Here is a 288,358-nt window from a genome sequence, read left to right on the forward strand (position 1 = left end):
TTTTTAAACTGTATTTCATTTGTTTCTGCTTGGAACTTTATTATTTACTTCCTTCTACTCACTCTGTTTTTTGTTTGTGGTTCTTTTTCAATTCCTTTAAGTGTAAAGTTAGAATGCTTATTTGAGTGTTTTCTTGGTGGGTTTTTGTTTTTTTTGTTTTTTTTTTTTTTGAGAGAGAGTTCTGTAGTGCTATGAATTTCCCTCTTAGGATTGCTTTCCCTGTGTCCCACAGATTTTGGACTGTTGGGTCCTCATTTTCATTTGTTTTAAGGTATCTTTTGATTTCTCTCTTGATCTTCTTGTTGAAACATTTATAATTTAATAATGTGTTATTTAGCTTCCATGTCTTTGCATGTTTTTCAGTGTTCTCTTCTGATTAATTTGTAGTTTCATAGCATTGTGGTCAGTGCAAATGCTTGATAAGATTTCAAACTTCTTAAATTTATTGAAACTTGCTTTGCATCCTAACATATGGTTTGTCCAAGAAAACATTCTATGTGTATTTGAAAAGTATGTATATTCTGCTGCTTTGGTATAAAATTCTCTGAAGATATCAATTAAATCCATGTGCTCTAATGTATCATTTAAGGTGTCATTAAGGCTGACTCCTTGCTGATTTTGTCGGGAAGGTCTATTGAAGTCAGAGGGCTGTTAGAATCTCCAACTATGACTCCAAATATTTCTGTCAGTCTCTCCCTTCATGTCCATGAAGATTTACTTTACATATGTAGGTGCTTCAATGTTGGGTGCATAAATGATTACTAGGGTTATATTCTTTTGTTGGATTGTTCCTTTATCATTATGTTGAATCCTTCTTTGTCTCTTTATCTTTCTTTGCCTTGGTTTTAAAGTCTAATTTTTTTTGATATATGTATTGATACCCCAGCTTTTTCCCCTTTCCATTTGCATAAATGTCATCCCTTTACTTTTCATCCCTTTACTTTTAGTCTGTGTGTATCTCTTGATTTGAGGTGAGTCTCTTGGAGGCAGTATATACATGTGCCTTGTTTTCTTATCCATTCAGCTACCCTATGTCTTTTGGGTGGAACATTTAAGTCCTTTACATTTAAGATGATTGTGATAGATATATATTTAGTGCCATTTTATTGTTAGAGGCTTTTCCTCTGTTTTTTTCTATTTCTCTCTTCTTTTTCTCTTCTCCTCCTCCTTCTCCTTCTACTTCCTTCATGCAAGCCCTTTAACATCTGTTGAAGTACTGGTCTGATACTTATAAACTCCTTTGGCTTTTTCTTGCCTGGGGAGCTCCTTGTTTCTCCTTAGATTTTAAATGATAGCTTTGATGGGTAAAGCAGCCTTGGTTTAGGTCCTTGCTTTTTATCACATTAAATATTTCATGCCACTTCTTTCTGGCCTGAAATGTTTCTGTTAAGAAATGAGATGATAGTTTAATCCGTATTCCCTTGTAAGTAACTACCTGCTCTTCTCTTACAGCTTTTAGGATTTTCTCCTTGTCTTTAAGCATTGCCATGTTTCAAGCATATGATGTTTCTTGGTGTAGGCCTCTTTGTGTTTAGGACTCTGAGCTTACTTGACTTGTTTGTCTTTCTCCTCCACCAGATTTGGGAAGTTTTTGGTCATTACTTCTTCAATTAGGTTCTCGAGTCCTTGCTCACTCTCTTCTCATTCTGGTATTCCCATGATGCAGATGTTGTTACACTTCATGTTGTCCAAAATGTTTCCTAAGTTCTCATTTTTTAAAATTACTTTCCTTTTTGCTGCTCTGCTTGGGTGTTTTTTTTCTACTTTGTCTTCCAAATCACTGATTAGATCCTCTGCTTCATCTAATCTACTTTTATTCCTCCCAGTATATTATTTATTTCAGATATTGTGGTTTTTTTTTTTTCTGACTGGTCCTTTTCTATGGCTTCTGCGTCTTTTTTTATACTGTCGAGTATCCTTATAACCATTACTTTCCATCTGTAAATTGTTTGCCCTTATTTCATCTAACTCTTCTGGAGAATTCTCTGGTTCTTTCATTTGGGGTCTGTTCCTTTGTTTTCCCATTTTGGATTTTTTTTTTGTATTTGTTTCTATATATTATTAGGTGGATCTTCAAAGACTCTGCTGTAGGCCTTTGTCAGACGCTGCTTGTGACTGGCCCTGAGAAACCTGTTTGGAGCTATCAATGAGCCACAGCTTTTGGCTCCCTCTGTTGGTCCGGGTGTGTGCAGAATGAAAGAGGCTGTGCACCAAGGCTGGCTTTACCAGCACTGGGCCTGGGGGAGGGTCAGTTAGTCTCAGAGGTTAAACTAATCACTGCTATTGCCTCAGGGCACACTCAGCAGCCAGGCTTCAGCTCTGTAGGGTAGGAAAGAGTAATTGTTTCCACTCAGGGTGATGCCATTTGGAGAGGAGTGCTCTGCCTGAGAAAGAATTGCCTCAGCTATACGGGGAATGGCTCAGAACAGGGACCCTAGCAGCTATGTCTTCAATTCTCTCCCCAGAGCCACAAACCCTAGAATCTCCTGAAGTGTCTCTAATCTACTCAGCCCTTCCTCTGCCAGAGTCCAGGGTAAGTGGCTACCAATGAAATTTTGTACATTGGTCCTTTAACAGGCTCCCTGTGTCTCCAGCTATTTCTCCCTGGCAGACAGAAACCTTGCTGTTTTTTATAGCCATACATTATTTGGGTTCCTTTCCTAGCTCTGATGCCATAGGCTATGTAGCCCAGCTTGGGGTTTAGACCACATACTTCTCGGGGGGAACCCCCCAGCTGCTGAAATAGCCCTCCAAGACTGTAGCTGCTGCCCTGGGGAGCCTAGCCAGCCATCTCACACTTTCCCCATACTCCCCAAGTCTCATTGTACTGATGTGGCTTCTTCTGTCTGTCTGTGGTTATAAGGTTTCTCTCCAGCTAGTATTCAGTTATTCAGGATGATTTTTCTATAATTTGGTTGTAATTCCAATTTGGTCCTGGGAGGAGGTTAGTATATTTTCCATTTACCCCTCCACCATCTTGGGTCTTTTGAGAATCATAATAAAAGACAGTTTAGATAGCCATATTAACTTTGGACAAGCACCTGTAATAAAATTTTATTAATAAAAAGTGTTACTTCATAATGATAATAGTTTTAATTCACCAAGAATATATAACAATGAAAAATTTTTATGTACTTATTAGTCAGCTCATATTTTTTAAATATCTAAGTGACAGAAGTATAAGAAAAATATATAAGTCCACACTATAATTGAAGAGATTTTTAAAAAATACAGTAACTCACAGATCAGACAAAATAAATCTATGAAAATGTAGACATTTTTAAGAGCATAACAAATAAGTTTGAAACAATACTTATAAGGACATTTTTACCCAACAAATGGGGCCCTGTTTTTAAAAACTGAAAATTTTTTTAAAATTAGCCATATACTGAAGTCTGTCACTTTCTTGTTTTTTTGTTCTCCCCCCCTTTGGGTGTTTTTAAAACTCTGAGTCTCAATTTCCTGAACTTCAAAATATTAATACCAGTTCCATTGTAAGATTTCTGTGACATTACATTAAGCAATGAATGTCAAGTGTATTATCCTAATATTTACCTCACCCAGGTTTCAAAGAGGAGAGCCTTCATAAAAAGGTTCTAATACTTACAGGATTTGGAAACAAATTTATATTGAATTTGTCCCTAGTTTGTATGGTTTTATATGATTTCAATTTTTTTCTGCTTCTGCTCTAGACTTTTGCAGTCTAAATATTCCACATGTGTCATACGAAGAATTCTCTTCCTGGTTGAATCATTGTGATTTTCCTTTCCTAGGCTGTCTGTAGTTGTGTTCTAGTTTTTGAGCATGATGATGCAGTGACTGCTGGAAGGTGAATGCATAAATGTTTCTGGAGTAGCTCCAGAGTTCAGAAGAAGCCATTTTATTCAGAGTCACAATTTCTTCTTTGTAGCTATGCACTTTAATTCAGTTTTTACAAATTTCCATACTAGTCAAATGGTATCTTACAGAAAACTAAAAGATAAGTAGTTTGTTTAAATGATGTCACTTTCAAAAACAGTTATAGCCATTATTTAGAGTGTTCTCATGTTTGTTTGCAGAGTATATACATAACTTAGCCAGAGCACAAACTCCTAGAAAGGTCCACAGTTAAATCTCCCTTAGTATTCATTCACAGTTCTCAGCCAGCATTAAATGTGGTCAGTGCTCAGTAAATATATGTTGATTGGTAAAGAACTAATCAGACACTTACTACACTGGAGCAAGGCAGAGGAAGCGAAAAGGAGTCATGGGGTCTGGAAGACAGTACAGGAGGAGGAGGGACTGAGACAGAATTCAGGGACCGAACATTTTGGAAAATCCTGCAAGCCAAGTTCTTTATGGATTGTGTGCTGTTGCACGCAGGTCATTGATGATGTAGAGAGTATGTACAGTACAAACCAGAGCTGTAAGCAGTCTGATTTAATTTTTTTGTTAGCAGTGGCATAGACTATAAAAAATTCATGTTCATATTCTAAATATGTATGCCTGGAGTAAATAAATAATTTACTATTCAGGCTATAAATTATTTACTAAGTTATTCTAAATATATAATACTATTTGCATTTTACTGAAAGTACAACAGGTAAACTGATGGTCTTTTAGAGTTCTGAAATTAAAAAAAAAAGAAAACTTCAAGATTAAGCTACAGTAGGAAATTTTCAATAAAGGAAAAGAATAGCAAGACAGCCCCAAATATCAGAAAAACCAAACCAAACCAAACCAAAAAATAGAAAAAAACCTTCCGTGTAGGAAATACCAATTTTATCTGTTATCCCTAAATGCCCAAACATGGGTTATATAGATTTTCTTTGGAATTTCTGAGCTGGGCATTTTGATTAGAAAACTTGGTACCACAGAGACTTTAAAAAAAATTCCCTTTTAATGCTTACTGTGACTTCAAAGCAGTAAGCCAGATAATGTTCTGTTTGGGTTGGGTGTTTAATAAAACGTGGGTATGTGGCTGGTTCATTCTTTGGAATCAGTCTGCCAAAGATTTCAAATCTCTAGCAATGGCTTGGAAGAAAGCTTCTTCTTGAATAAATTTGCTTCCTTCTTAATCATAGTATCTGTTGGTTGGCCAAACAGTTCAGACTCATTCCCTTGGCAAGCAGAATTCTGAGTCAGAGTTGTTTTCAGACACACTGTTCCCAATATCATGCATGGGATCATGTCTTCTTTCTCCCATACAGGCCTGGATGTACCCTCAGCAGGGCTTGTAGAAGCTAAATCTACAGGGATGGAGGGGTAGGTCTGCTGCCCAGAGGCAGTGGACTCTACTGCCCAGCATTCTTATCTCATTGGTATTAATTTGGGAATTATTGATACCTCTTTATGTGCCCAAAGAATACATTTCATATTTTATACTAACAAGAACATAGGTTCCAGAGGCAGGATTTCCAGGTTACCTACCTATTTTATCTGGGTGATCTCGAGTAAGTCAATCTCTGCATGCTTTAGTTTCCTTATCTCTAAAATGGTGACCATAATGCTAAACACCTCAAAGATTATGATGAGGATTAAATGAACTAGAACACACAAAACACCTGAATAATGCCTTACACATAGTGTTCAATGAGTGTTAGTTCTTACTACTACTACTGTTATTATTGGTACATATTACTCTTTTCTATTAAATTTTGTGTTTATCTAATAAAAAGATAAACACAACTTTATTATCACTTTATTAAGAGATAAACAACTACCTTATTAATTTTGGTAACTAGCATGGTACTGGCCATGTCAGATGATCAGTAAACACTCACTGAATGAATGCATAGGTGGATACATATGAACAAATGGATTCTTAACAAATGAGCAGATGAAGTGAGATGCATACTTCAGCACAGTGGGTTATTAGGTTCTTAAGAAATATCACTGTAACAAATACCCAATGTGTACATACATGTAAAACTCTATGATGTAATTGTTATATAATTAACATATTTATGATTGTGTGTCATTTAATTGGGGATCCCTTTGTTAATCTTAATTTTTTTTCCAGTTTGGTTAGAAATTGAAAAGACATTGATCTGATTTCCCGGTGCCATAGTCTGATGAATACACCTAAAAATTTTGGAAAAGTCATGCCCTTAGAAAGGAAAATCTCTTGAACCTCTTGGTAACCTTTTACAGTTTCATTGTTGAGTCTCTTTATAAGCTTCCTACCAGTGGACCCATATTACAAACAACAGTCTCTGGATGGTAGAGTGGTGGTCAGTAGGGCTTGTTCCTAATAACAATTGTACTTACCTTTCTCTGGGAACACCAGAGTCACTGTGATATCCCTGTCCTTCACTGGATTACAGTCACACTGCTACCATGCAATCCTCTGAGAGCCAGGAGTCTGATGGAGATAGAGCTGTTTAGAACTTGTGATAGCCAAAGGGGAAAATAGTAGTAACATTTCTTTCTGCACCTTCCATGGGCAACCCAAGGCCCACATCAGGTTTTGGCTTGATCCAGTTGCCAGCATCTGAGCAGGTGAGGTGAGGTGTTACTTTGTCCACAGACAAGTGAAAAACATGTTTTGTCAGTTGAGGACTATTGGTGGTCAACAGGCTATAGCATTTTCAGTTTGAATGTCAGAGGGGAGGGTGAAAATCAGCAACAAAGACTGTTCTATTTAGGCTCAAAAGGGAGGGTTTTTTCCCTGCTCATTGCTACATGTCCAAGGTGGGTACAGAGAAGAATATTTAGGTAATGTTTTGATTTGGACTAAAAATCATTCTTAGTGCTTACCCTCATTCCTCCCTTGATATTTATTCTATCAGCGACCCTTGCCAAGTCAGTGTCATTTATATCAATACTGCAATGTCCAAATGAGAAACAATAATGGAATAAAAGAGAGAAAATGAGACTTAGGGATGGGATATGGAATGTGGCAGGGAACTGCTACATATGATACTTGATCATAAGGCTATGTCAATACTTTCATGTAAATATCATATCAAAATATCCTGGTCTCAATTGTTCTTACTTTTAGCAATGAAGTTTCTGATAAGAATTTATGTTTCAATACATATTCATTAAAAGATAATGCTTTATGTCACTAAATTATTTGCCGTCTAATTTAGAGTACAGAGTTCTCATAGCTTTTTGCCACCTTTCTTTCTTCTGTTTTTCTCTTAAAAGCATTCTTTGATCTTTTAGAGTTAAAATGTTAAAAATGCTTTTCTTGAAGATAGCAAATGGTTTTTATTTTCTTTTGTGTGCTTGTGTATACTTTCTAAATATTATACAAAGGACTTCCATCACTTTAGTAATCAGAAAAAACTATTAAAGTAATAATGGCATTGCAAAAGAAAAGCTCATAATACTTCCCATGAGGCCCTCCTCTGGCTTTCTTCCATGAAAACATTTTCTCTCTGCATGGGAGTCACAAGAAATTGCTCAATGCTTTGTTGTTTTATTTCCATAGACTCTGTCCTTTTTACGTGACCCCTACCTCATTTCATCACCCCTGCTTCTACTCTTGTAATAAGATAGTTCATGGAGGGGAAAATAAAGATGCTATTTGTCAGTGGTGCTATAAAATATTGCTGCCAACTTTATGGCTTTGATTGCTAATCTAGACACTGTACTGAACCTTTGTGCCCTCCTTGCATCTGCTCCATTAACATTTTGTGACTGAGCATGAACTTGAATGAAGAAAGGCATGAATCTTCTCTCTTCTTCCCCACCTCAGGTACCATCTCTGGCACAGGATGCCTAAGGGTGATGCTCCCCTCACTATAATAGACGGAAAGCATTTCCTATTCTTGGTTCTACTCTGGTCTAGCCATTAGCTCATGGCAACCAATATTTGGTCTATTACATTTGTTGTTTTTCACTATTTAAAAAAGAGCAAAGATGCCTTTTCTCTATCTACTGCTTAGACTTTCTGTTTCCACTGCTGATTCAATATCTGGGCTAAGAGTTGCTCAGGAGCTGTTGCTGCCTTCATAAACTCCTTCTCTGCTTCTTTTGCCCTTTAATCTTTCTTTTGGGAATCAGTCTTTGGCTTTACTAAGACTAGCACATCCTTCCATGGAGCTTCTGGATGTGCCTGAGGCTTTGCTGAATCTCTGTTTCTTCTGTCTCTGCCTTTTAGACATACAACATTTCTGGATTCTTTCTCATTGAAGAGTATTCACAGTGAGATTGCTAGAGATTTCACAGTCAGAATCTTAGTTAGGAAAGGGAGAGGAGCTGTATTTAAAAAGGGGAAAGCTACATCTATTGAAGACCTAAACATTCTACACTGCACTTCCTGAAAAACCTTCTGAGGGAAAAATGTCCTACTCTATTCAGATTCTTTCTTTCATTAAGCATGGCACCACCACTAAGGAGTCATCTACTGTTCTCTGTGTTGGAACAGAGAGGGTTTCCCCTCACTCAACTGCTTGGCTAACACCCCCTTACCCTTCAGTATTCAGCTCAGACACAAACTCTTTTTGGAATTAATTGTTTCTTTCTGCCTTAATTTCAAGAATGCCTTTTCCCATGCCTCATTCTTAATTAACTAGGTGGCCATCCTTCAAGCACCCACAATACCCTCTTTAGTGATCATCTTGCATTATAATTATTTATTTTTGCCACTAGACTGTGAGCACTTTCAGGAAAGGCTCTGCATGTTCTTTTTCTTTATATAGCTGATACCTAGCATGGGGCTTAGAAAACAGTAGGATCTCTGTATGGATATCAGAATGGATAAGGTTTGGTGGCACTGGTACTTTGTTGTAGTATCAAAGACAGAACCCATGATAGAGGACAAAGACTACACTGGGTCCCAAAAGATCTTCCTTGGGATCCAAATTGCCTGTATTATCTTTTTCTGGTTCAGAATGTGAGATGTCAATGAGTTCCAGTTTTCCTGAAAATAAAGATCCTGTCTAGCTTCTGGGACTTCACATTGTGGAGAGGGCTAAACTGTACCTTTCTGCTCTGCATCTGTAGTTGTTAGCCCTTATGCAACTTTCAGTTTGGTCATTTTTGAGATTCTTCATCTCTGTGCAAGAGAAGGGTGAATAAAAAAATAGTTTCTGATGTTCCACAGCAGCTTGGCAGTCACTCACAGCTTTGGAAACTCAGAGACCATCCCATCCCTACGTTGTCTGTGCAGTGGCATAGCTCCAAGTATTTTAGCTCTGAAAAATGATCTTGGTTTCTGTCTTGAGCTAACACATGCATTTGCACACACTCTGTTAACTCTGTGGGGATAGTGTCCCAGAATAGCAATGCCAGAACCGAACAGGCTCCTTGAGATCATAATCTTATTTTTCAAAAAGAAGAATGTGATAGCCAGAAAAGTGAAGTGATCTGCTCAAGGTCATACAACACTTAAGCAGAAGTAGAACTAGAAGCCACCTTTCTTGTGCCCAGTCTAGTGTTGTTCTAAACACAATGGACTGAATTTTCTAGAATGGAGAAGGGTGGGTCACTTAAAATGGAGTGGAGGAAAAAGAGTGATTTTCTTTTTACAAAAAGGGGTGAAGAGGAATTCCACAGACTAGAGTATAAACTTAGACAGGTATGGAACTTTACTGGGCTTTGTTTTCCTTATCTGGAAAATGGGAATGACAACAGCTCCCCTACCAGCTGTTTTGAATGTTAAGTGACATCGTGTAGGCACAGTGCCTGGCACAGGGCCTGGCCTCAGGGGAAACTCAGTGAGCAAGGACTGTTATTACCAACGAGCCTGTTGTCCAGCTCCGCTCCCATTCTAGCTCCACAAAGCTTCCCAGCAGGCAATCAATACAGCAGCCCGCTGGCTGCCAAGCAGTCACGCAGGACACATTTGTGAAGGGTTTGAGAGCAAACCTAGTGTGCAAGAAAACAACCAAATTCCAATAAAGCCTAATTATTTGCACTGTTTATTAATAGCTTTGCTCCTCCGCCTCTCCCTCAGCAACAAATTAGGCTCTGACTTGAGGTATGGCTCTGGGAAGGGAGGGCCTGGGGTGTGCTGCTGCGGGGGGTATATCTTGTGCATAATGCATCCTGGAATCCAAAGGGGGCCTGGATGGCTGCCCGCTCTCAGCTTCCCTTTGTATCTCCCATCATTACCCATAAAAGCCATCATTATGATTCGGGTCCCCTTTATTACACATATAAATAAAATCCGACAAAATTGTAAGTAAATCCTTTAGTGGTAAATGCTAATAGAAGACGGCAAAAATTAATTTTATGCATGAAAAATCTCATTAAGTAGCTTCATGGAAATAAAAGGAACTGGCATCAGAGACTGGCGGAGTGCTGGAGTCTCTGCAGCTTTGCCCTGGAGGAAGCCGCGCGCCCCTGCTGCTGCTGGTAGCTCCAAGGACCACAGGTGGCTCCAGAGCCACACATTCCATGAAAGCCTTTAGTCGGAGGTAGGCAAAGCCTAGCCCCTTGGCCCTTCCACTCCAGAGGTGGAAGGGATGCACACAGGAAGGCACTGGGATGAGAATCTTCCAGAAACCTTGAGCAAAGCCCTAGGGCAAGGCTGGAGGCATGATCCTGAGACCAGATTGCCTGGGCTAAGCAGACACAGCTTTTTAAGAGAGTTGATTCTAGCTCCACCTTCATAGGGCTTTCTAGGGCTGACTTAACCCCATAAGCTGCTCTCAAAGAGGGTGAAGAATGTGGAGGAAGGGCACAGGGAGAGGAGGAGGGAAAGTCTAGTACAACAGCCCTAGCTCCAGCAGAACCAGTATTCATCCACTAAGGATATGAAATGTACACTAGTAGGCTCAGATGCTCTGCCAGGGAAGCCCAGACTTCAATGACTAATTCCATATTAGTTCTTGATCAATTGATACTACGTGTTTCTTCACTGCATTTTTCTGGTTTTGATTCATATTGTGTGGGATAAATGGTCTATTTAACGTGGTTTGTTTCCCCTCCTGGAAAAGAAGCTGTTGACATCGAGACAAAAATAATTTGTTCAGTCTATCTCCTCTCCCCAGACTTCTGCTTTCAGCCATTGTATGTTCCCGCCGATGCCATTCCTCAATACATGACAAGTTTTCTTCAGATGTAAAATGACTCATTATTGGTTATTTGTGGTTTCAGGGCACAAAGACCATACACAAGTGGTTTATCATAGATCATTTTGATTGGTCAACTCTGTGTGTAAGTATAATAGATTTTAGACACACCATGAAAGTCTGCTAAGAGGATAAGGTTTTAAGAAAAGATTATGTTTTTCACTTATTTTCCAGCATGGCTACAAATAAGAAACAGACAATCAGATGAGAGCTATATTGGATATGAGAGAAACAAGCAATAGTAACACCAATAAAAACAGGAAAGAAAGAACAATCCTTCAATAATAATCCCTTATTGATGTTAAATTGTTCCAGGGAAATTGTACTGTAAATCCCTAAAAATGTGCTGAAAAGATAACAAACACACAAATTTGCCTATGTGCTTGGGCATCAGCAAGGCAGCAAAACAATTAGAATCGTGGTCAGAAGGGAACTGAATTTAGAAGTAGCAGAAAGTGACAGAACTGAGTTTGAATCCCGGCTCCATCTCTTAACACGTTTGAACCCTTGTGTAAAATAGTTCGTCTTTCTGGGCTTCAGTTCCTCAGAGTTCCTTTGAGGACTGTAGAAAGATACGCAGTGCCCGTTTCTACCACAGGCTCTCTATAAATGACAGCTCTCAGGAGTCTTTAGGGAGCTGAGAGTGGATGTGTAAGGTGAACCAGATTGTAATCTCTGGGCCTTTCCCAACCATTCGCATCTGACTAGTCCTTCTGAATATCTTCTGTTCCATATGTCATGCCTTCTCATTGATGAAAGTACCAAAGTGATTAGAATAAAGAGCAAATATATTTTTGAAATGTCAGCCCCAGAGCATTGTTTGGATATGGTTTCTAGGTCCTTTCCAAATTGTGTTTAAAGAATTTAATTTTCTTTTTAACTATACTTGCTGATCAAGGAACCTGCTTTACTGGTAGGGAATGCCTTTGGCTTTATGAAACTCGATCTTCATTATAAGCCCCAACTTCATTGCCTTGCTCTCATCTTGATTGCTGAGTTTGCCTTTTCTTTTGACTGTGACCAGAAAAAAGTAACATTTTAGCTATTACTACCTCCTTTAAAGGAAAAAAATCTAAGATCTAACTATCATGCAGTTTATTAGAGAATTATCCATCTGTGACTGAGTGAAGCCAGTTTAGCTTAGTAGTTATGTCATGAACTCTATGCAAGTTGTTTGCTGCTCTCTTAGAGAGCTGTGTTTGAATGCAGACTTAACACTTTGAAAAATGTGAATTTGCCTGTTTCTGCTTAGGTTCTTTTTCATGCTTGCTCACCTTAATTGAACTATTGTGTGACAAAAAGGAGACATGAAGTAAAAGAAACCTCACAGTTCTTCAAACTAGCTGCACATCCCACTTTGTAGGGGCCTTGAAAAATACAGAATCTTGGGACTGACCCTAAATTTCCAGGTGTAGAGCCTAGGTTGTTCTTTTCAATTACCCACGTGCAACTGTTCCATGAACTTGTATTTAGGGAACATTAATATAGTCCAATCCCCATATTTCACAATCGAGGGCATTAAGGTGAGAGGGAGTTAAAGCAACTATGAAGGTCACAGAGCTGGGTAATGACAAATGTGTTTCTGACTACTGGGGCTGTTCTGAATTCACCACATTCACTCTGCTGCTTGGAACAACTGATTTGGTGCTACTTATCTGGGATTTAAGAAGTCATTTCTTTAGTATACGACTAAAAATTAGACCCTGTAGGGCTGATACCAAATCATAGAAAAGAGTATTATAACATCAAAACAGTAAAATGCCAAGGTTACAATGGAAGATGCCTCAAAAAAACAAAACAAAAAAAAAAAAAAAACTGTAAGTCTGGAGAGAGAATGGACAAAATATAGGAAATCTCAGTTGTACTTCCTCAGCAGCTCCTTAAATGCATCCCACTTATCTGACTGACATACTGGGTCTTGATGGTCACCCTAGGGATCTTTGCTTACTGACAACCACATCTGACTCCTGCATCGAAGGCCCAAGTGCCGTGGAATGGATGCTGTCCCTGGCCAGTGTGTGTGACATGACTGGCTCAGCTGAGAGGGCTAACCGGGGATGCGATTTCACAACTCTTTGAGAAACAAAATTACCCCAAGTAGTAGAATCTGGCCAGTCTTTCCACTTCTTTTTCTATTCCTACCTTCTTTTCCTCTTCTCTTCAGACTGGTGCTGGGAGGAGCAGTTGGGAGAAATGCTATGAGTTGTCCAAACACTGTGGTGTGGTGAGAGTGAGAGCTGACGGCAGTCTTGATCCCTGGGTCAGCAGCACTAAATTCCTGTTCTTTGTTCCTCTCCTCTTTGTCTCAGGCCCCCCTTTTCCATGACGATGGCAGAAACTAATTTCCTTGTGTGTTTTCAGTATTTGAATGGTTTCAGTTCCCCTGAAGAAACTAAATATAAAGACAATTTGTATGTTATGAATGTATTAAATTCTGAGCCTCAATTTCCTCAATGGCAAATTGTGAGAATTCAGCTATTTGCATTGTATTTGATCACCAGTACAAGTCAATAATAATTAAAAATAGCTACAGATGGCTTTGCATTACTATTCATTATATTAACAATTTTGATACAGAAGTGTTTTTCTTGTGAAAGATTCCAAATCTTTTACCACATTCAAAACCAAATATGCTCAGCTTGCACTGTAGGAGCTTTTTAATCTATTGTCCATAGAATCTTGTATTAGAACATATTTTTTCAGTGCACTTATCACAATGTATTGTAATTATTTGTCTTTAGGTCATTCTTTACCAGATTTTGAGGTCCTCAAGGGCAAACACTATCACTTATTTCTGTATCCTTGTGGCCCTGATGCAGCACCTGGCATTTGGTGGGTGCTCAGAAAATGTTCTTTGAATGAATAAAGAGAAGCACTCGGGCTCAGGAAGACTGTGGGAGTCATGGTGGCCAATATCAGGCTCCCCAGTTTAAGACACACAATCCCTCTGAACTTTGAGTTTTGGTTTTCCAAATTACAAGGAAATGATAATCAGCTTCGTCCTTCTCCTGCCTGCCCTATAACTCATGCTGTTGTGGGTTAGAAGCCTTAGCAGGGGATAAGGCAAAAAGCCATTCTGTCAAACTTGGCACCTTGCTGTGAATTTGGATAACGGGTCTACTCCGTTTTAAAACAAATGAGGCAATGTGGGCTTTCTCTTCTCTTTATTGGAGTCAGATACTTATAACACTTTTTTCCAGCTTCATTTTACTCCTTACTATTATAAGACAATAGGGAAATCAACTTTGACAGGAACTTACATTAAGCTGGTGCTCTACTGCTATATGGCCATTTGCTACAGAGAGGATTGTTTGCAAGTAAACTTTTTAGAATTCAGAGGTTTTTACACAGACACTACACTGGCTTTTTGGTTTAATAGTGATGCCAGAGAAGGCACAAGTGACCAATGTATTCACCTAAGAAATATTTGTTATAGTTCCAGTAAATTAGAACAAGATTTCCCTCTAAGGTCATTTTTGGAGATAAAGTACCCGGTAAGAAAAAAAAATTCTTGGTCTCTAGAGCTTTAGCAGATATTTAATTCTCCTTTGCCAGTGTAGAATCAGCAGATGTTATAAACAAGACTCCTAGAATCTATCAAAGGTCACATCCTAGGGCCTTGGTAGGTAGCTGTGGGCTGTACTAGATGATGTGAGGGGAAAAAAGCAAACATTGCCCTCTGCACCATGCTCACTCCACCACAAATGTGTTTATACTCATCTTACTGACTTGGTAACAGAATTCAAACAGAGCCCGCCCACTTTGATTTGCTTCTTTCTCTGAATGATTTCCCAAAAGGTAACAGGAGAATTGAAATTAAAAAAAACAAATGAGGAAAAGAAGATACACCCTAAGTAGTTTTTAAACAATTCATCTGGAAAGTTTATGCACAGCTGCATACACGTCTGAAGGCCATTACCAGTTCCTGGAAGAATAATATCCCCTATTCCTGTTCACTGCATTTATCTTCTCTGCTTGGCAGGGGAAAACCATTCTGCTTTGCCTTGCAGGAGATCAGGGACCAATTTTCATCTCACCCGCTTTCATTGAGCTCATACCACTACCTAGTAGGACTTTGGGCATGTAATGTTCAGTAAATATTTGTTTGCTTTACTTGGTAGTGCTATTTTCCCCTGTACTAATCAAAACAAGACCAAGCCATGTGAGTCTGTGATATCTGCAGTAGGCTCTGTTTGGAAAGAGTTTCTAGGAGGATTCCAGGCATCCTTAGCAGAATGGCATACCATACCAGGTTGGAGCCATCTTTTCACGTTAGGTGTGATTCTTTCTAACCCCCTAATTGATATGTACTCTCTGATATTTACCATCCCCTGATGAAGACTTGTGGTCCTTTGTAAGGAGTAATGTGACCATTAGGTTCCAGTCCTCAGCACTTTGTGATCTCAGACAAATTATTTAACTTCGTTGGACATTTCTTTCTTTCTTTCTTTCTTTCTTTCTTTCTTTCTTTCTTTCTTTCTTTCTTTTTTAAGATTTTATTTATTTATTTTTAGAGAGGGAAGGGAGGGAGAGAAAGAGAGAGAGAGAGAAACATCAATGTGCGGTTGCTGGGGGGCGTGGCCTGCAACCCAGGCATGTGCCCTGACTGGGAATCGAACCTGCGACACTTTGGTTCACAGCCCGTGCTCAATCCACTGAGCTACACCATCCAGGGACATTTATTTCTTTATATAACAAGAAAGTTAGAATAGATTATCTGTAAAATTAGAAAGGTTAAGGTTTTCTCCAGGTACTGATACCACTCTGTCAGCAAGGTCTGCCTCAACCATTGTGCTTATAAAATCTGGGAGGCCACATTCTGGCTCAGAAAACAAATACCTGGGTTGAATACAATATCATTTGAGTGGAAGCATGAATTTGAAGATTGAATGTTATGCATACACCACCTGTGTTCAGATTCTTAGCTGTGTGGCTGTGGAGAACTACTGAATTGGTATTCTTATCTGTAAATGAGCATAACATTAGTACCTAACTTGTGGAGTTATAATGAGAATTAAATATTGTGATACATATAACATGCTTAGAACAGTGACTGGAACATGGTATACACCCAGTAAATGTTAGCTATTATTATTTTTGTTGCTGTTAATGTTACATTTCAACTTTACCTAAGATTTCTTTCAGTTCTGATATTTAATTATGATAAACCAACACTTGTCCTTTATGAAAAGTACTACACCAGCCTTATGGTGTGCGGTGAAATTCTTAATTGTCACCAGAGGTCAGGAGCAATCATTTTTCATAAGAGGTTGCAAATAGGTTAGTTATATTTCTATGTCAATTGGACTGCCAGGTAACAATAAATATAATTGGGTTATTTTTTCTTTTTATTTATTAATTCATAAAATATATAATTAGTTAATATTTACTATGTGCCATTGTAGACACTAGAGATGAAGTGATGGTTAAAAAAAGAAAGAACCCTGTTCTCAAAAAGCTTAATTCTAGTGGGGGAACAGGCAGTAAATAAGTAAACAAATAAAGAGAACGTTCAATCCCTGATAGTTATTAGTGCTGTGTTCACCATAAACAGTCATGTGATAGGGGAGATGTGTTGCGACCATTCAAGGCCTGACAGGTTCATGGTATTTGGGCAGATGGAGGAATATTCATGGAGTCATGGGGATGTCTGACATGCCTTTATTCATGGGTGGGTGAGCCACACACGCTGCAAGCCACGTGTCCCCCCACATGTCTCTGTGTAGTACACGTCGTGGCCCTTGCTCCCCAGCACGCCTCCCAGCAGGGAACCTCTAGCCCCTCTTAAATACTAGAACAAACAAAGGCTGCAAAAAGCCAGAAAATTATATAACATAGCATAATTCTGCACATGCAAGCCCACTTCATGTTATGGGAACAGTTTATCGGACCCAGTCTCAAGGCTATGAGAACACTGCTTATCAGGCCCCTCCAAGGCTATGGGAACACTGCTTCCCTTAGTTACCCAGACACCTGGGTGAGGAAGCCAGACTGCCTCCACTTACCCTACAGGACTCTGTACACTAGATGATCAGAAAAGGCTTCTGTGGGAATAGGTGTTTGAGCTGAATCCTGATTCCTAACTAGGAAGTATCTACATAGGTTATGAGGAAGATTGTTCTAGTCCTGGACAAAGGCCCTACTACAAGAGTGCAGTATAATCAAGAAGGAGAAAGAAGCCCAGTGTGGTTGGAATAGAGTCTGCACAGAGAAGAATGGTAAGGGCTAAGATGGGGAGCTAAGTAGTGCCTGATGTTTGGGGCATCATATGTCCTAGTAAGAAATTTATATTTTACTCCAAACGTATTGAGAAGCCATTTCAATATTATAAGCAGAAATGACACAATTTGATATACAGTATATATTTTTTTCTGTGAATGGCAGCTTTAGTTCTGACTTTATTTTGCTCTATAGAAGCAGAAGTCCTTTTTTTAAATTTAAAAATTTTTTTCAGTTACAGTTCACATTTAATATTATTTGTATTGGTGCAACATAGCAATTAGACAGTCATATACTTTACAAAGTGCTCTCCCTGATATTTCTAGTACCCAACTGTCATCATCCAGGAATGCATAGATTTGCATATGTTTCAGAGGGGAAGGTAAAAAGATTTGCTTTAAAAAGTATTTAAGATTTTACCCAACATGACATCTGTTCCATATCTACAAACTTCTTCAAGGCCCCAAGCCTACTATTTCCTCAAGTATTGCATTAGCCTCTAAGTATTCTGTTTGTTGTTCTAGAAATCCAAAATGTTAATGCAACTTTTTTGAGTATTTATCTTGGAAAAATCATTGTTCCCATGCAACTCACACACCAAGAAACTGAATCAATAGGCACCACCAAAATAAATGTCATTGCTCAGTCTCTTAGAGATGTCACTAAATTTTGTTCTTCCACATCAAATGAATTATTTAAAGTTCACAGCAAGTGGTTAAATGCCCATTAAAATCCTCACTTCTAGAGAGGGAACATGAACAAATCTGAATTCCTAAACTAAAGAACTGTCAAAATTGATAACATTCCACCTGCCTGGCTGGCCCCAAGCATGCAGGCTCCTTGCTTCCCACCTTCCTTCAGAGCATTAGAGATTAAACTAAGTCCATTTGCAATGCCTAACTTCCCCAAAGGAAACTTTGATCCCAATATATACCTTGCAGTGCTTTTGTTCCTGCTACATTTCTTTCAAGATATGTTATCTGGGACTCCTCCTGAGGATAGATCCAGAGCTCAAGTCCTTTTGATTCCCATTCAGATAAGTGATACAACTCTCCTTTCACTGACCTTTCTTATCTGGCCACACTCACATCTTGCTGCAGACGTGTTTCTCCTGCATAGTTTGGCTTTTATCATGGGCAGTGTTTAACTGTTCATTTATTCAGAATATATAAAATATAGTTTAGTGGTCAGCTAACCAATATGTGGATCACTCAGACCTTTATATTTATTTTTAACCCCTAACCTGTCTTCTCTCATGTAAGTAGAAAGGACATTTATTAGGAGAATATTGGATAGCTCTTAGAAGAGAAGAAAAGACTACTTAAGAGACTTAGAAAATGAACATAGCTGAGGTAATGTAGATAATGAGAACTACTGCTAAAATCATAGTATGGAAGAACTGGTTGGAGTGACCCTGCCGGTACTGCCCACCTTTCTGGGCCCCAGGACCAGCACTGGGCCTGCTGCTTTGATACAACTAGATAGTGGGCAATACTGCATTGCCTCCTCAGGCAGAGCTGCCACCACATCTGCTGCCTTTGCCACAGTCAGACTGAATTCTGGACTATCTCTGGTTCTCCGTGTCACTACATCCAGATTCAAAGTCCCAAAAGGCAGCATCTCATTGGAAGTGCTGAGATCCCTAAGCTGGTACTTTTGGCTTCTATAATGATAGGGAGCACTCTGCACCTTAGTTTTATTTTTTAGATTTTATTTATTTATTTATTTAGAGAGGGTGAGAGAAAGAGAGGGAGAGAAATATTAATGTGTGGTTGTCTCTCGTACACCCCTTTCTGGGGACCTGGCCTGCTACCCATGTGCACTGACTAGGAATCGAACTGACAGCTCCTTGGTTTGCATGCCAGTGCTCAATCCACTGAGTCACACCAGCTAGAGCAGCACCTTTGTTTTTAATTCTGGATGTTCCTTTGGTGGAAGTCTGTCACAAGTAACTTTTTTAGTTTATGACAACATTATGTGTCTCTATTCCTCTTTTTTCTCCAAAGTTTAATAGATATCAGATTGACATGATAAACAGCATGTAGTCGAAGTATAGAATTTGATATGTTTTGAAATATGCATACACCATAATCCCAATCAAGAGGATGTATACATTCATCACTCTCAAAAGTTTTCTTCTGTCCTTCTCTGGCTCCTCCAAGCAGCTCTAGGTTAATTTGAATATTCTGGAATTGTTTGCAAATGTAGTCATATGATGTGTATTTCTTAAATCTGACTTCTTTCACTCAGGAGATTGATTTCAGATTTATTCATTTGTGTGTATCAAGAGTTCTTTTTATTGTTCAGTAGTACTGCATTTTGTCTGTGTATGTATACTTATCACAATTTGTTTGTCTATTTACCATGTTATGGACTTTGGGGTTATTCCTATTACAAATAAAGATCCTCTGAATATTTGTGTTTAAGTTTTTATATGTTCATGTGCTTTTATTTCTCTTCAGTAAATACCCAGGAGTAGAATGTCTGGGTCATATTGTAGATGTATTTTTTACTTTCAAATAAACTGCAAAATATTTTCCAAAGCAGTTGCAACATTTTACCACCAGCCAAACATAAAAGTTCCAGTTGTTCCACATTATCCCCAACAATTGATGTGGCCAGAAATTGGTATAGTCAGCCTGTCACAGCTCTGGCAACATATTTGCAGTTCATGATCCAATAGAAAAAAGATAATATCTCTTTTCTAATACCATATATAAACTATTAGGAAGTAATTTACCAGTGTTACCATCATTGTCCTATGATGTTCTTGGCCAAGAGAAGAGATACTGTAATTGGAGGGTACATCATAGGCACAGAATGTGAGGGGGGAGTTCCCTAAAGCTTGGTAGGGTTATTACCAGAGGAATGGAGAGAGGAAATCTAGGTAAACAAAACACTAGATGTTTTAGTATTGCCTTGAGCTTAAGGAGTATGGAGACTGAGGGAAACCCTAGTAACATTCAATGTTCAATAACATTTATGAGTAATACCCGAAGTAGGCAATATAAATCTCATGTTCCACGCCCATAAGGATCAAGGCAAGAGGGGAATGGTGATTCAAGATAAAGTCCTGGAGTGTGTAGTGCTACCAATAAAGCTCCCTCCATCCCTACCCCCACCCCCAGGGACCCGGAAGTGCTGAGTGGGAGGTAACAAATGAGTCCTGGAATAATTCTTTGAGCCAAGGAGAAAAAAAATACAGTGGCTTTTTATTATATCCTGAAAATTTGAGAGTGTCTTCTGGGAGGCCATACTTTGTCACTTAGTGGATGGCTATTAGTTATGATTAAAAATTCTGTCAGTGAATCATGTACAAACATGAAAAACAGTAAATTAAGAAATATTTAATTACTCCCAAATTCAGCTAGCCATAGCCCTGGACTTAGAAAGTTTCTGTGTCATCTCTGTGTATTCCACCTTTTGTTTAAGTCTAGTGCTCTTTCAAGAATATGCTCAGCTAGTGGTAATATAGTAGCTATTTAATTTCCTCTGCACATTTATGATTCTAGTGGTTTGGAGAGCATGCAAATAGAAATGTGGATTGGTATTTGGAGGTACCAGTCTGTCTTCTGCTTCTGTAAGCCTGATCTTTCTTTGTATTTTTTCTTCAGTGTGGAGGTGACATTTTTAATGTTGATATTAATTATTATACAATTATAGCTCGTTGATGCTTTACAGAAATAAAACTTCATTGCATGATGGAGTAGAGATTGGAATGGGATATGGATGCCTCTCAAGTGTTTCAGGACTTATACCAATTAAATTGTTTCCATCTCTTATGAGGTTTGAGTAATTATCTCAGGAAACTTATATGAAATCATTGCTATTATAAGGAAGTATTTTACTGAGTTAACGTGATGATCGAGTGTTGAAACAAAGGTAAGGAGAATCAGTTGACATACAGTGTTTCAGATGTGCTGGTTTGACAATGAAATGTTTATTCTTCAGCTCTACTTTACCCACCTGATTCCTCTCTATCTTATCAAATTGCTGGGATAGACTTGTTCACTGGAAAAAGCCTTGTCTGCTAATGTAAGCATTGCTACCACCTTCTCTCAGGTATAAACACTCCTTAAAACCAGATTCACGGGCCTTGACTTTCATTGTTCACTCTTTCATCTCAAAATGCCAAGGCCAGTGTTGCAGCATTTGACTAACACAGTCTTCAAATTCATGTGCTAAGTAGTACGGCTCCCTGAAGACTAGAGGGACTGAGAAGACGAGGCCAGCTTATTTTAGGTGCTCTAACTTGCCTAATTCTCTCATATTCATCCCACAAAAACAGAGTGGCATCTTTGCTTTGAACTTCAGGCTACACTGAATAAGAAAAGAATGTTACATCAGAAACAAAAAATGATCCAAAGTGGATTTTGTGAAGGAAAAATCTATAACTGCAATTATGAGGAGGCTTCTAGGGATCTCAGTAATCCTGTTGGGAGCTCAAGGAAAAAAATGATACTTTTTGTTGTTGTTGTTCATTTACAGTTGTCCCCATTTCCCCCCCACCAGGCCCCCCCACCCTACCTATCCCTGCCTCCCACCCTTGTACCTACACACTTTGGCTTTGTCCATGTGTCTTTTATACATGTTCTTTGATGACCCTTCCCCTATTTTCCCCCATTTTCCCCTCCCACCTCCCATCTACTCACTGCCAGTTTGTTCTTTATTTCAATGTCTCTGGTTATATTTTGCTTGCTTGTTTGTTTTGTTGACTAGGTTCCACTTGTTGGTGAGATCATGTGGTATTTGTCTTTCACTGCCTGGCTTATTTCACTTAGCATAATGCTCTCCAGTTTCATCCATGCTGCCACAAAGGGTAGGAGCTCCTTCTTTCTCTCTGTCTTGTAGTATTCCATTGTGTAAATGTACCATAGCTTTTTTTGTCCACTCATTTACTGATAGGCACTTAGATTGCTTCCAACACTTGGCTATTGCCAATTGTACTGCTGTGAACATTGGGGTGCATAGGTTCTTCTGAATTGATGTTTCAGAATTCTTGGGGGATAGTCCCAACAGTGGAATTGCCAGGTCAAAAGGCATTTTCAGTTTTAGTTTTCTGAGGAAATTCCCTACTGTTTTTCCACAGTGGCTGTACCAGTCTGCAATCCTACCAACAGTGCACAAGAGTTCACTTTTCTCCACAACCTCACCAGCACTTATTGTTTGTTGATTTCTTTATGATGGCCATTCTGACCAATGTGAAGTGGTGTCTCACTGTGGTTTTAATTTGCATCTCTCTGATGGCTAGTGATGCTGAGCATCCTTTTATATGCCTCTGCACCCTCTATGTCCTCCTTGGAGAAGTATCTGTTCAGGTCCTTTGCCCCCAAAATGGTACTTTTAAATAAGTCCATCCCAGGAACATTAGTGAGCAAGGTCTTTATAGTAGATACCACAGCAGTTCATTGTTCTGAGTAAATAACTGAGAAAAATTTCATCTATATATCATAGAAAATTTCAATATAAAACATGAATATCACAATGATAGCTTTCTTTTACATGTCTCACTGAATAATTGAAAGTTGTTGTCTTGATGATATGATAACTCAGCTAATAGTTTCCAGGAACATGTGCCCAAAACTTTGGATACAACTAAGGGAGTTGACAAAAGGTAGGAAAAAAAAGTCATTCCTTATGGACTAGTAGAAAAGACAATATAAAAACAATCTGTAGATAAAAAAGGAACAGAGTTAGTGTGTAAGAACACCAAATTGGGATTAAAGACATCTGGATGGGCCTTCAAGCTATGCTAGTTTTCTGCTGGACCACCAATTTTTCATACATCAATTTATAGCATTAGATTAATATTATGGAATTGGTTTCCTCATGTAATCATATTTCTGAAGTCAGAGATGATGCAAAAAGAGGTTCTTTTACATGCTTGTTCCCATTTCATTTCTTGCGTAAATTACCAGACCATCCTACATCTAGGAGCTGATCCTCACCCAATTAGCTCCTACTTTGATGTTCCCCAAATGATGTTACTGATACAAGTGACCATCAGTGTTTATTGCCTAGGCTGACATATTTTGAATCTTTTCCATTTCTATCTTTGTTATAGCCAGAGGTAGTCAAGTGATTCAATTCTGATTAACAAAAGGTAACCAAAAGTTTAGTGGCATCACCTGGGAAGGTTTTACTTTCTTTCTTGTGTTCCCCTCTTCCAACTTACTGCAGTTCTAAATGCCCACAGGATAATGCCGAAACCGAGGTGGCTGTCTTGTTCCGTGGAACCTGCTAGTAAGCCCCCAATTCCAGAATTCCTCTTGTATGAAACAAATACCTTCCCACCTAATCTTATTCTGCTGTGAGTTGGGTTTTATGTTACTTGCATTTTTAACTATTTCTAACTGATACAGCACACTATGAAGTAATCTACACATAAAATTTCTTTATTATCTGAGCATAATTGGTCCTAGAAAGAGTCACTTAAGGTGAAATGGTAGAGAGCTGGGACATCACCATCAGTGAACAGGGATAAAATGTTTAATTGGGATTTTATCTTAGAAAATGAAACTAAAATTGGTGAATATAATTTCATACTTAACATTTAGGTAATAACTTTAACTAAAAGCAGTAATACCATAATGATGTTCTAAACAGCTTTATAGAGCTATATTTGACATGTCACAAAATTCACCCATTTTAAATGTACAGATGATTTTTAGTAAATTTATACTGTACAATTATCACCATGATCCTCCTTTAAAGCACTTCTATCATCCTAAACTTTTTCTCAAGCATTTTTTTAGTTAATCTCCATTCCTGCCCCCAACCTCAGATGATCACTAACCAGTTTTCTATATCTATAGATTTGTCTTTTCTAAAAATCTCCTGTAAGTGGAATCATATGATATGTAGTCCTTTGTGTATGGCTTCTTTCACTTAGTGTGGCATTTCTGAGGTACATTCATGTTGTTGCATGAATTAATAATTTCATCTTTGTTGGACAGTAATCCATTGTTTTGTTATACTACATTTTCTTTATCCATTCACCAGTTCACAGATATTTGGATTCTTCAAGTTTTTGATGTATTATGAAAAATAAACATTGATGAACAAATCTTGGTGTGGACATTTGTTTTTATTTCTCTTGGGTAAATATCTAGGAGTGAAAATACTGGATCACATGGTAAGTATATGTTTAACAAGTTTAAAAACTGTCTAACAGTTTTCCAAAGTGGCTGTAGCAACCTGCATTTCCACCAGCAATGGATGAGTCTCCTGCTTTCTCCACATGCTGCCCAATGCTTATGATTGTCATTTCATTTATGGCTGTTCTAGTGAGTGTATGTTTTGTCTCATTGTGGTTTTAATTTTTAATTCTCTATTGTTCAATGGCATTGAGAAGCTTTTCACGTCAGTATTGTCCATTTGTATATGTTTTTTCTCATTTTAAAATTTATTTTTCTGTATTATTGAGTTATAAGAGAGCTTTACATATTTACACAAGATACAAGGTACACAATACTTATTGGATATATGATTTAAAAATATTTTCTCCCAGTCTGTGGTTTGCCATTTCATTTTCTTAATGGTGTCATTTGCAGTGCCTATGTTTTTAAAAGTAATGTTCAATTTGTAGATATTTTCTTTTATAATTATACCTTTAATGTCATAACTAATAAATATTTAACATAAATTCATGAAGATTTTGTCCAATATTTTATTCTGAAAGATGTATAATGTTAGCCTTTTCATTTAGGTCTATGATCTGTTTGTGAGCTTATTTTCATGTGTTGTATGAGATAAAGGCTTAAATATTTCAAAAGTGAGAATAACTAGTTTTTCCAACAGTTTGTTGAACAGATGACTCTTTTCCCATTGAATTTCCTTGGTCCTTGGACAAAAATAAATTATTTGTAAATATGAGATGTTCCTGGAAACTTGGTTCTGTTTCATTGATGTAAATGGTTGTTATGGTGCCACCACTACCTGATATCAGGTAGTATGTCCTTTATTTTTCAAAATTATTTTGGATATCTGAGGTTTTTTTGAATTTCCATAGAAATTTTAAGATAGGCTTGTCGATTTCTACAAGAAAACCTGATGGACTTTTTATGGGGATTGAATTAAATTATAGATTATTTTGCGGAGAGTTGTCATCTTAAAAATATTTGGTCTTATTATTCTCTAATATGCTAGGTCTTTCAATTTATATATATATATCTTTTAAAATAGCTAAGGTGGCTCCGTGGCACAATGGATAGCGCATTGGACTTCTAAAATATCTCTCAGCAGTATTTTTTAGTTTTCATTGCACAGGTTTTGCACTTAGATTTTTTCCTAAACACTTAAATCCTTTTGATCTTATTTTGAATGTAATTTTCTTGATTACACTTTTGGATTTTTCTTTCCTAGTATATAGAAAGGTAATATACATTAGTCGTATATCTTGCCACCTTCTTAAATTTGGTTATGGGCTCTAATGGGCTTTAGGTAAATTCTTTAGAATATTCTACATATAGAGTCATGTTGTTTGCAAATTTAAAGACAATTTTACTTCTTCCTTTTGAAAATATATGACTATAATGCCTTATACGATCTGATCCCTGAAAACCTCCCCAGCACATTTCTATCTACTCTGCTTTTCAATCAGTCATACTTTCAAAGATGCTCATCTACCCTCATGTCTGTCTCAGGGTACATGCACATGATATTCCTTTTTCCTGAAACACTCTCCATCCAATATTTCATGGCTACCCCCTTCATGATTTCCTGCCTTCATGTCTCAAGTCAAGTATCTTCACTTTGAAGTGAATTTTTTCCCCAGCTATTCTGAGAAAGTTTCCTCCACTACCACCATTCTGTACTTTCTGTAAACTATTTTATTCAGAACATTTACAACCCCAAAATAGTCTTACCTTTTTTATATACTTATCTGTGTCTCCCAACCCTGAACTTGAATGTAGTCTTAAGTACTGTGGCCTTGTATATCTTTTCCACTGTTCAATCCCAGTTCTGAGAATAATGCCTGCCTTGTAGTAGATGTACTTTTTTCTTTTTCATTTTGCTGTATAATTAACAGAAGAAAGAAAGAAAAGAGAAAACTTTAAAGTATGCAAAGAAAAACTCTTCATGAGAGTGACTTTTATACTTTTAGTTATTGCTGTGAAGTGGACTGGAAATTATCACAGGGATTAACTGTTTTAAAGGGAAGAAAAGGCATTAAATACAGGCAATCTGACACATTTTGATTATGTGTTGGTGCTTTGAGACACTACAGGATATAGTATCTTAGTGTACTCATGCCTGGTCATGGGCACTGTCTGTCACATTTTGAGGGAAAGATATTTAATTGCATCTGTGAAGGCTCTTCCTGTGAGTTAGTTTGGGAATTAAGAGTGCAAGTTCTAATTTAGGAAGTTTTTGTAGAGCACAGACCAGCTCCTATGGTTTGACCTTTGTTCTTTTGATCTATGCTCATCCTCTCCTGCCTGCTCAGCCTGAAGCTCAAAGTATCACCATTGTGAGATGCCAAGCTGCAAAGCTAAAGGTGCTGACACTGAGCCATGGGGACCACTCTGGTGTTCCATAGCACCCACTGTTGGGCCCGCCAGGTTATTTACTGGTTTTCTCAGTGTCATTGTCTTGACAAGTAACTCTGGGAATTCGGTGCATTTTTCCCCTTCAGAGAGATGCCACTGGAATATTTGACTCTGGATATGTCAGGCAGGCTCTGTAATTAAATGGCTCAGCATTTCTGTTTGTCAGGATGATATAAAATAAGGGGGAAAAAAGGTTTGCTTTGTGAAACCCTGCCATAAAACCTTCAGGAAGGATTATACATCATCAGGCCTTTGGCTCCCAAAGGAAAATGCTCTGAAAGACAAAAACATCTTTAGTGTCAATTTTCAACCAGGAGAAAATTGAATAAAATGAAGTTTGACATATGGAATGGTTGTCCTAAGTTGTTTCAAATGTGAGTCATAAGAAAGGTCACTTTCAGGATGTGGCAGACCAATGAGCTGCTTCTCATAATTTAAATAGAGCCCAGAACTGACTTACCGTTGTATGCTCAGGGGTCATGCCATGGACCACATTCGGTTAAGGAAGAACTGGATCCATTTGTCATTTGTGATTGCAGAGTTGGTAGTTGTGTCTTACAGTTGCTTCTATAGAAGGAAAGGCTGAAACTATATTAAATAACTTAGGAAGACTATTTTGGCCTTCATTTGCCTAAGCCCATCACCTGAAAAGACCAAATACTTCTATCCATTTAGAATTTTAAAAAATTTTTCTGCACAACAACTTTAATACATAGAGCTGAAAACATAATGAACTATGACTCCCACAATTGCATCTTCAAGTCATATTAGAAATTCAGTCTATATACTAATATGCTATAATAAAACATAGTTACACTAGCAAACCAAAGATAGTAAGAGTATATTTCTCAGAAACTGTGGTCATGTATACATTTTTGAGTGTTAGTAAATTAATATGATTAAATACAATTGTGTAACATAGTCATAGATGGCTATTATTAACCTTAGTTCCAGATTCAATATTCGGTGTAGAATAATTACTTCAGATTCACTGTTTAAAGAAATTAGGGTCTACCAAACTTTGTACAATATCATGCATTTTCTTAGCACAACTGTAGATTAAACTGATACATGCTCTTCTTCATTGCCTCCTCTCCTTAATTCCCAGTGTCCCCAAACATACACTAATGCATAGATATGTTTCTGTTGTCTTGCAGTTCCTAGAAAGTTAAATTAAAAGAGATGACAAAGCCAGCATAGTAGCTTTCACTTCTAACTCACAACCTCAGCAAAAGCAAGAAATTGGTGAATGCATCTTCCCTTGGAGAAGTATGAAAAGTAACTAGAAAGGCATATTTTCTTCCAATATGTTGTACATAAGGAAATAAAGACTAGTTTTTCATTTTACATTTTTTATTTTCCTTATGAACACATGTCACTGTCCCCTACGATCATGTCCAAGCCTTTGTAGAAAGTAGATTATACTTTCTTTTTGAATTGATAGCATGTCAACCTGAGATTCATAGAGGATAATTGGTCTCCCTGGTGAGACCAGCCCATCATCTCAAGTAGCAACAAGGAACATGCAAAGACACAGGAGCAGATTGTTTTTTTGCCTGAGTTCTCCACACCCTGTTTTCTGGGGCTTTTCCTGTAGACTTGTTGTCAATTTTGTGAGAGCTCCTGTGGTTGTGTTTCAGCTTCTCACCAGCCCACATGCAAATTCTTAGTGAATTTAAAGAGCCAGGCCCTTCAGTATTAATGATGCTGATCAATGTTACTTGAACAAGGGAAGTGCACATTTTGTACAGCATGACATAAGGTACATCACCAATGGAGTCACTGGCAGAGAGGTGAGAACATTTCCTACATGCTCCTCTCCTAAGGAGCCTGACCCCTTTTGCTGGAGTCCATATTCTGGGAGGGAAACACATAGAGAAGTAGAAAGGGGGTCACCGCCAGCGAATGCAATCAGATCATCCCTGGTTCTCTGCATGGACAAGGATGTCACAGCCATATCACACCCTCTGTCCTATCTCTTAGGAGAAATCAAATCATTGGACAGTGGCCTTATTGTGCCCTGGTAGTAATGAGTGCTATTTGCTATAAGCATGGAAACTAAGTACTTTCCCACAGGTTCTTAGCCTTTGCACTTATTTATACAGTGCCTTATCAACATCCAGAATCCTGCCACCCAGCAATTTCACTTTTTTGAACAATGAACTTTTTATAAAAACACAATGTACCTATTTACATGCATGTACATATGTGGTCATACATGTCTTAGTGGTTGGGAGGTTTTTCCCACTTTAAAAGTCACACCAAGGCACTCACACTTCCCTCTCTGAGCCTGCTGACGGCCACTGGGCCCTGCCTGAGGGGGCAGGTGGCAGGACAAGGCACTGTACAACAGGTGCAAAGGCTGAGAGCCTGTGGGCAGTGTTAGTGTGCTATCTCATTCCCACCTTATAGTGGTCTGTGCCACTTGCAGCATTAACTCCTATTCCTTACCCTCACAATGCTCTGTCCTGGTGGATTTTTACATATCTCTTTTTCTTTTTCTTTTTCTACATAGTCTTCTCTCTTTCCTCTCATAGTCTTTGTACTCAAAGTTCTCTTAGTCTATGTTTTATGGACATCTCTATATAGCTGGTTCCTTACTTGCCTGTCCTTTCCTCAAATATCTTATTTGGACCAACTTGTCTACAGTCATCCCTTACCTCACCATCACTTATCACTGCATATCCTCTTACTCCTCTTATAGCGTCTTCCATAGAGAGGAATTGTCATGTTTATTTACTTGTCTGTCTTCTTTCCCAGAATGTAAGCTCTGTAAAGAGAGAGGATTTACCTGTCTTCTGTCACTGTGGCATTAGTGCCACAAACATGTCCTGCACATAGTATCTGTTCATCAAACACACATGGCAAAGCAATCTGAAAACCAGAATAATTACTACCACTTAATAAACTAAATTGCATTCTAGAGATGCTAACTAACTTGCCTATAACCACTGAATGATAGTTTTCTTAGCTTAGTTCTAGTTGTACAGGTTGAATCCAGAGCAAGGAACTTCTTTTCCCACAAAATTACCTTGCAATTTCTTCAAGAAATTCAACTCACTCATGTAACTTCTCTGACAAAAAAAAAATCTAATCAACAGCTGACTAGACAATTTATCTAGACAATTTCTTAGAGCTCTGTCTAAACAATTATTTTTCTATGATTTTCCATAAAAAATAAGCAAATAAATTTAAAAACAAAAACAAACAGAAAAAGCTTTCCCTTTCTAAATTTTGTTCTTGGGACTTATAAAACACAAAATAACTTTTTTGTTGTTTTTGCTTCATTTTTAATATCAGCTTTGTTGAGACATAATTCACATACCATAAAATTTACCCTTTTAAAAATGCAATTCAGTGGTTATTAGAGTATCCACAGAGTTGTGCAACCATTACCACTATCTAATTGCTGAATATTTTCATGTCCCATAAAGAAATCTCATGTCATTAGCTTTCTCCCTCCATTAGCCTTCCCTCTAGTCCCTGGCAAACACTAACCTACTTTATGATTTAATTATGGATATTTAATATAAATGGAATCATATAATATGGGCTTTTGGTGTTTGGCTTCTTTCATGTTGTATGTTTTCAAGGTTTACCCATACATGCATCCATGCATCTAGACTTCATTCCTTTTATATAACCATATAATATCCCCTATGCCACCTTCTGTTTATCCACTTATCAATGGACATTTAGGTTGTTTCCATTTTTGGACTATTGTGTATAATGATGCTATGAACATTTGTGTGAAGTTTTCATGTGGACATATGTTTACAATTTCCTAAATTACACATCTAGAAATGGAATTGCTGGGATATATGTGTGTGTGTATGTACCTATCTCTATATATATCATAAAATTTACCCTTTTAAAAGTGCAATTCAGTGGTTATTAGAGTATCCACAGAGTTGTGCAACACACACACACACACACACACACACACACTATGTTTATGTTTCTAAGAAAATACCAAACCACTTTCTAAAATTGACTGTGTACCCTTTTCTATTTCTATCAACAACATGTGAGGGTTTTAATCTTTCCACATTCTCATCAACTCATTTATTATTCATGTTCTTAATGATAGCTATCCTAGCAGGTAGGAAGGAGTATCTCATTGTGGTTCTCACTTGCATTTCCCTAGTAACTAATGACTTTGTGCATCCTTTCATATGTTTATTGGCCATTTGTATATTTTCTTTGGAGAAATATCTATTAAAACTTTGCCCACTTTTAAGTTGAATTTGCTTTTCATTTTCAGGTTGTAAGAATCATTTATAAACTTTGACCAAAAAGTTCCTTATCGGGTATGTGATTTGCAAATATTTTTTCTCATTCGGTGGGTTGTCTTTTCACTTTCTTGATGATATTATTTTTTGGAAGTATAATTGGCTTTATTAAGTAATTCATGAATGGGGCAGCATCCCATTCAGGAGGTAGAAGGCACTCTGAGGGTTTATATAAAAAAATTCTTTATGATATTCTTTGAAGCACAAAAGAGTTTTCAAATTTTTTTGATGAAGTTCAATTTAGCTATTTTTTATTACATCATTTGTGAGTTTGGTATCCTAAGAAACCATTATTTAATCCAAAATTACAAACATTTACACCTATGTTTTTTCTAAGAGTTTTATAGTTTTACTCCTCCCATTTAGGTCAATTATTCATTTTCAATTAATTTTTGTATAATATGAGTACAATTTCCTTTTTGTAATCCTTTGCATGTAGATATCTGGTTGAGCCAGAGTAATTTATTGCAAAGACTATTCTTTTTCCATTGAATTGTCTTGATATCCTTGTCTGAAATCATTTGACTACATAAATAAAGGCTTAGTCTGGTACAAAACTATTTTTTATCACCTTAGCTTCTGAAAATGTCTTGATTTTAGAGTAGTAATTTCCAAATCCCTATCCTGAAAATCTCAAACCACATTCTTTGGACAATAAACTCTTTCTTCATGCTCTCAAGTGTTGTCTTAGGCTGGATTCTCCCAGGAGCAGGTTCTAAACCAGGATCTAAATGCAAGTTGCTTACTTAGTGGATGTAGGAAAGATTGGGTGAGATGGAGAAGGGACACATGGAAAGGATGGAAGACAATAATTAATGTTTTATTAAGACATGCCCCAGAGTGGGCAACTGAAGGTCAATATTATGGGGAAACACTAAGAAATGACAAAAATATTGCTCCAAGTTTTTATGCTATAATAACTAAGAGGTGGTGACCTTGGGTGCTTATGTACTCCGTGATTATCATTGGTTGAGGCTTGCTCCTGAGCATGTTAGTTCTCTGGAATATCATAGCCTGTGTTTACAGGAGAAGAGTGGCTTTCCACAGTGCTTGAAGAAGCTTTTAAGCAGACAGATGTATATACTGGCAGTTCAAAGATGGCGAAGAACACCAAAACAGTAAGGTCAGGGAGATACAGGAAAGGTATGGGCAGTGTCTGCTATATGAACAATGGAGATGTTTTTTTTTTCTGAGAGGTTGCTTAACACTTAAGCCCTACCTAAAGACTATCAGCCTTTACCCCAAGCACCAATTATAGAGGCAACTGCAAGAAATACAAAGCAACAGAAAAGTACCAAGATACTATACTTGCAGCAATATACCCTTTTTAGCTGATATACTAGAAACAGTAAAAAATTCAAATGCCACACATGGAGCAAGAGGGTGAAACACTTTTATATTTTAGATCACAGTTTCAGTTAGGGATCTCAGGTAGCAAGTAACAAAAAATAAATTTACTTAAACAAAAGAGAACTCTATTGGTTCATATAATCAAACTACAGAAAGAGCAGGGGCAGCTGGCCTTTGGGCCTCAGATATAGTTATAATTCTATCTCTGCAATGTAGCTCTTTTAAACTTTCCATTCCTCTAAAGAAGAAGGTATATGGCTTTCTACTACTCCTGGATCACTTCCTTTTAGTTTCCCAATTAGACAGGAATGGGCACTTCCCTGGCAACTGCAATTTAAAAACATTCCTAAGAGGCAACCCTACTCTAATAACATATCCTGTGCTGACCATTCTGTTCAGAAGGATGTTGCTCTGACTTGGTCCATGTGGTCAGAGGGCAGCATTCATTACCAGAAGAAAATCCAAGCAGTTGAAGCAAAGAAACACTGATCTCAGGGGAAGATGGGAGGGAGAATCAAGGGCCACACAAAAATAAACAAATAAACAAAAAACAAATTTCTGTCCCCTGAGTCCTCTGTGCACTTCCAGAATATCCCAGGAACCTCTGCCTGCTCTAGACACTATTTCAAGGATCTATAAAGAGATTCCTGCCTCTTGCCATTTCTACTTTCCCTTAGATATATCCTATCTAGTCATAGCTCCACTGTGGTTACATCATGTTGTGGTATGATTTCAAGGGGGGTAATAAAAATATGAACCAATCTTTTTTTAATTTCTCAAATATTGATTCAGTAGAAAAGTTACAAATTTCCAGCAGTGGAACTGCCAGGTCAAAAGGCAGTTTCATTTTTAGTTTTTTGAGCAAATTCCATACTATTCTCCACAGTGGCTGCAGCAGACTTATTCGCTGAATCCAAAAGAACCTGTGCCCCCTAATGTTCATAGCAGCACAATTTACAATAGCCGAGTGCTAAAAACAACCTAAGTGCTCATCAATAAATGAGAGGATAAAAAAACTATGGTACATTTACACAAGGGAATATTACACAGCAGAAAGAAGTGCCTACCCTTTGTGACATCATGGATGGAACTGGAGAGCATTATGCTAAGTGAAATAAGCCAGACGACGAAAGACAAATAGCATATGATCTCACCTATAAGAGGAACCTAATCAAGGAAACAAACAAGCAAGCAAAATATAACCGGAGACATGGAAATAAAGAACAAACTGATAGTAACCAGAGCGGGGAGGGGATAACAGGGGAAAGAGGAAGGGTCATCAAAGAAAAAGTATAAAGGACGCATGGATGATTTCAAAGGTGCGTAGGATTGAGGGTGGGATGTAGGGGTGGGTGGGGTGGGGGAGTTTGGTGGGGGGAAAGTGAAGACAACTGAGCTTGAATGACAATAAGATAAAATAAGATAAAATAAAATAAAATAAAATAAAATAAAATAAGGTATGAAATAAATAGAATAAAAACTTAAAAAGGAAAAAAATTCTAAATCTCAATACTGCCTAGTTAATAAGAACCATTCAGCTGTTTTAAAAAGAATTGAGTAACATCAAATATCATATAATCCATCTTCAAATAAAGATTAGAATGAGAAAAAGTTGAAAAATACTTGGGAAACTCTGAAGTGGTTCCTTCATCATTTCCAGATAATTATCACCATTTATATCCCTTAGGAATCCTCCAGACAGCAGCAAGATCCACCAGCCTTTTCTGGGAAGGGAGAGTCTGGGCTACTTGCTTGTGAGGAAGCATCTCTTTAAGAAAAAAAAAAACAGAACATTTAAACTACTTCTACTAGTGATGTGACACACATAGCAAGTAGTTGCATGCTAATTTAGGCTATCACCTTTAATTAGGATTTGGGGAGGCTGAGTTCTTCAGTCTTTGGAAATGAGCACTCATGATCAAAGAGCTCCCTTGTTTAAATAATTTAAATAGATATCTATTTTAATTAAAGTAGATACTGAATATTGGATATGAAAATGGCTGCCTTTTTTTAACCTTTAGATTTAGCGGCTGCCAGTTAAATGAATAGGTCCCCATACAGAAGGAAACAGCATCTGGCATAGTTCCTCTTAAAGGCTGAGGATCAGCACACACACAGCTGGAGACCTTCTGTGATTCCAACAGCTCCCTTGGATGGAGCAGGTGGGAGGAACCCCTTCCAGAGTCTCCTGTGGGTCACTGTACAAGTCTCAACAGCTGACAGAAGACAAACCAATATGGCTCAGAGGGAGGGCGGAGGAGAGAGGGAGCCTGGATAACATAGAGCAAATTTTATTTTGTTATGTTTTCTGATTTCCATGTGCCTGCAGACTTCCTTCTATTCCTCCCCCTCCTTCTTTTTAAATGTTTACAGATCCTGATTAAACTCACCAGTCCAAGGTGATTTCATTCATCTAGCATTTCATTGAAGTGGAAAGGATAGATTAAATTTCACTGCCACTAATTTTTCAGGTAAATTCCATTAATCAATGAAAATATTCATGAAAACCCATAAAAATAAATCCAGGCAAATTCCCTTTTAGATGTTTATGAATACCCAACAGCCTGCTGTGGCCCACCTCCTCTGAGGATTCCCCATGGATTCCCATTCACTGAACCAAATTTGCATCCTGCCCCTTTTGCACGCTCTGCTCTACATCTCCTTGGCTCCACAGGTCAAACTCCTTTGCTCTGAGTAAGTTTTGGCCATCCATTACCAACTTGACTCTTGGCACCTTCTTTGAGATGGGCTGTAACAGTTGCTTTTTGGCTTTATGTACTGCACATTTGGGCATGTGTGGCTCTGCCTTTCAATCACAGGTTCCCAATATAGGCTGCCTTCTTCTCTTCCCTACTTGGCCTTTACCCCATAGAACGAGGATCTCATACAAAGGGGTCAGACACCATGCGAACAACAATTCTGTTACAAGAAAATAAAAATAAATAGAGGTTAGGGCTTCCACACAGTTAGATAAGGCACTGCAAGGAGAATATGGGTGGGACAGGCAGAGGCAGAGGATGGCAGACATGGGGAGGACGAGCAAGGTGTTTGAAAAGTGGCAGTGATTTAGGTTGGTTAATGTCATATGAATGTCAGAGGGTAGTGTGAACTTAACCATGGTAAAGGAGAAGAATAGACAAGAGGATGAAAGAAGTCTCAAAGCAGGAGACTTTAATGTTTCAATGTGAGAAACATTAAACATTTTTTTCAAAACATCCAGGAGGTGGAGATACAGTTCAGCTGGGCTTCTGTTTTTCCTAATACCAGCAAATTGAAGTGTGGCTGAATATAGAACTAATATATCCATGGCAACGTGATGATAAGCTTGAAAATATTTTCTTTTAAAACTAAGCTAAAGTACTTGGTAATTCTGGGTACAAAGTTTCTACTAAAATAAAAGTTAAATTTGTTTTAACAATTGCATTGGATTGCAAAATGAAGCTCAGCTGGCGTATTCAACGTCAACTGCATACAAACATACCACATGACCTTGCATTAGAATAAGTCTCTCAAATGACTGACTGTACTATAAACTAAGCAAGAATCAGGTTCTTTTCTAAATGTCAATATCAGACAGGTATCAAGATTACCATGTTCCCACTGGAGCTCAGGGAAACACTGACACTAGAAATAAATAGGTCATTCTCTGTTACTGCTCAGAAGCTCAGCTTCATCCTTTGCTTTGCCACAGTGAATTTCATAATAAAATTTTAACAAAAGTAAAGAGCAAGTCAGGCCTATTCATATAAAGTTCAGAATAATTGTTTTCTATAATGGTCCTACCTCTGAAAACACTAGTACACACATATACCTGTCAGAGAAGGATTCGTTCTGTGAGGGAAAAGGACCGACTCTGCAGGTTTATACCTCTTGTTCTTAGGGATATTAAGAGATAAAAGTTGACTGTGTGTTCCCTGAACACTCCCATAGCCATTTGAGCTTTTTACACCCAAGACGGCTCTCTTCCTTAATTTTTTTGCTACTACCCTTTCCCGAATTCCATGACTATTATACCTCTATTAAACATTGGAAGGAAAGAATAAGAGCTGTAGTGTTTAAATGGTATCACCTCACTGCAGAAGAGCCCTACCTCACAGAAGAGGATGATTGAGTATTTGACCAAAATAGTTTTCTCTAATCCCTGCAATAGACAAAGTTTGGAGGATGTCATAATCTGCCACCTGGTACACTTTGCAGAGTGACCCCTTATTTTTGTTCTTTGTGGACAGATCTACTTTGGCTCAGTGCTGCAGTCCAGCCCCAAATCCCTTGCATGGAGATTCTGAGCTGAATCCAACATATCAGAGGCTATTAATCCATCTTGCATTCTCTATATACCCTGACATGTCTCTTTTTTTCTTTTGGATTCTAAAGAAAACTTTGAAGTAAACAGAGCCAAGTGATGGGTAATAAGTGGCCAAGGGAACATCAAGATATTTCTTTGTGAGTGCCTCACCCCAAAGACACAGGAAAGCCAAAGTAAGGACCTCTGTGGATAGCAGACCCCAGGTCAGTATAATATGAGCAGCTGGCCTTGGGACTCTGAATTCCTCCTAAAATGCACTGTTTTGAGCATGTGGTAGTTCAGTAATAATATTCTTTGGTGATAACAGTGTGATAACACAAATCCAGGTCCCCGACTAAAGCAGAAAACTTGTCTGCTGGTACTGCTCACCTTTGGGAAGATTCTTCTGCCACATGCATGTTTACCGTTTTGAATAACTAGCCATAGTTCTTCCCAGCTCTGTTACAGTGCACACACCACCAGGATTCATTGCCTTTGACAGGAATTAGAACCAGTGGAGTCCTCTAAGACATTACTGTCACAATGATGCCACAGAGCTTTAGACATTTTGTTTATTAGCTTGTGTATGTGTAGCACTAGATGCTTGCTTTATTTCATTCCCTCTGTTTTGCAATAAACTATCATGGCAGGGATGGCCTTTTTTCCTGCATTGCTTGTAAGTATGCCCTGGAGCAAATAAGCATGAGCATGTCCAATGAATATGGTGAGATAACTGTGTCAAATGCTGCTGGAGAAAGGCTGGTACATGTCTATTGGCAAAGAAGTCTGAGGCTCTCATATTAATAAGTATGTGATGTGTGTGTATGAAGGAAAGGGAGAAGGGAAAGAGAAATTTCTGTGGGGCATATATTGTATGCTTTCATTCATTCATTCATGCAACAGGTATTTTCTGAGCCAATGTGCCAGGTGCAGAGGATAACATGAAGAAAAAATTAAAGTGATTATCCATACCCTTATAGAGCTTATAATCTAATAAGAAATAAAGATATTACTTATATGATAGGCAGTATCAGTTGGAAAGGAAATACAGTGTGCTGGGTAATATTAGGTTAAGTAATAATGAAATGAATTTGGTTAGAAGTTTTGGAAAGCAAAGTTATAATTATGTGCTCAAGCATATTTAAGGATATTGTAGATATTATATTTTCTTGATAAAAGCAGAATCTATCAAGTCAGTAGAATTAGAAGAAATGGTTTTTGTAAGAGGAAGAATAAATCTTGATCATCAAAATATTTAGAAATTAAAATAAAGTAAATCTGTACAAATGGGACCATGCTGGGTAGCTCAGTTAGTTGGATCATTGCCCCCATACACCAAGGCTGTGGATTTTATTCTAACAGGCCATATACAAGATCAGCCAATGAATGCATAATAAGTGGAACATCGGTATTTCCCTCCCTCTCTTTCTCTCTTCCTCCTTCTCTTTCTAAAATCAATACATTTTTTAAAACATTAAAAAAAGTATAAGTGGTACTGCACTTACCTTAACAAGAGAAACACTGAGGTAGAGTGTGCAGGAGTTTGGGCAGGGCTAGAGAAAGAAATCAAATGGTGATGGGCTAGATAGATGGGTGAAAGAAACATGCAGAGTTTGCATGCTTAAGGATCTATTGAGCTTGGTGAATGTCATTGTGTCCCCTGCTTATGCACCATACGGCATAGGCATTATTAGCCTGACTAGAGAAACTTGTCTGCTCCACCAGCCAGCTTTTTTGACTCTTTTCTATGAGGAATTTCTGATACTGAGAGGAGGCAGAGGTCATTTTCTAGGTGGTGTTATTGAAATAGTTAGGGTTGCTAGCTATTTCGGAAGCCTGATGTTTCAATTGCTCTTCAAACCCCTTGTCTCCCAAAAGAGGATGGAGTGGACACTGTGAAGGGCAAAGAATGGATACATACAGGGTGGCGCAAAAATAGGTTTACATTTTTCCTGTAGAAAATAATAATACAAGAATAAACTCTACTTCATATACTCGCAGACCTACTTTTACCCTATCTTGTAGATGAAGGAGCCAAAATCTTGATAAAATGATCCTGTAAGCAGAAAGAGCTACACAAAGTTAGGAAGGTCAGCATCTTGGTAAAAGGATACAAAAGATTTGGTGGACTGACTAAAACTGAGGTGTAGATGCCCTCCAACTCAGTAATATGAACTGCCACCTTAGTCAATTCAGGAGGCTATCACAAATTCCTGTAGACTGGGTGCCTTAACAACAGAATTTTCTTTCTCACAGTTGTGGAGGCTGGGAAGTCCCAGATCAAGGTGCCAGGTGATTCAGTTCCTGATGAGGGGTCTGCTTTCTGACTTGCCAGACCGCTGCCTTCCTACTGTGTGGTCACAGCTTCCACTGTGTGCTTGTATAACAGACAGAGACCAAAGATCTGGTTTATGGTTTATTTCTATTAGTTTACTAACCCCATCCTGTGGGCCCCACACTCATGACCTCATCTAAACCTAACTACCACCTAAAGGCCCCACCTCCAAATTAGGTGGTTTCAACATATGAATGTTGGGGGACACAATATTCAGTCCATGGCAACTGCAGTAAGTATTTTTGCCTAAGTGACCTGACATGGAGTCACTTCAGCAGCATAGTCACTGTATTTATATGTCTGTATCTAGAAGAAACTATTTATTGTCTCCCAATATCTCATTTTCTGTTGTTCAAAAATAATGGAATACCTACTATTTAGAAGTTAGTTGTTCAATTTCCACATATTTTATGATTTTCTAGATAGTTTTCAAATTGATTTCTAGTTAATTGTGTTATGGTCTGAATACACATGAGGTCTGTCCAGAAAGTATCCAGCCACATACTATGAAAAATGAGACATTATTGAAGAATATACAAGATACATTGCACATAGGACAATGACACCTCAGTCCCCTTTAAAGTAGGCACCTTGGACCTCACACGGTGTCTCTTTCACTGTTCAAAACACTCTGCAAAATCATTTGTTAGAATTGCCATCTGCTGCCCTGTTGTATTACCCAGAATCTCATCTACAGTCTTAAATCTTTTCCTTTCAAAGGTGATTTTAGTTTGGGGAAAAGCCAGAAGTCTTTGTTGCTTGCAGCCTGCACACATTTGACATTCTCAAGTGTTCTGCTTGTTGCAGGTCGTGGATCACTTTCAACAGTTTCTCAACTATCTTTGAAGCATTTGTTCCACACTTTTATTTGCACTCATTACATTGTCTCCAAAAGCTTTCTGAATCATCCAAAAAGTTTCCACGGGGGAATGTTCAAGCTTAACACAAAATTTGATGCAGATTCATTGCTGTAATCACTCAGTCACCTTTAATGAGATGGCCATACAGTATACATGCCCACTTAATGGTGTCTACTGTCCCCACTCACTAGAACAACTTTTAATACCCCTTTCAAACACTTTCATGATTGAGCTAGAACTTATACATCAAATACTTTAGTAGCATTCCACAATAGTTAAAGTTCTTCATAATAGAATAATTCCAGATTCCTTCCTTTCATTTTCTGTGCTGTTGCCATATATTTTACTTTTAGATACGCTATAAACACAAAACATGTTGATATTATTTTGCTTTAGGCAGTCATTTCTCTTTTATGACCAATTTAAAGATAAGACAAAATTATCTTTATTCTGAGTTGACTTTTTTTTTTTTTTACTGTCATCACGTTAAAAAATGTAACTCCATTTCCCTCTGGTTTGAGTAGTTTCTAATGATAAGTCTGTAATTTTCCTTCTGTATGTAATATGTCTTTTATTTCCAGTCACCTTCAAGATCTTCTCTTTGTCTTTGTATTCCTAGGTGTTTTTGTTCACTGGGTTGCTTATTTGTTAGTTTATGTTTCTATTTATCCTGCTTGATGTTCTCAGTTGAACTTCCTGGATCTATCATTTTAGGTATCTTATTCATTTTGGAATTTCTCAACAAGTATTTCTTTAAATATTTCCTGTACTTCTCTCCCTCTCTCTCTCTCTCTCTCTCTCTCTCTCTCTCTCTCTCTCTCTCTCCCCATATATATATATATTTTTTTTCCTCTGTGTTTTACTTTGAGTAATTTATACTGACTCATGTTTAAGTTCATTGTTTCTTTCCACAGCTATATTGAATCTACTAATAAGCCCACTGAAAGCATTCTTTGTCACTCTGCTTTTCATATCTAGCATTGCTGTTTATTTCTCATATTTTTATCTCTGCTCAGTTACTATCTGACCTGACATGTTGCTCACCATGTCTTTAGAACTTTTACCATATTGATGATATAAATACTATATTGGATACATCTACACCTGTACATACCTGAGTCTGGTTCTGTTGACTGCTTCATCTCTTTAGATTTTTATGTGTGTTTTTGTATGCCTCACAATTTTTTGTTGAAAGATGGAATTGACCATTTTGTGTACGACAGTGGAGTCTGAGGTAAAAAGGAAATATTTAGGCCTATAAATGAACACATGTCTTCTGCCAGGCTTAGTGTGATATGTGCATGCATCTGTCTGAGGTAGGAATGGTTGAGTCATTATTGTTATGAGTTTAGATGGATTTTGGAGTTGTTGTGATAATGACGGTCATATAACATAGGCTTCAACTTATCTAGGATTACTTTTTATTTAGCACGTGGACTGGTTTGCCAGAGGGATTTTCTAAAATATCTGCTCCATTCTAATTTTTTAGTGTTCCCTTTGATCTCTTCCTCAAAAAGTGTTTCTCTGCATGCCGCATTCCCTCCTCATGAAGTAAACTGCTCTTGCTTGTTACTCAGTGCTCATTAGCCTGGTGAGTGAGTTGTTGGCATTCTCTGTTATTTCAAGTCTTAGTCTTAGGCAGGCACTGTGTTCCAGAGTCTTGGACCTTCCTCAATGATGGTACTCCACTCCTAACTGTAGATTTGAGCCAAGCAGGTATTTCTTCTATACCTCTCTCAGATGTAAAGGGTTTTGTTTTGTTCCCTTCAATAGTGTAAGTCTCTTATTTCACAGAAGATATAAGGGAAAATGATTTGTGCTTCGCCCCAGTGCCCTTGCTGCTCCAGGCCTACTTCACAATTGAAACACTTTTTAGGACACTTGTTGATCTTTTGTGTGAGCTCCTGGTCCTTTGCAGAAAAGCCTATGATGAGTGCAAGTTCTCTGTGAGTTTGTGTCCTCCAGATTCTATATTCTTTTGCCAGCTCACAGTTGGCCTGCAGCAGTTCATTAAAAAATTAAGTTGAAGCTTGGATGGAGCTGGAAAGCATTATGCTAAGCAAAATAAGCCAGGCAGTGAAATACAAATACCATATAATCTCACCTTTAACAGAAACCTAAACAACAAAACAAAGAAACAAGCAAAATATAACCAAAGTCACTGAAATCAGAGGACAGACTGACAGTGACCAGAGGGGAGAGAAGAGGGAATCTCAGGGGAGAATGGGTAGGGTTTACAGAAACAAATTTAAAGGACACATGGACAAAAACTAGGGGGAGGGTAGTAATGGGAGGGAAGTGGGGAGGGTTGGGTGGGTGGGCTGGAATGGGAGTAAAAGGGAGAAAACTGTACTTGAACAAAGATTAAAATTAAAAAATATTAAGTTGAACTTTTACCTGTGAAGATGGTATCTATCTCATATATAAGCAAATGCTCATGTCCTAACTCTTCTTGGATGGCTAACCTTACATTTCAGGTAGGTTGGCTATCATCAGTTTTCTGAAGGGCTCAGAAAAGTTACGAATTTTCAGATTGTTTAGCATTTCTGCTGCTGCAGTTGTTATTGTTGTAAATACAGGAGGGGTGCTCTTTATAGTATTCTATGTCCTAAGCGCAAACTTAAAGTCCTGGAATACACAATATTTAGCTGGGCATGTGACCAGTTGGTATCAAGACCCCAAAACCTGGCCTCTCTTATGGCCAAATCTGTCCAATTACATGTAGCAAGGAAGTTATGAAATGGCAGCAAATATTCTTAAAGGGAGAGGAAACATGCTCTTTTCCTTCCCTTTCCTTATTCTGCCATCTTGCAGCATGATGTTGACTTAAGAAAAGAACCCAGTCATGGTATTATAACAAGATAGAAGGTACCTCATACAAGCATTAGGTTGCCTACATGGATATTCACCTGAGAGGGGAAAAATTAATTAAATAACCTTTAACTTGTTTAATTTACTATTTTCTTTAATTGATGAAGCTAATTCTAATATATGAGGAGGGACTAAAAAAACCCAGAATTATCTTCTTCTGGTAGTACAGATGTTGTTATGAGAGGCTTGTTCTGCTTTAGCAGATTTTCCTTGAAGGCTCTTTCATCATGTTTGCCGATTTAATGATGGGTGATTTATGAGCACACATACTCTCCCCATATTGAGTGTTCAGCAATTTTTGACCCCTGTGCCGCATTCTCCCTATTCACTTGATCTCACCTCAAGTGATATTTTTTTGTTTACCCAGATGTAAAAAGTCCTCAAAGGGAACATTTTGCTGATAAGGAAGAGGTGAAACAAAAAACAGCAGAACTAAAAGGCATCAAAACTGTTGAGTTCAAAGACTGTTTTGAGCAGTACAAAAAATCTTGATAGGTGTATTGCATCAAATGCAGAATATTTGAAGGTAACTGAAGTTTAAATGTGTAATAACAAGTACTCAGTTCTTTATAAATAAATTCCATGTTTTTTGGGTCCCCCCTCATACAAATTTTACAAACATTCAGTGATGAACAACTGGCATCAAGATGAGGCAACTTTCTGGTGCCAGTCTACTTGTTATCAGATCTGGTGCAATAGACTTCCTCTCTCTCCATCCTCTCATCTTTAACACCCAGAATGTAGCTCAGGGGCTCACTCATCACTGGTGCTCGATAAATATACGATAATGAAAAATACAGGTGTACCATCTGACTATGACTTATCCTGACTGCATATTTGCACTGCTATTTTTTTGTATTTTTTGTATTCTTTTATATAATTATGATTTATAAGCACCTCCTCGCCTGTACCATTCAACCCCACCTTCAATCTTTAGAGATACATTATTAACAGGATGAATTATTGTTCTTTCCTTTGGTTTTTTACCCTCTTGGGAATATAAAGGGAGCTGAAAAGGCAAGGGCATGTCTATAAGGGAGAGGAAGAGGAGAAGCCAGGAGGTAAAAAATATCACAACTGAAAAAACAACCCCCAATGAATAACAGGTGGCACCAGGTCATCTATGGGGATAACTTGTTGATTCTGGTCGAGTGTTGGGCTGCAAAAGTGTTCTTGAAAGAAATATTTCCTTTTATTTTCCAGAAAGCTACTATCTTTCAGTTATTTATATCCCATGCCAAAGAGGAAAACAGTACGACAGTTCTGCAATCTGTCACTGGACCTAGTGCAAATGCTGGAAGATCCTACCAAGTAGCCAAATGTGGCCTGAAAGCACCTGTGCCATTTTGGGTAAACTCAAAGTTTCTCAAGACCAGGATCTATATGCCATCTGTTTAAATTTCAAATGTCATACCATAAGGAACATAATATGTGAGATATTTCTTACACCTACAGCTGCTGTTACTGCAAAAATACCAGAAACTAGCAACTTCATGGATTTAATTGGAAATGAAGGAACTGTATTGAGAAATAACATCTCTCCATGTAAGAAGCGAAGAAAAGGCATGTTTCTCTTTTCTGTGTATTATTAGAATGTGTCTGCCTTCCTCAGCACATCAGCACTAATGATGCTGAAGTCCATAAAAGATAATTGCCTTGAGTCATTCTCTAGCCCCAGAGAAGGTAAGATTAATAAAGAACATTTGTTATAATTTTGCATCCAATTTATGTAATGGAACACATAATAAATAACCACATTTAACACAAGTATTCATCAAAGTCAATTTACACATCTATTTGTTCACTATATGTTAAACTGAACATTTATAAGAATAAGTTGGTTTCTTTCTCTGTTTCCATTTCTCTCTATGAAAGTAAAAATTATTGTTAGATATGGTAATTTTTGGCTTTTATACAGGCAGCATTGATAGTGATATATGTGACTTCTTAGCTGTTGCTACACGATGTACAGTTTTGCACAGCATGTTACTTCTGTCTGGACTAGGCGGAAAGTATTGTTTTAAAAATATAAAACCATTGTTGATAGCCTATTCTTTTCTCAGTAACTTGTCACTTCAGGTGAACATAGTTTATAAGAGAAGTTGTGGATTTCCATGGACTGCCACCTCTTAATTACTTACAGTAAAGGAGACAGAGGCAGTCCAGTGCATTAAATTGACAGTATCTCCAAGCATTTTTTAAAACCATTTTCAGTGTACCCTAGTTCCAAGCTTTAGCCAATGTCATCCCTTTTTCCATTTTTTATCTACCTGCTTCTGCAAGGATAAGATGACTCTCACCCATGTATACCCTAGAAAATGCAGCCACTACACAGTCATTTACAAACCTGCAGAGCAGAAACAAATGGATCCACAATCTTACACTGACACAGAACAATTGAGGTCAGAATTATTGGTAATGTCTGTAAGGAACTTCTACAAGAAAAAGATCAAGGCCATAAATGCTTGGTGGTTCCCACTGTTGTTGGCTGAATAATGGCCCCCTGGACAGGTCCATATCCCAATCTCCTCCCGGGAGCCTATGAATGTGTTATCTTACATGGCAAAAGGGAATTGGCAGATGTAATTAAATCAAGGTTCTTGAGATGAGGAGATTATCCTGGCTTATCCAGATGGCCCCAGTGTAATTATAAGGTTCCTTGTGTGAAGGAGGTGGGAGGGTTAGAGTTGGAAAGATGGAAGTATGAAAATAGAAGGAGAGGTGGGAGTGATGCAAGGTCATGAGCCAAGGCATATGAGCAGCTTCTAGAAGCTGGAAAAGGCAAAGAAACAGATTTTCCCCTAGAGGCGCCAGAAGGAATGGAGTGCTGCCAACAACTTGATTCTAGCCCACTGAGACTGCTTTTGGATTTCTGACTTCCTGAAGTATAAGGTAATAAATTTGTGTTGTTTTAAGCCACTAAATTTTCCATAATTTTTGTAGTAGCAACAAGAAACTAATGTATCCATGAAGCCTGAATAGCACTTATAAAATTTTTGTTACAGAATATAGAGACATCTCTTTAAGAAAAGTGAACAAAATCAAAACTTAAGAAGGATTTGAATTAGTGAGAAATTATTTGAAAATGTAATGACTACTTTGCATAACCAAGAGGTCATGCCACTTTTTCTTTAGTATAATATAATTCATACTTCCTAGTAGACAAAAATTTGCAAGAACACATGTATGACACAAAGGAGTATCCATCTGTAAAAGTAACTGTATTTATACCTGCATTCTTCTTTTAAGTATTTGAATAGAACCATGTATTTTTGTTCAGATGTATAAAAATATTCCCATGATGTAAGTTCCTCAGATGAAGACTTACGGAAGGGTATAAATGATATTTTGGATCAAAGTCCCAATTTGAAGAAGATATTTAATGAGGTTTCTGGGAGTTGATACTGTCATTGTAACAAAGACATCATATTCAGGGTTATATGTGATTGAACTCTCTTTCCTTCCAGCCCTTGTTTTCAGCCTTAGAAATTTATTCATACCACAAGGGCAATGCCTACATTTTCTTTAAGTTATCTCTTGCCTCTAGTTTGGGAACGTTATTTCCTAAGAGATAAAATGCTAGTGTTTAAAAAAAATAAATGCAATAAATTATATTCTAATTTATAACCTGAATATGCCTTATAATGCCAAATTTTGCCTGTTGTTTATCTCTTGCTCTCATGGTATGAACCACAATTTACTGCTTGTCTTTCTTTGCTAATAGTATTATGCATTTTAGTCTTATTTCCCTCCAAAGAGGTAAAGTTCCTTAAAGATATAGACCCTGTTTTCTGAGTCCTTAAGAAGCCCTCTGTAAATTTATGATTCAGTAAAAATAGACTCTGTTTTATTTAAACCAAAATTATATCAGTGCTTTTGTCTGGGATCAGTAATTAATTGTTCTTTCAGCCTAATGATATAAAGGTTAAATGCCTGAAACAAATAACTTCTGTAGGAATAAGTTTCACAAAGGCACTTTCCTTTTCTGGATTTATATTAATTTTTTTTTACTTTTATACCTCAAGGAAAGGGTATCACTGTATTAAAAAGTATCTTAAAAGTAAGTTTTATTTTCCCTTGAAAAGGAATGAATGTGTATTGTTCTTCTTTATCCTTATTTCAATATTATTATGGCACAGAAGTGACATGTTGACTTCTAACACCTTTCTAAGATAATAGCTTCTGACCTTGAGCTACAGACTCCAGTAAGTCTGTAAAAGTGTTGCACACAGATTCTGCAGATGGCCAAGGCACTTTCAGGTTTGGGAGGATGAGCAAAAGCTATAGCTGGTGACACAGGGTCCACAGCTTCCCTTGCTTCTCACCCCAGATGGATTTGTACAATCCAGTTTATAATCCATGAGCCCTGATGCCACATAATAGTTACCTCGGATTTATCAGGTTGTGAGCTCTTTGCTTAATGGGATTGTAAAGCATGTGAAATGTGATAGTCCCAGAATGTGTCCAAATGCTGAAAAGGCCACATCTATGTATCTGCATGCTACATTAAGCTGAGAGATTTAAAATGATTCCTTGATCTCTCTTCAGATCTCTTAGTGTGAGATCCATTTCATAGAAACTTTCCAATGAGCAATAAGTGGCAGTGCAGCGGGTCCCTGATGCACGTGATTGTGTGCCCTCGAGAACAAATCCACATGGGCGGTGACTACCAGTGCGCTCCCCTCTGCCAAAGGGGCATGAGTTGGGTGCCCCTTGCCTTGTTCTACTCCTGTTGGGACATGAGCATGCAGTTGTTTCTAGAAGGAAAATGGAGCAAGAGGCCGAGCCTGAGGTGCGGGCAGGCCTAAGCCCTATAACAGAGATCCTGCTGCTTCCTGGGTCAGGAGCCATCTTCTCTGCACATTGCGCATGTACAATCCCAACCTGTGTGTCTCCCAGTAGTGCTGTGAGAACCTTATAGATTCCAGGTGCAGAACAAGAGACCCTGGCTAGGCCAATAGTGGCTGTTACTGGGGCTGTTGTTGGAGAGACAACAAGAATATAAGCTACTTCGCTCACCAAAAATAAATACATATAACATAAATAGAAATTGGAGCGACTTCTTGGGAGGCAGAGAGGCAGAAGATCTGTAGCCCACTGTGCGGACATGCAGGTAATTCTGGAAGCTCTTGCTGCAGTCTATTTCCTCAGCCCTCCCAAGATGCTGTGAACTACCTACAACCTTTAATTAATCCCCTTCTGCTTCCTCTCACAGGTTCCAGGGTCTGCCATGAAGAACCTTGAACAACAAACCATTTAATTCAGCAAAAAAGGCTTTCATGGCACAAAGAAAGAGAAGACAACTATAAGAAGTAAACGTTTTTTGACAGTTGATTTTCTTCTGAGTGTGGCCATTAATCCTGCTGTCAGCGGGAATGAAGACACTTCCTGAGGAAGGTCTAAAGCAGTTTTCATAATGCTGAGCCGTGGTAGCATGCAAATGAGAGCGTGACTTCGGGCCCTCTCACCTGCTGTTTAACGTTGCTGCAAACCTGTTCTAGAACTTCAGTAAAATAAGTTTTTTAATCTAACCTACAGAAAATATACTTCTTTTTAGGAGACAAATGAGACCACAGAAAATCCAAGGTATTTTTATTTACTATTTTTTAAAAAATATTTGTGGAGGAAGAGGGTAGATTCAATGAAGAAAGTGAGACATGAAGAAAAGTCAGTTTAAGTCTCCCATCCCAACCCCTTTACAAGAACAAAACAACGCATTTCCCACAGGCATTGCTTTATTCCCTCATAACTGGCTTACACGTAGCCAAAATGCCCTTTAGTTGTCTTGTTACCCCAGCACTATTCAGATCTCTCTGCACAGCACAGTGCGGCCATCTGTCTCTATGACGGTCCTTGTCAGACCCAGTAATGCCGGCCACCTCAAGTGGTTTCTTTCTCACTGCCAACCAACCATGGCTTCCCTGCCGAGTTTTCCTTTACATCATGGCCAGAGATAATGCCAGTTGTACCAAGGCCCTGTCAGGTTCCCTTGCAACATACACTTCATCCTTCTTCCAATATCAATCTGAACTCATTACTGCTAATCCAAAAGCCACCTCCAAGTTACCAAGTAGCTGTCCTACCCTTCCCTTCATCCATGATTCTCCTCACTACTCTTCCTTTAAGTCATTGGAGTGGGATAGTGGGCTCAGAAGCACGTTAGCTCTTCTTGATTTCCTTCAAGCTTCAAATGACTTCAAATCAATACATATTGGACACAGTCTTCTTTTCATGCAAGTGTAGATTCAAGACAAATTCCCTAGTTGCCCTTTCTTATCAGATAGTTACCCCAGGCCCTTTCTTTCTAGATATGGCAAAGCCACTATGAAATTATGTGGACATTCCCAGCCCTACACTCAGTGACACTGACATTTGATCAGTACACATTCACCAGGCTGCTTTTTGTAAAAGACCACTAAGTTGTATACTTTGGGGGGTGGATGTGGATACACACATCTTAAGGCCCTTGCATGCCCTGCTACAGAGGAACATCTTTTTATGTGTCCTGTGGCCTGCCGACCCTGGCCTATACTATCATATGTAAACACGTCCCCTCTCATTGGTCAGCTCTCACTCATTCTGCCATAAGTCAGCATAGATGAATGAACAATGCTCAGTTTGGAATAAGAAAGACTTAAGATTAAATTCTGGCTGTCCTACTTATAAAATGTGTAATATTGAGCTAATCACTTAGCTTATTTGTGTTGTGGTGCTCTCAAATGTAAAAGCAGAAGTGGCATGTCACGATTAAGTTGATATTTTGATGTGACAATTAAAATTTAAATGAGATAAAAGATGTATTACCTGCCACATAGTTACTATTATATGTTCAAGTAAATTACATATTATTTTCTGTATTATTAAGCAATCAGATTTACTTTCATAGAGTTGGCACATTTCATCCAATAATAGAAGCCTGGGAGCATAGGGTTAATCCAGATTAAAAACAGACAAAATGCACATCCCATTCAGTGCATCAGTCAGCAGGAAAAGTCAGGTGAGCCAGTTCTACTTTCAGGTTGCATATTGCTGAAATCCAAATTAATAATGTTTATTTTAAATGTAGGTATGCAGGATGCCTGGAGCATAAGGAATGAATCACATAAAATCAATAAGTAGTGTAGTGGCATTTATTAGAACAAAAATTTTCAGGAACAGGCAGAATCTTCTACTTTCTTAGACACATGTAGAAATTTGTGGCCTATCTTTCAGAAAATTACTATTTATCAGACTAGTCGATTTCTGCCTGCCTTCTTTTGTTCCCTCAATGCTCTTAACCTAGCTCCTAAGTAAATCAGGTTGTTTCTTCTCTATAATCATTGGAATACAGATATTTAGTCTGTCATTCACCTCCCACTTCCAATCCTTTTCCTAAAAGTGGTGTGTGTCAAAAACCACTTTCTGCCTTAGTATTTGGGAGCCTTGTGTCACTGTAGAAAAATGCCCATTGTCTGTTGTTACTGTTGGGCGTAAATGAAGCTGATGTATTTTGGAAACTACCTGTCCAAAGCTACTATACTTTGACTAATGGATCTGAACAGTGCTGTCAATCTTATTCTCTTCTTTGTTTGAAGGTGCTCAGTGGCAAAACAGTGGTTCATTTTTCTAGGTAACCCATGTAGTATAATGCAGTAGCCTAAAAGCAACTTAGTATTGATGCAACATTCTTTGTTAGCTTTGGGCACTTCCAAGATTGGAGGTAAAATAACTAAATTTGGAATATCAATATTTAGGGTTTTTTTCATTTATTTCTTTACATATAATATGAGGTGAATAATCACTCACCAACCCAGGTATGATTCAACTGTCTGGCCCAGCAAAGTGCATCAATATGTCCTTAGAGCTACCAGCACCAGCAGTCCTCCCTTCTCTGCTCATCCTCCATTACTTGCTGGACCTTGCAAGATTTCGCCAGGCCATTCCCTGGGATTTACTCTATGACCATGGTGGCTTGTTCTAGCTGATGAGGTTGATTTGCAAAAAAACTTGTTTTCTTAAATATTGAGGTTGATATGTATTTCACATGCCTCAAATCTATCAATTATCACATCTCAGCTGCTTAGTGTATATAGGCCAAGAACAGAAGGCACACTTATTTTCCTGGGCTGAAAATATTATTTTAACCCAATATTTTAAATCAAATTTGGTTACCAATATATAACAAGTATTATTGTACATTTAAGAAAATCATGGATATTTTTGAGTACTTAAAAAATCAAAAGATGGTTCTGGCTTGGGTGGCTCAGTGGATTGAGTGCTGGCCTGCAAACCAAAGGGTTGCCAGTTTGATTCCCAGTGAAGGTACATGCCTGGGTTGCAGGTCAGGTCCCCAGTAAAGGAGGGCACACAAATAGCAACCACACACTGATGTTTCTCTCTCTCTCTCTTCCTCAGTCCATCTCTCTCTCTAAAAATAAATAAAATCTTTAAAAAAAAAATCAGAAGATGTGACAATTCCAAGCCAGCCTTCTTAGAAGGCAGAGATTGGCCAGAGCTGAGAAGTGTTGCCCCATGTGAAGGGCATATTTTGTCTAGTGCCTGAGTGCTTATAATCCTGTTGTTTCTCTGAAGAAAAGGAGGAGTTTCATTTTATCTTTACACTGGCAATGGTGTTTTCTGTGGAGTCAAGCAGTATGTCTCTGGACACGTCTCTACCAGAGGTAGGAATGGAAAAGAGAGACTGAAGGAGCTGTTGAAGAAAAATGGGCTGGAGTATTTCTTCATGGTAGTGAGAGTATCCTGGATGACTCATCCATTTGCATTAGTGCTCATTCCCTACAGACATTTCAGACTGCCGTCCCAGCTCTAAACCCTTCTGGATTGAGGAATACCGGAATTGTCTTCCCAGTCCAATGTTTTCTCCACATAGAAGATTGCTTGCGATTGCTCCCTGACTAAATCTTTCACATCTTCTTGCAGTCTCACAAAGTACCAATGTCCACCTTAATCACTCTTTCAAAACTTTAATATAAATATTTAAATAAATATCTGCACAGTTAGGAAATCAGAGACATGTTACAGTGTAGCTACCTACTCTTAAAATTATCTATCATCTCACTATGTCAGCAATGTTTGCGTGAGTTGATTTTCTTCAGTTGTACACAATACAAACAAACCCTAGTGATTTAAGTAAAAGGGAACTTGTTAGAGGGATTTGGGATGGCACCACAATCAGTGAGGACACTGAAGACAGCCAGGCCAGTGGGGTAGGAACAGGTACAGCTCAGGGAAGTTAGGTGGCAGGAGTGACAGTTTTAGCAACGTACTACTAATTACCGGTAATATCTCCAAAATGTACATGTGTTTTATATTTGCTATCCATTAACTCAAGACTCAAAGTTCAGATGTCAAGATGGCCTGGAGTGGACAACACTTGTCCCAAGGGAGGTCAGTATACCATGATTGACAGTCTCACTGAAACTACGAACAGTAGAGGACATGTAATTTTGCAAAACAAATTCTTGAAGCCTATTAACAGAAGGAAAACTAGAATAGTCAACAATGCAGCAAAATCTCATTATGATCTAGCAAATGACTATAATAACTTCAAATTCTGCAATTTTTAGATACAAAGAAAAATGAGATGACTTTATGCCTTTGTCACAGTCTTTACCTATACTTGTATTCACAGTTTATATTATTTTTCATAAAAATTCCCCCCAAAGGGGTAACCTTTAGGTCTGACATAGCTAAAAGAATTAAAACATTTCATTCAGAGTACACTTTTTTTTTAAATCAAGGAGACATTGAGATAAACATAAGATAAATCCTACATCGGATCTGCATCAGTTTTTCTATCACTCCGTCATCTTTCACCTTCTCCTCTGCCACCTTCTAGCACCTTTTTGTCACTCAAGAAAAAGGAATAGAGATCAAAGTAAGAGGTCATGACAAAGCCTAGTAGGGTCAGAGCAAGGAAGAAGCCATATTGGAGGCAAAGAATTTGGGTGGGTATTAATTAATGTGGGTATTATCTCAAAAGAAATTTTGAGATAAACTTCATTTTCTATTATTAGTTAAGACTCTAGCACACTTAAATGATGAAATTTAAACTAAGTTCACATATGCAACTTTGCTGCATTTTATTTTTGAAACAGAGAGGTGGCAAGATGGCGGGAGAAGGTAGGAAACCCGCAGGGAGTGTGGCGGAAAAGAAGGGTGGAGAGAGAAAGGTAAGGCTGCGGTCAAGGGGCAAAATAAGGAAACTTCATTGAGAAGTCCTACACCCAACTCACAGCCCACTTAGGTACCTTAATCAGGTACCTAATTCTCCTTTGCCTCTCCTCTCCCCCAGATGGAGAATTTGCTCACAGTGATAGCCAGGCCCCCCTCAATATATTTCCCTCTTCCCACACCCTCCTCTTCACTCCCCATCCCACTGCACACACAGCTGAAAATCAGCATAGGCAACTATTCAGCTCTTGCTCACAGGCCCAAGCTGCACACTGAATAAATACTTTCTGTCTGCCACAGGGTCTGTTCACTATAATCTAGCAGATAATGTCTTTAATGTCTTCTAATGTCTTTAAATTCTGCAATTTTTGGTGCAAAGAAAAATAAGATGACTCACTGTGTGCTTTTGACACATTCTCTACGGATTGCCTTTCATGGATATAAAGCCACATACTGCTGGCCTGACTCCTTACAAAAATTGTCCAAGGCCAAGATATGAATAGAAAGGCTCAGTCTTGGTATTTCAATCCCAGAAAAAAATTTTAAGTAATAAATCTCTTAGACTGTGAGCAGCATTAGAAAGTCTACTTAAACTACCATAGGGCAGATAAATAGATCTAAGTATTAAATTGTATTTGCCAGTTTTCCCCCAATATGAATGGCCCTCTTTACCATCATCACTCTCAGCTGGGTCAAACCTACTAATCTCCGGTGATGCCTCAGTGGAGAACACTCATTTCCCCTCGGGATTCGCTGGGATAACTAAGGATGCCTCATATTCTTATTTTGATCTGTGTAGCTTCAGCTAACCATAGATTGTCAGAAGCTAAAACGATTGCTTGGCAGAGAGCTGCTTGGGACCATTCATAGCTCAGCAGATTTACAATTGATATCAGAGGATATCTAAAGCTTGTGAGCTGAAGACCCGCTACAAAGATTTGTTAAATGCAGAGGAATTATTTATGCTGGAGGGAAGAATTACAATAGGAACACATAGGGATTTGGTCTGATGAATTCAAAAATAAGTTGAATTTAGTATACACTATGAAACACTATTTCTCATTATAATGCAGAAACCTTTCAAAAGCAGTAAGCTGGAAATATTTAGTGTGCAGTTTGGGTCTGTGAGCAAGAGCTGAAGATCTCTACACAGATTTTCATCTGTGTGTGCATTGGGTTGGGAGTGAGGAGGGAGTTGTGGGAAGAAGGGAATACATTGAGAAAGGCCTGGCTATCACTGTGGGCAAATTCTCCAAGCAGGGAGATAGGAGAGGAAAAGGAGAATTAGGTACAAGATCAAAACAGTGATGTGGGTTGTGGGTTGGGTGTTGGACAACCATCTCACAACTGTTGCTTGGCTGATGACAATTGTAAAGCACTGTCAATTATAGGAAACATTCCAATTTCAAGGTGTTAAATGTAAAATAAATGTATTTTTATAATCAACAAAAACTAGCACATCTCTGGTCATTATATTCATAGCCTGAGTTTCTGTTACTGGAGCTGGGCTTCTCTTTCTGGAAGGTGATCTTTCTTTTCAAAATGCCTGATTTCAAGAAAGGGCTTAGAGATAACCTTCTATGTCACTCCCATTCCTCTATCTGTGGGCTGGCTATGTTTTAGCATCTGCTATATGTTCTTTCTCTTTCAGGGTTGGGATGGTCTCTAACTTTAAATGGTTTTGCTTTCCAGTTGTAACTGAGGGATTTGGAATCAGTCTTTGGTGCACATTGCCACTCATATGCAGGCACAAAGAGCTCTCGCTCTAGGCTGTGGACATGAGCAAATCCTGCTCTGGTCTTCTGGCCAAGGTCCTCTCTGCAGGGTAAGGAGTTGATTGAGTTAAAGAGATATGCTCAAGTGCATGCTCTTCCCCAGCAATACCATGTTTCAGGTACCAGGAAGCTGGCCCATGTTGCTGATGTCTGTAACTCTTGGTGTGAGGGGTGGGGCAGGGGTGCCTGTTTACAGGGTTATAGACGGACTTTGACTGTGAGGGCTAGGCTGACAAAGTGCATGTGCATCAGGCCTCTTCCAGGGCAGGTCAGAGATGGACAGTGGGAAGAGAAGGGGGCAGCTGAGAAGCAAGGGATATAACCCACTTACCTGCTCCACCAGGTGCCAGCATGGAACTCCATGATAACTTTAAATTTGAGCCTGGCTTCCAGTTCATTTTGAAGGTGTAAGTTTCAAAACAAATATACGGGAGGTATATTTAACAGTTTATTAGCTTAACTTGTATTGAAGTATTTTTGCTGATGGTACGTGGGCCTCTAATTGTATCTTTCCAGGTCCCACTAATGTTAGGTACAGGCATGCGGATTAGAAATATTGGAGCATTTTATATATATATAAATTCACACTATACTCAATATACAAAAAATAGCATTTAATCATTTAATGTTTTTCCAATAACTGATCTGATGTGTTTCCCTAACTCTTGTTTAATTAGATGACAATAGATGGAAACTTCCAGCCTTCTGTTTAAAGGTGAGTGACTTATTTTTTTAGGTACATATTTCATCACTGTCACCACATTCCCCTTTGATAATAATAACAATAATGATAATAAATAAAAATAGTGACTAACATTTTTAAGGAATATGTTATACAAGGACTTTTATATGTATGAACTCATTTAATCCTCAAAGATCAAAGTGATATAGGTATTATTATTACTGTATCTTAAGAAGGGAATTAAAGTACAGAGGGGTAATTAATAGCTTGTTCAAATGTGCATAGCTAGAAGGTAGAGATGCCAGATATAAAAGCCAAGGCAGACTGGTTTCAGAGTTCATGTTCTGTCTTTATTACAGTGCTGTTCTGCTTCTCTCAGACAGTATCTGTAGGTGGCCTGTTTCCTGGAACATTATATCAGCATCCTTTCTGTATCCTCTTAGCATACAGAACGTCTCCACCCTTAGCCTTCAGCAAAGGAAACGGGGATGAGAAGTATTGTGTCAGCTTCATCCATCCAGCTACCTCTCTTGCAAATGTTGTGATAGCATCCCTATGCCATGCTGGATGAAAAGGACGCGGGTTTTCCTAGAGGCCTGTGTCCTTCCAATCTACTCCAGGACAATTACTTTGATGCTGCCAGGTCAGAATTTTCATATCACCCCCCTCCCCTGGATGTTTATGTCAGGACACATCCCCAGAGAGGAAACAAAGACAGAGAGGCTGGACCTCGCTTCATATCAATTCTCTTTTCTATTTTCCATATTTTCCAGGGATTCAATGGTATGATGTCCACTTTCTTCATTTTTATATCAATAAGCATTATCCCCTTTCTTCCTTCTTTCTGATGTGATAAGTACCACCCCTCCTCTTTTAAAATATATTTTTATAAATTATGGTTGAATATGCATAACTGAAAATGTACCCTTTTAATTATTTTTAAGTGTTTAATTCAGTAGTGTTAAGTATATTCACATTGTTGACCAACCAATCTTTGGAACTCTGTTACAGAACTAAAACTCTACACAGATTAAACATTAATTCCCCATTCCTCCCTCTTCCTGGCAACTGTACTACTTCCTGTTTCTATGAATCCAATTACTCTATATGCCTCAGAGAAGTCGAACCATACAACACTGTTCTAATGACTGGCTTATTTCAATTAGCATAATGTCCTCAAGGTTCATGCATGTTGTAGCATATGACAGAGTTCCTTTCCTTTTCCGTGATACATGGTATTCCATTGTGTTGATAAACCTCATTTTATCCATTCTTTGTCAATGACCACTTAGGTTGCTTCCACCTTTTGACTACTCTGAGTAATGCTGCAATAAACATGGGTGTGCCACCTTTCCTTTGAGTGCTGTCTTATTTAAATGATGATAAAGGAACATGATATGTGATGGGAGAATAAAACCCACAATCTATATAGTTAAATATTTTCAAAATTATTTCTCTTATACCTCATGTCCCATCTCCTTAGCACTTTGGTCTCACAGCTCTTCAGAGCTTTGATCTCAGAGACACAGAAATAAGTTGTCAAACATGTCCACTCGGTTTTCAAGGTTATTAGTGAATACAGGAGAAAGAGTGGTACTTGTCAATTCTTCCCACAGAGGAATAGAAATTTAACATTAAAAACACAAGTCAACAGGAGAACTAATTACATTGAATCTCGGAGTCATTGTTTTATTCTGCTTCTTAAAGCAGGAAATAATTGGGAATTCAACCCTAAGCAATCCTATCTCTTGAAAATATTGTTAGGAGAAAGCTACTGCCAAATCCAATCAAAACCTATTTTCTTTGCCATTGATATGGCAGCTATGAAGTGAATGAAAACCATTGAGACACCTACGTGCATGCATTGTGAGAGCTCCATCGTGCCCCTATTTCGATTTCCTCATCCCTGCTTAGCTTGAAGCAATCATGGCCATTGATGTGTCGAATATATGCTTTTCTTATCAAGAAGAAAAGAATGAAGGCTGCTGTATCAGTATAATAGTAAAAATAAAGTGGCCAAACTCTTTCTCTATTTTGAATAGAGCAACAAAAACAAGAAGAGCATCCTTCTGTATGTAGCATGTGTTATTTTTATTCATAACTTGTCTTTTTCCAACAAAATCTTAATACAGCTGAATACATTTTAAGAAGTTTTTGTTGTTTGGTTTTCCTTTATCAAGTTTGTTTCATATGTTTGTTTCAAAAATTTCTGTTTACAAGGTAAATATGCTTAGATTTATCCTTGTTTCATGTTGTAAATTAGTGAAGGTATTAGGTTTAAGCTGAAACTTTTTCAACTTCTAAGTCACAGTTTTATAATTTGTTATGTCCTTAGCAAAGCATATTACATTTTTGGTGAATTTAAATAGCAACTTCTAAAGAAAGAAATCATTACATGTTTTAACATAAGTTTCAAAGCATTACAGAACAGGCTAAAGTTGTGTGTGTGTGTGTGTGTATGTGTGTGTGTGTGTGTGTGTGTTTCATCACCCCCTACAATAATTTCCCACCACTCAGTTAAAAATCTAAGCCTGGAATTGTGGCTCTCATAGTCTTAACTCATCTGGCCCAAATTTACCTCTTTAATTTCATTCCTCCCATTGCTCTGGGGTCTACTCTTCTCCAGCCCCACATACTAAGCTCACCCCTTTCACATCAGCATAGGCTCGGTGATTCTGCAGTGACGTATTAACTCCAAAATCTCAAACTCTTAAAACTTAAAGGCTTTGTCTTTTCATATCCATCATTTTTACTAAGGAGGCCCAGGGTGAGAGAGGACTCCATATCTTGAACACTGTTAATTATTTTTCTGAAAGGGGAAAAAAAGAAACACTGTATATTTCAAGCCAACAAGTAAATGCATCAGCCCAGAAGTGGACCACAGCATTTCCTTTCACAATCTGTCAGCCAGAATTTACCATCCAACCCACCAGAATACAACTGTGTCATAAAGCACAACGCTACTATGTGCCTGGAAGGGAGAAGCAGCAGAAAGGTTTAGCAAAAGCATATGTGACAATTCCAGGCATTTCACACTTGCTATCCATGCTGCCAGGCCCAGTCTTCCCCCAGAAAGTTGATGGCTCACTTCCTTTTCATTCCAATTTTGCAGAAATCCTTTAGTCACCCCTGACGACTCTTTCTAAAATGGACCTACCCTGAATGTTGTTTTATTTCATCCTTAATTTATTCTTGTCTGAAATTATATCATATGTTAATTTGTTACTGGTTTTGTACACAGATACACATATTATTATCTTTAATGTGTAGGATGATATATTGTATGTCATGTTCATTGATTCATTGATACATCTCGAGTGCCTACATGAGTGTCTGGTTCTGAGCAGGCAGTCTAAATATTCACTGAGTGAATGAATACATGCAAGTATCAGGTTGGTGAATTACTGTTTAGACTACTTATAAATTCATATATATTCACATGTTGGAATGTCAATTGCACATATATATTGCAAGGATGAAAATTTAGTTTTACATAGCATTTTAATATAAAGAGAACATTTGTTTTTGCAGTTTTATAAAATCACTTGGATCTTCCTTATGAGGCTCCCTCTGCTGGTTACGTTAGGGCAGGGCAAACATGAAGCTCAGCCTTAACACAGTTTTAACATTATCCAATTCTAAAAATTCAAGAGATCATTTAAATGTTAATTTGTTTCTTTGGAATAACTTCTTTGCATTTCAGCCTCCTTTTCCCTCCATTTTCTTTTCTAAGATGGCATTTGAACACCTGGTGGAGAGAGGTATGTCCTGTGTAAGGTAGTAGAGGGGACTGGGTCCTTAAGTCTTCCCCTGTAAGTGTCCACTGGATCCTCCCTGCCCTCTTACAGTAGAACGGATGGAGGGGTGTGCTTTCTGCATGAATGTGCTTTAAAGAAGATTCAATTCTCTCAGGAGACTGGGCTTCATATGCTAACACCAGAGACCTGGCTTCCCATCTTATCCCAATGATTGCATGTGTCATTGGAAACAGCTGCATTCAACACCTCTCTTTCTCTCCCTTTAACTCACCAGTTTTCTAGTTCCCCAGCAGTTCAGGAGTTGATGGTTGATGCTACTAGCCTGATGTCCTCAGGCTCCTTATCTATCTGGATGTTTATAAACTACCTCCATCCCTTGAGGCAAATAGTGAGGGTATCAAGAACCCTTAAATCAATCCCTTTTAACTCTCTTACTCTCCACAATGTCTGCTTAGAATAGGGCTGGGTCTTTACCACCTCAAGGTCTACCTTTCCTCTTCTCTAGGGCCATTAAGTCTCAGGACCTAGTAGTGATCATTTGGAAGATACAGGCTATGGAAGGAACTCTACCGTATGTGTCCTCTACTTGTTGCTTTTGATTGGGAAGCTTCTGGTTGGGAAGCCAAATGAAAAATTAGAGGCAGAGATGTATAGGATTCAATCTATTTGCTTGATATCAAAAATATGCCAGCATTTATAAAACTTGCAAATAAACTCATTTTCTGAAGGCCTTAGTATGCTGTCAAAAATAATTGTTATGTAAGAAAAAATATATAAGAGACTCTGTTAGTGTGCCTGAAATCAGGTGAAACCTGTGAAGGGCATTACATTTTTCAGCTCCATCCTAGTTTTATGTTTATGTAAATTACAATATGATTCTCAGTCTCACAGCATTTCTTTCACTCCTGTTTTGACTCCAGCATTGTAGAGGCTGGCTTTAATTTCAGCTACAAAGGGGCTTAACCTACATTTTATTTTGCATGTGTTAGGTATGATAGGCAAGCCTTTAAACTTATAATAGAAATATATATCCACAGCACAACAGTGCATGGCATGAAGGAATGCTCACTTCTCTGTTAAATCAACAAGTTTCTCTAAATATGAGCTTTTTATTTTTATAGAAATACCTTAATAATGTCATAAAAACCTTCTTAATGTCATTCACTCTTCCATTCATTCAATCATTCGAGAAATACATGTTGAGAGCTTGCTATGGGCTACACACTGTTATAAGGTCAGAGCAACACATAGTTGAACAACATTACAAAATCTCTGCTCTTAAGAAGAGCTTTCTTCTTCATCTTTGCGACTGTCCCATTTTCAGTCTTAACTAAAGTTGCTGATGTAACTGCAGACTCACTGCAGCACAGCACTTAGGAACACAGGCCTGGGAGTCATTTAAATCCAGTTCAAGAAGGTTCCCTTACTAGCTGTGCAACTTTAAACAAGCTAATTAATCTCTGTAAGCCTTAGTTCCTTATTTATAAAAAGATGGTAATAATACATATGTCCAGACTTGTGAAAAATTATTAACTGAAAAGTATTAACACAGTGTAAATCCATAGTAAGACAAGGATTCAATACACATTGGCTTTTATCATCATCATTATCATCATCATCATCACCATCATCACCATCACTGTCACATCATCACCAAGCCTACTTCCCTGCCTACTGTCCTTCTCCCTTAAAATTGTTGGGATTCATTTATCTAGAATGGTTTTAAGGAGTCAAGTGAACAGGAAATGCAAGCTTCGGAATCATAGGAAAAGCTAAGGAAATACAAGACAATCTTTGTACATCTGTCTTAATGCCTATTTCACTTCCCAAATGCTATTTGCCATCCCTGGAGGAACAGATAAGTCTGCATCTACAACCTTGGAATTAATATTCCATTTTACTTTTCATAGGTGTGTTTTAAATAAAGCCTTCATTGTTCTTGTGAGTACCATGGTATTAAATATATGGTGGTATTAAGGATAATACACGTGGTACCTGTATTATATTGATAAAGAAGTGGTACAGACATAGGAATAGGAGCTTGCCTTTTGAATTATTTGGAACTTATTTCTAGCGGAAGTTATTACCAAAATCCTCTTTTTAGAAAATGATTTTCTTCAAGGATCAAAAACTATCTAGTTGATAAAATGCAACACATCAATGAAATAGAGTCAAGGAACAGAAAAGCAAAAAACAAAAACATTTGCCTGAATTGCAGACTCTGCAAAGGACACAGAAATGGCACAGCCAAAACTTTTCCCCACTGGCTACACTTCTGCTCCCTGGATACAATGTATTTTTTCCAAACCATCATAATCATAATTACATAATGGGGATGAATACAGAGCAACATCTTATTCTTCACTCCTGAATGATTCCTACAAACAGTCATGATTTCAATACATTTCATGAGTGATCAAACTTTTTAAGAATTTTAACTTTTCAATTCCTTTGAGAACTCACCTAAAACTGCACTATGAAATCAACCTTATATACTTGTGTTTTTACTACTATACTGTCAGTGCGTATTCATAGATGGTATTACATATTTGGTGGAGATAAACTCAGAACTGTATCATGTTACCAAAGGCAGAACTCCAAGCTGGGTCTTTGGGTAATATTCCTGATTACCACTATTTTGGCAAATCTCTGAGGATGTGTAGTGCAATGCCTACAAGCCCACCGACCTTCAGCTTTAAGTGACATTTTAGCACAGTAATTAACTTCTAAAAGCCTGTTTCCTCATGATTCAAGGGAAATGCTTTCCCTACTTCATAAGTTTGTTGTATTGGATAAGCTAATGAGTATCTTATGTTGAGCTCAGTGAACTGCCAGTGCTCAGTTTCCTCATCTGTAAAATGAGAGCTTCAGATAATTCTGAAATCTCTTCTGAATGAGCATATTATGAGCTATTTCATTTCTCTTATCATCTCCCTATTCTCATGAGTAGCTCTGTGTTGGCTCCAAGGTTTGTAAGTGGTTTTCAAGTTTCCCTTCAAGGAACTTCAAACATTTATTATTTGGTCCATTGAAGAATACCTGAGTTTTGGGCTTCTCTTCACCCTCCTTCCTAAACCAGGTATGAGGAATGAGCAATGACTGTTTAACTTAATTGAAAGACAATTTCTCACCATTATATTTCTCTTACTTTGGATTGTGGTTGAATTGGGCCTATAAGTAAGCTACCCTATGGTCAATTGGCCTGTGAATATCGCATTTATTTAGACTCAATTTTCCAATGAAATGAAGTAGCGAATGTCTTTAAAAAGATACTTGAGAGTAAAAGCAGATACTCAAAGCATCACTGGATTGCAAATAGTCTGGCTATGTATTTAAAAAATTGCACTGGTGACTCTGAAATGCCTAACCTCTACCTTGCTTATTAATTCATGAACGAGAATCTTCTTTTCCCAAAATACGATTGATTATCTTGGGAAATTTCACTATGGCTGCCATAAGGATCTTTCAATTAAAAAATGCTTTGGAAATGCATTTCTTTTCATTTTTGGCTTTCCAATGAAGCAGGAATAAAAAATAACAAGGCACTAGGTATTATGTAAATAGGTCCCTTAGCTAGAATGATTAGAGGGAAAAGCAAGCTTGGATAACATGAGAGCCAAATTATCCTTGAAATCTATGTCACTATGAAAAATGTGTGTAGCTCAAAAGTAACCAAATCATCAACAGAATTTGCGAAACTATATAAATATATGTTATAGAGGATGATAATTTAAAGTGAGTTTTGCTCTCAGTTTCCAAACATATCCCACGCATCAGAGAAAACAGCTAGAGTTGGTGCAAGGAGCCTCACAAAGACTGTCTCAAGGGGTAAACCTAAGTCTGTGAAGGGCAGCATGGGCCGCATGTGCTGCTAGACATTTCTTCTCTGCACAAGGCTCTATCAGAGCAGGTTTTCATGACTCCCCCTTTGTCTTTAGCCCACGGGGTGGGAAGTGATAACTTGTCATCAACTAATCACCTACAAAACAAATAGGGGTGCTCTTGTTCCTGTTGCCACTCCAGCAAGTGCAGATGTGGGGAGAAATGAAGAGGCTTCATGAGACCTATTGTGATTTTAATTGAGAATCACTAGCTGACCAAAACAGAGCTTAACATGTGAGGTGTTTACCAAGCATTTACCAAGAAGTTAACTGTGACATTGGAAAGTCAAGGTCAGTGAAACTATAAAAAAAGCATTCTCAACCAGGAACAATGTTGCTCCAGGGACTTTTGGCTGGGAGAGGGGTGTGGGCAGAGGGTTGCTACTGGCATCTTGTGGGTAGAGAATGAAGATGCTAACCAGATGAAAATGCACAGAAAGTGCCCTCCTACACATATTAAATAATTATCCAGCTCAAAATGTCAAAGGCACCGCTGCTGTAAAACTCTGCTATGGAACCGTGTGGTACAGACAGAGTTCAATGGATACAGTGGGATGTGGGAAGACAGAACTGTATTTATTTACTACTTTGACATTGTAAGTTTCTTCAGATTTTTAAGTGAGAAAGGTCACTCAAATCAACTAGTAGACAGTTATAGTCATGTGTCCCAGTCAGGATTTTTACTGGTAAAAGCAGAAGAATCAATTACTTGAATTAGAACTGTAAACATTACTATCGAGTTTCTGTAATTGTTGCTGGTAGCTGCTTATGTCTGCCCCTCTGCAGGCCCCTTTCCCCAGTGACCCACTCACTCATGTCTGCACTGAAGGTATTTGTTCTGGGTATTTTCTTCCTTAAACCTGTCTTTGTCATGCCCTGAAAACCTTTGTGGATCTTTTCATCTCTCTTCTTAAAATTGTGCTAGAAAAAAATGTTTACTTTCATATTTCAGTTACTCAGAATGTACAATGTATCTTTTCTCCCTTTTGTCACCTAGTATGTCTTTTAACTTCCAATACCTAGTGAAACTAGTTAAAATTCTTACAAATGCTTTCTTCTCAAAAAGGTAAAAGGTCTGTGATATAGTTTGTACAAAAAAAAGAATTTGCTTTGGTGGATGCTAAAATAAATCTATAGAGAATTTATGATGAATGAATGTAGGAAGACCTAGGTTTGTTCTTTAAAATGAAAGTAAAGGGAGTGTAAAGTGGCCTAGAAACAAGTTCCAGATAGAGAGGAATTCAGGCCTGAGATAGCTGCAGAGGATGAATAGACATGCGGTATCTTTCTCCATCTCCTCCTCCTCTTCCCTGTAACCAAGTTCAAGTGGGAGGTCTGGGAAAATAAATAGCTAAGGCTGAGAAACCAGAAGCTGAGCAACAAGAAAGTAGTTTAAAGACTCTATCTGGTACCCACCCCAGCTTGAGGCTCATAGAGACCTTTGTGAATTTTGAGGCAAAGTTATACTAAAAGTACATTACAAAGAACAGAGTTTCAGTTGAATTTGTGTTAAGTACTTATTGGAAGAATTAAAGGTTAACCTCTGTTATAAAGACAAATTTTAGTAAAAGTTTCTTTTTAAGCCATTTACATTTTTACATTAACTTAAAAAGTGATGATTTTTTCCAATCCCGCCCCCCTACGCCCCCTGCCCAGGAAAGCCTGTATAAAAAGCAGAAAGGAGGGCCTAAAATGCAGAGAAACAACAGGCAAATTAAATTTTATTGCATGGTCTAATATGTCCTAGGCATTGAGCCTCACGTTTTCCACAGTTATTTAACCAGGGTCTTTCAGCACCAAAGCCACCCTTCCTTGTTCTGCTTTGTGGTGCAGGGACAGGAGCACTGCTGGAAGCATTCCAGGACTGGGAGCGGGAACTTGATTCTTCCTGTTTCTTGCTCTTCCTGGCAGCGTGGTTTCTGCAATAGCCAATTTGTTCCAGTTCCTTTTTTTCTGGGATCCCAAAACAGCTTTTTATTGTGCCTCAAAGGACTCAGCTGGGTAATGCCTCCCATGCAGAGGGCTGAATCCCCCTGCATGTGGTGGCCCTTGCAGGCTTCCAGATTCTAAAGTAATCCAACCCTTTCCTCTCCCACCCCTGCACCTACAGGTGATAGCAGTTTCCTGCACTGAGGGTTTTCTGTGTTAGTTCTTTGTTTCCTTTTCATCTCCTCAGTTCCCTAATTCCTTTTAAAACAATTCCTTACACTGAATTCTTTGTTTAAATGACTGTCATATTTCCATTTTCCTGATTAGCTTCTGACTGACATCACTATTTACATATATTGTACCCATTTTATAAGGAAGTAGGCTGAAGCTCAGATGGGTTCAGTAACTTGCCCAATGTTTCAAGCTAACAGGAGGCAAAAGCAGAATGTGAACACAGATCTCTAAGCCCTAGTTGTTGCTAAACATTCCAAGACATAGGAGGAAAACAATGAGATGTGTGTTGCCAAATTTTAAGAATTTTAAATAACTACTTAATAAATAATTTTAGAGAATAATTTAGGAATAAAGTTATCTATTATGTGTCTATAGAATTGATTAATTAGAATTCTTATACTTTTATATACATATATTTTTAATATATACCTATATATGCCTATTTATATGTATATTCTTTTTGTTAGCTTCCTTCCAAATCTCCACTACTATGATATCAAAAGATTATTAAAAATGGCATAAATTCATAAGAAGGAAAGACAATGACAGCACACTGAAAATACTGAGAAAATCATGGAAGTTAGAAAGCAGGTGAGTAAGTGAGAAGAGATTAAGCAGAACAGGAAAAAACATAACCCAAGTCTGCTATGGAGAGGCCTTGAAGCAGACTAGTCCGTCCCTCAGAACATCAGAGAGGTTTCAAGATCGGATGTACCAGATTTCTGAAAGATGGTTCTGAAACAGCAGGATTTGTTGAAGTTCTTCGATCTCCAGAACCCTTTCTCATGACTTATAGTCCAGTGGTTCCATTTCTTACAACCAAATAGAAGGATTTTTTCTTAAAAAAGAAGTCAGAGTTTGGTAAGACATCTCATTGTGGGCCTTAAGGAGAGAGTACTTTAGATGGAAGGATGGTAGAAAATCAAGACCTATATGGTGAGAAGTGAGTGATGTCAGGGGCAACAGTGATCACTTACTGGAGCAAGATTTTGGAAGGGATAAAATTCACAGAAAAGGAACTGCTGACCTTCTGTAGAAGAGATTTCTTTTTACATGCAAAGAAAGCAAAAAATGATGAAGGTATTTGGACAGGTACATTAGAAGACATTATGTCTGAGAACTTACATATTGTGGAGACAAGAATGAGAATGAAACAAATGATTAGGGAGGAACAATATAAATCTGAATCACCTCTTTTGGGAAGCAAAATAGGGACACCCCCCATTTCTACCATATATTGCTATTATCTTAAATTTAAAAAAAATGATAGTTTGAATTCATATAATACAACTCAAAACCTGTGGTTCATGTTTCAAATTTAACCCCAAATTATGTGAGTTTTTTAATAGCTGGTTGCCAACATTTTGAAATTTAACAACTTTTATTTTAAAGATAACCTCATTTGAGGTGTTCTTGGAAGACCGAATGATCCCACAATAATGGACCTGCACTGCAGCATTCAGCCAAGTGATGGGAACTTTCTTTGGATAGAGTAGGTTTTCCAAAGTCTCCGGCACTAATTTATGTTACCTTCCTGACCTGGTAGTTAAGTGAGTTTGCCATCTCCAATAAAGTACCTGTCTCTTGAGTTTCACCAAGTCACCTATGCAAAATTGAGGTGTGGTTATTAAATGTGTTTTTCAGAAGAAGACTGTAAGACATCACAGGAGCCTCACCCTACTACTCTGACCCCTAGGTTGAGAGCATCAAATGAAGTGAACTGACATTTTAAAGATGAATCCTGATTAGATTATTTGTAAGTGCATCTGTACCTTCTAGGGCCATCCAAATCCATTCTCATAAACTTGACAAAGCAAAACCACTCTCTTAAGAGTCTCCTGTGGTATATGCTGAAGACCAACTCATTTTGAGATGACCGGCCCATCCAGATTTGTTTACAAACAGTAACTTATCAAATTACAGCTTCTGACATATGGTTTGATTTGGCACAGATTGGCTATGAAATATAAATCCAAGCAGGTTCCTTACTTCTTTTATTTGTATAATAATTATTATAAGAGTATCAGTTAATGCTCATTCTGTTTTCCAGAAATCTTATATGTGACTCAATAAAAATTTGCAATTCATTTCCATTGAACTAACTGTCCAATGAATATCAATACCTTAGGAATCATTGACTAAGTGTGCTGTATGATCACAAGATAAGAGTAAATTATGAAAAGTCTAGCTGTATCCTTAAAAATCTTTAATTGGTAAAATCACTTCATTCAAATATGAGTAAGAGCTAATTGTTAATTGAGGACTAAGATATGACTATAACAGAGGCTCTACCAGGATAACAATTCCTTTCAAAGAGATGACTTCCTGTTAATTAGAGGACATTTTTCCTAACATGTAGCTATCTTGGTCTTTGTCATGCAATGAATTTCTGGCATATGGCTCTCAATTTTGGGTCATTTTCTTTTCTAATGCAATTACTTCAGTCCTAGTAGGAAGCTCATAGGGTTTGGTTTTCTTGTGTAGTTTCTCTTCTCTCCTCTTCATAATTTCCGTGAAGTGATTTTTTTCCTCTAACTCTTTATCTTCCCTTTCTTTGGCTTTACATATTGCATCTTCTTCCTCTCGGATCTTTAGCTCTTTCTGCCACTGTTACAGAGAAAAGGTGTCATTTATGTATGATTTTGCATAGAAAAAAACAATTTAACTTCTTAAATGCAAATACTCATATTCAATTATCATCTTAGTTTTTCTCAAAGATGTTTTTCAGGAATTTATATTCTGTCATACTGGAAAATATATAACTTATCTATCAGAAAGTGTACCTTCCCACAAATAAAACCCAGAATTCCCTCTTAACATTTTAAATAATTATAAATCATTCAAAAGAAGAGATAATAAAGTTTATATTTCTGTATAGCAAGTGAATTTCCTTTCTTCATAAAATTGCTATTTACATGAGATCATGGAATTATGAAATAAAAATCAAGCCAAAGCCAAACAAACAAACAAACAAAAAAACAAATTAAAGCAAAAAGCAGAAATTGTGATATTATTACTGGTACATTTGAGGTCAAAAATGAAATTACCCAGATGATAAATGCTGATTTTTCAGCAGCCCCCTAAAAATATCTAAGAGATTCATTGTAATTGAGTATGTTAAGTCGTGGCAGTAACAGCACATCTGGAGGCAAGGGCCCAAGGAACAAGAAGTTAGAAGTAGCAATGTCCCTTCAACCATACATCATCCGGAGGAACTTTTTTCCCTTCTAGTATCTTTCATAAAGGAAAAGGTAAAAAGAGGTGGTAAACACTCTTTAGCCTGGGTAAAAAGTTCAAGGCAGAATGACTCCTAGCATGAAATGCAGAAATTCCTAACAATACTATCTACATTGCTTGTTTCATCTTTCACTCATGCATATGAGGGAGGATACTCCCCTAAAATGGAATTATCTTCTGGAAGGCAGGCCTCTTGTAGTGCAGGTTTCCCCTGCTAGGTGAGTGGTCTAGGAACCTATCTTTATCAGTGTACCAGTTGGAGTTGTGAGAGGCTGCGTTCAGCTTCAGTTAATTTTTTTAAGACCTTTTCAATGTGTTTGCCAATTTCATGATGGGCCATTTACAAGCACACCTGCCCACACCATGATGAATGTTCAGCAATTGTCCCCAAATGGCATGACCTCTACCCGCTGTGACCCACCCTCCCTATTCATCTGATCTCACCCCAAGCGACTTTTTTTGTTTTCCCAGATGAAAAAAGTCCTCAAAGGGAGATATTTTGCTGATGTGGCAGAAGTGAAACAAAAAACAGCAGAAGCACAAGAAAGCATCAAAATCAACAAGTTCAAAAACTGTTTTGAGCAGTAGAAAAAAATGGCTCCCTAAGTGTATTGCATCAAATGAAGAGTACTTGGAAGGTGACTGAAGTTTAAACATGTAAGAATAAATACGCAATTTTATCAATTAACTTATAAATTACTATATATCGGTACTGTGAATTATAACTATTATTTGTCATCTGGGGTACATAAATATAAATAAGCAAGATCAAACCTCAAAATCTGTAACATCACTTAGCCTTCAGAAAGCAATAAAATTTTAAAAAATCAACATACTCAGAGTAAATATTTTTAAAAAGCATAATAAAATCATATCTACTTTTTAAATTCCAATTAAAATTTTAAGGCATAAGAAATAAAAATATTACTTGCACTTATCTTGAGACTATTCCTATATATAGTTATTAGTCATCTACTTTCATTTCCTAGAAACCATTTTTGCATAACATATCCAGAAAATTGAAGGAAAACATCATCAACATTCAGGCACAGGCTCAAATTCATGCTTGGGTTTTTTTCCTACAAATTCTATGATATCTGTGACATAATTATTTCTCATATAATAAACTAAGTCATAAAATTGTTTCACAAGACTACCACTTCTATGTTATAGCATAAAAGTAGTAGTTGGTGAAATAAGACAGTATCTATAAACAAAGGTAACTAATCTACTTACATGAGAGATTTCAATGTACCTCATGACTTTGATCTCTACATTATGAAAAATCAACAAATCAATTCTGAAGAACTCTCAATGAAATAGAATGCTTGGGTTTCTCAAACAGCATGCATAAAAACAGGAATGTGGCATATCACTAATGTCTAGGAGGCTGCTCCTCCTCCTCTCCCCCCTTGTTAGACTTGGCAATGCTGGAATTCACCATAATATTATAATCTTTCATTTTGTTAGCCCAGAAAAAAATGTACACTTTTCTTTCACATCTTTGTCTCTGTTGACCTTAATAAATTCTACTTGGATAAACAGTTGTCTTGTCTTTACTTTTATCTTCCAGTATTATCACTGACATGACAGTAAGGAGGATGCAGATTTGCTTAAAATTGATGAAAAAATAGAAGCAGCATTTTTACTGCTTTATTCAACCCATTTACTCAGGGACTCAATCATCATGCTTTGGGATGGCAGCAGTATCTTAATGTCTGCTAAACAATTAGGTGTCTGCCTTACTCTTTGCTTATTATGACCACTCAGTAAAATTCAGTTGACTTAGTGGGACGATTAAACCTGTAGCTGTGTTTTTGTTTCTTGTCAATCCTACAGATTTAACCCTCTTAACAGATTAGAAAGACTTTCTAATCTGTTAAGGGTACAGAATAGTCACCAAAAAATCAAAATATTTTTGTTGTATTATTAACTCTAAACTATATATGTACATACTTGTTGATAATTGGCTAGCTCTTATAACCTGTCCTAGAAAATTTTGTTGAGCGAAGGGTAAAATATGGATGCTGTAATTTATGAACCATCAAGAATTCTTATAATACTCTGTTAATGTGGTATATTGGTTTAGCAAAACCATTACTGAATTAAAATACCATATTACAGCTCCTATTTTTTGTTTCCATGTCTCTCTCATTCAGCCTCCAGATCCTAATACTTGTAACTATTGCTAGAGTGGCTTAAATATTAGCTACATAATAAATTACAATTCAATGGGATCAATAAATGAAATAATCTTTTATTATTTCTCAAAAGATCACTAATTACATAGATAAAAAAAATGATCATGAGAGAACCCCAAAGATTTTGGAATACTACACAGCAAAAAGAAAGAAGAAACTCCTACCTTTTTGATATCATGGATGGAATTGGAGAGCATTATGCTAAGTGAAATAAGCCAGTGGGTAAAAGACAAATGGTCTATAATCTCACCTATAAGAGGAACCTAATGAACAAAAACAAACTAACAAGCAAAATAGAACCAGGGGCATGTAAACATGGCACAGATTGACAGTGACCAGAAGGGAGAGGGGAGGGAGATAATGGTTGAAAGAAGGAGAAGGGACTAGTCAAAAAACATGTATAATGACCCACAGACATGGACAGCAGTATGGGGATTGACTGTGGCAGCAGGTGGGAGGGCTGGGTAGAGGAGGGAAAAGGGGGAAAAATGGGACAACTGTAATAGAATAACAATATCAAATTTTAAAAATACTAAAATTGATGAAGGAATTCAGTAAAGTAGAATACGAAATAAATATCCAGAAATTAGTGTCATTTTTATGCACCAATAATAAACTATCAGAAAAGGAAAGCAATAAAACAGTCCTATTTATAATTGTATAAAAATGCTTAGGAATAAATTTAAACACGGACATCCTATACTCATAAAATTATAAGGGAATGAAGAAAGAGGCTGAAGAAGATACAAGTAAGTGGAAGCATATATCATGTTCATGGGTAGGAAGAATCAACATCATTAAAATATCCACACTACCAAAGCAATCTTAGATTCAATGCAATTCCTATCAAGATACCAATGGTGTATTCACAAAAATAGAACAAATATTCCAAGCATTAATATGGAACCACAAAAAACCCCAAAGAGCAATAGTAATCTTGAGAAAGGAGGACAAAATTGGAGGAATCATACTACCTGATATCAAACTACACTATAAGAGTAATTAAAACAGCATGGTATGGGCATAAAAACAGACATATAGATGAATGAAACAGAATAGAGAGCCCAGAACTAAATTGAAACCTTTATGGTCAATTAATATTTGAGAAAGGAAGCAAAAACATACCATGGAGTAAAAATAGCCTATTCAATAAATGGTGTTGGAAAACTGGACAGATAGTGCAAAGAAGTGAAACTAGACCACTTTCTTAACACCATATACAAGAATAAACTTATGATAAAATAAATACCTAAATGTTAGACTCAAAATCATAAAAATCTTAGAAGAAAACATAGGCAGTAAAATCTCAGACATTTCTTATAGCTATGTTTTTTTTTTCTGATGTATCTCCTTGGATAAGGGAACAGAAGAAAAATAAACAAATAGTATTACATTAAACTAAAAAGTTTTTGCACAGCAAAGGAAACCATCAACAAGATGCTAAGACAACCCAGTGAATGGAAGAATGTTCTTGTCAATGATACATCTAATAGGGGGTTAATATACAAAATTATAAAGAATTTATGAAACTCAACTCCAAAACAACAAATGATCCAATTAAAAAGTGGGCAAATCTGAATAGACACATCTCTGAAGAGGACATACACATGGCCAATAACCATATGAAAAGATTGTCAACATCACTAATCATCAGAGAAATGAAAATTAAAACCACAATCTGATATCACCTCACTCGTGTCAGAATGGCTATCATAAATAATCAACAAATGAATGTTGGCAAGGACATGGAGAAAAGGGAACCCTAGTGCACTGTTGGTGGGAATGCAGATTGGTATAGCATGTGGGAAGCTCAAAAATTTGAAAATAAAACTGCCTTTAGATCCATTGATTCCACTGAAGAAACCCAAAACACTAATTCAAAAGAATCTATGCACCCCTAAGTTCACTGCAACATCATTTACAATAGCCAAGATCTGGAAGCAGCCCAATTGCCCATCAGTAGATGTGTGGATAAAAATCTGTGATACATTTACACAATGGAATACTAGTCAGTCATAAAAAAGAAGGAAATCTTACCTTCTGTGACAACATAAAAGGACCTTGAGAGTGCTATGCTATGAGAAATAAGTGAGTCAGAGAAAGACAAGTATCATATGACTTCACTTATATGTGTAATCTAATAAAAAATAACAATAGAAACAGGCTCATGGACACAGAGTACAGACTGATGGTTGTCAAAGGGGTAGGAGTTGGGGGCTGTGTGAGAACAGTGATGGGCTTAAGCACAGGAGAAAAAAGACTAATGAACACAAACAATAGTATGGCAAATGTTAGAGTGAAAGGGGAAAGTTGGAGTGATGGAAGGAGACTTGACTTGGGGTGGTGAACACACAATACAATGTAAAGATAATGTGCTATAGAATTGTGCACTTGAAACCTATGTAATTTTATTAATTACCCAATAAATTAAATAAAATAAAAATACAAAGAATAATTAATCATGGAAATATAAATAAAATCTGACAGATAATATTAAACTACTGGATATAAAATTAACTTAAACACATCCTATATCTTACTGAATCCAGATTGTACTCAAAGGAAAAAAAATGAGTATTTTCTCCCCTATTCCAGCTCTGCTCCTGAAAAGAAATGGCCATAAAATGATTTGGCAAGAAATCATCCCCTAAAATATAGCTCAGTGGCTTAAAGTGTCTTAAGTGAATAGTCTTGTATTTCCACAGCTTTTTAAGCTCATACCAGGAACAAAATGATTAAAGTCTTTCTAATATTTCAAGGGTAAAGAATGGTCACTGAAAATTGAATCCAAAGATTTTTTTGAGTCAAAAGATTTTTGTTCCATTGTTAAAACTACACCATAGAAGAAAACAGTGTTCAGTTTCAATATCAGATTCTTGTAAAAAAAAATCAGTACTAATTCAAGAAACAGAATAAAACTAGTATTTCAAAATGACAGATGCCAAATTTTCTGTAACCCAATGAAAGCACTGATATGTATAGACAATCCGGTGAGATACAGTTAAGTTTAGCAATGCCAAATCATGGCTCTACTTTTAAGTTCCATTTGTCAATATTAAAGTCTCAGAACTACACATTCTAATTCAAAATACTTTTAAAAACAAAGCTTTTGCTAGTAATTTAAGAAAGTCAATCTTACATGACGGTCAATGATTCTTGTCAATTCTTCATCACTCTTGGTGAAAAAATCTGGATATGGAAACATGGGGAGTTCTGATACAGAAGGATGTTTCCTTCAAAAGAGCATAAAACAGATACAATATTAGGTATACATATTCCTCCTCCTAGGAATATATAGCTTTGAAAGTCATAATTCATTCTTAAGCATGTTGATTCTATACCATTAACATAAAGTACTTACCCTATATAACTACTATAGCTCTTTGTTCTGGTAAGCCATTGGGTTACTAAAACTGACATTTTGGAGGGAAGGCCATGACACATAGAATGAGAACTAGAAAATAATTAAAAGTCAATTTCTCCTAGGAGATGTAAATACCATAGCTGGTCAGTAGCAAATGATATGTAAGGATATGATAAGGGCTTAAGGAAACTTGAAGCTGAATATGCCCGATGGGGAGACGAAAGTGTGCATCACTATACGTAACCCCATGACCCTGGAAGTTCTGGTAGAAGTCTAAAATTTGATCTAAGATATATTTACAAAACAAAAAAACTGCTGTGACTTCAGTACTTCTCCAAGCTCTTTGTATCACTAAGGGTGGCACTGTGACAGACAGCTTAGCAACAGCTCAATGGAAGTGTTGGCAGTGTGAAACAGGTACTAAACTATTGGAGATTTAGTGTTAAACTGCTCACATAATAATTGTATTACTAAAGTTATTATGAAGTAATTACCATGAGTCCAGAAATAGGTAAAGCAACAAAATATATAGTGGTAAAGAATATGATTTCAAAGGAGAGAAATTTGGTTTAAAGGGAAAGCTGTTAGGAAGGAACCTAAGGAGCAACATAACTGGTGAGAATTTTCCAAATTCAAAAAAGTCTGATAAATTTGTATGACTGAAATGTATGTCTACATGCATTTTTAAGTTTCTGCCTATAGGGAACTGTATTTTTGATACCTTGTGTTTTTCTCTTATCACCAGGTCCTCTTGCTTTATGCTATACTAGATGCTTCTCAAATCTTTATCTTCATCTCCACCGTCATTTCCCTAATTTGGACCACCATCTCTCACCTGGACTTAGTCCTCCTTTTAGGAATCTCTACATCCACCATGCTTTACCCGCTGTCCCCACTTCATCTCTGCCACAGGGCTGGTTAAAGTCTTCCTACCCTTCAACTCTCAGTTCAAGTCTACATAGCTCTCAGTCCACTGTGGGCCTCTCCTCCATCACACTTATCTCAGTTGTAACTTTACATTTATCTGTGTACCTGTGTTTTATGCCTTGCTAGAATATGAGCTACATGACTGTGGAGACTTGGTTTACTTATCATTGTCTCATCAGTGCCCAACATAGTACCATTAGACACTCAATGATATTTGCATGTTTAGTGAATTATGAAATGAATAAATGAAAGCTGTGCCATCAATAAGACTCCCACAAAACACACTTATCTTAGCAGACAATGCTCAGAATGGCAATCTCAGAAGACAAGTCATAGAGGGGAGCTAATAGCAGGAGTCCAACTGAAATGTCTGACGACAAGAAAATAATATATGGAGCCCTCTCCCAACCCATAAGATTCAGAAGTATTGTGGAGCAGAGACCAATGAGCTTTCCACAATACATAAAATAGGGACTCCAGCTATTCTATGTAAATATTAAATGAAAATATGATTTTAGAATGCTAGAGAATTCTGGGACATCTGGCCAACACAGATTAACTATATTTATTTAACAAAGTTTTGCACTTCTGGTATTCAAAGGAATGTGCTAACTGCTGTGAAAAGGAATAAAACAGAATATTAAAATTATTTCAGTGTTAAAAGTATTCAGGTAACTTGCCTCAAGTTTCTTCTTGAATTATAAAAGTTTAAAGAGATGCAAAACAATATGTTAGAAAACCTTTAAAATGGAAAAATTAGATGGATACACTTGTATATCTATGATTTCTAGTTATTTCAGTTGAATAGTTTGTACTAAAAATGAATGATTCATAGATAACTATAACACAAGACAACCTGAGACATCAGAGAGACAAACATTCAATGATATAAACAGAAAAAATATAGTAAAATGGTTAAGCATGTGGGATCTGTACTCAGATCTTGCAGCACATTTTGGTTCTATCACCTAGTATTACTTAACCCCTCTGTGCCTCAGTGTTTTCATTCCTAATGTTAAAAAATAGCACCTGCCTTGTTTCATATTTATAAATATTAAAAAGGAATAATATGTAAAGTATGTTTGATTGAGCAAATACTAAATAAGTTTCACCTGCATTATTCTTATTACTATCATTATAAAAAAATTCAGAGACAATTTAAGTTTTTCTTTAAGTTCTTTTTACTTGGATACTTCTTATTTCTTTTTCTTTCCTAATTGCTCTGATTAGGACTTCCAGTACTATGAGGAATACAAGTTGCAAGAATAGGCAATTTTTGTCTTATTTATAATATTAGAGAGAAAAACTAACAACATTTCACCATTGAGTATGTTAACTGTGGACTTGTCATTTATGACTTGTGTTTTGTTGAGGTACATTCCTTCTATACCCAATTTGTGGAGAGCTTTTATGATGAAAGAATAAAAATTTAAATGTTGTAAAATGCTTATTCTGCATATATTGAGATGATTATACGATATAAAATTTTTCATTCTAATAATGTGATGTATTACATTTATTTAGTTATGTATGTAAACCATCCTTGCATCCTAGGGATAAGTACCACTTAATTATGCTGTATGATCTTGTTGAACTTGCTTTGTAGTGGTTTGTTGAGGATTTTTCATGTATATTCATCAGCGTAATTGGCCTTTACCTTTCTTGTAATATCTTTGTCTGGTTTTGGTATCAGGAGAATGCTGGCATTATAAAATGTGTTGGGAGTGTTCTCTCCTCTTTGATTTTTTGGAACAGTTTGAGAAAGACTGGCATTAATTCTCCTTTAAATGTTTGAGAGAATTAACCAGTGAAGATTGTCTTTGTTGGGAGATTTTTGATTACTGATTCAATCTCCATACTTTTTATAGGTATGTGCAATTTTTCTGTTTCTTCATGATTCCATCTTTGGAGGTGGTATGGTCCAAGGAATTTATTAATTTCTTTCACTTTATTCATTTTGTTGGCTTACACTTGTTCATAGTAGTCTCATGATGCTGTGGTATCCATTGTAATGTCTTTTTCTCCTACTTTATTTCAGTCTTCTCTCTTTTTATCTTGGAAAGCCTAGCTAAAGGTTTGTCAAATTTATCTTTTTTAAAAAAAATAGCTCTTAGCTATAGCAAACCTTTCTACTTTTTTCTGGTCTATTTTACTTATTTCTGCTCTAATCTTTGTTATTTCCTTCTTTTTGCTAATATGAGGCTCATTTTATTCTTTTCTAAAAAGATTTTATTTATTTATTTTCAGAGAGAGGAGAAGGGAAGGAGAAAGAGAGGGAGAGAAACACAATGTGTGGTTGCCTCTTGTGCACCCCTGCCTAGGGACTTGGCCTACAACTCAGGCATGTGCCCTAACTGGGAATTGAACCAGCAATGCTTTGGTTCACAGGCATGTGATCAATCCACTAAGCTACACCAGCCAGGAATTTTTTATTCTTTATAATTCCTTGAAGCATAAAGTTTAGTTAGTTGAGTTATTTCTTTTATTCTTAATGTAGGCATTTATCACTCTAAACTTCTTTTTTAGAACTACTTTTGCTGTATCCCATAAACTTTGGTATGTTGTTTTCCCATTTTCATTTATGTCAATATTTTTTTGATATTCCATTTGATTTTTTGACTCACTGGTTGTTCAGGAGAATGTTGTTTAATTTCCACATATTTGTGGCTTGTTTTGCGATCTAACATATGATCTATCCTGGGGAATGTTCTATGTGAACTTAAGAACAATGTATGTTCTGCTGCTTTGGGGTCGAATGTTATGTATATTATGTCTATTAGGTCAATTTGCTTTAAAGTATAATTCAAGTCTAGTGTTTCCTTTTTTTGTCTGGATAATCTATCTATTGTTGAAAATGGGGTATTGATGACTCTATTATTATTGTCATATTGTTTATTTCTTCCCTCAGATCTGTTAGTATTTACTTAATATGGTTGGTGTTCCAGTGTTTGGTTCATATAGTTGTTATTTCCTTTTAATGAATTAACTCCTTTGTCAGTATATAATGACCTTCATCTTTTGATAGTTTTTGAGTCAAAGTCTGTGTTGTCCAAGGTAAGTATGTATATTTTTGCTCTTTGTTTCCACTTTCATGGAACATATTTTTCCATCTCTTTAGTTTGACTCTTTGTGTGTCCTTAGAATTGAAGTGAGGTCTCATATAGGCAGCATAGAGTTGGGTCTTTTTTTTTTAATCCTCACCCAAGGAAATGCTTATTGATTTTTTAGAGAGAAGGGAAGAGAGGGAGAGAAAGAGGGAGAGAAACATGGATGTAAAAGAGAAACATTGATTGGCTGCCTCTCACAAATACCCAGACTGGGATTGAACCTATAACCCAAGCATGTGCCCTGGCTGGGAGCCAAACCCATGACCCTGGGGTCTATGGGATGACACTCCAAACAACTGATCCACACGAGCCAGGACTGGGCATTCAACCATTCTATAGCTTTAGGTTGGAGAATTTAGTCCATTTACATTTAAAGTAATTATTGATGGGTAAAGACATACTGATGCCATCTTATTAGTTGTTTTCTAGCTGGTTGTAGTCCCTTTGTTCCTTTCTTCCTTCATGAACTGATAACTGTCCATATTGGTATGTTTTGACTCACTTCTTTTAATTTTTTGTGTATTTACTCTAGATTGTTGCTTTATGGTTACTATGAGGCTTATATAAATATACTATTGATACAATAGTCTATTTTAAGCTGATAACAACTTTAGTCACACACAAAATTTAATCTTACGTTTACCATCCAATTATACTTCAGTACCATTTTCCCTAATTCTTCTTTAATATACTATTCTTAGGAACCATAGATCATTCTGGAAACTGAAAGTTTTCAAATCTTTAGAGACACCATTTAACCATAACTTTCACATTTAAAACCTCACCCAGTAAGATTTAATCTTTCATGTATCTTTAAATCGGGAGGTTAAAAAATGATTTTCTGGATACATAAATAACAGATTTTTAATCTCAATGAAGTAATTTTGATTTTCTATTTTGTAAAGGTGATTTGTTCAAATAGAAAATCATGTCTTTTCTTTGGATACTATTTTTGTTTTCTTTTACCAGAATAGTTTTTCTGAAATCACAGAGCTTCAAGATTATAGCTTCCTGTAAGAAACAAGATTTAAGTGCAGCTATTTGCTAGAAAGATAATTCAAAGTTAAAAAAACTAACACCAAATAAATCTTCTTGAATATTTTTAAGGGTAGGCTAGTAAAGAAACAGCTTGTTCTTGACTATTACTATTACCATTATTTGATCTCACATTTAAAATATTTGGTACCTATTTAATTGCCTTTGTTTTGTAGTTTCTACATTATAAAACATTCTGTGGATATGGTCTGCTTAGTGAGAGTTAAAAATTGTTCTGCTCTCATCCCTCCAACACCTACAGCATGGGCAGTGATCCTGTTTCTGCTTGGCACGAAGAGCTGCCAGTCAAGGGAAGCTCCAGGGTGCTTGGCTTTTATTCCCAGTGATCTTATCCCAGGGGCTCTGTCTCAGACATCAGCTGCTATAGTTTCAGTCTTGCTTTTCCTTGCCAGCCAGACTATTGATCTGATGGTTTCCATATACAGTACTTGCCAGAAAGTTTCAGGTGTCACTTTCACCTTGACTAGACCTTTCAGAAGCAACTAAGGAACTCAAAGGCAAGGATTTTTAAATTTTAAATTTTCAACCTACTTAATCAAAATTTCCAGTGGACATGTTCCACTGAAACAATTCTTCCTGCATTCTAGACATGAAATTTTGAAGTCCTGATCCAAGGATAGTCCTCTGCCACCCTAGCATTGCTGATTCATCTTCTATTTCAGTTTATCCACACTTCAAAAAAAATTTAGCTATTAGAGTCTGGGGTCTTTTCATAAGCCTCATTTCAGATACTAATCAGTGTGGTTATCACAACAGAATTGTGCTGTGACTGAAAGATGCCAAAAGACACAGTAAAAGAATGTTAATTTTCTTTAAAGGCAGTTTATAGAAACTAATAGAAATGGTTTCATAAAGCAGGAGAAAACATATTGTGCTCCAAGCTGAGGTATGGCTCTAGGAACACCTCTGAAACAAATTGGGAAGGAGGAGTATTGTTAGTGTGAATGTGTACAAACAACTTAAGTGAGTACATGCATCAAAGAGCCCTTTGAGACTGCATGGAAAAGAAGTGACAATTTCAGTTTTGCATGTGTTGAGCTTAAGTGTCTTTTTTATCTACTTGAAACTGGTTGTCACCAGGCCCGTCATCCTGGGAATGTTCCTTACCACTGTTGGTGCTACTGTTGTCTGAACCCACTGTGTTCCTTCTTTTAGGTTTATTCCCTCATTTGAAGAAAGACATTCTTAAGAAGCTTCCTAAGATATGGTAAATAGAAGGTAAATAATTTCAAAATATCTTAATTCTACCTTCACATTTAACAAATTGAGGCAGAAAAATATTTAGGTATCATTTGTTATTTGAGTTCTACAAATTAAGAACAGAATAATTGATTCAGTTAAACTTTCACATGACATAGTTTTACATGTTTTCCAAACACTGTTGATAAAATATATTTAATACCAAGGGATATTTGTGGTTTTAGAATGAATATTATTGTCCATCACTTTATTGAGGTTGCACCATCCTCTTGTTTTTGATGCTGCTTTTGAGGCATCTGATGCCATCTTGATTTCCAAGCATTTGTAGTAACCTGTTTATTCTCTCTACAGCTATATTATTTGGGATATTTACTCCTAATTTTCTTAAAAGATACATACTGAAATTTCAACAAAACAAATGTATATCTCTTGCTCATTAAAATCTGGTGCAGTTCATTAGGAGCTCTGCTCCATCTGGAACTCAGGCCCTTTCTATTTATAATGCTACCATCTCAACCTGTTACTGTTTCAAATTCACTGACAGAGGAATAATGACTCAGGAGGAAAGACACTAGTTCCAACTGCCTTGACACGGAAGCATCATGTCACTTCTGCTCCTAGTACATGGTAAAAAATATATGATGCATGATGCTAACCCAGGGTTTCTAAACTTTGGCCATATTGATATTTGCAGGGATATGTCCTGTGCATTGTAGGCTATTTAGCAACATCTCCATACTCTTCCCACCAGGAGGATGTAACAACCCTGTGTGTGAAAGCCAAAAATGTCTATTAACATTTTCAAGGTCTTCCAGGAGCCCAAATCACTCCTCCAAAAGTGAATGGAGAACCATTATTCTTACTAACTACAAGAAACTCTTCTGGAAAAAAGATAAAGAAAAACATGGAATGTTTTATGATTGCTAATGATCTCTGTCACCAGAAGTTTTAGATCACTTTTTTCTTAGTTTTTCCATTTTCACAAAGAAGTGTGTGGTAGACAAATTTCCAAGGTGGGTGCCAGTAATCCCTACCTCCTAGTGTTCACACTGCTGTGTAATTCTCTCTCCTTGAAAATAGGCTTCCCCAATGACTTAGTTCTAGCCAGCAGAATATAGCAAAGGTAATGGGATATCACTTCCATGATTAGGTATGACTTTTTTCTTGGTAGCAAACTCTTTTTTGCCTTCCTGGTAAGTGTGCTTTGATATATTAAGTTGCCATATTGGAGAGGCCAACAAGGTAAGTGACTAAGGATGGTGTCTACACCCCACAGTAAACAAGCTGTTGAATTCTAAGTATGATAACTTGCAAGGAATCCCATCCTGCCAATAATTTGTGAGTGATCTTAGAAGTAGAGTCTTCCCCAGTTTGTCTTGGCCAACACCTTCAGTGCAGCCTTGTGGGAGAGTCTGAGATAGAGAATCAGCTAACTCATTCCTGGATCAGTGAGCATGTGAGGTGATAAATGCATGCAGTTTTAGGTGGCACATTTTGTAGTCATTTATTACATATCAGTAGATAATTACTACAAAGTGCCTTAAAGTACTATTTTGGCCTCTTAAATGTATAAATTTATCTTTAGTTTTTTCAAATTAAAAAAATTTTTCATTGATAAATGAGTCCCCTTTATTGTTTTTGTTCTTTTATTTTCTCTCTAAAATTTACTTTATACTAAAATCTCTTATACCAAACCTCTGGAACTGGGTCTCTCATTTTCTTATTTTCTTGTTCTCATTTTTCTCCTCTTTGTCTCTATTCTACTTTTGAAGAGATCTTTTTAACTTTATCTTCAAAACCTTCTGTTAAAGTTTATTTTCTAGTATGTTTTTAATTTATAAGAACTCTTTCTTTCTTACACTATTTTTTGTATCATCTTTTTTTCATGGATGAACAATGTTCATTTATTTCTCAGAAGATAATTATTATAGATTTTAAAAACTTTTATTCTTTGCTCCTGAACTGTTTTAGTTTTCTCTAGTGACTTTTACATTTTATTTGTTTGGGTCCCTCTCTGTTATGTTGGACTCTTTTTCAAATATTTGGTGAACCTTATATGTTTATTCATATGTTAACAGATTTATTGAAGTACAATTAGCACAATAAATTACATATATTTAAAATACATACTTTGATACATTTTGACATATATGTATGTTTATATATGTATATATATATATACCCATAGAACCATCATCATATTCAAGGAAAAGATCAGAGCCACCATTCTTCCCCCCTGCCCCTTTCTCTCAGTTATTTGTGTTTAAAGTCATAATAGTGAAAAGGCAAGGGAACGCTCTCAGTGGGTTGTCAGGTCTTGTTAAACAATGACCCTCATCATGAAGTGATTGGGTAGTAACTATATTAGTTATATTTTACTACATAACAACATACCCCTAATTAGCAGCTGAAACAACAAACATTCATTATGTGACATTTTTTTGAAGGGCCAGAAATTTGGGCCTGGCTGTTAGCCCAGGGTCTCTCACAAGGCTGAAATTGAGGTATTGACAGACTGCAGACAACTCAAAAGTTAACAGGGGGAGAAGCTACCCTCACTCGTATTTACAGGATTATTGGCAAGACTCAGTCCTAGCTGGTGGTTGGTTGGTGACATCACTTTCTTGCATTAGAACCTCTTCTTGAGCAACATGGCAGTTGATTTTCCTCAGAGTAAGAGACTGAGAGAGAGTCTGAAAGACAGAAGCCGTGGTCTCTCTGTAACTTAATCTTGAAAGAGGCATGCCCTCACTTTTGCCATATTCAATTCATTAGAAGTCAACCACTAAATCCAGCCCATGCTCAAAGAGAAGAGAGTATACAAGGGCATGAATACAAGGAAGCAAGGATCATCAGAAGTCACCTTAGAGGCTGCCTTGCTCAGGAGTGAATTCATTTTCTTGGGAAACCCTCAAATATCAGTATCTATAGGCCTTGATGCCAAGAGATGTCAGACAATCTCTGACCTGGGGTATGTCACTCTAACCCCCACCCAGGGAGAGGAGGGAAGGGGGAAAGGGGAAGTAACAGAGACAGAAATTCAGGGCTCTGAATATGACTCTTCCATATGAAGACTTCTCCTTCATTCAATACAACATCCTTGCAGTCTTTGAAGACTTATAAGCAGTAAAACAGTATGATAAGTATTCTGTTTCAAAATGATTACCCTGACAGTTGTGCAGATTGAACAAGAAATACTTAAAAGTTTCAGGACCATTTCAGGAGTTATTGAAACAGAGTGTTGGCAGTGAGTATTGAAGATTGGAGGAGTTATTTTACTGGAGAAGCAATTGATTGCCATAGCAACTATACAGATTTGGGGGTGGGAAAATGTAGAAACACAAAAGACCATGTTTTTTCCCCTGTCTTTTCTGCTTCTAAATGACTCAGCTCTTGCTGGTTAGAGCATATAATATTGAATAGTACAAAACTTTAAGCTTGAGGCTAAACTGCTAAAAATGTCAAAATATTAATATCCTTGCAGTGCTTTAATCCAGAGTTTCTAAACTATAATTTCTTGGCATGTTGGCATATTATCATGATTGTGAGGTATACTATAAATACTTTGTTATTAATAATAGCTGAGAATTAAATTCTAAAAATTATTCATACTTTTAAAATAACACTATGCTAGGCTTGCACTATCCCCATACTAATACCTTCACTCTTTGTCTAGTATACTATGTTCCTGAATGGGATTTGATCAATGGAGCATGCTAAAAAATGAGACACAATCCAGAATCTGAATTTACTATGTGGCAATATTTAGTAATGTAGGAGTCATTGTAACTGGGTTGCAAAGTGGAATTAAGGATCCAACAACACTCTTCAGACAGAAGTAGGGGGAAAGTTGCTCATTTGAAAGCAGGTAGTCCTCTCTTTATAACTACTTCCAAGGCCTTTACCAACCAAAAATCCAAGCACTGATTTTTCTGCAGCACCTGGAAAGCTAACTTTTATGTCCCAGTATCAGTTCCCCTATATATACAGTTAGCTTCTGCAGGTCATAAAAATAATTTAAAAATTAAATAGAAGAAAATTGATGGGCAGAGATTACATTTCATCCTAGAGAGTTTACTTATCACAAATGAAATTCTACAGCAGGAAAGAAGATCTTGAAAAAATAAGAAGGGCTCTGTTTTTCAAACAGGCTGAGGATAATAGCAGTGTTTGGAGATGTGAGATACAGGCAAATAGATAAAAAATATTTCCTCGCATTTCAGCATAACCACCCTAGATAAAAACCTATCATAGATTGAAACCATCCTAGGCACTTCAGTTATCAGTGTGCTACCCAGCTTTAGACCAAAGTAGGGGCTTCTACTAGTGCACAAACATGTAGAGCAGGACCTGAAGACAACGTGTAGATCCTGTCTGTTGGCAAACACCAGTCATACATGGAACTCCCTTCCATGGGAGTACCATGGCAGATAGAAGAAAACTTTCAAACTAATTTCTAAATTATTGAAAGACATGAAGAATGATACATTATCTCATATATTCAGAAGAAATAAAGTTTGATAAATTGTTTACTGCAAGAATCTGAAAGAAAGGACAGAAAACTATGTGGTGCTCAATAGCGTATACACTAGGAGTTGAATAGTCACAGGGGAAAAAGTGTGAGATGACAAAGGATGGTATGAAAATGTAAAGTGCCATGGTAAAAGATCAATATATAGTAAAAGAAGTTTTAAAATAAGAAAGACATTATGAAAGATAAACAAGTGTTATGGATTACCAGTTCAGAAAGATTCCAAAGTTAAGGAAATATAACATGAAAATAAAGAGAGAAGAAACCATTATCAAAATGAAAAGGGAACTGACTGTATGGGGGAACATGCTTGCCAGTGATACATTGGATGAGGATTTGATCTGCAAAATATATAAAGAACTCATACAGCTCAACATCAAGAAGACAATCCAACTAAAAACTGGGCAAAAGATCTCCACGGAGGACATACAGGTGGCCCACAGACATGTGAAAAGATGCTCAACATCACTAGCCATCAGAGAGATGCAAATTAAAACCACAATGAGGTATCATCTCACACCTTTCAGAGTGACCATCATAAACAAACCTATAGGGGACAGTTCCATGTGGCGTGGGAAATGTATCCCAGCTCCCACTTGGAAAGGCAAGTGGGGAGCGAGGTCCAGCACATAGGACCCATGCCCACGGATAGGTTCCCTGTGGGGAATCAGGCCTGCATTGTATCTAGGCTGCTATGAGGCTTGCTGTTGCTAAAACTCCCTCACCCTGGATTGAGGCAGCAAATGCTTACTGCATATCTCTAAAGTAACTTCCTAAGATCTGTGCTAAACCTCCCAAGTATGGAGTGTAACCAGTTCAACCACTTTTCCCCTTGATTTGTAACATCTTTCTCTTTGAAGTAATTAGCAACATTCTTTCCCTTGTTATCTGTACAAGGTAATCACCTACAGAGAACCTGTGCATAGTAAATGAGGACCATCCTTAATGTAATATACCCAGAAAACCAATAAAAACCTGTCCAGTCAGGAGTTGGGGCCCTCTTTCACTCAGAGAGTGGCCACACATTCCCTTTTTCTCCACAGGACTTCTGCAGTCTGCATGAATTTGTTCACCAAAGCCATAACACATGGACCCCACGGACTGGGTCTGCATCACAAATCAACAAACAACGTGTGGTGGTGAGGTTGTAGAGAAAAGGGAACTCTAGTGCACTATTGGCGGGAATGCAGACTGGTGCAGGTGTTGTGGAAAACAGTATGGAATTTCCTTAAAAAACTAAAAATGGAACTGCCTTTTGACCCAGTGATTCTGCTGTTTGGAATATACCCTAAGAATCTCAAATCACCAATTCAAAAGAAATTATGCACCCCTGTATTCATAGCAGTGCTATTTACAATAGCCAAGATTTGGAAGCCCAAGTGCCTATCAGTATATGAGTAGATGAAAAGCTGTGGTACATTTACACAATGGAATACTACACAGCAGAAAGAAAGAAGAAACTCCTACTCATGCTTGTGAGACAGCATGGATGGAACTGAAGAATATTATGCTAAGTGAAATAAGCTATTTGGTGAAAGACAAATACCATATGATCTCACCTATAAGAAGAATCTAGTGAACAAAATAAACTAATGAACAAATAGAACCACAGGCATGGAAACACAGGACAGACTGAAAGTGACTAAAGGGGATGGTGGAGGGGGATAATGAGGGAAAGAAGGGGAGGGGACTAGTCAAGGAACATGCATGAATGGCCCACAGACATGCACCATGGTGTGGGGATTGACTGTGGGAGTGGGGGGATGAGATGGGCAGAGGAGGGCAAAGGGGGAAAAATTGGGACAACAATAATAGAATAACAATAAAAAGATTTCATTAAAAAAGAAAAAAAAGATAACTAACATGGAATAAACAAAATGTGATTCAATGTAAGAATTATCAATTAAAATAAACAGAAACATTTCTATAGAAGCAGTATTAAAAAATATGACCACAGTGCCTTAGCTGGCCTACAAACCAAAAGGTCACCGATTTGATTCCTAGTCAGGGACATGGCTGGGTTGTGGGCCGGGTCCCCAGTTGGGGATGTGTATAAGGCAACCACACATCAATGTTTCTCTCCTCTTCTCCCTCCCTTCCCTTCTCTCTATAAATAAATAAAATCTTTTTAAAATATGACCACAGAAAACTTATGGAGCTAAAAAATGACCTAAGTATGTACATTCAAATGATTTTCTGTAACAGTTAATAAAGGAAATAGAGACTCAAGTAAAAAATAAAGTATAAGGATAACAGTAAAATTCTCCAAATATTGAGACAAAAAGTGAGTAAACATAAATAAAGTAAGCCATTTATTTCTCTCCTGCAATATAAAATAATAAAAAATGATCTTGCTTCCAAGAATTTAGATTTTCACATACTGAAAAGAAATTCCTTCTTTATACTTTCCATAAAGTACTTATATTAAGGGATTAAGAATGGGGTAACTCAAACTTTGGCAGTGCTTTTAACCAGAATAGAGAACAAGAAAGAGCAATAGTATGAGAGAAAGCCATTAGACTATATGATCTCTGAGGTCAAAGATCTGTTATGTAGTTCTAGAAACTAACATCTAGTCAATGCTTCTGCAAAGACTAGCAATGAAAACTGAATCAAATTGAACAAATTTCAGTCTAAATAATTAGATTTTGTAGCAACATTGAATAAAAATAAAATGTCATTTAAGGAGAAAATACTTTAATAAATTTAAATAATATTAATATATTTTAAAATATAAATTATGGTTTGAAAATGTGAGAAAATGAAGTTAAAAGAAGTAAAAATGTATTACATTCCCCCTCTTATGAAGTAGGGAAATGATTAGAAGAAGGATATGATGCATATATTTTGTTATTGACTTACTTGTATGCCATATAGAATTTTGTGAGAAAGGTGAATGAAATCACGAGAATTGGCAGGCTGGGATGTGGACAGGTAGTTATATGAGAACTCTCGGTACTATTTCCTCTCAAATGTGCTGTGAATCTAAATTTTTTCTAAAAAATAAAGTCAGTTAAAAGAATTAAAAAGAAAAACAAGATATAGGCCTTTCTAATCTTTGGGGTAAATCAAAATGAGAGAAACAAATTCTAAATAGAAAAAAATCCTCAGTAAAAACAAGGAAGCTTGGGGGTGGGGCTGGAGGGAATGAGCATGAAATAAAAACTGAGAAAGAATTCATGGACATGGACAACAGTGTGGTGATGGGGAGGGATGGGGAGGTGGGTGGAGGTGGAAGAGGGTGTGGGGGATAAATGGTAATAGAAAAATGCAATAAAAATAAATAAAAATTTAAAAATATAGCACTAAAAGAAAAACAAGACATAAATTATAACAATAAAAGGAGATGCTATTAATACCATAGAAGACAAAGGAAAAATTAAACTAAATGTAGCTTACAAGAAACTGTTGAAACAAAACAAACAAGCAGGCAAAATATAACCAGAGACACTGAAATAAAAAACAAACCGACAGTAGCCAGAGGGGAGTGGAGAGGGGGATAATGGGGAAAAATAGGGGAAAGGTTGTCAAGGAACATGTATAAAGGACACATGGACAAAGCCAAAGGCGGTAGGACTGAAGGTGGGAGGCAGAGATGGATGGGGCAGGGGCAAGTGGTGGGTAGAAAATGAACACAACTGTACTTGAACAACAACAAAAAAATAAAAAGAAAAATAAAAAAGAAACTGTTGAAACAAAATATTAAACTAAAAAAAGGAATAAAAATGATTTGCTGGGAAAATACAGACATTAAAATATCACATTATTTTCAGACAAAATAGAATTTGAGGCAAAAATCATAAAATGGTTCAAAGAGAGTAATTTTATATTGACAAATGGCACATTTGACAACCGATGCATTCTCCACTGACTATTTTCATATTTATTTAAAATGACTGGAAGGAAATATGCCAACTTCAGCAACAATTATATAAAGGAGGTGTGATTATAGACTGTTTGCACTTCCTGATACATACTGTTAGTACTCCATAAATATTTAGAAAGGAAAATAAAGTAAATGAAAGAAAGTCATCTACAAAATAAAATAAATGTAACTGGCTTTTAACCCCTAATTGTGAAATAAAGTGATTGCTTCTTTTTTTCTTCACATGTCCATGTCATTTAATATGCCTAACTACCCCTTTTAAGATTGCTTCTCTATTTTCTGAGACACATTTTTTTCCCCATTCCTTCTGTTCCAGCTGTGGTTGTGTCTTCTCTGAATTTTCTTCTCCTCTAATGATAGGAATTTTTTTCCAAAGTTTTCTCTACTTGCAGGTGCTTTCTGCCTCGTAATCATCTGGATTTAATTACTACTGTTACCTAGGAAGTGGTTTTTACTGACACTTTACCCTGCTTCCACCCTTGTAACTACTTCGTGGATATATCTACTTCAACAGCTTAGTGACACCAAGAACTCAGTATATCTAACACTGAAGTAATTTCGTTTCATTGGCTATTGATTAAATGAATATCTATGGAACATCTGTGTGCTCATTTCTGTATCAGATATTCATAAGTGAGTGTCTATGCCACATCTACTACATGTTTAGTTCTGTATCTGAGACTACAAAGCACATTCTTGCCTTCAAAAGGCTCAGAATGTAATGGATCCTTCCAAAATTTGCCGATTTTCTGGTTCACTGTTTAGGTAAAAGCACTATCAACCTTTCAATGATCTAGGCTCAACATTTCTGGTTTGCTTTAGTTAGTTGGTTTGTTTGTTTACCCTTCTCCCTCTCTTGCTTTTCACATCCAAATACCTGCCTAAAACTATGTTTCTGGTTTTCTGCCTGGTCTTCATCTTTACTGCCTATTCTCTATTCATGTTTTATAATTCTCTCCTATGCTTTCAAAATTGCCTTCTAAATTATCTTATTACTTCCAAAGCTCTACACTTCTATCTATCTATTTATCTATCTATCTACCTATCTATCTATCATCTATCTTTATGTTTATTGCTGACACTATTACAGATGTCTCCAATTCACCGCTTTGCCTGCCACTGCCCAGCCCCTTCCCCCCTCCCTTTGGCCATCACCACATTGTTGTCTGTGTCTATGGGTTATGCATGTGTTTTTGGCTAATCCCTTCACTTCAGTTTATTTTATAACTAATTTCCAGTTCTGTCTTGCTAAAGCAGAATTCTTGGATTCAACCTCACTCTTCCAGGTTTAGCACCAATGCAGGTAAGTTGTAAAAATTTAATTAAAATATTTAACAACTGAATGACATGAGTGCCAGCCACTTAGCACAGGTGTCAGATAGGTTTTAACTAATCAGGGCAAATACAATATCAGTGCTTTCCACCATTCCTGAATCTAACCACCCCCACCCCATAGTCAGATATGCTCTTAGGGCAGAGACTCGACCGTATTCACCAAAACCATACTGTATTTGTCTTAGACACAAAGGGAAACCACATGTCCCATTCTATTACTTCTCATCAATGAAATGAGTATGAATTTTCTGACCTGAGTTAGTTAGGCACATATGCCTCCCTTTTGGTTATCCTGACCCACATAAATGACATCGGAGGACCTACAGAGAGCAAAACTACAAAATGAAAGAACCTGGGTCCCTGAGTGACCACGCAGTAGGCCATCTGAGAAGGAACACCACATTTCACTGTGATGAAACAAGAAATAAATACTTACTGTGGTAAGCCACTGATAATTCAGTATTTACCTGTTTTTGGAGCTAGAATTGCCCTACTGTATCATTTTCTCTTCTATGTCCTTAACACCCTGTAATTGTCTCTATTTGAGAAGCATTCGGACTATAATTCATATGCTTTTTATGTGTACATCTATCTCTTCCTTTAAATTCAAAACTCTTTAAGAGCAGGGATGCTGTCCTTTATTTTATCTCTACAACATAGCATGTTTGTCTAAAGTTAAATATACCCTGAAAATATGCTTCTTAGATGTTGCTTTATGAATGACTCCTGTTGTTTTATGATATGTTTCAACAGTCCTGATACTCTGATGATCTCTGGTAGCCTAAAATAAAAAGTTGAAAGTCTCAGGCTGATTTGCAAAGGTCATTATTATCTGGCCACAGAAGGCATATTTTACCTCTTCCTTACTGAGTACCTCAATCTTAAAGTCACTGTTTTCAATAAATTCCCATTATCCTCTAATTCAATGCATTTGTTTATACTGTTCCTTACATATAGAATTATTTTTAATCTATTCAAAACCTATTTCCTCCTTAAAGCCTAACTTAAGGAACTGACTATCAATTAAACATATCCTAATTTCTTCCAGCAAGTTTTTCTCTCCCTTTCAGGAACCCTTATAGCCCTTTAACTTCCTTATTGCATTTATGATTTATACTTAATAGTATAGGTATTTATGAACCACATTCATTGCACATTTGGCATTTTAAAAGCTCTATATTTCCAGGTATGAGATCTTTTTCTAAATACAATAAGAAATACAATCATTATCTCTTTATAGTTCAGCAGTTTACTTAAGGGAAATTCTGTTTACAAGCAAGTGCTAAAATACTGAGAGAAATTCCAACTACTATTTTTGTTGATTCTGGCTAAGCAGCACAACATGTTCTAGCAAAGCAAACTACCATAGATTCTTATTCAATTTAGATTGCTAATTTTTTTAAACATCTCATTTCTAAAGTAAAGCGGGCTACAAAATCTTGACTTTAGCAAATAACCTGTTACACTTGCAGTAGAATATCAATTGTCCATTTTGTCATAAAGACATTACATATATTTAAGAGAAATATAACAAAATGCCATTTGAATTAATTTTATAACAATTGCTGCAGATGATAGATAAAGCAATAACTAGATATTGGGTAAGAGAAAATGTATTTTTTAGCAGGGACAACTGACAATTTTTGGCTAGTTGGTCAAACCCTCCTAACCCCTTAGTTTTACTTCATTGCCCTCGTGAATTTTGAACAGTACAACACAGTACACTTTTATTTGAAAGACCGATCCAGATTTCTTACATTTCCTTGGGACTGATTTTGCAGCATCAGAGGTACAGGTAGTAGTTTGTTCTGTGTGCAGAGAAAACTTGAATTTATTTAAAATGAGCCAGGTTAGTGGAGATCAATTTAAGCCATGCCTATCCAGGAGGAGATGCAAATTAGGATTGTCCTACTGAGATTGAAAACAGATGCCAGCAAATCTTTGCTGAGCAGATTTTGAAAGTGTGTCTTAAAAGAAACAGTCATTAAAACCTGAGATTCCTGCAGCACTGTGAATAAGAGGAAATGGAAGAAAGGGCAGGAGATAAAAAGATATTTCAACAAAAGAATTTCCCAATGTACAGCCTAGTGTTTTTGTTTTCTATGTTAATCAATTTAGGAGGAAAGGCACCATTAGAAAAAAAAGAGCACACTACTAATGACTTTATGCCGACTGTATTTGTCATGTAGTTTTTCCTGGAAAAGTGACAAAGGGTCAGTTTTTTCCTGGAACAGTAATGGAAGAGTGACAAAGGGTCAGTATTCAGTTCCAAGCTCAAGGAACAACATAGTACCTGACTGCATGCATATACTCTTCAATGTGTGAGGTGCTTAACAGAAGGCTTTTTTTGTGAAGCACCTGGAAAACCAATACGTAATAATTAATCCATAAAACCACTGCACAAAAAAACTAGCCTTAAAGAGCTACATTACTATGACATAGTGATGGCTTCACTGATGTCATAAGATCATTGCTGGGCCTTATCAACAATTTCATCCTAGAAAGAGAGTGTGGAAGATGACTTTATAACTTCATTTGGTCTATTTTTCTGCAGCACAATTAGCTATTCCCCATGATTTGTTACCAAAGAGAAGTGAATTCCTTATTCTGAGAACCTCAAATATAAGACACTTGACTTTGAATCTCTATTGCATACTTTAAAGTATTAGCTATTAAGGTGCTCATTCAGAGCAAATTCATTGGCAGACATGTTTTCAGCTTGGGTGAAAGTAGAGATTACCCTGTGTCAGGGTCTTAGCCCTGGCTCTGCCTCCAACAGGCTGAGTTTAACACAGCCTCTCAGCCCTTCAATTTCTTCATCTTAGCCTCTCATCTGAGCCTTTGTTTTTTGTTTGTTTTTAACTCAGTAAGCCTTGGTTTTCTCATCTAAGTCATTCTTCTTAGTTGGCCTCTTTAGGTCTTTTAATACTATTTCGCTTTATAACAAACAAAGCTAGGTTTTAATTTCATAAGCCAAGATGGCTAATATCATAAAACAAACACCTTAGGCAGAGTGAGATAGTCTTCAGAATATTACTAAGGCTAAAAAAGGACATTACAAAGTTATGAAAAAAAATCAATTCACTAAGAATAAAAAACAATCCTAAATGTGTGTGGACCTAAAAACTATGCTTTAAAATACATGAAGCAAAAATAATGGAACTGAAAAGAGAAACAGACACATCTATGATTTAGATTTTAAGTGTCCATAATGCTTGGGCACTTCAACAATTCTCCCTTAGAATTAATGTGACAAGTAAACAGAAAATCAATAACAATATTGAAGCCTGAAACAACAATTGGCTTAATGTAATTAACATTATAGGACGTTCCAACTAACAACAACAGAATACAAATATGGCTCAGAATATTGTCTATATTCACCAAGATAGACAGTATTCTGAGCCATTAATTAAATCATAACATACTTAAATTAATGAAAATTATAAAAAGTTTATTCTAAGACTGTAAAAAAAAACTTAAATGAGAAAACAGTAATGGAAAGCTATCTAGAAAATTTCCAGATACTTGGAATTAAGGTACATACTTCTAAATAATCTATGAGTCAAAAAGAAAGTCACATGGAAATTAGAAAATGTTTTACATTGAAAGAAAACAAAAACAAAATTTGTTGAATGCAGTTAAAGCAGTGCTTAGAGGGAAATGTATAATATTAAATGTTTACATTCAAAAACAAACAAAAATGTTGTCTCAACTCATTGACCTCAACTTTAGTTTAACAAACTGGTAAAAGAAAAGCAAATTAAATTCTAAGATGTAGAAGAAAGTATAATATAAGCACAATAATCAATGAAATTGAAAGTGGAAAAAACAATAGAGTAAATGGAAAACAAAGGCTTGTTCTATGCAAAGATCAATGAAAACGATAAGCCTCTAGCCAGACTTACCAAGCAAACCAAAACCAAACAAAAACAGAAGATACAAACGACCAATATCAGAATGGAAACTGAAACATCACTACAGAGCCCACAAACATTAAAAGAATAAAATATTTTGAACAATTCAATGCCAATAAAGTCAAAGACTTAGACACAGTGTGGAAATTCCTTGAGGGAAAAACTATCAAAGTTCATGCAAGAAGAAAAGGAGTATAATATGACCATGCATCTCTCTCTATATATACATATATAAATTGAATTATATATAAAATTATATATGTAAATTCAATATAAAAGCCTTCCAAGAAAGAGACCAAGCCCAATTGTGAATTCTTCCAATACTACAGAAACTCTGCATAAAAGTAACACATCCTGACTTATCTCATGAGGCCAGCATTGCCCTGACACTAAAGCCAGAAACAGGTGTTTCTGGTGGTCAATATTTTTCATGAATATAGATGTAAAATTTAGAACAATATAATAGCAAATCAAATCCAGCAATATATAAAAGAAATAGTAAGTCAAGAGCAAATAGATTTTATCCCAGGAATGGCATTTTAACATTGACAAATCAATCATACTTACCATATCACTAGACTAGAAAGGAAAACCTTCATACAATTGCTTCAATAGATGAAGAAAAGTATTTAACACAATTCAATATCCATTCATGCTAAAAACTCTTTTACTGCTAGAAATAAAAGGAAACATCCTCAATTTGATAAAGGCCATATATGAAACCTGTAGCTTATATTATACAAAATGTTGAAAACTGAATGCTTTGCCCTTAAGATCAGAAACAAAGCAAGGATATTTGCTCTGGCCATTCCTACTCAACATTGAACTAAGGGGTCCTAGTCAGTGCAATCAATGAAAAAAATTAAAAATGAAAAAGTAAAACTGTCTTTCCTTGCAGTTGATATAATTATCTGCTAAAAATCCTATTACATCTACAAATAATGTAATTAGAACTAATAAATGAGTTTAGCAAGGTTATACATTAAAAGGCCAATATACAAAAATCAATTGCAATTCTATATACTATCAATGAATAATTAAAAACCCCAATACAAGGGTTTTATAATAGTGGTGAAAAAAATATGTGCAGCATGTATGCTCAGAAAATTAGAAAACAGTGATAAAAGAAACCAAGAAAAATCTAAATAAAGGGGAGATGGACATGTTCATGGATTGGAGAAGTCAATCTCGTGCCAACATCAATACTCTTCCAATCTGCCCAGAGACGAGTGCCATCACAATACACCACAGAAAAATTTGTATATAGCCGTAGATCAACTGATCATAAAATTTATACAGCAAAGCAAAAAGCTACAATGACAAAAGCAGTTTTGAAAAATAAGAGTACTACTACTTAGTGTCCAGACTTACTGTAGAGCTACAGTAAATGAGAGTGTGGTACTGACATCAAGATAGACAAAGAGATAAATGGAAATGCACCCACACATACATAGTCAATTGTATTCTGACAAAAGCGTGAATACAATTAGAATGGATAAAAAATAACTTCTTCCTAGTCAAGGCACATGCTTGGGTTGCAGGCCACAGCCCCCAGCAACCACACACTGATGTTTCTCTCTCTCTCTCTTTCTCCCTCCCTTCCCTCTCTAAAAATAAACTTAAAAATCTTTAAAAAAAACTTCTTAAGTGATTCTGAGATAACTGACACATTAAATGCATTCTAAAGTTTATACATATGTTCATTAGCCAAAGTGGCAAAGTGGTTACACACACACACACACACACACACACACACATATATATATATATACACATATTCATAATATGATGATAAAGATACTGTATCTGTTGAGAGAGAGAGAGAGACTTTATCATCAGAGGCTCTTTGAGGATGGGAATCATGTTTTTCTGCCAAAGCTTATCTTATAAAGTTTTTCCATCAATTATGTCTTTTAAAATCCTATGTGAATTTATTATAATTATTTGTCTATTTTAATTTTATTATTTTCAATATATTTTATTGATTATGCTACTACTGTTGTCCAAATTTTTCCCTTTTGCCCCCTTCCATCTGGTAACCCCCATTCTCCCCGGCAATCACCCCCTCCTTAGTTCATGACCATGGGTCATGCATATAAATTCTTTGGCTTCTCCATTTCCTATACTATTCTTAACATTCCCTTGTCTATTCTGTACTTCTTAATCCCTGAACCTTTTCCCCCATTCTCCCCTTTCTCCTCCCAACTTTTAACCCTCCAAATGATCTCATTACCTATGATTCTGTTTATTATAATTGTTTTTCTATTTTATTTTTTATCTTAAATTAATCCATCTTTCAACTTGATCTTAATTCTCTTGCAGTATTTATTTCTGGGAATTTGAACTGCAGGCTAATTTTAAGTTGACATTTTTAATCCCTGGCTTCTCCTTTATCCTTTACTTATTTTCCTCCCCTTTCTTTTTTTGCTGAGCCCTCCTGGTTTCTTAGTTTTACAACTGTCTTCTTCAGGTTGTCCCAGTGTTCTCATCTTCCAGCACCAAACAAGGCCCTAAGTGAGCTTTGAGGCACTCCCTTTTTTAGTGGTAAGGGGACATTGCGATCAATGAGCCAGCAGAAGGCTAACCTCACTTCCTAGTTTAGAGAGTATATCTGTGTCCTCCCAATTTCCAGGTAAGCAGCATGATACAAGCCACAGGCTTCAGCAGCATTAGCCCTTTTCAGGAAAGATGGGGAGCTAACTAAAACTATAGCAACGAGCCTGGCGATGGTGCCCCAGCTTATGTGGGATACTTTTATTTCCTGCTGCCCTCATAGCAACTGAACCCATGGAAGTCTTTTCCATGCTGAGCCTCCCTCACAACTTGCCACTTCTTTTATGACTTTGATATATGGATATGCTTTTCTTGTTTGTTTCATATGACTATAAATTTTAAATTTTAAAAACTATTTTTATATCCTCCTATGTGTTTGGAGTAGTTAGGAAAGATGGAAAATTCTGCAGCTTAAAGCAAGAACTTGCTGTGCTACTTGGCTCAAAGTCTAGTATAAGACTCCAAATAAATATTTGCTAAACCTACTTGTGTAAAAATGTGTCTAATGTAAAACATTACGGTTGTATTCTACTGAGTTCTTTTCTCCCCCGTACTTTCAGCTTTATGTATTACAGCAAATCAAAATGAATCTGTCATGAGGGTGATACAAATTAATTCTTTAGGATAATCTGCAGGCATTTTTGAGGAGGTAAGGCCACTTGATGCCATTTGCAGAAGCTGGTCTAGGCACATTTCTTTTCCAGGTTTGTGTATTTTACTTACATACTTCCCAATAGCAAAAATAGATATTAGAGATCATACTTTATGCTATTGCCTTGGGAATGTCAATTTTTTGCCCTTTTCACTATATAAGTAGTAATTCTGGTCCCCTGATGCTAGGTAAGGTAGAACTCTCTTCAGACTACATGAACTAACTCTTATTTGTACTAAGCTTTTATTCTTTGACCTATTAGGAGGTTGATGTCTCTTAATGTTTAAAAGGGCATAAAGCTTCAAAACACATAGGCCTAAGTTTGATCTGTAAAATATAAAATCAAAGGCTTTTAAAAAAAATCTTTGGGATAAGTTCTGCACTTTACCTTATACTATTGAATGTAAAATATTAACAGTTTATGCATACTGGTCATTAATATGAAAAATAAGTATCTGTGAGATAGGACTTCTGAGTATTTTTCATAGACCTTGCCTTGGTGAGACACCAGAAACCCTTGGTTTCTAAGTGTCATTTTCCACTGAAAGGAAACAGGGCTCCTTGAAGAAATGGTCAGCTTCAGAATTGGGGCAAGAAAGATATAAGGTGAGAGCATCTTGTTCCAGAAAGTATGGAAGCACTTAAAGAAAGATTGGAACAAATCAAGATGACACAGGAGTCTGACAAAGGCAATGACACCAAGTAAATTATGAAAATATCAGGTTAAAACTTATGAAATAATTAAGAATCAATGAAACCATAGTGATATAAATAAGTGAATAACTAAATAAATAATTACATGTATAATTAAATAAGGAAGAAAGGGAAATTCTTGGGGAAGAATGGTGGCTCATAAATGTAAAAAATGATAAAGATAGAAAATCACAATTTTGAAATGCTAGCTTTGCAAGAAAAATCAATGGATACTAGAAATAGTGGGTAAAAGTTTAATGTGAAATGGGATATTTAAACAGTATCAAAATATTTTCCCATAAATTAATTACTAATGGAATATAGAGCAACTATGGTGGAGAAATCTATAAAGCATTCCCTTCTCTAAGAGACCAAAATTAAAATCAACAATAGAACAAATTAGTGCTGTTCCTCATACAATACACTGAGAAGGACACACATGGTTCCTGTGCTGTTCTTGCTGAAGATACGTAGCCTGAATCTAATCATGAGGAACTTGGGTTGAGTTCTGTTTTACACTGTAATTTCTTGTAATCTATAAAATGTTAAGAAACACTAAAAAAAAGTTTGAGGAAACTTTCAGACAAAAAGTTTCAGACAAAAGAGACATGACAATCAAATGCAATGTGTGATCCTGGACTGGATCCTGGGCCTAAGGGGGAACATAACTATAAAAGAATTTTGAGAACAATTAGAAATTTTTTAATATGGGCTCTGAATTATAAGATGTATTGCATCAATTTTAATTTCTTGATTTTGATCATTTTTCTGTTTTTTATATAAGAGAAGGTTCTTGTTCTAAGAAAATGCACTGAAATATTTAGGGATAAGAAACATGATGTCTGAAATTTAATCTCAGATGGTTTAGTAAAAATGTGTGTGTATGACACCCACACATTGTGTGTGTGTGTGAATAGATCAGTAAGTAGATGGATGGAAAGAGAGATATTAAATGATAAAGTAAATGTAGCAAAATTCTAACAATTTATGATTCTGGGTAAAGGGCATATGGGTGCATTTTGTACTACTCTTACATATTCTCTTGTTTGAAATTGTATCAAAACAAAAAAACAAAACAAAATAATTACATTAGAAAACTAAACATTTATTCCAAGAATATTGCAAATGAATTATTACTTTTGCCCTAATTGTTTTTGGAAATACTTAAAAAAATCACCTTTCAATATATTTTGTTATTTCAGATACACATGCACACATACAAGTGTTTATATATATTATAGTTTGATGTTTATATCTTCAACTGCATAGGTCCTAAGCATGTTACTTCTGCCCACTTAGTCCTATTTTTCCCTTGACCTCATTTTAAGCCATTCTTTTTTAGTTGAGTGACAAAATTTTCCCTGTTGCTGACTTCAAACATGTGGGATTATTCCTAAGACCTCTTTTCCTTACCTTTTCTCCAATTTCAGTTTCTTAGTATGTGCTTAGTTCTACCTTCGAAGCATTCTTCTCTAAATCCATTACTCTCCCTACTGCAGACCCCCTATTGCATCTCAGCTGCCCTGCGGTGCCACCCTCCCACCTAACATCCCTGTATCTCCTCTTGCCTCTGAGTTCTTCAGTCCCACTGGCCTCCTCTCTGCCCTCACACAGGCCAGGCTGATTGGTTCTCACATGAGGGCCTTTGTGCTTGTTTTCTGAAACACTCATTCTCCAGTGAATCACATAACTGTCCCTTTTTATCATCCAGGTCTTGGTTCCAATGCCACCTCCTCTGAGAGGACTTTGCTGACCACCCTATATAAGGAAACCACATTCTGCCTAATTTTTCACCCCATTACTTGACTTTCTTCATAGGACTTATACACTGACCTTATGATAACACAGTTATTTTTATTCCCCCATTAAATGACCCTAAGAGGAAGGATAAGCCTGTCCATGGTTATCAGCAGGGTACTGTGTTCTATGCATGCTCAGTAACTGTTATCAGATGATTAAAAAATGAACATAACATAAACAAGAAATACAGTCTTATAATCCTGTTTCTACTGGACAACATCCCACTACTATTAGCATAAATCAGCAATCAGGACTATGCTGATGCCAGCTGAAAAGAAAAGAAGGTGGGGAGGGAAGAATGAGGAAAAAACTGCACAGCCGGAAAAATCATCATGGGGCCAGACTAAGTCTGGGATATGGACTTACGCTGCCACTTTGCTTGTAATGCCATTAAATTGGCCAGTGGTTGTACTGGAAGAATGCCATCAATGTAAATGAGTACCTGGGTGTCCGGCCCTGCTGGCACAGAAAATGACCTTTGCACTCCAGTTTATTCAGGTGTACCACAAAGCAGTAGTTCAAGGATATACAATTTTCCTATCTAAAAATATTATCTTTATAAGACAAGACAAATCACTCCATATTAAAAAAAATGAAGAACCCAGGCTGGGTACCTCAGCTGGTTGGAGCATTACCCCCTACACTAAAAGGTTGCAGTTCAGTTCCTGGTCAGAGCACATACCTAGGTTTTGGGTTGAATCCCTGGCTGGGGCTGATACAGAAGGCAACCGATTGATGTCTCTCACAGCAATGCCTCTCTCTCTCTCTCTCCCCGCCCCCCATCTAAAATTAATAAACATATCCTCTGGTGAGGTTTAAAAATATAATAGTAAAATAAATGAAGAACTTTACGTTTTGAACAAAAGACATAGAGGAGATAATATGTATCTCCACAGCATTTGGAAAACTTGAGAATTAAACCTTGCTATACCATGAACCTGTTATAAAATTCCATGCTTCCAGCTGCCTAAGCTGTTAAGTGTTTTAGAAGGAACTTCAAATAGTAAATCAACAGCAGGACATACTAGTGCCTGTCCTGCTAATGCTCCCAGAGAAAGCCAGTCAAAACCTAAGAATGGCTCTCCTAAGTCAATATATCCTTATCAATAGACAATTACCCTGAAGAAAAGTGAGGCTATCTAAGAAATCACACCAGGAAAAGCACTATGAAAAGCCAAACATTTCCAATGTAGATACAGAGAGAAACGCTGTCTTTACTTTCTGCCACTGCATTAGCACTCTGTCAAATGAACATGCTGACAGACAAAGACAGGGAAAGCCAGGTCAAGAAGATCAGCCTGGTTGGGAAGCTGTCTTGATAAAATATTATCATCAGTGAGACCTCAAACTGGAAGTTCCTCACAGCTGTGGTTATGTCCAGCTTTCTATTTGTCACTGGGACCTCTACCTGACAAAGTTGTCACATTCAACTTGTTAAGCCATTTCATCTGTGATTGGTGCTTAACATCTTACGACAAGGTAGGGTTGTCTAGAGCCCAGTCTCCTTACTAGCCCTGGAGTTAGGCTGCCTCATGTTTTAGTGGGGTCCAATTTCAGTTAGGGATCTGAATGTTCCAGAATATTATTTTCTTATCCTCCCTAGTGTACCATTTATTTAATGTAGACTTCCATTTTGTTTTGTTATTTAGAACACCATACCTGTAGTTTGGTGTATAAATAAACAATTTAAGAGCTGCTTTAATAATTTGACAGCCTCCAAAAATCTAACATATATACACAACTACTCATTTAAGAACTTGAATGAAATAAATGATAAAATGTGCTCAACAATGTATCCACAAGTACACTGATCACTGCATTGTTGATAAAAGTAAAACGCTTGGAAATTCATTAAATGACCAAAGGCACCAAATTGGTTAAATGAACTGTAATTCCTGTAGGCAACATGATACTCAAAACTATTAGTTGCTTAGAAAATAATAGTTCATTTATAAATTTATTCTCCCAGTATTTACTATCTCCAATGCGTCATCTCCTGCTCGTGTAATGAAATACAGTGATGACTAAGACTGAACAACCTATGCCTTTGTGATATTTTTATTCTACAGAGATTAATGAGTTGGAAAAAACTTAATGTTATATGAATAACTGAAAATAGCAATTACAAAATTGCATGTACAAAATCATCTCAATTATGGAAAATAAAAAAGCTATTTAATAAGTGAATATTGCTATTTGAATAGAGAGGCATTTATGAATTGATTGGTGATTGCCTGAGAAAACCAATACATACCCTGACAGATACCCACACTCTAGTGTAGATTCATATAAACCACATTTTAAAAAATAAATGCACAAAAACAGAATGCCAAGAAATTGATTTACGAAGAGAACTCATTTAGTAGCCTAATTTCTCCCTATCGGCAAGGGACTTGTTGCCACACAGGAATCCAGTTGTTTAAGGGGAAAAAAAAAAAAAAACGTATCGAGCAAAAGACCAGAGCAAAGGGAATTCGAATGAGAATTAGCTTCTATAATGCTCACTTTTGTCTGCTTCCACTTGATTTGCTTCCAAAATTTACACATTCTTTACATGAGTTTATTTAACTCAGAAAAATTAAATAATTTGACTGAATGATAATCTCTCCCTTATCCATTAAAGTGCATTTATTTCTATGTTTTGAAGTTCATAGGCCAACAGTGACATCTGAGTGCTGGCCAAAGTATAGTGTGTGTATGTGTACTGATAAACCATCTCCAAAAGCTCCATCTGGGAGGGAAGACACTAAAATATTAATAATGATTACCTAAGGTTGATAAGAAAAGGTATAATTAAGAACATATGTCTTTGCCCCAATTTTTATAATATATGTATATTATGTTTATAACCAGAAAAACAACCAGAGAATGTGGGCCACAGACCAATACTCCAACCAAGAAAATGGGGAAAACAAGCTTAAATCATTCACCTGGCTAAAGGCATCATAGTGCCAGTAAGACAATGAAGGCTGGATTATATGAAAAGTTTTCAAGAGACAAGAACCATAGAGAAGTGAGCCAACCACCCCTAAATACTATTTCTTCCATATGAAATTTAAATTTTAGTGCAGAGTAAAAACTAAAAATCTGTGTTGTGTCTTGATAGATGCCTACTGGTGGGGGACAGAAAAACTGGGAGAACTTTTGGTGGTCTTCTACGGCTAGAGGGACAACTGAACAACTGATGAGCTTCAGAATCCAGCAGTTTTTCTCTAGAATTGCCATATTCTACGCATTGCGGGAGGATAACAAATACACTGAGAGAAAATGTCTGAAAATCAAAACAGCATTCACAACATAGTTTTGAAATTATGTGAGTTCCAAAACTCACAAAATATTTTTGAAAAGCTTGCAAATAAACAAACAAAAAAAGAGAGAAAAATACAAAGGAAATAAAACCTAGGCATATCATACTAAAACTGCTAACAACAAAAGATAAATATCTTCAAATAAATCTGTATTAGTTTCCTTGGATTGGTGTAAAAAGTATCACAAACTAAGTGGCTTCAACAGTAGAAGTTTGTTTTATAGCTTTGGAAGCTGAAACACAAGAAGAAAGGTGTTGGGGCAGTTGTTTTCCTTCAAGGGCTGTGAGGGATAAAGGTGCTCCATGCTTCTCTCCAAGCATCTTGTGGTTTCTGGCAATCTTTAGCATTCTTTGAATTTGGCTGCATCACCCTGATACCTACCTTTATCTTCACATGGCATTCTCTCCTGTGTGCATACCTGTGTCCAAATTTTCCTTCTTAATGAGAGCATTAGTTGTATTGGTTTAGGGGTATACTCTACTCTAGTATGACCTCATCTTAACTAATTACAACTGCTATATTCTTATTTTTAAAGAAGGCCACATTCTGAGGTACTGAGGGTTATGGCTTTAAAATGTTAATTTTGGAGAGATACAATTGAACCCATAACAAATTATTGCTTTAAATAAATGTATAACTTTGAATATAAGTGTAGAAAAGAAAGGCTAATTGTTAATGATATTTTGTGAACAGGAATGTGATAATGCTAAATGAAACATTAGCAATTATTTGAGTGATATATCAAAAAAATACTATATCATGGTAATATGGGTATAAATCCAGGAATATAAATTTGGTTTTTCAGTCAAAACTCAAGCAATGTAATTTACCAGTTTAATAGAATTTAAAAATATATATGATCATTTTAATAACTGCATGAACACATTTCACAAAATCCAAGATCCTTTTGTTACAGAATCAACCAGCTAGGGATCCAAGATACTGTTAGCAAGGCCCCTTCACCAGGGTCTTTGTGTTCTAGGTTCATTTTGCCCATCACTGGTACAAACTATGGCTCTTAATGCCAGAGTTTGGTGAAAAGGAAAGGAATGATTTATTCAAAAGTTATGCAGGTTTAGAGTGATGGCGGAATGTCACCATTACATTTCAAAGTCCTGTTGTAACACCCACAAACATGCACACAGTCCTTGTTAAACCAGGCCAGTGAAGGGTACTGCATCTCAGGAAAAGAAATAGCTTGGCTAGACTCCCATTTCCTCCCCGTAATCCCTGCTCAGCTGGGCACGCCTTCCCCAGTTCCCTGCACCATCAGCTGTACCGTGGTGATCTCCAATTCTCCATACAAAACCATATGGCACCTCCTCATAGCCAGCCAGCAAGAGACCTTGCACCCCTTTTCTTCTTGCATTGCCTCACATTGTCCCTCATGGTCTTACATTGTCCATTGTCTCCATTCCTTCATGGCTGCCTGCCTTTTACTTTAAATCTCAGCCTGGAACCTCCTCCATAATTCCATTTCTGACTCTTCTCACAATTAGCTACACCTACCAGTGCTCTTGCATTCTCTGCCTTTCTTGGCTGCCATAATTAGTCTGGGCAAGCATGGAAACCCTGTCGTGGAGAGAACCATCTCCAAACTCTTGCACAGGAGCTGTAGCTGGGGGGGCTGCCTCCCACTTAATATCAAGGGTCAAAGTCTTGCCAGTTCCCTACCTAGCCTGCTATTGATATGCAAAATAAATGTTTTTGTCTATGGGTAGGAGACTGGCCTGCTGTTATCAATATGCAAAGTAACTCTCAATCCCTGCACTGCTGTTCCTCCCAGCCCTCAGGCCGAGCCCTTGTTGGGGTCCCCTCAGCCTGTACCTCGTTACACTTTCATAATAAAATCTTAGTAAGTTGGTAGTAAGAGTTATTTCCTAACATGATAAAGATATTTTTTCAAAACCTACAACTAATATTACACTTGATAGTGAGCTATTGAAACCTTTACCCATGAAACTAGAAGTGATTCAGGAAATATATTCTTATCACTTCTATTCAACTATAAATTGGAGATCCTAACCAGTGTCATGAGAAGAGACAAATACGCAAAACCCATAAGTGCTGGTATAGAGGAAAGTAAAGAAAAACAGTCTTACCCTCAGTGACTTTTGTACTTAGAAGATAAAGGTCTCCACAGATAAATATTTTAGACTTAATATCTATACTTAGCAAGGCTACTTGTATACAGTTAATGTAAAATGGTTAATGTATAAAAGCATCGTCACTTCTTTATAATAACAACAAATAAAATCTCTTTAAAAATCTCATTTACAAAACATCAACAAAACAGAAATATTTAAAAATAATGCTAACAAAAATGTTTAAGATTTCTATGTCAGACATTATTAGAAATTAAAAAGTATCTCAGTAAATTCAAGAACATACTTTGCTCATGGACTTAAATGCCCAAGACCCTAAAGATAGTATTTTTCCCCAAATTAATTTCTGCATTCAAATTTCATAAGGTGATGCTATTATTTGTGTGAAGATTAAAAGGGTCTGAAGAGCCTCAAGGTAATCCGGAAGTAGAACAAATCTTTTAATCAAGATTTATTATACAGTTACAGAGAAAGTAAGGGAATAATATCACTTAAGATATAGAAGTAGACAAGAAACAAAGCACAGTCTACAAAAAGATATACATATATTGATTCATGGCTCTTTTCCTTTTTTCATTACTGAGAGGGGTCCATTAACTATCCTTAACAAGAAAAAATTTGATACCTATTGGCATCATTTACAAAATTCCATGCCTTACAGATTGTAGTTTGTAATATGAATGACAACTTCCAGGCAAGATGAAATAATGGGCCTGCATTTATATTTTTGTCTGAATAAATTATTTATATGTGTGTGTGTATATATATATATATATATATATATATACTTCTGTCAACACACTGGAGATCAAACAATGATGGATAGTAATCCCCCAAAACAGGAAACAGATGAGGTACAATTGTCCTAACTTAACTGCCCAGGGAAAGCAGGAATAGAGAATCCAGACAACTCAGCAGTCCCCTGAATTGAGGTGATGAAGTTGGTTGTACAAACAGGCTGACTGGGCTAGCTTTCAAATTGCTGAGGAGGAGAAAAAATTTAATAGAGAAATCTGGAGATCTATGGAGGGTCCCACTCAGCTGAGTACTGACCAGAACATGTATTTGAAGGCCCCACCAGGGACTGAGAAAAGAATCCCTAGAAAGAAGTAGAGAAAATAATTCTTGATGTTCATATAGAACTAAAAATAGTTCACTTCCAGCCAAATTGGAAAATCTTGTATTTCATCAACATCAGGTAAAGTACTTAGAAAGATTTTGCCTAAGTAGTGGGACAAAATTGGCCCTAGGTTAAATGCTGCCCTGGTCTTGCCTAACAAAGCTTAAAATTGAGACTCCAAAAGATTAAATTCTTTCTGAGTAACTTAACTATGTACCAGAACAAAGCTCAACAATAAGGTAAAATTCACCATTTCTGGCATCAAATTAAAAAAAAAAATACTACGCATTTAAACAAGCAACAAAGTACACCCTCTAATGAAGAGACAAATCAGTCAAAGATGATCCAGTAAGGACACGGATTATGGAATTCTAACCGCATTCTGTATTTCCAAGATCCTGGAGAGAAGACGAAGCACGTTTTAGAGAAACTTGTGAGGTGTAAAAAGAACCAAATCAAACTTCTAGAAACAAAAGTAAAATCTTAGATATGAAGAAGGATACTTTCATGGATTAAACATTTCAAAAAAAGATCAGTAAACTTGAAGCTATATCAATAGAAACAAAATTGAAACACAGAAGAAAAAAGACTATAAATAAAATGAACACAGAGTCAGTTCACTGTGAAAAAATTTCAAGTGACTGAACATGCATATGATTGGAGTCTTTGAAGAAAAGGAGAAATAGGGAGAAAACACAAAAATGAAAAAATAATGGGCAAACTTTTTCCAAAATTGTTGAAAACTACCAATCTAGACACCCAATAAGGTAACAAACCCTAAGCAAAGAAACATAAATAAAATTTCCCCAGGCACATCATAATAAAATTACAGAAGACCAATAATAAAGAGAAAAATATTAAAAACAATTAAAGGAAAAACATAAAGTACAAAGATAAAAATGACAGAAGTTTTGCTTCTGTCATTTATAGCATTAGCAAGACAGAAAATACTGGAAGACAGAAGACAGTGGAGCAACCTTTTTAAAGTACTAAGACAAAAACAAACCAAAACAAAGCCCTCTCAACATAGAATTGTTTATCCACAGAAAATATCTTTCAAAATTTAAGGCAAAATGAACACATTTTCAAACTTACAAAAACTTAAAGAATCCAACACCAGCAGACTTGGCTATTTTGCACCAGAAAAAAAAGTGTAAAAGGAAGTTCTTCAGGCAAAAAGAAAAGGATGCCAAACAGAATTCTGGATTCACAAAGGAATAAGGAGTACCAGAAAAGGTAGCTCCATGGGTAAATGTAAAAATCTTTTTGTCATGTTATTTACATCACTAGCACATTCTCCCCTTCTGTTCATTATCCCGCCTTCATGGCTGAAAACGCAGCAAGCAATGATTGTGCTTCTACCTTTTACTGTAAATTTACCCTTTACAGTAAAAAAAATAGCGTTGTGTGATTTATAACAGAGGTAGAAGTAAAATTCATGACAAGAATAATAGAGAAGCCAGGAGGGAAAAAAACAGAAGTGTCATGTTCTTACACTATATGTGAAGAACTACAATAGCCCTTGAAAGTTTACTGCGATAAGCCAGTGATTTTCGACCGGTATGCTGCAAGAATTTTTAAAACATGCAATACCTGACTATTTAGTCAAGGGCACTGACCTCTTTTCCCTTAAATTATCAGCTAAAAAATTGACAACAGTCAACACAACAATAGCCATCCAGTGTGAATCAAAATTATACCTATTTTCTTTCGTCAGATCGACAAAAAAATATATTTTTGGTGTGTTGCAGAATTTTAGTAATTATTTTATGTGTGCCATGAGTTAAAAATCACTGTTAAGCTAAAGATATAGCCTATGACCCATATAGCAACTACACATATAACACAACAAGGAGTTACAGCTAAGAAGACAACAAAAGAGATAAAATGAATCATAAAAATGCTCAATTAATTAAAAATTAAATAAAAATTAAGCACCGCTCCCAGGAAAAAAAGAGAACAAAGAACAGACAGAATAAAAAGGAAACAAATAGAGAAATGGTATAGGTAAACCAAACTGTATCAATAATCACGTTAAATATATGTGGTCTAAACATTCCAATTCAATGGTAAAGATAGACATACTGGTTAAAAATGAAACATGCAAGCTGACTACAAAAAGCCTACTTACCCCTAACCACAAATAGGTTGAAAGTAGGACAGAGAACCACGTATTATGCTAACACTTATTACATATTGCTAATGTTATTCCAAAGAATGCTGGAGCGACTATAGAAGTGGCCATTTGGGAAAGAAGCCTGGGGCACTGATCATGAGTGACCCCAGTCCAGCCAGAGGCCAATGTGTGACAGGCATACAGAGGTAAGCCTTTCAACATTCTCTCCTTCCTTTCGTTATACCGCCTTCATGGCTGGAACTGCAGCAAGCAGTGACTGAGTTTCTATCTTTTGTTGTAACAAGTATTGTATTTGGGCTATTGCTTATAAAGAGCATTCAGCACTGATGGGGCAGGATGCTCAGAACAGAAGTTCAAGAGGCCATTGTCTCCATAGCTACATCTAGTCTGATTGCACTCAGTCATTCTGTGCAAAACAATTATCCAAATATAATAGGATGCCAACCTTTTATCAGGTTATAACCTATGTAGAAAAATCTAACAAGCTCTTTCACAACCTTACCTGAGCAAAGAGAGACACTATTGTTACGGTTTTTGTTGTAATTAAATTATTTTATCTTATTGATTGTCAGAAGGCCTAGTAAGCAGATCAAAGGACACATGAAAGCAAGTTTCTTAGTTAGAAAAAAGGTGTTTTTATTTAGAAAATACATTTCAGTACAATGTTCTTTAATTTATGGTGTGAAATAAGAATTTGAAATTATTAAAATGAATTAGCTTTTGAGATAAAGAGATTTCTCCATAAATACTAGGCACTATTCAAATTCTTTCATAGGCAACATTTCATTTAAACCTTATATGGAAGCCATGAGGCAGACAGAATTACTTCAATTTTGTATTAAGAAACTGAGATTCAGCATACATGGTTTAACTCACAGAACAAGTAAGCTGGAACTAAACTTCTTCAATACAATTAAAGTATTGTTAATGCTATATTGCAGCTACTTCCTGACACAAGTTGCTAATGAATTTAACCTAAACAACTGGCCCTTAAGTAAAAATTATTTTTAAAACTATAATCTCTTTAAATTTGAAGGAGAGTAATGAGAAAAAATGTTGGCTTATTCAGTATTGATTTTAATGTCAGAATCAGGGTCTAAATTTAACTATAAAATTGATTATTTTATTTTTCCAGACATGTTAACCTAATTGAGATGCTCTGGTACCATCCATTAAATTTAATCAAAAGCACTGGGGAAAACATTTTTCATTCTTGTAAACACTGATATCATAATTAAATGGCTCACTCTTTCAAATGTATTTGCTCCAGTGTGATATGTCCCCTACTTTTGAAAATAATATAAGGTACTTCAAATTATAATTACTTGTATCCTTAAAGGAATTATTTGACCCAGGAGTTCCATTTTAGTCCTGCCAATAAATCAATTAGAATTCTTGCTGAATATTTATTATCAGCTCAGTGCAGAAACATACAAATGAAATGTATTACCAAGCTCTCAATGGGATTACAATTTGGAGTTGAATATAACAATAGGGGAAGCACTAAGTTCAATAAAAAGGATGTGGAGATAATGAAGGAAAGCCAACTTTGAACAATGAGGAGTGATAACACACATAAAGTGATAACACACTTAAAGTAAAAAAATCAGCATACAAACCATATAAACAACATATTTTTAGGTCTAAACTAATGTGAGTTTAGGGAGACTTCTTTAACTTAGGAAAATGTACTTGTTCAAAACCTGTAGCAAATGTATGTACACACACACACACACACACTTAATAGTGACACCTGAGAAGAATCTCTTGATTTAGAGAAAAATGTAAAGATGCTCATTAACCCTATTTCCCTTCAAGATTATCTAAACAGTTTAGATGTACGAAAAGGAAATAAGCATATAAGTAATACTGTTAATTACAAACATTATGATGTATATACACAGAAATTCAAGTTAATCCACAGACAAACTATCAAGACTGTTTAGAGTTTAGAAGTTTTAAGGGATACACCAACTGGAAATGTCCCTTCGGCTGTTCAAAAGACACCTTGATCCAATGGGTGAGTTACAAACTCATCATCCAGGTGCACTACCCACGACCTTTATTTCCGAGGACCTAGTCTCAGTTAACTGCTGCATAATTCATCCAGTTACCCCAAATATTTCAATATCATCCTAGCATCCAATCAACTATCAGTCCTGTTAATCCTACTTCCTGAATCGCTCTCCAATCCAGCAACTCCTCACTGCCTCACTGCCATTTATTTCCCTAGTAACGTCATAACTATCTCTTTTTAAAGAAATATTATAGTTAAGTACATACTTTTTCAAAGTTAAAATAATATAAAGAATATGAGAATCTAACATTCTCCTTTAAGAAGCAACAGGATCTCACTTGGCCTCCTATTTTTCAGCATTGCATCTCTCCCTCTACTTCCTATCCAAAGTAGTATTTCTTTTTCTGCTTTTTATTTATTTATTTATTTATTTTAATTCTTGTTTAATTTTATTACGGGTATCCCAATGTTTCGCCCTTCACCCTTCTCCACCCAGCCCACCCCCAACTTCCACAGTCAACCCCCACACCATTGTCCAAGAACATGTATGAATGTCCCATGGACATGGACTAAGTGAATTTCTAAAATTCAAATCTGACTGTACAGTATCCTTATTCTTAAAAATCTGTCAAGACCTAACTATCATTCTCAAGATGAAGTTCAAATTCTTTAATAGGCTTTAGAAGGTCCTCTACTATGCCTCCTGATTATCTTATGAAGTCTGATCTCTCTTGCCTCAAATTCTTGCTAATATCCACACTGACCTTCTTGGAGTTCCAGAAACACACTATGCTTGGTTTCATATGTTTTTTCCTCCACCTAAAATACATCTCTTTACTCCTCTTTACTCCTTCTCTACATAATAATTCCTATTCATCCTTCAAGTCTCAGCTTATATGTTACTTCCTTAGGATGCCACATTTAAGGTCTCAAGTCTGGGTTACATGTTCTTCCTGGATAATCCCATAGTATACTCTAGTTTTCCCATCACGTCATATTGTCATATTGCATTATAATTATTCTGTATTTTCAGAGGTTATAAAACTATGAAAGAACATGAATTTATATTCATCCACCACTGAATCTCTAGCACAAACTATACCTTAATAAATATTCCTTGAATAAAGTATTTGGATGAAAAAAGTTTTATGGGATGCCATATCGGTGTGGAGTGATCAATAGTTCAACTATGCAGTATCCAACAAGAAGTTTTTCAAGAAATTTATTTCACTTCATTGAAGGACAAAAGATCTAAATAAAATGGAGACTATTATGGAGATCACAAATATTCCCAAATGACTTATAAACCCACTACAATTCAAATAAAACTTCCAACAAGTCTATTCATAGAATTGGGCAAATTGTTCCTGAAAATCTCAAGAATTGATAAGACCATGTTGTACATGAAAAACAAGAAAAGGAGATTTGTCTTGGCACACTCAAAGACTCATTCACTGTAAAGCTAAAGCATTAAAGCTATGAGTTTTGGGGGATGGAAACAAAAAAGCAAAGAACTGAGGAGAGAAACAGACTATCTACATATAGCATACAACAGACACAGCATTCCAATCTGTTGTAATAGATCAGTCTATTCAATAAAATGATACCAAGACAGCTTGTGATCCATAAGGAAAATGGTGAAAATAGATCCCTACCTTTTACTATGTATGAAAATGAATTATTCCAGAAGGGTTAAAGACCAAAATGTGGAAACCAACACTATGGAGATTTCTCAAGAAAATATAAAAGAACATTTTTAGGATATCAAGATAAAATGATATTTTTAAAAATAAGATACAAAGCTGTAGAATCTTAGAAAAAACTGTAAGTATACTAACCTTAAAAACTTTCATAATCAAGAACACATTATAAAGAAAATGAAAATAAAACATATTTTGGGAAAAATACTGGGCAACATTTGAAGTATAAAAGTAAAATTAATAAGAAAAGTGAAAACAACAGTAGGAAAAAAACATGGCATTGAGTATGTTCAGATATTTCACTAAAAAGAATTCAAAATATCCACATTTAGAGATGCACAACCAAAGGAGTAATGAATAATAGAATGCAAATCATAGTAACACCATTTCATATACTGATAAAGAAATTTAAATCTCTAAAGTGAGTTTTAGCAAAAATTTGTATTAACATGAATTCTGACACATTGCTCTGTAAATTATACACCCATTTTGGAGAACAATTTGGAATACCTAGTAAAGCTTAATATGCATACTTACATGACTCGGCAATTCCTTTTCTAGGTATGTCTCTCGGGGAAGCTCCTACTCATGTTCCCAAGGAAACTTAAGCTAGAATATTCTTTCTAACATTGGTTGAAATTGAAAAATAAAGACTTAGAATTACCTAAATGTCCATTTATAGCAGAATAGATGACCTAAGGTTTAATCATATAGGTGTATACTAAACAGCAGTTACGAGTAATGTGGACAAAAAAATTTTTACCACATTCGTGAATTTCAAAATGTGTTTTCAAAAACATAATATTGAGTAAAAAAGCATGTTGAAAATATTTATATCTATTAGAAAAAGTTTAATAAAAATTTAGAACACTGAAACAAATAAAGTGGATTGCTTATAGGTATATCTAGAATCAGTATAGATAATTGGACATGAATGATTCCCTGAAATGTTAAAATAGTGATGACTTCTGACAAGAAAAAGGGAAAATAAATGGATTAAGGTATGAGCATGTGCTTGCAACTATATCTATTGCTGTTAAAAAAGAAGCATTAGGGGAAAGAAGAATATGAGCAAATTGAAGGAAATGTGACTAGAACTCACATCTCTTAAATCTGGGCATATGGGCATATTTGTTCTAATATTTTTGTTATCTGGTTCATTTTTGAAAATTTTTATATTTTTAATTTATTTAGACTTATAAGTAAATATAATATATAAGCATATAAAGATAAGAAGGCCATTCTAATTTTGACACAAAAAGAGAAAAAATACACAGAATAAGACTTACTCAACTAACTATATAAAAATTGAAAATTAAATGTTTGTGTGGCTAAAAAACAAATCAACATACAACAAGTGCTGATGAGGATATATAAAAAGGGGAACCCTTTAGCACTGTTGGTAGGAATTCACATTGGTGCAGCCACCATGGAAAGCTGTATGGAGATTTGTCAGAAAAATTAAAAATGGAACTGCCTTGTGACATAGCAATTCCATTTCTGGGAATTTATCCAAAAAACTGAAAATACTAATTCAAAAGAACATAAGCACTTCTATGTCCATTGCAGCATTATTTACAATCACCAAGATATGGAAGCAACCCAAGTGTCCATTAGTAGATGAGTGGTTAAAACAACTATGGGACATTTACACAACGGACTACTACTCAGCTGTAAAAAAGAAGAAAATTTTACCATTTGTGATAGCACAGATGGACCCGAAGAACATTATACTAAGTGAAATAAGCGAGTCAGAGAAAGTCAAATACCATATGATTTCACTCATATGTGGAATCTAATGAAAAACTGAACTAACAAGCAAAATAGAAACAGACTCATAGATGGAGAGCAGGCTGATGGCCCTGGGAGTGATGGTTAATGGTTGGAGGGATTGGGCAAAAAAGGAAAAGGACTCATGGACATGGACAACAGTGTAGTGATTGTGAGGGGGAGGAATGAGAAAGATAAACAGTATTGGGGAAATTATTAATTATTTTAATTATTAATTAATTAACTTTAATTACTCTTTAATAAAAACAAAGAGATTTAAATATAAATGATTATTAGGGGACTATAATACCTTCATCCAGGACAAAGTGTTAAAATTTCTAATGCCTCAAAAGAATTATGATTCAATAAAAAAGATATATAGACTATCTTTTTTAAAAAAATGAACAAAAGACAGGAAGCTGTGGCCAATTAAAATTAGAAAATAAAACCAAAATGGCAAATCAAAATAGCAGAAACTATTCACTGCAATGAAATAGTTATCAGAGATGTGGAAATTATGACAATCATTATGCAGCATTTCCACTTTAGAGCCGGAAAATACTAGCAAAAAATGTTAATAATTCTGTGCATTAAAAGTTGATAAACGGGGTGTAGGAAGGGGTACTTGAGTCACTACTGGTGGGAAGTATAAGCTGGTAAGGGCTTCTGAAATGTGGTTTGGAATTACTTATCAACAGCCATTAAAATATATATGAAGTCTGTCCAGAAAAGTCCAACTGTTGTTAATACAAGAATGGTTTATACAACATCAGGGTAACCTGGCAGCCAAGGAGAGGACTGGAATGCACATGTATGAACAATGTACTAGTCAGTGGGGACAGAAGATGCTGTTGAGTGAGCATGTGTACTGTGTGGCCGTTGCATTAAAAATGACTGAGTAGAGGAATGAATCTGCATCAAATTTTGCCTTAAGCTTAAACATTCTTCCATGGAAACTATTCAGATGATTCAGAAGGCCACAGCTATAGGAACTGGTGATTGGCAGCTTCATCACAACAATGTGCCTGCTCATACGTCACATCTCATGCAGAATTTTTTGGTGAAACATAAAATCACTCAGGTGACTCAGTTCCCCTACAGCCCACATTTGGTGCCCTGCAACTTCTGGCTTTTCCCAAAACTAAAATCACCTTTTAAATGGAGGAGATTTCAGGGCATTGATGAGATTTGGGAAAATAATGAAGGGGCAGCTGATGGTAATTGAGATCCCGAGGTACCTCCTTGAAGGGCACTAAGGCATCATTGTCCTATGTGCAATGCTTCTTGTATCTTGTATCTTTTTGAATAAATATGTTTATTTTTCATAGTACATGACTGGATATTTTCTGGACAGACCTCATATAGGCAACCAAGTAGTTCACTTTTGCACATGGGTACTTGCTGTGTTATATATACATCCTGTTGGAGCTTGCTGAATCTGAGCTAGAAATAGAATCATTTCCACATTTATGAATTTAACAAACACACACATTTAGGAGTGCATAAATGTTGTCATGTTTATTTAACAGATGTTATCAGTAGTTATCACCAGGAAGTAGAATTATAATGACTCTTTTTTGTATGTTTTTAGTTGCCTATATTCCCTCATATTTTCATAGTATACATATATTACTTAGATATTTTTAAATTTTCTTGCTAAGCTTAAAATACAGGTATTTCCTGATGACAGAGAAAACATTTCTAAAGATCGAGTACAAATTTGTGCTCAGAGAGATTTTTATTCAGAGAACAATGATACAATTATTCAGAGAAAGTGAATAATATAAGCACAATCTCCTGACTTGCCCACTTGAGCTACTCAATATTTACAAATTAGTTGGAACTATGTATAGGTTAAATGTTCACAGTTGTTCCTTTGGTTCTGAAACTCATCTAGGCAAATACATATATATATATATATATATATATATATATATATATATATATATTTAATAAGAAAATATGCATAGAACCCCACATGGATTTCAAGACAATATAATTTTATTTCCTTTCTATTTTCTGCTTAATGGTTTTGGCTGGTAGCCATGTAATAAAATCTTTCTTAAATCTGTTTGGTGGTTATATTTCAAGAGCTAGTTTTATGTACATTAAATAATGATATTCAAAATCTATCTTCTGTCATAATAATTTTTCATCAGCAATAAGCTCAGGTATAAAAATATCTAAATAAAAGCTTTAAATTACTAAGTGACTTGCAAATTATTTTATCCATCCATCCATCCAACTATTCATTTATTTCCCTAGTATCTAGAGAGCATCCAGGTCCTGTGCTAGGTGTAAAGTGCAATACATACTTATATAAAACAAGCTCTTTTTTCTCAAGGAATATATTCTTTGCAAGAAAGATAAGACCTAGGATACAAGGAATTCAATACACATAGAAATACTTTATCAATATAAAATTGTAATACAATGATATACTTGGTGTTGTAGTCAAAGGGTTAGAAGAAAAAGAATGACAAAGAGTTCTTTCAATACAGAATCATATTTGTTGTTCTTATGAAAATCACATTTATATGGCTTTATCACTAAATTTCTAGCTAGTATGGGCAACTCATTTCACTACTCAATGCTTATGGTTTTTAATGTATAATATTAAATTTCAAAGGTAGTTTATTGTCTTACAAGCTGAATTGTATTCCCCATGCATTCACGTTGAAGTCCTAACCCTTAGTGCATCAGAATGTGACTATTTTTGAAGATAGGGCCTTTAAGGTGATAATTAAGGTTAAAAGAGGTCATATAGGTAGGTGAGCCCTAATCCAATCTAAAAGATGTCCTTATAAGGAAATGAAGGACACAAACAGACATCAGGAATGCCAATGAACACAGAAAAGTCCATGTGAGGTCACAGTGAGAAGGTAGCCATCCTTGAGCCAAGGAGAGACACTTCAAGAGACACCATACCTTGCAGACTACTCCTTCGTCTATGGTACTTTGTTATAGCAAACCTCATAAACTAATTAATTATATGTATGTGATCATAAAAAATAGAGTTCATAACAAAATTACCATAAAAATGGATTTGTGATTAATGTAGAAGAAATTGTTGTAAAGTCTAGGTTTTTTGTTCACACAAAGAATTGAGTTGACAGTGGATTATCTATATTATGATGAATAATCTAATAAGAAGAGTATAAGGAGTAATGAAAGAGTATCTCAACTCTAAATGCTAGCATTTTCCAGGTGTCATTCTTACTGCACTTTTGGCCATTCTGATTTTTATACCTAAATGACCCAAAGGGTATATATGCTTGATGACTTGCATTTTGTGAAAAATAATAGCTTTTTCAGTTACTTAATAACTTCTTGTATTTTGAAGATTGAACTTTTACTTTTCAGATTTGTTGCCCTTATAATGCAAGCATTACATATGCTTGATGACTTGCATTTTTATGAGAAATAATAGCTTGTTCAGTTACTTAATAACTCCTTGTACTTTGAAGATTGAACTTTTACTTTTCAGATTTCTTGGCCTTATAACACAAAGAGACAGAGGGTGATAACATACGTGGTATTGGGAATATAGAATTCATTTATTTTAAGTCAGTCAACAAACAGGACAAAAGATAAGTGAAATCAAATCTGCCTTTGGGAATAATAAACTAATTTTATTAGTTTGGCTTCATATAAAAAATTAGAAAAGGTTCTCAGAGCAAACCTGAGGCCTGTTTTAGATGTTCAAAAACAGGTATTTCTAAATGAAACACAATATTCTAAACACATTTAATGAAATACATCCAACTATTTGTCATTAATATATTTTCTACAGAAGAAAGAGAGCAATGGGTTTCAGTTTTCCGTTGGGAATAATGCTTGGTTTGGCTTGGTTAGTTGAGCTTCCATAGGAAGCCCCAAGCTATCTTGCACAGTGGGTTTTTGTTGTACTATAGGAATGCTTAGAAATATAGAATGATACTCTAGTCTAACAATATCAACTGTTATTCAGAAATCATTACTCAAAGTAACAAAGCTAGTTTTGTAAATGCTTTAGTAAAGCATTCTGAAGAGTTCAACTTTCTTTGTGACATGGTGACTTTCTGCTCAAATAATTATATTTAATTATTATGTTTTGCCTGTCAGCAAGTTGAAATGTGGAACTATAATATTAACAAGACTATTACACAAGCCTTTTTGGGCATGCCAATCATACAATCCCTTAATTGTTACACTAACTCTTGGTTTCTTAAGAAAACCAACCTCCTGCTAGTCAGAAACCTCTATTTCCCCTTGATACAGAAGTCAAGTTTTCTAAGACATCTGTATTTTCTTTGACAAACTGCCTACAAGAGTACAATAATTTTATAATGATGATAAACCACTGTCAATTTATTACATCAACATACATCAATTGAATTGATTAAACCTACATGCTCATTTTGTATAATAGAAATACAATCACTGCAATAAAACACTGACATGGGATTAATGTCTTCTTGCTCTGAAAATATAAGTCTTACCTTTGGCTTGGTATTTTATGAAGCAGCAGGAGACCATTATCCAGTGACAACATTTTATTTCATTGACATCTCAAATATATTCTTAATATCCTTTATATTTATGTTCGGTTTAGAATGAGAGGATTAGAGTAGGTGTTATTATAGTAGAAAGGCATTCATTATTACATTCTGAATAGTATTACCACGTGACATGACTCAACCATAAGAATCTCTTGGCAGGCATTGAATCTCTTATTCTTCTGTATTCACAGCAAAGCTGACTGTATTCCATGCTATAAATTTTTCCTGTATTAATCATGAACATCGACCCAGTTTTGCGGCTATATGATGCCCACTTTAATTTACATGCCATGGAAATCACTCTGATCACTAAAATGTTAATGAAATGTTTAAAAGAAAAAGTTTTTTAAGTTTAAGCCAAAATAATAACCATATAAAATTTTACTCCACTTTAAAATAGATTCCTTCCTTTCATTTTGAAATCACTGCCCTCAGCACTTTTCCACACTCTGAATTCTAAGGATTTGCCTATGCATGTAAAATACAGAATTGCAATCTTATCCTTCCAACTCAAAATAAAAGAAACACAACTTCATTTGAAAGATCTAGGCAACAGAGGCCATTTTTTTTTTGGCTTGGATAATCCAGAGAGTGACATCAGTTCTCTACCACATTTTGCATGTGTATATATAGAAGCAAATAAAGGCTAAATTATACAAAATGAGATTGAATGTTAAACATGAAATGGAAGACAGAATAAGAACCTATGAAAATTCAGCTGTGGGAATTGCCATTGAAAGTGTGCATGCACAGCAAAGGAGGTTAACACAATTCAAGATATTAATATTATCAAGCAACATTTTGAGTGTATTGAGCTCGTAAGTTGCTTTGTTTGCATTAGACCATTGCTATGATCACAACTCAGCTAGCTAGTGACGTGCTGAGCAGTATTTTGTCTGTGCATTATTATAGAAAAAAATAGAAGTGTTTTGATTAAGAGCAGATGAAGATACTGATTTTTTCCCTCTGTAATAAGGAAGAATAAGGAAGTAAGAAGTCATGGATTGGTTTCTTTGGTTGAGACTTAAACTGTCATTGAGACCATGGTCATGTAGAAATTCTGTAAAATGCTTACATCCTGTAAAATTCTTTAATTTTTTAGAAATTCTTCAAAAAGTTGTTGGCTGGCTCCAATAAAACATGGCCAGTCTATATAGTTTTGTGACTTCTCATTTTCTCTAAAATATCCAAAAAGAACTCATGAGTCAGAGCAATAATGTCTTTTTGGCCTGAGGTCCTAATTTCACTAATTTTTGTTTTATTTTTGCCTGTCTTCATTTGTCAGAATAAATTTAGATATAATTGTAATAGAGGTAGGAAAATATTGTCTTTTAGTACATACCTTAGATTTGTTTTTCTATGGTGACCCATATAAATTACAACAAATATATAGAAAATAGTGCATGCCATTCATAAGTGTATAACCTGATGAATAATCACAAACTACACTAAAGCAGTACTAGCTACAGCTTGCTTTCTGTGGCTAGTCAAATACTCTATTTGAAAATCCAATATATTTTGTAAAGAATTCACTCACTTTAATTAATATCCACATGTGTCGAACACATATTCAATTCAACATGATACTTAAAGTGAATAATTTTTTCAGCAGAGGGGAAAAATATACTCCTAATTCCTTCTCTAAAGCTGTTCAATTAATAGTATGAATATGACTTTAGTTTCAAATATTACTTTAAACATTCATCCTTGAAATGGCTATTTGTTATTTTTGTATTGCTTTTCTTTTAATTCTCAATGAGACTTCCAGTGTGTTTTATATCCTATAAAAATAAAACTTAGAAGTTAAAGTTATGTAACAGCAGTCTACCTCAGTGTTATTTAAATAAATAGCAGTGAAAGAAAAAAATACCACTGTATCTCTATAAAATAAATCATCTCTAGAGATTAAGAAAGGAATTACCATTTCCTTTTTAATACTCAACTCTTACTGAAATAGTCTAACAATATATTTTCATTATCTTTTATTTATATCCAAATGCAAGCCTCTAAGCAATTTACTTTATTAATGAAGAAGAATTTACAGATATTTCTCCTCAAATGAAGTTAGAGATAGTGAAAATACTGAACAGTTAGAGAGTTTATATTAAGCTATCAATCACACCTAGGTCAAATATTTGGGATTTTTTCATTTGTTTTTTTAAATAAAATACATGAGAAGAGATTTTTCTAGGTTTTCATGTTTTCCTAAAACCTATAATACTTGTCTCACAGTGGGAGTTGCTTCTCACACGTATTCTTTGGTGTTGATGGGAATGCTGCTTGAACTAGTCTCTGAAATATGGTACAAAATTTCAAAATGGCACAGATCTTTAAAAGAAGTTCTTAATCTATACCATAAGAAAAAGATGTGAAGAGTCAGGGTAAAGAAGGCCAACTTTTCCTGCCATCATCTAAAAAAGTATCTATTGAAATAAAATATTCTATTTCCTATTTGTATTTGTAAACTAAAACTAAATAGCAGCCAATTTCTTAACAGCATGTACTAAGAAGTGTCTTTTTTCTAGCATTGAAGATTGGTCAGTATTGCCAAGTACTGATAAATAGCTTATTTTGAGTCAAAATATCTTCTTCTTTGATTTATATTTGTTTTATACTTTAAACTAAATAATTACTATCTATTTTTTGTTTTATATAACTAATTAACATGCATTTTATATCTTAATTAATAATAAATAACTTATCAAATACTTATTTGATAAAGATGTCTGTTCTAATTTGTCACATAAGAATCCAATGAAGTGATGTTTATAGTGAATCTTAGCCTTTGTGATTTTATGCAAAATTACATAGTCATGTGTGGTTTCAATGATAGCTTTGTGTGTGTGTGACTGTGTGTGTGGTTTGAAATATTCTTTATTATGTAAACATCTGTATTTAAAATAGATGAACTTCAACAACAGCTTTAAAGTATAATGTTACTATCTGTTTCTAGAAATTTATTAGGACTTTCCAATTACATTGTGTTATATATAGATGACAAAAGGACTTTTCAGATTATTGTTTCATTGCCAAGGTGAATATGACGTAGGGAAAAGCAACAGAAGTCAGGAAATCAAATTTCCATTCCTTGAGCTATTGTCAAAGAGCCAAATATCTTTAGACAAAAATTTAAAAGTAAAAATGAAACAAATAAAAAACTTGTCTTTGGGCTGTAGGTATAACATTTAAAATTAAGACATTGACCACTCAGTGACAGACTGGGAACACTGTCCTTCCTCCCCTTCCTTGCTAGATCCTCAAAAATAATGTAACATCCCCCTACACACACAAACACACAACAAATACAAAATATCATAGCTGGGAAACAAAAGGTAGCACATTTTGAATATGGAAAGATGTTAACAGATTGAAGAAAAAAACCACAGCTCCAAATTATAGGAGCATACTTTTATCAGAACATGGAATTTGACCTTTTAAAAAGAATGACCTTTTAATGACCTTTTAATAGATGCTAAAATCCTCAACAAAATATTTGCCAACTGTATCCAGCAATACATTAAAAAATATATGCCATAATCAAGTGGGATTCATTCCAGGGATGCAAGGTTGGTATAATATTTGCAAATCAATAAACATGATATAACACATAAGCAAATCAAGGGTAAAAATCACATGATCATATCAATAGAAGCAGGAAAAGTATTTCTCAAAATCCAACACCCATTTATGAAAAAGCTCTCAGCAAAGTGGGAATAGAGGAAATACACCTCAACATAATAAGGTCATATACGGAAAAACCACAACCAACATCATACTCAAAGGACAAAAACTAAAAACATTTCCCTTAAGATCAGGAATAAGACAGGGATGTCTGCTTTCACCACTATTACTCGACATAGTACGGGAAGCCCCAGCCTCAGTAATCAGAAGAAAAGTAGAAGGAATAAAGGTCATCCAAATTGGAAGGCAGTAAAACTGTTATTTGCAGATGACATGATACTATGTATAGAAAATCCTAAATACTCCACTAAAAATAACAACAACAACAACAACAAAAACTACTAAATCTGATTAATGAATTCAGTAAAGTAGCAGGGCACAAATTAATATTCACATATCAGTGACGTTTTTGTACACCAATAATGAACTATCAAAAAGAGTCACTAAGAAAACAGTTCCATTTACAATTGCATCAAAAACAATAAAGTATGAGGGAATAAATTTAACCAAGGGGGTAAAAGACATGTACTTGAAAAATTATACTGAAGAAAGAAATTAAAGAAGATACAAGTAAGTGGAAGCATATACTATGTTCATGGATATGAAGAATTTGCTTCAGTAAAATGTTTGTACTACCCAAAGCAATCTAAAGATTCAAGGCAATTTTTATTAAAATACCAATGGCATATCTCACAGGAATAAGAGAAATATTCCAAAAATTTGTGTGGAACCACAAAAGACTCTGAGTAAATCTTGAGGAAGAAGAACAAAGATGAAGGAATCATGCTACCTGATATCAAAGTACACTACTAGACTATAGTAGTCGAAACAGCATGGTACTGTTATAAAAACTGGTATAGAGATCAATAGAACAGAAGAGAGCAAGAAATAAGTCCATTCCTTTATGTTCAATTAATATTTAACAAAAGAAGCAAGTATATACAATGGGGTAAAGACGATCTCTTCAATAAATGGTGTGGGGAAAATTGGACAGGTACATGCAACAAAATGAAACTAAACCACCTTACACCATACACAAGAATAAAATCAAAATTGATTAAAGACTTAAATGTACAAGTCACACATTTCTCATAGCAATATTTTTCCAATATATCTTTTCAGGCAGGGAAACAAAGTTAAAAATAAATAAATTTGACTACACCAAATTATAAAGCTTTTGAAAAATAGAAAACAACACACTGAGTGGGAAAACATATTCTCCAATTTCTGATAAAGTGTTACCTTTCAAAATTTATAAAGAACTTAATGCAATTCATCACTAAGGAAACAAACAATCTAATTAAAAAATGGGCAAAGGGTCTGAATAGACACTTCTCCAAGGAGGATATACAGATGTCCAATAGGGAAAGGAAAAGATTCTTTATGTCACTAATTATCAGATAAATGCAAATTAAAACTACAATGAGATATCACTTCACACCTGATAGAATATTTATTGTCATAAATCAAGACAAGTGCTGGCAAGGCTGTGGAGAAAAGGGAAGCCAAGTGTACCATTGGTGGGAATGCAGACTGGTGCAGCCACTGTGGAAGACAGAGTAGAGTTACCTCAAAAAATTAAAAATGGAACTACCTTATCACCCAACAATTCCACTTCCAGGAATATATCCAAAGAAACCAGAAACACTAATTTGAAAGGATATGTGCACCCCTATGTTCACTGCAGTGCTATTTATAATAGCCAAGATTTGGAATCAGCCCGAGTGCCCATCAATAGATGAGTGGATAAAAGAGCTGTGGTACCTGTACACAATGGAATACCACTTGGCTGTAAAAAGGAAGATATCTTACCTTTTGTGACAGCATGAATGGACATAGAGAGTATTACGCTAAGTGAAATAAGCCAGTCAAAGAAAGACAAGTACCATATGATTTTACTTATGTGGAAACTATCAATAATGAACCAAATAGAAACAGATTCATAGATATATAGAACAGACTGACAGCTGTCGGTAGGGAGAGGAGTCTGTGTTAAGAAGGTAAAAGGATTAAGTAAAACAAACAAAGCAAACAGACAGACACTAACAACATATGGTGATTGCAAGAGGGAAAGGGGGTGGGTGGAGTTGGAAGAGTGAGAAGGGGAATAGATGGTGGTAGAATGAAACTTGACTTTGGGTGATGGGCGCATGATGCTGTATGCAGGAGATGTGTTACAGAGTTGTACACCTGACAGCTGTATGGTTTTATTAACCAATGTCACCCCCAATTTTAGAAAATGTAAATTTTCTAAATGTAAAATTTTAGAAAATGTAAAAAGAAAGTAAAATGAGGAAATGACAAGAATAGCATTTCAGAAGACGCTACCCAGTAGGAAAATATATGTATATAAATAAGTAAACTTGTTTAAAAATCACTGCATTGAACTATTGTTCACTAGATTCCCTAAAATAAGAGTGTTTGACAGCAGTAAGTGTTGGTGAGAATGTAACCTTTATATCAACCATGACCAAAATAAAGTGAGCTGATCATTTTTGAAAGAGCGATGACTTTATTATCATGAAATAAAGGAAAAATATTTGTTAAATAAAAAAAAACGCATGCTCTCTTTGTTAGTAAAGAACCATTGAGTTTTAAGTATAAGAGAGACAAAGATATAATGGACTTAAAACATTTCATGGGAAGAGAATATTATCCTTTTTGCTTTATTTTTCAAGTTAGATATGGTTGTTTGAATATCATTTTATGATTTCTTAGTAAAATTGCATTGAAATCACAAAACTACAACAAAAATTTTTACTCACAAGTTACTATGGAAAGTGACAGGTTTTGTTTAAAACTTTTACAGTAATTTTGATAGTTTTATTTTGTACTTCATTATAGAAAGATTCCATATTTCATGTGATAAAAATTAGGTGAGTATATTAAAGTTATTTGTGGTGCAGATTACTTAAGCTCTTTGGCAGTTCAAATGTATAGAGACTGCAGTTTTATTTCATAAAAAGAATTGCTACTTTTTGCAGCAGGCTCTGAACAAAGAAGCTGCAAATAATTTTAATGAATTGAACTCATGAATAATGTTACTCATCTAGATTTTTGGATTAGCAAAGCATTTAAGTTTCATATATGCAAAGCCTTATGTTTTTATTTCAGTGTTTCATTTATAGAAATTGATTTAGGATGCCATCGTGTGGCATAATGACTATGTTCAAAAGGCAAATGCATACTAGAGTAGAATATATATCTATTAGAGTAATGCTGCCGTTTTCTTAATAAAATTTAATTCTGCTTAAGAATTTGTAAGAGGATAGATAGTGCAGATGAGAAGACAAATTCTGTTCTTTCACAGCTCGGATACCTCCTTGTCTGAAAGGCGCATAAGGAGAGATAGATACAATAAAACAAACATTTTGGAAACAACAGAGCTAGGCTGACTCATAATCTTACCCATTACCAAATTTAAGCGATTGAATGAAGCCATAAAACACTCCCAAGTTCAAGGAAAGATGTTTCATTTTATCTTTTTGGCTCTAAAAAATCTGATATTATTTCACTTAGCTACCCCAGAAAAGAGAGAAAACAAAGAGGAAAAAATAGAATAGAACTAACTTTTGATATTGAATGGAAGATTACCTTGTCCTAAATCTACGAGTGCTGTGTCTTCAGTGCAGAGAGAAAGAGAAAGGAGATTTGGATTCCTGAGATGTGGCTGTTAGCTTTCTGATTGATTAATGGTAAAGACATTTAACTTACTGGGCCTTAGTTTCTTCATCTGTCAAATAAAGGGTTTGAATCAGATATATCTATGATCTCTAAATCAATGTTTCCTACAGTTTTACCTTCCCTCACACTTTAAAAAACCTTATATATTAACATCAATAAAAGCAAATTGAGACCCTATATGAGAAATAAAGGTGTTGAGGATTGAAGCACAACTCAGTGTACAAAGGCAGTAAAAGCAAGGCATGAAATTTTACAAATTTCACAGACAGGAAAGATGGACAGCTAAGACTAAAAGATGCTCAGCAGCCCTATGAAGACATGAAACTTGGACTGAGCATAGCACAACAGGATTTGCAAGAAGGAGTACTCCAAGGGAATGAGGGAGAATGAGCAAATGGAAGAAGGCCAACAATGGAAACAAGCAATTGAAGAAACAGGGACCCTCTACACTACTTGCTGTAGACTGAACATTTGTGTTTTTCCAAAATTTGTATGTGGAAACCTAATCTCCAATGTGATGATGTGGATGAAGATCAGACCTTTGGGAGGGGGTTAGGTCATAATGGCAGAGTACTTGAGAATGGGATTTGTGCTCTTATAAAAGGGATTCCACAGAACTCCCTTCCCCCATGTGTGGGCACAGCCAGAAGATGATTGGCTATGACCCAGGAAGCAGCCCTCACTAGACACCATATTTGCCAGCATCTTGATCTTGGACTTTTCGGCCTCCTGAATTATGAGAAATAAATGTTAAGCCACCTAGTCTATAGCATTCCTCTACAGCACCCCAAACTGACTAAGACACTAATCTATAGCATCCCAAACTTACGAAGACACTTATGTTTGATGTAACATAGGAGTATTTTAGGAATCAGGAAATTTCACATAGCAACTCTTATTTTCATCTCCTCCTATAAGTGGAAAATCTGACAACACTGGCCCATAGATCCCTGTCTGGCAAAAGCTGATGAGGTTGGCCTTTTTCATCATACAGGCTTTCTGCAATCTCCCTGATTCTCCAGAACTCTCTAATGTTTCCCCATGCTGACCTATTCTATACAGTCATGTTATTTGTCTAGGGTTGCAGACATTAGTTTGTCTGAGTACGCACCTCCTAGATAGACAGTCACATAAAGTCAGGTTGGGCCCTGGCTAGTGTGGCTCAGTTGGAGTGTCATCCTATAATCGAAAGGTTGCGGGCTTCAATTCCCAGTCTGGGGAAGTATGGGAGGCAACCAACCGATGTTTTTCTCTCACACTGACACTTCTCTCTCTCCCTTCTTCCTACTCTCTACAAGCAATGAGAAGATGTGTTTGGGTGAGGAAAAAATAAAAGCCAAGCTGGAGGGAATGAGAACTGGAAACAAGTCAGAAAATATGTGGAGAGACTGGGCACTTTCAGTGTCTAAAAACAGTTGAATACATCTACTTTATAAAACCTAAGTTAAAGACTCTTTAAATAAGCATGGGAAATTATGTAGAGTGTATATAAAATAAAGTATCCTCAAAGCTGAGACCTTTCATACTCCCTAATCTTATACTTATAAAATGAATTTCATATTAAAGCAAGAAGAAAACAATAATGTCTGCTTTACTCAATAAACTATATCCCCTAGCCACATCATTTGATTCAACATCAGAATAAAGAAGTCAGTGATGGAATTGATTTAAAAAAAACAACAACAAAAACGGCTGATCATCTCCCTGCACAGAGTTTGTGCATGTCTAGATCACATGACTGACTAAGTCCAATGTGGCTCAGAATCTTCCTCAGCTTTTTCATAAGGGAACTTCAATATTAAAAAATAATCATTTTTCCAATTCCAGTTCTGGGAATAACAAAGTAGTTTAATTTGAATTACCCTCCCTGAGGTGACAATCATAAACTCTGTATAAAATATAAAAACCAACTATTGAACAGCACTGGAGAGCAACCCAAAGCAGGCAAACTGAAGGGAGTTGAACTCTTGAAAGAAAGAGCATGCACCTGGATGATAGAAACATTTCTATGACTTCTCTGGAAGGCACACTTCAGTCTTCCCAGATTCAGAATGGCTAGTAAGCAAAAATCTTCAGGCGTATCATATCACTTTATGTGTCAGAGGGTGGAGTTTGAGGCTTCCAGAATGGCTGGAAATTAATAGATGAAATCACATGGCACCATAAAGCACAAAGCCTGAAAGTGTAGATGAACCCCTCTTTAATCCTTGGATATCCTATAAACTGCACACAAGACTCTAAAAAGTAGAAGGAAAAGCAGCAGCTGGAAGGTTAATGAGCTGAGCAGAAATGTCATCTGTTGACCACAGCTGGGAAGACAGGTTAGGGTTGGCATGCTGCTAGGTCTGAGTAGCTTGTCCAAACTTTCTATTGCCATTAAATTCCAAAAGACACACCTTAAGAGTAAAGAATATGTTATAGAATTAAGGCAAGACATTTTCCCTAAGGCTAAGGGGTTAAACTAAAACAGGCCCTACAAATAAAGTGAAAACCAAACCTTCGCAAGTTCAATGTACTCAGCCAGTGATGAAATTTCTGGCACTAACAAAAATGAAAACTCTTCACAGGCTGTTAGCAGAACCAGAGTTTCTACAATGTTCTCACATTTTATATGAAGTGGTATAATGGTAAGGAGATTTTGATATGTTGAAAGTGCTTACTTTTATACCTTAAACAACCACTAAATAATATAAATAAATAAAATAAAATAGAAGTACTAAATAAAAGTACTTCTTTTTATTTAGAGTACTTCTTTAGAAGTTCAAAATAAAATAGAAGTACTAAAAAAGGCTAATACATGATATAAAAGGGAAAAGTAAAACATATTCCATTAACCCAAAATAAGGCAGGAAAAGAGGAGGGAAAGATGCAAGCACAGGGAACAATTAGAAAAATTGGTAGCTCTGAATTTAACCATATCATTTTTTACATTAAATTGAAGTGGATAAAGGATTCTAATTAAAAGGCAAAGATTATAAAACTAGACTTTTAAAAAAAGACCTAATATTATGTTGTCTATAAGAGATATATTTTAAATTTATAAGCACAGATAAGGTGAAAGAAAAAGTAGAAAAAATATAAAAGTATATATTATAAAAAGGTAAGCATTAAAAAATAGTATGGATATATTAATATCAGGTTATATAGATTTTCAGACAAGGAAGATTAACCAAAAATAATGAAAATTATTTCATAATATTAAAAGGCTCAATTTCTCAGGAAACATTAAAATGATAAATGTATGTGTATTTAATAGGAGAGATTCAATAAACATAAAGCAAACTCTGACAGGATGACATAGTCATAATCTACAATTATGGCTGGAGATTATTACACCTATCTCTCACTAGTAAATAGATTTAAAATTAGTAAAGGTAAAGAAGAGCCCAATTACGCTTTTAACCACTCTGAGCTAATCCGACATTTATAGAGCACTACACACAGCACAGAATGCATATTTTCAAGTGCACCTGGAGCATTCACTAATATAGACCAAATGCTCAATGATAAAAAAGTATCACTGTATTTTTTAAAGTTGAAATTTTACAAAGTATGACCTCTGATAACAATGGAATTAAATTTGATGTGAATATAAATGATAGCTAAAAATCCTCTACATATTTTAAAATTAAAATGTATAGTTATAAATAACCAAGATTCAAAGAAGCTACAAGTACAATCAGAAAATATTTGCACTCATTAAAATGAAAATATGACATCTCATTAGAGGGAAATTTGTAGCTTCGATGACATACATTAGAGAAAGAATATAACAGTTTTAAAGTCAATGCTCTAAGTGTCTACCATAAAAAGGTAAAAAAAGGAGAGAGACAAACTATACTCAAAATAGGAGGAAGAAAAACAAAAAAACAACAAATAGATAGTCACAATAAGTACTTCATAGGGTAAAGGCAAGGCTGGAGTGCAATTTCCAACTAAAGTTGAAGATAGGAAACTCACTGCTGCATCATGGAGTAGAAAACACCAGTGGGAAGCCGAAACCTTCAGACAAATTATGTTGTGGAAGTGCAGGGCTTTTTGGATGTATAAACTGTTTTAGACACATAAATAATTCCAAATACATCCACAGTTCTAGACATATAAACAGTTCCTCCACTATGTGAAGACCTTTGACCCCTTTTCTAAATCTGTATAAACGGATTAAAACACAAGATATGAAATGGTGTGGTTCATTTGCAAATCATTTTTCACTTGTATAGGAATAAGAATTCTATTTGTGGAATAAATATATTCAATAATTCCAAACAAAATGTTTCCTTCAAAGAAACTGACATTGTTCCCATTGTTTCTAGGGCTCTTACAAGTATAAATGGATGTGAGAAGTGGTCTGAACACCTTTACCTGCACACAGTGGAACAGAAAAGAAAAATACCTGCCTTTTCTTGCCCTGTGTTACAACAAAGAGAAATGCTGAAGAAGTACTTGAGCTAAAAACAAATCATAATGTAAAGTGGTAAACACTCTGAAGACAAAATATTGATATCTCATCTATGAATTAGCTTCAGTTCATGAAAGAACTGCAAATGTCAACTGTAAATACTAATATTTTTATTAAAATTAATTATTATACATCCTTATCCTTGTGATGTTATATAATCCTTAAATTATAATGGCATTTTGAGTATAATTAAAGATAAAGCTATTTTTTCAGGAAGAGGATAAAACTTTTATTAATTTTACTCTTGATAAGTAAAGGAATAAACACTGTTGAGTGCCTGCACTACAGAGTGATAGGATAACTTTTCATGAGATGGATTTATTGTAGGCAGATGTAGCCTTAGGATGAGTGCAGCCACAGGTGACAATTTTGAGGGTTCTCAAGGTAGATGTCATTTAAGGAGAGAAAGGCATCGTAGACCCCAAATAGCTCCACGTGACTTGGCTAGGTTCCTGGAATTCCCCCCATTAAAATTTTATTCTGTGGGGTCAATAGTTTTAGGGCCTTCAAAAGACCTCCATGAACTTTTCAGTAACTGTTGGAAGAAAAAAACCCTTCAGACATTTTAAACTAACATCTTAAAAATCACTCGTTGAAACTAGAAAAATCTACAAGACGCAGTTGTGGAAAGACGCACTATTAGAAGAGGGAAAGAGTTCTACTATATTTAATATTTAATTTGCTTAGGTCTAGCTGATTTGAGAACACTGTAGGGAAGTGACGTTTTGTTTAGTTTTGCCTTTAGTAGAGCTGTGTTAAGTTATTCTACAACTAGTAGAATAATCTCAAAGCCTAAAGTATAAAAAATGTATGCAATATAAAGTAAACTGTAGAATTAAAATCGCTATTGAAATGGAAAATCTTTTTGCTTAACTGCTTGAACCGTTGTGATAACAGGAAGAGAGATGACCACACGGACCAGCACAGCATCTGCCGCTGTTGGGACGGTGAATGTAAGTGCAAAAACAAGTGTTGGCTGGGACATGATCTTTGCTAAATCTTGTTCCTGTGTGTGTGTTTGCTATAAACTCCCTATGAATTTTGTGTATGTGAATGATGCATAAACAAATTAAATACATGCAAATATCTACATTTTATAAAGAAAATATCTAAATTAAAGAGCAACTTCAAGAGTCTCATTTTTTAGATTTTTAATTTAAAGCATATCATTACTGTTGCATAAATACTGTTTTGTTCTTATGATTATTCTAATCCCATTGAATGAGTTGATCAAATGTTGCCCTCATCAGGCCAGAGAAGGTTCACCAGCTAATGACTGCACTTGGCAGGGGCTGAAACGCTGCCCAAACAATCCAGCTGTAGTTGCAGACTGAAATTCCAGTCAGTGAGCTGGAAGGATGGGTCCCAGCTAAGGAATTTTCAACATGTAGTATAAACCTAGATCATTTTCAAGACCAGTTTTCAATCTTGAAAAGGGATAAAAGGAATAGGAGAAATGTCCACTTAATTCCGACTTCATCTTCAGAAGGCAGAATTAAAAAGTAAACTGGCTCTGTTCCTCTTCTGGTTAAAACCTTCCGGTGACTTCTCTGCACTAGAATAAAACCAGATTCCTTCTCTGGATTTACAGCCCCTTGAGTTCTGGCTTAAGTGACAGTGTTACCTCCTCTTGCTCCCCCCTCACTCACTGCTCTGCAGCCACCCTGACCTTCGTAGTCACCACACTGATGAGTCCTTTCCTTCCCCTGGGCCTTGCAGTCCCTGTTCCCTCTGCATGCACTCTCTTTTCCAAAGCAGGCTCCTTCTCCTGCTGCAGGTCTCTGCCCCAGATCACTCCCTCAGTGAGATCTTTCCTGGCTGTCTAAAGTGGAATACTTCAATTACTTTCTTTTTCTCCAGATGCTTGAAATTAGGAGCTGCTGCATAATGTAGTGAAAAAATACATGGGATTTGCAATCAGAAAATTTTGGACTTGGGTTGTACGTAAATGAACTTAATTCAATATCTTCTCTGAACATCACATTCTCATATAGGAAAGGCAGGCAATAATCATACTGATTTCACAGGGTTATTTTTAGGATCAAATGAGTTAAAGTATAATCACAGCATCAAAGATGCTAGCAATAACCTCTAAGGACTGCTCTTACATCGTCATTTTCTTCATCCCAAATCTAATAATCCTTTCAAATTGGTCAGACTTAAACTGTACCAAAGATTCCAGTTACTTTCCATTTCATCACCCAGTTAATTTCACTCATGGGATTTAAAGTAATCTGTAATTACCTCATTTGCTTACTGATTGACCTGTCCTCTGTTTTAGATTATAAACTGTGTGAAGGTGGGCAGCATACTCATCTGGTTTGTTAGCTCTTCAGCACTTAGCAAGATGCCTGGCCTACAAGAGGGATTGCAGCTGTTTTGAGCAGCCGCAAGGGTAAAAATGTTTATTTTTACCATTACTTCGAGGCTTTACAAAAGTTGCTTCCACAGCTAGTCTGTCCTATCCCAAATGTCAATTTGTTTTTTTCTTTTTTGAATCAGGTGGAAACAGTGGCATAGTGGAAAATGTTGGAAATATATTGGGAATAAAGACTGCAGGCTTGTCTGACAGATTGGGCGTCGAATGTGAGGGAAATAGAGACAAGTAGGGTTTCAAGGTCTGAGTTAAATAAAGACGATTTTTTCATTTACTGAGAAAATAGTGGAATGGGCAGGTTTAGATCAGAGAGAGCAGATTTAAATTTTGGATATATTAAATTTGGGGTGCTTGTTCAACAATCTAAATGAAAAAAAAAAATGTAAGCAGCTGTATACCTGAGCACAGAATTGAAAGGAAAAACTAGGCTCCTAAGGGTCCAACATAAAAACGGGTACCATTGTGAACTTCCCTAACTTAACTGAATGCTTTATATTACTTTTCGGCCAGATGGTTCAGCTATCTGCACCCAGAGCCTACTTTATTCAGGTTTATCTACTTTGAAATTCTACAGGAAAAATGTGGTCAGGATCTTTGCTCTTCTCCACAAACCCATTTTTCTAGCTCTGCACTTCAAAAATACAGAGCAGGCCCTAAGTTTTGCTTCTGAATGCGCAACAAATGTTCTCATTGACTTTATCTTCTGCTTTAAAAGCACTGAACTGTGTGGTTGTCACATGACTGAGCATGGGAGGGGTCTGTGTGACTTTAGAGGGAGACGATTCCCTTGAGTCCTCTGTACCCAAGGAGCTGACCATTAAAACTGTGTAACAATGTTGGATAATTGATCTTTTATGTGTGTCTTTTTTCCTTCTTTTCCATTTGTTGTTTGTAAGTCATACAATGTATTCCTTGGAATATCTTGGCAGTTTCTAATCAGGCAACTTGTAAGGATGAAACAGGATGTATTTGTGCAGCTAGCTGTAAATGAAGATGGCTGTTTGTCTACCTTTAAATAAGTCACCTTAGACAGTGCCATTTTAATTATCATCTTTGTACTAGTTTTCATCTTATAATCTGGACATTTTACTACCCTTTATTAAGACTATCCTTTGAGATTTAGAGCTATAGAAGACTGATCAGAAAAACGATATGGAGAATACATTTTAAAATAGCTGCTTGAGCAGAGGCATGGTTCCTTACAAGCTTAAAATTCCCAGCTTTGAGAGGTGACATGCTGGGATATGGGAAAGCATAGCTATAGCATTGAAGGTAATACAAAAACTGCTACATAAACCAACTAGACATTAATTTTCACATAAGGAAAACTAAATATTTCGACTCAAGAAAATTAACAAAATTTGTATTGATTCCTATCAATGTGCTCATTGAAAAGAGCCTGTTCCAACCATTAAGGTGTTACTATGTTTCTGCGAAAACTATGGGAGTTTTTCAAATATGGAACTATATTGAGTGTGAGGAAATCTTAGGTTCTTACTGAAGTCTGCTGTCCTGCTCTTTATCTTTTACATAAACTTATGAAATCTTAGTTTCCTCATATACAAATGGGCATTGGAGCTAATGACTCATGATTCTTCCATAGAAATGGCTCTTGCAACTGGTAACAGCTTTGGCCGGTTGGCCTCCTCACAGCTGGAAGTGAACTCTCCAGCTCCTAGGCAAGAACGAATCCTTGCAGTGATCATGATGGTTAGGAAAGAAGAGGAAGCCAAGTAACACGATCTGCTAACCTGAGCTGCTCACACTGGCCATAGCTAGAAGAAATAATAGATCATCAGTACCCTTGATGTTCTCAAAGAAGCATGCTTAGATTCACAAAATTATAGAAAACTAAACTGTTCTCCTTTGGTCATTCCATTGAAATGTCTACCAGAATTTGAGCAGGGGGTGGGGACTGGTAAGGAAGAAAGGAAGAGTGAAAGGTGGAAAGGTCTGGGTGGTACAACAGTGCTGCCTACTTGCACACCCAAATCAGACTTGCACACAAAATTCCTTAGGCTCTCTTGTCATTAAAACATAAAACATATTTATTGTTCTGGGCTAGTTTCACCCTCAGGGACTCCCTAGTAGTAACTTGTTTTCTTCCAGCACAGGGCCAACCATGTAATATTTTGTGGTCCCAGTTACACAAAAAGACTAGAAGTTTACTTTCTATTGCACCTTACAGGTAGCAGTGGGTATTAAATTAACCTTTAAAAAAAACCAACCTTAATTATTGTTGTTGTGGCAGTGGTTATCATTATTTGGCCCTTTGATTTTTTGTGTGTGAAAGGCTGTTTTCCTTCATAGTCAGGCTACTTATTTTTAAAACTGATTTGAACTTGCATATAATGCTGTAGTATATTTTGTGATCAGTTTTACCCCTCATCATCTTAGTCCCCAGTAAAACCTAAACACAAGTAGGTTGACAAAACAGTATTAGAGGTAGTTGACCATATATTGGAAGGAAAATATGGCAATTATCACACTGTTGTGACTCTCTGAGAAAGCCAAATAGGATCATCCAGGGGCCTGAATTACCCAATTCTGCTGTCAACATCAATCAGATTAACTGCCTAGTTCTCACTCATGCAGCAACATATAGTCACAATTAAAGGTAAAAGGTAAGGAATGGCTCTCTGTCAGTGAGGCTTGCTCAGCAACAGACTATGTGAACACTGAATAATTTCCATTTCTAGTGGTGAAAACCCCATTGAGTTGTTGCTTCTGCTGCCATCTCCACTGCTCCTCTACCTCCCCCACAACTTCATCCCCCAGCTGGGTGAACACTGATGTGCTGAAAATAAACCTGGAAAGTCTTAGGTCTGGGCTAACCCAACACATACTTGACTACATGACCAGAGGCCAATATGAAGAATATGAACAGCAAGGTGCTGGCCCAGGTCCTCAGAGTGGGGCTAATTGCCCCACCTAAGCCCATGGGCTGTGTCACTTCACAGGCTCTTCTCTCCCAGCCAGACGTGCTACCACAAAGGAGGTTGTCTGAGTGTCAAGGGGAATTCATCGTTTATTGTCCTTCTTCCTACATTTGATATAGGGACAGAAGGTGAGCATTATAAGAATAAGACCTATAGGCATTTGGGAATTTTTGAGGGTGAATATGTCAGGCTTTTTTTTAATGTTTGGCCTTTACAGAGGGACTACTGAAAATCACCGTTGGCTGCAACATGTGCTGTTTGTAGCCCAGGAAGATGAGAAGCTAGTGAAATTATCATACGTGACTTTTTGGGGGGTACAATGGTTCACTTATCACAAGCTCTCCTTGCTTGATATCAGTATACTAATGGGTGGTTGATTTGTCAGCCAGCTGTGTGCTGAGACATCTGTGTGACAATATTAGTTCACTTATATAAATGGTTTAGTAAAATTACAATGCTAAAGATAGGCTTTTCCCTTTGGATAGTTTTATGTAGGAGAAAAAGGGAAAGGAGACCACTCAACATTAATCCTAGCTTGACAAAACTCAGGTTAGTGAACTACTGTGAATACCCAAGAAGTTAGTGACATATCACTTCAGATATGATGGATGCTTAGCAATTACTGATCTTATATTGCAGTGACAGAGTTGGCATTGAAAATGGAAGCTGTTAAGAGTGATAAATGGATATGACAATTTATTAAAAATATAAGGCATGATTAGTGTTGGATATAGATGCACTCTTTTAAGAAGGGGGTGGAAGATTTCAAAAACCAAAAAAGAGAATTTAAAATGTGAAAATCAAACTTTTGGGAAGAAAGACATATCATTAACACAGAGCAAATTTATAAACACAGAAATTCTAGAAATGTAGCAGCAACATAGTTTGGAGATAAAGATGACACATGGAGACATGCAGATATGTCACACAATTTTCATACATTCTTGGTACCATCTCTCACCCTACTACTGGTATCTTCCATCACACCCTCTTCCGGGTCACGGTATTCCCCACCGGGCTCCGTACTGTACAACACCTGAAGCCTGTGCGGAGGGTGTTTGGAACCCACCCTGAGACATCCGATTTCACAGCAGTCATTGGCATGAATATTTTCACATAGTCTGGCTAACTTGTTTGGGCTGAGTTTTACTTTCTTAAATAAAAATGGAGGACATGAAGAACCCTAAAAGTGTTATGGGGAGAAATTAACCCCTTCAGTGCATACCTCTGGGACTTATTTGTTGGATAAACTGATAGAAGAGACAAACTGTGCCATTGCTAATGATATCAATATATCATTAACAAATCTTTAAAAAAATTGGGAAGACTGGTAAAATTTTTAAAAGGCCTATAAACCTCTGACATAAACAGAAAGGCCATGAAGGTGTCTTCTAAGTAACAATCTACCTTCATAATTTCTTGGCATTTTCATACATGCAAGTGATTCATTAAAGGATGGAACTTTATTTCTGTTGTGCGTACATCGATATACATATATTATATACAGTATACCATATCACTGCCCTTTCTGACCACTGAATCTTGTCTATGAACTTGGAAAGCTTCTTGCACTGGTCTGGCACTATTTTCTCCCATCATTAGGCAGATAGTGAAAGTTCCTTGGAGGTATATTTTATATATAAACACTGCTCTGCAATGTTTTTGGTCACTTGCATTTATATTTTTTGTGCAATGAGCAGAAAGTGCTGATCAGAGAAACTCAAAGAGAAGGATCCTATCACTATCTGGATAGATTATGTAGGAAAGTCCCGTATCTGTCCTTAAGTCAACATCTCCATACATTTAAAAAAATTTAAACACATTATTATATTTTACAGTTATCACAACCCTTCATAATTTTTTCTCAAGTTGTTGTAAGTCCTCTTGGACTTCCTCCCACTTCTTCAGTTCTACCTCAGGTTGGGCTTGTTCTTTGTTTTGCTATTGTTCTCCTTGTCCCAGGCATTGAAGAGTGGTTTTCCTTAAAATGCTGCCTGAGGCCTGCCTGTCTCATCATTCGATGTTCGCTACCAAGGCGCTGCTGCTTACGCCCAGACTTCAGTCACCACTTCCTTCAAAGACTCAAACCAGACTTTGTCCCTGATGATAAAACTGTGAAACTCAGTGCCTACTTGAAATCTCCAGTTAAAGAGCTCAAAAACACCTTCAAATTCAACATGTCCAAAACCAAGCCCACAATCTTCCCCTGACCCCCAACCATAACTTGCTACCCCCTACATTCCTCGTCTCAGTGAATGGCAGTACTATCGGAGTAGCTGCTCAACCTGGAAAAGACAGTATTCTCTCCTCACCTCCTGTCGCTCTCTCATAGCTAATCATCACCAAATCCTATTGATTTTTCTCCCAAATATTATGCAAATGCGACTGGCTTCTTTCCATTTCTATTGCCACCAGCCTTGATATATTATAATAGCATCCTATGTACTTTACCTACATAGCAAAGCCAATAATGGCAATAGTGAAAATGATGATGATATACTACTAATAATGTAGTTATTGTACTGATTAATATGTCATATTTATATTACATTTATAATTATAATATCCTATATTTATTAATATAATAATAATAATTGTGTGCTTATCTGTACCAGGTACTAGAATAAGTACTTTTAATTAACTACCTCATTAATTTCTCATAAGCACCCAACAAGAAATGTGCTATCATTACCTCATTTTATAGACAAAGACATTTTGGTTTAGAGAAGTTAAGTGATTTGCCCATGGTCATTTAGCTATAGTACTTCACACCTGTGATCATGTCACAATCTTAGACACACATATACAAACACAAACACTCTTCTCTGTTTAGTCCCCACTCTATCACATAAAATGCATCAAATACCTTCTTGTGGCTTCTAAGATAAAACTGAAAGCCCTAACCTCCTCTCCAGCTTCACCCCCCTGTGATGTAAATACCCCATGATTCCTTTCACCATGTGAGTTTTGCACATCCTGTGCCTTCTACTTAGCATACTGGAACCCCTCCAACTTCATGTCTTCATGACCCCATGTACTTCTTCCTCAGGACACATTATATTATTTATTAGCATGCCACTATCTTTCATAACACTTATCATTATAGAAACTTAACACATATGTGTGATTTTTACATGTATTTGAGTGGTTTTAATTAACATTGATCTCATACACTTAACTGTAAGTTACATTGGGAAAGAAATGTAACTTTTTTATTTATTATTTTACCTGAGACATTTTATTTCATAGTACCTCATCTATATTAGGCAGTCAATAAATAATTATTAGATAAATGAATATATTAAAAATATAAAACTGGGTACAAAGTCCCAGGTGACTTTATGGTAGCAAACCAATATGCTACAGACACAAGCAGTAGTTCTGGACAAGAAACCATGAGTCATAATTTTGAGCATGGTTTATTTGTCTTAACCCCTAGCACAGTGCCTACACAGAGAGATGTTTAGTTAATGCTTTCTGAAGGAATAAACCACCTTCTATTAGGAGTTCTGTTTTCTGCCTGCCATTTAGAGCCATGGCAAGAGACCTCTGGGGAAGGGTGGATAGTTGGGGAGCAACATTTGCTCTGAGAGGTGGACAGAAAGCACCTGTTCTGGGTACTGGTGTTTTCAAAGAGTTCATATGTCTTATCAAGTTCTTGATCCTACCAAGGGAACATTTAGAAATGGGGGAAGATTAGTCCTTTACTTTACTTCATATTTTCTGGGGGCCTAGAAAGTGGGGAGGCTATACTGATTTGATTAATGTCACATCTAAGTTTACATTCTAGTGAAACAGTTAACACACGTTTGCCAACAACTGCAAATGCATTTCATCACAAGGTGACCACTACCTTTTTCTATGAAAGAGTCAAGTGCATATGCAGAACAAAATAAAAGGAAAACATGGAGTTTGGTTTTGTTTTTTGTTGCACAACTCTTCTCTTCCATAGGATCATCATCTTGATTCTCACTGATCTGTATTTAAAACATAGCATGTTTTAGAATCTCTTACCCAGTTCATTTTAATACCTATGTGATTTTTAAGATTCTGCATCCCATTCATGTCACTAGGAATGGAGAACTCTGAGGGCTGATGATCATACTGAAGGTTGACACAGTCTTGAAAGCATAAAGCCACTGCATTAAAAGTGTCAGCTAATGGTATGGTCCCAAGAACAGCATCTAGAATTTTAGTTTCTGCCAAGACTCCAATGGAAAGACAGTAGAAGATGGATGGGGACTGAGATATCTCTAAAGCAAGACTGCAGTGAAATGGAATCATGTGTTAGAAACAGGTGTATGAAGCATGGTTCCATCACTGGCAGTTGAATTTCATTTGCAATACCACTTCAGTCTCTAGAAGTTTTAACACTTCAGATGATTGAGAATTCTTTGAATCCTTTTTTACATCTCACTGTATGTGTGTATATATTATTATATATAATTTTGTATAATACAAGGTAGAGTAAAAGGAGGTTTACAGTTGTTTGTATGGAAAATAACACAATAATTAACAAATAATAAACCAAAATAAACTCTGTGTTTTGTGTACTCACCTACAGTAACTTTTGTCCACTCTGTATATGTGTATCATATCATGTAATCTAACATAATATATAACATTTACATTATATTTTACTATACTATATTATACTATATTGTACTAAATATATTTCATATGTATGTATTTTTGTTTCATTGGCTTTAGCCAAAAGAATACTGATTTGCTGAAAGTGCTTCTTCCTTGACATAGGTTTCCTAATATTAACTAGAGAGATGCAAGACTAAGAAAAATTGTCCCCTCATCAAAATCAAGTTCTGAAAATCAAGAGACAGAAATTGAAAACATAAAAATTAAAAGCTTTTTTAGGACTTGAAGATAAGTTTTTAACAACTGCTCAAGGCCCTGGCATCAGACAAAGTTCACACGAAGGGAAGGAGGCAGCACTGCAGAGTGGGGAGTCAGAAGGCACTTGTCTAAGTTCAAACCCCTGTGCTTACAGTTGTGAGTCCTTGAGTAGCTACATCTGTGAAATGGAGATTTTACCAGTGTATAAAATCTATAAAATGGGTTAAATAATTATATCTATATTAAGGGTAGTGCATAGCAGAGCCTTGTTAATAAAATCTACTTGTGTGGGATGGCAAACGGAATTGTCCAGCTATAATGTCAAAGGCTCATCTTGAGTGCCTGGCAATTTGCTGCTAGAATGAGGGAACTTAAAAGTCTCCCATTTGGTGGAGGTTTCTTCCAAACAAAACCTTCCAAGGAGCCCAATTGCCTCCTTCTAAGGAGCACTTCCCAAGGGCTCCAAATATTAGGCAGCTGGCATTTCTAGCACCCCCATCCAGCTGATGCCCAAATCCAGATAGTTTGGCAATAGAGCCCCACATGTGCATTTCTTCCCTACTGAGACCTTTTTCACACTTAATTACATTATACATGTACAGTAGCAGTCAGGCAGGGTCTCTTCCCTCAGAACACAGACATGTTTAATATCCAGTTTCTTCTCAGGACTCCAGCATACCTCTCAATAAAATAATGAGAAATGGGGACCATGGGCCTCTTTTTGCTGACTACTGGTCTCTCAAATAAAGCATGTTTTATTAACACTTCTCATGGCACACGGTGGCATTAACCTTTTCCCACTCTGTCACCATTCAGTAAATGTTAGCTACACCTAATTCTGTTACTTGAGAATTAGCTCACTTTTTAAAGGAAGCTACAGAGAATACACAGTAGCCTTGGGTTCATCCACCCTGCTTATGAAGTCAGTCATGTAAAATTTCCTGCCTAAATGATAACAGATGTTCTGAGTCCATTCTTGTTACAGTAGGTTCACCTGGGCTTTCTTCCAGGTGCTGGCCTTATGAATGAAGTCTTCCCACATAAAATTTTGAGCAAACTAAGCATACAAGACAAAGTTTTAAATTAATATTCTCCTAGTCTTTACATACTGTGCAAATAATTAGTTACTTGTGAGTTTTTAGTGATCCAAACCATATGCTTAGAAAATGCACTTAAGGAACCTCAGAATTTTGTAGGATTTCTGGCCAAGATGGAGGCATAGGTAGATATACTCTGCCTCCTCGCACAACTAAAAGAAAGACAATAGCAAATTTAAAAATAAAAGATAACCAGAACTTCCAGAAAATCAAACTGTATGGAATTCTGAAGACCAAGGAGTTAAAGAAGAAACATTCATTCAGACTGGTAGGAGGGGTGGAGTCAGGCAGTGGGGGCAGAGAGAATGTGTGGCAAGGCAGTGGCAGGAGGACTGGTAGGGAAAGATGGTGGCTGGCGGACCAGGGCAGTCCCACATTTGCATGCAGATAAACCAGGAGGAACAACTGGGGAGTGAGACAGACCATAAAACCCAGAGTTCCAGCATGGGGAAATAAAGTCTCAAAACCTCTGGCTGTAAAAATCTGTGGGAGCTACTGCAGCGGGAGAAACTCCCAGCCTCACAAGAGAGTTTGTTGGAGAGACCCACAGGGTCCTAGAATGTACACAAGCCCACCCATATGGGAGTTAGCACCAGAAGGGCCCAATTTGCTTGTGGGTAGCAGGGGAAGTGACTGAAAGCTGACTGAGAGCCCAGCAAGAGCCATTGTTCCCTCTCTGACCCCTCCCCCACATACAGCACCCCAATGCAGCCAAGTGGGTTGCCCCACCCTGGTGAACACCTAAGGCTCCACCCCTTACTGTGTAACAGGATCCCCAGATAAAGAAATATGGCCCAAATGAATGAAGAGATCAAACCTCCAGAAAAAATACAACTAAGTGATGAAGGGATAGCCAACATATCAGACACACAGTTCAAAACACCAGTAATCAGGATGCTCACAGAATGGTTGAGTATGGTTGCAAAATAGAGGAAAAAGTGAAGGCTATGCAAAGTGAAATAAAGAAAAATATACAAGGAACCAACAGTGAAGGGAAGAAAATGAGGACTCAAATCAATGGTCTGAAATAGAAGGAGCAAATAAACATTCGACCAGAAAAGAATGAAGAAACAAGAATTGAGAAAAATGAGATGTTTGGGAACCTCCAGGACAACTTTAAACATTCCAACATTCGAATTATAGGGGTGCCAAAAGGAGAAGAGGAAGAGCAAGAAATTGAAAATGTATTTGAAAACATAATTAAGGATAACTTCCCCAATCTGGCAAAGGAAATAGGCTTCCAGGAAGTCCAGGAAACCTAGAGATTTCCAAAGAAGCTGGACCCAAGGAAGCACACACCAAGACATATCATCACTACATTACCCAGGATGAAAGAGAAGGAGAGAATCTTAAAAGCAGCAAGAGAAAAGGAGACAGTTACCTACAAAGGTGTAGTGATTTCAAAAGAAATCTTGCAGGCAAGGAGGGGCTGGAAAGAATTATTCCAAATAATGAAAGGCAAGGACCTACATCCAAGATTACTCTGTCCAGCAAAGCTATCATTTAGAATGGAAGGGCAGATAAAGTGCTTCCCAGATAAGGCCAAGTAAAAGGAGTTCATCATCGCCAAGCCCTTATTACATAAAATGTTAAAGGGACTTATCTAAGAAGAAGATGATCAAAACTATGAACAGTAAAATGACAACAAACTCACAACTATCGACAACTGAACCTAAAAAACCCCAAAACTAAAACAAACTAAGCAAACAACTAGAACAGGGACAGAACCACAGAAATGGAGATCACATGGAGGGTTATAGTGGGGAGGGGGTGGGGAGAGAATGGGGAAAAAGGTACAGGGAATAAGAAGCATAAATGGTAGGCACAAAATAGATGGGTGGGGGAGGGGAGTTAAGAATAGTATAAGAAATGTAGAAGCCAAAGAACTTATATGTATGACCCATAGACATGAACTAAGGGGGGGGGGGGGGCAATGCTGGTGGGAGGGGGGTGCAGGGTAGAGGGGAATAAAGGGGAGAAAAATATGGGACAACTGTAATAGCATAATCAATAAAATACATTTTTTAAAAAAGAAAAAAACCTCAGAATTTACATGATCAAAAAGGGTAGATGTGGCAACTAGTTGCTGAAAATTTGGTCTTTAGAGTTCTGAATTCTCAGCCTTAAGGTAAATTTAAAATCATTTTACCACAAAGAGAGGAAAGGAAAATACTCTGCTTTGAAGCAGAAGTATTATATGTGTGGTTTTTGGCTGCAGCTTTATGATATAGTAAAGAAGCATAATGATTTTTTTCATTTTTAAAAAACTGCTGAGGGACAAAATAAAGCATGCATCCAACAGCATGGTCCACTAAGAGAAAACCCCAAAATCAATGTACAGAAGTAAGATAATAAATACTCTTTTGAAAAAAATTTATAAAGGAAAAGTCAAATCTGCAAGTCATTCAGAACAAAATATGTGATTATAGATATGTACAAGACAGAATTCCTGCTTTCAAAGAATTTTATAGGCTGGAACTTAAGTGAGAAAAATGTTTTTTGGAAAAAATGATAGGTCATGAGGTGCAGCAGATGCTTCATCAATAAGAAATCTTCCCCCACCCCTGAAAAAAGAGGCTCCTATTTTCCCTTTACTAGTAAATTTTCAGATCTTCACACAAAAATAAGTATGCTTTAGTGCTCCAAGGCAATAACGAAACATATCTTAAATTTCCTGTCCTCCTACCTCTTAAATGTGTCCTATCTTCTGTAGGAGTCCTTAAATGCTGGCCTTCTTGCTGGCTTTCACACTGTTATTTGTTGAAGATTTCTAGGAATACTTGATGAGGAATTGGTGATGTGACCCAGTGCGTGAAGACCTTTAAGTGGTGAAAAAGAACTGAGGATACAGCGGGCTAAAAATTATGTCTTCGTGCTTTGCCTATGGGACTTCCACATACTCAGATGTTCATTCATTGTATTAATCTGTTTGTGTTCCTGGGTGTGGGAGGTGGACAATTAACAAAAGGAGCTGGCTATGGTATTGTTGAATATGTGGAGAATCAAACAAATGTAATGGATAAAATTTTCTACAGTTAATGTTTAGTGAGCCAATGGCATTTTTTTTCATGAAGGCTTAGATTTAAATAAAAGCAGTTATATCTAATACCCTTAATAGGCAAAGAGAGACTGTTCAGCCAAGCCTGACCTAGCTTTTGTCTTAAGGTCATTGAGCACAGCCCTGCTCCAATCACCTCTCTCATGCCCAGAGATTAGTTTGCACCAAACTAGAGCTGGAAATATACACAACTCCAGGGGACACTGTTCACATGCACTACAGTATAAATGGTGTCATGTGAAAGTCGCCACAAGAGCTATGCCACCCTGAGATGGCTTCTGCTAAAGAGATGGCCAGGCTGCTGTGTCACTGTAACTTTCCCTTTTGAGCCAGGGACTCTAAGTTTAATTGCTAAGAGTTATAATGAGCTGTGAGAAAATGGATAAGGAGATAACAGTCAAAGATCAGTGATGAATGATTGTCATTTACGTAATGAACTGTAGGCTTTGATGAAAAGCTTAATTTACTAATCTTTCAAAGTCTATAGGATTCTTTGGGTCTTCAGCCCCCTTTTTTAAATCTCTTCTCTGATTTTGCATATTCTCTTCCCCTAGTCCAAAGCCCTGTGCATATCTCTCCTTTTGCACCTTTCGTCCTCAGTGTGTCTCTCCCATTACTTACGTATTCTCCCTTTTCTTTTGGTCTCTTTCATCTTTCTTTCTGCTTATAACTTTTATTTCTCCATTCGGCTATTTTAAGCATTTCCATTATGCCTCCTTTTCTCTTTCTGTCTTTCCTTTCTGTGTCTCAGCAGGCACCATCCATCGCCGTTGGCCCCTTTACCATCTATTTACCCTTTCCTTTGCTGTTTGTTTAATCTCCTTTTGTCAATATCCAATTTCTTCTATTTTTCTAGTTTCTTTCTTCCTACCTCTTCTTTTAACTGACCATGATGAGAAACCAAAGTACACTTATTCAATGTCCTCTCTTTATGGTCCCAGATTGATTTTTCTTCTGTGTCTGTGGTCCTTAAGAATATACAGAAGATATTTAGGGATTCTAAAGTAAATCTCGATGCCCATGAAATTTAAAGCTGGCATTTCCATTGTACCTTGATCATATTGCAACATTATAAATATTTATAGTATATGCTAGAACCTATTTTTGAAATGTTTATTTCTCTGCCTGAGATTACTAAAGTGCAGTCTGTGTGATACTTAATCTCAAATTTACAAATCTTCATTGAATTTAGAATTTTTTATTATTGACATTATTTCCCAGTTTTTCCCTCTGTGCTTCCCCATCCATGCAGCCCAAATCTATGCAAAAATTATTCTCAAGCATGTCTCGATTTTTCCATTAACTGTGCAGAAAAGAAAAACCTGCTTACTAGTCTTGTTCCACCTATACTTAGGCCTGCAGTAAAGTCTGTCTTTGGGCAGCAACAGCCCCATGATTTGGGAACTCACACAGTGATTTAAACAAATGCTGAGAAAAAAAATGTTTTCCCGAATGACTTAGCATCTTCTTTAAGAAATTAGAAAATCAACCACAAAATAGACCAAAGGATAGAAGTAGTAACAGATTCATAGACACAAGAACAAAACCACATGAGTTAGAATCCAAAATCTGGTTAATTGAAAAAATAATATAAAATAGATAAAACACTAAATAAACTAATGAATGAAAATGAAAGAGACAAAATGCAAATACACAAAATAAGAACTAGCTAAGAGAGGAATAATCACAGAAACAGATAGAATGCAAGGAATCTTAAGACACTACTTTGTTCAATTATAGCCAAGTAAATTCTGAAAAATGGGTTGGAATTAATAATATTTAAATAAAAGTATAATCTGCTAAAATTGACTTAAAAAGAAAGAAAAGTTCTAAAGAAATTAGTATTCAGGATTGATATGGCAGATAATTTTATGGCAGGGTCCTCAAACAATAAGTGAATCTAGCTATTTTTGCACATTATGGCTGAATATTACCCTTGCCAATATCCACATAAAATAGAAAAATTTGACAAAGAGCTACCCTTAGATAAAACATAAGGTACTGATGATTTAAGAGAAAGTTCTATTTCACTCAGCATAATAGTCCCAAGGTCAGAAAAAGCAAAAAACCATGATTTCACTCATATGTGGGATATAAAACTGAAATTCACAGATACAGACAATAAAGCAGTGGTTACCAGAGGAAAGGGGGTGGGAGGTAATAAAGGGTAAAGGGGTCAAATAAATAGTGAGGGAAGATGATTTGACTTTGGGTGGTGAACATACAATGCAATATACACTAAAAAATGATATGAGCCTATTAACTAATGTCACCCCAATAAATTTAATAAAATAATTTTTTAAAGGGAATTTTACCAAAGTTTGAAAGAGTAGATTATTCCAGTTACTGCAATTATTTCAGAATATAAAAAATAAAATTTTAGCCCTGGCTGGCGCGTAGCTCAGTGGATTGAGCGTGGGCTGGGAACCAAAGTGTCCCAGGTTCGATTCCCAGCCAGGGTACATTCCTGGGTTGCAGGTCATAACCCCCAGCAACCGCACATTGATGTTTCTCTCTATCTCTCTCTCTATCTCTATCTCCCTCCCTTCCCTCCCTAAAAATAAATAAATAAAATCTTTAAAAAAAATAAATAAAATTTATTTTTAAATAAAGATAGCATTTAAAATTAAAAAAAGAGTTGAAAAAAGATAGATGACTCAATAAATATTTTGGAAAAATTGCGTAGTCTTGTGGAACAACATCTCACATCACACACACATGCACACACACACACAGTTCCATTGGAAAAATAATTAAAATGTTCAAAGGGAATCCTTAACAGTATCAGAGAAAATGTGACTGAATTATAATCTTAAAATGAAAAGTTTTAAAAAAATAGATCAAAATATCCATAGACCATGGTGAAAATTGATAAATTTTATCACATAAAAAAGATGACTATATGGCAAAAAACACTATAAACAAAGTTTAAACATAAATAAAAATGGTAGGAAAAATAAACATTTGTAGTTCTTACTCTAGACAAAGGGACACATGATTAACAGGTAAACAGTTCTTGCAAAGCAGAGAGAAAAAACAAAACCCCAACAATATAATAGACAAAAGGAATAGGAGTTCTCCCCATATAAGAAAAAACAAAAGACTTTTAACATATGAGAGGTGTACAAAGCAGCCATCTTAAAAAATTTAAAATAAAAAGTACTTTTAGAAATGATACTTTACTTTTCAGGATGTCAAATTGTGACAGGATAGTAAGAAGCTAGAAAAATCCTGGGCGAATGGAATGGGGAAACTGAGACAAGGAAATTAAACAAAGCCAAACAGTGTGGGTGATTTACAGCCAGCTGGTGAATCACAGGACCTAATCTCCCCTGACCAAGGACACTCCAGAGCAAATGGTTTATATCAATACCTGTCCTCCCTAACCAGAGAGCACATAGCTTAAATCACCCTGGTCTGGGAAAGAGAGAACAGAGACCCAATTAATGTCATTTGTGCCAGCTAAACCCAAGGACAGATGAAGTCAGGGGAACAAATAACAAAACCCCATTAAAAGCCAGACAGACCCAAGATGAAAGTAAAACAGTAAAGCAGACCAAAGAATATTCCCAAAGCTCCCTATATGCTCCTTTTGACATATTAGCATATTAAAAATGCACCTGGAAAGCTGATGAATACTCTGCTGAAACCCTTCTCTAAGATTCTCACAGGCAGGAAAAATGATGAAAAGCCCTTAGGACAAAGACTCAGGGTGGCCTCACTCTAAAGCTCACCCATGCCACTTCCTGGGCATGAACCTTTCACTTCCTCCTCAACTCTAAGGGTCCCTACCAGGCTTGCAGCCAGGGGAGCAGTGGGCAGCAGCAGTCTGACAGGGGCTTATCCCTGATCTTGTCTCAAAGGCCCTGTTTTCCTTTGACTTCCCAGTGGGCTAAAGGCAGCCCTGCCTCAGCTCACTTCTGTCTCTGTGACCTTCACTTTCCAGTGAGCTAACAGCAGCCTCGCCTTGGCTCACTCCCTTCCTATAACTTTCCTGCAGAACCAGAGCAGGGCACCGTCTAGGCTCTCTCCGGTTACTTCTACCCTTAAGTCCTTCCTTTGTTTCACTACTCCAGCCTCAATAAACACACTCTCAAAATCACCTGGTCTTGTGTTGTAAAATCTTTTCTACACAAAATCAAGAACCCACAAACTACAGCCTGGTCTGTGACCGACCCACTCTGGCCCATTTCCTGTCTAGTAGAAAAAGCCCAAAAGTTTGTCAATGCCGTCTGTTGAAAATAAATATTAAAGAAAAACAAGGCAGTCTCATATATTGACAAGCACTAGAATATATAAAATTTATACAATTCCTCTAAAAGGCAATTTGGAAATATCTACCCAAATTACAAAGGCTTATGTCCTCTGACACAGCAATTGTTTATCTGAGAATTCACCCCGTATGCGTATTCCACATGCACAAAATGTGTTCAGGAGTGTGCAAGAGACAACCAATAGATGTTTCCCTCCCTCTCTTCCTCCCTTCCCCTCCCTCTAAAAATAAATAAATAAAATCTTAAATGCATACATACATTTCTGAAAGGTTACTTTTTTGTGGTAGTCTGTAGTAGTAGAGAATTGAAAACAACCAAATACCAACAGGGAATAAGTTAAATAAATTGTAGTACCTAGTACATCCTTACTAAGGAAAATAACATAACCGATTAAAAAATAATAATGAGAAAATTTTCTAAATACTGGCATGGAAAGATCTCTAAGAAATGAAGTTAAGTGAAAAATGTAACAGGTATGTTTACTATGCTTTCATGTAAAAATGGAGAGAAAATTAAAAGTGTACTTGTAATTTTTTATATTTACATTTTATAGACCCTGAATGATTCACAAGCAATTAATGATAGAGGGAGATAGGAGAAACTCAGCTAATGAAGGTCAGTGATGGGAGGGAGGCTTTTGCTTTATTAAAACATTGATTTATATTATATAATAATACCTATTTCAAATAAGAGAAAACAGTTTTGGAGAAGGAAGTAGCTTGCTCATGATAGAATACCTAGGAGGTGGTGGAACCAAAATTTGAATTAAAAAAGAGAAGCTGAGTTAAATAATGTAGCAAATAATTATATATAATTTCTATGACTTTGAAATGTAGCATTATTTTGAATAGTGCTTTACTTTACCTTACAATAATATGTAGAACTCTCTTCTTCATAGAATCTTGCTTTTTATACAGATGTTTCATTCCATCTCGTTTTATCAATGGTTTTTTCGAAGGAAGAATATGGGCATTAATGGAAGGGAAGAAGAGTTTGGAAAGTGCGTTGGCAATTCTCCATCCTATAAATTTGGAGAAAATTTCATCCTTTGCATTTGGTGAAACTTTTGTACTATAACTAGTGAAAGGATCCATAGGGTTATTTAACTCAGCCTGTTGAAAGAAAGAAAAAGGAACCAGTTAAAATAGATTTAAATGAGAGGGGAAATGATGTATTATTAAGTAAAAGATAAAATGTATGTTTTCTTTAACTAATGTTGCCATGTTTCTATTAAATAAAAAAACCTTTGTAACAAATGTAGTTCCCCAAAATTTTTAAATCATGACAATTTTCAATAAAATAAAAAACTAGGCAAGAATGAAATCTTGAAATATAATTTGTGGTAATTTAGTAATATAATTTTCATTTTAAATGTATATACTTCCCACATGAGAATTGTACAATAATTTATAGTATTTATTTAATAAAAATATTAAGCAAGCCATTGAGGTAATGCAGATGTTTCATTAAATAAAAATTTCATTTCTCTCTTGTATAATCTAAACTTTCTTTGAAGTCAACAGAAAATTTCTATAGAACAAAATTTGCATTAAGTGAAAAATAGAAAGGCCTTTGTAATTAGCTACATTAAAGATGCTCTAGGATTAAATTTAGGTTAAACTGAACAGGTTCCAATAAAAAAAAACTAACAAAAATTACACAATGTTTATGCAATCTTTACTCAAGAAAGAGCCTTTTTCTGTATTTTCCTGTTATGTTCAATAATATTCATGACAAACTAATTACATCTTTTTTGAAATGGCTGGAGGCATATTTTCTTTGGCTAGAATTAGTAATAATGAAAATGCAAGTTTCAAAATGTCACATATTATACTCTTTATAATGTTCATAATACATTTCTATTAGGACTTTTCTTTCACAAATAAATTGTGTACTTCCTCCTTTCCTTTAATCTTTACATTTTTTTCATTCAATGTTACCAATCTTCATGCAGTTTATTACCAGTCACTCAGGATTCATTTCATATGCCTATTGATCTTATAGTAGAAAATGAAAGAATAGAAAATGTTTTTGTGTATATGAACCTTTTTAGGATTCCAAGATCAGGCTTGGCTCAATGAAATACTATTTAAAGAGTGATGAAAGACAAATACCATATGATCTCACCTTTAACAGGAACCTAAACAACAAAACAGAGAAACAAGCAAAATATAACCAAAGACACTGAAATAGAGAACAGTCTGACAGTGTTCAGAGGGGAGAGGAGAGGGAATTTCAGGGGAAAAGGGTAAGGGTTTACAGGAAGAAGTATGAAGGACTCATGGATAAAAACTAGGGGTGGGTGGAAATGGGAGGGAGGAGGGGAGGAATGGGTGGGTGGGTTGGGATGGGCATAAAAGAAAATTGTACTGCAACAACAATTAAAATAAAAAATATTTTAAAAAGAGTGACTCATATTATTTAGGTAAAATTATAGTGGAAAAATGAAAATAATCTCAATAAAGATTGAAAAAATAAAGCTTAGAGCAGTGAGAAAAATAGTAAAGTGCACTGTGAGTAAATATGAATTATTGTAAAAGTCACAGAAGGTGGGAAACAATAACATATTATAATATATATTAAAAATAAGGTAAAAAATCATGCAAATACACAAGCACCAAAAAAATGAAACGAAGACTCAAGAAAGCCCCAAAAGGCTAGAAAATTAATAGTGAAATTTATAAAGATACCCCTATTTTTACTGTTTCAAAAAAATAATCAGTGGTCATTACTGAAATACATATTATAAAATATCTTTGATTTTAATGATCCCTGGATGTTAGAATCAGTATATAATCATGTTTATATTATTCCCAGTTGTGTGTCTTTCTTATTAACTAGGTCAAAGTCATGGAAGAAGCAGTCAATTTGAAACAACAAATTAAACTGTGTTTAGGACTCTTAGTAGCTATTGTGACTTTGAGGACATTATTTACCATCTCAAAGTCTGTAAGTTCATCTGCAAAATGGTAATCATAATATATAACTGGATTGCCTATTTTGTTTAGTGTCTATGGCTTAATTATACATAAGAAATGGTACTTCAAAACCAATAACAATATATAGTAGTACACAAACATATTACTATGCCTCTTCCATTACCAAGAGAGTGATGAATGAAGAAATTTGTGAATAAATGAATGGACCAGCAAACACAAACACCTTCTGATGACATTTCTTATAAAATGTATTGTTTCTAGGGTAGCATTATTCTGCATTATAAAATCTTGATGCTATTTTCTTTACGTCTTATCTGACTCCTCCTTGTTTTCTTTCCTCTCAAACTGGGTAGGCTGTAGACCCAGATGCCAGCTCTCTCAAGAAGCAAAACGATGGCATTTGGTACCTTTCACAATTCCCTCCCCCCCCCCCTCGCCGTCAAAAGCCCAGATAACAATCCCTTCCCCCTTTGAGACAGCATGGATGGAACTGGAGAGCATTATGCTAAGTGAAGTAAGCCAGGTGGTGACTTAATCAACAAGATAAATGAGCAAGCAAAATATAACCAGAGACATTGAAATAAAGAACAAACTGACAGTAAACAGAGGGGAGGAGGGAGGAAGATAATTGAGAAAGAAGGGAAAGTGTGGTCAAGGAACATGTATAAAGGACCCATGGACAAAGCCAAAAGGGGCCACGATTGAGGGTGGGAGGTGGGGTGGGTAGGGCTGGGGAAGTGGTGGTGGGAAAATGGAGACAAACGTACTTGCACAACAGTAAAAAAATGCTTTAAAAAATCCCTCCCCCACTGATGTCTAAGGCATTCAACCGAGGGAAATATAGTTTCAAATATCAGTTAAATGCATCATTGCCTAGTCTATAAAAAGATTTTATTTGTTTTTCTACAGAAAGTAGCCAGGAAATAATATGGGTTTTATAGTTAGAAAGATCTGAAATCAGGCCAGCTTTTCCACTTACTTGTTAAGAATGTAAATTTGGGAAATTTAATTAACCTCTCCAGGCCTGTGTTTGGTGCTTAGTTTAGTTACAGCTTGTTTTTCACTGTGACATGGAGACAATACTAACCATCTTTAAGAGTTCTGTGAGAGTTAACTTAGAACACAGGGTGGTCTGTCCAGCAGACAGTGAGAAGCTCAACAGGTGTAAGTTGAGCTTTCCTGAGACGAGCACTGATGCTCCTGCCTGCGCACCTCCTTCCACCGCCACCCCAGAGAAGACTTGATCCAACCTCTGCCACACTGAAAACAATTTCATTATATTGTCTCTTTTATGTTAGAATATGAATCAGGTGGGATCATGATTATACTTATGTAGTCATCTCTTTTTAAAAATAGCCTTCCTTTTTCTTTTAAAGTCATTATTCTAATGTTACAAAAACTGGTGACTTAAATGTCAGCTATGCATAAATATAATTCTATATTTCTTGGAATTAAACATAAATAAAACATTAATGACCATTAATAACAGATTCCAAATTCATGAATGTACTACAAGTCAGCCTGCCAGTGAACATTAATTACCACAAACTCCATTTGTAAACATTTTTCATACATTTACAGTTTCATCATGGGTCCCTATTTTTTAGCAATGCCCATATCGGCTTTAAAGTTCAGGGTTTTCCTTATTGCATTGTTGCAACTTGACATCTTATTAAGAAACAAATGGAAATTTTTAATATCTATGCTAATTTTACTTATTTAATATTAAAATTGCAAAAGCAGTATTCTTTATTTATTTTTATTTTTTTCACAATCATTTATCCCCCTACACCCTCTTCCACCTCCACCAAACCCCACCCCCACACAATTACTACACTATTGTCCATGTCCATGAGTTCTTTGTCTCTTTTTTCCTTTTTTGCTCAATCTCCCCACTTCCCCCCACCTAAGAGATGATAGCCTGTTCTCTATGAGTCAGTCTCTAATTAGCTTGTTTGTTTAGTTTGTTCATTAGATTCCACATATTAGTGAAATAATATGGTACTTGTATTTCTCTGACTGGCTTATTTCATTTAGCACAGTGTTCTCCAGGTCCACCACTGATGTGGGAAAGGATAAATTTTCTCTTTTTGGAGCCAAGTAGTATTCCATTGTATAAATGTACCATGGCTGTTTTATCCACACATCTATTGATGGACACCTGGGCAGCTTCCAAATCTTGGCTATCACAAAGAATGCTGCAATGAACATAGGGTGCACATCTTCTTTCAAATTAATGTTTTGAGTTTCTTCAGATGAATTCCCAGAAGTGAAATTACTAAGTCATAAGGCAGTTCCAGTTTTAGTTTTTTAAGGTAACTCCATTGTCCTTTCCACAGTGACTGCATCAATCTGCATCCCTACCAACAGTGCTCAAGGGTTCCCCTTTCTCCACATCCTTGCCAATACTTGTTGTTTATGATAGCCACTCTGACAGGTGTGAGGTAGTATCTCTTCATGATTTTAATTTCCATTTCTCTGATTATTAGTGGCATTGAGCACATTTTTATATGCCTATTGACTATCTGTATGTGTTCTTTGGAGAAGTATCTATTTAAGTCCTTTGCCCATTTTTATTTGGATTTTTTTGTGTTGAGTTTCAGAAGTTCTTTATAAATTTTGGATATTAACCTCTTTTTAGGTGTATCAGTGAATATGCTCTTCCATCAGTGGGTTGTCTTTTCATTTTGTTGACAATTTTCTTTGCTATGAAAAACCTTTTCACTTTGATGTAGTCCCATTTGTTTATTTTTTCTTTTGTTTCCCTTGCTGAGGAGATAGATATATCAGAAAAAATATTGCTATGAGCAATGTCTGAAATTTTACTGCTTATGTTTTCTTTCAGGGCATTTATGGTTTTGGGTCTAAAATTTAAGTCTTTAATGCATTTTGAGTTTATTCTTGTGTGTGGCATAAGAAGGTGGTCTAGTTTCTTTTTTTGCAAGTATCTATCCAAATTTCTCAACACCACTCATTGAATAGACTATCTTTAGCTCATTGTATGTTTTTGCCTCCTTCTTCAAATATTAATTGACTCTAAAGGCATGATTTTATTTCTGGGATCTCTATTTGTTCCATTGATCTGTATGTCTATTTTATGCCAGTACCATGCTGTTTTGATTACTCTGGCCTTGTAGTATATTTTGATATTAGGTAGCATGATTCCTCCAACTTTGTACTTCTTTTTCAAGATTTCTATTGCTATTCAATGTCTTTTGTGGTCCCATATAAATTTTTAGAATATTTGTTCTAGTTCCATGAAATACACCATGGGTATCTTGATAGGAATAACATTGAATCTGTAGATTGCTTTGGGTAATGTGGACATTTTAATGATGTTAATTGTTCCTATTCATGACCATGGGATATGCTTCCACTTATTTGTATCTTCTTCAAATTTTTTCTTTAGTATCTTATAATTTTCCAAGTACAGGTCTTTTATATTCTTAGTTAAATTTGTTCCTTGGTATCATATTCTTTTTGAGGCAATTGTGAATGGAATTGCTATTTTAGTTTCCTTTTCTAATAGTTTATTATTGACATATAAAATGCAACTGACTTCTGAATATTAATATTATGCCCTGCTTCTTTACTAAATTCATTTATCAGTTATAGTAGTATTTTGGTGGAATCTTAGTGTTTACTATATACAGAATCATGTCATCTACAAATAAGGACAGTTTTACTTCTTTCTTTCTAACTTGGATACCTTTTATTTCTTGTTCTTGTCTTATTTCTGTGACTAGGTTTTCCAGTATAATGTTGAATAAAAATGATGAATGTGGATATCCTGCTCTTTTTCCTAATCTTAAGGAAATGTTTGTAGTTTATGCCTATTGAGTTGGATGTTGGCTATGGGTTTGTCATATATGGCCATTATTATGTTGTGGTATGTTCCTTGTATTTCAATTTTGCTAAGAATTTTTATCATAAATGTCTGCTGGATTTTGTCAAATGCCTTTTCTGTCTGTTGATATAAACATGTTACTCACACACATGTATTCTAACCATATGAAGGAGCATATCTTTGTATTTGGCATAAAGATGGTAAAAACTGCCATTAATGTAGGTTGGTAGAATGATGACTAAGTTAACACAACAGGAAATTCCTCAAGGAATTATGATGTCATAACAATAAAAAAGAAAAGAAAGGCCTCTCCAGAGTTCTGAATTTTCCATCAATAACTAGGAAGATGTAGCAAAGATACCACAATTTAAGCTAATTCACACTACCCTATACATGAGAGAATAAAAGAAAAAGAAATAGGATATTAAGCCATTGCAACACAATTTTTAGCTAATTCTATCTCTGTCTCTTGCTTGTCTCTGTTATCTCCCTACTTATCTTTAAATAATCTTAGAGCTGGGACTGTTTAACTGGTTTGTGGAAAAATGGTAATTTTTTCTTTAAACCTCAATATTTAAATAAAAGTGATTCATTGGTCATCTCAAAGATTATTTCCTAGAGGAGTTATAAAATCTTACAAAAGAGGACAGCATAAGTAACTCCTTGCTACTAAAATTGTGGTCCTCAGGCAATCATTACTGTCATTACCTCCTGATATCATATGTATCACAAATACAGAATATCAGCCTCTGTTCCCACATATGCATTGAAGTTTCAGAAGGACTGGAACAATAGATTAAAAAGAAACTAGTAGGGGTATTTCATTTATTGACTTATTAGTTGTTAGATCTTGCATGTTAATTAACCACTGTGAGCACATTTCCTTATTCCTAACATCGGATGATACTGCCCTCTTCTTGATTTATTGTTAGGATTAAACACAAGAGGGACTTCTAGCCAGGACGGAGGTGTGGGTGGACATGCTTCACCTCCTCACACAACCATGAGAAGAATCACAACTAACCTCACAACTAAACTAAACAAAACAACAAAAAACCCCAAGAACTGCCAGAAAATCAAACTGTATGGAAGTCCAGCCACTAAGGATTTAGAGAAAAAATATTCATCCAGGTGAGTAGGAGCAGTGGAAATAGGGAGATGAGGTGAAGAGGATGCGGTATGGTGTCAGTGAGGCAGCAGTGACAGTGGCCAGCATAACGGGTGGTCCTACATTAATGTGTGGCAGATAAAAACTTGGAGGAACACCTGGGGAGTTAGCAATCCCAGCCCCAGGCCAGAATATGCAGCCCAGTGTTAGGAAAATAAAACCTCATAACTTTTGACTATAAAAAAAATAGTGAGGGTTGTGGAGGTGGAAGTAACTGCCAATCTCTCAGAAAAGTCCATTCAAAGACACCCACAATCCTAGAATGTATTTAAGCCCACCTGCTCTGGGAACCACCACCAGGACAACAGCTAGAGGGGCACCAGTCACATACAGGAAAGGGTGAAGAGACTAGAAAGAGGATGACGGCCAAGCAAGAAACATTGTTTCTTTCCTGACCTTTACCCCACATACACAGTCACGAAGCAGCTAAGCAGGTTGCCCTGCCATGGCAAATACCCAAGGCTCTGCCCCTACAGCATAATAGGTGCTCCAAGACAGGGAGTCAAAGCAGCTCTACCTAATACACAGAAACAAATGCAAGGAGGCTGCCAAATTGAGGAGACAAAGAAATGTGATGCAAATAATGGAACAGATCAAAACTCCAGCAAAAAACAAAACAAAAAAACTAAGCAAAACAGAGATAGCCAATCCATCAGAAGCAGAGTTCAAAACACTGGTGATCAGGATGCTCAGAGAGCTCACTGAGACCAGAAAATGCATGCAGAAGAAATGAAGGCTACACTAAGTGAAATAAAGAAAAACTCACAAGGAACCAACAGTGAAGGGAAGAAAGCTAGGGTTTAAATCAAGAATATAGAACAAAAGGAAGAAATAAATAGTCAACCACTACAGGATGAAGAAACAAAAATTCAGAAAAATGAGGAGTGGCTAAAGAACCTCTGGGATAACTTTAAACATCCCCACATCTTAATCATGGGGGTGCCAGAAGAAGAAGAGGAAGAGCAAGAAATTGAAAACTCATTTGAAAAAATAATGAAAGAAAACTCCCTCAGTCTGGTGAAGTAAATAGACATACAAGTCCAGGAAGTTCAGAGAGTCCCAAAGAAGTTGGACCCAAGGAGGAATACTCCAAGACACATCATAATTAAATTATCCAAAATTAAAGATAAGGAAAGAATCTTAAAAGTAGCAAGAGAAAAGGGGACAGTTACCTACAAAAGAGTTTCCATAAGACTATCAGCTGATTTCTCAAAAGTGACCTTGCAGGCAAGAAGGGGCTGGAAAGAAATATTCCAAGTCATGAAAGGCAAGGACCTACATCCAAGATTACTCTATCCAGCAAAGCTATCATTTAGGCTGGAAGGGCAGATAAAGTTCTTCCCAGATTAGATAAAGTTAAAGGAGTTCATCACCAGGACCTTATTATATGAAATGTTAAAGGGACTTATCTAAGAGAAAGAAGAAGATCAAAACTACGAACACTACAATGACAACAAGCTCACAACTATCAACAACCTAACCTAAAAAATAAAAATAAAAATGAAGAAACAACTAGAACAGGAAAGAATTGTAGATTTGGAGATTATATCTGGTTATCATCTGGGAGGAGATAGAGAGACAATGGGGGAAAAGGTACAGGGATTAAAAAGCATAATTGGTAGGAAAAGATAGACCGAAGGATGTTAAGAACAGTACAGGAAATGGAAAAGCCAAAGAACTTACACACATGACCTATGGACATGAACTAGGAGGGGGGAATTGCTAGAGGGAAGGGGGATATCAGATGGGGGGAAGGGGAAAAATGGGACATCTGTAATAGCATAATCAATAAAATATACTTAAAAAGATTAAACACAAAAATTGAACACATTTTCTAGCACAGTATCTGGCATACAAATAATTTTTCAATAAATGTTAGTTTCTTGTTTATATTTAATTTTAAAAAGAGCACAGCACAGTAGAAATGGCAGAGTAAAGCTTTGGGTTAAGCTCACTCATGGGCATATCACTTATGTTATTTCTGTTAAGACTCAGATTCCCTCTCTGTATGGCTGGTGGTGGTGGTAAAGAACTATGCAGCTTACATGTGTTAATATAATATACTTAGCACAGTGCCTGGTTCATTGCAAAAGCTCTACAAATATTTTTGTTCTCTTAAAACAATATAGTTATTACTTTGGAGTTCTATTAATAGGTATCGAAAAAGACTTTATTCTTCCAAAAATACATCTCTCTTTCCATACAAAGTTTCCATTTATGCCAACAGAGGAGGCATATGTGGAGGAGGAGAGAGATAGGTACTGAGAGAAAAGAGACTAACAGTGTTGTTTGTTCTCTTTTGCTGCTTTATAGAGTACATTAAAAGCATGGAAATAGCATTAAGAGTGAAAACAGATTTTATTTTAAAGATTTCAGCATGAAATGGTAAACCGCAAAGTGCTTTACCTGATGAGTCAAAGGTATTCTAAATAAAGTCACCTATTCATTTTAGCTGTACATATTTCTTTTTGATATTTTCAGTCATATACCAGATGGCATAAAGCATTTATACGTGATGGCTTTTCCTAGGTGTGCCAACATATGCTGCTGAATTGCCTATACAGAAGAGCCTTGCTCATTGCAAGTCTCCCTGGAAGCATTTCACAGAATACACATCAATTAACATTTGTTTATTATGCCACTGCGAGTATATGACAGTTTTTTATTTCTTTTCCAAATACTCGGGCAACAGTTGGGTTTATATTGAATTTGTCACTTGAAGGACTCATGTTTAGGAATCTATTTAGAATTGTTTTTCATCTCAAATATGCTTTTAAATATCTCATCTCTCCTCAAGCCTCTATTAAACATCAAATTTTATGAACAGATATAACAAGAATTGTAAGTGATTGAATGTTATAATGAATTAAAAAACATACAAAACACAGGAGCACATGATATAGTTAGTAATGGATTTTCCAGTTATATAGATAAATGGACATATTCAGTAAAAATTCTTATTTATTAAGTTCAACAGTTTATCTCATGAATTGCATATTTATTATTAAAGTATGAAAAGAAAATGTCTACTTAATTTCATAAAAATTCAGGTATACTCAACCGTTAAAAATTAATCCTTGCCACTATCCATTAGTTTACAGTTGAGGCTCTGTCTGCACTCTGTATAGGTAATATGGTGATTACTTTATATGAGGTAAGTTCTGGGACCCAGGTGTCAGGAAAGAAAAAATAAAGGTTGTCCTGTAAACACTCATTAGCATTAACTGAAAGAGGAGTAAAATGTATATTTTATTTTAGTTCAAAGCATCTGAGACACAAGCCTTCTCTGCATAGATTCTTTTCAGATAGTCTCCATTCACGCTGAGCAGTGAGGCAGCATATGAGGACTGACAGAGTTTTTATAACTGTGTAAGAAAGCTTCTAATTTATACTATAAAACATACTGCCCAAGGAGCTGTCACAGAGCAATAATATGCCGGTTCCATGGAACATAGGAATTAGTAAGTTATTAAGAAAAATTAAAAATGTTCAGGGATAAATAACCTCTGTAGTTTTATTATCATAGTCTTGCCATGATAGTGCCCCCCCCAAAAAGAAAGGAAATTTTGAGCTTATCACAATCATGTTTTACTATAAAATTAAACACATTTGTAAAGATACTGATATAGAAAGTATTTAGACTATTTCAGACCAGAAAATATAGTTTTAATAATCCAGAATATTTGCTTTCAGAAATTCAACCTATAGACCAAATGTGCTCATTTTTTTAAAAAAGTATGCTCTATCTTTTGAAATTGTTTTGCTATTATTATATATTTGCTGTTTAGCTGTTTAACTTATTCTACAGTATCATTATTAACTCCCTTAAGAAGGCAGCTTTTGCCCTGGCTGGTGTAGCTCAGTGGATTGAGCTCGGGCTGCGAACCAAAGCATCGCAGGTTTGAGTCCCAGTCAGGGCACATGCCTGGGTTGCAGGCCATGGCCCCCAGCAACCACACATTGATGTTTCTCTCTCTCTCTTTCTCCCTCCCTTCCCTCTCTAAAAATAAGTAAATAAAATCTTAAAAAAAAAAGAAGGCAGCTTTTAAAATCTGAAATAAATATGACTATTATTTTCCTCAGAGAAATTAAGCATAAAAGGAGATAATTTTCAGCTGTGAACTTTAGGAAAATCAGATCACAAGGCAGGAACAGAGCAGAATGATAAGTAAGCACAGGGACATCGGAGAAAAACAGGGAACTGCACACATACGAATCATTTTGGTCTTTGAATAATTAGGTTTGGAGAATTTAAGGGAATTAGTTCAGACATTATTACTTCTGAAACCTAGTACAGATTTGTTTTTATGCACTTGATATTAAAAATATACCAACTAATAATACACTTAAAAAATCTTTATGACTAAAGGGAAAAACACTGGCTAGAAAAAAATAAACAGAACAATTGATTAGACATTTAACTTTATGTCATATCTATAATAACATAGAATTCTTAGTCATAAAACTATGCTTCAAAATCAAATTGAATAAAATTTTTTTCAGGTAAGAGAAAACTGAAAAATGAGTCACCAGCAGATACTCATGAAAAGAATAGAAAAGAATTTTGTTTGAGCAGAAGTAAAATAATCCCATATAGAAGGTCAGATTCAAGAAGAAAGAGTAAGGAAAGAAACATGTAAATATGTGGATGAATCTAAAGAATATCAAGTGTATAAAACAGTGTTAATATATTGAAATCTAAATACACACATCAAACATACCCAGATACACATACATGCACAATTAAAATACTTAACAGGAAAAATGTGTAAGCAATAAATGGAATTAAAATATTATAAGACCATTTTATTGTCCAGGATATTATAAAATTTCTCTACATTAGGCCTCAGTACATGAAAGAGTCATTTTGTAACATCTGGGTTAACAAGTAAAAGAATGTGTAACCACCAAACAAATAAACGGGTGGATTGAATGGGACAATGAAAACAAACCTTCCCCCAAAAGGCATAAAATGAGATTGTAAAAAAGAGGAAAAGGAACAGGAGGTACAAACAGTAAATAACAAGATACAGAATTAAAGAAATAAACACAAGTATATTGCAATGACATTAAGTATAAGTAGAATAAGAGTTCAAATGAAAAGACAATAATTTTAGGCTAAAAACATGCTAGTTCTCCAAAGAGAGATACATATAAGGATTCAGAGGACTTGACATAAAACGATGGAGATAGGTACACCACATATTCAAGAGTCTATCAAAAGTACTCTTATAAAGGAAAACTAGTATGGTCCTATTCATAATAGAAAAAGAAGACTTTTTATTAAAAAATATAAGGATGAGAGTATTGTCAAGTATTGCCACTGAACTCAGTAACATTGAACAATAAATAGAAATCATAAACATAATAATAAAATCTCCATACATGTGGGCATTAAGCCATAAACTTCAATAACCCATGGTCCAAAATGGAAATAGTAGAAATTAGAAACTCTTGAACTAAATGATAATTAAAATATTATTTATCACAACTTTCAGGATACATAAAATATTATGTGTAGAGGGAGATATATTAGGAAAGAGAAATGGTATAATTCAATGAAAAGTAATCTAGTTAATAATTTAAAAAAACAACATAATAAGTGCAAGGAAATTAGCAGAAAGAAAAAGAAAACTAATAAACTTTAATATCAGATATTAAAGAAATAGAGAAAACAATATACAGAATTGGTATTAGTAGTATCAAGAGTTGTTTTTCAAAGGACAGAAAAGTTCATAAACCCTTGGCATGATAGATTAAAAAGATAATAAATGCAAAAGTAAGAAAAGTCAAGAATAAAGAAGATCATAAGAGATTCTCAAGACCTTAAACTATTATAGAAAGATATTTTAGCAACTTTATAAAATGTATTTTAAAATACAGATGAGACGGACAAATTTCTAGGGAAAATATGCCAAACTAATACAAAAAAATTAAGTCTGAGAAGGTATATAACTGTGAAAAGTAAACTGTAAAAATCTATTTTACAGTTAAAAACCTTTTTATGAGTATCCATGATCAAGTGGCTTTACCTGCAAGTTCTACAAAATTTTTAAGGAAGCAGTCATGACAATACTACAAAATTCCTCAAGAAGATAGAGAAAGAAATAATCACTTTCCCAACTCATTCCTTTATTTTGGTTAACTGGTACAAAATTTTACAATATAAGAAATAAAAATTGTGGACTATTGCACCCATTAATGTGGAAGCAAAACCTTAAGCAACATAACATCAAGGCAAATATACAACATTTAAAAGGTTATTACATACCATCAAGTGTTTTTTTTTTAATTCCATGAATACAGTAATTACTCAACATAATATCAAACAATGTAATTTAATACAGTAACTTTCCATGAGCAAGTTACTTCACCTTTCAAAAATTTTGAAAGAATGGGTCTTCTGGTCTCATTCATGTGTCCATCATCAGCTATTAGGACAGTTGGGGACTGGCCAGTCTTGGGAAGGAGCAGTGGATCAGCTAGGATGGCTTGTCTCTGCTCATTGTTGTCTCTGATCCTCCAACTGTTTAACTTGGGCTTATTCACAGAGAAGTTACAGCGTTTGTAGAGAACAAGAGATAGCAGGTGCCAATGTGTAAGCCTTTTTCAAATTCCCATTTGTATGACATTAGTATTGTCATATGGTTCAAATCAAGCCAAATAGTCAAGCCTAATATTTGAGTGTGGAGGGAATGATGCAAGGATGTGGATATGAGGAGTCTTACATAAATCAGGCTCCATTACTCTTTTTACCACAAATTCTAAAGCAGTACTTCATTATTCAAAAAAAAAAAAGGTATAGGAAATTATACACGTGAGTTTTATCTGACAAAAATTACCAAAACCATTAAAATTCAAAAAGAAGGAAAATTTTTTCCTAAAATGAATTTCTTTACTTAGCATCTCTATTTTTATGAAACATCCCTAAGTCTAATACCTTAGTTTGGTAACCCAAACACATTATTCAAGTCTAATGCCTTTACTGCTCGATCCAAACCATTTTTCCCCAACTAGGTAAATCAACTGATGGCTCTCTTACAATGCTCTTATTTCTGCTTGGCTCATGTCATTTTCTTAACTAAAAGATGCTCTCTTCAACCTTGCCCCTTGAATCATTTAATGTAACTTATCATTTAAGTTTCCAACTCAAATACTACTTAAAGGTGACAATAACTTATTCATCATTAATATAAGAAATAAGTTATGAACTTCCAGCCAACACAGAGGCATAGGTAGATACACGTTGCTTCCTCGAAAAACCAAAAGAAGGTCAACAACCAATTTTAAAACAATAAACAACCAGAACTGCCAGAAAATCAAACTCTATGGAAGTCTGATGACCAAGTTGTTAAAGAAGAAACATTCATCCACACTGGTAGAGGGGTGAAGATGGGAAGTCAGGGCAGAGAGGGTGCCTGGAAAGACAACAGCTAGTGGATCTGGTGGGCAAGGAGGTGGCTTACAGAGAGGCAGTCCTATATTCACATGTGAATAAAGCAGGAGGAACAACTGGGGACCGAGACACACTGAGCAACCCAGGGTTGAAATGTGGGGAAATAAAGCTTCAAAACCTCTGTGGGGGGTGTTGAGGTGGCAGGAGAAATTCCAGTCTCACAGGAGAGTCCATCAGAGGTACCCATAAGGTCCTAGAACACACACAAACCCACCCACCTGGGAATCAGCATCAGAAGGGCTCAATTTGTCTGTGGGTAGCAAAGGAAGTGACTGAAAGCCAGAAAAGAGCTGAGCAAATGGTGTTGTTCCCTCTCAGTCCCCTCCTCCTCACACAGAGCCACAATGCAGCCACATGGGTTGCCCCGCCCTAGTGAACACCTAAAGCTCCACCCTTTACAATGTAACAAGTATGCCTAGACAAAGAAATATGACCCAAATGAAAGAACACATAAAACTCCAGAAAAAGAATGAAGCAATGAGGAGATAGCTAATCTATCAGATGCAGAGTTCAAAACACTGGTAATCAGGATGCTCAAAGAAATGCCTGTGTACAGACATGAAATAAAGAAAGAAGTATAGGCTATATAAAGTGAAATAAAGAAAAATATACAGGAAACCAACAGTGAAGGGAAGAAAACTGGGACTCAAATCAATTATTTGGAACAGAAGAAAGAAATAAACAGTTAACCACTATGGGATGAAGAAACAAGAATTCAAAAAAAATGAGGAGAGGCTTAGGAACCCCTGGTACAACTTCAAACATTCAGATGCTGGATCTGAATCATAGGGGTGCCAGACAGAGAAGAGGAAGAACAAGCAATTGAAAACTTTTTGAAAAAAATAATGAAGGAAAACTTCCCCTATCTGGCAAAGGAAATAGATATGCAAGCCCAGGAAGCCCAGAGGATCTCAAAGAAGTTGGACCCAAGGAGAAGCATACCAAGGCACATCATAATTAAATTGCCCAAGATGAAAGATAAGGAGAGAATTTTAAAAACAGCAAGAGAAAAGAGTTACCTACAAAGGAGTCCCCATAAGTCTATCAGCTGATTTCTCAAAACAAACCTTGCAGGCCAGAAGGGTCTAGAAAGAAGTATTCCAAGTCATGAAAAGTGAGGACCTACATCCAAGATTGCTCTATCCAGCAAAGCTATCATTTAGACTGGAAGGACAGATAAAGTGCTTCCTGGATTAGATGTAGTTAAAGGAGTTCATCATCACCAAGACCTTATTATACTAAATATTAAAGGGACTTATCTAAGAGAAAGAAGAAGATCAAATCTATGAGCAGTACAATGACAACAAGCTCACAACTAACAACCCAACCCAAAAAACAAAAACAAACTAAGCAAACAACTAGAACAAGAACAGAACCACAGAAATGGTGATCACATGGACAGTTATCAGCAGGGAGGAGAAGGGGGGAAAATGTACAAGGAATAAGAAGTATAATTGGTAGATACAAAATAGATAGGGAGAGATTGAGAATAGTATAAGAACAGAGAAGTGAAAGAATTTATATGTACAACCCATGGACACGAACAAAGGTGGGGGGAATACTAGCAGGAGGGAGGTGCGGGATGGAGGAGGATAAAGGGGAGAAACAATGGGACAACTGTAATAACATAATCAGTAAAATATACTTACAATTTTTTAAGTAAGTTAGAGACTAAACATTTATCTGAACTCCCAGCCTGTGTCATGAACTTTGATGGGTCTAGCTATTTGTATTGTTCTGGTGCTATTTCTGGAGACTGAGTTTTCTGGGTGAGACAGTAAAATTTATTGTATAAATGTCCATGTTTTGGACTTCTTTGTTTCCTCCATAGAACTCAGTATGGCACAATAGACTTAGTTACTCAACACATACATATTTCATACTTTTTACAGATTTTGATAGAAGCTTTTATATAATTTCTCATTTACATACTTATACTATCATAGTATTAAGTAAGGAAATTTGAAATAAATTAAATATTTCAAAATCACCAGCTAGCTGCTTTATCATTTATATCCATAAATCATATATTGCATTGTTTAATAATCAAATGCCTCTATCCTAACTAACTTTTATAAAAAGCAGGTCTAAAATGAATTGTATCTTTTAATTCACCTGATATAAAATAATCTTATTTCTTATATTAAATATTCACTGTACCTAAATTAGTATATAACTGCTTTTAGAAATGTGTAATTTAGATTTTTCTCTGAGGAAAACTTGCCTTCCCCACACATTACTATTAAAATAAATGAAAACATCTTTTAGAATTCTTCTCACTGAGCATTGAAAAATTAGCTGGTTATACCTTTGCTTTTATTCTCCTACTCTCAGTGCTGACTGCTTGAGTAATAGGTCTTTACTGGGATTTGGCATCTAAAAAATATTTAGTGTGTTTGATTAACTGACTTATGAATTTCAAATGTAGTTATCTGAGATACAAAAATTCTGAGGAAAAAAGACTACCTTATACCAAATAATTAACCCTGGAAACAGGCAAATAAATAGAATTCTAATTATAGAAATGACAAATTTGAGTTGGCTTATTTACTTAAAGTATAATCTATTTGAGATGTGAAGTGGCATATAAAAACAGATACAAAGGCAGAGAATAATATAAATAATTGAAAATGTCATGGAAATGGAAACAAAAAACAAAAAGAAAATTATAAGAGTGGGAGAGATGAATACATAGCATTCTCTATTTCTGTCAGAAACTAGCCAGAAATGTTACTTTTATTTTTTTTAAGCTCCAGGAAACTGCTTATATAAAATCAATAATAAGGTCTAAAGAGTACATGAAACTCAGGAGGATTTATTTCCTAAATCTTCCATATAGTCTTCCATATTCCAAATCAGACTTATGGTTAAAAAGCAGAGTTTAAGATTTTTTTCTAATAAGAATCTCTTTTTTAAAATATTTTATTTATTTTTAGAGAGGGAAGGGAGGGTAACATCAATGCGTGGTTGCCTCTCGCATGCCCCCTGATGGGGACCTGGCCAGCAGCCCAGGCATGTGCCCTGACTGGGAATCCAACAGGGACCCTTTGGTTCCAAGGCCGGCTTTCAATCCACTGAGCCACACGAGCCAGAGGTTTACTAAGAATCTCGAATGTAGCTACTCTCTGCCATGACCCACCTATATGCTTTGACAATCAGTTAGGCAGACTGAATTCCTTATTTGCTCTTCTTACTTGTTCATATTAATTCATATCCATAATTGTTATTGGAAAACAGGACATTGAAAATGTTAGGATAATTACATCTGTGAAAGCTGGAAAGAACCAGAAATTTTCAGTGATTGGATAAAGCATCACTAGAAAATCATATTTGTATTTTATGAAAAATTGATAGCTAATTCTATAACAATTTTCTTTGAAAGTGAAGAAAACAATTTATATTGCCATTTAAATAGAACTAGAAAAAAACAAGAACTTACACATTTTTAACTTTAAGGAAAACAATTTTAGTGTTAGTGAGTCCAGATTTGTAATTTACATTGTCTAATGCTGGAAAGAAAACACACACACACACACACCCCTAAATAATTTATTATCCAAGTGGAGAGTCTTTTGAGAATGAATTAATTCACTACTAATACAGAAGCTGGAAAATTACACACCAACCCAGGTTAACCTTTGCAAATTGGGATTCACAGTCACTGTACCTACAAATGCTTTTCAAAGGCACAAGTCCAAAGCAGGACAATTACTCTCCCCCAAAATCAACTCTCCTCTTCAAGCCATTTAACCAGAATGCCTACCTTTTTATCTTTAACTAAAAATAGGTCAGCATTAAATTTTTAAAGTTGTGTTTTCAGCTGTATCACTGATACTGACTGTGGACATACCTTTCTCCTTGGGACACATGCTTCCTGTTGCTAGAAGAACCAATGGATTGACCAGTGTTTTATCTTACCTTAGCTATATTTATTGCAATATGGACCCGCCCATCTTTTTCATGGTCTTTTATTTTCTGCAACGTTTGCCATATTGAGTTTCTAAGTCCATCCTGTTCCTCTTCTCCTCGGAGTTCCCATGACATTTTTACCAGGTTATACACTATGCCATAGTATCCAATCCATATCACTTGATCACCTGTTTGAAAAGAAATATTATTTGGGAAGATATCATTGTATTCCTCTTACTAATATAGAAAAAGAAGGAACTGATTTTACTAATAGTTTAAAGTTTGCAATTCTGAGTTTTTTACTCTTCACTGCTTGGACTTCATTAATTTTTAAAAGATCACAGATCATTTTAAAATTGCTAACAATTTGAAAAGATGAATGTCACCCAATTAATATCATACATCATAAATTTGAAAGTTAAACAGGTAAATCGTGAACTAGGCACTAAAAACAAATCTTTGGAATTGAAGTAAACAGGAATTTGGTCAAGGCAATACGAATACTTAAAGCACTATGATAGGTTTTTATAATAAATCAGAGAAACAGGAGAAAAGTCACTGGCTGTTATAAGAATGATCAACCTATGAAACAAAGCAATTGAACCAAGAATGAAGTGTGGAAAACAATGTAAGAAGTAAACAGAAAAGGAGAAGAAGTTTCTCTTTACTCTTTTTTAATTATTTCCCACTTAGATAGCATACTGCTATGCAATACTACTCAGGTAGAGCGAGTTCCAATGTAAGCAATGAGGGGATACACAAATTTGGAGAATGAAGTAATATAAGTCTTAAAGGGAATATGAATCTAAGTTAGCCATGATACTACTGCATATATGTCAGGTGAAGAAGAGAGCAAGAGGAAGAGAAGGCTCAGAAAGGGAGATGGAAGAGTTTTAAAGCCAAATTAAGTCTGTATTGCACTTTTGCTCCAAAGTCTGGTGATAATCTGTGTGATACTGGAACTCATTCACAACCTTCTTGAAGAGTCACAATCTAAGAAGTCACAATCTGAAAAGTCACAATCCTCAAGTCTTCCTAATTCAGTCTAGACTTTTATAATCTAGGCTGATAATAATAATCACTATGATTATAACTAGAACACTTGAAAGTACCGACTAGATGCCCTTATTCTAGTCCTCATTACAGTCCTGCTATGCAGACCATATTATACTTAGAATAATAGAAGGGAACATGAGGTTGTGCAAAGTTCCTAACATCATGCAGCTGGCTAGTGATGGAACCAGGGAAGCCTGGTCTAATCTTATCCCGTGCAGCACAGCTTCTCCAATTCAGACAAGTACTTCTCTTTCTCACCCCCAGCTTCTAATCCATTCGCAGGAAAGGAAGAAACTAGAAGGTAGAAGGAGGAGGTAGAAGGAAGAGGCAGAAGAGAAAATATGTACACATTTTAAAAATGGGAGAAGACATATATGTCCAGCTTTCAAACTTAAGTCACCCTCTATCCTTTCTGTTGTTGATGCTTTAGAAGAGAAAGTATAAGCTGCAAATATGAGGCTACAATTAAGTGGTCAAATCAGTTTTTAAAAGTTGTTTAATTGAATTTATTGGGGTGACATTGGTTAACAAAATTATATAGGTTTCATGTATAAAATCCTAGAATATGTCATCTATATATTGTATATATGTGAAATCTAATGAACAAATTAAACTAAAAAAATAGAAACAGATTCATAGATACAGAGAACAGACTGACAGCTGTCAGAGTGGAGGTGGGGTTAGGGAGCTGATGAAAAAGGCAAAGGGATTAAGCAAAACAAACAAACAAACAAACAAGCTCATAGACAGAGACCGCAGAATGATGATTACCAGAGGGAAAGAGTGGTGCAGCTAAAGAGAGTAAAGGGAGAATAGATGGAAACAGAAGGAGACAACTTTGAGTGACAGCCAATTCTTTTAAAAGTATAATTTTCCCCTCATAAAACCTTTACTAGTTAAAACAAGTGTGCTTCTATGTTTGAAATTATATATAGGGAGTAATGTTAGCATGAAGGTGGAATAGAAAGTTCCCCATCCTCATACCCTCACAGAAACACAATTTGGCAGCCATCCTATGAATAAAATTGTGTTTGGGGGAACCCTGGGATTGAGGTAAGAGGTTGGGAAACCCCAGTGGAATCTAGGACTACGGAGGGCCAATTTGATAAGGCAGGTCCAGACCCATGTTTCAGATCTGATGCCAGTGATGCAGTCTGTGGATCTGGAAATAGTCCTGACCTTCTGTGAACTCAGCTTTAACCCTGCTTATCCACAGTCCAGCTACCAGCCCAAACCACCAAAGGACCAAGGAGGACCCACGCCTGTTGGTGCCTTTGGTAAGAGACCCACTGACTTTGAACTTGACTGCCGCCACTGAATCAGCTCTGTGACCTGGCTTCAGCCTCTCTCTACCAGAGTCCAGAGGCAGTTCTGTGCACCCAAGAACCCAACTATGGAGAACCCACCTATGGACCTGGCAGGATCATGCCCAGGGACCTGGTGGAAGCCAACTCCATTTGCTCTCCAGGTAACAGGCCCAAGATCCCCAGGTCCAGAAGCAGTCCCAGAACCAGGCTCCAGCCCTGCTCAACCATGGTTCTGGAGGTGGCCTCATCTGCACAGGCACCCAGCAGGAACCGTGTTCACTCATGCCCACTGACTCTCAGCAGAGAAGTAGCCATGAGAAGAGAGAAGGTAGAGGAAGATCATGAGGATCTCAAATTGAACTGAAGTGGAGAGTTCATATTGGAAATGGACAAGGTAAAACAACTGAAAATAAATAGGGTCAGATTAAATAGTAGATGTTTGAGCAAAAGATGTTTGAGCATATATTTACTCAATGAAACATTATCGCTATTCAAGCAATAAAGTGGGAAACCAATATGGCTGTTTTATGAGGTAATCTAGCTCTTTACTGTGAAGAGCAGCAGGAGATTGGAGAGTTAAGAACAAACTTAAGACATTGTGAAGAAGATCTAATAAGAATTCCTAATTATGGGGGAAATGGAAGGAATTAACTGAAAAGGAAAAAATACATTTTTAAGCTCAGGAAACTGAAACAATAATGAAATCACTTGCAGAAATGTAATTATGTAGAAGAGCCAATATGGGAAGAAAGGAGGCAAATATTATTTGGAAACTGTGACATAGTGGGGTGTGAGAAAAATATATTTTTTAGTGTCCCATAGCTTATAAAATATAGCTAAAATTCAAATAAAATAATAGAAACAAAATTATAGAATTGTGAGTGATTAACAAAAAACTAAAGCTTCAGCTAAATATGAATAAAGAAATAATTATGAATCTTTAATAACTGAGAAATTGTGAAACTCTAAAATAAAAAGCAGTTCTTTGAACAATAAGATAAGTAAGATATACTGTGAATTTTAACAAATTTATAAATTAATTTATAGATTCCCAAATTCTTTATATTAAAAAGAATGATTGGTAAAGGTATGTCTGAACCGCCTCCCTTCATATATTCTAAATTACTGTTTATTGAGGAAAAGTATTTTATAAGTCTACAATATTTGAATCACTGAACCGAATTGGTTTGCTTTTAGGCTCCACAAGACCAGTGATGAACCCATAAAATATATTCTGAGAACTGTGTTCTGAAAAACTAAAAAAACTTTTAAAATGTCATTGCTTTTTAAAGTGAGCTGTTCACCTGTTGATTTAAACTACAGTGAAGTGTTGTTTATGAATAATATTTGTAGGAAGAATCTATTACATCCAACTGACTGACAGTTAATGAAGAAAAAAACCTTCTGAAAACAGATGGGATGTGTTACAACTGTCATAAAAGGTAGAATACATTCTAATATGCACGTCCAGACATTTGCCGAGAAGCATGTCCGCTATGAAACTCCTCATCCAGGGACCAGACTGTGGCATACGGCACTCTTCTGTTCTGCTTTGAGTGATCCTGTGGCAGCAATCAAAGATGTCACTTTAAATATACTGAGAGAAAATGTGTCTCTTTGCAGCTAAGCAGACAGTATTGTAGGACATAACAAAGCTGAACCAAAATAAAATTCTTAATAAATCTTGAAAATTTATGAAGAAACTGTAATGTTTAAAAACTGATATTATGCTCCTTTTGTTGTAGCTTTATTTTAGCGTTTAAACTCCTTGAAGACCTTTAATTTCCAGTCTAGATATTTATATTTCACATATCCAGTGATTATGAAATATGAATAATTCTATTAATATGAATAAGAATATAAATGAGTACACCACAGGATGAAATGTATCACTGAAAGGTAACTTGAATGTGAGGTGTTGTTTAAAATATTGTCTGTATGAAATATCATGTAGAATGAAAGAAAGTAGATGGATGCCAAGAAACCAATGGCCAAGAACCAGCCAGTGAGCCAGGCATTTAACAAGTGTTTACCGAGTCAGTGCCACGTGCCAGCCACTGTTCTGCATACCAAAGACAAAGGCAACATTACTGCTTCCAGGACACGGTTCTACTGGAGAAAGACAGATAATTAAGAAAGCAAACAGAACAATATCAGTTCATAATGAGTGTTACAAAAATAATAAAAGATGGTAATGTGACCAACAATGACTAAGAGAAGAAAACCACTGTAGGTAGAGTGAGAGAAGACTTCCATGAGGACATGGTATCCAAGCTGAGATCTGATGAAAAAAGTTAACCTTCCAAGAAACCTGAAAAGTGTACCCAGCATAGGGGGATGGAAAATGAAAGTCTTAGGACCTAGAAGGACCTCCCATTGGGGAGGCACGCTAAATGATCACAGCCTAGGCCACAGGTAGAAGTTTGGAATTTATTTTTGGTGTAATAAAAAGCTAACAGAGCATTTTAAATAAAGAAGGGAGATGACTCATTTGGCTTCTTGATGTAAAATGGATTCTAGGGAGTATCTGAGAAACAGAGAAAACTTTTAGCCTTTTGCAGTGATCTAGAAGCTAAGTGATTGCCTGAGCTGGGAAGGTATGTGGTAAAGAAGCAACCATGCTCAGAGAGAGTTCATCCTGATCCAGTTATGGCCATCTACCAAGTTCTGAAACCGGAGGATGGAATAGTAATGACAAGTGATATTTCTTTTTATTATTATTCTCTCTATTCCATAGATGTATATATACACACATATATAGATAATATTTTCTAACTCTCACTTGATTTTTCTCATATTTTTCTGCACAGATATTGCTTATTTTATGTAGTTGAATCTTCTAATCATGTTTTCTTCAATTTATGATATTTCTTTTTTATTACTTGAACTCCTTCCTGCTTGAAAGTTATATTTTTCCATTCATAGATAAACCTGAATGAAAAAATACTTGGGTCCCACTTTCTTCACATCATAATATAACACTGGAATAAATCATTACAAATTCGAAGTTAACAACACTGTAATCTTCCAACACACGTAAAAAGTTAAGTATAAACTATATTGAAAGTGTGTTTGTCATGTATTTAAAAATGTTGCCATAGGAACTGGGCAGTAAGCAAAGAAATGGGAGACGGTGACACCAAAGTGGAGAGTGGGGAAAAGAGAACCAATGCAACTATGTTCAAATATTTAAAGATCTTCCATGTGGGGAATAGAGTACACTGTGTTGGATTGCCTCCAACAGGCAAAGCTGAAGCCAAAGTTTGGGATATGTTAAAAGACAGATTTCATTTTAATGCAAGGGAGAATCTTTCACAGTGTTCAAAAGTGGAATAGGACCTGCTTTGGGAGATGGGGAGTTTTATATGTCTGTTGACACTTAAGCAGGATGTGGTTGTGAACTCTTTGTATTGGATTGTTCACTGGATAAAAAGTACACTATCAACAATATTTTTACTATTCTGCATTTCTTATATGAGACACCAAATTAGTGTCTGTTGATTTCTGACAGAATATACCATTTCTAACTTTCATTTTTACAACAGGGTTTCCAGATAATCAAGCTTGTTAAAAATCTACCAATTGAACTACTCTGAAAACCAAAGTAGGAACACAGAATATGGCATTTTGGATATAGTGTACCACATAAAGCTGTCTTCCTCTTTGTAAAGCTATATATAAATCAACTTCTGTAAATACTAACTGGATAGATACATAAAAATCTGAAACATCAATTAAGAGATTATTTTTCTTTATGAGGACAGCATTTTACTACTTTGTTTAACAGCTAAATTTATGGGCTAGGTTTTCTTAAACTATAATGTCATAAGTGGTTTAGTAACACAGATTCCTGAACTCCACTTTTAAGGTTTTTTATCCAAACTACTAGAACAAGGCCTAGTAATATACATTGAAAATAAGGACCCATCCATGATATAGATATTTTTGTAGGGTAATGACTGTCAGAGATTTTCTCAAAGTCATCTTTTTCACATTATTCAACATGCAAATGATAATTTTGAAAAGCTTTATTTGATAAGTCAACTAACCTAGGTAGTTCAGCATGATGAGTTAGCTATTAGAATGGACTCTGAAGCCATACTGCTGCATTAAGTCTTAGATGTATCATTTACTAATTATATTTCCTTGAACAGATAGACTCTTATTACTTTAGTTTAATCATCTACAAAATTAGGATAATATGGATATTTATAATCTAGTCTTGTTTTAATAATTAATGTGTTAAATGATATATATTAAGTGCTTAGAATAGTGCCTGACACATAGTATGAGCTCAATAAATGTTAGCTATTATTATTCTTTATGACTTATCAGACAAAATGCTTCTCAAAAATAAACCAGGCAGTGAAAGACAAATACCATATGATCTCACCTATAAGTGGAACCTGATCAACAAAACAAAGAAATGAGAAAAATAGAACCAGAGATATGGAAACAAAGAACAAACTGGCAATGACCAGAGAGGAGAAGGGAGGGGGATAATGGGGGAAAGAAGGAGAAGGGGCAAAGAAAGAGGATTCATGGGCATGGACAATGGTGGGGGGACAGGGCAGGGGAGAACAGTGGGGAAAAAGGTAGGACAACTGTAACTGAACAACAATAAAAAAAACAGCATTTCAACAGGGATCAGATGAAAATAAATTAATTTTAATCACTTTTCTTCTATTTTCCACCTTAAATTATCTTTTCTGGGGACTACGCTGTTAAAATTTGTTTCTAATAAAGATTTACTCAGGCACTTGAGCTCATTCAAACCAGCCTATAGCACAACACCATTGGGAGGTGAATTAAGCTGCTTGGGTTGCATAACAGTATACAATACCATAGGCCAGGGGTCTTAAACAACAGAAATATATCCATTTTCTCACTGTTCTGGATGTTGGAATGTCCAAGGTCAAGGTGCCAGCTGATTCTGTTTATGGTGGGCACTGTCTTCCTGGCTTTTCAATGGCTGCCTTCCTGCTGTGTCCTCACATGGTAGAGAGAGTGAGCTCTCTGGTGTGTCTTTTCTTATAAGGACACTAATTATTTCATATCAGGGTCCCACAGCCATGACTCTATTGAATTACTTCCTTTTAAGCCCTATTTCCAAATATAGTCACATTGGGTTTATGGTTTCAACATAGGGAAAGGGCACAACTCAGTCCATAGCAGCAGGTGTATAGAACCGTCCTCAATAAATCATCTAACTTGAGTCAGACACCTTGACTTTCAACCAACTGTTAAATACATAGTTGGTACTTATAAGCATATATAGACATTTCTATTTAACCAAAACACCAAAATCAGCAATTCAGTCACTGACAAGAGAGCTCACTATTGAATTAATAGACATATGACTCTATGAAAACCTTATCTGACACAAAATCTCAGAATGAAAAAGGCATGGGCTAAATAGTCAATTCATTCCTGTAGATTCTTCAAGTTCTGCTCCCATGTCAGATTAGGTCACCAGGAAATTATCGTCATGGAAATCAGTACCTTAGTTTCCTGCAATATTGTCTTCAAAAAAATTATTATTTGGATTGTTTCTTTATATTAAAAGTCTTTATATAAAAATGGTCCATAAGAACAGTTTGACTTTTTCATAAAGAGGCTATCGACACCATTTCTAAATGTTTTTAGTGCCATCTCTTTATATGTAAATGAAATAAGATCTCCAGAACACAAAGTATACATAGAAATAAGTATTATAAACATTCTTCCTCACTGATATTTACTCGTTATTACAACAGTGTTAACAATGACATTAACAATCATAGTATCTATTAACATTCATTGGACTGTCCTATGCACAAAGTTCTATGACAAGTGTTCATATGCTTCCACATTTTACTCACAAAGACCCTATGATTTGAATAGTATTCTTATCATAAATGTCAGGTAAAGAATTCAAGTCAGCTAGTTTAAATAATTTGACCCAGGATTCCAAGATACAAGTGACAGAATTAAAATACAAATCCATGTAACACCAGAACCAGTTCTTTCACTCCAATTTACGTACTTAAAGGATAAATTATGAGAAAAAATTATTTTCAATTAAATAAAGCATCAGATTTGGGTTCTTTATATCACTTTCTCAGAAAACAGACTGATCCTCTTCAGTAATTGTGTTGACAAGGCCTGCAGAAACAATGCTCCTTTTTGGAGTAAGCTATTTCCTATGGTCTTGTAGAATGAGAGGTCATTATCAAAAATCATTTTCCCTATGTAGAAAATCGATGAGAGATGCTACAAAGATTCAGGTTATAATGAGTCACATCAACACCATTTTTTAAGCCCTGTCATTTGACTGGTGAAATATTTGACAACATTGTACAGTCACGTAAAATAATGGATTTTTATGGGAGTCACTAATACAAGAAAGCCAAAAGTCCAATACAAACATGAGAAGGAGACCAAACATTCATGTCCAGAAGTACATTCCCTGGTCCTGACAGATGAAAAAAAACTGTAGAATTTTCTCACATTCATGAGATGTCTTTAACCAAACATTCATTGAATAATCAACTTACTTTAGACATTTCCCACAAGAAATCACAAAGATTTGAGGATGTTAGAATACTCAGAATCATTTGGAGACAAATGCCACTATTACTTATGACTTGTACAAGACATTTGGTTTCACTGAAAATGTACTGACTTTTGACTGTGGAAGAGTCCATTTTGATGTCTATCCTCATTATTGCAGATCAAATCTTCAAAGGTATTCCACAACTAGAAATATCTGTTTGCCCATTGGGTTGACAAAACATTGACAAATACTGGTTAAGTATTTCATTGTTTGAGTTCGAGGAAGGACATCAGGGAAATCAAAAGAGTCATCCATCTGCATGGCTTATGAATGTACAAAGGGCACCTCCTTCCAGAACTCACTCTGTTAGGGATAGCCTCCTACCTCTCTATTATACTGCCATTTAAAAGAATGAAATGTTGACACCATGTGATCTGAACAGAAGCTTTTTGATCCATAATATTGTTTAGTGATTGGTACAAGGAGATTCAGAAGTTACTACAGGGCTTATTTAATAAGTAATTAAAGAAAAGTATCAAACTTTACCAAGACCATCATTTATAATACAGATATCCAGATGGCTATCTCACCTAGGGACACATGAAAATAATTAGAATTTGTTGTTTCTTGGATATCATGCTTTTCCTTTGATATTGAATTCAATAATACTAAGTAGAAACAAGTGTGCTCATTCAGATGTATAAAGATGAGAAAACAATGACCAAGGATGACTATATACTAGGCAAGTTCAAGGTCATGGATAGCTCTCTATAATGTGTACTATTTCTCAGAAGGCAGAAAACTCAAATGCCTATAAAATTCTCAATAGGTCTTCCATTGATACAGAAAGAATTATAGGGTAAGAGAACAATATTTGAGCTAGGAAAATTTGGAGTATGTTATCTAGGATGCTGAGCAATGTAAAACTGTAGATAATAAGTAGAAAAGACTAAAATCTCTTTTAAGAATTCGACCAAACTCTGTGCCTGTATCATCAAAATAAAGTCTTCAGAAAAAGGTAAGAAACTTCTAAGAAAGATAAACAACAAATGAATACAATGAAATAATCACCCCCTAGAAGAAAAAATCAGACTTTTTAGGAGTTTGAAAAATTTGAACATCCGCAGAACAATACTACCCTATCATCATGTGATTATGCCAGAGCTCAGGAATGGCAGAGCTCATGGCAAGAGTGTGGCCAATGGACTTCTGGGAATAAAGACCCTCTCCATTGAGAAACATCTTCTGAACCCATCATAGTGAAAGAAGACAGAAAGAAAGAATTCTATATAGCTAGACAAAAAGTTGAAGATCTAAAACTAGTAGATCAATCTGTTTAGTAACAGTTTGAAAATTATAATCATATGTTGAACTGCAGTATAAGAAGATTTCTGACTATTCTGAATACCTAAGAATGTGAACAGTAAAATAGGTGACTACCTCTTCACTTTATCAACACCATAAACCAGAGACTAAAGATCTGTTTAAAATTGGCATGAGTAAGAAATATAAATAAAATCTTGAAATGTGGGAAAAGACCAAGCAAGTTGCACTCAGAAATGGTAAGTTCCAACCCACCAATTAAACCAAAAGTATATTGAAAAGTAATTTTAAAATAGTGAGCAAGTTTTTGAGAGTAAAATTAATATCTACTAGTAAGGTCTTATTATTTAAAATTATATTCAAACATAATAACTGAACTATGGTCCTGAGAAAAAAAATTATCTTCCCTCCCTTGATACTTTCAAAATCTTGAAATTATATTTTAAATTCAGTGATTTAATTACTTAATAAATCTACTATGATTAACTGGCCATCTACTGTGTGCTAAATACTGTGCTATATACTTAGTTAAATGCAAATGTAATTAGACTTGATTCTACAGTCTGAATTATCTAATAATTTAATGGAAGTGAGTGTCATATACATAACAGACCATAATAACAAAATCTACAATGATATTCATTAAGAAAAGTTCTAGTCAATGTAAAAAGACAATTTTGAATTTATATTGTCCCTGTAGTTCCATTTTAAAAATCAAAGTATTTCATTCTTATAGCCCCCATAAACAACAGTAGCAAATGACCTTTAATCTTGAGACATGAGACAAGTATATTCTGATGGAGAATGAGATGCCATATCTGAGGAATGTACTAAATTATTTGAGATATTGAAGAGAAATTTTGTGGATGGGACAAGAATAAGAGAAACAGTAGATGCCTAGAGAAAATAAACAAGATGAAAGATGAGAAATCCTATGTGAAAAAGAGAAAATAAACACATTTCATAAGTTTTCCCAAGGTCATCCTTTGTTTTCAAGAAATATATTTTGAATCACAAATCAACTGACTCTATTTTATATTTCAGTTGTTTTAAAATGATTGATTAAAAATTTCTATGGTATAAAATATTATTCCTAAATTTGCAAAAAGCCTACTGAATTATTTCCAACTGTAAAATGTTGACTTTTTGTGAAAGGCTCATTACTAAATGTAGACGAGGACATTTTAAAAACATTTCTCAGCAAGTTGAAAAATAATTAACTTACAATTATCTGACATTTTTGAAGAGAAATAATCCAAAAGGCCTAAAATACTTGTATTCCTCAATTCTGGCTGTTCTTCTGATTTGCCCAAGAGTAAAATATCTCTTTGTGAACTTTTACAGTCACAGAAACCAACAAGAGCAGTTTTTCGCAAATTAGAAAGGGCTGCATATAAGCAGGCTTCTGCAAGTGTGGTTATGTATATATAGACGACATTCCAGGCCCAGGACAGATCATCTGCTTTGCATTTTTCTTTCTGAAATGAGAAAGTAGCTACTAAATAATACGTGCATACTCTGTCATAACAAGAAATATATATATAATGTGCTTATAAGATATATCTTCAAATTTTATAGACTTGTTAAAAGACAATCAAATGCACTCATTAAAAAAAAGATTTGTTTTGTGTAAATGTACCACAGTTGTGGGAGTCGGGGGGTAGGGTGAGAAATGGGGAAAAAGGTGGGACAACTGTAACTGAACAACAATAAAACAAAAGAAAGAAAGAAAGAAATTTCTAAAGTGTACTCATTAAAAAACAGATTTTACATGGGTTTAACATTAGTTGTAATAACTGTGAATAATTACTGTAGAAACAAACTCAGTGTTTAACAATGAATAATTAAACTATTGCTATTAAAATGTAAATATTAATAAAATGTAATAATAAAAGTGTTTTATGATATATTTTAAAATTTTTAAAAAGGAAACTAAAACATATGTGACTATGTGATCTTGAGTTTGTTGAAGAATTTAAAGTACCTCTTATGTATGTTTGTGTATGTGTATATATAGATACATATTTCTATAGCTCTGTCTCTGTCAATAAATCTATACTGGGATATATGGTAAATAAACATTTACTTTTATGCTTAGTTAAAATCATTATTACAAAGTTATACTCATTAAGCCCTGACTGGTGTGGCTCAGTTGGATGGGCATTGTCCCTTAAGGCAAAAGGTCACTGGTTCAATTCCAGGTCAGGGTACAATTCCTGGTTGGGGTGCATTTGAAAGGCAACTTATTGATGTTCCTCTCCCTCCTTTTCCCTCTCTCTAAAAATAAATAAATAAAATCCTTTTTTAAAAAGTAATGTTCATTACAAGCCTTAATGTGGTGTACAATTTAAGTACTGACAAAAAGATTTTGCTTCTATTCAGTTCTTTTGCCCCCCAAAATTAACAGTAAAATATACTGTTACCTGATTCTGAACAGTCATAATGCTTGAAAGAAAATCTTTCATTAGGTCCATTAAAGTTTTCAAGCAGTCCATGTTTAATTTGGCAGCCTCCCCAAGGACCAGCAAAGCCAGTGCTGAATCCATCCTGAAAATTTTATTAACAAAACACAGAGATTTTAATGTAAAATATTAACAGTTTTTAATGAAAAAAAGTAATTGGCCAGAAGATATGAGTATCCTGGACTACCAGATACATCACTTTCAATAATGACTACTACAACTTCACAAACATAATATACAGCTACAGATAAATTATAATTATAAAAAAAGAGGAGTATTGGTTGACACTGGTTATGATAAAAGTCTACAGAAAACAGCCACATTTTAGTAAGAGATGTGAATTAAGAATAGTGTTCTGACAAAATTCTGAGAGTAATAAATTTAAAAAATGATTGGATTCCATCAAGGGCTCAGGTCGTAATCATTGTCCTCAAAATCTCACCATAGGTTTTATTTTTAAATTTTGTAAAAGATTCCAAGGAGTACACTTCAAAAGAGCATTTCTTTTCAAAAGAAAGAACAAATAAAAAAAGATATTCTTCATATACACTCCAAAAGTTCAGCATTATTTCATTCTATAAAGAGTTTAATTTCTCAAAATGAAATTTATATTTCACATTGAATACATAATACTGTCAAGATTTATTTAGTAAATATGCAATAACTGGGAAATTACACAAGAAGTTATTAGACATTAATGCATATATGTTCTGACAGTTCCAGGAAATTATACATTTAGTGCCATTTTTAACCAACTGGAAGAGATACAATTTGAAAGAGAACTGATAAGAATGCAAATGTAAAAACTGCCTCTGCCTAGAGCTGCATGTCGCTTTGATTTATAGGCCATTAATAAGTTAAAGAGTTAGTACATCTACAACTATACTTGAATTTCACAGTTGTGATATTTCAGGTCAGTAAGTCAAGTTCATCATTATTTTTAAAAGGAAACACCTCTAAGCATGCAAAAACATACAATTCTTTACACTGGTTCTTTAATTCTGCATATTGAATGGAACTTACAGATCTCAATGTTTCATATAAATTATCTCATTTGATCTAAACCACAAATTTTGATACATTTCAAGACCTTTTAAAATATATTTTTTTAATATTTGAAAATTGAGACACTAATAGATCTGGAAGTTTTGTCCAGTTTATGTTTTAAGAAGTCTTCTGCCAAATATGGGTATTTCCTGTTTTACAATTTTGCTTTTTCCAACCATCATTTATTTAAGTGCATCAATATTTAACCTTAGGATTCCAATGTTGCTTATTGCCTATCTAATATTATTTGACTCCTTTTTCCTTTCAAAACTAAACCTCAATTTTATGCAAGATGGCAAAGTGCTTGGTTAGCGTTGCCTCTTCAAGATGGAAATGTTCTGTATCTTAATTGGGGCAGTGATTACACAGGTGTATGTATTTGCCAAAGGTCATAGATCTGTATACATAAATATGTGAGTCTTATTGTATGTAAATTATACCTCATTAAATTTAATTTAAAAATAATTCCTCAACTCCCTTGAAGCTTGGTATAGCCATATGTGTAGACTTGTTCAATAAGATATAAATGAATTTACATTATGAAAGACTTCCAGGTAAGCTATTATTTTTCTGATAAAGAAAAAAAGATTAAATTTAGATAAGAGGTGTTTTTTCCTCCCTTGCTTAGAGTATATACTTGACACCAGAAGATAGAGCAGCTATCTTGCAACAGTGAGGGTGAAAGTCACATATACTAAGAATGGAAGAAGAGGAAGCCAGAAGGAGCTTGGTTCTCGGGCCTTTGCACATGCACATCAGTGGTGTGCTGCTTGTCCTACGTGATAAATAAAGCTGTGCTTGATCATGCAGCTGCGGTCAGGTGACTGTTAACATGCACAAGAACTGAATCCTAACTGATACTCTGAACATGATGTTCATAAGTATAAACTTTAGAGTCAGAAAAATTAAAGAGAAAACCTTAGCTTCAACACTAATTAGGTATATGATGATTAGGTATATGAGGTAAGGCAATTTATGTACCTTAACCTCAGTCTTGATCTACTTATCTGTAAATTAAATAAAGCAACACCTACTTTTCGGAGGCTATTGTGAGATTTAAGTGAAATAATCTATGTAAAATGGCCGGGTTCAAAATGTTAAACTGAATTAAATTAAAAATACCACTCAACGGATATGTATTTGATAATTTTCTTTTAGGGCATCATTCTGGGTACTCATCATCTGCGCTAAGGTCAAGTAAAGGAGAAGATAGTCTCAGAGTTCACAAAACTTCTTTTTTCCTGAACATATGTCATAATCATAAGGTTTATGTTCTTCTCTTCTAGGTCTGGAAGATTGTAACTAAGTAGAGGCACTCTCACTGAAATATGAATTGAAAAATATCCATCAGTGTCAGCCACCTACAGTAGAAAAATGCTTCACCAGAAAAACACACTATTTTCAATCAACACTGCTGAATGCAAAATTTCCTATAAGTAAAAATGTGTTTGCCAAAATTAGAAGCATCAATGCATATAAATTGGAGTTTGTTAAAAATCAAAACTGAAAATCAATGCACATAGGAAAGAATTCAAATTAGATTAGGTTTAGGTTAGAAATTTAAACAGAGTACTTCTTTGTGAACTTCAAGTCTTGATTATTAATACATTGGCCTGGTTTTACCATGAAATTAAACAGGTACAAAGAAATTTATAAATATTATGGATTCCCACATGTTTTTTTTTAAATTAAAAGAAAACTGAGGCAAAGGTTTATTGGCTTGTCTAAAATAGCATAGTTGTTTTTACTTGGCTAATTAATTACTTATTACTTGACTGATTTCACTTTTTAGCTGTTTTTACTTTTAAAATGAATGTGAATCACTTTAGAAAGCTAAACAGTACAAGATCCTAAGTCATAGTTCAACTAGCCTGACTCCAGTCCAGAGTTCTTTTCCTGGTAGAACAAATCAGCTAAAGTATACTAACCTGGGGTTTCATTAAAAAGCTCTTTCTCTCTCTCCCCCTCTCTCCATACAACCTTATAAAAAGGTTCAGAAAGTCAGTATCAAAACAGTTCCCTGGGGTTCTCCTTACTCCCTTACATGTTCCCTCAATAACCAAATTATAATTTTAAAAGATGGAATTAAATATCCCCAAGTTGGAAACCCCACACAGGGTTATTTCAGTCTTTTGATAGGTACTTCAGAAAATGTTGATGTTGTCAAAAATCCATAAAACTGTGAAGACTAAGAATGAAAGAGAGGTTACTAAGAGCAGCAACTTATAAGAAATTTCCATATACCATAGGATTGGTGGGACGGAACTGAGAACAGAAATAAGGAGCATTCATATTCTACTTCATAAAACATAGCAGCCTTCTTTACCCCAAAGTTAAAAAAATGAAAGAAAAAAATCTCTACTGTTCACCCTATTATTTACAGAATCAGAAAAAGTGCCTTTACTTTGGGGTACTCACTTTTTAAGGAGCCAGAGTATTACCTCTTTGCTTCATTATTATCTCTTCACACTTAATCAGAGATGACGACTTCCAGATGACTAAAAGTGTAGAAAACACTGCTTGTGGGTGGGCATGTGTAGGAGAAGGGGATGGAAGGGAAGAGGGGTGCTATAAGTGAATGCTGAAGTGTATTTCTCCTCAAAAGTAAAATATCATATAGTAAGGAGAATATGGGAAGGTCCCTGATGAGATTGCATATTGAGTGTTGCAGCTTTTTAACAATGCTGTGTGCCGGAAACACAAACCTCTGATTTAAAAATACCAATTTTTTATAGATTTCTCCTAGATCTGAGCTAAGTAAAATGGAAAATGGAGGAATAGGCTTGACATGAGACCATTGAAAAATATATTATAGCAAAGGCTAAAAAGAATATCAGGCTGAATACTCAGAGCGAATCATACTTCTGAAAATGATTTCTTAAAGAAACCAGAAGATAGTTTTACAGGATTCTTCAGCATCTTTCATCAGGCCCAGGAAGAAGAAACAACAATGAAAAGCTTTCATAATGGGAAGAAAGGTGCTATATTGAGAAAATAAGAGATTGCAGCAAAACTAAAATTACAAAAATATAATTTAATTCCATAATTGAGGGAGTTAACTGCAAAACTGACACTTGGAAGGGAGCAAATATGAAAAATTCTTCCATAATTTAGAGAAAGACAATTGCATTTAAAGCTAGCAAACTGAGACCCATTACTATCTAATGCCTGTTGAAACAACCAAAGAAACATAAAATCAAGAAAAACATTCTTAGTACCACAGTAAAAAAAAAGAAAAAAGAAAGAAAGAGAGAAACAAAGCAACTTTAAGGATTTTACAGTTATGAGGAAAACAGGAGTCAATTGAAAGAAACCTTTCCAATGTCAATAAGCCCAAAATTCAACTTAAAATTTAATGCAGCAATATATGGTATTTTCACCATAATGTAGGAAAAACACTAAGCACAGGCAGAGAGGAGTTAGGAACATGTGTGAATGATGAGTAACCAAAGGAAGGACTTCAGAAAATGTAAACCAGTAGCTACAGCATTTGTGCACAGCCACACATAGTAGGGGTTTCTCTCTAAGAGAAGTGGAGGATTTGCCACAAGAGCTTCCTAATAAAGTCAGTGAGACAAGAGAGGATATAATCTACCTTCCTCCTAGCTAACAGATCACAAAGATAATTGTGATTGAGATTTCTGGATTGAAAATAAAACTTTGAAAAGAGGTAGACTGGCTTTGAATATCTCATCATAGCTTTAAGTTAGAAAACAACAAAGTAACATGTAGAGATATAGAGAGGAAATTTTACAAAGCTCTGAGGATAGAAGCCTATCTATAGAAAAAAATGTATACATTAAAATTTTTAGGTAAAAAAATAAATGGTGGCAAACGCTACACTAAGCCAAGGGTTGTATGTAATCAAGGGCTCACCTAATAAAATAAGTCACCTATGTTCACACTAGAAATTTACTCGAGCCAACCAAGAAATGAATAGCCCTTAGGAATCTAAGAGTGGGAAATCCTACCATTAAATGGCTGACAGTATATGGAAAAAATAGATAATATTAATAAATCAACATAAATTTATAAATATAAGCCATACATAATTCTTTATATCTATAAATATATATATAATCCTTAAAGAATTATATATATAACTCTTGAAGGAGAAGATGAACTATTTTAAATAATGATTTAACCATAATGCTATCAGGAACTCAAGTTTAGATTAACCGGCAAGAAAGGGGAGGATTAGCATAAATAAATTAGTCTCAGTCTTAATTGCACATGGAAAGAAGGGCACGCAGAATTGTATTCTTGATTTTGAGCATTTGGTAAAACTAGTTTAAAGGATACATTTATCTTGCCATTGTCTGATATTTGATACTCAGAAGGAATGGACTATAGGAAAAGCTAATCTTTAGCATACCTGCTAAAAGGGTTCTTTCTCCCGCTTACAGAATTTCATTGCTGGAGCCCCACAGAGCGGAATGAAGGGGCAGAGTGTCAGCCGGCAACGACTGCTGTCTCATCAGAGAAGGCACAGGTGGGCCGCTGACTGTTTTCTTTCCTTCAGACCTACAGGCACTTACCTGTACGTGCTGCGGGTAATTAATTACAGTAGCTGGATCTTTCAGTCTTTGTTTTTGCTCTTCTTTTTTTTTTTTTTTGCTCTCACCCAAAGATACGTTTATTGATTTTTAGAGCAAGAGTAAGGGGGAGAGAGAAAGAAAAACATTATTTCGAGAGAAACATCAATCAGCTGCCTCCTTTACAAGCCCCAATCAGGGATTGAACACACAACCTAGGACTGAAACCTGAAAACTTTTGGTGCACTGGGCAATGCTCCAAGAAACTGATCATCTGACTAGGGCTTTTTTTTTCTTTTAAATCATGGCAAGTTATGAGATCCTAACTGGAGCTGCAACCCCTGTGCCATGTAAAAACAGTTCTATTAAATAATTTTGAGCAGGAGAATGGTTAATCACATTTACATTGTAGTCCTGACAGCAGAGTAGGACAGATTATGGAGGAGAAAACTTAAGGCAAAGAAACCAGTTAATAAGCTATTGTGCAAGAGTCATGAGACAATAACAGTGTGAGCCACGATTGTGACAGTGGGGGTAGAGAGCAGGGGAGCAGCTCTGAAATGTGGTAGTTAAGCTGTCCAATGTGGTTAACTTGAGCCGAGGACATGTGTCAGGTACTGAGACAAAAATTCAGTAGGCAGGACTCTGGAAAAAATTAGTTCAGATCTGAAGTAGCAGGAAATGAAATACTAAGGGAGCATGAATGTATTAAAAGTGTTTTCATATTACTTATTTAAATATCTCAAAAACTCTTTGGGGTAAATATTATCTCTAACTGCTAAACAAACTGGTCATAGGAATTAAGTGACTCACTCATTCAAAATTAGGCAGCAACAGATAGGACTAAAGCTATTTGGGTTTGAGGCTGAATTTTCTTTTTCCACTGTATTGTAATACATCAAAGCATAAATTGATGTATTTACCCTTGGTATAGTCTAAATGTATACATTTAGCTCAGAGGATCAGAAGATCAATAAGAAATCCAGGAAATAGCCCTGACTGGGTATCTCAGTAGGTTGGAGCATTGTCCCACACACCAAAATGTTGTGGGTTCAATTCCTGATCAGGGCACATACCTTGGTTGCGGGTTCAATCCCAGTTAGGGGCAGGTATGGGAAGGAGGCAACCAGTCGATATTTCTCTCAACATCGATAGTTCCCTCTCTCTTTTTCTCACTCTTTCTTAAATCAATTAAAAAGTGTCCTCAGGTGAAGATTTAAAAAAAATCCAGGAACACCTCAGAAGAGTGAGGACCTTCACTGATATCCCATCTCAGCTCACCAGTAATGAGAAACATTATTAATGAAAATGTTTGAATGGTGTTGGTTAGACTGTCATATACACATTATAATAATTACTGGGGCTCATGCAGATAAACAATGGGGATATCAGTAATCTAGCCAGAAGTAAAGGCCTTGCTGCCCATGCAAAACAGTTGATTCTTTGTTCGATTCATTTCAACACAAAAACAAATACTATACATCTGAAAAGCACTAGCTATGTCAATATAATTTTAAATTGTTGAGGTTTTTTGGAAGACATTCATGGAGTGCATGAAATCGGCTATTTTGCTCTGGGAGACATAATTTTATGTTCTATCGCTTACTGAAATGCCATACCACATTTCTCAGCAGTCTTCATTGGCTAATAATTCAATTGTAAATACAATTCATTATTTTCATGTTAGATTAGAAAGCCTTTTGCACAGCTTGAGCTATCTCCCCAGAGCAAATGGGGTAGTTTATAAAAGGCCAAACCGCAAGGTGGAGCATTGAGAGTATGAAGCATCATATAAAATTTAACCGTATTAAATAGAAATCTGCCTTACAGCAAGCTGCTTATCTGCGGCTCAGAGCAGCTACACTTCTGAGATAAAGGCTGGTGCATGGCAGTTAGGAGGGGCTCATGTGTTCTCTTTTTCTCCACTTTTCCACCCAGTTTTATAATTTGTCTTCAGTTCATTTCCTTTCCTTGTTTTTTATTTGTTTGTTTATTTTTTCCAATTGCCCAGAGAACAAAGGTTGCTCTAATTCGGAGTCCTTCGGAGTCTTTGTCTCATTTCATGGATCCTGGGCCTGCTCTTTTCCAGGCTTAGGGGAAACCACATGATGCCATTTCTTCCCTTTCGTGTTGCATGGCATTTATAAAGAGGGCTAAAAAAAGTGTGGCAGGTGTACACATGATGAATTATCTGCTGATGGATAACACTAGAAACTAGCGGATGAGAAGCGCTCACCTGTATGAACACCAGCAATTTTTGCTAATATTAATAAAATCTCTCCTGATCAATCAGTTGAATGGTCTCTTCTGCATTTTAAATCCCTGTACATTTATTCATCATCATGGCACTTTACTGATATTCATGTAAAATGAAACTGCTCTTGTTAATACTTACTTGGCCTTGAATTTCAGGTGCTAAACTAAAGATATTGTCCACCAAGGGCCACAATTCTATGACTGTCTAGTACAGCAAATCCTGACAGTCTTAATTTACTATCAAGGCCTGATGCCCCAATATTTCTATTTCATTCTAAATATATTTAATTCATTTTCTTAATTTTTCACATGTACTCAATCTCAGGAGTACATAAGAGCACAAAAAAGCATTTTTGGTTTGATTTTGATCACTATTCCATAGCTTGTTTTGTTTTACCTAGAATCATGACTTCTTGAAAGCAATATAAACTGCTACATAAATAAATACTTTGTAAGAATAAAAGTTATTTTTAATATTTTAATATTATTATAACAGAAAATTTGACTAACAAAAAAGTTAGTTAAATTGCTAACTTAAATAGACACTAATCTTCTAGTGTCTAGAAGATAGTGTGCTATTTTTGTGTCTAGGGTTATCTGTTATTTAAGAAAAAATTAAATCTTTTTTAAACAATGTAAACATAAAAAATAGAATCAAAACTGTCAGTGCTTTTTAAAATAATTATCTTGTCCTTTTTATTATAAGCAGTTCATGTTTCATCAGTTTTTCAATTTACCCTTCTGTTCACTCAGCCCTGACTAAACATCGCCATGCCCTCCCTCCACTGATTCCCACAACGTCCTCCCAGGAGGAGAGAAGTCAGGGTTCAGCGACAAGTGCCTTGGAGCAGTTATTGCCTTAATAATCCAGCCAGAACGACAATGACAGTGACGTGGTGTGCTACAAAGACTGCTACACCAGGAGCCTTCAAGCCCGGTGCCAGTCACTAGTGAACCTAATCAACTTGGTCTCAGTGTCTTCATTTGTAAAGTAAAAAGTTTTGTATTATCTCCAACACATCCAAATCTATAAAATACTAAGTATAAAAAAGTAACTACCTTAAAGACAAATCATTAACAAAGTAAATTAGAGCAATGTTGATGCAATAAAACTTATAAATTGGTTAAAGAAACTATACCTTGACTTTCAGAATCAGATATTCTTTTTCTTTAAGATTATATTTATTTATTTTTTAGGCAGAGGAGAAGGAATTGAGAAAGAGAGGGAGAGAAACATCAGTGTGTGGTTGCGTCTCACATGACTCCCACTGGGGACCTGGCTGGCAACCTAGGCATGTGCCCTGACTGGGAATCGAACCAGAGACACCTTGGTTCACAGGCTGGTGCTCAATCCACTGAGCCACACCAGCCAATATTCTTAATCAGCTGCTTTTAAAATTTCAGCACTAATTGAACCTGTTTACTTAGCAATTACTAGAATACCTAGAAAATAAATTTGGCAAAGTCATGCAATATTGATTTTTATATGTTAAACTATAATTTCTGTTATTTTTAAAACCAAGTTAGAGTCTTCCAAGAGCTAAAATAACTCTAGTTGTTTGTCCTTTGAAAACAAAATTATGTGTTTGAATCCCCTATAATTTATTCTGTGTAATAAGAATGGTCTGAAAGAATCATCACGGCTTTCAGAATGGCCTAATTTGCTCCAATAAAACTCTCTAATTTTTCTTATATTTAGCAGCTCTATATTAATAACTTAATAAAACCCTCTATTATAAGTATATTATTAAAATTACATTCCACATTATTGCTATAATAGATATAGCCTATTTGCATTTTTGTTTTCCTATTTAAAGATGGTATCCCCACTTTTAAAATGTCAAAGACTCACAACCTTTGTTAACCACAACACTGAGTCGGTTGCCCCCATGAGACTGTGAACAGAGTGAGTCCTTGATGAAGTCCCTTGCAAACTAGGCTATGTCTAGGAATCTTGACTTGACCTAGATTCCCTAATATTTCCAAATGAAATTTGGAAAAGAGCTTTGGTTCATAAAGAATGCTCCTGATACTTCTAATTTACATATATAAAGATCACTGATGAAGAGTAGACTGGCAGAGGCTTAAACACTTTTCTTATAATTTTAAGAAAAATATAAGACAATTGAATTTTCAACTTGCTATGGCAAAACAGATTCTTATTGATAGCATTGGAAAAGGAATTCTGATCATCCTCAAATATTATAAAGGGGTATCTCTGATCAATTTCCTCAAAAGTTTTTTTCCCTCCATTTAATTCATGCCCTCTTTTTTTTTTTACTAATTTAAGACTTCTTTTTTCCTTCTCAAAGTAACATTTGTATAGGAGGAAACTAACACTTATCAACCAAAATTTATTTTTGCTATGCATTACAAGTGAGACATAATGAAATAATATTATTAGTATTTCCCCCCAAAAGTATACTGTACCTCATTGTTGTTAAAAAAATTGAAAAATAAAAAATGTTTTAAATATGGGAATGGACTTATTAATAGTAAATTTCATTTAATAAAGATAAACTATATAATACATGCATGTTCATCTAACCAAAAAGAAAAAGGAAAAAATTTATTGATGAAATGAACTAATAGAAAATACGTAAATTGCCCTTGCCTTTGGAACTGGAATTATAAATTTTTTTTATAGTCAACTAAGGTGTGATTAACATTTAAGTACAAAGGTTATTTAACATTTAAATACAAAGGTTTCTCCATGAGTTACTTTGGATTTATAGGATCCCTCTTACCAGCACTTCATTTGAAGCTGTGTTTTATGAAAGATGAGATGTTCAAGCACCTTATTCAACTGAGGACTGTTCTTCTGCACGCAAGTCCAGGCAGCAACACAGTGCCAGAGCAGGCTGCTGACTTCATATCCTCCCTGACGGGGCTGCACATGCTCCTGGAATTAAAGTAGAAAAATGTACCTGGAAGAGTTCTTTGACTTGAATAAGCATAAAAATAATTTTTAAACACACAAGTGAGAAAGTGTATATTTTACACCCCATGTTTCACCAACTGGAGCAATTTACTCAAATATCTTTTTGTAAATATACAAAAAGCATGTTTGTATGTATGTAAATATATATAAACACACACATTTTGTAAGTTAACTGGAACTTAAAGTCTCAATATATCTTCACATGGGACCCTGGTGTTCAAAGACATCAGTTCCATAATAAAACAAAAAGCATGTATTCTTTAAAGAAAAACTATTAGATACAATTGTGCTTCTTAAAATCTATGAGTTATTTCTCCAGGACGCTCAAGGAAGAGGGGACAGGGGAAAGTTTGAACAGTGATCAAACAGCAAATTAGGTTTTAAAATGTGAATTTCCACTTTATGGACCAAAATACATGTCTAGCTGGACGTGGTCAGTATGTATACTATTTTAAAAGTCTACAAATTCAGAAAGCAAATGGGCTGTTTTTTTCTTAGAGTGCTTTCTAACAATTTTATAAATTGAGTTGGTCTACCAAAGTAATTGGTATAAAGAAACCTGATTTTATTGTTAGACCACGATAACATAGCACTCTCATTGAATTTTTGTCAATAGTAAAGATTCAAATGCACTTCCTGTAATATGTACTCAAATTGCTAACTTAGCTAATATTGTACTCTTTTATTCTTAAAAGAAACACTTAAAGAGACTCCAAAGGACTTTGTAATTTTGGTTAGTTATATAAAACAACACCAAGACTGCAATTTAAAAAAAAAATTTCGCATCGTGTTTTCTTAAGATAGAAGGCCAATAGTTTATACATTAACTTTAACCTAAGACATTTTAAGTTTCTAGTAAACTGTTTCATTAAGTTCCACAGCTGTGTACTGATCTGCTTTATGTCAGGGAGTCAGGCAGCGGAGATACAGGCCTGAGTGAGAGAAAGTCTTTCCACAAGGCACTGACTCCAAGGAACAATCATTCAGAGAAGTAAATGGAAATAAGTCATTGTTTAGAATGTTAGAATATTCCATAGAAAAGCTTTAGTTCAAAATAATGTAAGACATCAGACTGAGACACACTGACTTCAGTAAATGCATATATTTTATCCAAACAACTCAATTTTCTGTTTTGCAGTTGAGCCCATGCCAAAAATGGAACCCATAAAAATGAAATTCTTTTCTCAAATTGCTCTAGATGTCTCAGCCTGGATGCCTGATGGCCTCATGTTGCAAACTTACTCTAAATCGATATGTAAGTTGATATATTTTGAAACTTGTGGTTGGCTTGACTAATTCAAAAGAGTCAACACTTTTTTTTCTCATAATGTACACTGCATGGCTACAGAGAATATTTCGTTAGGTAAAAGGTTCTTGTTAACAAACTTATGCACGATTACCCGAGAAAATTCCTAAAAGCATTTGGTAAAGAAAAAAATCAAGATTTTGGACAATAAGCAAGATTTAACATTAATTTTCAGTTGTATATGATGCCACTTCTACTCATCATTGAGAAAGAAAAAAGCAGCCTCTGATGTCTGGAACTGATTTGACACCGATATTAGAAGCTGCTCTGACACTCATAACCAGGTCACTTTGTTCCCCTGTTGGATAAAAACTCACAGAATATCAACCTCAGCCAACTCTACACTGAGACCGTGATAAATAAACACAGCCACTTGATAATGTTTTTCTAAGCATAGAGAAAAAGTCACCGTGCCACCTACCAAATATCCAAACACAGAACTGTCCCCACTTTCTGGCAGCATCAAACCTAGAGAGAATCCCTGCTTCTTGATACCGACCCTCTGCTCACCCAAGCAAAGCCCAGATCCTATAATAGATTCATTCTTATGCCCCTTTACAAAGATATCCTATGGTTCCTTGGGCATATGTTCTCTTTCCGCAACAAACAATAAACCCACTTTGCTTAAATGCAGGTGTGGCCCTGGTGGTCTTTGGCTGAAGGGCATCGTCATCTAGAGCAAATGATGAATTCGCTACACTGGTAAATTTTCCAGATAAATGAGGCTGATTTATCATCGTACATTTTATATTTTAAGCATTTGCTTGGAAATCTTGCTGAACTTTCTTCCTTGCTTTTTCCCAGGGAAAAATGTATTTGCCAAATTTGAATAAATGATACAAAAATGATGGTTATGTGATTTAATGTAATCATCATGTGCATCATCAGTGTAAGAGACAAAGCTATTAGGCTGTGTGAACCTCTTTGCCTTTACACAAAATCAGTCCTACTCAAGGTACGGGTTAGCAGGTAAAGGCCATCTGCAAACTGTTACTAGCATACAAAAGTAAAGAATACGCATTGAAAATACAAGTTGACAGAGTTAATTTTATATATTTTGTCTAGTAAAATATAATGCTATGTATTTTTATTTTGTGCAAAAAAATCCCCCCAAAACTTCAGATCTTTTACCCCAAGTAGTTTGAAAAGCACTGAGCTCTGCATTAAATGACTTCCAAGGAACTTTTTCTCTTTCCCCCTTCCTTCCTTTCTTCCCCCACTTCCATTCCATTTTCTGGCTTATGACTACTTCCTGTAGTTCTCTAGTTTCCCCCTTTGCTGTCCAGATTTGGGGCATGCTGGTTTGCAAGCTGGTCCCTGTGTATGGAGAGCAGGAGAGACCTAAGAAAGAAGGAGACCACTCCAGGTTGAAGGTGGCAGGCTTAACAAGCAAGGCAAGTTAACAGGCTACTTTTGAATGGCCACAAGAAGAATAGATCTTCACATCCACTCTTCAGAATCTTAAAGTTTATATGGAGGCCTTAACTGGGCTCAGTCGGGTACACTGTCCAGAAAGTCTCAACAATACATTGCTTTGTCAAGGTCACATCCTGGACAAAGGTTCCCATTGTGGGAACAGTTAGTAAAACACACTTTCCAAGGACAGGGAAGGGGGTGAGGAGCTCTGATTGCCCAGGGCTAGCTCAAGGGTCAAAAGGAGGTCAAGTACTCTAGATTAGGGGTTCCCAACATCCAGGCAACAGACCAGCACTGGTCCAAGCCTGTAAGGATCCAGGCCACACAAGAGGAGGTGAGCTTGAAGGCAATGTCCTGAATCATCCCAAAGCCATTGTCCTGCCACCAGTCCATGCAAAAATTGTCTTCCACAAAAGCGGTCCCTGGTGCCAAAAAGGATGGGGACCGAGACCCTATATCACCTCCTCTCACAGGCTATCAGTGTCAGCTTGTACAGTGCCTGCTTTAGGACCCCACCTAAAAAAGCGTTGTTAATTTTCTGTTGGCTGAAAATTCAGACAACCACTTCTGCTTGAATTTTATGCAAATTTAAGTACACAAGCTCAGAGTGCCTGACCAAGGTCTCTTTGATAACAGAATGAGCTTGAAAGCACGGGCTCCATTTGAGCTGCTCAGAAACAACTTTGTGAGTTTCGTCCTTGTTTTCAGTCATTTTGGGGATGGTTGACTTTGCCATGAAAGGACCTCTCAATACATGTGTTGCTTGGATAATAGGACATGAATCATAGGCTAATGCTCCTAATTTTAAAAAACCTGTGTCTCAGTCTAACCCAATTCCTAGTAACCATTTATAATTACAGTACAGCACAAAATGTCCCAAATTTAGACAGTGCCTTTGGCATATCAATTACTTAAAGCATTAGAGGATGAGATTGCAAATCGCATTTTAGCATAAACTCTGTGTGTTTCCTAGTTTTCAGAAAATTATTTGTACTCTAGGACAACTACAATCATTCTGTAAAGAGTCTACAACATTTAAGCTGAGTTTGAATCTGCTTTCTTCAAGAACTATGTCATTATCATGTGACAACTAGCAAATTCAGCTTTGCTAGTGAGCAAAGGACAAAGTGGAAACTCAACCCAGTGGTTTCACTCTGCAACCACAGAGCTAATTAAAGTGTACCATTTGTCAAAGTCCACGGAAACCCTGTGTCTGGGTCAGCTTAAAAGGTTATTAAAAGGAGAAATGGGTTCAGCAGCAGGGAAAGGAAATGTCCTGTTCTGAAATAGGATCAACAGCCATTTTGTGAGCATTCTAATGTGTATGTACTACAAAATTCTTTCTTTTCCTGCTGCTTTACAAGATTTGGAAAACAAATTAAATAATTATGCTTCTACTCCAATGCTTATAAATATATTAAAAATAAATATTTTGTGTGGCCAAAATATGCTCTCATGGACCTTTTAGCATTACGAAAGATGAGGGCTATAGAAATAAATCAACAAATCCTCTACTATAGCATAATAACAATAAAGAGAGGATAGAGAATGGATACAAATTTATCTTTTACATTCCCGGTTTTTCTCTCTCTTTTCCCTTTTCTTCTCTCTGGAGATGAGAGAGAACATTACTGAATGAATAAATACTCCACTGAACTGGAGAGGCTGGCTTGGATTCATGCTGGAGAAGAGGGGCTGAAACTGAGGCACAACATTAAAACAAGGAGCAAGCGCTGCCTCAGTAGCTCAACCAGCAGTGTTAGCATCACTACAACTGCATTACCTTTTATTTTCTTTATGTTATGAGGTAATGGGAGGAGGAATAGGAGAGTACTAAATCCGATAGGCTAAAATCTGTTCTAATCCCTTCACAGAATGACAACTATAGAGCTAATGTAGAGGTTAGAAAAGATTGAAACAATGCCCTTAGTTCTAAAAGGTGGAAAAAGGCACAGAAACTTAGGGACTTGTCCCACTCTAAGGAGATACATTCTTTTCATGTGTTGACACTTTTGCCCCTTCGAGTTGTAACCCACCTCTCCGGCAGTACGCTTGCATTTCCTGCTGTGTGTGTGCCAAGAGTGCAACAGACTGATTCTTGGAGAAGCAGAATCAGCACTGAAGGTCGCCTGCCTTATCACCAGGACACTCATGTCCTGAGGATCCCGCAGCACCCTATTTGTTTTCAGGAAAACACTCACACCACCCCATTAAGCTCAGCACAATTAAGCACAGAGTTAAGCACCACCATTTACTTAGCATAATCATGTCCTTACATGAAAATTATTATTTATCTGCCTAAGTTAAAGTGAGTTCCTAAATACATTTTTCAATAATCATCATTTACATTTGCATAGCACTTGATAATTTACAAGGTGCATGCTTTTTTTGGAATCTTCACAAACAAGCCTATAGGTAAGTTGATGATGTTGATGATGATGATAATGACAATGACAGTGATGGTGATGTCCCTTTTATTTTTTGGAAGGTCAGTAATAAAAATCAGTTTTTTTCTTGATAACATGTCTCAAAAGTAAAGGTTATTGATTAAGCGACTCAGAGTAGGTTAAAAATGTTGCATACATCACTTTTTAAGTATAGGTGGTATACAATATTCTATTAGCCATGTGAGTTTCAGGTGTTTAACTCAGGGATTCGACATCTGTGAGGTCTCTACCATGTGAGGTGGTGCCCTTCTCAGAGACATGCAAGTGGGATTGGGAGGGCTCAGCCGGCCTCCTCTGGAACGCACAGCCTGCTGCCAAGCTTTCCTCCTCACCCACCGCGCTCTTCCTGTTGCTTAGTAACTTAGGTGATATGTTTATTGTTAAAATACTTTTAAACTTAAAAACAAGATCCCTTTTCCTCATGTAGCAATTTGAGTTCACTAGTAATTAGTAATTAGTAACCAAAGGGTTCAAATTACTCCATATATGTCACTCTTTATATAGATGGTTCACCAAGCAATGAGCCAAAAAGAAAACACTAAAGCCCAATAAGGGTAAAAAGAGATGTTATTAAATATTTTTCCTCATTTACTTAAGTTTTAGTTAGTTTTATTATATTTTAATGTATTTTTATTGAATCTGTTGGGGTGACATTAGTTCACAAAACCATACAAGTTTCCAGTGTACAACTCAACATCATCTGCACACTGCATCCCGCACCCATCCCCCAAGCAAAGTCTCTTTCCACCCCATTTATCCCCCTTTGCCCACCATTACCTTCCGCCACACCCCTTTCCCTGGCTATGATCACATTTCCCTGCTGTCTGTACACGTACATGTGTGTTTTTGCTTAATCCCTCACCTTCTTTCATCCAGCCCTGAAAACCCCATGCCCTCTGGCAACTGTCAGTCTATTCCACGAATACATGCCTCTGTCTCTATTTTGTTCATCAGTGTATTTTGGTCATTAGATTACACATATAAGTGAGGTCATATGGTACTTGTCTGTCTGTGACTGGCTTGTTTCATTTAGCATAATAGTCTCCAGGTCCATCCATGCTGTTGCAAAAGGTAATATTTTCCTCTTTTTATGGCTGAGTAATATTCCATTGTCTAAATGTTCCACGGCTTTTTTATCCACTCATCTACTGATGGGCGCTTGGGCTATTTTCAGATCTTGGCTATTGTAAATAATGCTGCAATGAATAGATGGGTGTATATTCTTTCAATTAATGTTTTGGGTTTTTTTTTCAGATATATTCCCAAAAGTAGGATCACTGGGTCAAAAAGCAAACTCCATACTGTTTTCCACAGTGCCAATACCAGTCTGCATTCCCACCAAGAGTGCACCAGGGTTCCCTTTTCTCCACATCCTCACCAGCACTTGTTGTTTGTTGATTTATTGATGGTAGCCATTCTGATGGATGTGAGGTGATATCTCACTGTGATTTAAATTTGCATCTCTCTGATGATTAGTAGTGAGCACTTTTTCATATGTTTATTGGTCATCTGTACATCCTCTGTGGAGAAGTGTCTATTCAGGTCCTTTGTCCACTTTTTAATTGCGGTGTTTGTCTTCTTGGTGTTCAGTTTTATAAGGTTTTATATATATATTTCTTGAAACTGACACCATGTTAAATGTATCATTTGGGAATATATTCTCCCATCCAGTGGGCTCCCTTTTCATTTTGTTGATGGTTTATTTTGCTGTGGAAGAACATTGTAGTTTGATGTCCCATTTGTGTATCCCTTTAGTTTCCCTTGCCCAAAGAGACATATCAGAAAAATTATTCCTATGAGAAATGTCTGAGATTTCACTACCAATGTTTTCCTCTCAGATATTTATAGTTTCAAATCTGACTTCTAAGTCTTTAATCCACTTTGAGTTTGTTATTTTGTATGGTGTCAGAAGGTGGTCTAGTTTCTTTTTCTTTTTCTTTTTTTTTTTTGCACATATCTGTCCAATTTTTCTAAAACCATTTATTGAAAAAAGTACTAAAAGTACTATTTATCCCATTGCATGCTGCTGCCTCCCCTGTCAAATACTCATTGATCACAGAGGCATGAGTTTATTTCTGGGCTCTCTGTTCAGTTCCATTGTTCTAATACATCTGTTTTTATGCAAGTATGCTGTTGTGATGGCTTTGGTGTTGTAGTGTAGTCTGATATCAGGTAGCACTATTTCTCCAACTTTGTTCTCTTTTCTCAAGATTTCTGAGGTTATTTGGGGTATTTTTTGGTTCTAGATGCATTTTTGAAATACTTTTTTTTTAGATCTGTGAGATATGCCAGTGGTATCTTGATAGTAATTTCACTGACTCTATAGATTGCTTTGGGAAACATGGACATTTTAACGATGTCACTTCTCCATATTTATAAACACAGCATATGCTTCCATTTATGTATATCTTCCTCAGTTGATTTCTTCAGTATCTTATAATTTTTCAAGTACAGGTATTTCATTTACCTCCTTGATTCCATTTATTCCTAGGTAGTTTATTTTGTTTTCTAAATTTTTCTTTCTGATAGTTCATTACTGTGTATGAAAATGACACTAATTTTTTAATCCCGCTACTTTGCCAAATTAATTGGATCTAGTAGTATTTTGGTGGAGTCTTTAGGATTTTCTTTCTTTTCTTTTTTTTTTATTGCTGTTCAAGTATAGTAGTCTCCATTTCCCCCTCACCACTACCCCCACCCCAGCCATCCCCACATCCCACCCTCAATCCTACCCCCTTTTGGCTTTGTCCATGCATCCTTTATAGATGTTCCTTGACAACCCTTCCCCCTGCCCCCATTAACTCCTCCTCCCTCCCCTCTGGTTACTGTCAGTTTGTTCTTAATTTCAACATTTCTGGTTTTATTTTGTGTGCTTTTTTGTTTTGTTGATTAGATTTTCTATATACAATGTCATCTCCTCTGTGAATGACAGTTTTACTTTTTCATTTCCAATTTGAATGTCTTTTATTTCTTCTTTTTGTCTGATCGCTGTGGCTAGGACTTCCAGCACTATGTTGAGTAAGAGTGGTGACAGTGAATATCCCTGTCTTATTCCTGAACTTAAGAGAAACACTTTTTTTTTAACCATTGAGTATGATGTTGGCTGTCATATATAACCTTTATGTCCCCACTTTGTTGAGAGTTTTTATCAAAGATGGGTGCTGAATTTCATGCTTTTAATGCTTTTTCTGCATCTGTAGATATGATTATGTGATTTTTATCCATCATTTTATTTATGTGGTATATCACATTTATTGATTTGTTGATATTATACCAACCTTGCATCCTTGAATAAATCCCACTTGATCATGGTGTATGATCTTTTTGATGCATTCCTATATTCAATTTGCTAATATTTTGTTGAGGATTTTAGCATCTACATACATCAGGGATACTGGCCTTTAATTTTCTTTCTTCGCATTGTCTGTATCTGGTTTTGGAATTAGGATAATACTGACTTTGTAAAAAAATCTTGGAAGTTTTCTTCTTCTAGAACTTTTTGGAATAGATTGAGAAGGATAGGTGTTAGTTCTTCTTTGAATGTGTGGTAAAATTTGCATGTGAAGCCACCTGGTCCAGAACTTTTGTTTGCTGGAAGTTTTTGATTACTACTTCAATTTCATTGGTTGTAATTGGTCTATTCAGATTTTTTTACTTCTTCCTGATTCAGTTTTGGAAGATTGTACATTTTTAGGAATTTATCCATTTCTTCCAGGTAGTCCAATTTGTTGGCATATAGTTGTTTACAATATATTCTTGCTATCCCTTGTATTACCATGGAGTCAGTTGTTACTTCTCCGCTTTTACTTTTGATTTTATTTATTTGAGCCCCCTCTGTTTTATTTTATTTTTTGATGAGCCTGGTTAAAGGATCATCAATATTTTTTTTATCTTTACAAAAAACCAGCTCTTGGCTTCATTGATCTATTGAATTTATTGTTTTTTTAGTCTCTATATCATTTATTCTCATTCTAATCTTTATTATATCTTTTCTTTTACTTATTTGGGCCTTTGTTTTCCCTTTTATAGTTCTTTTAGGTGTATTGTTGGATTGTTTGTTTGAGGGTTTTCTTTTTTGAAGTAGGCCAGTGATGTTATGACCTAAATTTTAGTTAGTTTTAGAAAACCGCAATGAAAACACAGGGAAACTATGAGGCAACTTCTAGATAAAACTATTTAAAAAGATAATCTTCCTGACATTTTCTTAGTTGTTTCAACTTGTGTTATGTTAAATGTATTTTTTTTCTTTTCAGAAAAACAAATCAAATGGAAAAACAAATTTTCTATTTATAAACTATAAAATAATAAGTATATACAACACAAAATAAATAATACAAGAATCAAGTTTTTGCAGTGTTCACTGTTTTGTTTTTTTGGATTATATGTAATAAAAGGAAATAAAGACATATGAACCCCAGAGATTGAAAAGTGCTATTTGATACATACCAACCCATAAAGTGTGTGAAGAATTACATAGCTCACTGTAGTTCTGCTTACATAATACATTTGCATAATAGTTTATTACATACCTAGAAATTATATAGTCAGGATAGCTAGTTTTCTCTGATGTTAATGAAAAATATCTGAGTTCGAAATTAAAATAAGAATTTTCATATATTAGGGATTCTTCTAATTCCTTGATTTTGAACCATTTTTTCAGTTGATTTTAATAGTATATTAAATGTTATTACATATGCTATGAATTATGGCAGCATGAAAATATTACACTCGCTTTCATTAACAGTCTGCACTTTAAACACTCCCCTTTTAATAAAAAAGTAATATCTTAAAATGTTCATTTATAAGTCCAACTAAATTATGTTGCAACTTAAACAGCTGAGAGGGACACTATAAGGAAGAAGGCATTATGGCATTACTGTATTTAAAGTAGTAGTGATGCATATTGATGCTCTGCTACTAATCCTGTTAACTACTTCTTATGGATTCCTGAATTTAGTGTCTTTGCTGTTCCCACTGCCCTCTCCCTGCTACTAAATTCATTTTCAGAATAGCATACTGAATTGGCAAGCACAAATATTTAATCATAATAAACATAATTTGATTCATAATGTACTAGGATAGACTCACCATATCAGAATCTATGTTCTCATATTGGTTCTCATTTTCCACAGGGTTGGAAAATGATCCAGATAATAATTCTCTTTCACATATAATTTCCATGATTTTCAGAATAATTTGCACATTTGAAAAGATGTTTGGATACTTGTCATATGAATCTCCAGAGAAAGAAAGTGCTATTGTAAGAATAAAAATATTTCATTAATATCTTTCATAGTGTTTTATTTATCTTTTAGTTATTAAATATAATTAAATGCAATACTTTGATGCTGAAACTGCTGTACATTTTCCCATCTATTCAAGATTTATAAAGTTATGTGTGCCCCCTAGTGGACAAATAGAAAACTAAAGGTAAATAATTTATACATAAAAGTCCACATAAACTCGGAACAGCAATTGCATGGTAGCTGAATGCCAAATTATGTATAGTTACTACACAACAATGCTTGGATACTTTCAGCTGAAAATACATAAAGTTATAACAGACACTATATTCATAATGCATACTTCAAAATTATAATCCTATGAACAAACTGATATCATTGTTTTTAACTCAACATTCTCCATTTTTATTTTTCAAGATATTATTAATTTTTAAAAGTATACATTTTCAACAGAGCAACAATTATGTATTTAACATAAGACTATGTAACATTTCACAGAAGCATCTTCATGCTGTTTCTTCTATAAGCTTTCAGACAATCCTGGCGTTTCAGTTCATTGACACAGTGGAAAAATTTGTAACAACCAGTCTTTTACTAGATTGCTGTGTGGTGTCTGCTAACACCTGCTATCAACCTGCTGTTAAAGACAGAGATGTAACTTAAGCAAGGCTGTATTTAACAGTGTTTCTTAAGAGGGAAAATTCTGGGGATTTTATTCTGATATGAAACAAAAGTATCAGTTTTCTTGAGATATATCCACAATAACAGTCTAAAGTGGAAACTTCAAGTTTCATTCAAATAACTTTTCAAAATTTACTTGCCACCATCATCTAAATATTTGATGAGTCATCATGCTGAATACTGTATGGAATTAAAGAAAGGATGTTTAACATAATGACGAAATCAAAATGAGAAATATGATAGACATGAATTCCTATTCTGCCAGTCTACAGCCTTGTCTTGGTTTCACACCTACCGGAGCTTGCATTTGTGGTGCATGCCAGCCAGTCTCCAAAATGCACCCACCACAACCTTCTGCTCCCTCCTCCGTGACTTTCCAACAAATACCTTTGTTTCTTGTATCTTGAGTCTCTTCATCCCTTATCCTACAATATACTAATTGTCTCTTCTTTTGACCTTGTTATTTTCACTCAAACTATTGACATATTTCTCCTTCCCTTTACAGATAAGTTGTTTGAAATAGTTTGCCATCTCTGTCTTATGCTTAAACTTTCCCTTCAACCTTTATTTATGTTCACTCTGAATTTTGCTTTCACCTCTCCACTCAGGATGCTCCCAACATCAGCAGCAGCCCATCATCACTTTCAGTCCTACTGTTTCACATTTCTACAGCTCTTGATAATGGGGATCTTCTTGAAATTCTTCCCCTCTCCTTTGGATTTCTATACCATCACTTCTTCCAATTTCCCTCAATTTCCCTACTGTTGTTTATTACTCTAATAATCTGTTAAGTGTTAATGTTCCCCAAGACTCTTTTCCTAGAATTAGTTTACACCCACCACCACCTCCCACCCTCAGGTTGTCTTAACAAGGAAGACTGTCAATATCCATGTTAATATCCATGAAACAAGTGAATCCCAGGCTTCACTTATTTCTCTAGTTCCAAACCTGTGTTTTCAGCTGCTATCCTGGTATATATTCCTAAGTGACCTTCAAATTCAGATTGTCCCATGTTTCTCCAAAATGTTCTGTTTAGAGCACCATTATCTTGAACCTACTAGTCAATATGCAAAACTTAAAGTTCCTCTTGAATCCCTCACTTTCCCTCGTATATGACTCAGATCCAGTAGTTCATCAGGTCCAGGGTCTTTTCTCTAAGCATTTTCAAGGCTATTTTACCCTATCCCATTCTCATTTTAATAGTTTATATAGTTACCATCTCTTACTTATACTGATGTCATAGCTAATTGATCTCCATGTTCACTCTTTCCTTACTCCACTCCAGCATCTCCATCGCCACATGTGTTACCTAACTAAAATATGAATTTAACTGCCTTGAGTCCTAGAAAGGCAATACTATTACATATGAGTCAGTCAAGGTGATAGAAGTAAAGTTGAAAGGCTAAAAGTAAAATCCAAGCAATCTGGTCCAGAGCCTGTACTCTCCAACACTGTACTTATTACCTTTCAAGAAATATAAAATATAGCTTATGCTCTTTATAGTGATAGTCTGAGCTTCTCAAAAAAATAACATAAAACATCTATAAATATAGAAAATAAAAGATAGCCTACCATATAAATATGGTTGAAGCCTAAGTAAATGTTGGTTAAAACTTCCTAGGTGACCATACAGAAAATATATAAACAGTCGTAAGAAGATCAAATAGGCAATCTGTCAAAAGAGAAAGGAAAAAGCATTTTTGTGTTGCATCAATAAATGTTTAAAAACCATAAAGAAAATAAAATATTTTCTTATAACATTTGCTTTTGATGGAACAATTTCAAACTCTTGGGATTTTGTGCTTTTGAAAGAATTTTAAAATATTTATATCATGGTTGAAATCCTGGTTCAGCCAGAAAAACTTTTATAAATCATCTCTACATTATATATAATGACCAATACTGAATGATATTTTGTTCTATGTCCTTTCAAACAGTATTTTTCAAATTGCAAGCCATGCCCTTTAAGTGAGTTATGAAATCAAGTATGAGGGAATTGTTAAATAAAATAAAAGAGAAAATATAGTACATTCACAGTTCCTTCTTTCAGTATATAAATGGGTGTATATTAATGTGTGTACTAGATTGCAACGCTAAAGATATTTCTTCCTATGGGTCTCCATCAAGACAATTTGAAAAACATTGCTTTAGATAGTTTTGAAAAGTATTCTGCCTGTGCATAGTATTCTGTACTAAGATCCCCATTCCCTCAAGAAAAAACAAGTCATCCCTAAATACATAAAACTCAATTCTGTGATGTTTAAAATACATGTGTAGCTAAAACAGTTTCTTCACATGGACTGCAGAAAATGGAATATCTTCAAAACAAAATGATATGCAAAATTTCACAGAAAGTGACTAAAAAAATCCCACCAAGTATGTAAATACAGAGAATATAAGAGCCTAAGTTGCTAAATCATAAGATTATGGAGAACCAAATAATAACAATAAACTATCACTATATCACTATCAAACTATATGTGTATCCAAATCCTCTTAATAATAATGCAGGGAATTATTAGACCTACACGTAAAAAAATTAAAAAATGAGTCTACCCAGTCTCAGCGACTCACCCACAACTATTAAACAAGCAAGAGGCATTACTAGACTTTGATCCCAGAACTGCATATTACACCAAAAACCATGAACTTTCTGTTACAGGAGTGATTTTCCAAACATTTTTATCACACACTTATATCAATAAAATAAATTCTGAGGATGCATCCATCAATATTTGTAAGCTTATACCTAAATTTTAAACATATATCATTTATAGACTTAAAAAATAAATAAAAATAAAATGTCCATAAGGCATATGCAAGATATCCCCTCACACAGGGGATTTTGATGTGTATTGTGCTGCTCCAAAGGACTGAGGTGAAAAACTAGTCATGAGAAAATAATTTAGGATTTTTCAAAAGATTAGAGATTGATGTTGAAGCAAATATTAATGTTTTAAAATTCAATGGGAAAAATAGAAAAATACGTGAAAAGCATATCAGTTTGAATAATCACTGTTTTATACCCCAGTTTGGTCATGAGTTTTGCCTGATCTAGAGGCTATCTCTAGTTATAACTATGCTTGGAAAAATGGTTTTTAAAACTTCCATTTATAATGTTCTGAAAGGCCAGACTTTCACTGAAAAATATTCCTTTCTATATCTCCAAGGAATTCAGGAACTTCCTGTGCAATCTTGACTCATGTCTCATTTGTCTACATGTTGTCTATGCCGCTTGACAACTCAGGCTTTGCCTCCAAGACTACATCTCTGCTGGTCGATTCCCTGTCTCTGCCCTCCCATCTTTCCATCATGTATCCTTTACACCCTTCTTTCCTTTTCTCTCCATCGCTTCCTCTCTTCTAGCCTTCTTTTCTTTCTTTACAATGAAATCATAAAACCACTAGTTAAGCTAAATTTCTCTGAGTACTAATAAATTTTGCAGCAGGCAATCGTGATCATCACAGGGAGTAGAACCACGTGAGATCAGTCCAGGAGCTTAAAAATCAGGACATGCTTGAATATAATTTCCCATCTGATGGCTCTAAATTGGCTTGGAATACTGAGGGAACAACTCCTCGCAAGTTGAGTGAGCATTTTAAAAAATGACCAAGCATCTAAGTTTATCTCTTGGCACTTTTAAATGGAAAATTGGCATTTTAAAATCCTTAAAATAGAGAGGAGAAAAGCTATATATACTCAGATATAAGATTATTCTTGTTTTTTTTATTTATTTTTAGAGAGGGAAGGAGGGTAGAGAGAGAGAGAGAGAAAGGAGAGAGAAACATCAATGTGCGGTTGCTGGGGGCCGTGGCCTGCAACCCAGGCATGTGCCCTGGCTGGGAATTGAACCTGTGATGCTTTGGTTCATAGTCCACACTCAATCCACTGAGCTACGCCAGCCAGGGCTATTCTTGTTTTTTTTTTTTTTTTTTAATATTTTATTTATTTATTTTTAGACAGGGGAAGGGAGGGAGAAAGAGAGAGAGAGAGAGAAACATCAATGTGCGGTTGCCTCTCATGTAGCCCCCATGCCTGCACCTCAGGCATGTGCCCTGACTGGGAATCGAACCTGCGACCCTTTGGTTCACAGCCTGTACTCAATCCACTGAGCTATGCCAGCCAGGGCTATTCTTGTTTTTTTATCTTGATATTATTTTCTTGCAGGGTTGGTGATGCATTTTTTCAAACTATCTTTTTTGGATATCAAACAATAGCACATCACTCCAGTTCAGAGAGCACTGAAACAAATTGCCAAGAAAGAGAATATTCTGTAATGAACCAAATGGAATGTTTAGAAATGAAAATGGTTGGCATGTGGCTCCATATAGCCCATGTAGCAAATAAAACATGTTAAAAATATTTTAAAACATACCTTTGTCAGCTTTATTTCAACCGAATATAAGTATGTCTTTAGGAATGCATCACAGCAGAGTCTATATAAAACTGATTCCGCAAGAAAAAATAAGGCAGGTAGATGTTCATAATCAAAGGAAGCATGGTCCATGGAAATGTAAAGCATATTTAAAGCTTCTGAAAAATTGAAAAGTAATTTATAAATTTCTACAGGCTACAGTTAAATCTTACAATGAACTATTTGCTCAGTCACAAGACCATAGTTTTAAAATAGTTACAAATTCATTGACACCCCTCCCATCAAGAAGTAAAAACCGTGTCCCCTTCCCCTTGAACCTGACCAGACCTTGTGACTGCTTCAACCAGTAGATTGTGGCAAGCATCGCGCTGCATGACTTCCAAGCTAGACCAGAAAAGGCAATACAGCAGTGGATCTTTCTCTTAAGATAGGAGCTTTGGAAACTTAATCCGCCATGAAGGAAGTCCAGCTAATTAGAAGTCACCAAGCTGGAAAGACTATGGAGACAGAAATGATTAGAGATGAGAAAGAAAGTAAGAGAGAGAGGGAGAGAAATGCCTAAGGAGCTCCAGCTGTTCCAGCCTACACAAAATAGATCACTGAGTCATAGACAAAACAGGGTGGAGAACAGGACAGATCTGGATGACAAAAGACAGTGCTAAAGGTGAGGTCTATAAGAGAAAAGAGTAGGAAATAAAGCAGAGAAAACAGGCCCCAGTAGAACTGAACAAGGAAGAATGTAGAGCTAAGGCTCTAGAATTAAAGAAAACTGCACCTCAAGTCATTACAAGATTTTGAGGATCTGTCATGTAAATATCTGAAGAAGAAGGAACAACAAATGCAGAGACTTGAGAAAGGAAAAGCCCTAACACATTCAAGAGACAGAAAGGAGAAAGGGATGACTGCAGCCTAATGAATCAGCAGTGAAGGTGGCCAAGAGCCAGATCATTCAGAGCCTTGTAGCCCTTCATATAAAGTTGGGTTTCATGTTAAATGTAATAGTAAGGCACTGGAAACTACTTAAAGTTTAGAATGGCCACTGCTGCCTGGAGGATGGACAGGAGAATGAGAACTGTCCAGACAAGAGCACAGACAGGACACTGATTAGGAGGGTATTTTGGTTGTGGAGCTGGTAAGAAGAAATCACAGTTCGGGTTTTTCTTTGGAGTTCAGCATCAATGAGTTAAAAGCTTTTGGCTGTGTGTAACAGAAAACTTAACCAAGCGTCTTCCAAATAAGTATGTCTATAACTTCACAAGATCACAGTGGGAAAAAGGCTGCAAGGCTAGCCAATTTCACCTCCCTCTGCATGCATCTTTCCATCTTCTCGGTCCCCAGGTGTGCACGATGATTGTGGTGACCACACAAGCCCCAGACATTTTGCCCTTTCCATGCCATTTAGAGAGGAATCAAGGGGGGGCATTGAGAGGGAAGGGAGCTTTATCCCCAAGCATGTCTTTTTCAAAAGCAACTCAAAAATAAGTATTCCAAGCAGTCTGGTCTTCACATCTCTTGATCAGGACTAGGTCATGTGACTCCCCTGATCTAATCATTGGCGATTAAAGAGGTGTTGCCTCGATTAGTTTAGATCTATCATGATTCATGTCGAGTCTGGAAAAGGCCGGTCCTTTTCTGAATCACAGGACTGCAGAATACCTGAACAAAACTGAAGTTTAATCGACAAAGAAGAGCAAGTGGCTGCTGGTTGTTGGTAAGCCGAGAGTGTTTGCTTCCCTATCATTTAAACATTTAATAGAGGTCAGGTTGTGTATGGCACTGTGACAAAGTGCCTCACAGGCTAGTTAAATACAAAATTGTTCTTACACTTTCTAGTGCTCGAAAGCTCCAGACAGCACTACAAACCCCAGTTTACACGGGGAAACGCTCACTGACCTCATGCACTTAACATTCTAAAAACTCATTTTAGAAGGCACACACATAAAATTTAGGATAGTGATAGAAGCAATTTTACCTCCTTAAAAATAATGGCTTTTAATTTCTTTTTCAGATTGGTTGGAGGGTAGTTTGAAAGGAGACATGTAAGTGAGAAGTGATAAATGTAAAGGTAATGAGTAAAATAGCTGTATAAAATAAGTGAAAAACTAACAGCCATTGGGTTAATGTTTTATGAGTACGAGTTATAAAATACAGAATCAATTTCTTTAAAATATAGTCCCTATTGTAAATGAAAATCACTAAATGACACTTTATATTACTTTTTAATTAGTTGCTAACTTTAGACAAAAGCAATAAAGACTATGCTGAGCAAAAGATTTTAAAACAGTTTTGTAATTAAAAAGTTGAGCAAATTCATTAATTTAAAATTACAAAAGGAACTTTCGTAATGAAACACTATCAGGTATTCTGATAGAGAAAAGCACATTTTTCTTGGATCCTCCACAATTTCTAAATACTGAAGATCTCAAATCATGCCCTCACTGCTGATCTGGAAAACATCTCAGGTAATGAGGAAGAGTTCAGTCACAGCACATACCATCTTGAATTTTTCCTTTGCATTGAGCCAGATATACTATTTCGGTCCAAGCAGTGGGCAGATGCACATGTTTCCCGGTGCCTAAAGTTCTGAGTCCCAATTTTCTCTGTAATGGGGAAACACAGAAAAGGTGAACAAAAAATGTACAACTTATTGATTTCTTTAAATTATTCCTTAATTATATTTTCAAAGTCACCTTCTATGAGGCTGGTGCTCTGTGAGTAGAGTTGTATAAAACTTTCTATTTTTTTATTTTTGCTTTTATTATTTTTATTTATTGACCCTTTTTTGTAAACTGTGTTAGTGTTAAAATGTAGAGAATGCTTGAGAATATTCTAACATTATTAGTTATTTGTTGAAAATAATTCTCACTCTTCACTGTGTAGGGATTTCCTATATTTTTCTCTCATTCCCCCACCAGGGGAATGCACCTCTGGTTTTAGAAGGAAAAGTGTATTGATGAAATGTGATTTGACAGAAATTAGTCTGATACCAAACTGCTGTGAAACTGTGGCCCCTTCGCAGTAGACGGGCAGAAGGTGACAAGCGCAACAGCCCCTGTGCACCGTAGTAAAGGTTAAGGAAAGTTTTCTTTTCTCTTTGGGACAAATCATATCTCAGTTAACTTTTTTAAAAGAAAAGTGGAATTTTCATTATCAAAAAATTATTTTCCAGTCTTTGGTATTTTGCTGCAGGCTCTTCAATTAATGTCAGCAGCTATATTCCCTAATAATTTATGGGAAATCTTCACTCCAAAAGCCATTTGACATTGAAATGTTTGGTTATAAAGTTTAGTTTGCATTAATATTTTTAACTATGACTACTTATAATTAAAGGAAGGTATATTCTTACTTTTTCTTTCAATATTTTAGAACAAGTAATCAATCCACCAACTAGAAGAAAAAGTTCATATACCAAGTAAATCAAATAGTGTAACATTACCTTACATCTGAGAATGGATTTTCTAGCTAGGTTCAACAATTCTTCCTTCTCTTTTGGATTTTTTGTTTGGTTGAATCTCAATATGAATTCTTTTGTGATTGAAAATGGGGGCCTAAACAAAATAAATCAATAATTATAGCTGTTAGTTCCAAAATTTAATTAATCAACTTTCAGTAGTTAAGCATAACTATTTTCTTTAAAAGTACCTTATATGAATGTTTCACACACAAAAAATCAGCAAAATTAAAAATATATGTGTACAGGCCTCCTAGATGAATCGTATCATACTTAGCACACTTGGATTAAGAAACAGAATTTTCATGATGTCAAAGAACTTTGCAGCCTCTGAAAAAACACACCTGAGATGATGCCAGAAATCTTGTTGATATATGCTTTCTTCTTGTGTAAAACCTGATTTATGTCCTCACATGTGTGAGTGTTGGCTTGATTTAAGGTAAACCTTTATTCCTGCATGTAAGCAGAATCAGTCTGAATTTGGCTAAGTGTGCAGGGGAGGAAAGATGTACGTAGTAAGGTCAGATGGGAAGCTATTACAGGGTTTTGATAAGGGACATGGCCTGAATTAATTTAAGTTCTAACATGACCATCCCAATGCTGGTTTGGGAGCTGAAGTGTGGGAGGTAGGACATGGCAAGGGAGGGAGGACACGTACTTAGGTGAGAGGAAGTGATGGCGAGGACCAGGGTTACAGCAATGCAAGTAAAGAAAAGAGTTTGAATATTGGATACATTCTGACATTAGCCTAATGAATTAGAAAGTAAGTGTGAGGAGAAAAAAAGGAGTTGTGGTGGAACTGAGTAACTGGAAGGATGGAATTGCCATTTACTGAGGTGGGGATGATCGCTACAGGAGCAGATGTGGGGTGAGGGTGGAGAATAAGTTCAGTGTTAGATACCTTGTATTTGTGATGACCATGGGCATCCAAGTGGAGATGTAGAGTAGGTAGATGGATATTTGAGTTTAATTTCAGGAAAAAAATTCAGGCTTGATAGATCATTTTTTAAGTTATTAACACACATGAGGTATTTAAAGACTTACAAATAAAAAAGATCCCATGGGGAAAGTATAGAGTACACAAGTATTTCAAAGAGAAGTGACACAAACAAATTGAGTGTGTATGCCAGAAAATGAGTAGACTGATTATAATAATGTACCACACAATACAAGATGGGCATGGGACCAAAAGTGACATCAGAGGAAGAGTGAATAGGTAGTAGAAGCAGGGAGTTGTTCAGTGTTGTGGTCAAATAATTGTTGGGATCATTCAAAAGAATGATTCAGAAGAATAAAACACATTTTAAATGTTTTATTATTTATGCTATTACAGTTGTCCCAATTTTTCCACTTTTTCCCCTCTCTATCCAGCCTGCCCTTCACTTCCATAGTCAGTCCCCACACCATTGTCCATGTCCATGGGTGCTTCATGTATGTTCTTTGACTAATCCTTTCACCTTCTTTCAATCTGACCCTGCCTCCCTCCTCCCCTTTACAGCTATCAGTCTGTTTCATGTTTCTGTGCCTCTGGCTCTATTTTGTTCATTAGTTTATTTTGTTCATTAGATTCCTCTTATAAGTGAGATCATAAGGTATTTGTCTTTCACTGACTGGCTCATTTCACTTAGCATAACAACCTCTAGTTCCATCCATGCTGTTGCAAAAGGTAGGAATTTATTTTTATTTTTTCCATTGTGTAGTATTCCGTTGTGTAAATGTACCAGTTTTTTTAATCCATTCATGTACCAATGGGCACTCAGGCTGTTTCCAAATCTTGGCTGTTATAAATAGTGCTGCTATGAACATATATTCTTTTGAACTGGTGTTTTGGGATTCTCAGGGTATATTCCAAGTGGAGGAATTGCTGGGTCAAAAGGCAGTTCCATTTTTATTTTTTGAGGAAATTCCATACTGTTTTCCACAGTGGCTGCACCAGTCTGCATTCCTACCAACAATACAGTAGGGTTCCCTTTTCTCTGCTAAAGCACATTTTTTAACATCTCACTATATTCAGAATTCACTGAATTAGATGCTCTGTGGGGTATAGAAAGGAAAGCATGATTAAAAATTAGACTTTGCCTCCGAGTAATTCACAGACCTATTGGAGAGACATATGTACTCAAAATGAATCACAGTGCCACCTAACTGCAGGATAAGCAGAGGTAATGACATGGGGTCCTATAAACTAGACCAAATACAGCTGTCCCAGAGAAGAACAATGTTAAAATAACCAACTCTTTTCACTGACATCCTACAATTGATGTTCATTCAAGTCATATATTTAGTAAGCACTTATTGACTGCCTCCTGTATGTCAGGCACTAAGCTTGGAACTGGGGATACAATGGTAAAATAAACAAACAACCCTGCTCTCATGGAGCTCATAATGAAAAAGAGAAGGAGTTGAGGTGCTAGAACTCACAGACTCTGCTAAAATTATTTTAAATGAGTAGCTTCATTCTTGATTTTCCTATCTTTATGTATGGACATGGTGAAGTTTGGCTGAAAATTCTCAGTAGTCATCTGGGTGACATACAAGGTCTTTCCAGAAGGTACTGAGCCATGCAATATGAAAAATAGAGACATTTGTTGAAGAAGATACAAGATACAAGAAATATCGTACATAGGACAATGATACCTCAGTCCCCTTCAAAGTAGGCACCTTGGAACCTCACACAGTTTTCCCAGTCACCATCAGCTGCCCTGTCATATTTTCTTGATCTCATCAATGCTTTGAAAGCTCTTCCCTTTCAAAGGTGATTTTAGTTTTGAGAAAAGCCAGAAGTCACAGGGTGCCAAATCTGGGCTGCAGTGGGGCTGAGTCACCTGGGTGATTTGATGTTTTGACAAAAAATTCTGCTCAAGACGTGATGCATGAGTTGTGTGCTGTCATGATGAAGCTGCCAATCATCAGTTGCCCATAGCTATGGCCTTCTGAATCATCTGAATAGTTTCATAAGAGGAATGTTCAAGCTTGACACAAAATTTGATACAGATTCATTGCTCTACTCAGTCATTTTGAGTGTGACAGCCACACAGTACACATGCTCACTCAATGACATCTTCTACCCACCTCTGACTAATACAATGAAATTGTCATTGTTCACACATGTACATTCCAGTCCCCTCTCCTTGGATGCCAGTTTACATCAATGTGCACAAACCATTCTGATTATATTATCAATAGCTGACTTCTTCCGGACAGACCTTGTGTCTTTCATCTACATGGATCTATTCTGAAAGAGCCCAATATAGCTTTAACTTTCCCATTTGTACAAAGTTCCATGTGAATTATGAGAAAGTAGCCTCTTTATTTATTTAATTTTTCATGAATTTCATTATAACTTAGATTTTATAAACATATTAACATATGCTGTTTACAACAGACCAAGCTTTCAGATGTGCATGAAGAAAAAGACTGCCTCCCAACACTACACTCCATTTGTACCCATCAGAAATAGCCAAGATTAATGGTTTAGTATGTATCCCTGCATACCTTCCTCAGTGCTCCCAAACATAAGCCAGCCCACATGCACTCTTTTAAATGAGTGGAACCATGTTTATGGCATTGTAGCATGCTTTCCCCATTAAATTTATCAGACATTCCTCAAGTCCAGCTGATCCTAATACGTGGTTATAGGATGTACACAACAAATCCAACAACTCTTCCATTGGTTGACATTTCCCGTTACTTACTACATAATTTTGCCTATGTTGACTGATGCTATAATTTTTACAAAGGGCCTGATATTCATCAGGTATATACTATTCTGATTTATCAATTACCACACTACATCAATAGTTAAATGTTTTGACTACCAACTCTGCTTGTAAATATATTTATAGAAGAAAACGTGTAGAATGAAAGAAAAATTTCAAGTGATAGAACATATTTTCAACACATAGACAAAGGCTTATATCCAGAGTATATAAAGAACTCCCAAACAATAGAAACACAGAGAAGAGACTTAAACAGGCAATTCACAAAAGAAGAAATCCAAGTCACCTTTACATATGTGAAACAATTATTGACATCAGAAATGAGGAAATCCAAATTTAAACCACAGTGAGACGCTACTTCATATCTACCATAATGACTAACATTAAAAAAAATGGCAATCCCAGGAATTGAAGAAGATGTAGAGTGATAGAAACTCTCACAGCTGCTGTGGCAGTGTAAACTGGTGCATCCACCTTGGCAATCAGTTGAATGTTACCTACCAAGATTGAAAGGAGACATACCCATTGACTTAGCAATCCTACTGCTGGATACATATCCAACAGAAATGTGTATGTGTTCACCAAGGGACAGGTACAGAAAGCTCAAAGCAACACTTTCATAAGAGCTAAAGTCTGGAATCAAACCAATTCTCTATCTTATGGAGCAAAAAGTGTGGTATGTCTGTGAATAAAATGTGAACAAAATCATTCTCTCCTTTTCTATGGACAAATTTGATCTCAGGTTAGTTTTCTCATTTCATTCCCATAAAACCTGGTGAAATTGGATGGCAGCTATGTTATTGAAACCATTGCTTATGGTAAAAATGACCTGATTGGTACACTACATCTGGAGGAGGAAGGCTGTAAATAAGCCATAACTACTACAGGAGGAGAGCCTTTGGGTTTCCAAGAATGTCCTTTGCTGGAATCCATAAACCTGTTTTTAAAAAGTTATTGGTTCAACTTAGGAACAGGGAGAATCTAAGCCCAGGTATCCTCTGAGTCCAGGTCTCTGAGGCTTCTCTCCCCACAGGGGCAGTCATTCGGAGGTGCTACAGGTGACTAGCTCCTGTGCTTGTCTGGTGTGTGGGCTGCTGTGAGACCATTTTCATGAGGCAAACAACCGCCACTGCACTGGACTGCTGAGTTTCTTATGCTGTGTGCTGCTCAGGGGCTAAGGGATGATGTCATGGATTACTATGGCCTAGTGTAATCACGTGTGTCTGCCTGGTTTTACCCAAGAAGACCCACTGTTAATGTTATGGAAATGAAAATGAACAAATTTCAGCTACATGCACGATATAGGTGATCTCAGAAACATACTGTTAATCCACACAGAAAATAAATACTGTAATATTTATTCCATAATACAAAGGAAAACACTGTAAAGAAAACTGAAGGAAGGCTAGGAGAATGGAGAAAGTGGGAAAAGAAGGATATTTTATTGAGAGGAGTTACAAAAGAGGCTTCTGAAAACGATTTACATTTTCACCTGGTAAGTACATAAGTGTTTGCTTTATAATAATTTTTAAGCTTTATGTTTATGTTTATATACTCCTTTCTATGAGTGTTAACATTTTACAAGAAATAAGTTTTAAATATTACTGGCCAGATCCAAGATTATGTGTACTTCTAATTACAATACATTTTTTAAAAATACCTTCCAAAAATAGCCTAGTCAGTCATATTCATACTAGTAAAGCACAAAAATTCGCATTTATCCATACCCTCACCAGAACAGGATGATATCAATTCTCTCAATTATTTCCAATTTGATGGATGAAAATGGTATTCCTTTGTGGTTTAAAATTTGTATTTCCCTAACTATGAGCATTCCTGGGCATCTTTTCCCGTATCAGTGGTCTTACATTCATTCTTACATTTTATTTTCTGTGGCAAGCTCAATTACATATTTTGTCCCTTTTTTTTTCTTATTAGGCTTTTTGGTTTTTTCCTACCAAGAAGCCTAATAAATCTTAGGCTTTTATGTTGTGTTTAAGTGCATGGGCCTGGGAACCAGACTGCCTGGGGTTTGATTTTTTCTGTGTCTTTCCTTACTAGATCTGGAGCCTTACATAGTTTATTTAACCTATCTGTGCCTTAATTTCCTTGTCTGTAAAATGGAAAAGTAAATATATATTTCATAGGTTGTCTTAAACGTGAAATGAAATAATAGAAGTATTATACATGGAAGACTACCTGGCACATGCTAAATACTCAATTTATTAAAAATTTGCAAAAGTATGTTGTGGGTACTTTTGTCTCAGTATACTTCTTTTCATTGTTATGCTAAATTTGGCCATATATTAAAATTTTATTCTTATAAATAATGCCATTTTTCTTTATTATTTCTAGAGTTTCTCACTTAGATGATTTTCCTCACCCAAACAATACACACATAAACACCTTAATTTTCTTACAATAAATTTTTACATTTATATTTTAACCTATTAGCGATTTATTGTTGAATACACGGAGATGCAGGAATCTAAATTTTCCTTCAGATGGGCTGCTCATAGTGATGTCCATCCAAGAGTATGCAGAGTATAAAGGGGGAGAGTAACTTCGCAGTGGAGAAACCCGACAAACGCTGCTTCAGCCACATGACCCAGTCAATACCCATAGTGATAAATTGTTTGATAGCGTGTGCCCTTGTTTGATGTAATGAGAATGCACTTGAACTCTGTTGTATTTCTCAAAAAACAAAACAAACCAAAACAAACCCATAATCCTAATCTAATCATGAGAAAAACATCAGAAAAATTACAGTAGAAGAACATCCTCAAAACTGTCGGGTCATTATGAACAAGGAAAGTTTGAGGAACTATCACAGCCAAGAAGTCACAAAAAGACATGACAATGAAATATAATGTGATTTCCTGGATGGAGTCCTGGAACAGAAAAAAAAGGCATCAGGTAAAAACTAGGAAAAGTTGAATGGCATGTGGGTTTTAGTTAATAATAACATATCAGCATGGTTCTACAGTGTGATAAATGTGAGATGTTAGCAACAGGGAAACCAGGCGCTGGGCATAAGGGAACTCTCTGCACTGTCTTAGGATATGTCTAAACCTGTTCTAAACAATAAATATCTCTAAAGCTGTTTTAAAACTGTCATCTAAAACTGTTCTAAAAAGTTATATGTCTAAAGCTGTCTTGAATAGTAAAGTGTATTTTAAGTGTTGACAGATGAGGAATGGAAGGTGAAAAAAAATCACTTTAAGATAAAGCCTGTCTGTCATTTGTTAACTTGTTGCTTTATTCTATATTAATTGAGCACCTCTGTGAGTCAAACATTCTTCTAGGCAATAGGGTACAAACAGAAAGAATCCAAACCAAATGTGCAGGCACTTGCCTCACAGATCATATACTCTATTTGGGGAGAATGCATACACAATAAACAAGAAAAAAATAAGTGAATGGGATGATTTCTGAGGGTAAGTGCTGCAAAGACAAAAGAAGAGTGATATAGAAGAAAAGCACGAGGGAAGAGAGCTGAATTGCATTAATGACCAGGAAAGGCTGAGACAGACACCTGAGCTGAGATGGGAGAGAAACCAAGAAGACCATGGCAAAGGAGAAACCACTGATAAATCAGGGAGACAGCTAGGGCCTAGATCTCACAGAGTACTTACACCAGAGGGTAGGATCTGGATTCTACCCTGCATGAAATGGGAAGACAATATACACTTCAAATTAGGGCATGAAAGACTTCATTCACATTCTTCAAAAATCGCTAAGGCTGTTGCTATTCAGAGAGCAGGAGCAGGGACACTGATTAGGAGGCTGTTGCAGAATGACAGGAATTAGATGACGGTGACTTGATGGAAGTGAGGGTGATGGAGATAGAGAAACTGCTTAAGGTCACATAACCACAAGAACTCATCTCAGGCCTAATTCTAAAGCCCACAGAAATCTGGCCCATAATTTAGTATTTGTACATCTGTCTTATGTTCCTTGGTCTAAGTTGATGTTCTTAAGTTTTTCCTTACTGCTGTATATACGATTTGTTCAGTGAATGCCTGGTGGTTAACCAACACTAAACTGCACTTTCTCTGTTTTACAGAAGAAAATAAGGAGGCTCACAGGGGGTAAACCTCAAACTCAAGGTCATAGCTTTTAAAGCAAACAGAGCCAATATTTGGAATAAGATGTCTAAATCTTTATACTTAGATCTTTTTATAAAATCCCTCAGAATGTATTATAGTATAAGAATATACACTGTATGCATCCTTCTTAATAAAGTAACAGTCAAGGCTATTTAAGCCAAATTCCCCACTACCAGCCATAGACACCCCCCAAACACACCAAATGCACACTCTCACACACACACGCACAATATCCAGGGTTTCAAATACAAATTTAAAATACATTTTCTAAAATGAGATATTTGATCTTAGGTTTTCATAGGCTCTGAGGAAAAAGCATTTATATGATTTTATTTTGAAAGCATAGAAAAGCCTCAGGATCAAAACAATAATTCAATTTCTATGTTTACAATACATTTTAAAAATAATCTCAGTTTTGTCAGTTATTTTTTAATATGGACTGTAGCCTGTAATGAATCATGGAAAATATGGAGAACCAATGTTTTTCAGCTTTCTGTACAGGAATCCCACTCTGAATAGGTCTCCCACAGCTATTGTCAATAAATATTTAACAGGAAATAAATATAGCTATTTTAATCATTTCTTGCCTATCACAAATAAATTGAGATTGTTATACAAATTAATGCTTATTTAATGATAAACACAAAGCATGATGAGAAGAAAAAGAAAACTTTAAAAAGTATATGTAGGCATTTAAAAAAACATACTTTAGTTTCACACATTCAAATTTTTTCATATTACAGAAGAATTTCACAAAGATAAATGCAATATACTCTAAGTGCCTGAGTACAGTCCTGTAGAAATGCTAGTGGCTAAAGAACATTGTTGTAATTTTCATATAAAGAGAATATACTAGCATCTCCCACCTGTATGGGTACCCCATCCAAACTGAACCTTTATATACATTATCTGTGAATTCAGAGCTTTTTTTTAGCTGACAGTTCATTTGTTCAGGACATATTTAATGAAAACCTCCTACATGCAAGGTATTTTGCTAGATATTGGATTGGCCAAAAAGTTCATTTAGTTTTTCTATACAATGGCTGTAGTAGTGCTTAGTTGTCTTTAACTTCATTCAAAACAAATTTTTAGATGGTATTGGGACAGCTGTCATATCAGCATGCATTAAAAAAACATCAAAATTGGTGAATTTTTGTACAGTAATTTTAATCTTGAGGATGAAAGTAGATATGAAACATTTTTGGTATATTATGCTTTATTATTTCAGGAATAGGTAAAAACACAACTGAAATGCAAAAAAAAAGATTTGTGCAGTGTGTAGAAAATGTGCTGTGACTGATCAAATGTGTCAAAAGTGGTTTGCAAGGTTTCTTGGTACTATTGACATGTTGGCCAAATAATTCTTTGCTGTGGGGCTGTCTTATGCATTGTGAGATATTTAGCAGCACCTCTGGCCTCTACCCACTAGAAGGCAATAGCAGGAGATAGCAGACATACTCAAAATATCCAAATCAATAAAGACATTGGTGAAAATGAAAAATGAGTCCTTATTTTATGGAAAAAATTAAATGGACATTTTGGCCAGCCCAATGAAATGAGGACTAATGCAGGAACCAGGCCTGGCCTCAGAAAGTTCACAATCTAGGAGGGAAGTGAGATACATCATAAATGTAGCATAAAGGAGACTACTAACAAGAAACAAAAGAAAAGAAAAGCTTGTGGGAGCTCAGAGGAGAGATCACGCTTCCAACCTTTGTAGTTTTACAGCCTTTGTTTAATCAGTGTGAGCAATAATTTTCCATCTGTGGAACGTGGGAAAAATTTTGTGGAATTTTGAAAAGCACTAAACCAGATCACACAGTCTAGTTCCTGGCAAATATTAATCAGGAGATAACTGTTAGTTATAAGCATTATTGGTTTTGGTTAAAGACTCAGAAAAAAATTTTTTTGCAGAAATGGCACTTGAGCCGTACCTTAAAGTACAGACAGAAACTGGATTGTGATAGAGTAGCTGTTATCCTTTCCGAATCCTTTCTTGGCTGTTTCTGGGCACATGATCAGGTGGATATAGCCACATGGCCAAGCCCATGGGATGTGACCAGATGTAATATATGCAAACTTCAGGTCACCTCAACTTAGGCTAGTTTCTCTAGATTGAGACTTTATTTTTTCTTCTTCAGTGGGCTGAAACACAAATATCATGCTGAATCAGCTTTGATCAGGAAAAGGAGTACAAGGTCCTATGAGATGATGAGGGTCTTGAGTTTCTCACTGACTCCTAAATCAGATATCTATCTATCTATCTATCTATCTAATCTATAATATATCTCCCTAGCAAAAAGTGACTGAATGCTTAAAATAAAGATAGGAAATGAAGATGGAAATGCTCAGTTGAGAACAAGAGCAAATGGCATTGAATAGCAATCCATGACAGAGACTTACAGATGCCTACATCAATGTCTATTCTCATCTACTTCTTAATAAAAAGTTTTTTCTGGCAGTTAGGTATACACATATCTATAGATTTCAGCCACAAATATATAAGTAAAATTCATATAGTAGTTCTAAGAAGTCCCCTAAAAAATACACAAACTCTTTTTCTGCCCTTCCTCTATTCTGCTGCATGAAGCATGACTATGATTGCTGGAGCTTCAGCAGCAATGACAGACCACGAGGTAGCCTTAAGACTAAGCCATGTATAGCAGAGCAGCTAGTTAGATGGAGCCTAGGTCCTGTATCACCTTACCAGCTGTGGACTAGTATGAAAGAACCTTTAAAGAAATGAACTGCTATTTTGTTTAAGTGTCACTGGTATTTTAGATTTTCTTAGTTGCAGTGGGCACTACCTATATTTTTCTGTTTATAATGTGCATGTTTTTTGTCCAAATTTTTGAGAGGAAAATAAGGATGCACATTATACATGGGTAGTGCCTGAAATACCTTGTATCTGTTTTTGTGTTTTGTAATTATTTGTTGCATAAAATTTCTTCTACCATAATATGTTTAAGATACATGCTAAAATTCCTTTATAATACAAAAAAAGCATCTAAATATAAACAAATAAAAATTGAATTAAAAATTAAAACAAAAGATGTTTTTCCTGAAAGTTTGGGCCAAAAATATCGGTGTGCTTATACATGGCAAAATATGGTAATTCTATGTTATACATAAATTTTTGAAATTTACTTGATAAATAAGAGGAAATTGTTGAGCAGAAAAGTGATGACATTACAGCTATGCTTTAAGATGACTAAAGTAAAAGTCATACATTTAACAGTTTGGAGTTAGGAGTGCTTGTTGGTAAAGAGCTGGGCAATTATTTCAATAATACAGGTAAGAAATAATAAAGGTCTAAAGTGTGGTTTGGAAAATAATAATAAAAAAGAGTAAATAAGTGTGAGAAACTGGGTAGAACCTAAATCAATAGAGCTTAACAACTAATGAGATGTGAGAAAAGAAATTGTGAGGATGGATATACAGTAATCTCAAAATTTTGATCCTGCATGATTAGTTATAGAGAGTTGCCATTGAGACAGATGGGTGGAGGAATTTGGGCAGATGATCTGTGCCATTCTGGACATACTGACCATTATTTCCCTGTGAGACATCCAAATGCAGAGGCCTATAACTCAGATGGACTTGTGAGGCAGGTATTAGGAAATGATTAAAATCTGGAAATAAAGATTTCAGATTCACTTACATATCAGTGACACTCAAAACCATGAAATTTCAAGAGGAAGAATACTGAAGAAAGGGGATGTCTTTGGACGAATTTCAAAGTTAAGAAGGAAAAAAGAAACAGCAAATATGATAGAAAGAGATTCAGTGAGGTATTAAATGGAATGAAAATATATATACTATTTGGCATATAAACACCTTCTCTGTGAATTGTTCATTACCCATAGTCCCTGCTGAGCCAGTATGTGTAAATCCTGCATTAGCACCATATCAATCCAAATGCCTCTCTTCCCAGGTCTGTAGCTGATTGGATCACAGTGGACATCTGACTCAAGCTGGGCCAATCCAATCCTCTCTCAAAGGATTTTAAATAATTGGTTGAAACTTTAATTAGCTGATGTTAGAGCTGAAAGGTGGCTTTTGAGGAAATGTTGTTCAAGATAGTAAAACACCCCAAAACAGAAAGCTAGTTTCTCACCATTGTAGTCCCTGACCAATGTTTATTGGATAGCCGATCCCATATCATTTTAAAGTTTATACTCTAGTATAGATACAGATTGTATCTGTTGACCATTTACCTCCAGCATGTTTTAGAGAACACATATTGAGTACATAGTAAGTACTGAATGAGGTCTGGCTATACCTTCTGCTCTCAGGCTCCACAACACAGTCTTATATATCCTTCCATTACATTTTTTTTTGCTTGAATTAAACTGAAGGTGCCAGTTCCATGCAAACAAACAATTGTAGACTAAGATCAAAAAGAAAGCATAGAAGATGAAGACCATGACAAAAAACACACATCTGAGGCTATATGAAAGCTAAAGACAAGATTATTAGAGTTAATGTTTAGAAAGTCAGTAGAGCTATTTAAGAGCTTCACTAGATAAAGAAAAACAAAACTGGCCCTGGCTGGCGTAGCTCAGTGGATTGAGCGCGGGCTGGGAACCAAAGTGTCCCAGGTTCGATTCCCAGCCAGGGTACATTCCTGGGTTGCAGGCCATAACCCCTAGCAACCGCACATTGATGTGTGTGTGTGTGTGTGTGTGTGTGTGTGTCTCTCTCTCCCTCCCCTCCCCTCCCTAAAAATAAATAAATAAAATCTTAAAAAAAAAAAAAGAAAAACAAAACTCAGATTTCATAGTACTAATAAATACACGGGTGAAGAAATTAAGGTAAGTTTGATATGGGAAAGTGGTAAAAAAAGAAGGAGGGATAGAAACACACATAGATTTTGAATGAGAGTTAACTTGGCTCCTCCTAAAAACCAGAAGTACCAGCAGAATTAAGGAATAGCCTGGCACTTTTAGGTATGTCTATGTTACAACTGAATGTATAAGGAATCCAGGGAGAGATTATTAAAGGGCATAAATAAAGACTTGGTGATGTGGGCATGTACATAATTACTATATAAACACCTCACCTAAATTTATCAATTCGAACTCACTGATCTTGGGTTTGGTGTTTTGAAGTCAGATGTTGGAAATATCCTTTGTCATCCCTGATACCTGTGTGATTGATTCTATCATTTTTACATTGTGGATACCCATCAAGCTTTATGGTATGAAATCAGAAATATAGGACTTATATTCATTTTTAAAATATCTATGGTTTTATATATTCTTTTATTAAGTCTTTGTATTTCTTTAGATTTTACATTTCTGATTCCATCTTAGTAAATGGAATAATGTCTTAAACCTTGAAAATGCTTTCTCCTACTTACTAATTACTACTAAAGAGAACTATAAACAGACTAAGGTCAAGGTGGTTATTAACACAGACTGGGTTTTCAGCAGAAAGTCATTTAGATGAAAACTGAGGGCTAAAAATATTTACGAAAATAAAAATTTACTTTTCTAAATGCATGCACTGATACTTACATTCTATTCTACACTTGGTAATAGTCAATGGTCCTTTCAAGGTTGTCTATAAAAGAAGTCTATTCTTAGAAAAGCTTACACTTCTAAAGCTTAATGTGCTGTCTCAGAGTCACTTGACACCTGTATGACTTTCATGCCCCAAATACTGAGCTGCCCCTCCTTTTCAACATTTGGAGCAGCCAGGAGGTCAGGGGTCACAACCTGGAAGTATGGATAAGTTAGCACCCATGGGGTGAATCTTTAACAAGACAGAAGAAAGCAGTGGAGATGAATATCCTTCCTCAATTCTCCATTCCATGATCTACTGTGAGATGTGGTTTCTTCTTGAACTCAGTCTTGCTAAGTCCCATATGTCAAGTATGAACATAGCTCCTCTGTGTCTTTTTGTAGCAAGATGTGATTTAGTGATCAGGATGGTAATACCTAAAGATTTCTTGCCCCACTTTCCTTTTTAAATTTTTTCCCCTTCACTGTGTTGACCTTGTATATCCCAAATAAAGTATTAGAATCATAACCCTCTTCTCATATTCTGCCTTCTAGAGACTTGAGCCAAGACAATTGTGGAAGCCCAAGTATAAGAAAACTATGGTTTTTATAATCTTATGAGATCTTATGTACTTTGTACAGACAATTTCATCGGTAGCTGTTGATACCTTATTTGGGGTAATACATCCTAAAGGAAGCCGCACTGCAATATATTGAATGTGTGCGTTCGTGCTTCTTATGGCCATCAAGCTTCTCATTCACTGTATTTTTGGCTACGTCATTTGTTAGTGAACAAGAATGCTACAAGTATAGATGTTTCAGGCTAACATTAACAGATCTAATTGCAAGGTCTTAACCATTAGGATTTCACTTAAAGGCTTATAATAATTCAGAAAATAAAAACACTATTGTTCAAGTAAACAAAAGGCCAGTATACAAATGAGCCTTAAAAAGTTTCTTCTTGCTGCTTACAGCAGACATTTAAAACTCATACTAAAGATTTATGTTGTATTATAAATTTATATTTATATATAAATTAATATTATGTAGATATATACTATAAATACATAATGTTTTTAAAATATTTAGAGTTTGTATTTGTTGAACACATTTTATCAAATACACAAGTGTCAAAAACATTAATGAAAAGGAAAGGCTTCAGATTTATTAACATTTCAGGAAGCTTTGAAGACTACAGCCTTCCAGACATAAAAGATACACAAGCAGCTACTATGAGAAAGATGTAAAATAATCTTAATAATCTGACTAAATTTCCTAATGTAAGATTTAGATTCCCTTTCATTTTCTCCAGTAAGCTAAGATAAATGTGTAGTTGATGTAAGTCTTCAAAATCTTTTGATCTTTTTCATCGCTAGATAAAGTAGAAAAGGCAAAACAGACTATACACAATAAAATAATCTTAGTTATAAAAATTTGTGACAAAGTAGTGTGATATGAAGCAGTAACTCACTGCAAGGTGGTGTGATTCTCTCTTTGGCCATAAATGTTGGGTTTCAGTGTCTAATTTAAAGGATTTACATGGATTTCCTACATATGTCTCTAAGAGAACACATTCTGAGCCTGCAAAAACTCATGTTTCTAAGAAAGAAAAAGTGAAGCAAATATGTATGAGGCCTATGACAGTTCATGCAACACCTAAGAATAGAAACGAAAATGATGTTCCTTCGTGCAAGTTAGGTCTCTGCCTCATCTCAAACAGCTGAATCCAGGGACAGGTTCTGATTTCTCTTGATCAAGGGGCCATGGAGACAAGGCCAAGTATGTTTTCCAAGTGACTGTACAGTGAAGAAAAGGCCAGGATTTTCAAAGTGCAGAAAACTTACATTCTTCACATTGCCTGTCATCCCAACCTTTTCTCCCTAACCCCAGGAGGCTGTAGAGAAGGCAGCTTTGGTGCTCAAGAAATAAAAAGAAAAAAATGTGTGTGTGCACATGTCTGTGTGTGCATGCCTAAGTGTCTGAGGAGGCCAGTCTCTACAGATTTATTCCCCAGGCAAAGAAAGGTGGTTGGCCAGGAACACTTAGGGAAGTCAGTTTCACTTGTACCAAACTAGTAGCATCTCCAGGTGCCTGGAAGAGAGCAAATGCAAGGTTCTCTGGAGGATGACACCAACATTCTCCCCCAAGGACAAGTGGGAAATGAAAACATACAACATAAAGGAGAACAATAAATATTACAAACTTATCAAGACTACAATTATTGGAATAATCAGAAACAAATTATAAAACCATTATACTTGTTCCACAATATGTTTAAAATTATCTGCAGGCAACCAAAAATGATAGGCCTAAACAGAAGATTTGAAGAAAAGTAAATGAATCACTAGAAATGTAAGATATAATTATTAAAACTCAATGGATAAATTTGGTAACAAGAGAGAAAATCAGTCATGTAGAACACATATCACATCAGAATAAATTATTCAAAATAGAGGAAGAATAGACAAAAGATGAAAAATGGAGATGTGAGAGTAAAAGACACGAAATGTAAAATGAGGTGGCCTAATGTACATTTAATGGAGCCCTGTAAGGAGAGAAAAGGGAGAATGCGCTGCCAAGGTGGCAACAAAGGAAACCATGTCTGATCATTTGTTAGGAATTATGAAAGGCAGCAGTCCATAGATTCAAAGGTCTAAGAAATCCAAGGAGAATAATTTTTTAATTACATGCTGATAGATACATCATAGTAAAAACTGCAGAAAATGCAAGGCAATAAGAAATTTTTGAAAGTATCCAAAGTTTGGAAAAACACATTAATCTTAAAAAAATTGAATCAAAATTTCACCCAAATTCTCAAGAGCAACAGGGGAAGCTGTGAGTGAAATAATATCATTAATGTGCTGCGGAAAAAAATGAATAAAAGTTATAACAGAAAAAAGTTAATTCCATATTCATTTTTAAAATTTTAAGAATAAGAATAAAATAAAAATATATTTAGATTAATAAACATTTTTAACAACAAAATCTCACTAAGGAAAATTTTTGAATTTGTACATCAGGCAAAAGAAAAACAAGGAATAAAAAACAAGAAGGAATAAAAACCAAGGAAAGTGATACAGTAAATAAAATATAAAGGGATATTAACTACTTAAAATAGCAATAAAGTCTAGTGTGGTTCATAAATAAAACAAAATAGGATTAAAATGCCAAATAAGGTTAGAGAAAAACAACATACTTAATTATGAAATGTTTAGAGTATTACTTTTAAATCAAAGTTGAAATAATGTTTAGAATTAATAAGACAATTTAGCAAAATTTCTGTACGATCAATGTATAAAGTCAGTTATATTTATCTCTTGTGACAACAGCTAAAAAAATTTATTTTAAAAATATATGCATAAAACTTATAATAGTACCAAAAATACCAAAAACATAAAAATAGATATAACAAAAGATAGTACCTCTATGGAAAAAAACATTAAAATTTCATTGAGAAAATTTTATAAGCAACTATATAAATGGAGAGATATTTCTTGTAATGGATTGGAATCCTTACTATACTATATATGCCAATTCTCAAATTGATTTGTAGATTTAGAAAAATCCAATAAACAATCTCATGTGCTTGGAAAAATAAACATGACAAAGTGATCCTAAAAATAATATGCAGTATATCATTGAAGAAGAACAAATTTGGAAAATCAGTCATATTAACTATTCAATGTTATTATTAAATGATAGTGACTAAGGCAGTGGGGTGTTGGTATGCAAGGAGACAAACAGATCGATGAAACAGAATAGAGAGCCCAGACACATACCCATTATGTGCAGGCAGTTGATTTATACAATAATTGTACTAGAGAAATAGTGGAGAATGGTGTTGATAACTGGGTATGAATGTTAAAAAAGAAAATTAGACCTGTACTTCACACCATTAACAAAAATAATTTCCAAATGTAATACATGAAAGACAAAACAACAGGTTTGTTAAGAAAATAATGTACAAGAATATCTACACTATCTGGTGGTAAGGATAGATTTCTCAGCCAAAATAGAAAAATGACTAACCATAAAACATTTATAATTAATAACTTCTGTTCACTAAATGGTATATATTCTATGATCCAAAAAGTCCATTCCTAGGTATGTACACCTTAGAATATGTGCCAGGATGCTTGTGCAACAGTGTTCATGGAAACACTGTTTATAATTAATCATAAACGGGCAATAATTCAAATAGCCAACAATAGAAGAATGCATGAATAATTTGCATATGTTAAAAAAATGGACCAATAGAGTGAGCAAATTATCTTACACTCAACATCTTAAATCAGTCTTAAAAATACAATAATTATATTAATTTTCAAGACTTTTGCATGATAATAGGTACCACAGAAAGAAAGTTTAAAGACAAGCTAGCCTGGAAGAATTCATAATAAATGTTTAAGAATATCAAGTGTCCATTAAAAAGACAACACAAAAGTAAATTGGTCCAACATATGAAGAGATTGGCCGGCATAGCTCAGTGGATTGAGCACGGACTGCAAACCAAAGTGTTGCAGGTTCGATTCCCAGTCAGGGTATATGCCTGGGTTGCAGGCCATGACCCCCAGCAACCGCACATTGATGTTTCTCTCTCTCTTTCTCCCTCCATTCCCTCTCTAAAAATAAATAAATAAAATCTTAAAAAAAGAGATAATTCATAGAAGTAATTCTAATGTCAACAGACATTAAAATATGCTTCATCTCATTAATTACCAGGAATCTCAAACAATTAGATATCAGGCAAGTGCCATGTCTGACCTCCTATAACAGCAAATATTAAATCTGGCATTACCAGGTGTTGGTGCGGATGGGGTAAGTGATACATTCACATGCTGGTAAAGAAAATGTAAACTGATTCAGATACTTTGGAGAGCAATAGCATCAAGTTAAATTTAAAAATCCAAGCACTGAAAAAACCCACTCCAAAGAAACATAAAGGTACACAAAGAGAAATATACAATAATTTTCACTATAGCATGAATTTCTTGGCAAAATTTTTGAAAATAAGGTAAGTAAAATTAGAAGAGTTCATAATATTAGGACATTATGCAGCTGCTAAATGAATGAAAAAAATACATGATCATCAATGTGGATTGGATTCAAAACAAAATTGCTTTTTTAAAAAATCGAGTCACAGATAAATGTGTTATAATTTATTTGTGCATACAACTTATGTAAAGATATAATTACATTTATTCACATGGAAAATATAATTTTTATACTCATGTGTATTAAAGTAGAAAAATGAACGGAAATGATATGTGCCACAGTCATTACAGTAGGAGGGCACATGTGAGGCCAAAGCGCTTTGAGCTGATCTGTTGATCTGTTCTTTATTAGAGAAAAACATTTGAAACGAACATATGTAAGTTGTATTATATATCTTATTATTCTCTTTTTAAGTTTCAAAATTCTTAAAATTACACATGATTTTTAAATTATCAACAAACTTTGATTTAGTTAATTGCGTTTCAGAAATTTTATCCCAAGGCAATAATTTGATGAAGAAAAATATTCTATTATGGCTTCATTTGAAAGAGCAAATGACATAGCAATAACTGAAACACTGCACTACATAGTAGTTATTGACTGCTTTCTCATGCACTTCATGGGTTATTATGGCAACTTAAAATACCTATATGATTATAAGAATTGCTTATTTTAAACAAACATGTAGAATTCAAAATTTTGAAAATGACTATAAATAATGAAGCTATTTAAAAAATAGTAAATGTTAAGATTTTTATCCTGTTATATTTATTACTCACAATTATTTGTACTTTCTAAATTCTACAATATATATGCATTCACTACTTTAATAATTTGAAATTTTTTAACTTACTTTGATTTATCATTCTTTCTTTCCCTTAAATTTTGCAAATTAAATCTCAAGCATTGTTCAGAATAAGAGGAAGACATTACTCCAAATGGATTAATCACAGGTGAGTTCTTAACAGGTATATTCATGGATCATAAAACCTAAAGAGAAAGATCAAATTGTATATTAGAATAAAAATGTGCTCTCACTATGAAAGAATATGCTTCATGCAAATTCATTATTTATGGAGAAAAAGGTAGCAAGAAGGAAAATCAGGGTTAAGTGTGAAATTATATTAAGGATGTATTTAAACTTAAACTACCAGATCTAGGAGTCAAACCCAACTTTAAATCAAAATCTCATATTCTACCTGTTGTTACTGCTATAAAATTATCCTTGCATATAATATATAGTCTTTATTGTATTTTATCAGTTTTATCAGCAAAATCATTGAAAGAACAGCATGACATAGCTGCACTTAAAAGAATACAATCAGACTAACTTATTTACTTAACTGCTCAGTGCCTCAGTTTCCTCTCCTGTGCAAAGGGAATAGTATCTTTATAGAAATAAATAGACTAATATATGTAGATTGCTTAGAATAAAGCCTGACTCACAGGAAGTATTACATATATAAGTGCTTATGATCAGTATTAGATTACTATGCTATTGCTTTTTAAGGTTACTTGTAAATTTCTCTGCTTGCCCTCACAACCAGATTTATTTTCCTTTAGAAGCATGTCTGAGCACATTTTGTGACTGTAAGGCCAAAACTAGGGCATGCTATTTGTGTTTAGTGGAATATTTAAATAGCAAAATGAAGTAACAAAATGGGCAGTCAGGAATATATTGAATTACTTCACATTTCATTTTTAAGATAGCTAATTTTTAACACTCGTCATTATATCAGTCAAGGTTCTGGCAGGAAACAGATGACACACTTAAATGGGGTAACTGTATAAAGAGACTTTTTCCAATGGTGCAGCAGAATTATTTAAATAAAAAGAGCAGAGAAACCTGAGATGGTGTTGTTCTCAGGGCTGGCAAGAAGGAAGTAAAACATTACTATCCTCAGGGCTCCACTACAACTGTCAGTAGAATCCAGTCAATCTTCACATGACTATTATTATTTGTAGTATTAGTATTACTGTATTTTTATGTTGCTTCCTGGTTTTATTTATTTTTAATCTTTGCTGTATGTGCAGTAGTACCCAGTCAAGCCTTCAAATGAGTAGCGCTTCAGCTGATAGCTAGCTGAAATCACATGAGAAACGCTAAATGAGAACTATTCAACCTCAACAGTTTGCAGTCAACTCCAGAACCATGAGAGCTGATAAAAAATTATTTAATATAATAAGCTTAAGAGTGGTTGTTATCAGCAACAGATACCCAGCATACTCACTTAATTGTATAATGAATATTTATGCATTTCACTATATGCAAATTTTACCTCAATAAAAATAGATTATAAAAGAGTATTACTGTATTAGAATTAGGTTTAGTGACAAAATTTTTTACAAGTTTAAACCTAAATAATTTAGGGTCATTTTGGCAGCTTCATAGTCATAAGAAACCAAGGCTCCATCTAATTCTTTCTTTCATGGTCATTGTCAGGCCTCATCTTACTTTAGGCTGTTCTGCAGTTCATGTAGCATCAAATTATTTGGAAGGTATTATTGTCACTATGAGCTATTGACGTCCACCTTCAAAGGAGTTCTGTTAGTCAAGTCTCCTTTTCATCTCTTCTGCCTTTCACCTAAGTCAGGACGCCATTGTCTTCGTCCTAGATTAATACAGTAACTTCTTATCTTCCAGTCTCCTGATCTGTCTTCCTCCAGGCTCATCTCTTACATGACTACTAGAGTAACTTTTCCAAACTTATGTCTTCTGATCACATCAGCCTTCCACAGTCCCTACCCATTTGTTTAAGACTCTAATATATCCCTAGTGCGAACAATAAAATACAAACTCAGAGTTAAGAACTAATCAGATTGCTGTAGCATAAAGTTAGAGTATATGGTTTATATTTTATCTACTGTGTTTTTAATAGTGAATTATTTTATCTGCCATTAAATTATTAAACTATGTGTATCAGTTATAAATTATAAAACTTTTAGACAAAATATGTTGAAAACTGAATTATCTTATCCATTTCGGGATCCTACATTTATACATATTAAAAACAACAACAACAATTAGACTCTTTTACTAGGTAGCATGAGGGGAAAGTGAGGAATATAAAACCATGTCCCTTTTGGAAATAATTAAAAGACTAAAAATGTTAGTTTATAAAAGAAAAGTATCAATGATGGGGTACCATTATTGTCATTTAAGAATGAAGCCTTTACATGTATTTTTATGAACTCTGATCCTTTTTGGTTTGTACTTCTCTATTCAGAAAAGACTATGTATAGTTTTCTTCCTTTCTTGGCTGAGTTTCTCCAAGACAGAAAGAAGATGAAACTGCCTGAAGTCACTGGCTCCTCCTCATCTTAAGAAAAAAAACAAAAAAAAATTAAGCTTTTTGAAAATATGATACTGGGTACCCTGTAGGGAGAAAAAAGGTTCTGGGATGGTAGAGACAGAGATGTTTCCTGAAACCAGGAGTTAACAGAGGCTCTTCAGAGCCATGTCCTCTGTTGCAGTGGCAACACCAGGGAGGAAACGTCTATCTTAAGAGATTAGACCCCATATCATAACAGACCCCATGGCATAGCTCTTGTCAAGGCCTAGTCATGGTGCAGAATAGGTGTGTAAAGACAAAGAGGGCTGTATGGGTATGACAATTCACCCAATGCCCTGTAGTGCTCCTCCCATGATACATAAGGACTCAGAACCTGGGAAGACCACAGCAGGGGCAGGCCTAACAAAAACTGAGACTATCCAACCAGTCAAGCAGAACAGAGGATTGGAGTATACATAGTCAATTTAAAGAAAGGACAGAAATGTTTACTGCACACATATAAGCCTATCAACTATGATTCATAACTACTACAGGTACTTTAACTTTGTAGTAGTAAATAAAATAACTGGCATTTTCCCAGAGGTGATTAAGTATAATCCATAAATAATATGAAATAGCAATATTCAAAGTACTGAAAACAAAAGTGTTTAAAGTATTTACAGATGATTTAGAAAGCCTTGGACAATGTGGAAAATGATATAAAAGTACCACCAAAGTTTAAATAAGAACTATTTCCATTCATCTCTCATCACTCACTTACTAATTTATACAGGAAAATTGCAATGAGATGATACTTCATTGATAAAGTCTTGTGCTGACTTAAACCTCTTTTTCTCACTATGGAAGGATTTCAATCTAAAATGGAACTGGAGAATATGGAATGGAAAAAATCCCATGATGTGCCCTCAGGAAAATGAAACTTAAGAACTGAGAGACTGAGCCCCACAAATGCTTGATTTACAGAAAACTGGAACTTAACTCCTGACCAATGAACACTCACTAAGAATCTCCCGCCATCCTCAAGTCAATGAACTCACTGCGTTGACTTTGATGGGCTCCTACACTCTCTGCCAGTAAATACAGCCTGCCCTAAAGCTTCATCGGACCTGCCAGTAGCTTGCTACAGTTTGCACTTCCAAAACTGCCATTCCTCTGCTATTCCTAAATAAAGTCATTCTCTGATGACTTCAGCTTGCCTCAGTTTCCCTCTCTAGGCTGACACCATATAGAAGTCATTTGGCTTTGATGCAAACTACTAATGCAGTGAATGATTTGTGAAGGAATTTAAAAATGGATGTAATTGTCCATGAATTCTATTGTTGGGCTTATGATGTGTGTCAGTACTTTTTATTTATTCACAACGCTCATTGTGCAATATGAAATAAAGAAAACTACACACACACCCCTACATGTAAACTAGAAATAAAAGAACACTTTGGTAATTTTATATTTAGCACTACCAAACAGTACCACATTAGTCATTTTAAGGGGCTGTCATTTAGAAAATTCACTTTGGTTCAGTTTCCACAAAAATAGCAGTGTTAATGATGTTTAAGTTTCCTATGTTTAAGAGATGTGCAGAGAAACCCTACCCTTCCCTTAAGAAATTGCAATCTAGAGGAAAAGGACTGGTCTACAGACCAACACTATCACATTTCAAGGTGCTGAATTCCATGATAGGGCCTGGTGAGGATACGGTCCAGCAGTATCCATCTCAGCTGTGGATGTTTGTCAAAACATGCTAAAAACATACACAGAGACAACCAGGTCCTGTGGGGGAATAGGAACATAAGGGCCACTCCTCACGTGGGGAGCGCCTTGGCCACCCTCCCTGGTGGGGAGAGGCTTTTTATTGGTTTCGATTGAATAAGAATTCAGGTAAAAGCTCATTACTCATTGCTAGGAAGTAAGGATCAAACAATAGATAGCAAGGAAGTCTGAGGGCCTATTTTGAGTCAGGGTCAAAGAGCTGTAAAACTTTAAAGAACAAACTTACTTCTTCCTTGGACCCTTATCATTCAACTGAGAGCATTCTAAACAAAGCAGGTTTCACTGGATTTTACATATTCTTTCTTAGGCCTGATCACCCTGGGAACCCGCCCTTTTCAGCACAGAGCTGCACCACCCTGTCATTGTTTCAGGTTTAGGTGGAGCAAGGGAACTAAGGCAACCAAGAGATAAGGAGATTTTCTCCCAGACAATGAGGACTCAAGCTATGTTAAAGCCTAGGAGAGAGGGTCCATCACCCCCTTTTGTTGTAGCCCCCAAAGTCCTTTCTTGGGGGCCTCCCACGTGATCGTGCCTGTCTTAGGTTGTCCCCCCCTTGGGGAATCTTACCCGTCATTGGCTAACTGACCAAGCTTTGGAGTTCAGTTATGAATGAAGCAGCAGAAGCAGCGTCCTGCCAGGGAGATAAGCTTTTGTCTCCTTGCTGGCTTACAGTCCAAGGCCACTCCCTCAGCCTTAGCCTAGGCAGGGGTTACAGCTTCTGATACCAAGCAGGGAAGTTTCCAACAAGGGCCCCAAGTGATTTTAGGGGGAAAAATTGCCCAAGAGGAATATATGATTAATATGACATTCTATAAAAGTATGACAAGATGTAATGAATAATCTACTTAAAATTAAAAATAAATAAGGTGGGTTTCACACCTATCTGTCACAATAGAATTCTTGAATTCTTTGTTTTGGCCTTGAGTTCAAAGAATGAACATATCTTTATCTAATGAACAGGATACTTAAAATTTGCAATAACTTAACATGAACCCTTTCAGTAAAAAATTATCAAGTAATATGGTGTTTTTATAATTTTAAATAAACATAAATCAAAGTCTTTGAGCCATTTCTGAAGGAGCAAAAGAATCATGAAGAACTAAACACTAAATGTGAATGTAAATATTCAGATTGGCTGTGGAAATTTAAGAAGCTTCATGGTATAAAATATCTGAACATCTACATTTTAAAAATCTGCTAAAAATTCATTGATGACTATTCTAAGGTAATAACTGATGAAAACCTTCATCCTGAACCTGATGAAACACCTCTGTGTAGGTGCTATGTACTAGAAGAGCATTAGCCTTGGCTGAGGAAAGGCAGCCCACAGATTTTAAGGACACTGAGCACTGGTTGGTTGCTCTTAGCATACTATGCCACAGGATAAACTTGGCAGTAATTAGAAGCACCCAATGTTCACAGTATATGAAGGATATATACATTTCATCGATGTGTGACTGATCAAACAAGGAAGCCTGAATAGCCAGAGAAGTGCTTGAATGACCTACTAGCTGAATGACCATGTCATACCAAGTACATGAAGTCATTACAGGCAATCTGTACTAAAAGAAAACTGTAGCCCTGGCTGATGTGGCTCAGTGGATTGAGTGCTGACCTGTGAACCAAAGGGTCACCAGTTCAATTCCCAGTCAGGGCACATGCCTGGGTTGTGGGACAGGTCCCCAGTGGGGGGCACATGAGAGGCAAAAACACATTGATGTGTGTCTTTTTCTACCCCCTCTCTAAAAAATATGTATATATAAATACATATTTGTAAAAAACTGTAAAAGTTATTCTTTTCAAAGAATTGGTTTCTACATTCTCTCTTGGACTTCTTGTAAAAAGGTGATGTTTTCAGTATTTGCTCTCACGCCTCACATACACACATACAGTGATAAATACGTGGCCATGAAAGTTTATGTTCTATAAATAAAAGTATAAACTTGTCTTAACTGTGGCTAGCTGCCACAGAGATCCTAGAACCCAAGAAGTCTGAATGAGTTCAGGCTTATTCATGCCATTAACATCATGTGCAACTTTATGTGTGTATACATGTTCCCAAGTTTCTTGAGTATATACCTAGGAGAGGAATTCCTGAACAATGTGGCTACTGTATCTTTAACCATTTGAGGAACTGCCAGATTGTTTTCCAAAGTTGCTGCACTATCTTACATTCTCACCAGCAGTGTCTAGAGGTTCCAGTTACTCTACATGCTCACTAACGCTTGCTATCCTTTTGATTACAGATATCCAAACAGATATGAAGTGGTTTTGATTTGAATTTCCCTGATAGCTAATGATAGTAATCATCTTTCCATGTGTTTACCAGACATTTATACATCTCTTTTGAAGAAATATCTATTCAGATCTTTTTTCCTTTTTTAATTGTTTTATCTTTTTTTATTGAGTTGCAATGCTGAAAGAAAACCACAAGCCCAAAATGAGTGGGCTTGCAAATTTTTGAGTTGCAAGTAAAAATTTTAGCATTTTTGCCAAAGTTTATGATACCAGATCTACATGTAATACCTGACCTAACTTGTGTGTCAAACTCTCTCAAAAATACAATTTTAATGAACCTGGAATATTATGGTCAATATCAGTGAGGTAATCTGTCACACCATCCCTGTCCATCCCCACCTCCTCAAAGACAGAGGAGGCAATCCACATGAAAACAAACAAACAAAAACAACCTTGCATACGCCTTTCCCCTCAAAAGAAGATGTCCTGATTGAAAAATCCTTTTTTTGTTGTTTTGTTAATAGCTCCCTTGACCCACCCTTCTTCCTACATAAATCTTTTAATTTGTACAACTCTTAAAGCTCCTTTCTAAGTGCTAGATGGGATGAATCACTTAATAAAGCCAATTAGATTTTCAAATTTATTCAATTGACTTGTTCTTTAACAAATGGTTTTTATATATTTAGATACAAATCCCTTTACAGATGTATGATTTCCAAAATTTTACCCCAATTTGTGGGTTGTCTTTTCATTTTATTGATGGAATGCTTCAAAGAGCTATGCTTATAATTTTGATGAAGTCTGTTGAGTCTATTTTTTCTTTAGTTGTATATACTTTTGTTGTCATATCGAAGAAACCACAGCCTAAATCCACATCAGAAAGATTTATACCTGTTTACTTCTAAGGGTTTTCTAGTTTTAGCTCTTACATTTAAGTTTTTGATCCATTTGAGTTAATATTAGCATATATAGTATTCCAACTTCATTCTCTTGCATATTGATATCCAATGGTTCCAGAACCATTTGTTGGGAAAAAAAAATTTTTTTTCTTGAATTATTTTAGCACTCTTATCAAAAAGCAATTTACCACAAATGTGAGGGCTTATTTCTAGTTTCTCAGTTCTATTTCATTGCTATATATCTATCTTCATACCAGTCCCACACTGTCTTGATTACTGCCCTCGGTAGTAATTTTTGAAATTGAGAAATGTGAGTCTTCCAACTTTGTATTTCTTTTCCGAGATTGTTTCTTCTATTCCAGATTCAAGGTAAAATTGCCATGTGAATTTTAGGACCAGCTTATCAATTTCTTCAGAGATCAGCTAGAATTTCAATAGGGATTATACTGAATGTGTAGATCAATTTGGGGAGCATTGCTATCTTAATATTATGTATTCTTATCCATGAGAATAGGATGCCTTTCTACTTATTTTGCCTTCTTTAATCTCTTTCAACAATGTTTTGTAATTTTCAAAGTATACTTTACACTGACTTTGTTAAATTTATTCATAAGTATTTCATTCTTTTTGATGCTATTATAAGTGGGCTTTTTCTTAGTTTATTTTCTTTTCTGTTTGCTAATTGCTACTATGAACTGATTTTTGAATATAGACCTTACATACTGCAACCTTGTTAAACTTTTTATTAGATTGACTAGTTTGCTATTGGATTCCTTAGCATTTTTATTTATGCAACATCATATCATCTGAAAAATATAGTTTTACATGATAAAGAAATCAATTCATTTGGTTTTATGGAAATTTAAGCATAAATAAAGAGCACAATATTTAGTTTAAATGGTAATTCCCAAAATGTATTTTGTGGAATACAGATTTCTGGGATGTATTACCTCCTAAAAACTTTTTGTTGAGAAATAAGTTTGGGAACCATTTCACTGAACAGAGTTAAAGGTGTGCATACTATGAGATGCCTCAGACTTGTTAATAAGGTCCTGTGTGCTGACAATCTCCCTGAGTAACAGTAGGACACACAGCTGTTCCTAAATTTGACCAGAGAAATCTTTAGAACACTATCTCCTAGAATCACATGCACAAAACAGTTTGCGAAATTCTAATTGCTAGCTCTACCCAAAGTATTTATTAAGCACTTGTTATGACGAGGCACTTTTACTAGGAGCCCTGGATGTACAATGAACTTCGAGAGAGGAAAGCTTACCAAATTAACCATGATAACGAATGATTCTGATTATGAGTCAGCTGTTCAAAAGAACATAGCATTATTTATCAAGATCACAAGGTTTCATGGGGAATAGTTTTTACTGAAATAAAAATCTAGTACTCACCTTGAACCTAAAGATTTATGTGGAGCATCAGAGCAAAGAACATTTACACACTAAGGAGATATGTTTCAGCTGATGAAACAGCTCCGGAGAGCTGCTTGGATGTTTGGCAGTTCATTCCCCACCTGGCATAGACCCAGAATTTTTAAAAAAGGAAAACAAAAGGTTTTAACATTAATCTCTAGTACATTTTTTATGCTTCAGTTAAAACAAGGTTAGAAAAGTACACATCAAAAAACAATTTCTGAGAACTAGACGATGTTAAAATTATCTAGCAATGTTAAAATTAGAAGCTTTTGGATAGGTAACCAGCATTAGGGGATACAAGATTTAGACTACAACCTTAAGGAACACAAGATAATTTGACCAAAGACCACCAAAAAAAGTATAATTCGTTCAGCTATATTGTTGAGAGAAGGTAAATGAGGGAATCCTACCATCACCTTTACTTCTCCTAGAAATTTTTCTTAGTGGATAACTTGTACCCTCTTCTCTAGATTAATTGCCTTTTAAAAATCCTTGGGTTTTACATCTTCAAGGCACCCTCCCCTCCCCCCACACACATACTTTAAATTTTTGAGAGAGGGAGAGACAGAGAAAGGTGGGAGGCAATTTCACCAACTATAGAAGGACTTGAAAACTGTCCAGTGAGGCAAGCTGGCTTCTGAATTTAAAGGTTGACAGAGGAAAAGGAGTCCCTGTCCAGAGGAAATTAAAAGAATTCCCCTATCGATAGCAATAAGAAAGTTCCCCGCACCTCATTTGGTCTTCCCATGAAAAAATAAAAACCTATTTCCCTATCAGATGACCTGATGACTGACCCCCGCCCCTCTCTTTTCCCTTCACGCCCTCGCAGGATTGTTTCCACGCTAGACCCTTAAGAATCTTAGGAGGGGCTGAGATGGCAGGCCTGGCCTAGGGGCGCGAGTAGTGGAGTCTTCTTCCCATAGGCAGAGCTATCGAACCCTAAAAAAGGAGACTGAGTGCTCCCATAGGTGTTTGTCGGTCTCCCGGCTATCCTGGAATAGTGAGTGTGGTAACTCTCAGGTCATCAGAAGCAAGAACTCGTAAGCACTCACCGCAGAACTCGGGGTCGCTGGGGACCTGGACTGGTTGCTAAGGACGCTGTAGGAGCTGCTCTTAGAGCCGGAAGGTTGACTCCTGACTTGAGTTGGCCAATCAGGACCTGTTAGTGCAATTCCACCTTTCTTCCCCAGCCTTCACTGTGTTTACCTTCGGTTTCGAACGAATAAGTGCAATGATGAATGAAGGACCTGTATTAGCTTTAAAATATAATCATAAAGCACATAGTAATGACTGGGTTTTAATACTCTACATACGATAGCTAACCAGCCAGTAACTGCAGTGGGAATTCATGCAACATCGATTCAGTGTCCCCTCCATGTCTAAATACCTCCTCCAAACCTCCCCCCACAGACAAAAAAAAAAAAATTAAAAAATCAAAATAAAAACAGCATACTTTCTATACAGAGGTGGCTATATCTTTGTACCAAATTGCTGTTCAAAGTCTTCTTCTACATAGAAAATCTGGACCAAATGGTAGATTTAAAAAAAGCATCCAAGGTGTTCTGTATGTACTAACCATAAGGGGACAAATTTAACCTAAAGAAAATGCCCATTTTCTAAGATAGTATCCAATAAAGTTTTCTAATTCAAATCCTTTTAAAACTTCCATGTCTACCAATGGGCTAGCAACTTCAAATAGTCCACAAATTTTCACAAGTTTTGTACTATATGGAAGAGCAATTCTGATTAAGGAAATAAATAGTCTTAATATTAAAAACTACAAATGAGAATTTAACTAATGTAAACTTCAAATATATCAATCTGGAAATGTTTCTGTTCATAATAAGCACCAGATAAGTCTTGTGACTTTCGCACATTTTTATATTTAAAATATATTAACCTAAACCCACAGAGTATACAACGCCAAGAGTGAACTCTAATCTGTGGACTCTGGGTGAGGATGATGTGTCGATGTAAGTCCATCAGTTGTAACAAGTGCACCGCTCCGGCCCAGGATCTTGGTAATGGGAGGAAGCTATACACCCTTAGGGGAAGGGAGCATATGGAAATCTCTGTACTTCCCTCAAATTTGTGTGTGCGAACTAAAAATTGTGCTAAAAAAATTCCTGAAAATAAATTAGTTCATTTTTAAAAGTAATAAAGTTTAAAAATCAGAAATTACAATATCTAATCCAAGTCTTCTCTGAAACATATTTCTCCTGAAAGATCAGTAAGTTGAGGGTAAGAAAAAATAACACTAAGACTATACAAGAATGAATGAAAATATAAATAATATTGAAAAGAATTAGTAGAAAGAAAAAAATTTTGACCCCTCACCTGAAAAGACATAAGACAACAAATCAAGAAAGCTTATATTCCAAATAAAATCAACATGGAAAGACTGCTACACTTAAAAGTGCCTTGGTGGGTTTTAGTTAAAATTTATTTCAAGAGATCTAGGAAAGTATTAAAAACATAAAAATAAAAACTGTTAAATAGTTTATTCACAAAAGAATAAAGAGTAGTTTAGCTAAAAGTGCTTCTCTAAAATATAAAAATCAGTTGATTCTACAGAACATTTTTTGAGCAAAATAGCTACCCATGAATTCTATAGGAAAGGCAACTGCAGGCCATGTTTATGTAAGGAAGAATTCACAACCCTTCTCCCACTCCAGTTTAAGATCAAACCAACCAAAGGGCAGATCACAGAGACAGTCATGAAAATGAAGAACTCTGAAGTGTAGAAGTGGTGACCAAAAATAATATTAAGCCTTGAAACCAGATATAGCTAAACTATTAATTTTGCCTTGCCACAAAATGAAATGGCAGACAAATTTTTCAGAGAGATATGTTTATAGCTTTTATATTCTAAGTTAAAACAATAAAGTGTGAGAAAGGAGTAGGGTTTATGAGTATTTTACACTCATAAACAAGTGTAAAATAAAGATGTTTCCTTATTGTGTGGTGGGGGAATTCATTCAGAGCCTCCACTCAGACTATACATTACATGATGGATCTCAACAAATAGAAGCATACAACATGTCTTTGGCAGAGAACACTTTAATGGCACAAATATAGACCTCAGCAAACAGAATACCATCAATCCTTGAAGGAGATGTGAAATATACTTCATAGAATAAAAAAATCAAACCTCTTATATTACTGAATAAATTTTATGCAAGTACACTTCAAATCCCAAAGTGTGTGTGTGTGTGTGTTAGGAAAGTCAGAGTAAAGAATGAAAAGGTTTTAGAGTTTATTTTGAAGAATAAATGGCACATTACCCTACCCCCAAATTATGAAAAAAAGTACAAGTAGAAGGGCTTGGAGTACTACATATTAAAACTTCCAGTGAAAACTTTTTATTGGCCCTGGCTGGCGTAGCTCAGTGGATAAAGCGCGGGCTGGGAACCAAAGTGTCCCAGGTTCGATTCCCAGCCAGGGTACATGCCTGGGTTGCAGGCCATAACCCCCAGCAACCGCACACTGATGTTTCTCTCTCTCTCTCTCTCTCTCTCTCCCCCCCTTCCCTCTCTAAAAATAAATAAAATATTAAAAAAAAAACTTTTTATTGGTCCATCTTTATATTTTAAAAATAAAACACTTCAACTACCTTCAAATCCCATCCTTGAAAATGATATATTGTGACATCACAGCACCTAACACAGTGACTTGCCCCTAGTGGGTGTTTAATAAAAGCTGCTGTGCAAATTCTTGAATAAAATGCATTTTTATTTTATCCTATGAGCTGAACTCATTCAGTGTCAGATTTTCTGAGTAAAATATGAATAGGAATAAATGATGTGCTTGTTACCTACTTTTGCTTAGCAGGTCAGATCATTCTGTGCCAGCTCTTGAAAACTGTTGGAAAAGTCTGCTATTCTTCACATGTATTTCAACTCAAGTCTAACTGAATAATGACTAAACCTTTTAAAAATATTTATTAAACTATTTCATGGTTATAAATTTTCTATTGTATAATTCTTTTCAAAGAAACTAATCTTTCAAATTTCTTTGCTAAGAAGAAAATTTAATCCATATCATTCTATTAATGTGTAAATTTTTTCTAATTATTAACTTTTAGTGCCTCCTATATCCTGTACCTATTAATTGTTATGCAGTAGTTGAATTGTTGTAATTTTACAATATGAACACAAATTGTTTGATAATCCTCCCTTCAAAAGATGGAGTCAAATCCCTTCTTGTGGGGTTGGATTTAGTGACTTACTTCTAGAGAATAGAATGTTTCAGAATTGATGAGGCACAATTACTCATACAAGACCTCTTTTCTCTCCTCTGATCATTTGCTTGCGGGGAGGAGTCAGCTGTCCTGTCATAAGGACACTAATGGAAAGTGCCATCCAATAAGGAATTGACACCAGACAGCATAGAAGCAAAAGGAAACATCCCCCCACCCCGCCCCAGCCAACAGTTAGCTAAGTGAGCTATCTTGAAGTCCATCCTCCAGACCTAATCAAACCCAATGGAATCTTGATTGCAACTTTATGAGAGACCCTGAGCCAGAGCCATTTCCAAATCCTTGAACTACAGAAACTATTAGATAATAAAGGTTGCCTTGAACTGATGATTTGGGGGTAATTTGTTATGCTACAATAGATAGCTAATACAAATATTAAACTGTTATTCTAATAAAGTGCATATTGGCCACTTGTTGGGAAAATTTTCTGGGCCAAGAGACCAAAGAAAGAGGCTGACAACTCCATTATTACCTCGAGAGTTCATGGGGAAATTTACAGCAGAGGGGTGTCGTGGGCATGGACATCCTCCTCAGCACCATGTGGCAGGCACTGCAGGGTTGTATAGAATAGGGCGGGAGGGTTGGGGTACTGGAATGCAACCCATCCTAGGTAAGGGGAAAATGCCTTCCTCGCTCAGGATGGGGCAAGGAACTGTTCCAGGAATCAGCATAGCCAGGGGAGAGAAGAGGGGTTGGACAGTTTCTGAAAGGATTGACATGAAGTAATTTTTTTTTTCTGACATGGATCTAGCTGGATTTAGGGTTGACAGCTGGTCATGTCATTGACATCTCCCCTCCATACCACCCTTTTTAAATGCTGGAAAGAATTACGTTTGAATTGCTGTGTTGCGAGTTTCACAAACTAGTTTGAATCTACATACTCTGGACCATTTCAGCATCATTACTTTAGAAAGATGTTGGAGAAATATAGAATGGCAGAATTTTGATAGTGCTCTAGAGCTGCCGAATTAATGCTGTGAACAGATTTAGTGATCTAGAAAGATATATATGGCTGTATCCCTAATTAAATCCATTCTATTGTTTTTTTTCTAAAACAATTTTTCTCTTAGCAAAAACAAAAAATAACTTATTTTAGAACAATTAGAAAATTCAAAGTAAAAAAAATAAAATTCATGCCAACGTACACATAACAATTTCATCACTTTTGCGTATATTTTTTATTGCGTGAATACCTTTATTATTATTTTTATCAAGGTAAAAATCATATGATGGATAATGTTTTTAATTTAACATGAACATTTCACATGTCATTTAATAGATATTTCTGGTTTAATCTTTCAACGTGCTGACTCCAGTCCTTCTCACCTCATTCACCACTGTCACTCTAGATCAAATCACTACCATGTTTTGTCTCAGCAGCTTGAGATGGTCTACTTAGTATAGGAGGCTTCCTCCTTTGCCCCACAGAGAAGTCAGGTTGATCCTTTTAAGCATCATTAAGATCACATTACTCTCCTGTTAAACAAAATTACTAAATTCTTGTCCATCATCTACAAGGCCCTGCAAAATGTGGCCCCTACCTTCTTTTGGCCTCTCAGTGAGCCCCAATCACTGGCCACCTAGTTTGACATTATGACTTATGCTTAGTTCTGCCTTGGAAATTCTTCTACATATTTATACATGGCTCGTTCCCTCTCTTCATTTAGGTCTGTTTAAAGATCGCTTCCTCAGAGAGTACTTCCTTGACCACCCCACCTAAAAACTCTGCCTCTTTAACTTATTTTTAAAATATATAATACCTGTCATTTTCTTTCTTTCTTTTTCTACTTGGAACACATTTTATTATGAGGTGTCTTTTAAGAGATTTAAGTGTTCTACCTACCACAGTGAGCACTTATCCTCAAAGCAAATACCTTCTAAGATATCAAGGTATTCGTTTTATTTGGATCTTATACTTAAACATATTAAAACTTACAAAGCCTGAAATAAGCAGGCAACAAGTCAATAAAATCACTACTTAGAATTTTAAGATTTTCACGTGGTATTACTGACTATACAATGCAAAATCCCTTAAGTGTTGAAGTGGAATCATCTCTAAAAGTTATAGTAGTGTGACCAAACAAGCCACACTATGGAAGGCTATAGAACATGAGTAAATACGGAAAGTTGTTCTCCAGCACTTGAAACATTATTTGACTCATCATTTTAAGGAGGGGGGGATAAAATAAGTATGGATCAGCAGGCTTTATGTGTAGACAAAATATTCTAATTAGGCAGCCACACATTGATGATTCTCTCCTCTTTCTCCCTCCTTTCCTCCCTCTAAAAATAAATAAAATCTTTTAAAATTCTAATTAAATATCTTAAAAGTATTTTAGATGTTTATTTGATATTGGAAAGGTGATAAATTATCATAAAGTACTTCTCTTCATCATAAAAATTCAAATATGACAGATTTACACAATCCATGGGACAAAATCTAGAAACATTATTTTTATCGGATCAAGTAAATTTCTAAAAAGGCTCTCCAAAGTCTTGACTAAAAGTGTTACACTCTGCAAGGGAATGCTTGAGTTATTTAACACATCGCTCACCTAATTCACGTACATTTTGTCTCGATGCAAACTGTAGGGATTTTTCAAAAAAAGGATTTTTTTTTTCAGTCAGAATTTTCACAACCATCCCTAACGTTTCACAGTCTTATCGGTAAACCTGTTCCATCTCTTTTGTTTTTGATGCTATTGCTTTAGAGCAATGATTTTCAACCGGTGTGCTACAGTAGGCACATTGATGTGATACATGAATGTTTAAAACATTCAACACCTGACTATTTATTCAGGGACACTGACCTCTTCTCCCTCAGACTGTTACATTTAAAAAATGACAACACCCAACGCCACAATACCCATCTAATGTGAATGAATCAAAATTATATGCAATTAGACCTATTTTTGTCAGATCATCAAAAAGTAAATATTTGGGTGTACCACAAAAGTTTAGTAATTAGTTTATGTGTGCCATGAGATGAAAAAAGTTGAAAACCACTGCTTTAGAGCTACTGTTTAACTGACCGTCTTTAATACTTCTATGCCATCCATTGCATTTGACTCAGGTTCTCCTGGCTGGTCAATGAACAAAGGTGCTATGCATCTTGCCTCGTACTCAGAAATTTCAGGTAATTTCACATTCATCTGCCTTGTCTAGCTGTTCAACAGCCTACTTGTTTGCAGCCTCAGCGAGTTCCTCTTTAGTTAACTTACTGGGTTTGTCTAATACCTTTGATGAAGGAACTGTTGAAAAACTTGAAGGTGAAGGGGCAAACATGCCCCTTGATGTTTTTGAAGAATGAACAGATCTCTCTTTACTTCTGTGTTGAACTGATGGAAAGAGTAAGTTTTGCTTCTTTCTGGAGAGTAGCTCCTATTACTGACACTGGAGCCAGATCTGCCTACAGGTGAGTCTCTGAAAAAAAGGAGTTTCTATTTTATGAGGAGACTGGTCTCTTATGTAATGAGAAACATGGAAACCTTTTCTTCTAAAGCTATCTCTCATGTCACTATATTCAGGCTGACAACTTCCAGAATGATCATCCCTTGTCCACTTATAGCCAGATTCATCTCCTTTGTGAGGGGGATCACTTCTTTGATCATGAGAAAAACTGCAGCCCTTGTCCTAGTCTCAGAAGTCAACATGACCGTAATATCTACTGTAGCTTCACCAGGTCTGTCTAGCAGTGGTGGTTTCCTCAGCACAGTATTAACTTCTCTATGGTAGCCATCACTGGGGTGACTTCAAGGAGATGCAAATTCTCTTGGAAGCCTTTCATAGTCATATCGTCCCTCAGGCCACATTTCTTCTCTTCTGTAAGCCACAACATGGGCCATGGGGAGACCTTCTAAATGTGGTTGTTGGATTGTTGCTGTTCTCCAGGCAGGCTAATACATGCTGTTTTGTGACATTGTGTTATGTTTTTTTCAATAAATCAACAAACAACCTGCTGGCAAGGATGTGGAGAAAAGGAAACCCTTTTGCATTGTTGGTGGGGATGCAGATTGGTGCAGACACTGTGGAAAGCAGTATGGAGATACCTCAAAACACTAAACATGAAATTGCCTTACGACCCAGCAATTCCACTTCTGGGAATTTATCTGAAGAAACCTGAAACACTAATTTGAAAAAACATAAGCACCTCTATGTTCATTGCAGAGTTATTTACAATTCCTAGTATATGAAAAAAGTCGTTATATTTTATACCATTTCAGAATTAATGAGAGTTAGTTTCTTTTCACTTTGAATGACAATGTAAGTTTATCTTTTAAACATTATCATTTTATAGAGAAAATGGCTATTATTTAAATGTGCCTTTCTTTAATTACTAGAGGACAAGCATTTGTGTATGTAATTATTACCCATTTGTTTCTTTTTATGACTTGCCTCTTCACATCCTTTGCTCACATTTCTACTGATTTTCCTGTACTGTTAAGAGCTGTTTTACAGTAAAGTGGCACATTGTCTAATTCATGTTAAAATATGACATTTACCAGTTTGTGACTCATTTTTCAATTTTTATTAAAATGCTTTTGCTTTTTTGTTTACCATGTAGAAATTTAATTTTTTATGATCAAATTGATTAGTTTTTCTTTACATGGCTTTTGACTTTACTGTCACTTTTTGAAAGTTTTTTTATCTATTTTGAAATATTCATCTATTTTTTCTTCAAATATTCAATGTTTCTAAAAAAGGAAGAATACAATACATTATAGCTAGAATTGATTTGAGAATAAGCTATGAGATGGGGCTCTTATGGTTTCTCCCTTCAACTGGCCACCCACTTGTCCTCCTTTTAATAAACCATCCTTTCTCCACTGATAAGAATGTAAAATTGTAAGATGCTATTGCTTTTATATTAAAATCACACACACACACACACCTTTTCCTCCTTCTCCTTTTAATAAAGTTTTGGACTTAAGCCAATCCTATCCTTGAGCCAATATTCCTAAAAACAGAGAAATATTTTTATTACCATGTCCTGTAACAAATTTAATATTGGTTACCCAGTAATTTGGTATTAGTACTCAAGTAATATTGGGTACACTTTTTAAGGGAGGGACTACATACGTTTGCCCCAACCGCCATCACGACCCAATTTAAGAATGTCAATCCACTCAAGATAAATCTGATTATTACTTTAAATAATGGTTTGCTTCTAGAAGATCGAGGATAGTGCGTCAGGGTTCTCTTTTGAAAGCCCTCGGAATGTTGGGCTCCAGTGGGGAAGAAGGGACACAGGAAGAATCCATGGTAGGCTCAGTCAGATCTAGGGAGAGAGACTGCCCAAAGAGCCCATGGAACTAAAGAAAAAAGGTAGTAGGGTCATTTTAATTTTTCAAGTAAGGTCTCAATTTTTAAATGTATGAATACTCTGATTCAGATGCACCAGAAAATACCTACAGGAAACGATTTGTAGTTGTTTTGTGACCTTAGAAAAGCAACATGCTTAACTGCTAAATCCCGGAGAGTTTATGTGGGGGGTGGGGAGAGGGCCGGTGACCCCGGAGGAGGAGGAGGGAAGAGGGCGGGTTTTTCCCCTGACATTCCTTTTTAAAGCTTGCTTAAGCGGTCCATTGCACCTTTGCGTTCACTGGGCCGAACCTCTCTCAATAGATTCTATCCAAAACGCCAACTGCGGGAGACAAAGTTAGATGTAATGTTACGATCTTTTTGGACGTCGAGCCACTGAATAATTCCCCTGTGATAGATGAAACACTAGCCTAGTGAGAAAAGACAAGGCCTAGGTCTGGGGGCCTTTTTATGGAGAGGGACCTTTCTGGCTGAGATGAGAGTCCGATCCAAGGACGCGTTAGTTTTATCTCGTTTTGAAACATCTCCTCTCATCCAGTCTGCATCTCCCATCCCTATTTCCTTTCGGCATTTCTGCGGTACTGTGCTCCACTAACTCCCTAGTTATTTTACCACCTCCTCCTCCCTAACGGCAACAGTTTAAGAGTTGGCCCCGGAATCCTGGCTTGCCTCCCTAGCAACCGCGTCTCTAAAGACCGCCGGAAAAGGCTACGATCACGTGCTCTGTGAACTTCCGGGTTTGCAACGTGATTTCCGGTTGTCAATTTACCCGGACGTGGTGGCGGCGGCGGCGGCGGAGGAGGAGGAGGAGGAAGAGGAGTGTTGTCTGTGTGGCCAGAAGTCGCCGTGGCCCCAGTGGTGGTGGGCTCCGGGTGGGCTCGCCTCGTCCTGCTCCGTCTGCGATGCATCCACGGCGCCCGGACGGCTTCGATGGCTTGGGCTATCGCGGGGGTACCCGAGATGAGCAGGGCTTTGGCGGCGCTTTCCCTGCAAGGTCTTTCAGCTCCGCGTCGGACCTGGGCCACTGGGTGACCACTCCTCCAGACATTCCGGGTAGCCGTAACCTGCACTGGGGCGAGAAGAGTTCGCCCTACGGAGTGCCCGCTCCCACTACCCCCGAGGGCCCGGAGGAGGAACCCTTTCCTGGAGGTGGTGGCGGCGGCAGCGTGCCGGTGCAAAGCAGCGGTGAGGGACGCTGGGAGCAAGGTAGGGGTGGGTGGAGTGGCCAGGCTGGGCCTCGCGGCCTGCAGACCCCACAAACCGCGAGGAGGGGCCTCCAGGGCCTCTAGGTTTAAAGCGCACCACACCCTCTGCCCTCTCTGCGTCCTCTGTCCTTGAGGCAGGCCTCCTGCCTAGTCCTCACTGAAATGTTTTCTCCGGGATCACCTCCAAAAACGACACCTGTCTTAGCATGGGCTGCGTGGTAGGAATTTCTAAATTCTACGGGCCAGGCGTATTACAGCCCGTGATCTATCTAAATCACGAAAGAAGGAATTTGGATTGTTTATCGTTCATTGGGAATCATGTGAACAACACCCAATTAAATGATCGCTGTATTTCTTTGATGTAATTAATTGGAGCTTTGTGTCTGCAGTTTTTCTGCACAGGCAGGCTTGAGCTCAAACCTGGCTCTGCCACTCCTAAAAGGTGAGGGATTTTGTAAAGGTCTCTGAGCCTTCACTTTTCTCATCTTTAATTAAGGTGGATGGAATAATAACAGTTTTTTGTAAGTGTTAAAATAAAATGAAGTATGAGTAATACGTAGTGCAGTATGGAGCACATAGTAGGCTAAAAATACTTGTTTCCTTCCTTGTCCCTTTTAATCATAGGAATTGTGTCTTTTCTAGATACCAAACTACCCCCTGGCATCAGACCCTGTTGTGGTGGAAGGGAAAATGTTTACACTTTCCCATTTTCTTCTGTTAACACTTAGGATAATAACAAGTTGAACCGTAATCATATTAAATGAGTCACTTGAAATACACAGAGAAGTTGTAATTATATATTTTTTTTAATTTTTGAAGGGCCAAAATAACACTTTTTTATGTATAAGTTATAGATCCTAAATTCATGCAGCTCGATAAAGCTTACGGAACCGAGAAATGCCTGCACCTTCTGCTTTCCTTTTTTTGAGTTAAAAATTCACTAAGGAGTGAAAATAACTGACACAAGATAAGACTTTGAATTCAAGACATAATTATTTTCTGTAGGATGTCAGAAGACCTGTGTTTTATTTGCCATATTGTGTGATTTAGATAATCGATATTTTCATTGTCTTTTTTTATTCATAAAAATGGAAATAATGGCTACCTCTTTCCATTCTCCTGAAATTGTTAGAATAGTAGATTATATTAGTACATATTAAGTATATTTTAGTCATGTTTTATATTCATTTCTTCTCTTTTGACTTAAAGGGGTGGTAGTATTTATTTGATTTGGGTTAACTAGGAGGAGTAGACCCTGTCTAAATATAGTCTGGCGAGTGAATGATGTGGAGGAAAACCAGTGATTTAGTGTGATAACAGTTGGCTTGTTTATTTTTCCTGCTTTTCTTCTTATTGGTCCCAGAAGTAGTACTGGAAAGTTATAAATTAGATAATTCAAAATGTGCATATGGTTGCTACATAGTTCTTCTTTGGCGGTAGAGTTTATCTTTTCATAATTTCTGCTCTAATGGTTACAATGAGGAGGAACTCTTGATGAAACCAGGATTCTTTTAGAAACAGTAAGAGGCTGGTGAGTCTAATTGCAAGGAGGTTAGACGCCTGAGAGCCTTACAGAGTTAATAGTAAAACTTCCTAATACCTTCCAGAAAATATCCTGGTATTTCCTGTTAACATTAGGGGATGATCAGTACACACAAAAAGGAAGGCTGAAAGGAGGGAAGTACCTTAACTGGGGCAAAAGAAGCTGCTGTCTCACTTGTAAGGTTTTCAAAGTAAGGGTGAATTAAGTAGTGTCTTCAGGGACATGTTTACATGGCCTTGTTCTGACTGTAGGGAAATAGTGAGGGCATTGCTTCATTTTAAAAATCAGGGCAGGGAGATGTGGCAAGAGAAGAGAGAATGGATGAGAGAAAATTATCCCTTGGGAATATTGTATTACAGCTGAAATTTGATGACTAGTCCCCTGGGGTTTTGAGATGTTATCATCATGATTTTGAGATTTTTTTAGTCAAGAAGAAAATGTTTTTTCTGTTTTGATATGTGCATAGAGATGTTTCCAGCTATAAAGTTTTCTAGTAAGACTATAGAAATGCCATCAGCAGCAGCACACATGTATCCAGTAGTCTATCACAGAGACCTCGTTAAACAGCTACTCTCAAAATGTTTAAAATTTGGGGAGACAAGAGAAGAGAACCTTACTTACCCACTTTGATTACTCTAAGTACTCTCCTCAAGTTAATAACTTTGTGGTGTTCTACTTGTGAGTATTAGTTTAACATAGATGCTCTCCACCACTAACAGGGACTGACTAATTTTCCAACAGGGGAGGTAAGGTTGTTGGTGTAAGTATCAGTTAGAGCTTTCTACAGAAAAAATTGTGTATTGTTTATTGTCAGGAGTGGAGAGATGGTAGCCCTTAGATTCTACCTACAGACGTGTTTGATTTGGCCAACACAGTGTTCCAACACTTTTTAAAATAGCTGCCAATACTTTTTAATTAGAAGATGCTACATAAAAATGAGAATATCTTTTTTAAAAATCATAGCTTGGAGAGTCTGAGCCCATGGTCCCTCGGTGCAACAGTGAATTGGGGCTAAAGAGCAGTTGTGCCTGCAACTTGCCACAGGCCCCAGTAAGTCCTTCAGTCATCCAAGTGCCTTCCCTGGCCCCTATTGGAGTTTGACTTTGGGACCTAAACTTTAAATGAGTATTATGTTAGCAAAATGCAGTTTTCTTGTTTTTACAGTAAATCTAAATATCAGTTATGAGTAATCTTATTTCTTCTATTTTAGAACAGTTGAGTAGATTTGCTGGATTTGGTATTGGACTTGCAAGGTAATGTTTTATCTAAAGATTTTTAATTTAAGTTTTTACTTAAAGTTTTTAATGTAATAATAAGTCATGAGTAGTGCTTTCTTTAGATTGTTCTTTGAGCAATAGATTAAATATTGAATAATATTTTGCAGGAAAATGATTATTTAAAATTTGTAAGTTGATTTTTCCTATAAAGCTAGAGAATAGTCATTGAATTTTATAATCACAAAATAATTTTGTGAAGAATATTGTAACACTTTTCATGTATCCAAAGAATAAATCAAATCTGATACCTCTTCCCCTCCAGAAAATGAGTAATTTTACATTGAAGATTGGTCCTAAAAAATTGAATTACAACAAGATATTTAGCAACATAGAGTCTAGGTTTTTTTACAATCAACATTTAATAGGCATCATTATTTTTTTATTTTTAATGATTATTTTGTATAAGAAAAGCTTGCAGTCTTGATTATTGATCTTCAGTGAATACTGTATCAAAATACTATAATTGCACAAAGGCTGACATATGCTAGGATAACTCGTTTTAAATATTTTAATCAAGAAAAAATTATCTTATTTGCATGATTAAACTTGAAAATGTTAATGTCAATAGAAAAAAATTGTGTATTAAAATTTTTCTTTTAGAGTTAATTTTTCTTTAGCCTCACTGTTTAGACTTAAAGCTGTTGTCCATTTGATATATTATTTTCTATGTGTTTATATATACACATGTGAGTGTGTATGTGTGCATGCACAGCCCTGCAGGCATGTGAAACTTGTAGTACTTAAGCCATGGTTATGGTTGTAACTTGTTTGTAGGGAATGTTTTCAGAAGAACTATTTTATACATTAAATAGTCATCAATTAACATGGTCATGGAAATCCTTGTAACTTAAAGGCAAAGTACATCAAAACCAAAATTTATAGAATGACATTCATGAAAAGTAGGTGGCTATTCTGATAGGAACTTTGTGCCTAAGACATTATCTGAAAGTAATTGAAAAGGGCATTTAAATTGTCTAGGAAAGGAGTTTCCCATATTACATATACAGAAATGTAGTTTCATTTTTATACTATACATTTTAGTATTACATATTGTTCTCTTGCTTACCAGTTTGCAGATCTAGCTTTAATTCTTTTCTTATTAATTTTGTTATTGGTCTAATAATTTACAAACATGTCTGTGTATTTTTTTATCTTTATTTTTGGACGGCTTTTTCTTTAAGAATTTTTTTATGTATTTATAAACAGGGGAAGGGAGGGAGAGAGAGAAACATCAATGTGTGGCTGCCTCTTTCACACCTCCTACTGGGGACCTGTACCACAACCCAGGCATGTGCCCTGACTGGAAATCAAACTAGGGACCCGTTGGGTCACAGGCTGGTGCTCAATCCAGTGAACCACACCAGCCAGGGCTCTATGTATTTTTTAATTTAAAAAATGAGAAACATAAAATAATGTATGTTTCTTCAAGCAAAAATAATTTCAGATACATATATGTTATAAATTAAATTTTGGCTATATTATGTATATTTATAAATTATTCTTATATAGTCTCTTCACAGAAAATGTACTGGCTCATCCTTGCATTGTTCTACGCCGCCAATGTCAGGTAAATCTACTTTCTATGACCTTCTAAACAATAATCCTAACCCTGATTTGAAGTACAGCACTCAGATAAATGGCTGAGGCCATGTAACCATTATTCCATGTGAAATGTACTAAAAGCTATAATATGTCAAGGTCTCAAACTTTTTCATCTTTGAAGCCTCTTAAGTTGTAAAAATTAAGATCTCCAGAGAACTTTTGTGTATATGGCTTATATCTACCACTATTTACTATTTTGAAAATCAGAACTGGGAAAATTTTGGTGTGTGTGTGTGTGTGTATATATATATATATATATATTTTATATTTTAACTCACTACAACTAATGATAAACCCAGTAGATATTAAAATAACATTTTTATGAAAAAGAAACACTATTTTTCCCAATATTTTTAACAGCTAGCATAATAGAAGACAGCCAGAATTTTCACATCTGCTTATTCAGTCCATATGTTGCAATATATTGTTTCTGAAAGAAAAAAGAATGTCTAACCTTATAAACATAAGTATTTGAAAATAGGAGTATTTTATATTTCATTTTAGAGAATTGACAGATACTGTTTTTGATACCATGTCTAACTCAGTAAGTGGTAATGTCTTAAAGGTTATTTGCAACGTGAAATCTGAAGTTACATCCATTAACTTTTTATACTTTGTTACATTAAAGTCTATTGATCTGTACTGCATGTGTAATGGATTTTTTACCCATGCATGATTCTGTTACATCACAAATTGATTAATTGAAAAATGTTGGTTTACTGAGTTACATAGCTCTTCCAAAAGTTATATAATCTTTTGATTATACAGTACTAAAAGAAAACATCATAGAAATCACTCCAGTCTCACAGAGAAGTGTTTCAGTGTTGGTAAGCTCTTGATGGTGGATATAGGTGTTCGAGAATTCTAATTTTTGCTTGTATACTCAAATATATCATTGGCAGCAAATACTATTATTTTGGATTTTTTAAAATCAATAAGCCCAATTTGTTCATTAAAAAAAACACATTTGTCCTCAGTGTGAATAGCTTTAGTTGTGTTAGTTTTTCTAGAGGAAATAGTGGCCATGAGAAAAGTGGCTAGTGCAGCCTGAAGCTTCATTAGACAAGTACTTCTCTGCACAATAGCCATGTTACTTCATTGTGCAACATACAAAATATTAACTAGAAAAATGATATATACCCAAGGGTTAAGATTTTATAAAATTAATGTATTTTACTGGTTTAGCAAGGACACTGTGTAGTGAAAGTGGCTTTTTCCTCCTTATAAGTAAATAGGGTGAAGAATACAATTAGTACACGAATATAGTTTGCACCACTGTCTTGATTCACGCTAAGGGTTAGCAGTTTACCCGTCACTGCTGTTACTCAAAATGTCAACACAAGGAGAAAGGCAAATCATGTTTTAGTATCAAGAAATCATGTTTTGTCAATTCCCTTAAAGACTCTCAGGGGTCAGTTGACCACGCTGTGGCAAAACTCCTATAATATAACTTCCCTAGTTTGAAAATTGAGTTAGAAAAGATGTAAATAATTACAAAATAAGGGGTTCATGCTTAGCACCTAAAAATAAGTGATTATAGAAAAACAGCCATTTAAAAAGCATAAATAGTTATATATGCCCCAAAACACTGAATTTCAGACAGTTTTTATAAATTGCGACACTATGGCGTTGTGGTCCAGCGGATACATATATGTGTGTAACTTTAAAAACTGTTTTATAAAATAACTTTAGAGTATATGATGCATCCTGATACTTTTAAAAGTTATTTCACTTAATAACTATTGGTCTGATTTCCTTTACTGATTTTATGATTTGCTAATTGTTTCTAGCTGATAGCCTGAACGATACTGGCTATTGGGAGACACATAGCTCCTCTTCCCTAAGTTCTTTGTGGTTCCCGTGTGTGAGAAAGCACGAGTGTTTTGTCACATTGAATGCAATCTGAGTGTTGAAGGAAACATAAATGCCGAACAACAAGGCCTTTATTATATATTCTGTATTACTGTGTATGTTATGCATTGGTCTTCAAAATTGTATTTATATAACCACATGTACTTTACTTTTAATAAGTTATTTAGAGCACTTTCAAGAGTAATTTTGCTTATGTGTAATCTATGCTGCCTTTCAAATTGAACTTTTGTTTGTGCTGTGACTCTGCTGTGTATCTTTTATGTCCTTGATACTTCTTACCAAAACAATAACAAAATAATCATGAAATATCTTTTTTACAGGTTAACTATCATGCTCAGCATTACCATCTCACTCCATTTACAGTCATCAATATTATGTACAGCTTCAACAAAACTCAGGTAAGAATTAGTCTATAGATTTTATTAAAGTTATTTATAATATAAGTTCTATTTGGCTTTAATAATAATTAAAGCAACAATAATTTTTTATAATTTAGTTAATAAAAATATCTTAACTCTTGTACTAAAATTAATGTAACATGATAATGACATCTTTTCGATGTCACTGAATAATCAGTGAATTTACACCTTTGCCCAAAATTAAGTATTAGGGATATTTAATCAGTATTAGAGATATTTAACTAGTTGAAATGTTCATCTTGGCCTAAATGTAGGCTACCTGACAAATACTAAAATAATGTTAGAAGTTAATTTAGTTGAAGTTCTGTACTAAAATGTCCTTTTCAATAATGCCTCATTGAAAATATAAGTAAACATTTAGTATCAAGTTTTATTAAGACCCTTTTTGTATTTCTTTTTTAGGCATTAACAGAAATAATAGTAAATTTTGTTCATTTTAGGGACCAAGGGCCCTTTGGAAAGGAATGGGAAGTACATTTATTGTCCAGGGAATCACACTTGGAGCAGAGGGAATAATCAGTGAATTCACACCTTTACCAAGGTACCTTTTTGGGTGTTTTCTCAATAAAAATATGACAAAATATAATAGTTTCTAAAAATACTTTGAAGGTGAAAACGTGACTTGCCTTAAGTAGCTAAGAGAAGAAACAAAATAAATTTTATTCATTATATCTTATTGAATAAAAATAAAGAAAATGCTTCCTGGTATAGTATCTATTGAGGTATACCTTTCAGCCCTTACTACTGTGTCAGCAACGATCAACTAAGGAACAAGTATGGCTGTGTGAGCAATTTCTGCCCTTTAAGTAGCTAGTTTGGTGAAGGAGACACATGTAAGCAAATTATAGTATATCGTGATTAGTGCTATAATTAAACAAACCTCTTTCAGAGCCCAAGGAACACTTCTATAGTTATTGTCGGGATATCAGAAAAGAACTGAAATCTGAGGTAGATCTTGAATTATGTGTAGGAATTGAGTTGGCAGAGGATGAGAGGATTTGAGTAGAGGTGACAGCATGCTCACTGGAGGTTGGAAGGTCTGGGTATGCGTCCTGTGCTTGAGAACAGTGGGCATCAGTGGAGTGGAATAACGGGAAGAGAGACTGAGGTGCTAGACTGAAGCACCCCAGTGCCTTTGTAAGGGCCTTAGGACTTACTATCTGGAATTGGAACTCGAAGGGATTTGTTTTGTTTTGTTTTGTTTTGTTTAATGTGTGTGATTTGATTGAGGATACACTTAAGTGGTAGTGTAAACAAAGAGAGGACTAACTGGTAGACGGAGACTTGTGCAGAACTGTTATAGGAAACTGGGCCAGAGTGAGAAGGGTCTGCACTGTGGAACAGAACAGAAAGGGGTGAGCTGGAGAGACATTGCTGAAGTACAGGGTTCTGGCACAACCCTGTAATACCCTTATTTATTACAAAATCTTTTATTATAAAATAATAAGCATGTAATTCTGTAACATAATAATATCACACTCAAGCACACCATATGATGTTTTAGGTGAAATGTGCAAATTAAAACTATAAATGATTACATCCACACTATTACCCTACCAACCACACTCAAGTAGGCATTACTTCTGCCAGACCCTGTACAACTGGTAATTGATAATAGATTGGGAATGGGCATATGGAAGAGTGAATTGTCAGTAGTGACTGAGATTTATAGATTGAAGTCAAGTTGAAGAATTCATGAAGAATAAGTTGGAATGGAAAGGAGATGAGGAATTTGACCTTCCATAGATGATGTTTGAGATTCTTATAAGTAATTTATGTATCTAGGAGAAACATATCTTAAGTGGTTGGAACCATGGGTCAGAGTCTTAAAATTTGAAGCTGGAGGCATAACAATGAATGTAGTGGCATAAAAGTAGCAGTTGAAACATTGGGATGGATGAATTTCCCTAAGGAGATAGTATAGACTAAATAACACAAAGTAGACCAAGCACAGAATCAACATCTGATCTCTATTTCCCACCCACACCCCTCCCAAATCCTTCCCCAGGTGGAGTGAGTTAGACTGTGTTGCTCTACCCTGAAGTACCCTTTACTTTCTTGCATATGGCATTTCTCCTATCATTGACATCGGGAGTACCTATAACGAAGGTTATCTGTGTAATTGTCTCTCACAGAAACAATTTTGTTGAACTCCAAATTATTTAGACTCAGCTCACATTTGTAGTTGACCAGCATAAACATCCCATGATTTCTTCTCACATTGTCTTTTCCTAATGACACCTCGGAATTCACTGACTTGAACACCTTTTTTTAAAAACAGTGAAATTTTTCTTCAATAACTTCAGTTAAGTTTCTAAGCACGTGTGTGTTACATGCGTGCCCTTGAATCATCTCCTACACCTGGCAGGCTTGTGAATGAGTGGTGTCCACAACATTCTATCCTCATCTGCCCTGCCTAGCTTCTATACACGTGCTTATGGGTTCTGGTATGGAGTCAGTCCATCTCATGTTCGCTCTTCCTCCTTTCCCTCTGCCTTCTGTTTTCCCAGCAGTATTGTCTTTTCCAAAGAACCCACCTTCTTAGAATGTGTCCGAAATAGAACAACTGCAGTTTTGCCATTTTTGCCTCCAATAATGTTTCAGGCTTAATTTATCCTAGGTCTCTGTAAAGATCTCCTTCAATAACATATTTCAAACAATTTAATTTTTTTTCTTATCAGACTCCTTCACTGTCCAACTTGCATATCCATATGTAGTAATTAGGAATACAAGGGTGTCGATGATCCTAGCCTTGGCCTCTAATGACACATCTTTGCTCTTGATGATCTTTTCTAATTCCTCCATTGCTGTGCTTCCAACTCTCAACCTTCTCTTTATGTTTTGACTGCAGTCTCCTTTTGAAGTGATGACTGAACTAAGGTAAGCAAATCGTAGCACTAGCAGAATCTAAGAGTAGGGAAGAAAGACCCTAAGTTTAATTTTGGACAACGTCATTTTCAGGTGCTTTGCTCTATCCAGGTGGAGTTTTCAGTAGACAGATGATATATATATAAGGTTGACGTATAGAGAAGTCTAAGCTGAAGATAACAGAAGATAATAGATGGATGAGATTGCCTAGGGAAGGAGTATATATATCACATATAAAGTAAGAAAAAAAGACAGCTTGGGCCTCTAGGAACTCCAGAACAGTGGCTGGGTTAAGAAAAATGCTCCTGCGAGGAGTCTATAGTGCACACCCGAAGAGAGGAGAAAAACCAGAAGAGTGTGGGATAGTAGAACACAGGGTCAGAGAGTGCTTAGAAGAGAAAGGAATATGAGTGCCTGATGGTGGTGAAAGGACAAGTGAAGTACCTACTAAAAATGTCCATTGGATTTAGCCACATGGAGTTCACGGGAACCTTGGCAGGAGCTGTTTCTGTTAGAACAATGAGGTAGAAACCAATTTAGAGTGTGTTTAGAGGTGAGTGGGAAGTTAGGACATGGAAATAGCAAGATTAGAAAGTTGGCTGTGACAAGAGATGAAGTAGCTGGAAGATGAGAGGTTTGGGTTAGGTTGAGGGAAGATTTTTTAAGAGGGAAGCTATTTAAACATGTGAAACCAGAGGCAGTGGAAAGTAAAGACTGTTTAAATATAGAGTTATTTAAAAATTCTGTTGCTTTTTTGTATTGATTGTGCATTAAGTGCATATATTTGTCTATCAAATGGAAAACTATTTTGAGAAAGAGCTTCTCAAGTTTGTTGCTTGCATGAAGGTCAGGTTTTGCTTGTAAAAATAGTGAATTGTATTTGCATATATCTTGGTATCTAATAATGAAATATGAAAAGGTTTAATCAGAGTAGATTTCTACACTATCCTCTTTCCTAAAGCACTTAAATGTGCTAATTTAAATTTCTAGAGCTGTGGCAATAAGTTATACCCATTTTTTGAAGGAGTAGAGAACAGATACAAGGAAGAAAATCTTAATTTTTAAAAAAGATTTTATTTATTTTTAGAGAGAGGGGAAGGGAAGGAGAAAGAGAGGAAGAAAAACACCAATGTGTGGTTGCCACTGGCATGCCCCAAACTGGAGACCTGGCCTGCCACCCAGGCAAGTGCCCTGACTGGGAATTGAACCAGCGACCCTTTAGTTCGCAGGCCTGCACTCAGTCCCCTGGGCTACACCAGCCAGAGAGGAAATCTTAATTTTCTTAAATATTTGATTCTAAATTCTATTTTTCTCTCTTTTACTTTAATAATCTTAATGATTTTTAGAATTGGCAGTAGTGATTAGTTTTGTACTCAAAGTGGAGGTGACCCAGTCCTTTCAGAAACACAGGTCACAGACTCATCTGTTCCTAATGCTAATGACAGTTTTACACTTAAAATCAGTGTCACAATGACCTGTGGTAATACTTTCTGCAGCCATGAAAAGACTAATAGCAGTGCCCAGATGATTGGCAAACCATGTAGCATATTTTGTTTTGTAATCATAAAGTCACTGTCAGTAAGATGAGAGACCTAATTTTTTTTTTTTTTTTTTACATTTTTCAACTTAATCATTGAATGTCATTCCAGCTATATTTTTCTGTGGTTGTTCAGGCCTGTAGTATTCTAATATTAATCAGAACATGACCCAGAAGCCTCTCTAAGATCTTGTAAATCAGAAGTTGTTCTATTTTCTAAAAGTTTCTCTGCAGACCACTCAGTCTCAGGAAAATGTAGGAAAGGTCACATACTATAATGGTATAATGGTACTAGGTTTGTTTTTAGAGCACTTATGTTATTAGTGAGTAATTTACTTTGCTTTTTTAATATAAAATCTATTCCTTTATCTCCTTAGGCTGGTTGTATTCACTTAGTTGAGATAGAATGTTTTTCTCAGTTTCCTGCTGTGGCTGTTATGCAGTGCGTGCTGGTTTCCTCAGGGGAGCTGGTGGCAGTTGGCATCCCCCTGGTGTCACACCTTCCTTTCTCTCCTTTCTCCGTCTCCCTGGCTCTCCTCCTGCCTCTGCTTCCCTCCCCCTCCTCTTCATTTACCTTCCCTCTGGAAAAGAGTCTCTCCATACTCTTTTCTCTTTTTTGGAATTTTCTCTTGATATCTTTTTCCTTTTTCTTCTTCTTCTTTCAGCTTGCCTCTCTTCCTTTTCTTCTCTTCCCTGGTTCCCAAAGGTAACAGCCTCAATAGCAGGAAGCACGCAGTCCTGGATCTTGGTTCCAGACCTGGCTTTCTGCCTGTCTGCTTCGAACATGTCCCTGGGATTTTTGGCCGTCATTTTTCTCATAAGTAAAACAGATGCGACCATACCTGCCCTGCTTCTGTCGCAGGATTCTCTGTTGTATCAGAAGAGATGAGAGGAGGGAGTGCAGGCAGAGTGCAGACTTCAAGTCAGAGCCCGGGGTTGAGAACCCTGTGTGACTACGAACGTCATTCTGTATTACAGTGACTTTGTCTTGTTTTGTTTGCGATTCCCACTCTTGTATACTTTTTAAAGCTTTCAACCCCCTTACCCTATTCCTTGTTTCCCTTTCCTTTTCCCATCCATTTTTTCTCAACTTACCACTTTTATATCTCCTTTAATCTCTCATTTTTGTAATCAGTAATAACTTCCTCCTCTGTCAGCCCTTTCTGTCAACACATACAAAAATACTTTGAACATTTTGTTTTTCTTTTCAAACCACCACAATTACTTGAAGTGTGTCCCAGAAAGGAAAATACTCAGGGTTAGAATATATTAGGATACATTTCTCCTACAGATTCTCTTGTAAATTAAAACTGGTTACTTTTTTGAAAGTCGAATGAATTCAAGACGTTTTAAATAACATAGCTTTTGTTTTACTTAAATTTATGTTTATTTTTTAGGGAGGTTTCACATAAATGGAATCCTAAACAAATAGGAGAACATCTTCTACTGAAATCGTAAGTATCAAAAGTGGCATTAACACTGAACATTCCCATTAATTTTTAGAGTGTTAGAGCTTGAAAAAAATCTTATTAAATAACTACACTGAAAGAAGTTAGAGCAGTGAAATATTTGTGGGACTAGAACTTCAAAAGGCCAAGTGACATAGGGTTTAGGAATAAAATCCTGAAATATATGTTATCTTTAAAATAAATCTTTCCAATTTGAAAGACTGAAATCAGAATCTAATTTTTCTTAGGAAGTCAGCAAAGGTCTTCAACGTTTTAACCCAAATTACCAGGAAAAGTATTATTATTATTTGATTATTAATCAGAGATACAAACTTATTTGTTTGGTGATGAGCAACCTCAAAACCTTAGTGTCATTAAAATGTAGTCCTAAAGGCACTTAGTGATTTTACAACACTGACCATTTTTGTAGATTAGAATTTTACTCTTCACTTTTTAATTTTTTTTGAAGATTGTGAATTGGAAATCCCCCGAGCTTGCTGGCTCCCTCTGTGGGGGCATTCCAGCACATTATTACTTAGTGATGTTCCATTCACCTTGAAAACCACTACTTGCCAGGACCTGGCCCCATAGGGTTAGGTAAGTCCCACCTTGATATTATTTTAAAATAACTATATTTTGCAGGCTTGCAAAGTTGTAATATTACTCTGTCGAAATATTAGTGGTAGGAGACAACTTTGCAAAGCTGTGCAATATCATTTTTTAATAATAAAAGGGGACTTCACTTACCGTAGCAGACTGACTTAGCTTTGTTGGGTGGGGAGTCTGGAAATGGATGATGATAATATAGGGCAATAGCAGAACAGTGTACTTGTTCAGATATCACTAAAAAGACAAGCAGTGGAATGGGTCCCTCATCCTAAATTTTAAGTTTCAGTGTTACAGGCTACATTAGCTGTGTGCAGGTAGATGTCCAAACAGTGACTCATAAACTAGCCTTTATTTTATACTGGTTTAAAATAAAGTCTATTTTCTTTGCAGCCTGTCCCTGCATTCTTATTAATACTTAATTTTTCATCTCTAATTGAAATAAACATTGAATAACATTGAATAAAAATTCCATGTTACGGGTCTCTTAAGTATCTCTAGGCTACAGGTATTAATAGTTGAAAACCTTGAAAATATTCAGGCTTCAGTATAAATTATGTTGGTACATTAAAATGTATATTTAAAAATTTAGCATAAGCATCTTATTCCAGTGTACTGACAAATTTGTTTTAATTTCTACAGCCTAACTTACATGGTGGCAATGCCTTTTTACTCAGCAAGTCTAATCGAAACAGTACAGGTGAGCTATTTTTTAGTCACTTTTATTTAGTAATAGTTTTGGAATATTAAATATGATTATAAAGGGAAAAATTTAAGACAGTATGCTTTTAAAATTCTATTTTGCAGATGCACATATGTCAAAGGTTATATACTAGCACATTGCTGATGAGTGTGTTTCCTTTGCAAACTTACTTCACACTTTTAGTTTTAATTTTTTAATCTCTGCATAGACAGCTGTACTCTTCATTCAGATATCTCAGAACCCAGCTTATGACTTGCTGTAAAATACAAAGAATTCATAGGGGTTTCTTTCACTTTTTAAGACTTTTAAGCACAACTCAATGGTTATGGCTTATCATAAGACAATAAATCACCTAAGCATACAACATGATAGACAGTCACCCTACTAGTGAGCAGGTAGTAGTTTGCACAGTAGTTTACTAATAGCATTCTTTTTAAATATGCCTTTTAAAGGGCATTTGATGCTATGGTATGTTAAGTGCTACAATGCTAAAGAAATCTCCTGCTAGTGTTTTAAATTGTTTTACTATTTCTAACCACATGGTGGCACTTCAAGTACACCAGATTAAAATACTTTCTGACCACATGGTTCCTACACTTAAACCTGTAAAGGAAGGCGGGTGAGCAGGGCAGGCGAGAGTAATGGGGGGGGGAATGGGACACCTGTAATTGAACAATTAAAAAATTTTTTTAATGTTTAAAACAACAACAAAAAACAACTATAAGGTGAAGATAGTTTAACTTTACCTATACACAAAATCCAATTGTGTATCACCTATCTTTCATAGCACGTGTTTGTCCTCAATATGTGTGAGTTCCTTCTCTCTCTAAAACCCTCACTAGTCAGCCTTTCCTCTTCTAATTACTCTTTTCCACTTAACTGTTTTTTGGCCCCATTATTTATTTGTTTGTTTGTTTATTTTTTTTTTTAGAATTAATTTCTGTTAACCGAAGTTAATACCTTGCTACCCAAATACACTTTCCTCTCCTCTTACATTTGACATTGTGTTAAATAAATGCTAAAACCTTTGTATGGGGCTGCAGCTCATAGTTATTACTCTGTGAGATATCCTCACACAGATAAGGGGGGAAATAGCAAGTTGGTTATTTATGAAAAAACAGTTAAGTAGCATGATATATTGGAGGGAAACAAGTTTTAGATTTAGACAGACCTATATCAGAGTCACATTTCTGTTTAGATCTGTGACATTAAACAAGTGTCTTACCCTTCCTAAATCTTAACTTTCTGAAGTATAAATACTAAGTGAGTAATTAATGTAAAGTACCCAGCTCACTGTGTGTGTTTTTTTAACCCAATATCCACTTCCTCTTTTTCCTGCTCCAGGTTCTACCTACTGATTGCCTCATTTTGATTTCTTTTGTCTGATTTTCTAGAAACCTTTTTTTCCTTCTTAGATTTCTCCTCTTGCATATCTGTCTTTTACAATACACATATATTTGGGAGAACATTCTAAGCAAAGGGAAAGCAAGTGCAAAGGCCCTGAGGTAGGATGTATCTCATGTGCTGAAGGAGCACAAAGGAGGCCGATATAGTTGAAACTCATTAGATGGGTTCTGAGAGTTAAGAGGGGGAGAAATTATATAAGACTTCGTAAGTCATTGCAATAATTTAGCCTTTATTTTGAGGGAAATGGAAAGTTTTTGGTGGATTAGAACCAAAGAGTGATGTGATTTAGCATATCCTTAATTAGGATCTCTTTGGCTGCTCTATTAAAAATAGACTAAAGTGGGAAAGGGTCAGAGATAGGGAGATGGAGTAGGTTAGGAGACGTCAATTTAGTTCATGGTTTTAAATATATCCCGTTTACTGGAAACTCACATTTACATGTCCATTTTGGAGTTTTTTCTTACAGTCTAGATTGTAAACTCCACGTTTACACCTTAGACCTAACATTTCTGAACTCTTGATCTCTCTCTCAAAATGCTACCCCACCCATGTTTCCCAATTCAGTAAAATGCATGGCCGGTCCCCTTCTCCTGGCCAACAGCTTTGAGGTTATTTTTCACTTCTCTCTTTTATAGCCCACATCTGATCCACCAGCAGTTCTTATTGTCTGTAATTTTAGGATAAAAGCACAATTGAAGCACTTTCCTTGCATTAATACCTATAGTCTAGTCTCCCATCCTCTCTCCTCCAGATTATGCAGTAACTCTCTAACTGGCTTCCCAGCCCCTGCCCTTGTTCCCCTCTGCACAACAACCAGCGTTAACATCAGGTACTTCTTGTCCAGCTTCCACGTAAAGTCACCCAGCTATTTTCCATCTGACTAAAAGCCAAAGTCTACCTAGTGGAATAGTATGGCCCCTGACTACATTTTTCACTTCATTCACTTCTTCAGTCATTGCTATAGCCAAGTTGACCTCTTACCTGTTCCTTTTCTGACTGTCCATGACTAATCTATATCACAAACTTTGCTGTACATGTCCTCAAAACTATAAAAAGACAGAGACATTGTAGATGATAATGACTAACATTTATTAAGTGCCTTCTGGCTTCAGGCCTTCTTGCATTTAGTGCTCCCAGCAACTCTGGGCATGAAAGGTGGGTGGTACTAATTCCATGTTTATAGAATAGTAAACTGACTCTTAGGAGAAGTTAAATAACTTTTCAGTGGTCACATAAACAGTAAGTAATGGAGGCGGGGTGTAAATCCAATTTTAAGAACTCTAAGCACTGAACTACCTCTTTAAGTGTCATGTAGTTAATCCTCTTCCAAATTTAGTTCTAAGGAGCATCTTGAGGTTGGGGAAACCAGATGTGTCCCCCGCACAGCTCCTTCCCTGTTCCCCTTTTCCAATAAAAATAGCTCCCAACTTCACTGCTGTTTTATACAATTTCTTTTTTCTTTTTTTCTTTTTTCTTTCATAGAAGTTTTTATTTCATTTTGTTTTCATGCTGTTACAGTTGCCCCACTTTTCCCACCTTTGCCCTCTTCCACCCAGCCCGCCTCTCCGCTTCCATGGTCAGTCCCCTCACTGTCCATGCTCATGGGTCCTTCATGTATGTTCTTTGACCCCTTCACCTTCTTTCTTTTTTTCTTATATAATCTTTATTATATTTTTTCCATTGCCATTTGGTGCTCTTATACCCTCCTCCCCTCAGCAGTCACCTCACTGTGGTCCATGTCCATGAGTCCTTTTTCCTTTTTGTTCCATCCCTCCACCACCAACTTCCCCCCACCACTAGCTGCCTAACTCCTAGGTAACATTTGAAGTCTGCAAACCATTGATGTTTTCGTTCTTTAGTTAGTTAGTTAGTTAGTTAGTTAGGACTTAAAAGTGACCTAGCCCTAGCTGGTGTGGCTCAGTGGATTGAGCACTGGCCTGTGACCCAAAGGGTCACTGGTTCGATTCCTAATCAGGGGTTGTGGGCCAGGTCCCCAATATGGGGTGTGTGAGAAGCAACCACACATTGATGTTTCTCTTCCTCTCTTTTTCCCTCTCTCCCCTCTCTAAAAATATAAATAAATACAATCTTTTTTAAGAAGGGATCTGAAAAGAGTTTTTTTTTGTTGAAAAATAAGCAAATGTTAATTTTTACTCATTTCGTCATTTTTATTTTAGAGTGAGATAATTCGAGATAATGCTGGAATTTTGGAATGTGTTAAAGAAGGCATTGGAAGAGTGATAGGCATGGGAGTGCCTCATAGCAAACGACTGCTTCCTCTTCTCTCCTTGATCTTCCCTACCGTGCTGCATGGGGTTCTGCATTACATCATCAGCTCAATCATTCAGAAGTTTGTCCTACTAATTCTAAAGAGAAAGACTTATAATAGCCACCCAGCCGAAAGCACTAGCCCAGTGCAGAGTATGTTGGATGCTTATTTTCCAGAACTTATTGCTAACTTTGCTGCCAGTCTTTGCTCTGATGTTATACTTTACCCCTTGGAAACAGTGTTGCACCGCCTTCACATTCAAGGAACACGCACAATAATCGACAATACCGACCTTGGCTATGAAGTGCTTCCAATTAATACGCAGTATGAGGGGATGAGAGACTGTGTCAATACCATAAAGCAGGAGGAAGGAGTGCTTGGCTTTTATAAAGGGTTTGGTGCTGTGATCATACAGTACACACTGCATGCAGCTGTTTTACAGATTACCAAAATTATTTACTCTACACTTCTTCAGAATAGCGTTTGAGGTTTAAGTTCCCGGTTAGCCTAAAAGACATAATCTGGACAGTTTGTTATGAAATTGTGAGGGATAAAAGTGAACACTTGGGGGAAATGGACTAGAAAGTGAAACTGGTAGAGGAAGCCCATGCTGATTACAGCAACTTTGTTTTTTTAAGGCATAGGTATCGTCTTTGGCTCAAAAGTATTCCAAATTCAAAAACTTAGTAAAAATAACACTCATGAATTAAATTCTAGCTAGTGCAGCATGCATACTGAACTAAAATAATCTTGGGCAGAAGCAAAAAGTCAGCAAACAAAAAATTCACAGTGCTTAATTATTCCATCTGACTTTAATATTTCTTACATGTTTATTTTACCTTCTTGATTGATACTGCTATGTCACCTTTAATACAGGGTGTGGTATGGAGAGGTCATAGTTTACCTTTAAGCAAATAAATCATGTCACCTGTGATGATGACGAAAAGGATTAGATTTGGCAATCTGTAATCAGGAGTTGAAGTTTTAAATTGTATTGCCCCTTCATAACTTTTTAATGGCTGCATATTTATTATATAAAGCCCTTTATGTACACACAAAAACTTGGAATTTCCTTCAACAAATTTTTTACTCTTAGATCAGCTCATTGCATAAAACAAAGTCACACACTTTCTGCTTGAATATCATAATAAAATATTACAAGCCAGGGTACCCAAAGACTAAAGGCAGACAGTGCACTTGTGCGCATCCAGATGCAGCGTTTACATGCCCCAGAAGCTTAATATTCGTCATGTGTTTATAAAGCTTGATTTGCTTACCTAATTATGTGAATCATCAGGCTGTTTTTTAGAGCTGCTCTTAACAGAGATAGAAAATAAAATAATCATGACAACCATTGCTGTTTCTAAATTTACAGATTGTATAATAAAAGGAACGTCACTTGCCTGCATTTCTGAATGACTTGTCTTAGTGGAGACACCATCAAAATTCACCTGGGAATTTGTGCCTCTGGCCTTCTGTGAGGTCATCATAAACAATATTTCAGCTTTTATTTTCTTCCAGTTTTTGTTTATAATTTCATACCCCAAACTAGATATGTGCAAAGGGAAAGGCAGGTTTATCCTTACTGCCTTGTTTTTAAACTTGCGTGGATGAATACTGAAGATAAATATGGACTTTAGAGGAAGTTTGTCCTTGCTTTTTATGGATGAGGAAAAGAGAGAAATTTCAACAAATAATAAGCAAAAAAATTGTTAACCCGTTTAATAAAAAATCCTGTATGTTCCTAATGGGTGAAGCTCTTTGTATAGTAGTAAAATGATATGCGTTTGATTCATCATTAAACATTTTGAAGTTTCATTTCCTCATGTGCGTGGTCACAGTTCATTACTAAAGCGCAATGACTCTGCACTGATACTTTCTAACCTGGAATGCGTACCAACAGATTTATTGTACTTGTTAAGTATCAGCAAAATGGTTACTTTTTGTGATTAAAAGTATTGGAACCAAAAATGATATCCAAAAAGTGTGAAACAGTATTTAGGTAGCAAGTCTTTTCTACTGTCTTGTGTTGTATGTATTTTAAAAATTACTAAAACACTTAAGTTTTCCATTTTTAACTTTCACCAAGAGGGGAAAAATAAAGTTAAACACCACTGATCATGTGTTGTATTTTATGGTTACTCTTTCAGAGTCCAACCTATGGCATTTAAACTGTATTCATTGCTTTTGAACTAAGTAAGTTTTTAGATCCTTATATCTCAAACTTCCTTAAAAACATTCATTTTTATTATAATTAGGGAGGTGGTTTCAGACAAGAGTCAACTTCTAAAAATTGCAAGTTATGAGAAATTTCTGGGACAGAATCTGTATGGAATCAAGTATTTACTAGTAAAGATCTATGGAATCTTTTACCCAGCTGAAAATTAGGCATGTCAAGGTGACTGGATGGAGTTAGCATGAAGATTCAGTTACATGAACATTCCACTGAGACTGACAGCCTGAAGCCCACACAAAGGTTAGTCTTATTTTCTGTCTCTGGACAAGGAACACAGATTAACATTAAAACTAAAATTGAAATGTTGAAAGGAAAATAATTTTTTACTGCCATTCCAAATTAGTTGAAATATAAACATCTTTAACATTCAAGCACTGAAATGCTGGCCAAATACATGTTTAAGTACTGAATTTAGGAGTAAGTGAAATAAATTTTGACATGCTCTTTCTCATTTAAAAATTGCTTTATTTCTTCAGCACGTAGGTGCCAAAAGCAAATATCCATGCACTACATTTCTTAATGTGATAATAATTCAGAATAGTATTTTTTAATTCAGTATGATTAATATATATTATGAATACAATTCCATTAAAATGTTGCAAGAGGCCCACTGGTCCTTTTAACATAATCCGACTTCGGCCACGGGGCTGAAATGTGCTATGCTTGCCTTACATTGTACAATTTCTTAATTTTAGATATTCAGAAACCGATTGAATTAAAAACAAACATAATAAATATTAACTTTGTTAAGTGAATTTGTTAATTGATTTGCTAAATCTATTTATAAATCTCTTTACTTTGAGATACTTGGGGCCTATGAAAAGTAAGTCCTAAATTTATAAATTCAGTCAAGCCTTTAAACTTTCAGAATTAGATGTCACAAATATAGTAAAAAGTGGCCAATTTCAAAACGGCTAAAGTGACTGCGAGTTGGGGAATTCGCTACCCCAGCGGGTGTTTTCGGAAACAAAGTTGGAGAGATTAGAAGTCTTGCTCACGTGCCTGACGACTCAGAGCTGGTTTTTTTAGCACGGCCTTTGTTGTAACTGCCCAAAATATTTACTTTACAGCTTGGGCACAAATGCTTCAACATTTGTGTATTCATAAATCTCACAAAGTAAAACATAATATGCTGCTTTGACACTGGTTTTTTTCAACTGAGGTTACGGGGGTATTTGACCTTGGTTTGCTTACTCCCATGTTTTAACATAAAAAAAGACTACTCAGCTGGCTCTTGAAAAGCTAAGAGGTTTGAATTAATTATTTTCAATAATACATAAGCAAATAAAATCCCCTTGGTCACAATTCACATTGCACTAGAATTTGAATGATTCTTTGGCATATCCACTTTCTCTTCTCTTTCAAATAGCTGTACATTTCGCTTTCTCTAATGTATTGTAATGTCTTTCATTTGAGTCATTGAGTGTCACTGATATGGTACCAAGTTGTATGGCAGAGTGACAAAAATTTGTGATTTGTCAATGACTCATGTTAATATTACCTCAAGCAGAAGAGGTGTTTTGTCTGTATGTGTGTTTGGGTTTTTTTTTTTTTAAAGTTGTTTTTGTCTCACTGGTGTTTTAAATGTTTTCAATAAATGGTATGATGTGAAAAGGTTCAATAAAATTATTGAAATAAAACTAGTATTTTTCTCTTAGTGATGCTAGAGAACTATGCATCTGTCGGTGGTGTAGGGGTCAGAATACATCACCCCAAAAATGCTACATTGGCATTTATTTTGGTTTAAAGGCATTTGAGAAACAGCAGTGCAAGAAGACATCCTTCCCCTTCTTGGCCCCCCTGAAAGTTAAGTAGGAAAGCTCTCGTGTGAAATAAGGCCCTCTTACCCCAGAGACGTGGAGTTTAGGGCTGAAAGGACAGTGTGCATGTACCTCGTTAATTCCTCACCATTCACTGCCCCAAGCCCAAACCCTCCGCCCTGTCAATTCTTCTTAAATGTGTTGTTTCAAGGTCTAAAAGATAATAAAACTTCCTACGCTTACTTCCTTGAGTCATGTTTTATAGGGTTTCTGTACAATATATACAAACAAATTTATTTTTCTCCTGTTAATTTGTCTTATGTCAGTTAAAAGTTATTAGACCAGCCAAAGAACCTTCAAGGGAAAAAGAAAAATGTTTCTATGCCTAGAGTGATGGAAGTTAGATTTTTGTAAACAGAAATGAAGAGGAAGAAAAATAATATATGTAAAGTTTAACTTTTTTGCCTTCCATTTAAAAAATCCTGTGTTAGTGGTGTTTTATGAATTTGACTCCAAAAGCATGAGAAAAATAATGGGACTACATCAAACTAGAAGCTGCACAGCAAAGAAAACTACCAACAAAACAAAAGACAGACATCTGAAGACATTTGCAAACTATTTCTGATAAGGGGTGAATATCCAAAATTTACAAATTTACAAAGTCTACAACAAAAACACAATTAAAAATGGGCAGAGAATCTGAACAGACATTTTTCTAAGGAAGGCATACAGACAACCAACAGGCATATAGGATGCTAAACATCACGGTGAGGGAAATGCAAACCAAAACCACAGTGAGAAACCACCTCGCACCTGTTTAAATGGCTGTTATCGAAAAGACAATTGGCAAGGATGAGGAGAAAACGAACCCTTGTACACTGTGAGTGGAATTGCACATTGGTACAACCACTATGGAAAACAATGTGGAGGGTCCTCAAAAATTTAAGAATGGAACTGCCATATAATCTAGCAACTCCTTTTCTGGGTATTTATCCAAAGAATATGAAAACACTAACTTGAAAATGTATGTGCACCCCCATGTTAATTGCAGCATTATTTTTACTAGCCAACAGATGGAACGATCTTAGTGTCCACTGACAGATGATTGAGCAAAGAAGATGTGATATATTACATACAATGGAATGCTAGTCATTCAAAAAAAAGATAAAATACTGTCATTTGTGACAACATGGATGGATCTTGAGGATATTCTGCTAAATGAAGTAAGTCAAACAGAAAAGAATAAAAACTATGATTTCACTCACATGTCGGTTATAAAAAACAAACAAGTAAGCAAAGCAAAACAAAAACAAACTCATAGACACAGGCAAAAGAATGATGGTTACCAGAAGGGATAGGAGGTTGGGGAGGGCAAAACAGGCAAAGAGGGTCAAATACATGGTGGCAGATGGAAACCAGACTATTGGTGGTGAGTATGCATAGTGTATACAGATATTAAATTATAATGTTGTATGCCTGAAATTTATATAATGTTATGAACCAATGTTACCTCAATAAAATTAGTAAATAAAGTCCTGATACAAATGTAATGTGGCTCACAAGTCAAGTAATATATTTTCTAAAATAAGTTTCCCTTTGCATTATCCTTTGTGAAAGTCTTAACACATTCTCACATTTGATTTTTACAAGAGTCCTCAGGCATTTTCTGAGTAGTGCTGTTCAGGGAGAAACAGATACAGATTGTGGGCATTGCTTGAAAATAGCATAAGGTGATCAGAAAAACCTGCAGCCACCCAGGCAGGACCAAGGGTTGAGACATGCAAGAGGCTGCCTAAAGGCAAGGAGATCATACAGTTAGTGAATAACACAGCTAGGATTTAACTCAGACTTGCTGAACTCTTGCACTCCCAGCTGGTGACCACACCAAAGTTTGTCTTGCTTTAGTGACATCCAACAGAGGGATTGAAGAACACCACTGTTCTCACAACCTGATGAATTGCTTCTCTGCTTAATCTGTACTGGTTTCTGAGGGATAATCACCTTTATCACATCTGAGAGCTCTTCGGTAGGTCCCTCTAGTCCTCACCATTCCTCTCCCTTCTCCAGGTTGGAAACCACCTCTCTTTTTCTTTGAGCTTCCATAGCCTCTTATTCTTTCCTATGACAGATGGACTTTTTACCTCTTTCTACCTTGTAATTATCTGTAGCATCTTTTTAATTTACAAAATATACTAGACAAAGTGTTTTCTCCCTATTCCCACTAAACATACATAAACAAAGACACAATATATCACACAAATACAATAGATGTTGAATGAATAAAAATATCTTAGAAAATTGTGCAACCAATTTTGTCTATATTCTTTAAACTATTTCCTTTTAGCCTATAATTTTATTTTTAAATGTACATAATCTTTAATGTCAATGAACATAAATAAATGTCTGAATAAAGATGGAAGATATCAAATCAGGTATTGCAAATAATTGAAAACCAAAAATGATATTTAAGATAGTTCTTTTGAAAAGGATTGAAATATTTCTATTTTCCCCACCATCACTCCCTCCCACCCCACCCATCCCTACCTCCTGCCCTCAATCCTACCCCACTTTGGCTTTGTCCATGTGTCCTTGATACATGTTCCTTGACAACCCTTCCCCTTTTTCCCCCATTATCCCCTCTCTGTCCTCTCTGGTTACTGTCAGTTTATTCTTAATTTTAATGTCTCTACTTATGTTTTGCTTGCTTATTTGTTTTGTTGATTAGGTTCCTGTTTAAGGTGAGATCATATGGTATTTTTCCCTCACCACCTGGCTTATTTCGCTTAGCACAATGCTTTCCAGTGCCATCCATGAGGTTGCAAAGGTAGAAGCTGTTCGTGTCTCCTTTGGGCGGAAGGGGGGCAAGGGCTGGGGAAGGAGGGACGGGGAGGGAAGAAAGGTCAGGGACGAAGAAGAGGAAGGAAGGAGCGGAGGGCGAGGGAGGGGGGCAGGGGGGAAGAGCAAGAAAAAGAAAGAAAGAAGGCCTGACCAGGCATGGAGGAAGGCACTCCGTCACTCACGCACTACCTACCACAACTCCTCACTACTCCCTCCCTCCTCTCTCTCTCTCGCTCTTTTTCTTTCTTTCTTTCTTTCTTTCTTTCTTTCTTTTTCTTTCTTCTTTCTTTCTTCGTTCTCTCTCTTTCTGCTTCCAGAGTTTTTGAATCCACTCAGTTACTATAGGCCACTTAGCCCGTATTTTCAGACTATAAGATGCACCCCCCCCAAATTTGGGAGGAAAATGGGGGTGCATCTTATAGTCTCAATGTAGCTTATCTGGCTTGCTGTCTGTGGGGGTGGTGGTGGTGGAGCAGGATCAGAGGTTATTAAATATTTTACCACATTTTTTGCTTCAAATTTTTTTTCCTATTTTCCTCCTCTAAAACCTAGGTGCATCTTATGGTCCGGTGTGTCTTATAGTCCTAAAAATACAGTAGGTTGCTTCCAGCACTTGGCTATTGTAAATTGTGCTGCTATGAATATTAGGGTGCATGGTTCTTTTGGATTGGTGTTTCAGGGCTCTTAGTGTATAATCCCAGCAGCAGAATTGCTGGGTCAAAAGGCAGTTCCATTTTCAGTTTTCTGAGGAAATTCCATACTGTTTTCCACGGTGGCTGCACCAGTCTGCATTCCCATCACCAGTGTCCTAGGGTTCCCTTTTCTCCACAACTTCACCCATGCTTGTTGTTTGTCAATTTGGTTATGATGGCCATTCTGACCAGTGTGAAGTGGTATCTCATTGTGGTTTTAATTTGCAGCTCTCTGATGGCTAGTGATGCTGAGCATCCTTTCACATGTCTCTGGGCCCTCTCTATGTCCTCCTTGGAGAAGTGTCACCTAGAAATAAACCTAACCAAAGAGGTAAAAGACCTGTACTCAGAAAACTACACAACACTGAAGCAATAAATTAAGAAAGACACAAACAAATGGAAGTGTATACCATGTTCATGGATTAGAAGAATTAACATCATCAAAATGTCCATAGTACCCAAAGCAATTTATAGATTCAACTCAATTTGTATTAAAATACCAATGACATATTTCACAGATATAGAACAAATGTTTCAAACATTTATATGGAACAATAAACAAGCCCAAATACTTTCAGCAATCTTGAGCAAGAACATAGGAGGGATCACAATACCTGACATCAAACTATATTACAAGGCCACTGTAATGAAAACAGCCTGGTACTGGCATAAGAACAGACATAGATCAATGGAACAGAACAGAGAGCCCAGAAATAAATCCAACTCTCTATGGTCAATTAATATTTGACAAAATGGGCAGAAGCATAAAATGGAGTAAAAGTAGCCTTTTCAGCAAATGGTGTTGGGAGATCTGGACAGCTACATGCAAAAAAACAAAACTCAATCACCAACTTACACCATACACAAACATAAACTCAAGATGGATAAAAGACTTAAATGTAAGTCGTGACACCATAAAAGTCCTAAAGGAGAACATAAGGAGGGAAGTCTCAGATATTCCATGCAGCAATATTTTCACTGATATGTCCCTAGAGCAAGGGACATAAAAGAAAGAATAAAGAAAGGGGACTTCATCAAAATAAAAAGCGTCTGCATGGCTGAAGAAAACATCAGCAAAATGAAAAGGGAATCAACTGTATGGGAAAATAACTTATAATTTTAAAATTCAAATGGCTTTTGGAAATCACCTAAATTAAACCTGCAATTTCACTAAACTAGGAACTGAGTCCTAGAGATGTTTGGTGATTTAACTAAAGTCACAGAATGACAGAGCTGGTACTACAACCCAGGTCCTCCCACTCCCAGATTGGTCTTCGTCCCCTACTCACCCTGCCCTTCGTCCTTCATTTACCACTGACTGACTCCCCTCTTGCTATCTACACATATCTGTACAAATATACACCTGAGAAGCTACCCTCTGTGGCACGATCTTACTTCTTAAAAAATCTACTTGCACATCTTTGATCTCATTTGTCATGTTTTTGTTTCATCTTTTTTCTTCTTCATTGGCTCCAATTCTAATCTTGTCCTTAGAATTTCCCGATGTCCTAAGACTTTCCTTTTTTGTGCCTAGGTTGTATCACCCACTAGCATCATTTCAACTGAATTCCCAATGTTTATCTTCAGCCCTGATTTGTCATCAAAGCTTTAGCCCCACTGTCTCTAATTATTTTATGCATATTGGCACTTATGTTCCTCACTGTTGCTTCAAATTTAACACATTGAAAGCTGAATTCATTATCTTTTTCAAACTGGCTGTCTTTTCAATAAGGTTAGCATTTTTCTAATCACATGCAACCAGTTTGAAATCATCTTTAATTTTTCCCCAGATATCTCATAGTCAATGAATTATTACAGCCTATCAGAAAGAGTATACTTTGGAGCTTAGAAAACATAGCACTGACTTCTGGTTCCATGGATACTAATAATCTCTCTGAGCCTCAGTTTCCTCACCTGTGAAATGGGTATAAGGCCTGCTTCACTGAAGGTTAAATGAAATAGTGTCTATAAGTAACATGCAGTATTGAAAGTTTTCTCTTTTCCAAACTCCTTTCTACCACTGGAGTTAAAATTCTCATTGTCTCACAGGTAATAAATAGGTTTTCCCTACAGCCTTACCTTTTGATAATTCTGCACAACTATGAAATGTTACTCTTCTTATTATTTTATTGACATGTTTTTCTGTTCAGTTGCTTTCATTAGCCATCCAATACCCACAAAATTAAGGTCCTAGTACCCATCCAGGTGCTTATACCTTCCCAAAGGCTTGTCATCTCTTTCTGGGCTTTCTCTGACCACTCGCTGCCATTGTGCATAACAGGGGCTGGCTGAGACAGTTACCTCAGCACTGGGGCCACTCTTCTTCCTGCTTTTGCATCTTTGCTCAAGATTGTATCACTCATCTTACCCATGCAAATCCTAACTATCTCTGGGATTTCTAACTTAAAACCTAACCACTTACTCAGAGGGCCAATGTTTATTGAGTACATTTTATATGGTAACTCCTCTGACATAGCAGGAGAGGAGCTATGAATGAAACACTATTACATGTACAGGGATCTTGCAGTCAAGCTTTCTGACACTACCCTTCTTCACATACATGTTTCCTTCTTTGTTGTTTTATACGAAGAATCACCTTTATCATCTCTTTTGGCAGTTATGGATTTCTCATTTAACAACTGTTTAGTGTTGCTTCAACAAGACTGTAATCTCTGACACGGTAATGACTAAGTATTGCTGAGTGTTGGATGTGTGACAAACTCTGTATTAAATGTATTACAAATATTACTTACAAGTTTTACAAACATTTCTTTCATCTAATCCTTAACGAGAATCCATGAGAGTTATTGTATATTTTTATTTTTATATATTAATGTAATTAATATAATGTAATTACAATATCAAATGATAATATATAATCACATGCTACATTACAATAATATAATTTGATATAATTATACAAGGGTGGATAGAAGTAGATTTACAGTTGCAACTATGTGAAACACAGTTTACTTTTGTGTTACTTATTCATTATTGCATTATTCTCCATATGAACAAATGTAAAACTACTTTCGCTCATTCTTGTATAATTATTAGGGTCACAAATTCTTAAGATAATTTTACAGTGTAGGAGAGGCTCTTTCGATAATCAAATTCTCATAGCTAGAAAATGAGCTCAGAGCTCCCATAATTACCTGCCTATGTACCAATCCTGAGGCTAGGGCCTATCCAGAGATCCATCTACCTTGAGAAATGGTTCACAGCCTCAGAATAAACCAAGACTTGTAAGACTATTGAAAGAATCTCACCACCTCTAAATCAGATTCCATTGAAATGTGATTTAAACTAATTTTAAACAGAAGTAGAGAGTTTGCTAAACAAAGTCTATTCCTGGCTAGTGTGAACTCTTCATCTGACTGAACCTATTGTTAGAGGAAAACTTTCCATGCCTCCTTCCAACATGCAGGGCCCAGAAAAGTTTGTGTTTGAAATACTGACTGACTTAATTACTGGCTTCATCACAGGATTCCTTAACCCAGCAATGGAAACATAGGGCCCAAGCACATTTTACTTCTTTAAAAAGACCTGTGATGTGAGGCAACCATCGAGACAATGACTTCTTTGGGCTAACTTCAGTAGCTCTGAGTCAGGCAGAAGAGAAAGATGTATGGTATGGATCTTGGGGAAAACATAAACTTGGTATGATCAAGCATCGAATAATAAAAGAGATCAGTTCTCAGTTACAAAGTCTGATATAATCGCTACTGAAAAATCCACAATACTGACATCATTCTCAACCTCTTACAGACCATAGTGATGGTAAGTACAAAAACTATCTGTTATATTACTTTGGACATGTGAATTTCTTGAATAGGATCCTAACTCTAAATTAGATTCTTTCCAAGGACAACCGAAAAGCTATGCTCATGATGACTCTGTAAAAATATCTAACTCAACTTAAAATTATAGTGTCTACAGTATAGCCAAAGAGGGCAGTACTTCCCCCCTTTTTCTCCTCTTTCTAAAAATAAATTAATTAAACTTTAAAATAATACAAATAGTTTTTTTAATCCCTCAACATGTTTCCTCTAATGTTAACATCTTCTATAACTATAATAAAATTAACAAGAACAGAAAATAATATTGGAAATATATTATTAACTAAACTGCCAACTTTATAAATTCCACGTTTTTTCCCATGAATGTTGTTTACCTGTTATAGGATATTATCCAGGTTCTCACATTCATTTATTGTAAAATTCCAGTCTTTTTTTCTTTTACAACTCTGATGCATTTGAAGAGAACTGATTAGTTGTTTTGTAGTTCGTCCCTCAATCTGGATTTGTCTTATATTTTCTCATGCTTGAAGTTAGATTATGCATTTTGGCAAGAAATCCACAAAAATTATATTCATTATGTTTTTTTTTCAAGGGGTTTATAATGTTGTATCTTGTCACTGGTGATGTTAACCTGAGTCACTTGATGAAGACGGTGTCTGCTGAGTTTGTCCTCTGGAAAATAACTATCTTTCCTTTTGTAGTTAATATAAGTATGTTAAATGAAATACTTTTAAACTATGCAAATCCTTTTTACTGTTAAATTTTACTTACTAATTTTAATATCCTTTGGTGTGTCTTGCCTGCAAACATTATAACTACGAAGTGTGCCCCACGGTAATTCTCTATTTCTCTATTTTCTTTTAAATACTTTTTGAAAAATTGTAAGAATAATTTTCCTTTTTATTTATCTATTTATACAAGAATAAACTCATGTATAGAATGGCACATTTAACTGCTGATTCAAAATTTACAAAATGATGACATTTATGATTATCTATGCAACAAATGATACAGCAATGAAATTTATAAAGCTAAAAGCACTGAATAGGCAAAGAAACAGATATAAGCTAATGAGAGTAAGTTTTAACATGCCATTCACAGTATAAGACAGGTAAAGTGGATAAAAATAGGTATCAGTATTAAAGATCTAAACAACATAAATAATCATTTAGATTTGATGGGTATATATGAAATTTATATATTAATACTAGAGATTAGATCTTTTCAATATTCCATTTGAAAAATATGTTGGTGGCTCACAGATATTGATTATATATTAGGTTACAAAATCGACACCAGTAAATTCTCTCCCCACTTTTTTAGTTGAATTTATTGAGGTGATCTAGGCTGGATCTCATTAATGATCAGCTCAGTTTATCTGTGTGTCCACAGGTTTCCCTGTCGCATACCCCTACCATTTTCCTTAAGCACAAGATTTTAAGTGCATCTCCCAGGCCCAGATTATTCTTAAGTTTGGCCTTCACTCTTCAACCTTGACCCAATTTCCTAGACGCTGTTATCCCCTTGCTTTGCCACATCCCGAATACTGACTGATAAGATGCCTGACATGACTTTGATTTCAAGTGTTTCTGAATTTCTGAAGCAGCAGAGCAAGCACTTAAACAAACAAAAAGATACCATCTTATGTTCCTCAGATTAGTGAAAAATTTTAAATCTGATTATAAAAAGTGAAGAAAGAGATTTTTATGTAATGCTGGAGATGGTACAAATTGGTACAGTACATGGAGGAAAACTGGGCAATATCCACTAAAATTTAAAAATGCAATAATCCAAAAATTTAGGAGTTATTTTCTATGTGTTTAGAGTCTGGGAAAATACTTGTATGTGTTCACAAAGAGACAAGTACAGAAATAATTTTGTAATCATGAAAAGTATTTGTAATGGGAAATAATTGGAAACTTCCATCACTAGGAATTACCTAAATTAATTTTATGCCCAGACTATCAGATACAATGCAGTAGGAGCAAATAAGAAAATTAAAGAATGGAATGCACTATACAGCATATTAGAATGTAAAAAGAAAAATGGAATAAACCCACCATAAAAGGCAAAAACATAATATAAATATGTGTGTATTATATTTTATAAGTGTAATATCTGAGGTCTGTCCAGAAAAAAATCCAACCATTGATAATAACACAAGAATATTTTGTGTGACATCAATGTAACCTGGCAGCCAAGGAGAGTGGACTGGAATGTGCATGTGTGAACAATGATGACTTTACTGTACTAGTCAGTGGGGGTGGTAGACACTGTTGAGTGAGGATGTATACTGTGTGGCCATTGCCTTCAAAATTACTGAGTGAGCAGAGCAAAAAATCTGCATCAAATTTTGCACTAAGCTTGAACAATCCTCTGCAGAAACTATTCAGATGATTCAGAAGGCTGTAGTTCTGGGCAACTGGTGATTGGCAGCTTCACCATGATGATGTGCCTGCTCATGAATCATGTCTCGGTGAAGAGTTTTTTGGCAAAACATCAAACCACCCAGGTGACTCAGCTCCCCTACATCCCACATTTGGCGCCCTATGACTTCTGGCTTTTCCCCAAACTAAAATCACCTCTGAAAGGGAAGAGATTTCAGACCATCGATGAGATTCAGGAAAATATGACGGGGCAGCTGGTGGTGATTGGTAGAACTGTCTGAGGTCCCAAGGTGCCTACTTTGAAGGGCACTGAGTGTCTTTGTCCTACATACAATGTTTCTTGTATCTTGTATCTTCTTCAATAAATGTCTCTATTTTTCATATTGTATTGCTGGATACCTTCACAAATGAATAATTATAAATATATGTATTTATAATACTTATAAATACATGTATGTGTATATATACATATATATGCATACATACCTATGTAATATACATATATACTTTATGAATCTAAATTTTTGTATACAAATACATAAGAAATGTTTGAAAGAATGCACAACAAATTGATTGCAATAATTATCTTTAGAAAAGGACTAATACAAGGGAACACCTTCATTTCATTTTTATGAAGAAAAAGTATTAATATTTCTATATTGCTTGTGTTATTGAACTTCCTAATAAACAAGAACAGTTACTAAGCATACCTTCCTTGAGTTTTGTGATCATTTGTTACACAGCAATTGGTAGCTAACATCATTAGTTAACGATTTTATAATACCTTTTCAGGGAGTCTGCACTGATCAAGAAAGAAGAGTAAACTGCAATTATTTATGGTCAATCAGAAAAGAAATAACATTTTATAACTGCAACATCTTCTCACTTTGATCATCATGTTTGTTTTGTATTCATAAGACATAAGATGGCAGGGGTCATTTCCCTTTCACAGACTTGGAATCTGATGGCGCAGGGAAGCTTGTTGTCTGTCCTGGCACATGGCAAGTCAGCTGAACTTGGACTAGACCTCCACTTTTCATATTTCTGCCCCTGTGGTTCTAGTCATTTGACTACTCTACTTCTGCTCATCATTTCTTTCCAACAGTTGGTTGGTGGTCAACTACAGAAGGGAGCCAGGCAGCATGCAAGAGTTAGCTTCAGGCTGTAACGAATACCCAGTATGAGAGTGGGTGTGTGATGCGAGGTACCAGAGGTCATATCACTGTGACATTATTGTTTTATAAGATATCGAGATAAGCTGTCACATACTGGATAGCCCATGACCTAACTGGCAACTCTCCCATCTACTCTTCATGTATCAGCTACTTGATAAGAACTGTACTTAATTCTTTTTCTCCTGTTTTATTAAGATATAACTTACATACAACACTATATAACTTTACGCTCTACAGCACAATGATTTGACTTACGTTTTTGTGAAATATTTACCACAATAAATAAAATTAACATCCATCATCTCATATAAATACAACAAAATAAGAAAAAGAAAAAAAGGTTTTCTCCTTGTGATGAAAACTTTTAGGACGCACACTCTTAACAGCTTTCAGATATACCGTGCGGCAGTGTTAACTACAGTTATCAAGTTGTACATTACATCCCTAATGTTTATATATCTTAGAATTTATCTTGTAAGTGGAAGGTTGTACTTTGTGACCACCTTCATCTAGTTTCTCCCTTGCCCCCCACATCCTGCCTTGGGTAACCACTGATCTGGCCTCTTTTTCTAGGAGTTTAAGTTTTTTGTTTGTTTGTTTTTAGCTTGCACATATATGTATGATCATACATTGTTTAATTTTATCGCATGTCTATAAAGGCACTTAGGAATGAGATGAGACTCTCATAAAACTTTATGAGTTTGGATACCACCTGAAAGTTGCATATAAAACTAAAAACCAAGATGGTCTGGCTTCCATACTCAAAAATGCACCTGCTCTGCTCAAAGATGTGTTGGCATTTAGTTGTCTGGCATCTATGTGGATGTATGAATCACTAAGAATATTTCTGCATGACCTCAGTTTGTTCTGTATTTATAGCTTTGGGAATAACAAAAGCAAGAGACTTATGATGTTTAAGATTTTGCATCATTTTATGAATTAGGAAAATATTTGGGAGGACAAAATTATTCTTCTTGTGTAAGAAAGTATTAAAATTGTCATCTTAAATGAAACATCCTTAGATCAATTTACACATGGTTTCCCATTTCTTTGCTTTAATGTGAAGGCCATCTGATATTACAGGGCCTGGTCAGGTTGGTAGTACTGTCACCTACTCACTATGTAATACTTGGTCTAAGTTTCTACATCTCAGTCTGTTTATTTTGAACTGGGATTATTAATTCCATGCTCCTTATAGCATTTTAAAGAGAATTAAATAAGTTAATACCTGTAAATTATATAGTATAATGCCTGTGACATAACTTTTAGCAAATTCTGAAAATCTATTATCATTTAATAATAGTTTCTTAGATAACAATCAGGCTATGGGATCATGCTTCTCCTGCTTGCTATAAACTTCTGGAGAAGAAATCCAGAAAAAGTATAGTGAGTGAGAAGAAATAGGGGTTAAGAAATTAAAAGATAAAAATAGTTATTAAATTTATTAATTTTTATTCACAATATCTAGGGATAAACCACAGTAGACTATAGGAGTAAACTATTTATTATGAAGTGCATATCAACATTTTAAATATTCTTTTAGTCTGCTAAATATATTTTGCAAAATATTCACCTGGCAGCTAAACTATATACTTTCGAGAGTTAGTTACTTTATTTCTTCATTTAAATTGAAATGTGCATAGCCATTTGTCCAGGATGACGCTTTGAAATATGAAGCCTGATATCCAGTTCTTTAGTAGGTTTGTGCTGCCATTAGAATTTCTAGGCCTTCCATTCATTAAGCTCTAGATGAGATGTGTCATCTTTGTTAAAGCCTAGCTCAAGTCCTTCAAGCAAAGACAGCTCCCCCCACCCCCATTGGGCTTCCTCAGATAACATTTGCAACTATTCCTGTTAAACTGTATTCTAAACCTTTATTTGTATAATACTCTTTCTTCCACTAGATGGCAATCATATCAGAGGTACAAAGTTTAAAGTTTTTATTTCATCTTTTGCAGAGGGGGAGGTACATAAATACTGAAGGATGAAAGAAACCAATCTGATCCTTCACAGTGCAATGGGATACACAGAAATATATAGTATACTGAAGTCTATATCTATATAGTAATATAGACCCATAATTAAATATATGGTATTTAGAAAGAACAGTGATCTCATGCCAGAGGTCTCATGCCAAACCTCTGCGGTTACTACCATACTGTGATAAAGAGCACCGGACAATTCTTCCTGCTCCCAAAGTGGCTTCCCAGCAGCTGCTTTTGGCAGTTGCTCTAGGCAGTGGTTTCTGGCACAGGCTCCCAACAGCTGCTCCCATCTGCAAGGGCTCTGCTCTGAAATGGCTCCCTCTGGCAGCGAGCCCCATTGTCAGAACTCTGGGGCAGCGGCAGGTCAGCCAATCTTGAAGAACAGTAGCCTCCCTCCTTCTTCTCTTGGTGCCTGGTCTCTGCTCTCTGAGCACAATTTTCCTGGTCGCCTCACAGCAGGATCTACACAGAGTCCTTGGGGGCAGTTACAGAGTGAAACTGTTCTTTCTGAGGAACAAGTTCAAAGGGGTGAAGATAAAAAACCCAAGTGATAGAACACAGTGCTATCTTCTCTGTAGTTTTCTATGGTCTGTCTACTCAATGCTTTCTGAGACTTCAGATCCCCCTTTGACATTGTAACTACTTGAAGAAATTATACTAACACTCAGTGACTGGGAGAATACACAGTTAGTAGAGATTTTACTATCTCCCCTTCTCATATCTCACAGCACACACCTCCCCTTCTTCTGGTAAAAGTAGTCTGGTGCTCCTGGTGGATGCTTCCCTCACCTAGTCTTAGTGCATGTGGTTGAAACAGAGGACATGACACCCGGCAATCCCTCTGTTCAAGGGCTCATACTATGTTCTGTGAGGCAGAGATTCCAAGTTGATCCAAGAAATGGAATTTCCAGGACTTTGATCTATATATGTATCTATGTATTAAAAAAGACAAACTATGCTTTCGATCCAACAACCCCTCTGCTGGTATTATACCTTAAGAATCCTGAATCACCAATTCAAAAGACCCAATGCACCCCAGTGCTCATGGCAGCATTATTTACAACAGGCAAGTGCTGGAAGCAACCTAAGTGCCCATCAGTAAACGAGTGGATCAAAAAACCTTGGTACATTTACACAATGGAATACTATGCAGCAGAAAGAAAGAAGGAACTCCTACCCTTCATGACAGAATGGATGGAACTGGAGAGCACTATGCTAAGTGAAATAAGCCAGGGCTTGAAAGATAAATACAATATAATTTCACCTATAAGTGGAACCTAATTAATAAAACAAACAAATGAGCAAAATAGAACCAGAGACATGGAAATAAAGAACAGACAGTGACCAGAGGGGAGGGTTGGAGGGAGATAATGGAAAGAAGGGGAAGAGGCAAGCCAAGGATCATGAATAGAGGACTCATGGTCATGGAAATTGGGGGGATTGACTGTGGGAGTTGGGGGGTGGGGCAGGGGAGAGTAATGGGGGGGAAAAGTCGGGACAACTGTAACTGAACAACTATATACATATATAAAAATTAAAAAAGAAAATAATAAAAAACAAAATCTTCTTATGATAGCCTTGATAAAGATAAAGGACCATGTAATATTTAGCTGTGGTGGCAACTATGGAGAGATGGCCTGCCTGTGTGTGAGTGTGTGTGTGTGTGTGTGTGTGTCTGTGTGTGTGTATGAGAAAGAGAGAGAGATACAGAGAGAGAAAGCTGAGAATAATGTTTGAGTACCTGGACTTAAAGTGCCTGACCAGCTCTAACCATGGGCATCTCTGTTATGTGAGTCAAAAAATTACTTTATTATTATTTTCATTTTTTTTGCATAAGCTAGTTTGAATTACGTTTCTGAAACTTGTAACAAAAATGTCTCAACTAATTTATGGAGGAACTAGGGTCTGATGGAATCCCCAAATCCAACTTAAACATCTTTCCTTAAATAATAACCATATAACCAGGTGACAAGAATTCCCAGGACAGTTTTATTTCTGATGTTTCCTTCTATTTCCCTATCAATATATTTTTAATTTTAATACTTTACAAAAAGAAATGGTAATTATGCCCATAGGGCATAAGGACACCATTGAAAATCAAGTTTCCTTGTGGTTATATTGGTTCTTTCCGTATTATTTTATAAATCTTAAATTTCAAAAAGGCTTAATGATAGCTTGTTTTTCACACAGAGTGTTATGTAAGTTAATTAGTGTCTGTAAATACAGGAAGGCATAGACATCAAATAATAGTATATTATTCTATTGGTATTCTATATTGGTTTACATAGTATATAAAATAAAAAGGGTATATAAATGTGTGTTTCAATACTATTATTTCAATGAATAGCTTCACAATGATTGTGAAGTGTTTGTGGAGGGCGCTGGCTCCCCAGTACAGCACAAGCCTTGGACACAGTGTCCACTTTCTGGCAGCATTCAGCACAGGTGCTGTTGCATGTGAAATACCTTTGGTTGGCTGCTTGATCTGGTGTGGCCCTCAGGAAAGTTCTAACTGAAAACACTTTACTAAAATCAGATGATTCCTACACAGAAGGAAACATGGGAGATGCACTTCCAGATAATTCAACTGCCCAAAAAAGTAGATGAAAATTTCCAGAGGAAGGAGGTATGTTATAGAAATAATACTTAATTATTTTGTAATTTTGTTTCAGTTTACATGTGCAGATGTACTTAATGCTCATGTGGTTCCTTTGGGTTTCTATAATAAAGTCCCTATTTTCTCATTGTCTAAATTGTAAGGGTTCAGAAAAGGCCCCTCGCAGACTTATGGACTTATTCATGTATGAGTTGGGGTACCAGGAAACAAACTGCAGTCTTTCCAGGGAGTCTTCCTAAATCCAAACAAGAACTTAGAGACCACCCACTTCATCCTCTCCCTTTTCACATGAAGAAACCAAGCCTCAGAGAGCATCACTGATACACGATGTTCACCTGCTCCTGTAACCCATTGCCCTATCCTCCATCGCTGTCCTAGATTCTGTCACACAGGAGATATTAGGCATGACATGGATGTATATAGATGTGGTTTTTGTTTTAATAATCACTTATTTAACTTAATGTATATTTAAAAACTACCACTAAATCAAAGTTATGATTTCATAAGTATAGTACTTAGGACTAGAATAAGTAGAAAATAGTAAACAGAATTGAATTAAGGTAACAATAAATAAAAACAAAATATTTTATGTTATAAGCATGTGGTTATGGCTGAAATTTATTAATGTGATTTGAAAATATTTGAAATCTGAAAAATAATTCTTGTTATGCCATATGATTTGGCAAAATATGTATGTATACATCTATATTACGTAATAGAAAAAATTCTTACCAAGACATAAACATAAAATAATCTCATTATACTTTAAATAATTGGTTCTATTGAAAATAAAGTACATGAAAATATAAAACAGAAAATGTGCATCAATTAAATTATATATGTATACAAATTATTATTAATGTATCATTTTGATACATTAACCTCACACAATGCTATATGCCAACTACATCCCAATAAAGCTGGGGGAAAGATATACTTTTATTACCCAGAAAGTTCTTTCTCCTTCTGTTCAGGCAATCCTCCCACTCCTCATTCCTGACAGCCCCTGGTCTTCTTTGTCACTATAGAGATGATAAAAGGGTTATGTGGCTTGTGCGATTGTAAAGAGTTTTTAAAACTTTGTCTTTGCATTGAAAAAACTAATAAGTTTTAGAAAAACAAATTGTCACTATAATAAAAATGTACCCAGTAAAATGAAAAGAAATAAAGTTATTTATTTTTAAAATGTTCTAATATTGAAGATCAACTTTTCAAGAATTTTATTTTCTTAAAAATTCTTAGTACTCTTTTTACAACCATGTGCTGTCAAGAATAAATAAGTTATTTACATAACTGAGATAAATCAAACTTATTTATTAGTTAAGGATGATTTTTCCAACTGTTAATTTCTTCATATGGTAAGTAATTATTGAGGGATCCCCACATATTGGACACTGTTCTAAACACTGGGGATATGGCAGTGAGAAAAAGTATTCTTATGGAATTCACGTTAAAGTAAAAGAAAAAGGCAATAATTACATAATATGTTAAAAAGTGATAAGTACTATCGTGAAAAGTAAAGCAGGACAAGGTGATAGAGACTGAACAGAGAGGACTTCTGTGTTAAGGGTATTCTCTCTGAAAAGACACATGACCAGAGGCCAGAATGAAGTAAGAGTGAGTATCTTGGAAAAGAACATTTTAAGCAGAAGGAAAAGCAACTGTCAATCACTCTTATCTATCTCTTAGACAGTCCATTTTATACTGTTTCTAGAATTCTCACCATCAACATGCATCAAAAGAAATTTCCCATCAGACATGTAGCATGCATGGATACTATCTACTTCTGAAGTTCTTTTATGTGCATTGTTGTATTTGATATGTACATCCATCTTGCAGTACTGGGGAAAGCACTTTTTATCATCACTACTTTATAAGAGAAAAATCAGTGTTAAGACAGTCAACTGGTTTGTCTTAAACCATTCAGATAATGAGTAATAAATCCTAGCCTCAAATCTAGATTTAGTACAGAAAGTCTGGAACCTCATTAGTAAAAAAAAAAAAAGAGAGAGAGAAAAAGAAATAAAGAAAGGAAAGAGAGATGGAAAGGAAGGAGTAAGGGAGGAAGAGAAGAAAGGGAAGAAAAATACTTTAAAGTTT

The 288,358-nt window shown here is 35.9% G+C and overlaps 2 protein-coding genes, 1 long non-coding RNA gene and 1 pseudogene across 6 annotated transcripts; 2 read left to right on the forward strand and 2 right to left on the reverse strand.

Moving 5' to 3' along the window:
- The first annotated feature begins 43,769 nt into the window (after nucleotides 1-43,769).
- Nucleotides 43,770-50,639, forward strand: LOC118499505. Of its 3 annotated transcripts, none has more exons than XR_004901999.1 (3): nucleotides 43,770-44,119; nucleotides 44,225-45,661; nucleotides 47,985-50,639. It is a non-coding gene; the product is annotated as an uncharacterized LOC118499505 (long non-coding RNA). The 3 variants fall into 3 exon arrangements; XR_004902001.1 differs by having other exon boundaries at nucleotides 44,225-44,452; XR_004902000.1 differs by lacking the exon at nucleotides 47,985-50,639 and having other exon boundaries at nucleotides 43,771-43,875; nucleotides 43,973-44,119; nucleotides 44,225-46,284.
- Nucleotides 50,640-67,095: 16,456 nt separating this feature from the next.
- Nucleotides 67,096-238,549, reverse strand: TMEM232 (transmembrane protein 232). The gene is made up of 14 exons (XM_036020644.1): nucleotides 238,408-238,549; nucleotides 229,659-229,793; nucleotides 210,464-210,575; nucleotides 209,522-209,627; nucleotides 207,028-207,185; nucleotides 204,225-204,324; nucleotides 201,817-201,983; nucleotides 191,366-191,520; nucleotides 180,742-180,865; nucleotides 179,544-179,796; nucleotides 168,107-168,285; nucleotides 149,643-149,890; nucleotides 73,779-73,872; nucleotides 67,096-67,808 (listed from the first exon to the last, which is right to left on the reverse strand). The coding sequence occupies exons 2-14, from the start codon at nucleotides 229,781-229,783 to the stop codon at nucleotides 67,605-67,607; spliced, it is 2,025 nt and encodes a 674-aa protein (XP_035876537.1). The 5' UTR covers nucleotides 229,784-229,793; nucleotides 238,408-238,549; the 3' UTR covers nucleotides 67,096-67,604.
- A 6,616-nt stretch (nucleotides 238,550-245,165) lies between these two features.
- LOC114498551 lies at nucleotides 245,166-246,678 on the reverse strand (annotated as a pseudogene).
- A 2,086-nt stretch (nucleotides 246,679-248,764) lies between these two features.
- On the forward strand, nucleotides 248,765-269,900 carry SLC25A46 (solute carrier family 25 member 46). 2 transcript variants are annotated; one of them, XM_028514478.2, is made up of 8 exons: nucleotides 248,765-249,218; nucleotides 251,971-252,013; nucleotides 253,547-253,604; nucleotides 255,832-255,909; nucleotides 256,371-256,471; nucleotides 261,733-261,789; nucleotides 263,032-263,089; nucleotides 266,677-269,900. In XM_028514478.2, exons 1-8 carry the CDS (start codon nucleotides 248,915-248,917, stop codon nucleotides 267,253-267,255), a joined length of 1,278 nt encoding a protein of 425 aa, XP_028370279.1. In that variant the 5' UTR covers nucleotides 248,765-248,914; the 3' UTR covers nucleotides 267,256-269,900. The 2 variants fall into 2 exon arrangements, with proteins under 2 accessions (XP_028370279.1, XP_028370282.1); XM_028514481.2 differs by having other exon boundaries at nucleotides 248,772-249,197.
- The last annotated feature ends 18,458 nt before the right edge of the window (nucleotides 269,901-288,358 follow it).

Source organism: Phyllostomus discolor, chromosome 3 (assembly GCF_004126475.2).
Source record: "Phyllostomus discolor isolate MPI-MPIP mPhyDis1 chromosome 3, mPhyDis1.pri.v3, whole genome shotgun sequence".
Taxonomy (NCBI): domain Eukaryota; kingdom Metazoa; phylum Chordata; class Mammalia; order Chiroptera; family Phyllostomidae; genus Phyllostomus; species Phyllostomus discolor.

Excerpts from the sequence above, each read along its gene's own strand:
- SLC25A46 (XM_028514478.2), top strand. The coding sequence starts at position 248,915 with ATGCATCCACGGCGCCCGGACGGCTTCGATGGCTTGGGCTATCGCGGG. Across the intron at positions 252,014-253,546 it reads TTTGGTATTGGACTTGCAAG|TCTCTTCACAGAAAATGTAC; the intron begins GTAATGTTTTAT and ends ATTCTTATATAG. Across the intron at positions 261,790-263,031 it reads GAACATCTTCTACTGAAATC|CCTAACTTACATGGTGGCAA; the intron begins GTAAGTATCAAA and ends TAATTTCTACAG.
- TMEM232 (XM_036020644.1), bottom strand. The coding sequence starts at position 229,783 with ATGAATATACCTGTTAAGAACTCACCTGTGATTAATCCATTTGGAGTA. Across the intron at positions 201,984-204,224 it reads GCTTCAACCATATTTATATG|CACTTTCTTTCTCTGGAGAT; the intron begins GTAGGCTATCTT and ends TTCTTACAATAG. Across the intron at positions 67,809-73,778 it reads CAAGAATCATTGACCGTCAT|TGGCAGAAAGAGCTAAAGAT; the intron begins GTAAGATTGACT and ends TCTCTGTAACAG.